Source organism: Furipterus horrens, unplaced genomic scaffold (genome assembly GCF_987537825.1).
Source record: "Furipterus horrens unplaced genomic scaffold, mFurHor1.1.pri manual_scaffold_1, whole genome shotgun sequence".
Classification (NCBI taxonomy): domain Eukaryota; kingdom Metazoa; phylum Chordata; class Mammalia; order Chiroptera; family Furipteridae; genus Furipterus; species Furipterus horrens.
Genome location: NW_028327171.1, coordinates 120,566,070 through 120,852,019, shown reverse-complemented (window position 1 = coordinate 120,852,019; position 285,950 = coordinate 120,566,070). Strand labels below are relative to the sequence as shown.

At 49.8% G+C, this 285,950-nt stretch overlaps 1 protein-coding gene and 1 pseudogene across 3 annotated transcripts; both read left to right on the top strand.

Annotated features, from left to right (window-relative positions):
• Positions 1 to 85,903: 85,903 nt before the first annotated feature.
• GLI2 (GLI family zinc finger 2) lies at positions 85,904 to 263,083 on the top strand. 3 transcript variants are annotated; one of them, XM_090279270.1, is made up of 15 exons: positions 85,904 to 86,012; positions 208,088 to 208,193; positions 227,572 to 227,774; positions 231,027 to 231,212; positions 240,467 to 240,668; positions 242,043 to 242,256; positions 243,878 to 244,000; positions 244,171 to 244,180; positions 246,189 to 246,195; positions 247,178 to 247,346; positions 251,157 to 251,306; positions 253,900 to 254,064; positions 255,389 to 255,670; positions 257,117 to 257,453; positions 258,923 to 263,083. In XM_090279270.1, exons 1-15 carry the CDS (start codon positions 85,928 to 85,930, stop codon positions 261,340 to 261,342), a joined length of 4,659 nt encoding a protein of 1,552 aa, XP_090135396.1. In that variant the 5' UTR covers positions 85,904 to 85,927; the 3' UTR covers positions 261,343 to 263,083. The 3 variants fall into 3 exon arrangements, with proteins under 3 accessions (XP_090135396.1, XP_090135383.1, XP_090135389.1); XM_090279257.1 differs by having other exon boundaries at positions 85,904 to 86,078; XM_090279263.1 differs by lacking the exons at positions 244,171 to 244,180; positions 246,189 to 246,195 and having other exon boundaries at positions 85,904 to 86,078; positions 247,212 to 247,346.
• Positions 263,084 to 269,649: 6,566 nt separating this feature from the next.
• On the top strand, positions 269,650 to 271,497 carry LOC150021844 (cofilin-1 pseudogene; annotated as a pseudogene).
• The last annotated feature ends 14,453 nt before the right edge of the window (positions 271,498 to 285,950 follow it).

Below are 285,950 nucleotides of genomic sequence, written 5' to 3'. Positions count from 1 at the left end.
TAAAGTTATTGGCAGGATTCGGTTCCCTGTGGTTTCAGGACCCAGGTCCCCATTTTCTTGCTGGCTGTAAACTGAAAGTGATTTCTACTGCCCTTCCTGCCTTCAGGCCTCCTTTTTCTGTCTTCACAGCCAATAGTGGCCCGCAGAGTCCTGCTCAGGTGCATCTCTCTGTCCCACTCATGGGGCTCCTCTTCCACTTTTAAAGAATCATGTGATTCGATTGGGCCCACCCAGATAATCTAGGATAATCTCCCTACTTCCTGGTCCTTAACTTAATCACATCTACAGAACTTCTTTTGTTATGTAAGGTGACATAGTCACAGGTTCAGGGGGTTAAGGCATGGACATCTTTAGGGGCCATTATTCTATCTACTGCATTTCCCTGCTCACCTTCAAGACCAGAAACTTTGACAGCCAACCTCACCAGGAGCTTTATGCAGCCACCCAGACAGGCAGAGCTCATGGCAGGACAGCTGCCTCTCTGCCACGTCACCTGGCTCTCCCCACATGTGGCTCCCTGAACTTTTTTTTTTTTAGCTGCTCACTGTAATCCACTAGATGGGCTTTTCCATTATGAAAGAAATACAAAAACATTAGAGAAAGTCTGGAAAATACAAACAAAGGAACAAGGAAAAACAAAAACAAAACTCATCCACTGAAATAGCCACTGTCAATATGTTGCTGAATTTCCTTTGAGTTTTTTATTCTATGAATGAGTTGACTTTTTAATACTAGGGTTATAAAAATAAAATTGTATTTCACTTTTTTATATAGCATTATATTAGACATATTTTCCACATTGAAATAAATTATTTGTAAATCCTTTTTTAACAGCTACACAATAGTCCATCATGTGGATAGACTTAATGATTCCCTTAATGTGGGACATTTAAGTCATGGCCATTATAAATGACATTATGATGGACAACTCTTACATGAAGCACTCCCTAGTTTGAGATACATTTCCTAGAAGAAGGGTTGTTGGATTAAGAGCATGAAACAATTTTCACATTTTTGTAATCTACACGGATGGTGACTGAAAGTCCCAGCTCTTCTGAGATAGTTCCCATTTGCTCCTGTTGTCCTAGCATCATTATGGAAACTGCACCCTTTCATTCTGGGGCCCAGTATGGGTGATAAGTTATGTGGTCACCCACCCACAGGCTGCCCTGAAGACTCAAAGGGTCCCTATCTTCTGGACCACTGTGCTCCAGCGTGAACCCCTGGGAGGGCAGAGACTGCACCCTGTTTACATGTAGGCACCCACCAACCTCCAGAGGGCCTCCACCATGTGCCAGCTCTGTTCTGGACACCAGGGTATAGTGGGGAGCAGCAGGAAAGGAAAGGTACATCATGGGTGGCTCAGGAACTGTCACTAAGTACACAAATGAGACTATAGGTTGTCCTACGCACTGGTGTTTGAAACAAACAGGAGTTCTGTTCAGGCCCCCGTGAAATTAAGAACCTGAATATAAAAGGCTTCTGATGGAACAGGGCTTCCCTCAAAGACAGTATCCAAGCAGGGCCCCCAGGCCTATGGAGGCAACACAATGCTTTCTGCAACTAGTCAGGAGAGATATCTGTGAACATGAGAAGAAGCAGAAAAAATAGACAGGTTGTCCCAGTGGCTTAAAAATTGTAGACCAAGGCAAGAGGCCCAGCCCCTGCCACATCAGCAAGGAGGTTAGGTAGGGACCAGGTGAAGGGAGCTATGGGAACTGCTGACTTTAAAGAAAAAGTTTCTCATTCCAAAGATGGAAAATTTATTCCACATACGTAAGTAAAGTCTTGGATTTCCTGGAATTTACCATACACCGCCACCCCATCACTTCAGGCATCACGGTTGCCTGGGTAACTGGAACTGGGAGCTTCAGGGAAGTGAAGTCCCAGCCGCTGCCATGTTCTTAAAACCAGTAAGACAATCCCTCAGGGTGTTTGAGAAACCTGCTCTGTGCGCAGCACAGTGACAGCTCTCAGAGCTTGTCCTACTCTCCAGGGAGGTGTGTCAGGCCAGGCATGGTCAGAAACCCCAGTGCCCAGAGATGTGGCCTGTGAGGGTTGGACAGTAAGTACACAGGCTGAGGGACTCAGGCAAGGTGAGGAATGATGTCCCCTTCTAAAGGGCGGCTGCTTCTCAGTGTCAGTTCAGTGTCATGTGAGAGAGGCAGGCCTAGGGTTGCAGATCATCTGAATTTTCCAGAAAACACAGAAATATTTATATTACATTGTATTATATATAAGATATATTTAATTGTTTTCATTTAAAAATATTATCAAGAATTAAAAGTAGAAAACAATTGTTCAGTGTTGTCCAGGCCAAGCAACACCCATCTAAGGGCTAGGTTCAGCCTGTGACAGCCACTTCGTGACTTATGAACCAGTCCAGTGATATGACAGATGAGGAAACTGAGTCCCAGAAGGGTGGGGACTTCTCTGATTACACAGTGAACTGGCAGCAGAACTCAGCTGACCCACATCCAGCACTCTCCCCTCTACATCACCCCTTCCCACTATCAAAGCATCCGGAGGAGGGAAGGTGGAGTTCTGGAGCCATATGTGCCCATGAAGAGGGACAAGAACAGGAAGAACAGGTTGACCATTTAGCCTACACAGGGTAGGTAGGTTTTACTTCCCCATTAGCCCTGATAAAGAGCCTTGTGTCTGGAAGGTTGAAGTGACCTCAGGCTTTTGTTAGCCAAATGACCTGCTCAAATTCTCAGACCTAAAAGGTGGCTGAGTATCTCCCTGCCCCCATCACTGAATTTCCCCTCTAGAGGGAAGAAAAGCTCTCCCCTCCCCTGCACCAACTGCTCCAGCTCTGCCCTCCAGGATTGCACTGCATGCATTACAACAGCTCATCAGATACTTAGAGATAGCTCTCCAGTTCCCTAGTCTTCCTATTCCAGGCCAAACATCTCTAGTCCCTTCAATTGTTGGCTGTGAGATAGGGCTTTGAAACTCTCTCTTCCAGATCCGTCTCAGAAGACACTCTAGTGTGTTACTGTCTTCTTGGAATGCAGCCCCTAGCTGAATGGAAGGTCCCTGGAGGCATGGAAGATGACTTGGAGGTATACGGGGACAAACATTTTTATAGTTGGTAGTTCAGCATTGATGCATAATGGTCTTACCTAGAGTTTCCTTTATGAGAAATTTCGCTGATCAAGTTTACTAAGAGCACAGGTGGTCTACAGTCATGGCAACACTACGGAGGTGGTCTGTGACAATGAGGTTTCACCCTGGACCACAGCCCGTTGGCTTCTGTGATGGCATTTAAAAGTCTGGGCTTATTTGAACATCCTCAGCTTTTTCTTTTGTTTCTCTCTCTTCCACAAGCATTACTGCTGAGCCATATGTCTCCTTTCTTTCCTCATGGAGTGGGTTTTGTGAAGCTGAAAATCTTAGATTACATTTTGCCAGTTTTGTCTCTTTTAAAATCTTGATTCTACATTGCAAATATTAGATTCCAGCTTTGTGTCATTCCCAGATTTGGTCATATCCTTTGCTCTGTCTTCATCCATGTAAGTCACTAACAGAACTGCAGCACTAGGTAGAGCTTAGCACAGAGTCTGGCGACATTCCACTTGGCTCTGGGCAACAATTCTTTGCCCAGTACTCCCCATCTACAGTTCTTGAAGCTTCCCCACTGCAAATCTACCAACGTCTCTCTCCTGCTTGGGTTCTCAGCCAGGTGTATAGTCTCTGTGAGGGACTTACTACCATCTCTCCATGCTGGATTTGCACCAGGATTTTCATCAAGGCATCTGATCAGTCATCCTCAGAATCCACTTCCCTTGTTTGAAGAAGCAGAGAGCATATTCCATTTTCTGGCCTCTCTCCTAGGTGTCACACCTCCTGGAGGGTTGTAGAATTGTGTTCACTCCTGCAAGTTCACATGATACTTTGGGCTGGCATTTATCTGGACTTGGGGACCATATATTATTCAACCTGGCTCTCAGTTCTCTGACTATGGCCTCAGCCACATTGTGATCAATCGCCTCTTAACTATATTATTTTAAGGGTGAATGTCATTAGTGTTGTTTAAAAGAGTGTGACATCACATATGACTCAACACCAGGAGGACAAACAACCCAGTTAAAAAATGGGCAAAGGACCTGAACAGACACTTCTCCAAGGAGGACATACAGAGGGCCCACAGTCATATGAAAGGATGCTCAACATCACTAGTCATCAGAGAGATGCAAATTAAAATCATAATGAGATACCAACTTAGACTGGTCAGAATGGCCATCATTGACAAATCAACAAACAAGTAGTGCTGGTGAGGATGGAGAAAAGAGAACCCTAGTGCACTGTTGGTGGGAATGCGGATTTGTGCAGCCACTATGGAAAACAGTATGGAATTTCCTCAAAAAACTGAAAATGGAACTGCCTTTTGACCCAGAGATTTCACTTCTGGGAGTATATCCAAAGAATTCCAAAACACCAGTTCAAAAGAACACATGCAGCCTATGTTCCTAGCAGCACTATTTTCTTTTTTAAAAAAAATATCTTTTATTGATTATGCTGTTACAGTTGTCCCAATTTCCCTTCCCTCTGCTCCCCTCCACCCGGTGGCCCCCCTCCCTCCAATTGTCCCCCCCCTTTTAGACCATGTCCATTGGTTGTGCATATAGTTCTTCTCAACCTCTTCCTGTCTATTCCATTTCCTCCTACTATGCTTCTTAATTCCTATACCATCTCCCTCCCTCTTCCCCTTCCCCCTCCCTGCTGACCTCCCCCCATAATGTTCCCCACACCTATGGTTCTTTTTCCACTCTTGTTGCCTATTTAGTTTGCCTTTGTTTCGATTCCCTAGCTTCTGTTGTTGGTTCTTGTGATGCAGTTTTCATTTTAATGTTCATAGTTTTAATCCTCCTTCTTCTAAACCAGTCCCTTTAACATCTCATATAATAGTGGTTTGTATCTAATGAACTCCTTCAGTTTTATTTTGTCCTGAAATCACTTTCTCTGCCCTTCTATTCTGAATGACATTTTTGCTGGATAGAGTATTCGTGGTTGTAGGTTTTTGCTTTTCATTACTTTGAATATTTCTTGCCAGTCCCTTCTTGCCTGCAGGGTCTCCCTTGAGAAATCAGCTGATAGTCTAATTGGGACCCCTTTGTACATGATTCTTTTCTTCTCTCTTGCTGCTTTTAAGATTCTCTCTTTATCTTTAAATTTTGACAATTTGATTATAATGTGTCTTGGAGTGGTTCTCCCAGGGTCCAGTTTTTCTGGCACTCTCTGTGCTTTCTGGACCTGTAAGTCTATTTCCTTCCCCAAGTTCGGGAAGTTCCACTTCATTATTTTTTTCACATAATTTTTCAATTTCTAGTTCTTCTTCTTCGCCCTCTGGTAATCCTATAATCTGAATATTTGATCTCTTATAGCTGTCCCAGAGGTTTCTGATCCTCTTCTCACTTTCCTTACTTTTTGTTTCCTCTTTCTGCACTGGTTGACTGTTCCTTCTCTATGTCCCAGTTTGTTGATTTGATCTCTGGATTTTATTTCCTCACCACTTGTCTCGTATGTGTTTTCATTCATTTCAGTATGAGTGGTTTTCTTTCCTTCCCTGTCCTGTTCCAAATCTTTTGTTAATTTTGTAAGCCACCTTATAACAATAGCTCTGAACTGAGCCTCTGACAGGTTTCTTATTTGTTAGTCAGGTTCTTCATCTGCTGCCTGGTGAGCTGTGTCACCGGGATTTCAATCGCTGTCTGCTTCATTTTGACAGATTTGTGTTTTGCTTTGCTTCCTGGGCAGGCTGTGGGGGGCGGAGCCCTGTGTACTTGTCACTACCTGGCAACCGGCAGCAATCCCGACCTTTTTCTCCACGCTGAGGCGCTTTGTGTGGGTGCGGGGGTCCAAGATGGATTCCTGCCGTTATTCTCCTCTGGGAGATTGGGATCTGTTTTCCCACCCTCTGGGCCTCAACATCTGATGCAATGGGGGAGGGGGGCTGCCTTTCCCGGCGTTGGGGTTGCGAGCTGCTGGAGGGCTCGACTGCAGCCAGGATTGCTCCCCCTGCTGCTCTACCCACTGCTATAGCAAACAGCCTCACCCGGCCTTTCTGTTCTGGTTCCGATTTCTCCCCTCCTACCTATCCAGGCGAGCACCGCTGCTTTATAACTTCATACATTGGGCTTCCATGTAGTTTTATTTTCTGGAATTTCTGGTTATCTTTTGTTTTGAGGTAGTTGTATTCCTTTCTAGTTGTAGAGGGAGACTAAGTGTGTCCGTCTAAGCCTCCATCTTGGCTGGAAGTCTAGCAGCATTATTTTCAATAGTCAAGATTTGGAAACAGCCTAAGTGCCCATCAGTAGATGAGTGGATAAAAAAAACTGTGGTACATTTACACAATGGAGTACTATGTAGCAGAAAAGAAGAAGAAGGAAGTTCTGCCTTTTGTGGCAACATGGGTAGAACTGGAGATTATTATGCTAAGTGAAATAAGCCTGTCAATAAAAGACAAATACCATATGACCTCACTTATAACTGGAATTTAATGAACAAAATAAATAAACAAGCAAAGTAGAATCAGAGGTATAGTAACATGGAACAGACTGACAGCTATAAGAGAGGGGGGGGTGAGGGGGAGACTGGTTGAAAGAAGGTGAGGGGATTAGTCAAAGAACTTATAATCATTATCCATGAACATGAAAAATGGTGTGGAGATTGTGGGAATTGGGGAGGGGCAGGCTGAGGGAGAGGAAAAAACTGGGACAATTATAATAGCATAAACAATTTTAAAAAGACTAAACAATAGCGCGACATCAGAATCAGGGGATTTTCTGTCACCCCCCCAAAGTCTGCTTTAACACCCATCATGGAACGTACACTGCAGTCTATCCAAAAGACAAAGACACAGAGATAAATGAGGCAATGTCCCTGCCATCAGGAACTGCTGGGCTTGCATTACTTCTGTCCCTTCCTTATTCTTTTTGTCATCCTGAACATACTATAAAAATGCACTCTTCCTTGTCTCTGAAATTTCAAACTATGGTCGTGCTTATGAATTCAAACCTCCCAGTACAGCCAAGAGTAAAGAAATGGAGTTTTCCAAACTGGAATGGGATTCGATATAACAGGACTATGGCATTAAACAATGCGGCTGAAGGAGAGCACAGCTGGGTGGACTGCAGTCAGGGTTGAGGGGGCTGGGCAGGGTGGGCCACCTGTTTGTTCACTGAGAATGCAGGGAGAAGCTCCTGAATGTCAGATTCTTCCTTCCAGTTGGAGACCTGAGCTAAAAGCTAACAGGACAGCGGGTTCTGTCAGAGCCCCTCCCCAGACATCAACAGCACTGCTGCTGTAACCACTGTGAGGAGATGGGAACAGCCTCGCTTTGTCTAGGGAAGTCAGGAAAAGCATTTGGAAGGAGGGAAAGATCAAGCTGAGTTTTGAGGGATGCATAGGAGCTTTCGAGTAGAAAAAGTGGATGGGGGAGGTAGCACATGTTTAAGGGTGTGCGATCGGAGGACTCACAGTGTGCTGCGAGAGAGGGCTTGGATCTTATCCCTGCTAGGTGGAAGTTTGCCTGGGGAGGAGTGGGGGCAGTACTGATCAGGGAAACCAGCAGTGAGGCCACAGTGGAGCCTCAGCTGTGCGTTCCTAAATCAAACTCTGACTCGTTTTAATTTCTTCTCCTTTATTTATTTTGGTATTTCTGTCTTTGAAATCAAGTGTGTATTTTATGTTCAATTCAGATGTTAAATTTTCATCAGAAATACTTAGATCTTACAAAATTCATCATGGAAAATGTAGATTCACATACCTAAGTTGGTCCAAACACACTTAAAATTTTTCAATAACCAAAATGAGTATGAAATCTAAAATTTAAAATTAAATACAATTTGAAATTCAGTTCTCCCATTGGACTAGCCAAATTTGAAGTGCTCCCTAGCAATGTATGGCTAGTAGTTTCTTAATGGATGACATAGGTTCAAGGAAACCAATGAAGGGGTGTTTTCTTTCAAGTATCTTTCCATATGCACTGATTCAAACATATTTGATGTATTTTAACCCATTGTCTTTATTATTCTTTTTTTTTAAGAATTTATTTAATTATTTATTTTTTAGAGAGCAGGGAAGGGAAGGAGAAAGAAAGGAAGAGAAACATCAATGTATGAGAGAAACATCAATCTGCTATCTCTCACGCACCCCCAGCTGGTGACCTGACCCACAACCCAGTGACCTTTTGGTTCATAGGCCAGTGCTCAATCCACTGAACCACACCAGCCAGGGTTGTCTTACTATTCTTATTGAAACTTGTATGTCACTTATTTGGCCAGGGGAGTCTCTTCATTTGATCTTGAATCTTTTGGCACAACTCTAAATGTCATTGACAGCTGCCTTGCTTTGTGATGTGAAAATATGTTTCAAGTCTTTATTGGACGTTTTCTTCCCAAGAGCTAGAATCAACCATTTCTCCAAGGAGCTCTGGTTCCTTAGAGTGGGAAATGATAGTTAGAAATCAAATTCTAGGTTCTTGGGCTACCCATTGCTGCTGGGTTGGTCATTGTTTTTAGAACCTTTCAGTGGATAGAATCATAGATTTTACTTAACTTTATTCATCATATGTCTGTATTTGCTTTCTCCCATACTAAATATTCCAGTGGTCAATGATACCTATATAATTACTAATCCACATTTTTTCATACAATACCTACAGTATCTCAGAACAATACAAGCACTCTACAAACAATATAATTATTAAAAACAACGTGTTTTCCTCCAGTTATTTTTGTCCTAAAGGTGTATCCCTCCATAGTTGTGCAAATTTTGTTTTAAAGTCACATGGAATATTCTGTCTTTTGTAGTTATTAACTGGACACATATTTATGCTCATTTGTTTCATTTTACTTCTCACTTTTTGGGGATTGGTTTTTAAAAAGGAATTTTTGTGCTATAATAATGTAAAATATTTTCATGGTTCCAAAGTCAAGTCTATAAACCAAGGTATATTAAGAGAAGCCTAACTTTCTTTTTGGTGTTCTGAGCACCCAATTTCAATGTGGGGAGGGGTCCCCGCCCTAAAACCAACAAACATTTCTCAGACACCAGCAGGGTGTCCAAGAATTCAAGTCAACTCTTACACTATCCACCCAGAGTCAGCAGATTCAACAGGTTAAAAGGGCAGTCCTGCAACTCTGCTTGTCCCCAACTTCAGACACCAGTGGCAAGCCAGGGTGGCTACCTGGACCTCTGACCGACTGCCTATGAATCAGAGGTTTCCATGCTCCCTCCTCAGGGGTTCAATTAATTTGCTAGAACAGCTTACAAAACTCAGAAAAACACTTAATTTACGAGATTATCAGCTTATTATAAAAGCATGCAACTCAGGAACAGCCAAATGAAATACATGCATAGGGAAAGCTCTGTGGGAAGGGAGGCCCTCTCTCCAAATCTCCCTGTGTTCAACCTGGAGCTCTCTGAACCTTCTCTTTTTGGGTTTTTATGAAGGCTTCATTACATAGTCACAATTGATTAAATCCTTGGCCAGAGCTGGCAATTGATTCAACCTCCAGCCCCTCCTGTCTCCCCAGAGGTGAGTGGGGGGACTGGAAGTTCCACCACTCTAATCCCGCAAACTGGCTCCAAGGGCAACCAGCCTCTGTCTTTAGTGGCTTTCCAACAGTAGCCTCATTAACATAAAAAAGCACATTCTTCACTCTCAACACTTAAGAAATTCTAGGGTTTCAGGAGCCATGAGGCAGGCATTGTGAACCATGACCAAATATGTATGAGAAATATACGTTGGTCCTCTGAATGACCAAATATATGTATTTCTTATAAATCACAATATTGCAAGCTTCTTTCCCTGTCCCCTCCATCTCATTCTCTACTTCCCCTATAGATAATTTTAAAACATTTTATGGTTTGTCTCCTTAAAAATAAGTCTCACTATATGGCTGGGCAACTCGGTTGGAACATTGTCCCCATATGTCAGGGTGGAGGATTTGATCCCTGGTCAGGGAACATACAGGAGACAACCAATGAATGCATAGATGAGGGAAGCAACAAAGCAAAGTTTTTCTTTCAAAATCAATAAATGAAAATATTAAAAAAAATCTTATATGAATGCATGTGCACACATACTTGTACCACACTTATTTTAAGATAAGCAGTAGTGTACCATACACACTTTGCCCTGCCTTACTTCTTTCACCTAACAACATGTGCAATAGCTTAAAAAATATTTCTCATTCCTTCTTATAGCTATATAACACTCCTTTGGGAGGATACATTATAGTTCACTCAATCTGTCCTCATCTAAAAATACTTGGGTTGTTTCCAGTTTTTGACATTCCAAAATAATGCTGTTATTAATAGTATTCTGCATATGCCTTTCTGTATTGTGTCAGAGATTGATACCTGGAAGTGAGATGAGTAGGTCAAAGGGGTAAAAGCATTTGTGATTTTTCTAGATATTACAAATTTCTCTCTATAGGGTTGTCCATTTTGCATTTCCATCAGCAGTGTTTGAGAGTGTCTGTTTCCCTGCAGCCTCACTGTCAGAGTATGTCATCAGGCTTTGGGTTTTTGTCAGTCTGATAGGTGAGAAATGATATCTTGGTCTAGTTCTGATTTCTATTTATTCCAATACAACTTAGTAAAAAGCACATCTTTCACCCACTCACTCATGATGCCACCTTTATTAAAATTAAAATTTTTATACACAGTTAGGTCTTTTTATGGATTTTTTATTCCATTCCATCGGTCTATCTTTATTCATTTATCAGTACCAATTTTTTAAATCCTCACTTAAGGATATATTGTATTTATTGATTTTAGAGAGAGTAAGGGTAACATCAATGTGAGAGAGAAACATTGATCGGCTGCCTCCCACACACATTCAAAGGCATGTGCCCTAACCAGGAATGGAACTCACAAACTTTTGGTGCACAGGCCAATGCTCTAATGAACTGAGCCACTCAACCAGAGCCCAGATTGTTTTAATTTAAAAGGCGTTATATTTTAATGTCTTGTAGGGCTGCCTATCCCTCTTCCCACCCCCAATTGCATTTCTTTTTCATAGACTTTCTTAACTATTTTTGCTCCTTTCTTTATCCATGTGAAATTTATAATTGTTAACTTATCTAGTCCTTTTTCCCCATCCTAAGGAAAGATAGTATTTTTATTTGAGTTGCAATAATTTTCACATTAACCTAGAAAGAACTAACTACTTTGTGATGCTGACTCTTTCTAACCAAGACCACATACCTTACCATTTGTTCAAGTCTTCTGTATGTGTTTTGGTGTTTTATCATGTTTTAGGTTTTGGACATTTCTTTTTATATTTAAGCCTTGATGGTTTATACTTTCTTTTTCTTTGCTGTCATAATCTTTGTTATCTTCTATTTTATCTATATTAAAACTTTTTATTTGTATGTTAATTTTGGTGTGGTGGGGGCAATATACCTAGGTGGGCTAGATCAGCTATTCACCAAGCTCTGGCCTGGCCTTTGGCCTTTGAGAACTAGCTTCCTGCTTCCACTTTGCTGATGTCCTCCACCTCAACGTCTGACAAGGGGTTCCCCGAGCCATCTCTTTTCTTCTTCAAATTATTCAAAGGCAGTGGGACCTTGCCTTTCTCCAGCTGATTTCTGGCAAAATGAGGCTCACCAAGTAACTCAGGCACAAACAAACATCTGACATCAAACACTTTAGAAGACAAATGGAAACATTAATAAAATAATAGATAATGAAGGAATATCAAAGAAGAAAAATTATCTATATGTATTTGGGGAAGATTGGAGTTTAAATGTTCTTTTAATGCAGTTCACAAGTACTTGTGCATTACCTTTCTTCTACTGGATACAATGAATGGAGTGGATAGAACCCAAGGAAATGATGTCTTAGAAACTGGCCATCCGTATGGATGGACCTGGAGAACGTTATGACTAGTGAAATAAGCCGGTCAGAGAAAGACAAATACCATATGATTTCACTCATATGTGGAATCTAATGAGCAAACTGAACTAACAGGAAAATGGGGACAAACTCATAGATGGAGAGCAGGATAACAGCTAGTGGAGGTAGAGGGATTGAGCAAAAAGGAAAAAGGACTCATGGACATGAACAACAGTGTGGTGATAGCTGGGGAGAGGGGATAAAAGGGGATTAAATGGTAATGGAAAAAAAAATACAATAAAGATTAAAAAAAAAAGAAAGTGGCCATCATCTCCTATACTGTCTCTCCATTGTTTCTTGATAACTCCTAAAAGAAGTAACTAATTAAGTTAAATTTAATATGCCAAGGCTATCCTTAAGATCAATGTGTAGGTCAGTTCAATATTTTACAATAATTTCATTTTATTATTATTTTTTAAATACTCCCCCGAAGATATGTTTATTTTATTTTATTTTTGAGGTGGGGAGTACATCAATGTGAGAGAGAAAGAATGATTAGTTTCCTCCCATACATATCCTGACTGACCAGGATTGAAACTGAAACCTAGATATGTGCCCCAACAGGGAGGGAATCAAACCCCACCCTTTTGGCATATGGGATGAAATGATACTCTAACCAACTGAGCCACATGGCCAGGGCAATTTTATTATATTTTAATTAGGTATCTTTAATAATTTCTTTTTAAGCTGCTTTGAAATAAGGTCTTTTGTTATGTGATGGGTAAGGACTATTGATATTTCTTAGGCTCACTAGTGGCTATCAGATGATGCTATTTTTTTTAATCCTCACCCAAGGACATTGTTTTCCATTGCTTTTAGAGAGGAATGGAGAGAGGAAGGGAGAGGGAAGTTTTGGTGCAAGAGAGAAGCATTGATTTGTTGCCTCCTGTATGCACCCGGACTGGGGAACAAACCGGCAACCTAGGGATGTGCCCTGATCAGGAATTGAACTTGCAACCTTTCAGTTACAGTATGATGCTCCAGCCAACGGAGCCGCACTGGCCAGGGTGATGCTATCTTTTTCAAAGTTTTTGAGAGGGTTGGCCCTGCGAAAGAGAAAGCCTGATGAACACTCACTGGATCTCTAAGCCCTGCTGTTTTTGTCCCCTCCTCTACCCTCCTCAGGAGGGCTGCACCAGTGTCCCATGGCCCCCCTCCAAAGCCCTTTCCTTTTCCAGTCTGTCTTGTGCATGGCAACTTGCTTCATAGCCCTTACTAGTCTAAACTGATACAGGGACCTGTGGGAGTACAACCCAATGGGGACTAGCAGGTGGAGGAAGGCAAAGACTGTAACTCATTTGCCTCTTTATCTCTAAAGTGCGTGGTATGTGGTAGGAACTTAACAAAGACAGATGAATGTTTTAATGTATGAATGAATGAATGAGTGAACGAATGCATTCACATATGTATGCATGAACAAATTCATTAGCCAGAGTTTCGGTCCTTCTGTACTTTAATCTCTCCCAGCTGTGTTTTCTGGGGCACCCCCCAGAAAGGGAAAAGAGTTTTCAAACTGGTTGCTTCTGTGTGGAGGGATTCCTAACATCTCCCAACTACACACGCCCCCTGTGTGCATCTCCAAATTGCATTACCCCATGATGTTGTCAGGAGGGGGTTGAAGATTTGGGCTGCAAGCGAGAGATTCTTACTGGTCTTTGTCATGCCTGGCATCTTCCCTTTGCGTTCTTGTCCCCCAGTAGTGTTCCCTCGTGTGCCCTCTTTATGTTTCCTATTCTTCCTATACAAGCTTGTTCTTTGGGAAAACATGATGAATTTCCTCAATGCACTAAGGAATATCCCCTAGAAAGTTTTTGTGTTAGCCCTCCCAGGTGTATCTGCGCCATGACAACAGACATAGCCTTAAATCAAAGGAGTCAAGCCTTTACAGGGTTACTGATCCCAGAGAGCTTGTGAGACACATGCTGGGATGGAGGGGCAGGGAGACAGGTCATCGCAGGGGCCCTGAAAGAATAACATGTAATCACTCCTTTTGGGAGGATTGGCCCTTGTTGTCTGACACCCTCATTGTCTCTCCTCTTTGGCCTCTGACTGGCTGTTTAGTCTTTCACCAGCTCCCCTAGTCACAGCCCACTCTTCACTCAGGACGTCATTTTGTACCCTTCAATTGTGGCCAAATTTGTGTGTCTCTTGATGAGAGTGTGGACTCCTGGAGGGTAGGAACTGGGTCTCTCACTTCTTTCTGGTGCTCCTACCTGTTTGCTACCAGGCTTTGTAGCCAAGCCACAAAATACAACTAGGGGCTATTTTCTAGCCTTTCCTGTGTCTCGAGTTAGCATTGTGTGACAGACTGTGTCTCCACAGCACCATTTCTGCTCCAATATGCTCTCCAGAATCTTGTCATCCCCCATCAAGAAATAGAGTCTATTTTCCCTCTCCTTGAACCCAGAACTTTGTGTCTCAATGCAGCTGAGTGATGCTATATTACTTCTAAGGTCTTCTAAAAGGCAATAGGGCTTCCTCTGGTTATTTCTCATGAAGAAGCTCGCCCTTGGCACCCACTTACCACCAGGCTTGAGGAAGTCCTCCCTAGCCTAAGTAGAGAGACCACATGGCAAGGCCTCCCAGGTAATGGTGAACGTTGACCACCAGGCATGTGAGTGAGCAAACATTCAGAGCTTTAATGAAAGATTAATCTCCAGGAAAAAAAGGGTTCCACAAGTTTCCCTCACTGGGATGTGATGTCAATTTGCACAGTGTCTGGCACACAGAAAGCTGCTGATGGAATGGACTGGGACTTGTCCAAGGTCATATATATATTTAGTACTAGACTTGGGACCAGGAACTCGTGTCCCAAGGCTCATGAAGGCTTTCTCAACTATACCAGTTTGCCTCTGCTCCAAATTCTGTTGCATTGCCCAGTGCCCAAACTTCTGACCATCTAGAGACTAAGGCATCATGTCTATAGCATCTCCTCAAACTGAAAACATTCTGTCTTTATCTCAACAGCTACCTTCTTGCCAAAATAAGCCAGGAACGGTTATGGGAGTGCCTGGATTCCAGCAGGAGTTGAGCTGGTCTGAGAAGGAAAACAGAGAGAAAGGAAATATCCAAAAATGTTGATTTGTTTAAACTTCTTCACAAACTTCACAACACAAGGAAACCAAGAGAGACAAGCTTCTAATGAAGTAATCAGCCGACGCTGCTAATATTCTAGTAACATGAAATGATTTCCCACATTTCCTAGGCTAGATATGAATAGGGTCATTAAAATATGGCCAAGGAAGGGAGGGAGAGTTTACTTTTTCTGTCTCCTTGGAGTCTGTGTTCTGAAAGCTCAGCAGGAATTTAAACAAATAGCATGGAGAAATGGAGAATCTGGTCATATTTAAAGAAAAAGCCCCTTTCAAATTTTGCTTCCCTTTAATAAATTTCATTGGCTTCTGCCAGTTTTGCTTTTTAAAACTCTGTAAGATTTTTCAGGCCACCTGGAAAGCATATTAGTATCAAATTGCATATTTTTTTTCTCTAGGTCAAGAAGAAACTGTTGATTCTCTCATATAAATGAAGGTAAGGAGAAGGGAAGGAAGGAGGGTAAGAGGTAATGGAAATCATAATGCTTCCCCTTTGATTAAAAAATGAAAAGTAAAGTTAGAGGAGGGTCAATGATGAAAGGAGAGAGCTACTGACAAAAAGGAAGTGATCAATAAAATGGGCCTGTGAAGGTAGCACCCCAACAGGGAGGGTAGAATTGGGTTTCTGATCCTTTGGTTTCCCTTTATTCCAGACAAGATGCAACTGTAGGAAGAGGGGATGAGGGAGAGATGCTCCCTCCACCCTGAACTGGGTGCATTCATTTGCACAAACGGGTGCATTTCAGCCTACTGAAACTCATAGAGGAGGGCATCAGTGCTTTGACTTTGAACAAGTTTAACTTCTTTAAGCCTTGGTCTTCTCACCTTGTGAAACTGGGTATTAGAGAACCTATCTTACAGAGTTTTGTAGGTTAAATAAAATAAAGGAAATAAAACATGTCACCTAGCAGATAATAAGTTCTCCACAAATATTAGAAAGAAAAAAAAAATATCTCAATAAGTGAGGACCCTCAGTCCTTGAGTGGTTGCTGGCTCCTGAGGGGTTAGGGGACATTTTGGCCAGCTGTCCCCGTGCTTCTCCAAGCCTGGAAGCTCAGTTCTGGACTGTAGTGAGGCCCCAGGACTAGTCACCTAGTTTGTTTAACAAGTTCTTTCACACACAACCCCATACACAATTTGACCCAAAAATTCTGTGAGGTTTTTTTCTTCCTTCTTCCTCTGTTGTTGGGTTCTGATTATTTCCATCTGGCTGCGGCAGCTCGAGTGGCGTCTCTAAAAACAAAACAAAAAACAAAACAAAACAAAAATGATCCCTACGAAACACATGCACTAACCCTAGAAAACTGCTTTGCTTCTCGCCAGCCTGCGCTCAAGTGACTACTCGCGCCAGCCGTGGAGGGGGACGCAGGCAGGACCCCCGGCACCTGCCCGCGCTGAGCCAGGGACCAACTCCACCCCTTCCCTCCGTCCTGGGTTTCCGCCCCGGCGCCCGAAGAAGCGGGCGCACTGGGAGCCGCGACCCGGGCATGTCCCCGAGGAGGAAAAGAGAGAGGTGGGGAGGGCGGGTGATTTCAGAGATTGAAAACAGAGCAGTCCCTGCGCCTCAGCTCCGGAGCTCATCTGACTTGAGTTAGCAACCGCCACCCCCCCTTCTCCCCCGCTTCGGCGCCTGAAAAAAAGTGTCGGAGACTGGTGCGTTCTTTCGTTCTCTGCTCGAACTTTCCTCGTAGGTGTGCTTTCTTTCCTTCGGGCTGGGGAGGAGCGTCCTCGGCCGCCTCCCCCCTCTGGGTCCCCAGGGTCCTCCCGGGCGGGTGCGCGCGGCGGGGGCGAGGGCGCGGCGCGGGGTGTGCAAGCAGCCGTGCGCGCGGGGGCGCTGCGCCGACCCGGCGGCGCCCGAATTGCGGGAGTGCTGGAGCTCGCCAGCCGAGGCAGCAAGGCTCCGCGGACTTTTTTTCAAACTCCCATCAATGAGACTTCGAGAAGGAGCGGGAGGAGGCGGTGGCGGCGGTGGCGGGGGTGGCCGCTGAAGCAGGCGAGAAAGAGCCGGGGTAGCTGGAGGAGCTGGAGGAAGGAGCGCGAGTTGCGCGGCGCGCCGGAGCCTCGGGGAGCTCCCTGCCCGCCGGCAGTGGGGGCAGCCCGACCCCCGCCTGCCTCTTGGTTCCTTCTCCTGCCTGGCCCGCCTTGCCCCGGCCCGACTGAGCCCGGTACACTGCAGCCCGCGGCGAGTCACCGTGCCAGCCAAGTTGGGATGGGGGCTCGCAGTCACCGCCTGGCTCCTGAGAGGCCACCTGCGTGCTAGAGGTAAACTTTTGTCTCCCTCGGTAAAGTTGCACTGCCCTCCTTTTGCTTGCTTTTCGTTGAGACATGCCCCCTATCCCGGCCGAACCCTGGCTGGCTAGGATGCTGTGAGGTCTCGGAGGGTTCCTCGGCGCGGGAATGGGGCACCGAGTTTAGGGGGCCTTGGGGCTAGTGGGGTTGCCCCGTTTCGGGCTTTGGCCAAGCTGGGCAGGGACGTAACGGGGAAGTTTGTGGGCTAGGAACTCGTGGCCGGGAGTTGATTTTGCATCCTCCTTCCTACTTGGGGGAAAGAGCCTCTCTGCGGGTGCACAGCCGGGCCGGCCCTCGCCCGTTCTCCACCGCGCCCGAGCCCGGGGCTGTCTTTGCAGGAGGTGTGCGAGGAGGTTTGGCACCGAAGGCTGGGAAGCTGCGGAGCTCCGAGAGCTGGGCAGTGGGAGTGTGCCTTAGGGGAGTGTGTTGTGTGTGAGGGGCTGCAGCCAGCCACTTGAGAACTTCTAACTGCACTTCTTCGAGCGACCCGTCCCGGAGCCCAGCCTTTCTTTCTTCCTCGCTCCTTCCTGCCCCTCATCAGGCCTTGCCGCCCCCTCCCCCTCGGTCAGGCTCTCCTCTCCGCTCTCCCTCCTTGCTTTTACCCCTCCTTCTCCTGCCCTCCTCCCCGTGATCCGCTTGACTTCCCGAAGGGATCCGCATGTAATCCTTCGCCGGGTCCTGGGGTCCCCCCACCCTTACTTTCATCCTCGCCCCTATTCATCGTCCCCCCCCACCCCCCCAACCCTCTGGGCCAATCTCTCAACAAGTATATTTGCTGAGGAATTTGAAAAATCCACTACTGCAACTTGATCTGTGTGTGATGGATGGGGAGAGGCGCGGAGAGAGTTGGGCGCCAATCCTATTAAGGGTTTAGGGAGGGGAGCGTTTTCCCTGAATGGGGGTGGGGGTGCAGGGAGGGGAGGAGGAAGGAGCGTGTGCATGTGTGTGTGTGTGAGAGAGAGAGAGAGAGAGCGAGAGAGCGAGAGAGCGCGAGCTACCGCAGCGCCGGGGAGCTGGAAGTCCACCCAACTCGGCGGCTTTTCATCAGGAATTGCTGTCATTTCCTAGGAAACCAGACTTTTAATACGCGAGTATCGGGATGGAGCCGCGCGATTCACCCTGCTGATCCGCCGCAGAGGCGTTCTCTGGCCTTGGATCCCCACCCCCCAGGATGCTTCCCCCTACCACTCTCTCTTTTGTATGGTTTTTATGTGGTTCTCAGAGTTGATCCTGGCTGAAACCATAGATCTTTCCCTAGCGTCTGGTGCCAGCGTGCGGGTCTTATTCGCTCCTCTGCCTTCCTGCCCCGGCAGCGCGCTCAGTGCACCTCCTGCCTCCCATGGGGGCTTGGCAGCCCGGTGGCCACGGCAGTCCTGGGCCTCCCGCCCCCCGCCCTCGCCGGCCGTGTGAAGGTTTAATCCCGACAGCTTCAGATAAAGGGAGCAGTTGTAAAACGCTCATATACTGTTTGCAGATGAGGCTCTGGGGGACGTTGGAGAATTTGAAAGTAAACGTTTCCCTAGCAAGCGGCATAAAATAGTGTTTAAACAAATATTGTATTGGCATGCTCAGGGGACTCCGTGCCAAAAAGTAAAGTAAATAAACTGTGAAATCCAAAATATACAGCGGTGGAAAGCAAGGGGAATAGGCGGGTTCGTCACAAGTCCCCTGATGAAAGGTAGGTCTGTTTGTTTGTGGCCACCTCACCTACAAGACCCCTTTCCTACCATTTCCTCACCTTGGCTGGGCATTCCCTTCCCTCTACCCAAGCCCCGGCAGCCTCCTGGGCCTGAGATTGGCCTTGCAGTTGTTCACTTCGGAGAAAATTCATTGTGTGGTTACCTAGGCTGGTCTCTCTGGGAGGGGAAGGCACCCGGGCTAAGCCTGGCTGCTTTGAGTTTTGATGCTCTCAAGGCTTTCCCAGCTTCTGGTTTGCCCTGGGGCAATACCTCTAGACTGTAGGATCCAGAACAGGCAGAGATGCGTCTTTTCCAGGGCCTTTTTCCTTCTTGGGCCTCTGACCTGTCTCCTTACTCTTCATCTTTCTTGCTTTCGTTTTCCTAGACTCCCAGCATCTCCCGCCTACGGGAGGGTTACAGGAAATTGTGGAGATGTTCTTGCCCAGATTTAAATTCCACTCAAACACAGACATAGGGAAAGTTGCCACTTGTCTGAGTTTCAAGTGAGTTGTATTTTGTAACATTTGGGGAGGTTTTGTATTTCTCCTCTGGTTTGAAAAATATGCTACTTTCGAGAGGTTCTTTAGTGGTTCTTCGGGGATGTGAACTATGCAGACAGATCCCACTCTAGATGAGGAGCCTGGGGCCCAGGAGATAGCCCTCAGGTGAACTGGCCCTCCCTTGGTCTGGCATCCCAGTGAGAGACTGTGGTCGGAGCATTCTGTTTTCCAAGTGAATATGTGCGAATGAGAACGAGAGGGAGAGACACTTCCACAGGCTCACCAGGCTCACCGAGAAACAAGGCGGGACTGTTAGAGATGTTTTTATCTTCCATGGGAATTGTTTTGAGGGGATTTCACACAAGGTTCAGACTCTTGCAGCAGAGCCTGCCTCCCAGGCTGCTCGCAGACTCACACTGATTCTGGCTGTGGCCCTGGAGGGAACCCTTGACTTGTTCCACCTTGAAGTGTGTGTGTGGAGTTAGACTAGGCCCTTCTGGCCTGCGACCTTCAGATGGAGTGCCCCTCTACTTTCTCCGGGATGCTCCAGACCACTTGTTGGAGAGCACTGAGCACAGGAGGCCCTTTGAGATGCCTGGTCAGAGCAGGGGGCCACAGGGTTGTCAGTCAGCTGCTCATTGCCTGGCTTGGGGGGCTGGGAGCTGTGTACTGTAGCTGGCTTGTTTGCACTGTGGACTGAAAAATACACAACTACTTCATGCTTTTTGTGCTCCCACAAGTGCCCTGTACACAGTGTAGCCCCCAGGGCTGGATTAGCAAACCAGGGATTCAGCAGGCAGGCGGACAAAATTGGATATTTGCCTAATAAACACCCTTCATCCACAGGGCCTGTGGGGGTGGGGGAGGAGGGATGGGGGCGGGGTGGTGGTGGTGAAATTCATCTCTTAGATGCCAGGAATTCACTTTAAATGGGACCTGGAGGTTGTTCTATGCACTTTGAAAGCCCGTTTAACCCCTACACAGGTGGCTGGCTTGTTAAAGCTCAAAACCCTAGTCCTACATCCTTGTGTATTCTTGGGGTAGGGCAGCTTGTCTTTTCCTGGTGTAAGTGTGTGTTCAGCAGGGCTTCTTTCATTTGAGTGCTGCTCACTCATGACACTGGCCTGAGGGAGATTGAGCAGACCAGCCTTGCTTCTTTAGGTTGGGGGTTGTTTCTACCTGAGTCAGGGCCTGTTTCCTGGTGCCCATGGGCCTCCAGGCCAGGTGGATCACATGGACCAGGTGGACCTCTGGTGGACAGCTGCAGCTGGTCCTGCTTGGCCAGGGCCCTTTGAAAAGGAACCCCAGGGAAGCAGTTTCCCTTTCTTCTTTTCAGTAAGTGTCAGCGGCATGGACAAATGAAACATGTGAAGAATGCCAAAGGGAGAAATTGTATTCTCAGATTCCAGAAAATTCAGAGAGGCCGACTAGGGGATTGTACCAACAAGCAGACTACACAGCAATTTCAGTGAACGAGGCTCATGCCTTCTAAAGACCTCAGGAGGGAAGCTGCTCTGTGACTATTCGTTCCTTCATTGGACATTCGCATTTGGTAGTGTCTTTTGATAAAGAGCAATAGCTTCATGGTTTTCAAGTAATCACAGGACTCCAGATTCAATATTACTCATTTTCTCTGAAATTAATTTGAGTGTTTGCTGTAGAATACAAAGGATTTAAGAAAACCGATCATTGATCATTGTTTTTAGATTCTGAGGGTGACAAAACATTCTTAATCTTCAAAACTAGGTTTAAAGCCGTGGGGAAGTATGCCGATGATAACAGCATATTTTTTGCGTGGTTAGTATCTTATTTTCCCCAGTTCCTTCATCAAGAAAAGCGTCCTAAATAATCCTGTGTCTGTTCTGATTGTAGTTTCTTTTATACAGATGGGGAAAATAATTCATTTAAGATGTGACCAAAGAGTACATATTAACTGGTCATTGTGATTTTGGTTTAAGATGAATAAGTTAATGTGGTTTTGTGTGTGTGCATATGTGTTGTTTAAAAAAAAAAACAGGTTGCTGGGAAGAATGTTTTAACTGAGTGCCCGGTTTCATACATTAGCATAAGAAAAAAGTTGTATTGCATTTACTATTGTCCTGAATGAAGAGTTTCAGCAAAGAGAAGGGAAGCCCCAAAAGGGCGATGGTCCATTGAGATTCATCAGTGGCCCCAGCTGGTCATCTCCTGAGATCGGATATCACTTTTATCTTGCTTTTCCATTCTCCGGCCTTTTTCACATGTTCACTTTTGTCAGGGTTTATTGATTATGTTTTCTTCTCTGCAAATCTGTGGAAAATTTAATGAACCAAAAGCAGCAGTAAAATAAAGGGGACATTTTATTCATTAGCATGGGATTGATTTCCCCCCTTTGGGCTAGGGCCCCTGGCCTCCCTGAGTGAGTGGGGTGGGGGGCGGGTCGCCCTGCTGCAGGCAGAGGTAGAGCCTCCGAGGCTGGGGCTTCACTGCTGCCCAGGACCAGCTCAGCCCAGGGACTCCTGTCCCAGTTGAACATTCAGGCTCCCAACATGGCTGTTCCTAGCCAGCCTGAGTCTACCATGCTGTGGACCCCAGCCTGGTCATCCAGGATCCTGGCTCAATGGTGTGTGTGTGTGTGTTTGTAGGTGGGATCTTTGTGTTCTTCAACCATACAGATCATTTGAGAGCCTGGGCCTTCCCAGGGACACAGTTAAGTGTCTCTCTTGCTCCAGCCCTAGCTCTCAAACCTGTAATTAAGCAAAGCCCCTGGTGTGATTATGCTTTGCTGACTCGGCTGGGTTTGACGCTGTCCCCCTCTAGAAACAGGGTGAACTCTTGCTCTTTCCAGAGGCTTCCTGACAGACTGTGGTACAGTTCCATTGTTAGTCTCTTTGTCCGTTTGTCTCCCCCTACTCTTTTTTTCTCTATATGCCCTCTTTCTCCCTCCCTCTTCCTTCCTTCCTTCCTTCCCTCCCTCCCCCCTCCTTTCTTTTTCTTTCTTTCTTTCTTTCTTTCTTTCTTTCTTTCTTTCTTTCTTTCTTTCTTTCTTTCTTTCTTTCTTTCTTTCTTTCTTTCTTTCTTTCACCTTCCCCTCCCTCTCTTTGTCTCTTCCCTCTTATCTTTTCTCTTTTTATTCCCCTCCTCTCTTCCCCACCTCTATCTCCTCTTTCCTTTTGTATCTTTTTATTTTTCTCCCTCTCTCCTCCCCGCCCCCAGCCTACCTCCCCTCCCTGTCTGTCTTTCCTTTCCCGCTCCTTTCTCTTCTCCTCAGGTTTCCTCCATCACCTATCCCTCGGAGGGCTGGCCCTGGAGGTCTGCGGGAGGCGGGTGCCCAGCCTGTGAGGAGAGTGCCCCAAGTGCCTGAGTGCTGGCCACGCTGCATTTCTCCCACCTGCCTGCCGGCCTGGTCTGTGGCACCGAACAATGGCCACATTGTCCTGGCCACGCACCAGCCACTCGCCAGGGCCGCCCTTGGCTAGTGGCGGCAAGCCGGACCTTGCTCATGGCGAGTTGAGAGGGAAGAAAGCCAGCTGCCACATCCAGAGCAGCCTGCGCCACCGCCTTTGTTGTTCTGGAGAGACCCCCGGAGCGCAGTCTCCGTGTCCCAGCTGCTGGGAGGGGTCCCTTCGAGTCTGCGCCGACCTGGGAAACTCGCCTTTCCCAAAAGGTGCTCCCACCTGTGGACTAAAGCTGACTCCCCTACCCCTTCCAATTGGCTCTCCCTCCCCCTCCCCTGGAGAAGGCATTTTGAGTTTAGTTTACAGTTTGTAGAGTGAATTGAGAGCGTTTCACCAGAGCCAGGAGAGACAGGGGTCACGTTGCCAAACTTTCGGTGGCGTCAGAAACTTTTTCTGTAAGGCATCTGCGATTCTGATTAGGAAAGCCTCCTTGTGCCTTGTCCCTACCCCAGAGGAGAGAAGGAATGGTGGTGTGTCAAAATAGTACCCTCCTCTCCCCATTCGGCTTGACCTGTAGGGATTGGAGACCTCTGAGCGCTCAGAAAAAGAAAGATCTCTGAATGCTTAGGATGTTAAAAGAGCATCTGTCCCGGGTCCAAGCAGATGCTTAGCACTGCTTCTTTGTGTTGTGGACAATGCAATAAGTCAGCTCGACTTTTGAGCCACATTTATAAGGAACTGTAAGGGCCGTTCAAGTACACTTGTGCTAAGTTGAATTGATTGAAATTTAATGGCGGTTAGTGGTGATGAATGGTAATGATTTTCCAGAGTATCTTTGGCATACTTGACATTAATAACTGGAGAGTGTGTATACGCGCACCGAGAGCCTGCCACACATGTGAGGCGGTAGCATTATTCATCTTCCCAGATGCCAGTTCTTCGCCTGCTTCCTCTTCTCAAATCCTTTTCTTTCTCACCATAATTCAGTTGTTTAGATGATTTAAAAAAAAAGGAAACGAGGGAGAAAAATCTTTCTCCACTGAGCATGTACATCATGTCAACATAATCTTGAGCTCATGATTTTTTTCAATTCCTACATAAATCAGCTTCTAATATGCACAATGTGATGAATTTGTTTTAGCTGCCATCATGAATTAATGTTATGCAAATAGAAGCTTTGCAGGTGAAATGATTTACTTAATAATTTCAACTTCTAATATTTAAGCTCATTCATTATGTTGGGAGTTAAAAAAAAAACAAGTCCATATTTTTAAACCTGAGATGGGGAGATTAGTATGCAAGTATTTGCAGTGTAGGCAGACCTTGATGGCCAGGAAACAGCTCTTAATTTGTTGATGTTTTCTTTGAGAATCTTCAGTTCAGCAAGCAGTGGTTTAGAGGCAGGGCATAGAAATGTCACCAGGTTCCATCTGGGAGAGATCACAAATGCATTTAAATAGTTCCAACATGACCATCAGGGTACCGTATCCCATGGGACTGAACTAGCTCCACTCTGGGAATGAAGGAAGGCTTGAAGGATGAGTATGACTGAGCCAGGAGAAGGGTGAAGGGGCTCTGCTGCCTCCTGTCTCCGTCTGCGTCACTTGCTAGTTAATAGTTAAGACTATCCTAAGAGACAGTTTTTAATACCTGCCTATGAAGGTGGCAGTGACATAGAAAGTTGGGCAGACCCTACCCCCCTGCCCTGACTCCTACACCCCTGCCATAACTGCTAGGAAGGTTTTCTTATATATCATTCTTTCAGGCTGTTTTCCTCTGGAAAAAGTTGAAGAAGAGAGTAAGAAAGATGAATAAATGCACTATGAAGAGAAATGAGCCTGAATCCTTGGGGTTACCCTTACGGAGAGTGAGACTACTCACTCAAGAGCTGGGTGACCCTGTGCAAGTCAATTTACCTCTCTATGGAAGGAGGGAGTGGTAAGCAGGCTCACTCAGGTTCTCCAGCTTCAGAATCCTGGGAGCCAGCATTCCTGACCTCTTGCAGTCCTCCTGGAGAGTCAGGGTGGGAAGACCAGAGTTTGGAGGAAATCTGGGTAGTCATTGCTTCTGTTTCTGGGGACAGTGTAGTGAGACACCTCTGAGGGAATATGCCTCACCGTCCCCTGCCAGTCATTCTCCTTAGCCAGCTGCAGGGGCTGGGACACCTCCAGGTGTGGTCATAGGGCAAGCCTGGATGGGGGTGGACTTGGGGACATTGGAGAAGACGGGAAAAGCACTTGGCCTGTGATGGCCTTTTTAGACTCTCCTGAAGGCTGCAGACAAGTTGAAGGGAGGGCTGACACATATTTATGTTTTGATCTCTGAAGCTAAGGGTAGAGTTTTGACTTTACTTCTCCAAAAATTGAGGTCATTGCAGTCTGATGACAGGTTGAGGGCAGGCACATCACTTAGACAGTTGTGCAGACAGCTGTGGACTGTGCTGTGGTGATACATTGTACATCCAGGGAGTATTTAGGGCCGGCCCTCTCTGTCTGTGAAGATCAAGGTGAGGGGACTTGTTCATTGGCTGAGGCGGTGAGCATGTATAACCTGTTTATGTAGGGAAAGGAGAAATCCAACTCAGCAGTTTTGCAGCCAGGAGTTTTCAGGTATGCGGATGGTAGGATGGAACAGGGTGGTAGGGTTCGAATGTAATTCACATGCCTTCATCTGTAGGTGTAGCACATAATATAGTGTTTAGGTTACTCTTTCTGTTTAGTGTGAAGGTGGGATATGTGACGTTTATTTGGGCTGATATACATATATACCAGTAAGAATTTTAACTACCAGATCCCTTTATAAAGTAGCTTTTTTTCTTTTTCCTATGAGGCACTTATACAAAAAAGAGAAGTCAGAACTAGGAATGAGTTACAGAGGCCTCAAGCATCTCCGCGTTGCCAGGGCCCCCTGGTTGGGATTCAGTTGGGAAACTTGTCAAAAATTCAGACTCTCAGGCTGCAGCCAGAGCCTACTGAATGAGGGTTCCTGCAGAGCAGGGCCTGCCGTTTATCAAGGAGTCTTAGGGTAGGGTGATTAGGGTCAGTGTTTTCTTCCTGTGATGCCCTCAGCTCCTTTGTGACCTTTGCATCAACAGAGGACTAGCACTCACATCTCTACAGCTGGATGGGCCCACAGGGGTTGGCCTCAGCAGACTGTAAGGCTTGCAGCTGCCTGGCCAGCTACTGCTGGATGGAGGTTGGAGCAAAAACAAACTGCCTGAGAATAGAGCTGCTGCTGCTCCAGAACATCACAGAGAAATGGACTCTTTCCTGGGCCAGTGGCCAAAACAGCCAGGTGCCTCTGGCAGTCCCTGGCTTTGCTGTAGAAGACAGCCTTCAGGCCCTGGAGACAACAGAAGTAGTCAGTGTAGGAAACTGGTTCTGGCCTGAGGCTCCTTAGAATGCCCCCTTTCTTTTTCTCTCTGTAGGAAACTACATGTGCTGATACCATGATGGCTTTTCTCACTGATTGCTTCATGGCCGAAGCGGCGAGAAATTGGACCCTCCTCGGGTCCAGTTTGGTGTTTCACAGTTTGAACAGGTCTTTTAGCAGCATGACCCACACTGAGGTTTGACTCGAGGGCTCCTCTGTGATGTCTTTAGGGTCTCCTGAGAAGGGTGGGAAGGAAGTAGACAGTGGGAGTGCAAGTGCGGTGGGAGGAGCTGGTGCCTGCCTACCCCCCCCCCCTCCACCAGAGCCGTGATGGCCTCAAGCCCCACAGCTGGAAGGAGCCTGCCATGAGCAGGGAGGGGGCTGCCCTGCCCACCCAGGAGGTCAGCATATGTTCTGCAATCTTGGCTGACACCCTGCCCCCAGCTCACAGCACCTGGCCTTGGTGTCAGCATATTTCAGGAGTATCCTGTCTCCTCACTATGACCTGAGTCTCCTTCGGAGTGAGAAGGCAAGAAAGAGCCTGAGGGGTGTGGGATAACTGGAGCATCAGAACATGTGTGGCTTCTTTCTGTGGCCCTCACTTCACAGCTCAGAGTGAGTCCTTACAGATGTGTTTTATTTTATTTTAACTTATTTTTTTAATCCTTACTCAAGGATATGTTTATTGATTTTGAGAGTGAGAGGGGGAGAGAGAAAGAGAGGGAAAGGGGGAGAGAGAGAGGAAGAGAGAAAGAAACATTGACATGAGGTGGAAACATACATCGGTTGCCTCCTGTATGTGCCTGACTGGGGATGGAACCCACAACCCAGGTATGTGCCCTGACAGGGAATTGAACCCTCAAGCTTTTGGCATATGGGACAATGCTCCAACCAACTGAGCCACCCAGCCAGGGCCTTAAGGGAGCGTATGCTTTAGTATTAAATAATGCTCTGAGTGAGAGCCCAGCATGGCCCTTGCTCAAGGTCAGGGTCCTGGAAATGGTGGCCTTTCCTGTCACTAAAGTCGTGCTATCCTTGGATACACGGGCTCTTACAAGCCTCCAACTGATGGCGTGGGCCAGCTTTTAGGGGCTTTATGATTTGTATTGTCCTGCACTACAGACTCTGTTAGTGTTACGCTAATATTTCAAGTACACGTGGGCAGGGACTTCAGGAGAACGTAAGGAAAAAAACTTTCACATGTTTGAACTGGGACTTGTGGAGGTGTCCCATCCTCGCTGCATTTGGTTGAGATGGTGGCCATTCAGAGGACTGAGCTGAACTAAAGGCACAGTATTCTTGCCTGCCCACGTTTGCTCAGTTCCTCTGTTTAGTTCGCACTCCTGAAGACAACTCAAAGCAGATGAGGGTGTACTGCCTGGCAGCTCCCCTGGCACTGGGAGACCCCCGAAAGTGGGTGTGGGTGGGGGCATTTCCATCTCCTCCTGGTCTCTGGTGTGCAACACCTGGATGCTGCATTCTTCTCCAGGTCCAGCCCTTCAGTCCCAGGACCCTCAGGCCCCAGTGCCCAATCCAGCTGTTTTGCTGAGAACAGATGAGGCCCCGTGCTCTAGTGTGATGCCCCTTCATTGCCACCACACACCCACCATCAAGGGGCTCACTTTGAATGGGGGGGTGAGTGGCAGGCAGGAGAACTAGACTGACATCAGGTCCCTTTGCAGTCTCAGCTGGGAGCCTTACTTGCAGGGCTTGAGGGTCCTGATGGACATTCCCCCTCCCCTCATGTGAGTCCTGTTTGCTGTGATTTCAGTAGCGAGAGCTGAGCTCTCAGACCACTGCCCAGCCATGAGCAGCTACCAGCCGTCCCCGTGGAACTAGCTGTCTGAGTGAGCACTGTGTGCCCCACCAGCTGCCTTGCCGCCTGCCCAGCCAGGCCTAGAAAGCTCCTGCTCCCTGCCCAGCCCTACTTACCCTGAGGGTGCCTCAGTTTTCCCCAGAGGACCAGACCCTGCTGGTCCCTCTCCTTCTGTTTCTGTTTTCTTGAGTTTCACTTGACTTAGGTTTAAACATCCTTTTCTTTGCTTGGCGTGGGGGCTCTGTATTCAAGGTCAGAACACTGGTTTAGAACTTGGGGATTCGAGCAAATGAATCTTCTCTTCTGATGTAAAAATATTAAAAATAGCAATAAACCATTTTTTCTACATGATCTTAAAACTAAGACGTGCCCTTTTTTTGCCCCCAAACATGTAAAATAGGGAACACCATAAAGAGGGAAATTTTATTAAATTGTCTCCCACTGTCTTTCTATTTTGTGTGAAATAATATTTTTGCTTAAAATTTATTTTTTTAAATTGAAGTTATATCATGTATATAGCCTTGTAACTGTTGAGTCACTTAACATTATATCAGGAACATTTTTCCATGCTATTAATGAATAATTTTTATGTGATTTTTAAAAATTGGCTGCATATTATTTTTTTGTTTGCCACTGTCATATTTTGTTTTATATCCATGGACATATAGGTTGTTTTGAGTTTTTGTTAACTATAGATAATGCTGGAGTAGACGTTTTTGTGTGTAAATATTTACCTGCAATTCTGATTATTTCCTTTGAATAGATCCTTAAAAGTGTAATAACCTGGCCAAGTGTTTGGACAGCTCTTTTGAGGCCCTGTTGAAGCCTTAGTGGATTTTCAGTGATATCATCCTAGCTTTTGAGGAGAGACTGAAGATGCTAGCTTCAGGTTTTCAGAACAGCTAGGTACAAATCAATGTAAAGCAGTTATTGAATACCTTCAGCATGCCTGTGGCATGGAAGTCACTTGGAGAAAATGGCCTCACTTTGCAGATGGGTCAGCTGAGTCTCAGAGACGCTGCATGATCTCCGGGTTTGCCTCAGCAGTGGGAGGCAGGGCCCTGAGGAGCAAAGCCAGGTTTGCTGACACCAGACCAGGACCCTGTCCTGCAGTCGGTTTCTGAGTGCTGCGGTGGGAGCAACTGGTCTGCCATAGGCAAGGACTCCAGCACTGACTCAGCCAGGGCTGTTTGTTCCCTAGGGGACGTTTGACAATGTCTGGAGACATTTTTGGTTGTTACAACTGTGAGGTTGCTACTGGCATCTAGTAGGTAGAGGCCAGGAATGCTGCTCAACATCCTGAATGCACAGGACAGCTCCCAAGGCAAAGAATTATCTAGCCTCAAATGTTATCCCCCCAAACACACACACCAGGGCTCTGTCACCGGGCTTCCTCTTCTGGCTGGGGCTGTCAAAGTGGGCAGCAGTACCTTTTTCACACATCATTCTCACACCAGGCCCTCAATCTTCAACCTTCTTTCTTGTGCCTTGAATTTGAAACAATGTAGCAGTTGCCATCAAGAGGAATTCCTTGTGCAATCCATCAGTTCATCAGCCAGCACTCACTGGAACATCTGTTATATGCCTGGCACTTATTAAGCTCACTGCCGCAGGTGCACACCTTGCTAACTTGGTTAACAGCTGGAGGCCTCCGAAATCCCAGCAGGTTTCTCAAATGTGCATCTTCCTTTGTTAAGCTCCATGCCTGGCAGGGGGGCTACCGTAGGCAAGTCACAAATTGGCCAGGGTGACCTCAAAAGGCAGCTACCTTGGAATGTTGGCCAGGAGCAAAAATTGTCTGTTTTCCTGGCCCAGGCTGATAAGTTCCCACTTCACAGTGAATTTTGTACCAGACTCTTCCTGACAGCTATTAGTCAGGGACTGCAGAGTCCTGGGTCAGAATAATGAAGAGCCTGGGGTTTGGGCCTTGGGGAATGGCTCACTTATTTAACCAGACAGTTGTGTCTGAGTGGCCGGTAAGGTCTCCTCCAGGAGTGGACAAGAGCAGGATCTCCAGAAGGGGGAGCGGAAGGAAAGGCAGGTGGCCCAGGTAGAGGAACTTGGGGGAGCGATTGATGGACAGAGTGGGGCATTTCTGGAACCTCCAGGGGATCAGTTTACATGGAAGGTGACGTGTGAGAAGGGGTCCAGTAGTCTGCCTTATGAAAGCCTGGGGATGCCTTGATGGGGGGAAGCTTTGTGAGTCCAAAGGACTCACTGTCATTTGTGTGTGGGTTATGTTCAGATCATGGGATAGAAACATGCAGAGGACCCAGATTCCTTCTGGGGCTGAACATTTGGGATCCCGATGTGCAGCAATGATCATCAGCTTTACATTGTCTCCCTCTGCGATTTGGGCTGACTCAGTTTCTCAGGTTTTTTCCTGCCAGGCAGACCAGGCAAAACTGGAAAAGAGGGAATTCCCAGCCAATATACACATACTTCTTTTCATCCTGCTAACAACCCCTACCCATCTGTATCTGCCCCCAACCTATTCCCAACCTGCTCCCTCTAGGGGTCACCTCTTGGGGCTGTTGGAGGGGATGGCTGTTGGAAAATGGCAGAGAAGATCAACTTGGTTCTTAGAAAACTATTGTGATCCTTGGGAATACCTTCAGTGACTTAAGGGCAGCAGTGTTCATCCATCCATCCTTGTATCTATCCATCGTCCTTCATTCATTGACTGTAGGGATTTTAAAGACCTTTGCTGTTGGCCTTTGGCATAACCTTCCTCTCCTGTCTATGAAACCAGTAACTCAACAGTCACCTCCTCCATGGAGTCCTCTCTGCCTCAGACCTAGTCCCACTTTTACCTGGCACTTCTCTTACTTATAACACTCAGTAATACATTCTTGCCATTGTCTTTTTATTTGAGCTTAGTAAATGTTTGCTGATAAATAAATTCTGGGGAATTTCTCAATGAGAAAAGTTTTCATTCTGTTTTCTTTGATACCTCTCTAAAGAAATGAGTCAGCCAACCAGTTTCCAGATTAGCTTCTTTGGTTTGGGAGAGCAAGAGCAATTGCTTTTGAAATGATTTGTTTGTAATATAACAGTGTTGTATTTTTATATAATCTAAGTATACGTTATAGTTTATTTGGGCCCCTCACAGTAGTTCTCTGTACCACATTTTTATACTCACCTTGGGGGGTTTTGAGGTGAGAGGTGTAATGTTTTCTTTTTTTTTAATTGTTAAAGATTTTACTTATTTATTTTTAGAGAGAGGGGGAGGGAAGGAGAAAGAGGGAAGGGAAACATTGATGTGCGAGAGATACATTGATTGATTGTGAGATACACTGATAGATTGCCTCTCACATGCCCCCAGCTGGGGACCTGGCCAGCAACCCAGGCATGTGCCCTGACCGGGAATCAAATCGGTAACCCTTCGGTTCACAGGCTGACACTCAATCCACTGAGCCACACCAGCCAGGGTGAGAGGCATGATAGAAAAATCACTGGAGCCCAGACTGATGTGGCTCAGTTGGTTGGGCATTGTCCCACAAACCGAAAGGTTGCTGGTTTGCTTCTTGGTCAGGGCACATGCCTGGGTTGCAGGCTCAGTCCCCAGTCAGGCCGAGTACGGAAGACAACCAGTCGATGTTTCTCACATTGATGTTTCTCTCCCTCTCTTTCTCCCTCCCTCCCCTGCTCTCTAAAAAAATAAAAATACAAATAAAATTAAATTTAAGAAAAAGCATTGGAAATGTGGTGATGTAACCAGGGGTCTAGCCTGGCTTTGCCTGGAAGTTAGTAAGAGACCCTGGTCAGGCCCTTGTCCTTCCCCAAGTCTCTCCTAGTTTATTCCTTGTCTGTCAAATGAGGCAGTTGGAATACATCGCTGCTAGCGCTCTTGAAGACATGACACTCAGTTCCTGGGATCACAGTTCCTCTATTTCAGTGATTAGAGGGCTGCATTTGGGGTTCTTGGACTCATCGATGGTCATTTCATTGACTGACTTGAGTATGGAAGCAGCCCTTGGCCCTGTTCTCAGATGAATGTGACAGTACCACCGCCCACCAGGATAACAACCCAATGCAGCAGGAATGATTTTCTCTTTACAGATCCTATGGACGCTTCCTGGTTTTATTGGAGTTGCCCGAGGTCCCCAAGCTAGGAGAGTCAGGATCACAGCCCCCTTCCCTTTCCGGGGGCTGGGTTCCCTAACACAGGCCCTCTGCCATACCCTCTGGCAGGGGGGCAGGGCACAGCCTTTGTCTTAGCAGAGACCCCTCTGCCCGGGAGGCTGTCTCTGGCAGCCTGGACAACTGGGGACATGCTCCTGCCCTCAGCTGCAGCCTACCTCCCCTGCCTGCCGCTGCAGGAGGAGATCTGCCCACACTGTCCCTTCTGTGGCACCCAGCTCTGCGAGGACGGACAGTGGGCATTTTCCTTGGGTTTGTTCTTTCCCAGGCTAGCCCCAGGCTTGTTTTTTGGCATGTCCGAGCCTTGCATGTTCCAGGTGACCCAGCTTGGCATCTGTCTGGTGCGCTGGTACATAGTCAGCACTCAATAAACTTTGAGCATTATTATTAGTAAGGCAGCCCCAGTGGACACCATATACTTGGCAGCTGCGTCACACTAGTGACTCGTTGAGATTCCTGTCAATCCCAGTCCCAATTCTCACTTTGCACGTGTTGCTGGTTTAAGCCAGGGTCGTCATCCTACTGGGCCTTAAGAGCACTGTTCTGCTGAAAGACAGGCATCTCGGCAGGGCAGAAGCTGTGTTCACTGGAACGTGGACACATTTCTGCTCTTGTCTCTAGCTGGGAAGGACATTAGTCATTAGCAGGGAGAGTTTCGAAGAAGTGCCTGGTTTTGTCGCCCATCTCAGACCAGTAAGGCGCCCCTCGTACCTCACCTTCGGACTGCCAGAGGTTGCCCTGGGCCTGAGGGTGAGGACGCAGTGCCACCTCTTCCTTGCCATACCCTGGAGGGGCCTTTCCAAAGCATGGTTCTCAGAAACCTTGATGGTGGCCCTGGTCTCCAGTCGTTTGACCCGCTCAAGGCTGGTCGGAGAAGAGACGCAGGGCTTCCTGAGGCTGGGGTCACGTGGCTCCTACAGGGCCAGACCCTGCGGCTGCTCAGTGGAGATCCTGCTGGGCAGGTTGTGGAGTAGGAGACCTCCCAGCCCCAGAAGGTCCTGTCCCCATCCTCACCCACACCTAGGGATCATACAACCCAATATTACAATAACAGATTTGTTCTCCTGGATTTAAAAAAGTTATTGCTTTTTTGGTCTACTTTATTCTAGTCTTCATCTTTCTATTAATATTTATTCCCCCTCTCCCCATATTTTACATATTTGAGATTGTATGGTTTATAGTTTGGTTCCTGTCATTTTCACTTAATACTTTTCGATAAGCTTTTTCTTTTAGGCTCTGTCAAAATGTGTTTTTTGATTCCTGTCTTTTGGGCATAAAGTCACGTTTTTCATTACCACAGTAATTTTTCTAAAAACATGTTTGTATATAAATGTTCTAAGATTATTAATATATTTAACTTTCTTTAAAAAAACAAAAAACAAAAACAGATCATTTGCTAAATAATTATGAAAAAGGATTTTAAAAGAAGAAAGTAAAATTCACCATGGCCTCAGGCCTGCATTCCCGTATCTCTGTGGGGAAACTTGTAGCACCTTGGTGCATGTCCTTCTAGACCTTTCCTGCTTATGTTTTTTAAGGTTTTCCACTCTCTTGGGATCACATCACATGATTGTTTTGTAATCTGCTTTTTCCACTTAACCACCACATTTATGTGTGCACTTTCCCAGGATGTAAGTCTTCGACAGTAACTGATCACATTCTTTGGATAAATTTACAGAGGAAGAATTCACAGTCAAAGGTGAGGTCATGTTTACAGCTCTTTACTAATATTTCTAGGCAAGTGGTTAAAAACTGTAAATGCCCCCTGGAGGGCAGCCCATGAATCCAGCTTTTTTGTTTCTCTTTCTGATACAAAACTAATACAGATAAAAAAACATAAACATTTAGAAATATACAATGTGGAGTGAGCAGGTCCCCCCGGATCCTGCTCCCCAGAGATAACCACTGATCACTGGTATGTGTGTGTCTTCCAGCATTTCCCAGTTGACATAGACCAGTGTTTTAGCATTTCTTTTTATGCGAGTGGGTCATATATCAGTCATGTTCAGCAGCTTGCTTTCTCTGTGCTCAGTTAGCAATATGGCTTGGCACTCTTTCCACAGCTATCTGTATAGAACAACCTTACTTTGTTTTTCACATATCTTAAATTTTTATTCACACTTATTTATTTATTGACAAGTAACATATTTATATGGTGAGTAATTACAAAAGGCATAAAGGGTTGTATATACATATATGGAGAGTCTTCCTGGCCCTGCTGTAGCCCAGCCATCCACATAGCTCTCCCAGAGCCCATCGGTGATGTTAGTTTTTATGTGTTTCTTTCCAGAAATAAGTTTGAAGCCAGTAGCATGAAAATGAATATGTAGTCTTTTTGCCCCTTAGAGTCTATGCTTTTCCAAATGTCCCAAATGGAAGCATAGTATACAGCCTGTATTGTAACTTGCCTTTTTTACTCTCCATTCAATGTGAGCACGTAGAGTGTCTTCATTCTCTCCATTAGTGAAGGTATCCAGTTGTGTGTTTACACCAGAGTTCACTTGTTTAGTCCCTATCAGTGGACATTTGTCATTATAAACAGTGCTGCATTGAATAACCTTATATTATATCACTTCACGTGCATGAGTATATCAATTCCTAGAAGTGAAATTTCTGGGCACAAAGGTCGGAGTTTTGTAATTTGGATAGATAATATCAAATAGCTTTTTGTAGAAGTTTACACTCCCTCCAGCTGCTTACGAGAGTGCCTCTTTCTCCATATCCTTGGCAACAATGTTATTATCAAACTTTTCAGTCTATGCCAATCTGATATTTGGGAAAAAACATCTCAGTGGAGATTTTATTAAATGTAAATCTGATACGTTTTGACTTATGTATGCAAACCATCACCATAGTCAAGATAGTGAACATATCTATCATCCCCAGAAGTTACCTCCTGCACCTTGGTAATCCGTCCCTCCCACCCCGTCACCTTCCCTAGACAACCAGTGATCTGCTTTCTCTCACTGTAGATTAGTATATATTTTCTAACTTAAATGGACATGTACAGGATGTACTGTTTTTTGACCTGGTGTCTTTTACTTAGCACAGCTATTCTGAAATTCACCCACATAGCAATAGCCCATTCCTTTTTTGTTGCTGAATAGTGTTTCATCATATGGATATACCATAACTGGTTTTTCCAAATGTCTGTGATGGACATTTGGGTTGCTTTCAATTTTTGGTTATTAGAATAAGGCTGTTATGAACATTTCTGTACAAATCATTGTATGGGCATAGGTGTTTCTTCCTCTTGAGTAAACACTGAGGAATGGGATGTCTGGCTCACAGGTGTATCTAGGTCATGAGGTTGGTATGATTGACTTTTTAAGGAACTGCAAAATTGTTTAACAAAGAGGGTTGAACCATTTTATACTCCCTCTAGCAGGATATGAGAGCTTCAGTTCCACCACGTCCTTGTTAACACTTGGAATAGTCAATTTTTTGAATTTTAGCTAATTTAGTAGATACGTAGTGGTACCCCATAGTAGTTCTAATTTGCATCTTCCAGTGAATGATGATGTTCTTCTTCTGGTGTGCTTTATTGCTGTCAGCGTATCTTCTTTTTTTATTTTTAATTTAATTTTATTGTTGTTCAATTACCGTTGTCCCAATTTTTCCCCTGTTGCTCCCCCCTTCCTCACCGCCCCACTCCCACAATCGCTCCCCACTCAGCATATCTTCTTTAGTGAGTTGTCTGAGCATCTCTAGCTCTCCCTCTTTTTTAAACCTTGATTTTTTTTTTAAATCAGTTTTGAGATTCTTGATATATTCTGGATATTTTTGGATTAGTTATATGCTTTAAAAGTTATTTTCTTCCATCCTGGCTGGTGTGGTTCAGTGGATTGAGTGCTGGCCTGCAAACCAAAGGGTTGCTGGTTTGATTCCCAGTCAGGGCACATGCCTGGGTTATGGGACAGGTCCTTGGTTGGGGGCGCACAAGAGGCAACCACACATTCATGTTTCTCTCCCTTTCTTTCTCCCTTCCTTTCCCTCTTTCTAAAAATAAATAAAATCTAAAAAAGAAAAAATTATTGTCTTCCAGTCTGTGGCTTATTTTTTCATTCTTTTAACAGTGTTTATTGTAGAATAAAATATTTTAATTTTGCTGAAGTCCATTTTATCAAATTTTTCTTTTATAGATCATTACTTTTGGTACTATATCTTAAGAAATCTTTGCCTAAACTGAGATCACAAAGGTTTTTCTCCTGTGTTTTCGTTTTAAAGGCATTCAAGTTTTAGGCTTTACATTTAGGTCTATAATCCATATTGAGTCCTATGTTAATAGTTACATATAGTACAAAGTATGTATCAAAGTTATTTATTTATTTACATATTGTTATCTCATTACTACAATACCATTTGTTGCAAAGATTATTCTTTCTGTAGCAGTTGCTTTTATAGCTATATAAAAAAATTCTCCTTCCCATACATATGTGGGCCTGTTTCTGGGACTTCTGTTTTGTTCCTTTGATCTATTTGTCTGTGTCGATGCTAATACCATACTTTCTTGTTTATTGAGCTTTATAGTAAGTCTTGAAATCAGGTAGTGTAAGCCCTCCAACTTTGTTATTTTTTTAAAGGTTCTTGGGCTATTTTAGATCCTTTGCATTGTCACATGATTTTACAATCAACTTGAAAATGTCTTCAGAACCCCCACTTTAAAGATTTTGATTTTGTGATGAATATAGATATATTTAAAGAGAATTGACATCTTAATAATATTGAGTACTTTTACCCACAAACAAGATATTTAAATTTTCTCAGCAATGCTTTATATTTTTTAGTGTACAGGTATTGTCCATCTTTTTCAGATCCATCCTCAGATATTTTATGTTTTTTGAAGCTCTTATAAGTGGTATCTTAAAATTTTAATCTAGTATTTAGAAATATAATTGATTTTTGTGCATTGTTCTTGTATCCTGTTTTGTAAATAGATTTGGTCACATTTTGTACATAAATGTTCACATAATCTGAGAATAAACAGTTTCATTTCTTTCTTTACAGTCTGGGTGCCTTTTATTTATTTATTTTGCCTTATTTTACTGGCTATAGAATATCTAGTAAAGTGTCGACTAGAGGGTGAGAGTAAACATTCTTATCTTGTTCTTTTTTTTAAAAAATTATTTATTTGATTTTAGAGAGAGGAGAAGATAGAGAGAAAGAGAGGGAGAGAAACATTGACTTGAGAGAGATACATTGATTGGTTGCCTCTCGTACATGCCTCGACTGGGGATGGAACCCACAACCCAGGCTGTGCCTTGATGGAGCATCGAACTGGTGACCTTTAGCTTTGTTGGATGTCTCCCAACCAACTGAGCCACACCGGTCAGGGCGAGGACCCCCTTTTTGTTTTTGTTTTTAAATATGCTTTATTGTTTATGGTATTACAGTTGTCCCAGTATTTTTCCCTTTGTTCCCTTCCATCCAGTGACCCCCCTCCCTCCAGTTGTCCATTCCCCTTAGTCCATGCCCATTGGTTGTGCATATAGTTCTTCTCAACATCTTCCTATCTACTCCACTCCCTCCTACTATGCTTCTTAATTCCTGTACCATCTTCCTCCCTTGCCCCCCTCCCCCTCCCCACTAATCTCCCACCAAAACGTTCCCCATACCTATAATTCTTTTCCCACTTTTGTTGCCTACTTAGTCTGCCTTTGTTTCAATTTCCTAGCTTCTGTTGTTGGTTGTTGTGATTCAGTTTTCATTTTAACGTTCATAGTTTTGATCCTCCTTCTCCTAAACAAGTCCCTTTAACATTTCATATAACAGTGGTTTGGATCTGATGAACTCCTTGAATTTTACTTTGTCCTGGAAGCACTTTCTCTGCCCTTCTATTCTGAATGACAGCTTCGCTGGATAGAGTAATTGTAATTGTAAGTTTTTGCTTTTCATTGCTTTGAATATTTCTTGCCAGTCCCTTCTTGCCTACAGAGTTTCTTTTGAGAAATCAGCTGATAGTCTTATTGGGACCCCTTTGTATGTAATTCTCTTCTTCTCTCTCGCTGCTTTTAAGATTCTCTCTTTATCCTTAATTTTTGACATTTTGATTATAATGTGTCTTGGTGTGGTTCTCCCTGGGTCCAGTTTATTTGGAACTCTCTGTGCTTCCTGGACCTGTAAATCTATTTCGTTCCCCAAGTTCGGGAAGTTCTGCTTCATTATTTTTTCAAATAATTTTTCAGTTTCTAGTTGTTCTTCTGCACCTTCTGGAAGCCCTATGATTTGGATGTTGGCCCGCGTATAGCTGTCTGATAAGTTTCTGAGCCTCTCCTTATTTTCCTCACTTCTCGTTTTCTCTTTCTGCACTGGTTGACTGTTTGTTTGTTCCTTCCCTATGTTCTGACTTGTTGATTTGATCCCTGATTTTCTTGCCCTCACCACTAGTTTCGTATGTGTTTTTGTTCATTTCAGCAGGACTAGCCTTCATTTCTTCCCCACCTTGTTTAAGATATGCTGTCAGGTCTGTAAGCATTTTTATAACCAAATCTCTGAACTGAGCCTCAGAAAGAGTTCCTATCTGCTGCTTCATTAGATTAGATATTTGCTCTCTGGTCAGCTGCGTGATTGGGATCTCTATCATGATCTGTGTCATCCTGACAGTTTTGTGTCTACCTTTGCTTCCCGGGCAGGGCTGTCACACCTCCCACACTATAGGGGGCGGAGCCCCATGCACTCATTACAACTTGGCGACCCATTGACCACGCTGTGGCGTTTTCTGTGGGGGGTGGGGGCCCAAGATGGATTCCTGCCATTCAGTCTCTGCTGAGAGACTAGGAGCCTCCTCCTCTGTCCCCACCCCCACCGGGCCTCACAGTCCAAGGCAATGGGGTCTGCCTTCCTCGGCTTTGGAATCGCAAGCTGATGGGTCTGGTCTGCAGCCCGGGGTGCTCCCCAGGTGCTTCTCGCCTCCCCTTAAATACGGGTGTCTGTGCTTACTGCTGTCCTGCCTCCGTCGCTGTTGCTGCCTCGGACAGCACAGCTTGACCTCTCCTCCCCGGCTTTGCCCCTCTTACCTGTCCTGACGAGCATCACTTCTTTATAACTTCATACTTGGACTTCCATTTATTTTCTGGAACTTCTGGTTATTTCGGTTTTGCGGTAGTTGTACTCCTTCTTAGTTGTGGAGGGAGATGGGGCGTGTCACTCTAGGCCTCCATCTTGGCCTGAAGTCTCCTGTGTTTGTTTGTTTCCGTGTCCCAGGGAGAGCTGTCACTCCTACTATGTTGTAAGGGGTGGAGCCTTAGGGATTCGTCAGTAACGGGCCACCTGTTTCACCACGTTGTGCGCTGTATGCAGGGGAGGGGTCTGAGAGGGAACAATGCTGCTTGCCCAGCACTTGTCCCTTTTCCAGGCACTTCTCCCACTTCTGCACTGGACTGGCACCCCTCTAACTGCTGCCCTGGCCATCGTTCCCAGAGTGGGTGGGTCTGTGGGGACCCTTTAAACAAGCGGACTCTGCTGAGAGACTGGCAGTTTCTGCCTCCGTCCCAACCCCCAATGGTCTGCACAGTTAGAAGCAATGAGGCTTGATTTTCCCTGGTGCTGGGACAGTGAGCTTCGAGCTACAGTGAGGAGCTTGGAACGCTCCCCAGGTGTCCCTCCTGACTCTTTAAAACTGCGCTTTCTGCCAGCCTGCTGCTGTTGCGGCTGCTGCCACCACACTGCGTCCTCTCTGCCCCGGCTCCGCCCCTCCTACCTGTCTGGATGAGTATTTCTTCTTTATATCTTTGTTTGCTGGACTTCCATGCAGTTTGATTTTCTGAAACTTTTGGTTTCTAGTTTTGAGGTAGTTGTATTCCTTCTTAGTTGTGGAGGGAGACACAGCATGTCTGTCTACGCCTCCATCTTGGCCAGAAGTCCCTTTTTGTTTTTGATGTCAGATATGATGATAATGGTGAATCAGGTCTATTGGCTTTCAAATGTTAAACCAATTCTTACAGTTTTTACTTTATGTTTTTGAAGTTCTGATGTTAGTTAGGATTGTCATATCCTCTTGTTGAATTCACTCCTTTGTCATTATGAATGACTCTCAGGTAATAATCTTTGTTCTGGCTACTTTTACGACTTTTTTTTACCTTTGTAGTTTTCATCAGATTTGGAACCTTTCTTAGCCATTATTTTCTTAAATATTTCTTCTTTCCACCCTCCCTTTCCCATTTCTCCTTTAGGGAGTTCAGTTACATGTATATCACTCAGCTTGAAGTGGTCCCCCAGCTTGTTACCAAGCAAAGGGGGACCCATTCAAGTGGTGCCTTGCTGTAAGACCCAACAATTAGTGCTGAAAAACAAGTCTTTATTTATAATATTCCATCCTGGGGGTGCTGGGAGCACTCCTGCTCAGAGCCGTTTTTCCCCAAGATCCAGCACTTCCCTTGCTCCCCAAAAGGCTATAAGCCAACCCCAAGCCCAGTAGCTCCCCATCCCTTATCTGTCAGCTCTCTCCTTCAGGACCTGGGGTACAATGTCATCAGCCTCCGTATAATAGTCCAGAAAGCATGTGCCATGTTGCACTGGATCATGGTGAAATCCCAGAAAGGCACAAGTTCTAAAAGAGTGGCCTTTCCACATGTCCTGAGTTGCAAGAGTCCAGAGAGTGTCTGGGTCTGCAAGGCGGAGTCCTTGGTGGCTTTGGAGTCAGCTAGAGCAGGCACAACCAAAGCAGCAGCGTGCCTGCTTTCTTATTAGCCCAGGCCACATGGCTGGATCCTGACTGCAAACCGCATGGCTACTTCTCACATGACTGCTACAACCTGCTGCTCCATCACGCTCCTCTAACATGCTCCTTCCATCGTGCTTCTTTGCATGGCGGATGGGAGCCCTTCTTCCCATCAGACTTCATGGTGGACTGGTGGGGGTCCCTCTGCAGTCTTTCAAACTGCATGGCCCAGCGCACAATGGTTGCTGCCTTTCCTTTTAAATCCTAACTGCAGCCTGTGACGCAGTGGGTATGGCGACCAGTTGTAGCCACCTGCGGGACATCTTGCGCAGGCCCTGTGAGCTCTCCGTCATCATGGTCAAAGTTCCTCCCATCCCCCTGATGCCAGGAAGTGGCCACAACCATCTGCTTTACTAAGAAACTAGCTACCAGCCATAGATATGTAAAGTACCTCAAAGGCTGCACTGTCTCCGTCCCAAACCCCAAAACCATGGGCTGTGGGGACTTGGAGACCCCTGTTACAAGCTTACATGCTCTTTTCTTTTGTAATTTTTTTCCCTCTGCTTTTCATATTGAGTAGTTTCTATTGTTATTTCTCAAAGTTCATGAATCTTTTCTTGACAGTGTCTAATCTGCCATCAATCCTATCCAGTGTATTTACACCTCCAGAAGTTTGATTGGGTCTTTTTATATCTTTTGTGTCTCTGCTTCATTTTTGAACATATGGAATATAATCATGATAACTGTTTTAAGGCCCTTGTCTGCAAATTTTAACATTTATGCCAGCTCTAGCTCAGGTTTGATTAATTGATTATTTTCCTCATTATGGGTTGTATTTTCCTGCCTGTTTTTTGCATGCCTGGTAATCTTTGATGGATGCTATATACTGAAATTTTATTTCTTTGGGTGTTGACTATTTTTGTTTTTCTATCAATATTTTTTACCTTTCTCTGGGACATGGTTGATTTACTGCGAAGGTTTAATCTTGTTCTTAAGATTGATTGGGTGGAGTCAGAACTCGGTGCTAATTATTCCTCACTATTGAGGCAAATCCTTGAGTTCTCTACTCAGTGCCCTATGACTTCTGAGGTTCTCCATTCTGGCTGGTGAGAATGGGCACTAGTCCTGTATGTGCTGGGCACTGTTCTCAGCCTTTCAGCTGGTTCTTTCCCTGGCCCTGGGGAAAACTGCACATGCTGATAATATTCTACAGTATTCCAGAGAGGCCCCCTGCAGGTCTCCCACATTCTGTCTCAGTTCAGTTTGCTCTGTGACACTCCGTCATGCAAACTCTGGCTGCCCTTGTCTCCCTGGACTTCAGCTTCATCTCTCAGGTTCAGGAATCCACCAGGTCTTGTTAGGTCCCCCTGCTCGCCTTGCCCCCTCCTCGCCTTGCAGCTGGGGGCGTGCTGTGTCTTGCCCCCTCATTTGTTTTTGTCTCCCAGGAACCACTGTCTCTTTGTGGCCTGATGTTCAGTGCCTTGAAAACCATTGTTTCAAATATTTTGTCTGGTTATTTGGTGGTTTCGGGTGGGAACCTGTTCCTGTTATTCTATCTTGGCTGGAAGCAGAAAGCTTAATTTGTATTTTTCTCCCTAGAGGGACTTTTCCCATATTAAATGGTGTAGAGAATTCCATAGTACAGATCATTCTTACCCTAAATGTGCTAATGGCCTGACAGGAAAGTCTGACTTGTCTGGAGGGTGGCTGAGGACGGACAAGTACTCAGAGAGGCAGGGGCACCTAACCAGTTATGCTGGCGGGTCCCACCTGTTGGGAGCTAGGCCTTCGAGGACATTTGTGTGGGTCAGAGGTTAGGGTTTCACTTCTAGCACCATACACGATTTCAGCAGCTTGCCCAAGCGCTGTGTGCACAGCCGAGCGTGGGAGCCATGTCCGGGCTGAAAACCCCAGAGTGCTTGGGCTTGCCAGCAAAGGCACTCATTCAAGATGTTGTCATGGGGAGAAAGGGGAAAACGGAAGTGGGAAGGGCCTGGTGTGAGTCACTCTGGCTGGGAGGCCTGGCTGCAGGGCTTGGGGCGTCGTCTCAGCCTTTCCAGTGATGGAGTGCTGGTTCCTAGGCGCAGATGTTTGGCCTGGGCCTCTAGCCTGCCTGCGTGCCCAGGAGATGGGAAGCGGGGGCTTGGCCCAAGGCCCAGACCCAGGGCTCCCTTTAATGTCTGAACTCAGCTGAGGCAGTGGAAAATGTCTGCTGGGCCTGCAGCCTTGGAAGGGGTGGCTGGGGGAGACCATAAATCATCCAGCAGGCTGGAAGAGCCGCCTCTGTTCTCCGTTGCCTGGGGAGAGGGCCGTGGGCAGGCCCTGGGGAGCCTACCACCCAAAGGCCGGGCCAGGCCACTCTTTTGAGCCAGAAACCCAGAAGGAGAGACAGACTGGGGGTCAGTGGGCCTGAGAATCCTGCCCCTCCAGTTCTCTCCTTGCACAGAAGATGAGGCCCTTCACGGTCCATGAGTGACAGTGGCTGTGCAGGGGCATACAACCCCACCCAGGTCTGGGGTATCACTACACTTCCTTCTCCTCTGGAGAAAAGGAAAGAGAGGAGCACAGTTCCTGAGCACTGGGCCCTTCCTGTGCATGATCTCTTGTGATTCTCCCTGTCCCCTACGCCATGGGCAACTTTGTTCACAGAGGTGCTGCTGTGCGAGGCCATGTGTCTGGCAAGTGTGGCGGCAGAATTGGGCAGTCTAGCCTGCGTGCCCTGGGCTGGGAGAGCCGGTCGGAGCCCTTGGATGAGTGCAGGTATTCAGTCCTCCGGGCTGCCCCTCACATTCCTGTTGGTCCTCCTGTGGCACCCCTCCTTGGTTGATGTCCAGTCTGCCTCGGGAGTGCAGTGTGAGACCTGAAAGTCCTGCAGCTTCGAGCAAGGCCCGGCCTCAGGCCTCTGTTGCTGCATCTGTCAGGGAAGGGGGTGTGCTGGATTGGCCCAGGGCCCAAACCAACTCTTAAGACCTTCTGGAGGCCCCTTTGCCCTGGAGTTTGGGCCTCCTTTGGATGCCAGGCTGGAGACCTTGGGATGGACTCTGAGGAGGGCCCGGGGCTCATCCCTGAGCCTTTGAGAGGATGCTGAGGAGTCTGAACTTTCTAAGAATCAGAAGGGGCACGGCTTCCCAGGGAAGTGAGGTGGAGTGGACCCCATCCTTAGGGCTTGGGGTGACTTTGGGAGGCGGTGTTAGAATATTTGGGGGACTTCTCTTTGTACTGTGCAAGGAGGCCTGTATTCGACTTATTCTAGGGAGGTGACTCATTTTAATCATCACCTGAGCTCCTTGGTGACTTGTCCCCATGAAGTCTTACCAGCACATGCCTGCCTCCCTGCTGGCTGGTCCAGAGGCACGCTCCCTCCCCAAGGCCTCTGTTGGCTCTTGGCCCACAGCAGTCTTTCCTTCTTGGTGGTTTTTCGGATCCACCCCTGTCTCTTTTACTCTGTTCTCACATGCCCTGAAGTTCTGTGTTTGCCTCCTTGCAAAAATCAAAACAGAACTGCCGTAATATTTCCAGGGCCTTCTGGAATCCTGCCCTTCAGTTCCTCTCCATTAGGCATACTTCTCTCCTCTAAACCCTGTGCCGGGAAGTTCTGACCCTGAATGCCCTGTTGTATAATCCCGATGGGCGCTGGGAAGTCTGTTGTTGAGACGGCCTCGTCCGGCGCCGGGAGCATAGGCGGGAGGGTGGAGGGACAGTCTAGACTGGGCCACACTTTGGTTCCGCTGCAACCAGTACCGTAGCTACACATTTCTTCCCATCTGATTGCTGGCTTGTGTCTTAGTACAGTTTCATTGTTTTTCAAAATAAAGGAGAATAGGGTGGCTGCAGAGAGGAAGGTGGCCCAGGGGAAAGCTCACCTTGCGTAGCAGACGTCATCCACTTTTTTCAGGCACAAGACTGGGCGTGATGGGAAAGCTTTGGGGATGGACTCAGTGGGAGAATGGCAGCTTTGGGCTTGTGGGGATACTGTGAGGACCAGAATGTCCTCGTTGGGGAGCATTTTATCCCCCGGCCACACTGCCCTGCCCAGGGGCAGTGCTCCCCTCCCCTGTCTTTTCTCCCTCTTCAACTTGGCTCTAGCCAGGGCAAGAGGAACCCAATGGCAGGGCAGTGTGGGGGTGGAGAGGGGTGGGGGTGGGGGGCTGGCGCAGAGAGACGTGGGAGCACCTGCCTCCTACTAGTCCCTTACCCAGTGTCTCCTTTGCTCTTCTCACCCACAGAAGCACTGTGGGCCAGGCCCACATGGGCTTCAGCCCCACATCTGCCTTTCCCGGGGTCATGTCCTCGCCTTGAAGAGGACTCTCCTGCTCAGGGTGTACTGGGTCCTGTGTGGCTGTCTGCTCCTCCTCTGACCAGCGATGCCTGTACCCAACTGGCAGGGTGGCATTTTGGGTGGGACCACTGCCTGTGGGGTCCTTGGAGGGTTAAAGACAGTCTGTAATACTGTCAGCTCAACGCCCGTCCCTCCTCCTTCGCCACATCAGATGTGACATGTATGTGTTGGGCAGGGGCTGGAAGTGAAGGGAGCACCTGGTGCCTGTCTGTGCTTGGGTCCCCCATGGACACATCTGTGTGTCACCATCGCCTGGGGCCCCCCAGTGGACACTGGTATCAGAAAGCTGCCACTTTAACCCCAGGATTCCTCCCTCCCTCCTTAGAGCCCTGGTTTCCTGCCTCCAGGTCTGGGCAGTGGTCCCTCTTGTGCTGGAGCTTGAGTTGACCCTGCTCTTTATTCTAAAACTTGGGGCTTTTAGGGACCAGAGTGCCTGCCTTTTTGTCTTTGGAGTCCAGGTGGAGAAAGTGCTAGCCCTCTGACTGTGACTGGGTCTTCACTGTTACCTCCATTGGTCTGGCGTCCGTCACTCCTTCCGCTGGTACATCTGACCTTCATGCGTGCTCATCACTGAGGGGCACTCTGGGGATGAGGGAGGCACAGGAAGAGCCACACCCAGACAGGCAGCCAGAGCAGCCCTCCGCCTTCCCAGGAATGTGGCCTTTACTCAGCGAGTCTCTGCGGTGTCCCGGTGCAGAAAAGCATTCTCGGTGTGTGGCGTGGGCGCCTGGGCTGGAGGCTGGGCTGGGTGCTCAGTTCAATGAATGATTTCTGGGGCTACCCCTACTGGGCAGGAGAGTCCACCCTGGCCTGGACCGTGGTATCCTCACTCAGCCAGAGAGCACGGCCTCCAGAAAAGCTTTGTTTCCCTTCTCCTGAAGGGCAAATTAGAAAATGAGGCAAAACAGCAGAGTAAATCAGGCCCTGGTGCCGTTTATCTTCAGCAGAGCTGAGGGAGAGAGTCAGGTAATTAGAGGCGTGTGCAGTGCCATTCTCGTTGCCATGTCCTGGTGCCACGTGCTGCTGGAGGCACAAGGAGGCAGTTGTCACCTGGACCCAGGACTCTACTGAGAGTGGGTAGCCCACGCCAGTGGAAGTCATGGCCTCTGAAGGGGTTTCTGGGTTAGGGAGCCCCATGGGAGGGCCTGGACCCTCAGAGCAGAGGAGCTTAGGCTGGTCAGTGGGTTGCAGGGCTTGCTGGAGACTTTCTCCTGCCTTTCTCACAGAGCTGTCTCAGCAGCTAACTGTGGGGAGCCTCCTGTTGGGGGGCTCGTTAGAGATGGAAAAAAAAGGTTCTGTGTCCCCGTAAGCAGCCTGCTGAGGCCGCACAGCTTCAAGGACATCAGCTGAGATTTGAACCCAGACCTGCTGCTGCCAGGGACTTTGCTCTTTCCCCTCCACCATGGCCTGTAGCTGCGTGATAGACAGGAACCGGCAGAATCACGCACTGGGGGAGCATGTGTTCTCATCGGGGCTGCCCAGTCATTGTCTTCCTACCTCTCCCCTTGTCCCTTTCTGTTTCTTCTCAGCCTGCCTCCATCCAGTGAGCATTCATTGAGTGCCACTGGGAGCATTGTGCCAGGCTTGGGGACATGGCATTGGGTACGACCTGGCTCTTGTCCCTCACAGATCCCCCCCCAGTGGTGGGGCTAGGGTGGGGGAAGATGGACAAACACACAGATCCTCAGGATATCAAGGGACCCGGGTTGCACTGGAGGTGGGGGGCAGTGCTCACTCTGAGGACACAGAGGCTTCCCCATGAGGGGCCGTCAAGGGCTCGTGTCTCATCTAGACTCAGTGCCAAGCTCAGGCCTGCTGGCTCCCGTGCTCACCCTGACCCTTCATAAAAGGGGAGGTCTGTGAAGGAGCAGAGCCTGGCTCCTCCATTTGCAAAGTGAAGGTTTCGGGCGAAAGAGACATCCAAGGGCCCCTGGCTCTGACTTGGAGGTCTAGGTTGAGTGTTGTGTGCTGGAAGGATCTGAGGAGGAGAGGCTTCCTTGACTGGGGACTGGGGAGGGTTCTGAAGTCAATGTTAATGTTTGACTGGATGGAGAGTTACAGATTGGGGATCACATGAGCAGAACCCTGGAAAGCCTTGGAGGCTGGCCAGCAGGCCTCGGGGGTCAGGCCCTGCCTCCTTCTCTGGCCTCATTACTCACTAAGCCCTGGTGCCAACCTGTTGCTCCATCTGGACTGGTCTTGGGTTCCATGAATGCACCCCTACCCCCTAGAGACCCAGCTGGCCACACCCTCCCTTGTTCCTTGCCCCTCACCCAGTCACACTTGTGATGGACTAACTGCGTCTCCAATTTCTGTGTCTTCTTCATCTGGCAGAGCCATTGGCCATCTCCAACATTTGCTGAAGGAGGGAAGAAAGAAGGAAGGACACGTTTGTTGGATCACCTAGAAGGACCCACTGTGACCAGATTGCTGGTTGCGAGAGTGAGGGGAAGTTAAAGGAGCTGTCTCTTGGTAGAGGTCTTGTTTTTTGTTTGTTTTCTTAAAAGATTTTATTCATTTTTTAGAGAGAGGAGAAGGCAGGTAGAAAGGGGGGGAGAGAAACATCGATCAGTTGCCTCTTGCATGTGCCCCTCCTGGGGACCAGGCCGCTACGCAGGCACGTACTCTGACCAGGAATCAAACTGGCAACCTTTCGCTTTGCAGGATAATGCCCAGCCAACTGAGCCCCACTGTTCAGGGCGGGGCTTGTTTATGAAGGTCTCAGATGGCTTGTTCTGAGTGGGAGGCTCGGTGCAGGAGGCCGGGTGTCCAGTGGGGAGAGCTCTCCAGGAAGGCTCAGGGAGGGGCTGGCTCAGAACCCCCGTCGTGCAGAGTCCTCCTGCTAATTACAGCTTTCGTGACAGAATGACAGGGAGCCCTGCTGTCCCTGGCATGTGGCTTCTTGTCCCCCAGAGGAAGTTCTGACTGACTTTCAGGACTCTCTTTACTGAAGGAGCAGAGCATGGATTTGGTGTGTCAGTAATGTGTCTGTGGGGTGGGGCCAGGAAAGTCGGAGTCAAAACCTAAAATCATTTTAAAAGGTTTTGGAGGCAGGTCTTGTTGCAGGAGTGGGTTTTGTCAACAAGAGAGTCTTTCATGTTTTCCCAAGCTGCTGGCTGGCCAGGGCTTTGCAAAGCCATCTCTTCTGTCTGCGGAGATAATCGCATAGGCCTGTGAGGACATCTTGTTCCAAGAACTTTCCTGCCAGATCCCAAGAAAAGCCATACAGGTGACGCGGACTCTCAGTGTTCCCAGAACTTCTGTGCTGGGCAGAAGTCCCTGGGCTCTCCTGTGTGGTTACCTGATGTGTCTGCCAATCTTTGGGGCTCCAGGGCAGACAACCTCTGTGCCCCAATGTCACTGGGCATAGATGAGGCGCCAGGGCCGACATGTAGCTCTGCAGCGGATGACCCCCATGGTGCTGCCAAAGGGCCCGCTGAGGGGGGGATGTCATGGGTATGGGAGACTGCCCAGAGCAGGCCCAGACTACACCTCCCAAGTTCTCAAGAGCAAGATTTTTACCTCTAGAACACATTTCCTGACAAGATGTTTGCTGTGTCCTAGCAATGTGCTCTTGACACAGTTATACTACAGGTGTTTATGTGAATGTTAAAGATTTTTTAAACAAAGAACTGATGTTTCCAGGTTAGCCTTTCCATAATGTCGCCCTCACTCATGTGCCACCTCTCTGAGTGGCAGTGAGGGGCTGGATCACAGCTGGGCATTGTGCTGCCAGGTCCCATGGGGGGTGGTGCCGTGTGTGGTGGGGAGGTAGAAAGGGTCCCGAGTTTGCTTTCTGCAACTCCCCTTTGCACAGGTGTGCAGGCAGAAAGGGCATTGGTGCCTAAGGAAGCTGGGAGAAGCCACTTATTCTGGCTTTTCAGGATCTTAAAAATACACGGTGCTATTTTGAAGGCTCTGAGAAGCTCTGCACTAAAGAAACTTGTTTACTGTTGATCCACCATTTTCTTTCTTTTTTATTTTTTAAAGATTTTATTTATTTTTTAGAGGGGCAGGGAGGAAGAAAGAGAGGCAGAGAAACATCGATTGGTTGCCTCTTGTATGCCCCCAACTGGGGACAGGGACTGCAACCCAGGCATGGACCCAACTGGGAATCAAACCGGTGACCTTTCGGTTCACAGGCCAGTTCTCAATCCACTGAACCACACCAGCCAGGGCTTGGCCCACCATTTCTAAAACAGAATGTGGAGTGTTCTTTCTCTAAGAATGTTTAGGTGTTTCTGCAGTAAAAGGCTTCTAAGTTAGCTCTAGTTTATCTGCTTTTGTGTGTCATGAAACTAAGGGCTGTAACATTCATACAGTGAACACCCCAGTGAGCTGGGTGTTATTCCACTTTGCCGTGTGTTAGTAAGCACCACCTTGGTTCTAGGCACTGTGGCCCCTGTCCTCTAAAGGACAGGTCCCCAACCCTCAGGGGTCTTTACCAAGGGCTCCTCTTGGCCAGTCCCACCCTCTCTCCAGACATTCCAGCATGGGACCACTAGGCCTCTCCCAGGTGCCCTCGAGGTGCAAGTGCCCCCACTCACACCCTGAACCCCATCCTGGATGCCACTGGGAGAAGGTGGAAGGTAATCTCTGGCTGACCTATGCTTTTTTTCCCTGTGCCTCTGGGGACAGAGCCCTGCTTCTGAAAGGCCCATTGCTGGAGAGGTGGTGGCCTCTTCATAGGACGCATTGATGAGTCATTGCTCGTGACTTTTAGCCTTTGAGTGAGGCCAGTCCCAGTGGCTGGGCTGAGGTTTCGGGCTACCTTTCAGAATTTTCAGGTTTTGTATTCTGAGGTAGGGTTTTGGGATTCAGTGACATGAATTCTCCTGGAGATAAAAATAGAGTTCTCTCCTGTGCAAACATAACACTGTACACTATGCTTGTAATAGCCCTGGTTTCTACTTGTAAAGACTTCCGGTGCTTGGAGATTCAGCGCCAATGGTGCCTCCTCCGGGAAGCCTTCCTTGGACAGCCCAGGCAGGCTTCTGCAGGGCCTGTTCACCTCTGTATCTGCCCTTTGCAGGCACCTGGCGAGCCAGACCGATGGGGACTCTGTGGGTGAGGGCCCCACCTCCAGGACCTCTTGCAGCTGCCAGGGCCTACACCTTGAGGTGGTCTGAGCTTGGTGCTGCCCTCTCACTGTCTGCGGTCTGTGTGGGGCCGCACGTCTTCTTGGATCCAGTATGACTGAGGGTTGAGTGAGGGGAAGCCTGAGCGTGGGAAGGAGAGTTGCTTTCGGTCATCACCCTCTGGAGGGTGGGGTGGCCCTTCAGCTTTACTTGTCCTGGTTGTTCCCCTGCCTGCCAGCCTTTTCCTCCCCCCTGTCCAGGCAGGGGCGCAGGTCCCAAAGTATTTGTGTCTAATCAGGCCTGTCTATGTCTCCATTTGGGTTCCTTTCGGGGGAGAATAATCAACAGATTGAGGACTTCTTGAGGGATGTGCTTTCTAAATAGTAATGGGTAGTGGGGTCCTGGGGGCAGGGATGGGTTGGGTGAGGGGTTGGTTGGGGCAGCAGGAAGCTGATGGAGAGAAAACAGGGAATGATTGAATCCCCTGCCTCATAGCTCAGCTTCGGGTTTGTCAATCTCAGGCTTCCCCTCCTCCAGGAAGTCTTTCTGGCTTTCATTCCCCAAGCTCCATTAGGTACCTAGGAATTCCAAAGCACCTCATGCTTCTTTCCACTGGCACATTTTTTTTGTTTCCCTGTTGTTTTCCTTGTTGTTTTTCTGGCTCTCTGAGTGTGCTGAGAGCACCTGGAGGTTCAGGTCACTGTGGCTTACTCATGGTGTCAGCAGCCTTGGTGCCGGGTGCACAGTAAGTGCTTAGTAAATGTGGAACAAATGAGTGGTTAAAGAGATTGTTGGCCAGAGGAGCCAAATATGGCAGCAGGGCCAAGGCAGTTGTGGGAACAAGTGGTGGGAGCGGAGGCAAAAGTCCTATGAGTGTGGGGGAGCGGGGCACAGAGAGATTCTGAGGGAGAGAGCCCGGGATGGCCTTGGGGGCTGGCGGGCTGCTCAGGGCTGATTGGGCATGGGAGGACGGGCCTTCCAGATTGCCCGTCAGGGCTGGGAGGGGGTGAAAACTCTGAGCTGTCTTCCCTCCACTAGGGCCCATTAGGGCTTGTTTGGGGAAGAGGCTTCAGGGATCCAGGAGATTTCTGCAGGACCAGAGGGGCCCTGTGGGGCAGCTAAAGCTCTGGTTCCATTAAGTCCGCATGGAGGTAAGATGGAGGTCATTAGGTGTCTCTGAGACTGCTGTCTCCTTTGTTTTTGAAGTTTGCTGCTTGATTTTCTTTTGCCGTGTGCCAGCATGGACCCAAAGAGATGCAGGGAGTGTGATAGGAGATGTTGATGTAGGGAGAGAATTTAGAATTTAAAAAGCAGAAGGAAAAGTACTTCTGGAATCTAGACAGCATTTGTCACAGTGATAATGTCTGTTTTCCAAACAAAAGTCCCTCTGTGGACGAGGTCTCGGGGACGTCCGGGTCCCCTGCCCAGCTCCCCTTTCGTGTGTGGCTGGTAGGTGTTTTCTTACATCAGGACTGGGAGGGTTCAGAGGCTCATTCTGACGAGGCTGGAGGCTGGGCTGGGCTGAGTTATTACTGCTGTTCTCAGCTTGTCTGGAGCCAGCTGACCCCTCCTGACCTCGTGGCTTTCAGTCCAGCTGTGGCGCCTCATTCTGGACACACCAATCTCTCCAGGAAATGCAGTGGCCAGTGTGTGACTTCCGCTCTCTAGGCAATGTGAAGGGTGGTCAGGACACCCTCGTAGGCCCTGACAAACGTGCCCACAGGAATGGAATGCAGGGTGCTGCATGCCCCTTGGCCTCTGATACCAGGCTCATCACCTGGGGAGGAATGTGGTTCCTGGAGCATCTCCCAGCCACTCTAGAGAGGATTCAGAGAGGAGTGCTGTGGTAGGAGGGCATGGAAGCTGCCCTTAGCAGAGAAAAAAATTACAGTGGTCAGGAGGGACCACACCGAAGGAATGCAGAGTCCCTCTCCCTGTAGCATAAAGTTCTATGTTTGTCATAAGTGTGAGAAAACCAGAGAGGTGGTGAGGGCAATGGAGGAGTGTCTCTATGCTCAGACTGGCCGGGTGGGATCCTGGCTCTGCTCTCAGAACCTTTGTGCTTCAGTTTCTGCACCTGTAAAATGGGAATGGCATAGTGTCCACCTGTTGGTTGATTTTTATGAGCCACTTAGATAACATGACATGACAGAGTTGGCATCTAAAATAACCAATGACCATTCTCATTATATTTCTATATGGATAGATTCTAAAAACAGTGAAATTCCCTTGGCTGGCTCTAGAGCCTTAACTCACAGAAATGTGCTGTGTGGGGCCTGTTCCCAAGTCTGTGGTGTCACTGGTCACTGGATGGGAACCCTGACCAAAGACATTTTTGGATTCACCCACCCAGAAGGTTGTGGAGATAGAGGGAGACTCTGATGGGAAGAACTTGGCTTTCCGAGTCAGACCAAGGCTTCACCAATGGGCCCAGGGCTCTGAGATGGTCAGGCCTAGATTACTTGGAGCTGACTTCCTCAGAGGAGCTGGGCCTGGGATCCCTGAGGAGATCACAGTAGCACGGTGGGCCCAGAGCTTTTCCAAGTATGAGTGGAGCCTGCATCCAGGTCCTTGGGTGTGCTGAGTAGGGTGCAGGGTGCAGAGGAGAGACTGTCAGCCTGTACCCCACTGCTGTCTGGTGCCTGGGGCTGAGCACGTTCAGCGGGGATGTTTTTATCCATGATCAGCCTCTGAGGAGCCAACCCCCTTCTCCCCATCTGCTGCTGGTGAGAGGGTTAAACAATTATGGGTCTCCTCATTTCCAAACCAATTGGGAAATTAAGTCGCATCTCTATCAGAGCACTATTAGTAATTTTCAAGAAAGAAGTAATTGAAAAGAAACTTTTTAATACCCTCACTAAATTGGCATGGGGGTACGGGAGCCAAGGGGGCTTCTCTGCACCTCACCCACAGACCCTCTGCCCCATCCCCTGCTAGCCTTCTCTCCAGTAGCCCTGGCCTGGCCCCCACCCCTGGCCTGGGTCATCCCACCCTACTCAGGCTCTATTGCCTGGCCTCAGCCCTGGCTTTTGCACAGAGAGCTGTGTGGCCCTCAAGTGCTTCTTGGCTCAGTGCCTCTTGGTCTTTAACTGGAAGAGGAAGTTTTCCAGTTCTACTTCATGTGGGTGTTGGGAGGCATGGGAGAGCGGTAATACCCAGGGAGGCCGGGTCCCCGGTCAGGCATGATGAAAGCTGGATGTCTGGTGGCTGCCATTCTCGTGAGGCTGCCTTGGTCATGCTGCTGCACGCTCCTCACGGCTCAGTCCATACCCATTGTGACACTCCTGCAACCTAGAGCCACCTGGACTCTTCTCTTACCTCTTTTTACTCATCTCCACCATGTCCTTGGTGTATGTTCTCACTGAGAGCTGCAGCGTCACTGGTGGTGGGATGACAGTGTTACTCCTAACACCACACCTTCTCTGAGCACCGACGCCTCCATCCTCACGCTCAGTGCCCCATGCTTTCCTCTCACATGCCGCTCACGGCTACCCTGTGCGCTGGCCGCGTTTATACTTCTTCACAGAGGGAGGCGCTGGGGCTCAGAGAGGTGAAGGCCCACCGAGTGGTGTGTGGGGGCTCTCCGTGGGAGGGGTGGGCGCTGTGGCTGGGCCTGCTTAGCTGCGTCTGAGAAGATATGTCTTCAGGCTGTGGAGGGCAGAGACCACGAAGCCTGCTTCTTTCCCCATCAGCTGCTGCTGTGAACACTGGGGCTCTGTCTGCTCAGTGACATGTTACCTTTGGAGTCAGGCCCACCTGGTCGCTTAGCTGTGTGGCCTGAGCATTGTGCCTCAGTCTCCTTCTAGATGGCATTGGGGTCCTTGTTCTTGCTTTGTAGGCTGGTTGTGAAGATGAAATAACAGTAGTGGCTTGGAGGATGCCTGTACCTAAAGAGCATTCTTGGTGGCAGCTGCCATCATCAGGAGAGCCAGCAGGAAGCCCAGGGGCCCCTACCCCATTCCTGTGGTGGTGGGGCTCCCCTGTTCCAGGGTATGGAGGCTGTGGATCTGTCAGCCCTCCTCCATTGCTGACTGTGGCTGAGTGGACTCATCTCTAGCACAGGGCCCCACAGGTGCTGCTCATTCCTATAGACAATGTGCCAGGACATCAGGACCTGGGTCTCCCTGTCCGCAAAGGCCTCCCACACACATGTGCTGGGCCCAGCCAGCTGCAGCCACCCTCTTGCCCAGCCCGTTCTGCCCTTCCTGGATGGGACTGGCCCTGGGAGGAGAGCTCTGAAGAGGTGGGCCAGGAACATTTGTCAGGTGTAATGTACCTAGGGAACTGAACGGGAGTCCCCATTCTTTTGGCCACCCATTCATTCAGTTAGGAAATTTGAGGGCTTCTCCTAGGCTGACGGGCCTCATTATGGCTTTTCAGTGATGAGACGTGACAAGGTTCCTCACTGGGAAATGATTTCACAGCACGACACTCTGTGACATGAAGTAGCTATTCCCTCCCACAAAGACCCCTGCCTGCCTGGCCCCCAGGATCCACTTTGTCCTTGGGGCCCCACTTGGCACTCAGCTTGGTGTCTGACGCTGGCGCTCACAGCCAGTATTGATGAAATGAACAGGTGGGTTCTTGGATGGAGGAATGAGGGAAAACCAGTGGAGGCTCCTGGGCTTATACAGTCACTCAGCACTGTGAGCTTCTTCGGTAACGTGGGCAAAAGCAAGCCTGCAGTCCTCTCACCAGTGAGCCCCGGGCAATGTGGGGCAGCCGGTGCTGCCAGAGTCCAGTGGGCTCTTTCTGCTGCGTAGTTGAAGATTCCAGGGCTCCTTTGGTGTCTGGGGCTTGGGGGACGCCCCCAAACTTCATGGCCCCGTGTATTTAGCCTCTGCTATGGAAAGTCATCTCTGTACAAAGTCCTCTCCATGTTCCAGAGACCTGGCCTAGCCCTTCCAACCCCTGGGAAATCATCTGTGCTTGTGTTGGAGTTAACTCAAATTTAACACCACATTCTAATTGTAAAGCATGGACTCTGAGCTCTGGAGCTCACCTTCTAGGAAATGATTTCTCTCAGGTATAGGAGGCAAGCTCAGAGACTTGCCTCTGCGGTGCTCCTGGTGTGTGTGCCTGAGCTCATGCATGTGTGAGGGGGTGTGTGTGTGTGCATCTGTGTTTCGGTGTGCATCTTGTCTGTGCCTGTATTTGTGAATGTAGGAGTGTGTGTTATTGTGTGTTTGTATGCGCATGCATTTTTGTGTGGGTGCATTTCTGATTGTGCATGGATTTTGAGTATGTGAGAATGTGGAAGTTTGCACAAACACTGTGTGTGTGTGCACACAGGTGTGCATGCGAGTATACAGCCCCTGGCAGTCCACAGGACTGGACAGGTCCTGGCTGATGAGTAGGTGTCTGTTCCCTGTCCCCTTGGCTCTGCAGAAGAGGGAGCTGCCTGGGGCAGCTGATTTGAAGCTAGCTTGGCCAGGGTTCCTGGTGGGTCTTAGAAACTTGGGAGCAGTGCGGGGCTCAGGACTTGACTGGGAGCCCTCAGAGCTTGGCCTTTGATATTTGATCTCTCAGTGGGGCTTGACTGATGGGAGGGAGCCCTGCTGGAGTGTATGAGACTCTGGGGCCACTGTGTAGGGGCCTTCTCCCGCCTGGGTTGGGAGCCTCTCCTGCCCACTCCCAGCCCCTCGCTGTCTGAGAATGGAGGCGAGAGCATTTCCCTGTGCCTTTCTGATGATTCAAGCAGGCTCTGCTCCCGCAGCTGGGGCCCCGGTGGTGTGACTCCAGGTACTACTCATTTTGTATTCCTCTTGGGGCCAAATTTGCATAGAACACATTGTTTGGTATCCCTTGAAATTTTCCAACTTTGTGGCACCATATGAGGCTCCCTGACCTTCAACTTCCATATTCACAGCCACCAACTACCCCCAACACTCATCCTCTGAGCTCCTGAATCAGCAGCTGCTTGTTGGTGCTAACTTCCTCTTCTCCAGGCCTTTGCTGGGCCAACTCCTGCTGGAACGCCTCCCCACCCGTGCCACCTCCCGCTGCATGCCCCGCCTCATGTCCCCCTGTGTTGGTGGTGGTTCACCTATCTGTCTTCCCCGCTAGGCCAGGGGCGCATTGAGGATGGGGAGCAGCCCTTGTCTGGGTCCCTCATTTGCACCTGGTTCAGACATAAGGCACTTGTGAGTGTTGGTGGGTGACCAAGTGACACTGGGGAATGTGCTCCACATGTGACATGTCAGTGTTGGAGGGTGGCCACGTGCTTGGAGGTGATTTGAGGCAAGAATGGTACAAGGTGGAACCTGGATCCAAATTCTGGCTTGCCCCTTTTCCAAAAGCTCTTTGGTCTTTGACAAGGTTGTGAGCCTCTGGGACCCTGGGTTTCCTTATCTTGAAAACATGTGTGGGACCCCTCAGAGTGTTGTGTCAATCAGAAAAGGCTGCTCATGGGATGCACTCCACAGTGTGCTGGGTGCCTCTGGGCTCTCTAATCATCATCATCATCATCATCATCATCATCATCATCATCATCATCATCACCACCATCACTATCACCTAACAACAGCAGGGGCTCTGCCATCAGTGCTGACTCTACATGCCTGGCAAGCAGTAGGGACTGAATGGAGAGAGGCCTCCTCTATGAGTCCACCAAATCCATCCCACCCCTAAGGACACCAAATTTGAGTTAACTGTTTGGAGCCCAGACACTGGTTATGCCTTCCATCTCTGCCCTGCCTGCCCAGGCCCAGAGTCCACCAGGAACCCTCGTTTCGCCCAGCAATGTGTGGCTCCAGGGCAGCGACTCAGTCTTTGGAAAGCATGCCCGAGCGAGCACAAAAGGGCAGCTGTCTGAGCCTGACATGGGCTGCCCTTGATGGGCTCTGCGTGGGTCCTGGCTCCACAAGGTGTTAAGTCCTGCATGTGTGCCCGGTGTGAGATGGGGGCTGGTGCAGGGGGCAGTGGCCTTCAACCTCGGGGCCAGTGCTCGGGCAGGTATCCGGTTCTGCATTGACTTTCCTTGCGTCTATCAGTGAATGTCAGTGGGTGGCTCGATGTGGGGTGCTCTGCTGGACTCGGGGGCAGAGCAGTGCTGTGGACCACATTGGACTTGGGCTTGACCTTGCTTTGCCCCTCCCCACCTCTGTGACCTCAGGCAGATGGCTCCGTATTTCTGAGTCTGGGCTTCCACATTTGTAAGATGACCAGATCAGGCTGGGGGTTTTCCGAGGGTGCTTCCTTCCAGCTTTGAGACCTATGAGTCTAGGGCATAAATCAGGGTCTTTCCTTTTTTCAAATACACTTGCAGTGTCCTGAGAAGACAGGCCATGTGCTGCTGGCAGCCGTGTGCTCTGGGGAGCTGTGAGTGTGGCTTGGACCGCCACTCTGGCTGGGAGGCCGAGACTTCGGGCAGGTGCCGGGCCGCCGTGCGGGCTTCCTGCCCATCTCAGCAGTGAAAAGCCTGGTGCAGACCTTCTGTGCAGTCAGCCGCTCAGCCGAGCGCCCAGTCTCCTTCCTTCCAGAGGGGCTGCTGGGCTTTCTGGCCAGGCCCTCCCAAAGCCAGGAGAGAGGAAGCTGGTGTGGGAGTGGGCTGTGTGGCCTTGCTCCCCTCCCTCCCTGTTGTCACCTTCCAAGGAGGGCCTCCGCATTGCTTAGGGTCTTCACACTCACATTTTATGCCTCTAGTACTTGGGTGTTTACACCTGTCTCCATCCTGGTCTCCCTGCTGCCCGCGGCCCTCACTTCTGCAGTGATCATGCTACATCCTCTGTGTCATGCCACTCCCTTGCTTAGAGCCTGCATTGCCCACATGCGCAGGTGGAGGGGGCTGTGCCGTCCCTGTCAGGGCAGTTGGATCGGGAGAGGCCGTCTGATGTCCTGCATGACAAGGACCCCACAGACTGCTGGGAAAAGTGCTGTGATTCATTAGCAGTGTCTGCTACAGCCCAGGATGGAGGCGGGCACTGTCGGTCTTGTGCCGCATGGGATAATATTTAAATTCTTTGGTAACTCTCATGGCTTCCCTCCTCTGGGGAGCCTTCCCTTCTCCTCTCCACTCTTTCCCCAGCTTCGAGACTCATGTCCTGTTCTACAGTTAAGTACTCTCTCCTCTTATTTTGCTTCCACGAATCAAAGCCTCCTGAGGGTACAGACCACAAGCACTTCGGTATGCGGGCTGGTGTGACACCCAGCACCCAGGTACACTCAGTGAATGGCAGAGTGAGTGTTTCACTGGGGGAATCACATTCTGAGTCCCAGGCACACCCAGGGTGGCCAGTTCCAGGCTGAGTTGCAAGAAGGAGCCATCCAGGGTGCTCCAAGGCCAGCCATGGGCTCGGAGGCTACCAGCTCTGGGTACCTGACCTGGCACTGGGTGGGGAGCAGACATCAATGTCTTCTGCTGTGGACAAATGGTGTATCTTTTATTAATTGTAAACAAATAATCCAAATGCTAAGTAATAATGTGGAAGGTTTAGGAAAATATCAACGAAGAAGGAGAACAAATCCCCGGACACTGCTATCATTCAGCAGCACTTAGTGGTGACAGGTGCATTTCCTGCCAGGACCCCACTGCCAGCACTTAAGCTCCGTGAGAGACAGCTTGCTGCATTTGCCACTTTGCATCCTGGGTTTTTTCACTTGGTATTTCCACACAAGCCCTTCCCCTGATACTACGTCAGTTTGTAAATATTATTTTCAGTGACGAGTATTCTGTCGTTTGGACATGCTGTGATTACTTAACCAGCCCCTGTTGTGGGTCATTTGGAGTTGTTTTCACTATTTTGGCATTCTGTATTTTCCTGTAACAAACAACTTCATAGGGACCAGCTGCTGAAGTCTGCCTGTGGGCGAATTACCAGAAGTGAAACAAGTGGATCAGAGTGGAGCACCGTTACGGCCTGCGTAAAGTGTTTTAGGGTACTTTTGGGGGAAAGGTGAGAGAGACGGTCTCAGAGTGCAGACCCCTAGGGTCAGTGGCAGGTTAGGATACAGTGTTGCCGAGGATGGTGATGTTCTCTGACTCTGCTTTTTTGAAATAGAAAGGCAAAGTCTGCCACTTGAAGGGAGGCATTATGTGTGGCAGCATGTCTCCTCCCACGGTGACAGCTTGCACAGGGTGCTTGCTGCTTGTCAGATGGGAAAGTCAGTGTGTCTCACTCAGGCTGCTCAGCTTGATGTGCTGACAGGTTCCTGTCTCCTGCTTCCTGATGCCCAGCCAGTCCCCCACTGCTGTCTGCTGCTGCATTCACCCTGGCAGGGCGCCCTCTATGCCAGGCAGGGTATTGGCTGGTGCCAAGGACAGATGCTAAACATTACTCAGTCATTGTATGTCTTCTGGGAGCCTCCTGGGCCTGCCTTTAGGTAGCTCCCAGTACGCATGGGGTCGGGAAGTAGCTGTGTCAGCAGAACTGCATGTGCAGGGCCATGAACACTGTGCACAGTTTGAGGCTCCAAGTGAGGCTGCTGCCTTAGAGGAGGAGGAGATGGGTTTGGACTGGGTAGGTGCTAGGGGACCACTGGGCTCCTGACCAGAGGTGCCTTACCTTCTTTAGTTCCTGGGGTTCTCCCTCCCTCTCTCTTTTCCTCCCATCATCCCACCCTTCACTTATAAGCATCCTAATTTTGAGTGAGTGGCAGCCTCCCTGATATAATCCGAAAATTTAGAAGAGCATTGTAAGCTCTGTTGATGTTGGGTGTAGGCTGCCCCTGCTGTCTGCCTGGCTCCTAACCTTGAGCCAGCATTTATCAAGGCCTGCAAGACATATCTGAGAGATAGGAGTGAAAGCTGTGTTGGTAAGAAATCTGGCAGCCATTGGGTGCATTTGAGGTGAAGACCATACCTTAAAAAAAAACAAACAAACAAAAAAATAACTGCTTTATTGAGCTATATTTGACATACCATAAAATTCACCCCTTTAAAGTGTACAATTCGGTGGTGTTTTAGAATATTCACAGAGTTCTACAACCATCACCATTATGTAATTTGAACATTTTAATCACCCTGAAAAGAAACCTTAGGCCCAATTAGCAGTCAGTCTTCATCCCCTGGCAACCACTAATCTACTTTTTAAGATGACACCTTCCAGTGTGTGTTTATTTGCAGAAATTCCTAGACAAGAGGTCCAATATTAATAACCCTTAGGTGTAGTCCTATACTGTGTATTAAAACTCAGGAAACTTGAAATAACAAAATAAAAAAACCCACCCCTGACTCTGCTGAGTGGGCTTATGCCCTTCAGTCTGCCACAATCCTCCCACTCTCTGTTGCTCCTGTCCCGACTTGCTTCCCTGTGTGACCCTGTGCACCTGGCTGTCCTTGGCCGCCTCCTCCAGTGGATGGCATGCTGTCAGCTATTTCCTGACCTTTTCACCTTGGACCCTATTCTGTTATCTGGCTCTCTGCCCACAGTCAGGGCTCCCATGAGAATTCACCTGGTTCTTGCCATGCTTGAAATCTCTTTTTCCAAGGGTGGGTCTGTGTGGGAGGTGAAAGAATCATCTTTCTCATTCCACTTTATGCCTGGAAGGGCTCACCCCTTGCCAGGACCAGCGGACACCGGTCTGTGAATATACCAGGACCTAGCTGTCCTGCCAGCTTCCCTACCTGACACCTCCCCTTCTGAGATGGGTCTTCCATTTCACACTAATTCATGTTTTGCGTAGACATGAGCCCACTCAGCATCTCAAGCCGTTTAATCTGCTGTGATTGAAGCTGTGGCAATTAAATTTTAATTGAGATGCACGCTGCTTAAGCAGACATAAGACAGCTACAGCTTTTGCTAATTAATTTTCTTCCGAAATGACAACATTTAATAATTATGCTCCGTGATGCTCATGTTATTTTTATACTTTACCTCTCCCATGCTGTTCAGGGATTTCCCGCCAGAGGTAGTTTGGTGGTGTTTCCATGTGTGCCCGCTGCGTGTCTTCACATGGGAGCAGATGGTTATGCTCACCAGTGAGCAAAACCCAACTCACAGCACTTGAAGGAGCAAGTGGTGCCTGCCTTTGGGGGGGCACCTTGCTCCTCTGTACACTCCCGGCAGAGTGCCCAGGCCTTTCGCTGGCCTCTTTAGTTAAGACATCCGATTCCCCGAGGCTGGAGAGCAAAGGGGCTGAGAGCCTGCAATCTGGAACATCCTGTAGATGTGGGTTTTAAGTGTCAACTTCGGCAAGTTGACTTGGCCACCTCACCTGTAAAATGGGAATAATAGTCCTTCCATGAGTCTGGACAGGTCCCACATGCCACGCTGGCCAAGAGCATGGGCCCAGGAAGCACAGGCTGTGCTGTGGCTGAGACGTGGCATGCCAGCCCATGGAATAGCAGACCTGACCCTCCTTTTGGGCTCCTGGCACTCAGTGTTCTGTGGTCTTTGGCCCCTGGATTTCCTTCCTTCCTTCCTTCCTTCCTTCCTTCCTTCCTTTCTTCCTTCCTTCCTTCCTTCCTCTTTCTCTTTCTCTCCTTTGAGAGGGGAAAGTGGGGAGAGAAACACTGTTGTGTGAGGGAAACTTTGATTGGTTGCCTCTCGCACATCCCTAACTGGGGACCTGGCTTGCAACCCGGCATGTGCCCTGACTGGGAATTGAACCAGTGACCTTCCCATTTGCAGGCTGGCACTCAGTCCACTGAGCCACACCAGCCAGGGCCCTTGGACCTTTTTAAATGTTCTTGCCCAAGCTGGTACAAATATCCTGTCCTTGGCTTGGCTCTGCCTGGGGCTAGGACTGTCCTGTCAGTAGGACAGGGCCCCGGCAAGCCCCCTGAGATAGGGGCTGAACTGGGTGCTGGCTTTCCAGGGATGGCAGCTCCTGAACCCAGGCCACCCTCATCAAGGTGCCCCAGCAGTTAGGGGCCAGGGTGGGGCAGAGGCAGAGAGGGCAAAGGCATTAAGCAGCTATTGAGCACTGGTCTTGACACATGTGGGCACACTGAGCCTTCCCACTGCAGGTTATGTCATACCCAGTTTTCAGGTGGGGACACAGGTTCAGAAAGGTTGGGTTACACGGCTTATAAGAAGCAGTAGGCTGGTTTGGCTCAGTGGATTGAGCGTCGGCCTGCAAGCTAAGTGTCGCTGGTTCGATCTTCCAGTCAGGGCACATCAGAGAAGGAAAACTCTGATTCTAAAAAACCTCCGCTGCCTTGCGGCATACCTCTTCAGGGGAAAAGCTAAGGGAGTAAACCCCGACAGAAAATCCGGAGCCGGAGTCCCTAAGGCGGTCTGACGTTGTAGTCAATACCGGCAACTCCTGCGGCGCACCTGAAGCCAAGCTGTATTGACTCCGTCTTTCCCTTGGATCCTTCAGCTGCAAAGAGAGGGGGGGTCTGCTGCATGGGCAACAGCAGACCCTCCATATCACCCTGTCCAGGCTCTGTAGCTTCAGCTTCACTGGAGAGGACACTCCAGCGTCATCGCAAGATGTCGATTCAACACAGGAGGAGACAGATACCGTGTCACTCCCGAGTTGGACTGCACAACCATTCTCGGCGGTGCAGATAGACTCTTAAGAAGCTACACCATCGTCTCTCGAGACGGACGGCTGCCGACGACTGAGTAGCTTGGAATCCAGTCTGTCTGCCTGCAAGCCTGACTCCTTCCACTTTGCTACCTGTTACGGGAGGCGTGAATCCTTAGGCCCTGGGGAGGGCCCTGGGTGGGGTGAGGGTCGCCTGCTGTTGAGAAGGGGTGCATGGGATTGAGGATCAAGATTTCTAGAACCCAGGTCTCAGGGCCAGGACAATTTCTGTGGCAGTGGGTCGCAGAGATGCTGGTGGAAACTAGGGTACTGCTCTTAGGAGACATCCTGGAGGTCATGTGCACAGGTTGTATCCCGGTTTGGGGGCTCTGTCATCTGCCTTTGGAAGTACCTTCTCTGCCTGGATGTTGGCCATGTTTTCTGCCCCTTTCTGGGGTGGGAGAGATACCTGAGACCTGTGGTTGAGTCCCATGGGCTCACCTGATACAGCTGGGATGCTGAAGAGGCCTAGGAGATTTGGGATTGGGTAGTCTGGTGCCAGCCAGGAAGCAGGTCTGAGTGGGCTCTAGACCTCATCCCCTTTCATTTCCTTGTCTTCCCTCCTATCCTGAGCCCCGGAAGTGCTGGGAAGGGAGGGCCAGGGCTGGGAGTAGGAGGGGAGTTCTGGCCCTGCCCTGCTGTGCAGCATCAAGGAAGTGTGTTACCCTTCCTGGGCTATAGACCCTCAGCTGTAAGATGAGGGGTTGGGTGGGAGGCTCCATAGGGCCCTTTAGTTGGAAGATATTCAGCAGTAAGCTGGGAGTGTGATGTTGAGGACAGGGAGTCCCGGGGCCAGATGACGGATTTCTTGTGAGCCCAGGTATGTTCTAAAACAGGAGAGGGACCATGTATTTACTTCTCCAGAAAACTGAAGGAGGCCTCCTGTGTGAGCCTTCCCAGTTCCACCCCAGAGTGCTATTCTGTGAAGTCTGGTCCCCAGTCACGCTCCAGGTGTGCACTGGAGCCCTGGCTACTGCCTGCTGGCTTTTAAGGGAAAGCTCACAGGAGGTGGGGGCCCTGGCCTCTGCTTGACCCAGTGTGTTTGATGGCTGGAAGTTTTCCTCTGGGCTTCCAGCAGATTGTGGTCCCTCTGTAGGCCCTGGGCCTGTTCCCTTGTCCTAGACATGCTTACATGGGGTCAGTAGTGGGGTCTGATGGGTTAAGGAGGGAACACTACAGTGAGTCTTGATGGTGAAAGCTGGGTCCTGTGGATGGGAAGGTGGGATGCAGGGGGCCTGGCCAAGGTCCCGGACTTCTCATTAGGCTCTTATCCTCCATCCAGCCCACCTCTGTGTCAGCAGGAAGTTGTGAGGTCCCAAGGAAGTGGTTGGGTGTGGGGGCAGTGGAGGCTGGGGCCGATGGGGTGGAGGCATCTTGGCTGGCTTTCTCCCCACAGGGGCCTGAGGTGTTGGCAGGTGGTGCGAGGGAAGGGTCCAGCTAGTGGGGGCCTCTGGGGCCAACCTATGAGTGAGGTGGGGCTGGGGACCTGGGGGGTGGATTGCATCAGGAGCCCTGAGTACAGGAGAGCCTCCCCTGCCCCTGAGCCAGCGCCTCTCACAGCCAGAGGCTTCTCTCTGCAGAAGGCTCCTGCCCCACTTCCTCCCTAGCCTGGAGCAGAAGCGCTGTCAGGGAGGGGCTGGGATGTCCAGTGCCAGAAACAGTGCTGTCAGTGTCGTGTGTGTGCCTGTGTGTGTAAGTGGGAATGGGAGAGTGGGAACTGCGTATCAGTAGGTGCACATGGGCCAGCGTGTGACTGAGTCTGTGTGAGTGTGCTGTGTGAGTGCACAAGTCTGTGAGTATGTGGGGTTCTGAGTATGTGCGAGTGCGCGTGAGTTGTGTGTGGAGTGTGTGGGTGAAGAGCATGTGAGGCAGGGAGTGAGTGTGTGTGTGTGGGTACAGGCGGCCCCCGGACTTGGCCCAGTGCCTGTGGTAGACATAGGGCTGCTGACGCTTCCGCAGGAGCACGGCTCTAAGGCGGGCCAGGGGCCGGGCACCCTGGGACGGTGGTGCCGTGCTCTCACCCTGTGGACCCACAGACCTGCGCCCTGCACATCCTGGGAGGGGTGGCAAGGGAGAGTGGCGGCAGCAGGAGATAAAACCTGGGGGTCTTGGCAGACTTAACTACAAGCGGACGTCCTGTTTGACGGACCAGTGGAGAGTACATCTGGCTGTAGATGGGGACGTGTGAGTGCAGCGTGGAGAAATCGAAGTTTCTTAGGGCGCAGAAGCTGCTGGGGAGCCGCGGAGTTGGTCAGGTGTGCTGGTGGCATTGAACAGCAGCTTGGCTGTGAGCAGTGAGCAGCTGGCTTGGTTCTGGTGGTGCAGGACTCAGAGGAGGGAAGGCATGCAGGTGCCCATGGCAAACCGCCACCTAACTGACAGGCTCTCCTTCCCTACTTCCAGGCCTGGACTTCCCCAGTTGAGTGAAAAGATTCCTCTGATGGACTCAGTCCTCACAGCCAGCCTGGGCTGGCAAGGGTTCCCCGTCCTGGCCTCCTCCTCAGTGGGGAAGTGCCCTCAGGCTTCCGGCTGCTCCTCAGTCTCAAACTCACAGTCATCCAATCTCTTTCTCTGTGGTAGGCCTACCATGTCCAGTATCTAACTCACCTTCACACTAGGGGAAACTGATGTGCAGGGAAGTGAACTGGCTTGCCAATGCACACATCAAATAAGGGGCCAGGCTGGGCTAGACTCTCAGGGGACCTGACCCCTAATCCTTGCTCCTAACCACTGTGCAGCCCTGCCTCCCAGGCCAGGGCCGCCCCCCAGGCTCTCCTCCTTTCCAACCCTGGCAGAGTGCAGGTCTGAGCCGCCTGGGGTCAGAGAGCGTATTTATATGTGCGAGTATGTTTGAGTATGTGTGTTTGTGTCATGGGTGTGTTTGCATTTAGGGAAACGGGGGAAGAAAACAACACACACATCGTTTCTCAGCCCAGTAGACATCACTGCATGGTGAAAAAATGTGGATTCAGCCAAACATTTTTTTTCTTCGTAGTAAGTAAATACCTTTGGGTTCTCAGTTCTCAGAAAGGCATCTATTCCTCAGGTTTCACTTAGTAGTTATCACTGAAAAGGGGAGTCTGATGTGTGTACACAGCACACATTCACACATGCACACACACATGCAGACATCCTTGAATCCAGATGAGGCAGACGTGTTGAGACTGAGGTCTAATTGCTGGGCTCTGGCTAGAAGGTTGGAAGCCACGCCTGTCACATACTGTCTTCAGTTCTTTCTGATAAGCAGAGATGGCCCTCTCTGTGACAGTCAGGGCCCTGGCTGTCTGTCCTATTGCTGGATGTGGAAGAAGGGAGGAAGGAGAAGAGAAAGAGAGACAGAAAGAGTAACAGTAAGGGAGTAAGAGATAAAGGAGAAAGGAAAGAGGCAGCTGGACAGATGACAGCTGAAGGCAGACCCTGTGGAGGTCTTTGAGGGGAGTGCAGGGGTGGGGGGACTGCCATTCACCCCACTTCATCAGAAGAAGTAGGGACTTTCCGGCAGGCAGGTTGGGTGGGATCTGAGGGGATGGCGGGTGGGCAGGCCCGGGGCCTATGGAGTATAGATGGTATCACTGCCAACTCCAGACAGGAAATTGCAGCTTGATAAGCCTTCTGCCAAGATCCCTCCGCTGGTAGGTGGTAGTGCTGGGCCTGGGAGCCTGAGCTGCCTGACCCCAGCCCAAAGGTCCCCTCTCAGTAGGAGGACGCTGCTCCCTTGGTTGGACATCCACAGCCCTCTCTGATGGTCCCCATTCTGAGGGGGAAGTGAGCCTTCAGCACTCCAAGTATAGATGACCCTGCTCTTCCCTTCCTTCAATAGACATTACAGTGACAGTGACTTGCTGGTGGACTTGCCTTCAGCCCACCCTCACAGCTGATCCCTCCTGCAGGGCTCAGAAACTACACGGTCAGGGACTTGACCCAGAAGAGGTAAAGTGGGGGCTTGGGAGGGACCTAAGAACCACCTAGAATGTGCCATTGGTTTGCAAAGTGCCAAGCAGCATTGGTGTCATGATGCAAAGCCTCACTGTGTCGATTCACATTGATCATAAGACCCCTTTGCTCGAAGGCCTTCAGTGGCTCCCCAGTTCCTTCAGAATCAGCTGGGACTCCTGGCCGGCACGTGCTCTCCCCGCTCCCCTGCTTTCTTGCTCCCCAGAGGTCCCTGCCACCTGTGCTTCTCAGTGCCCCTGTCTCCTGTCCTAACTGCTACCTGTGCCTTGCTGGGCGTGCCCCGAGGGCAGGCTCTGCCGTGGCAGTTTCCAAGGGTCCTTTTTCTGTCCCTGGGGCCTGGCCCATTGACCTGGAAATGTGCTGGGACCAGAGGCAGCAGCCAGGCCCCGGTTCCCTCCCAGTTTGTCCCTGGTGCCCCACGACCTGCGCCTGTGGGGCCAGAGGCCTAGCTCCATGGGAGGCTTGTCTCTCAGCTCACAATGTCCGTGGCTGCTGTCAGCACCGGCTCCACCTCTCAGCTCCTGCCCTGCCCAGTGCCCCTTCTCTTCACTGGGACCTTGGCTCCAGCATGGAGACCTGAGCTCAAAAGTGCCTGCAGGCTGTCTAGCCTGACACGCACATGTTAGAGACGTGGAAGCCAAGGCCCAGAGAGGGAAGCAGACTCTCCAAGCACTTCATGGCAGCAAGGCCCGCAGAGCTGTCTGTTCCATCTCCCAGAGCAGCCCTGTGTTGAGCTCTCTGGAGGATTTCTGGTGCTCCCGAGCAATGTCCAGTTTCAGGAGGTCAGCGTGGCGCCCCCTGCCCCACCCCCACCCAGGGCCATCAGGCTGCCGGCTGTGGTCAGCCCTGGTGTCCCCAGCAGTCCCTGGACCTGTAGCTGGCTCGCCCTCTGCTCCAAGGCGCCTGAGTCCTGAGTGCCTTCCATGTGCCACTCACACATCTTGTCCGCTCCCTTTGGCCTTTGTCGTAGCCCCTCTTCGCCAGCTTCCTCTGCTGGGCTGTCGGGAGGATGCGATGAGAGAACAGAAGCCGAGCATCTGGCAGGCGCCCGGCATTGAGGGGCTGCCACTGGCCCGGCCTCCCCAGCCTGCGCACGCTCGCCTACGCCCAGTGTGTTGTAGGGAGGCATTCCGGGAAACAGTGTCCGGTGAGGTGGTCGTAATGACTCACCAGGAGGACAGGGCTGAGGCTTTGGATCCAAACCTGGCGCTGGCTCTGCGACTCTGGGAAGTTACTGTTAGCCTCTCAAGAGCCTCAGTTTACTAGTCTCTAAAATGTGGATAATAGTAACATCCTCAAAGGAGGCTGACATAAGGTTATGTGTGAGGGACCTCTGTATGGAAAGGGCCCCAATAGGTATTATCCCCCAACATCACTTCTCCTCTAGACGCCTCAGAGGTACTATTACCATTTTAACAAAGCCTTGCTGAATGGGAAAGACAAAACCTAGATGGCCTCTTAGTGGTGGCATTTCAGACACTGGGCAGAGGGAGATAAGACATCAGGAGTTAAGGAGAGACAGTCGCCTTCTGGAAGGGACGCTCATGCTAGCATGAGTTTGAGGCCTGGGTTAGAGTGTGATGTCACCTCGGCATGTGGCTGGATCTCTGAGCACCTGTCTCACAGGTGCCCAGTGGCTATGGATGGATGGGCGCTTGACCACGGGGGCTCTCCTTTCGTCCTGAATGATTGTCATCCTGTGAAGAATGCAAACACATTCCCCAAACTCATCCTTCTTGGGGTCCCCTCATTGGGTCTGGGGGAGGTGATAAGGCATGTCCAGTTCCCTTTGAGGAAGGAAGCGAGTGTTTTATTCTTAATCCCAGCTTCTGCCTTTTCTTCCCCCAAGTCATCTCCACTCACTCCTTTTCTGAATCTCCTGTTTCCTATTCGGGCCCTTCCACGTCTGGCACTCTGTGGCCATTCTCCTTCCTGGAAACAAGGGGGGAAGGTGGGCAGAGGCACAGGGGGTCCTCCTCCCCCTTGGGGGCATTTCGCACAGGCCTTACCTGACCTGGTGCTTGCACTGCAGCCCTCCTGGGGCCTGGGGCCTTGGCAGGGACGGTTCAGTGGGGATGGCTCTGGTGTCCTGGATGAGCAAAATAAAGCAGCTAGCATAGTTCTTCAACTTTTCAACATTTCCTGTGGGGATGACTGGAGTGGGCCCTTGGTGGGTAGAGATGGTGTAGAGGGCGTGGCTGTTTCTTTGTGTTTTGGGGTGACTGAGGTTTTGAGAATTTTTGAAAATATTTTTGATAAATTTAGTTTGTTGCCCCCCAAGATTTGGGGCCAGTCTGGGGCAAGACCCCCGGGCTGCAGCCTTATCATTATCAGGAGAGGATCCTTCAGCCCAGTTTCTTGGCCTGTGAAGGGGGGAGGGCCCCTCACTTAGGATGGGGACTCGGGCGCCCTGGTGGACGTTAGACCCGTTGGGGGCTGTGGAAAGTGCTCGCACCCAGGGCTGCTCTCCGCTGCCCCACTCCTCTTAGTCCTGGTTTCTCCTCTGAAATGGGGGAGGTGGTGACAATTCAGAGCGAAATTACAGGCTGTGGAGCTTGCTGTCGCGGATGCTGCAGGGAGAATCTGCTCTGTGGGCAGTAGCATCAGGTGGGCAGGCCTTCCTCCTTTGCCCTGCTGGGTCAGACCCCATTCTGAGGCCAGGGGTGCTTCCTGCAGAATTGGCCAAGGACAAGGCCGCCTTCTGAGATTTCTCCTGTGCTAGTTTCCTTCATGATCAGAAGCAAGGCTAGACTTGTAGCTTCTCCTGTCATTTTTCTAGAGTCATTAATAATGGCATTTTAATGGAAAAAGCTGTGTAACCTTTACGTTAAAATGCATTGCCGAAACCCAGCATTACCCAAAGTCCCACCATCCTAACATAAACTTTTTCTCCTTTTATTGTCTCCACTTTGAACACATGCTCACTCACCTTACTGCAATTATAGTATGTTTTCAGCATTGTTTCATTCTCACTTAGCATATGATCTAAACATTTCTCTATTTTTATGACTTCATAACGGTGACCTAAAATAGTTGCAATACTGTCCTGTTGTGTTGCTATAATATCAATATATTAAACGTGACTTCCCTCCTGTTAACATGGAGCTTGCTGCCAGGTTTTGCAAGTGTGGATAACCCTTCAGTGAGCATCTCTCTTATCGCTTCTTACCTATGATAGAGAGACAGGCGACTTAGCAGGTATTTTACAGGTGGTGGTGGTTTTCAGCAGTCATTGGGGTAGCTGGAGTTCTGTTCTGGTGTATTCTAAGGCCAGACAGTCTCCTTGGTTTTAAGTGCCTTTTCTGTGTGAGGTGCTATATTAGTGAACTCGTTTGTAACAATCCTGGGATCACATTCCTAACTCCATTTTCCATGGAGAGATTCTGAAGTGAGCGGAAGTTGGGTCTCTCGCGCACAGTTTTCAGCAAGAGACCAACTCAGGCTTTAGATCTAGTGTTTCATCACATCGCCTGTCCTTGTAGCAAAAGTAGTGAGCTCCCCACGTGGAGCAGTATTCAAGCAGAAGTTGGATGATGAAGTGTCTAGAATGCTATAGTTCAGGGCTTCTCAACTTTAGCACTATAGACATTTTGGCTGAATAATTCTCTGCTGTCGGGGCTGTCCTGCTCATTGTAGGGTGTCTAGCAGCATCCCTGGCCTCTACCTGCTAGCTGCCAGTAGCACAATCTGGAAACAATAAAAAAAGTTTCCAGACATCACCAAATGTTTCCTGTGGGGCACATGCACCCCCAAGTTGAGAACCACCGCTGCAGAGAATTCTTGAGTAGGATGAAGGGGTACTTCTGGATCTCTGGGGCCTCCATGAGGCTTCCTGCCTGGCGGGATCCCAGGGTGAACTGTGTCCCCATCAGCTGGTGATTGCTTGGAGGGGGACTGGGCATCGTGCCGTTGTGGCAGGAGGCATCAGGTCCGGGATCTGGAGAAGGGCCTCTTCACATGGACAGGCCCGCAGTTGGGGAGCAAAGTCTTGGCAACCATCAGATGTGCCCTGGGTGGAGGGCGCCCAGCATATGTGAATCAGGACTGTGGGTGACAGTCTGGTGAATAATGGACACCTGAACCTGCTTCCCCTCTGTGGCTTCTTGCCAGTTAATAGGACTCCCTCCGTTCGAGAAAGTCCCGTGTGTCGCCCTGGCCTCTCATATGGGCAGGGTACATCCATGAGCATCTTCCTGGGGACAGTCCTGATCGGGCAGCCCAGAAGCCGCGCTCTTCCGTGGCACTCGGACTCACAAATCTGGCCTGTGGTGGAGCTGGCGGAGACTGATCTGTGGGGCTGTGTGCAGACTTGGGCTCTAAAGAGCACTCTCATTTCCTCTCCGGAAGCCTTCCAGAGGCCCAGGGAACAAAAGGCCTTGATTGAGTGTGCCTTGGAGAGCTTCACTGAAAGGAGGGAAGGAGAACCAGCAGCGCACACTACAAAGCCACTTAATTTTGCATATGGTGTCATGCCAAGAAATGCTGGAGTGCAGGAACAAGCAGAGAGCCGTGTTCCTTTTATCAGGAGGGTGTGGACCTGCAGTTCGAGCCAAGGACAGCCGTCAGCAAAACGGTGCTGGCTTTTTGGCACAGCTTCTCCCCACAGTTTGTCCCCTTACTCCCCTCCCTCCCTCCTCCCTCCTCTAATTAGGGAAAGGAACTTTTTATATGATAACCACTTAAGGCCTAACCTTATTCTAGGGCAGTTTGCATTTTAATAGGCTGTTCTTGAAAATTAAAAAGTTTCAAAGAAGTGACTCTTAATTGTAGAATTTCAGGTAATGAGTAAATCTTTTTTTTTTTTTCTAGCCAGTGAGTTCTGTCCAGCACCTTCTAAGGTATGAGTGACCAGCTAGGGTACCTCTATCTGAGTCAGTTAAATAACAGTTACCAACCATTGACCGTGTGGCAGCTACCAAAGCGTATTATGAGGAGAACTGTCTAGGTGACAGCTGAGTCAGGACACCAGGGACACTCTGATGGTTCTCGCTGAACCCATGATTATGGGACACAGACTGTGTGCCTGGTGGCTGTGTCAGGGGTGAGTGCAAAAGTCAAAGAACTGTACCACCCAGGGTACAGTTGGTCACGCAGGGTTGCCCTTCTCCCCAGGTGCTGTGCTGTGGATGCTGAGGCCCATCTGCTGGAGCACTATGCCAGCCTGGCTGTTGGGCTGGCACACACTCCTGGGGCAGGTGACACCAGCCATGGCCTTATAGGGATACGCCAGAGTTAACTGGGTGTTGGCGGGGGGAGGTGTTTCTGAGGAAAGGACATGAGCTCAGAGGCCTGCAGGCAGCCTGTCTGGGGGTTCGTAGACTTCTAGATACACCCCTGGGCCGAAGGTAAGGTCTGAGTTAGTGGCAATGAGGCTCAGGAGGCAGGGAGAGCCCTGGCCTTGGCGTTCCCTGTGGCCAGATGTGGAGTTGGACATTTCCCCACAGGCACTGGGAACACCAAGGGTGAGTGTGCACTGTCTACTGGACACTGACCTTGGAACTCAGAGCCACAGGGCCGCTCACCGCCCTACCTCCTGCGCACAGCCCAGGCACTGCTTCCATCTGCTGTGGTCCCTTTGAAAATACTCTTCACCCCTTCCTCCAGGAAGCCTTCCCTGACCTCCTTCAGATTAGCCAATGTCCTCTACAGCTTCCTGAGCTTCTCTCTCATTTAGGAAGCTTGTTCTGGGTTATCACTGTTTCCCTTGTTGTCTGGCCCCCACCCCCTTGGGCTTGGGGGGTAGTACCGTGTTTAATTCAGCTCCACAGGCAAGGAGGCAGCTCCAAGCATGGCAGACGGTAGGCCCTCAAGAATGCGTGCCACCTGAATGAAGAATCTCCTGCTTGTACTCAGCCATGGAGCCCTTAGAACTTCCCTGGCCTCCCTGAGTGGGCAGGTGGTCAGGCTTCAGCTGACACACACCGGGCTGGTGTGGGCGTTAGGTCACCAGGCTTGGGGGCCCAGACTCCTGGTTTAGGGTGGGATGTGGAACTGCCAAAAAGGCACGTGGGGGCATATGGGCTCCTGGGCATGCAGGAGGAAGAGTGAGGCCTGGGAGCGGCTGGGACCGTGCAGGGCTGAGGCCCACAAAGGGTCAGCTTAGCAGGCAGCCCTGAGGTGCCTTCCTCCCACCTCATGTTTGAAGATGCCAGCCGAAGGCTGTACACTCCTGTCGGCTTCCCTCGCCAGGGTGCTGCGGGCCGTTGGGTGCTGGCGGAGTCTGGGGAAAGGAGCCTGGCAGAGGCACAGACAGAAGAGCTGGGTGTGGGCATCGCCTGGAAGGCGTGGTGAGGGCTTTGGCTGGGCGAGTTAGGGCAGGTGCTGCACAAACCCAATCAGGATGCCAGGCCACCCACCGGCCTGGTTCTCCCCAGAGCCTTGAGGGGCAGAGCAGCCACCCTGAATCTATAGTCAGCCATCCCCACCCCTGCCCTGCCCCTACCTCAGGCCCAGCACCACCCATGGAGAAGGTGACCTCAGGCCTTGGAGGTTGTTGGTTCTCAGTATGCAGTTGCTGGTGCATGGGTGCAGGTGGCTTGTCCTGTCTGTGCTCCCCACACACCAGAATTCCTGTTTCTACCAATTGTGGCATGACATGCACTCCCTGGGGGTCCAACCTGCCCATCTCAGATGGGGCACTGAGCCCAGAGAGTGGGGGACACTTGCCCAGAGAAGAGGGGACACTTAGTCAGAGTTGCACAGTGAGTCAGGGTGCATGGGGCTGGGGGAGTGAGGTGGTCAGCTGAGGCATAAACTGGTAAGGAGCTTGGGGACAGCCCTGAGGGACTGCTCTTTACCTGAACTCCCTGGCCAGGGGGCTGGACGAGATGTCTTCTGGAGGCCTGATTTTGGTGCCAGACTCCAGGTCAGTGGGAGAAGACTGAAGGGGTTAGAAAGATGTGGTGTGGGCCCTAGAGTGGCTCCTTGCGAGGCAGCCTCCTCATCTCAGGGGGCCTCACCAGGGCTAAAGCAGAGAACTCAGACTGAGGTTCCCTCACTCCTGCGTGGCTCAGTGATTTCCAGAGCCCACCCTTAGTTCTGAGGGGCAGCAGTGGAGAAGGGTGAGCCGCCTCTCCCTGAAGCCAGCCCAGAACTGTCCTACTGCCCACGTGGGGTTCAGGACTGCCCAGCCCCCTCCTCAGGATGGCCTCTGTGACTTGGGTCACTTGTGCCAAGACAGTTGAAGAGGTGAGGTTTGGTCTGGGTCTGCCACCCTCCCTCCTCCCATCTGGGCAAAGGTTTGGGTCCGCATGGTCCCCCAGAGGCCACTTCCCAGCCTATACTTCCACCAGGAGAAAGTAGTTCTTTTGAGTGTATTGTGCTCAAAAAGCACCTTTTAAGCAACAGGTTTTGAAAATGGTGTGTGCCTACAGCACAGCAGGTGCTGAGTAATTTATAGACCTGAGTGCTAACTAAGCACCACACGTAACAAAGCCTTTGCTCCCAAGGAGTTTACCCTTTAAGGGAAGGGCTGCATTCCTGGGTCAGTAGCAGTTTTGTCCTGGAGCTCTTCTTCCTGGCACTGTGGCAGCACTGCTGTGGCTGACATTACGAGTTGATTACCGCAGCCCCCGGACCTAAGAGAGCCTGTGCTCATCCCGCACGTGGCCCTTGGCCTCCCCACACACAGAGTGCTGATGGCTCACAGGGCCACCCGGACCTTGTGGGGACAGAGGCCTGAAGGGAGCCTAAGAGAAGACGGCTCTCGCAGGCTTAAGTGCCGGAGAGCATTTGTGCAGAGCCAGTCATTAAACGCTGGCTGAGCCTGTGTCCCGCGGGGCAGGCACACCAGGGAACAGACTCGGGAAAGGTGCCTCCAATAGAGTGATGTGGGAGCTTGACCCCAGGAAAGTGAGCCAGGACTGACCCCAAACCTGGCCCGATGGGGTTGTCAGGGAGGGCTTCGGGGACGTTGCATTGCAGGGGAAGGGCACAGTGTGACCAGGGTCGGAGCCATGTTCCCACCATGCTTGGGTGGGGAATTTGGGTAAGCTTAGAAACCGGGGAGTGAGCCTGGAGGGGCAGAGGAGGCAGCTCCCAAGGCGGGACTTGGTGCCATGGCGGGATTTGGACCTTGTTCTGTGGGTACTTTCTGGACTTTCTGGTCCCCTTTTCCCCTCTCAGAGCCTTCTTCCAGGACTTCCTGCACTCTCTGGGCCTCGTCGTTGCTCCTCTTCCCCCTGCCCAGCCCTTGCAGGGGCCTTGCTGCCATGGCTCCTGTGTGCCGGGCCTGTTCCCAGCCACGCCCTCCCAGCCCTGGGCCCCAGTCCGGGTCCTCCCGCCACCTGCCCACAGCGGGCTGTTTTCTCTCCTTGGGGCAGAGGGGAAGCTTGTTTTCCCTCCCTGCTCAGGAATCATGCCTCAGAAACACACAATGCAGCTGTTAAAATATCTGGGTCTGGCCAGGCAGCCTCACAGCAGGCCCCTTGTTTGCCTCAGGGACAGCAGCCTCTTCCAGAAGGAGCAGAGGGGGAGCGGGCCTCTGCTGGCAGTGTGTCGGTGGGGGTTGGCAGGGGGAGACCCCAGGCCTCTGGGGCTTCTGCAGTCTCAGGGCTCTCCACGGAGAAAGGGGATGGACAACAGGTGTTTGCAATTGAGCAGGACAGCACATTCCCAAAGGGTGCCAACCTGAGACTTTCCACATCAGACTTCAGAGGCCTTTGGGTGGGTGGAGGAGGGTTGGGGAGGAGGGTGAAGAGGGAGGGGCTGTGACAGCCTGCCTTGTCCAGCCTGAGTCAGGCCTCCTGTTGGTGGATTTGCCACGACACTGCCTGGGTCGGTCTTCATGCCCCAGTGGGCCGTTGGGTGCACAGTCTTGCCCAGGCTGCAGTGATGGTAGAGTGGGAAATGTTGTGCTGGGCACTCACATATGCCAGGCTCGTGCTTTTAATTCGTACCATGAAGGAGGGAACTGACTTTGGTCTGAGAAGCTGGTTTTTGTCAATAGCTCCAGGAGGAGCTGGGGTTTGAACATGGGCCTTCTTTCTCTAGAGTCTGCACTCACCATATTCCCTCTAAACATGTCAGCTGCTGATGTGTGCTGGGGCTGTTGTCACATTTCAGCAGCAGCACAAGGAGCTCCAGTAGGACTCGGTGGGAGGGCAGTGGGGCAGGCCTGCTGGGGTATAAAGCATGGATTCCTCTTGGAGAGCGGAGATGAAACAATGTTCTGGGCAGGTGCGATGGAGATGGCTTGGTATTTCCAGAAAATAAACTCCAGCGCAAGTGAATAGAAGTGTCTGACACAAAGTAGCTCTTGCCCGCACCCTTCCAGGGCGAAAAAAAAAACTTCCTGCCCAGCTCCAGTCCTCCTGATACCCATCTCTTATCAGGGGCTGCCTGCCACAGGAGGGCCTGCATTTTCCATCGGCACATTGGCTGCTGTTCTGGCCTAGCAGCTCAGAATTAGGGTCAATAATCTGTTTTCCTGAACACCAGCAAGCCCAGGGCAAAAGAGGGAGCTCTCATACTTGGAACAATACATTCAGGGAGTGATAAGGAGTGACTTTTGCGTGGTGTCTGCCCCTCGCCACAGCGGGAGGGTAAGGGCTGTGCTCCCACCTTCCAGGCTTCTGGTCCAAAGCCCCGGGAAGCAGCTCAGACTGCGGAAGCCAGGCTAGCTGGGTTGTGCAGCAGAAGTGTGTCTGAGACCAGGAGGCAGGGAGGTACGTTCTTCCCAAACCTCGGTCTCCCCTAGCCTGCCCTCCCCACAGCTCCCCTTGAACTTGCTTTATCTCCTGCTCCTTTCTCCCTGTGGGAACAGCCTCCTCTCTTTTTCTCCCTCCATAATGTGCCGAAGGCACATCCTCATGCCGTCCCTGCCTGTGGGGTGCCCTTCCCTCTCTTCTTTGCAGGCCTAATTCAAAGCCTCTCATTTCTTGTTGTGAAGCCACAGGGCAGATCGGATGGTCATCTAGAAGGTCTTCCACAGCCACAATAAGTTGCCCTCCCTCACTGAGCTCCACAGCCATAAAATCTCTGCTATTTATTTTATATTTAGCTTATACTGCCTGAGCCTTCAATGAAATCTGTGGGAACTGTATATTTGGCACTTGTGTAATATTCCTTGCATGTGGCAGGCATTTACGTACTCAGAGAATTTGGTTGTGATGGAAAGAGTATAAAATGGGTGGGCTCCAGAATTCAGCGGCCCTTCATTGCCACATGTTAGCTCTGTGACTCTGAGTGGGTTACTTACCCTCTCTGGGCTTTATTGTAAAGTGAGGATCATGATATTGGCCCTTCAGGATAACCATGGCAGGCAGTGTGGTACCATGAGAGGACTGGCCTGGCGTGGGCACCTACAGGTGCTTACAAGTTCTGATACTTTCTTTCTGTGCTCCCAGTGCAGGGGGCACCTTGTGCAGGGGAGGAGGGCTCAAGGAACAATGGAGCCTTTCAAGGGGACCCTTCTTCTTCTGAGTCACACAGGATTGAGGGCCCCACACAGTGGACCATGGGGAATTTCAGAAGAACGATTTTCTGGAATTGTCTCCCTTCATGGTCCTCACATCCCACTGGGCAGCAGGCGGGCAGCAGGCTGTGTGCCAGGCCCACGTAGAGACAGGGGTTTGAGGCTGGTGAGGAGCAGATGCCCTGTGCCAATGCCTCACACACTAGCTGCGTCTGATGTTCCAGATCACCTTGTAAGGGAGGGTATGTCCCATGTCTGTCCCTTGGGTGAGGGGAGCTGGGACCTCATGGGCTGGCCTTTTTCCCTGTATGTGACCAGGATCCCAAAGGTCTTCTTCAGGCTCTGATTCCTCTTGTTTTTCATTTCCCCAAGGGGCTATGGGAACCCCTGGCCTGCGTGGTGCAAGAGGGGCCAGCCCAGGCAGGAGCTGTGTGGTTCCCTTCCTAGTGTTAGGTCACTGGAAGAGGGAGGAGCCAGGAGACAGGTCTGGGAGAGGGCTGTTCCTCCCACCCCCCTTTGGTGGTTGGAGGTCAGTTACATTTCCGTGAGCCCTGCCTGGAGCCACTTTTCGGTGCTGGTGTCTGGGTTTCCTTGGAGCTGTTTTACATAGGCTTCGGTTTCATCCACAGAGATAAGGCAGGTGGACAGAGAAGCTGGAAACAGTTGCAGACTAGCCCTGAGGCCCCACAGACATGGGTGTATGATCCATAGGAGCCATTTCTTTCCCCCTTGGTCCCCATGCAAAAGTGGTCTCATCTTAGGGAAAGGCACCCTCTCTCCTGCCTGGCTAACCTAGGTCAAACCCCAGTCTCCACTTATGATGCTTGTGGGGCTGCTGCTGTAATATATGTTAACGACTGGCCTGGGAAGGTTGACTGTCTTCTCCACCACTCTGGGAGTCTGGGCGGATACTTCATATTGCAGAAGAAATGGAAGCTCAGAGAGGGGAAGTTACATGGCTAAAGACACAGCTGACGTGGACTATGCTGGTCCAAGCACAAATGTGCCTCTCACTTGGGAGAATAAAATACAAATATATTTAGAAGTAGGATTATTTGGCCAGCAGAGTGTCCCCAACTTAGTGCAGGCCTAGGGAACCCTCATGTCACCCATTTCCGTTTCTCCTACAAGGTGCAGGAGTGAGCGTTAGCTTTGATCAGGTGGGGCAGAGGGCTGAACTGAAGCACTTGTCTGGCTCCTTCATGCCTCTGACATGGGAAGTCAGATCCCCCTTTGCTTTTACGTGCTGGCCTTTGCACTGTGGTATTGAACTGTTATCCTTTAGGTTGGGAGCACACTTTATAATGTCCATTTTACAGACAGTAACACTGAGGTGATGAGAGATTAAGTGATTGGCACTCGGCTATGCAGAGCCAGAAGAGAGACTGAGATAGAGAGTCCTCCTCTCTTTTTAGCTATCATGAGGTTATAATTCTTTTTTTAAGTATATTTTACTGATTATATTGTTACAACAGTTCCAATTTTCTCCCCCCTGCTCCCCTCCGCCCAGCACCCCCCTTCCCTGACAATCCCCTCCCCAAGTCCATGCCCATGGCTCACCCTTTCATATATTCTTCTTTTTTAAAAAAAAAATAATTAATTAATTAGTTAAATATTTTAACAATAAAAAATAACAATCCCTCCCTCTCGGACTTAAGACCCTTTACAATCTTATAAAGGACAATGGACGAAGGTCTCAAGCTCCTCTAGCTGCTTCAAGCTGGACATGGTCGTCGTCCTACCTACCCTTGGGTCAAGAAATCCCCAATAAGAGTGGGGGTGTGGAGGGGAGGGTGGCCTTCCCACAAGGGGAAGGATTGCGCAGACTCCAGGTCGGTAGGCTGTCCCCGGACAACGGCACGCTTGGTCCAACAGGCTGGCATCCTTGCTGTATTCGGTCACGTTGTGATTTAGCGGCCTTTTCTGTCTCTCCGTGGTTATAAGACTTCTCTCCAGCTGGTGTTCGGTTGGTTATTCCAGATGATTTCTCCAAAATTGCGTTGTAAATCCAGACTAGTTCTGGGAGGAAGTTAGTGTAGCTTCCACTTACTCCTCCGCCATCTTGTTTCTCTCCATGAGGTTATAATTATCATTACCAGTGATTCTCCACTGGTGTGCTGCAGAAACACTTTAAATATACTATACCTGACTAATTAGTCAAGGGCACTGACTTTTTTCCCTTAAAATGTCAAATTAAAAAAATGACAACAGCCAACACAACAATAGCTGTTCAGTGTGAATGAGTCAAAGTTATACCTATTTTTTTGTCAGGTCGGTGAAAAGTATATTTTTGGTGTGCCACAGAATTTTGGTAATTAGTTTATGTGTGCCCTGAGATTAAAAAGGTTGAAAATCATTGATCATTACCTTTGATTTGTATTGTACTGACAATGTGTTTTTCCTCCAGGAACTTTCAGTGTTTTATCTCATTTCATCATAAAAATAATTTTGTGAGAAAGGCAGGGCAAGTGTTTCTTACCTCTAGTTTATGTGTGCATATGTATCTTTGTACACATACATGTGAATGTGTATACTATCTCTTATGTAACTGTGCTCATTCATGCAGCTGTATGAGTACATGTGTGTGTGGCATGTGACCATGCATGCATGTTGACAGTGTGTATGTATGCTCAGAAGCACAAGTGTGACTCTGGAGGTGGTTGTGGTTGTGGTTGTTGCTGTGTTGTGTGTGCCCTGTGTGTGCCCGGGCACGTCTGTGCACGTGGGTCCTGGGCACGCGTGCCACTGGGTTGAGATCAGAGAGGAGGTGAGAACACCATGGCCCCGATGTGGCTGCGATCGCTGGGAGACACGATTTCATCTCTCTCTCGAAGATTGATTTTGCCTGGGGAAGACGCTCTAATTCCTGTGACTCACTCGTTAGAGGAGTTCAAAGAAGCCAGGTGGCAAGAGGGTGTCTGGGATTGCAGGTTTCAGAGTGAATCGTTCATTCTGCTCTGATAATTAATTTATTTTCAAGCCTGTTTTTTTTTTTTTTTTGAATCAGAGTTCTTAACCTTTTCTGTGCCATGGACCCCAACCCAGAATAATGCTGTAAATGCCTAGAGTACAATGCATAGGAAACCAATTGTACTGACTGTAATAAACAAATCTTAAAGGCTCCACTTCTGTGCTGTAGACAGACATGTGCTGCCACAACTGCAAGGCTCTGATGATGACTTTTAAGGCAATACCATGGTGAGCAGGTGTGGGCCATCTGTGACTTGTGCTGGTGGCAGGCTCATAGGCACTGTGACGTGATGCTCATCTTCATGGCTGAAGGAGACACCAACGTCCTGTTCCAAGTGAACAAAGATAATTTTTTTTCCATTAGTTTATATAGAGTTGCTTTAATTGGAACTTATAAATTATTCGGAAGCTGGAAGCAACCTTATGAGCACACAATGCAGTTTTTCTTAAACCTGTCAGTGCATCAGAAATAGCCATAGAACTTCTCTAAAGTGCGGCTGTTTTGTCCCCCGTTACCCACCCAGACCCACAGACTCAGGCTCTGCAGAGGCTGAGGAATGCCTTCAGAGCGTCTTGGTGCTGAGGCCCTGGAGGGCAGTGACCTGTGTGCAGACTCCTGATGCAGAGGGGCTCCTGGTGGCCTGAGGTCCACGTTTCCCCTTCCCATAGTAGAACCCCAGAAGTGCAGTTGCATCCCCTCCTGTGAGTTGTTTGGGTGAGCTGGAGTAGTGAGTTTCTGAGAACCCTATTCAGTGCAATGTGCCCCAGGCCCTCTTGTCCTCGAGCCTTTTGTGTGGTTCATGAGACATAAACAGCACAGATCAGCAGGCCCTCCAGCTGAGGTCTGGGAGCCCCAAGCCTGGTCCCACTGCTGTCCCTAGCTGGCCACTGGGGCCCAGGTAAGGCTGTTGACAGGCTGAGACATGTGCCTCTTATTGGAGAAGCTTCAGAGAGTGAAAGTGGCTGCCTGGGACCCTGGCCGCCTGGTGTTTACACAGAAATTGTGCTAATCCCACTAATTCCCATGATTTACACAGCCTCTGTCTACTGCCTTCCTCTCTGGAAGGGGAGGGGAGGGGAGGGGAGGGCAGCGGCTCACCTGCCGAAGGTGAGGCCTGTGGCACAGGCTGGGGCAGCTCCCCTCAGGCCTTCCTGGAACCCCAAGGTGCTTCTGTGTGCACATCTCTTCCTGGGCCACAGAAAGCAGCCTGAGTAGTGGGAATCTGAATAACTTTACTCCTTCTCCCCACGCTTTGTTCACCTGTCCTGTGGTGGCCTTGCCCTGAGGCTTCGAGGCAGCTTTAAGGCCAGAGGACCTGGCTGGTCTACCTCCTCTGTGGAAGGTGGCGCCTTGGGCAACTCACTTCCTCCTGTGTACGAACCAGGATGACATCACTCTGACAGCACAGCAGGACAGGGGTGTTGGCATGAGGGAGCTGTTGTTCCCCAAGAACACCCCCAGCCTTTTCCTGCCTCTTCTTTCCAATCTCCTCATGTTCCTTAACAGAAGTTGACACAGTCCCTCCTTTCTTGAGCATCCTTAGGGCTCAGAGTTGTTGGCCTCAGTTTCCGCATCTGCTCTGAGAGAACACTTCCCAGCAGCCCGGGTTTGGTCACACATGCTGACCTGCGGTTGCCCTGACTATGCTGATTTCTTGTCCATTGAGCTCTGTGCCTTTCAGGTGCGGGTCTGGTTTCCTGTGCCCACCTCATCCCATCAGCAAGAGGTCTGAGCACTTGCAAAGCTGGGCCTGGGGACCCAGGGGTGCAAGGCCTAGCCCTGCCCTGAAAGAGGTCCCAGTAGAGCACAGGTAGGTGCACAGAAGTTTATTAACATGGTGGGGGAGTGTTCAATCCTAGGGGAAGGACACCCAATTCATTTGGGGGTATGTGTAGCCTAGCCAACTCAGCCTAGGGCAGTGTGAGGTGTGAAACTGATTTGTCTATAAAGAATTAGGGAGCTCTGGTTGGTGTAGCTCAGTGGTGGAGTGCTGGACTGAGAACCGAAAGGTTGCCGGGTCAATTCCTGGTCAGGGCACCTGCCTGGGTTGCAGGCCAGGTCCCCACTTGAAGGCATATGAGAAGCAGCTGATCGATGTTTCTTTCACATATTGATGTTTCTCTCCCTCTTTCTCCCACCCTTCCCTTTTGTCTAAAAAATAAATAAATAAAATCTTTAAAAAAATAATTAGGGAATAAAGAGTCAATAAGTGTACGATTGCACACTCCTCCCCTGACCCAATCTGGTCACCCTCAGCAGATGGGTGCCACCTGCAGAGTCATGGTGTTGGCAAGCGGTCCTGGAGAGCACCTCAGCGTTTGCGTAGCCCTTGCTGGTGGTCCCTGTTCACAAATCTCACCACCGTGGGTTTGGCACTTGTACAAAAGCCATGCTTCTGGGGCTTCCTGGACTCCTGGTACAGTGGCCTCGTGTCTGAAGGGTTCAACAGTCCATTACTTCAGGTGCCTGCCAGGGGACTCTGGGGCAGCTCCCTTTGCCCTGCAGGATCATCACTGGAGGGACAGCTCACCGCGGTGCTCCAGAGTACAGCTTTGGGGCCAGACAGCCTGGATTCAGGGCCTGGCACAGCTTCTTCTAAGTTGTTTTGGGGCTAGTTACTTTACCTCTGTAGGTGTTGGTTTCCTCCTATATAAAACATTGTGAGGATTAAAGTGAAATCACATTTGTAAAGTGCATGGCAACTGGTAAATGTGTGTTAAAGGTTTGTTGTTCCAGCTCTTATTTTGATTTTTGCCCTTACTTGCAAATTAAAGGTGTGTTTCAAAGTTGGAGCTCTTGGGAGGAAAATCCATGCTGTTCACAAAACTACTTGCATTTCTAAGAGCTGTGATTTTTACCTCAAAGGTGCCCTCTTAGCTTCTTTGAGAGTCATTCCTGAACCGTTGTGCCATGCCAGCCAGAGTGGGGAGTAGCTCCTGGCCTGAGTACAATAAGGGGGTGTCTGGTTGCTGCAGGGGTACAGAAGTGGAAGTGACCATGATTGGAGAGGAGTGGGGGGCTTCCTGGAGGAAGTGACATCTGAGTGGCTTTTTTTAAAAAAAAGATTTTATTTGTTTATTTTTAGAGAGAGGAGAAGGGAAGGAGAAAGAGAGGGAGAGAAACATCGATGCATGAGAGAAACATCAGTCGGTTGCCTCGTGCACATGCCCCAACTGGGGATTGGGCCTGCAATCCAGGCATGTTCCCTGATTGGGAATTGAACTGGTCACCTTCAGGTTTGCGGGACAATGCCCAACCAACTGAGCCACTCCAGCCAGGGCCTGAGTGGTATCTTGAAAGAAGAATAGGAGTCCATTGTACACAGAAAGGGTTTGAGGAAGGTGCCTGGCTTTGAGTAGAGGACGAACTGGGCAGAGGGCAGAGTGGGACCAGAAGTTGTGGGGAAGGTGCCCAGGACCACCAACCCATAATAGAAGAATGCTTGGTACAGAGCAGCCAGCTGGGAGAGGCAGCACTGGTGAGGTGCTTTGGGGGTGAGTGATGGCAATTACGGCTGATTCGATGTGGGGGGAGAATGGAGGGGAGGAAGGTGACTCATAGGTGCAGGTCAGGTAGCTGGGAGGGATGGTTCCTGTGGCCAGGCTAAGATGGCAGAGAAGGTGGAGCGGGCCCAGGTCACTCAGACAGCCAGAGTCTTAAAGAACAGATTGCATACAAATAGTCTTGGAGAATTAGGTAATGATGCCTGATCTCGAGTCTAAAGAAAACTCCATAACGCACCAAAATCCTCACGGAGACTTCTCTGTTCCCTGTCTGCCTTGGATTTTCTGGACAGGGAGTTTTGAAAGCTGTGGAAAGTGGACAGGCTGATGTGTGCAGACAGAATCAGGAGGTTCAGAACTTGGGCTGTTTTCTGGGCTGGCCAGCAGGACTGGGAACCGTCTTTGGTGCGTCACGCTCATTGTTCTTGTGTACTCCAGCTTTTACATAGAAAGACACCCGAGTACTGTGCAGATTTGGGACAGTGAGAATCTGGGTCCTACAGATGTTGATTCAGCATTGAGGCCCCTGGATGGGAGTGACCACTGCCTTGGGTTTTTGCCTCGCTGCCACCTAGGCGATGTTCCCTCCTCGCCTGCCTCCCTGCTGAAACAGTCACCACGGACCTCCTTGACTCCCTCCAGTTGTCACCCGTTTTTTTTTCCCACTTCTTTTATAGCAAAACTCCCTGAGAGATAGCTTCTGTTTGCACTATCTTCCCGCTGTCTCCCTGACCCTGACCCGGCCCTGGTCACCACTGTATGACTGAACCTGCAACCCTCTGGCCTCATCTTCTCAGTTTCTAGTTGCTGTGGCAGAGGCGATTGCTCCTCCTCTTTAAGGCAGTTTTCCTAGTGGTTGGGCTTTTATCTTTCTCCCCTCCCTGGCCATTCCTGCTCACTCTTCTTAGCTGCCTTTTCCTCTTTTTTCTGACCTGGAAGTATTGGAATGCCCTTTTCCTGCCGTATTCTCATCTCTAGCTTCCACTTCTCTGCTGAGCTCCAGTCTGCATTTCCAGCAGTTTCTGTGGCCCATAATAGGCATCTCAACCTTAACACGGCCCTGATACCTGCCCCGGACCTGCTTCCCACCCACGGTGCTCTAGCTCAGCATACAGCACCATCTTTGACATCTGTCTTCTTTGAAAAAAAAAAATGACTTCCAAATTTCTATCCTGTGATGTTTGATACAAATACTGAATTAGCAAGTGATGAAGCCTATTGGTAAAGTGTTTGCAGTGACCCACCACCAGCTGAAGACAAGTGTTCCTGTGCCTGCTCCCCTGGGTACTCCCCCTTAGCCACAGCTCTCTCTCTGTCACAGCCCACATCCAAGCCCTAGCAAATCCTGTGGGCTCTGCTGGCTGAGCCTGTCCACGTTCCACCACCGCCCCTAACCCAGGCCCCCGTCGTGTCTCCCTGCCCTCCAGATCTGCTCTCTACACAACAGCACAGCAGAATGACCCCTTTACACCATAAGTCACTTCATGTCCCCCCTCTGGGACCTGCACTGGGTTCCTTGCTTCTCCTCAGACAAGCCAGCCCCGCCCACTTGGCCCTTGGCTCCCGCCCCTCTGGCTGCCCTCCACTCTCCAGACCTGCACTCGGCCTCCCTCCAGTCCCGACCTCTCGCCCAGCTCGGCCCTGCCACTCAGCTTTCTCTTCCCATGCTACTCTCACTGACTGAAACTAACTATGCACCCATTCCCCGCTTCTTCTTTATCTCTCTTATGGAGAGTATGAACTCCATGGGTTGTGTCGTCAGCGCCAGGCACCACACCTGCGGTGTAATGCAGGCTTAGAAGTGTGCCAGCTGAGTGTGTGCAAGGGAATAAATGATGAAAACTGTGTCGAATGAGTGAGTGAGTGAGTGACTGAACACACACAGGAATCAAGGACAGATGAGTCCTGGTGAGAAGGGGAGGGACAGGAAAATGAGGACTTTTCTTTTAGGACCGCTGAGTTGTTGTTACTTGATGTTTTATTTTCTTTCCTATGATTCTGAGTTGGAGAAACCTGTGATTCTAACTTCATTTCTCAATGCAGTTCTTGCTCCTCACCACCCAATACTAAGAACTAACTTGTTGCTTAGATTGAAAAACCTGGGGTAAAAGGTAACAAAAACATGCAGTTCTTGTCCATGAGGTCGTTCAGAAGACCAGAAGACTCTCAGAACTAATAATTCTCAAAATTAATTGAACCCTCCTTCCCAATTATGAGAGAATTGAGTTGGTTGCTTTAGCTGTGTGTGGTGGCGGGGAATCTGGGTCGATGTTCCCGGCTGGGTCTGGGGGCAGCGCTGTTGAGTGTCTTTGTCTTCTCTTTAGGGCTGCCATCCAGGACTATGAGTGGCTAAGATGGAGACGTCCACCTCAGCCACTGCTTCGGAGAAGAAAGAAGCCAAAAGTGGGATCCTGGAGGGCACTGCTTTCCCTGACCCGGGTAGGAAGGCCTCTGCCCTGGCAGTGGCCACAGTGGCAGCAGCCGCGGCGGCAGCTGCCCAAGGAGGTACTTTCTATTTTGCACACTTGGTGGGCAGCAGGGGTCTTTTTCATTAGCCCGTTAGGATTTAATTGGACTGGTGGCCGATGTCATTGGGCAGGCATGCTGGGTTTATGGAGGGTGAAAAGGAGGGCACCCCTGCTCCTGAGGATCCTAGGCACTGTGACAGATGTCTGCAGGTTTTTGCAGAGGTCTGGCCACCCCCAATCTGGGGGAGGGGCTGGGCTGGCTCAGACCCCAGCAGGAGGAGAGGGAAGGGGGGAGAAGGGAAGCACAGTGGCTGCTGGGCGGCCCTGGGGTGCGTTCAGTTGGCACATTTGAGATGTGCCAGAGACACTGTTTCTTGCCTTTGGCCCGCCAGGGACTGTTTTAGAACGTAATTGTCTCTTGATCCCTTCTGGCTGTAATTAGAGGGTCAGGTACAGAATTTAGTATCCTTAGGTGAATTTCTGGCCAACTTAATTATAACAGAAGGACTAAACGAGCCACAGCCTCTCATTTTACTGCCCCAAAGAGAAATACTCCATGCTTTCCACTGGTTCGTGCCAGCATCCCGGTGGGAAAGTTTGGCGGGAAGGCGAGACCTCCCCTTGTGTCTGCGCAGTCCATCTGGAGGCCACAAAAACTATTTCTGTCTCTGAGGAGTGGAGAGACTTAGATTTCTTTTCTTTCCCTTTTATTCAAGTGCATTTTGTCATGCCCTGTTGCTCTCGATGCTCAAGCACAGCTCGGGAGCAGTGGGAAACTTGCCTGGGCCTGTGGAGCGGGTACATGGGTGCGGGCAGTATCTCACGCTTTGATGCGAACACAGATGGGGGTGCTGTTAGAGTGCAGAGCCCCGTGCACTGAGCTGGGTAGGGCCGAGTGTCTGAATTTCTAACCAGCAATCCGATGATATGAGTGCCGCTGTGCACACATGGATCACGCTGCGCTCAGCTTGAGGTTGGAGCCTAGGGAATCGAATGAGAGTTAGGAGCTGGTGTTTCCTAGAGTGGACTGGAGGACCTCTAGGCCGTTGCTGCTACATTAATTTTTATTGTCCCTGTGATTCTCAGTCAGAGGTCACTAAAGGATATGTGGCCCAGGTGAGGAAAGGAATATATAAGGCCAACCTTGTGGTCACAAGGGGAAGGTGGGCTTTGGGCCGCCCGGCCTGGGTGATGTCACTTGTCCCCTGTGCTGCCTGGAGAAAGGCTGTCCAGGCCCTCTCTGTGTGAGGAGGGGCTCACTGGGGGTGGAGAAAGGAGCCAAAGTCCAGGGTGGGTTCTCATTCTGGGTGCTGTCCAGAGCCAGACTTGAGGGGAGGGAGGTCAGGGACAGGAGTCTGGTGGTGGCTTGGAGGTTGGCCTCCTGGTCCTGGCCTGGTTGTGTCTGCAAATGGTATGTTCCTTCCCCTGGGTCAGGGCCTGCCCTGTGCTGTGGGGACTCTTCAAGCTCTCCCTCTGCCTGGCTCACAGAGGCGTGGGCGCCTGCGCCTGAGGGGGCTTCCAGCAAGCCAGCTCTGTGTGTCGCCAGCCCGCTCCGGGCCCTCAGCCGTTTCTCCCTTAGCCTGGGCCTGCCTCTCCAGTGCCATGAGTAGATCATGAACTGCCACATGGCATAATTTACTGCCACAGCAGCAGAGGACAGACTTTGGCGGTAATTAGTCAGTAATTGGGTAGGGGTGGGGGAAGCCCCTCTAGCATCAGACCTGTTTGTTGCCAGTGGTGCAATAACAACAGAAGCTCCAGGGGCTCTGATCTGAGGGGGGCGGGGGGGGGGGCAGGTGCCTGTTACTTGGAGTGTAGTAGCTCCTTGGAGGCACTTACTCTGCTCTATCCCACCTCTACTCAACCCCACGGTGCCACCCCAACCCACCCCTACAAGCCCCCTGTCCCCTTATTGCCTGACCCCAGGGGATCCCTCGGCTGATGAGGTTCCATCAGAGGGTGGATGTAACCTGTCAGCCCAGCTGCCCCTGGACAGGTGGTTGTGTTCTTAGTGCAGCTGCTGCTGGGAGCCTCCTCACTGTTCTGCTCCCTCTGCCCCTCTCCAAGCAGCCTGTTGGGGAAGGGCCCTGCTGGAGTCAGTGAAGAGTAGCTGTCACTGCATGGAGCAAAGCAGGGGCATCTTGGAACAGATCCCCTGGTGCTGGTGCCCACGTTTTTGGATGGAGTGAGGTTGGCCCAGTGGTGTGGCCCAGAGGGCACTTGCCAGGCTCCTAGTTCCAGCAATATCCCTGGGTCCCAGTGTGGCAAGCCATTCCCTTCTCTGGGCCTCATTTTCATATTCAGGGCATTTAACAAATGTTATCCAAGGTCTTTCTGATCTCATGACTTTGGATCTTTATTACCTCCTACTGGAGGTGGCAGAGGTGCTGTGAGTGACTCATATATAGTATCTGAAGCCTCACTCAGGTACCTTGATAGACAGCTGGTCTCAAGGCTCAGAAGGAGTCAGAAATAGCATGAGACTCCAGAGTGAGGATGGGAGGTGGGCATGCCCAGGGTCAAAGCCTGGAAAACGCGGCAGGAGCTCCTGGGTATAAGACTGGAGCAAGTCTCATCCAGGAGCAGTCCTCTCCTTTAACACCTTTTGTTTTGTAGATGAGGCTGACAAGAGGTGGGGAAGGGACTTGCCCAAGGCCACCAGCTGCTTCAATGGAGAGATCGGAGTCCTGTGGGGAGAGCGGAGGCTTGGGGCTCGGGGCTCCTGCCTCTCACAGGGTGAGAGTCTCCTTCCAGTATTTGCTTTTAGACTGTGGTTTTAGATTGTTCGTGGGTGATATGGGCCCAGCCCACTGATGGGTACTTTACGGTAAGCATGCGGTCCCTGCATTAGCCTTGGAGAGGTGTGCTCGTCTGTCATCGTATCTCAGCTCCCTCATCTGTTCAACGGCTAATAGCGCCTACTCTTTTCCAGACAGCCAGTTCTCTGAAACTATGACTTATTTTTACAGAGGGACCTTGAAAGTCACCTGGTTCGTATCTTGACCTCCCGAAGTGCATGAAGCTGGACCTGCAGGGGCTGGGTGTTTCCACTAAGAATTGCTACCTCTCTGAGCTGAGATGTGCATCACAGACACCTTCACAGAGTAGGGCAGGGCCTTACCAAAGGGAAAAGCAGTGCTGTGGTCAGACAGGACAGGTTAGTTGAATCACCTGGCAGGATTAGCTCGTGACAGTAGAACCTTGGCCAGGGGGTTCTTTCCCAGCTTCTTTAACTGTTATGCTAACACTTGTAGGCCATGAAGCTTTAAAAACACATTTTGACCCAAAGGGTTTTTTTTTTTTTCTCTTTTATTTTTGAAATGGCATAATTTTAAAGGCAAGTTGATTCAGATGTTTCTCATTGCTTGGCACTGAAACTGTCCAAATGCTGTCATATTTTCCTCCTCACAGTGCCTCCCCCCCCCCCCCCAAATATTTCTGAAGCCCTGTGTGCCTCAGCTGGACAGCAGGGACCCAGCTATGCCGAGCCTTTGGACTGGGTTGAGCAGAAAGGCTGAAGCCATAAAACTCTGAACGGGTCTGAGCGAGTGAGCTGTGCTTGTCCCTGAGGTCCCTGTGATGTTCCTGCAGCGACCAACACCTGCTTCTTACACTGACCACTGCTGAGTGCTGGGTCAGGGCCCTCCCACTGTGGTCCCATACCAGCAGCATCAGCATCCCTGGGAATTGTTAGAGGTGCAGATGCTTGGGCCCCATTCCAGACCTCCTGAAGCAGAGTTTCTGGGAGTGGGGCCCAGCAAGCTGGGATGTATCTGATGCATTGTAAGTGATGGTCCCTCTGTGTTCTAGCTGCATAAAGTAAGGTGAGTTTTTCCATATGTAAAGTATGAATCATACGTGGAGCTGCTATGTAGAAGTTACAGCAGGCAAAGCATGTGCCCTCACTTGCCTGGCCCTGGGTACTTTATGGGTAGTAGCTGCTCCTGCTGTGCAGTGTAGAGAAGTTGTGAGAAGCAGCTCAGACTCTGCAGCCAGGTTGCCTGGTTAAGGCCCAGCTCTGCTAACCTTGGGGCATGTATGTGCCTCGGGTTTTTCATCTGTAAAATGGACATAATAATAGACTCTACTTCATAATGTTGTCAGAATTGCTTGACTTAGCACATGTAAAGTGCTGGTTACATCAGCTCTACGAGGGGAAACCAGAAAGAAACCCCAGAATTTGTTTATAAAAAATTATGTATTCTTACATGTTTAAACTTCAATCACCTTCAAAGTACTCTCCATGTGATGCAATACACCTATCAAGACATTTTTTCCACTGCTAAAACAGTTTTTGAACTTGTTGATTTTGATGCCTTTTAGTGCTTTTGCTATTTTTTGTTTCACATCTTCCACATCGGCAAAATGTTTCCCTTTGAAGACTATTTTTTAATCCGGGGAAACTTTACCCTTTGCGACAGTATGGATGGACCTGGAGAACATTATGCTAAGTGAAATAAACCAGTCAGAGAAAGACAAATGCCATATGATGATTCCACTCATATGTGGAATCTAATGAATAAATTGAACTAACAAGTATAATAAAATGGGGACAGACTCATAGATGGAGAGAAGAATGACAGTTTGGGGGGGTGATTAGGGGGGAGGGACTGAGCAAAAAGGAAAAAGGACTCATGTACATGAACAACAGTGAGGTGATTGCTGGGGAGAAGGAGGTACAAGGGGACTAAAAGGTAATGTAAAAAAATACAATAAAGATTAAATATTTAGAAAGTCATTCAGGGTGAGATAGGGTTAGTGGGGAGGGTGGGGCATGGGGCTCATGCTGTTTTTTGGTCAAAACCTGCTAAACACTCAGTGTGGGGTGTGCAGGTGCGCTCATAGATCACCCATCATGAAATGGGCAAACGCATTGAAAGAGTCTTCAAAAAAAATTCACTGAAACTGAGCGTAGCCTCTCACAACAATGCCAGCTGGTACACTGATACAGATGGGCCCCTAGAACACTCATCTTGCAGGGGAAGCCTGTACTACAAGGGGCCCGCCCTCCAGAAGATAATTCTAGGTTTTGTTTTTTGCTTTAGGTCCTCCCTCATATATGAGATCCAACTTAAGTATTTGCTTCGGCAACTATTACCAGTTTTTTCTAGATCTGTAGGTTCTGACTTAACAAGTCTCCCTTGACTGCTTAGCATTACTAGGTGACCCTCTGAGTCCAGACAAGTGGGAGGAAGCACAGGTTTTTGGTGTCTTCCCATTTGAGAGTGGTGGACAGAGTACTGGGGCTGGAGGTCAGACCTGGGTTCCAGTACTTTCCTCTCTGCCCCCTGCTGTCCTGGGAAGGTGAGCTAGGCAGGGCCCTGACCTCTTTCACTCGCCCTCCTCTCCTGTACCTTGGAGGGTGGGACCAGCCCAGAGGCTGCTGAAACTGGCCTCATCTTATAATCTTATGAGACAACTGTAATAAACGCAGACTCCCAGGCTCCCAGGTCTGCTGAAACAGAATCTCCTGGGCCAGGCCCTGGCAGTGTGTGTGTTTAACAGGCTTCCCAGGTCGCTGGATGCAGCTGGTCCAAGGCATGAACTGGACCCCTGAAGTGGTTGTGACCCTCACACTAACCAGGGGTGAACACTGCATGACTCAGCATGGTACCCCCTTGCTATAGGAGGCCTTGGTGCCACCTCAACTAGCACCAGCCACCCCTTCATCTTGTTCACTGGCCCTGCTGGCTTCTTTGAAAGTTTCTTTCGGGTGCATTTTTGCTTAGTGCTTCTCAGACACCAGACTATGTAAACAAGCCTGGCCATGAGCATTCCTGCTGGGATGCATAGGGCTAGGAAATCCCCCCAAATCGAGGGACCTTCCTGTGTCCTAAATTGATCAATACCTCTGAGTCCCTGGTGTCTTTGCAGTCTCTCTGTTTCTGTGCCACACCTCTGACACATGGGCAGAACATTGTTTGTTGATCACTGTGCCCCGCCCCCTGGCAAGACAGACACCCAATAAATGATTGTTGAACCAGGGGTCAGTCTGATGCTGTCATGCCAGGTGTGTGCCTACTGGGCTGGTGTAGCCAGCTGCCTCTGCCAGTGCTGTGGTCCCCTGGGCATGAAGGGTCATTCGAGGCTGGCCTGATCCTTGGCCCCTTCTTCCTTCCCGAGGCCCCTGGAACTTACCAAGTGGCTGGCCTCCCTGGCTTACCTGAGCTGCTTGGCTGGGGCCACCCACTTTTGCCTTGGGCCCCAAATGCATTCAGATGTGACTAAGTGGTCAATTATTCTTATGTAAGTGATTTTCAGGATTGCTGTTGATGCTGCTTGTGAGCTTGTTTCAACAGCCCAGACGCATGGAACAGCCAGTTCCCATCAGACTTGTGCTGAAGTGCAGAGCTCCCCGCAACCGCTTTGCATACCATGAAGTGGGGTACAGTACCCCTGCTGGGCATTTTCTCAGGGAGTCTGAATGACTCTTGACAGCACCATGGAATGGTCTTGGGTGCTGAGGGTGTCCTGGAGGGTCAGAGTGCCTGTGGCGCAGGGTGGGGACTGGAGGCTCCTTTCTGTCCACAGCCGAGTACTGGGAAGGTACTGGCTCTTCCTAGCTCCCCACTCGTGGGCTGTGTGTTCCGGAGCAGGCAGTTCGCTTCTCTAAAGTCTGTGAAATGGCAGTGGTAATTTCTGGCTGTGCTGAGGTGGCTAGCAGAGCGCCCGCTTAGAGATAAAGTAAATGTTAGTGACATAAATCCGAGTGACCCTTCCTTCTGCGTATCGTGGTCTCATGCGCGACACTGAGACCTCATGCCCTAAATGCCACTCAGAGCTGCTGTCCACAGTCAGACTGGCTGCTCTACTTGTCCTGAGCGTGGCAGACTCCTTCTCTAGCCCCTGTGCTCTGGGAGACCCGTGCCCTCCGCGCCCCCGCCCCGCCTGGCTTCACCGCTTTGTTGTGGTGGCTGGCGTGCGTCAGCGGGTGAGCTCTGCCCACACAGAACGAAAGCCTCTGAGGGCAGTGATGTGGCTCCTGCTCCTGTTCTCTCCCTGGGCCTTGGCCACACCTCACAGACACAGCCTCATTTCTCGTGGTTCATTGGGTTATGCATGTGAGACTATTGTGATGTTGGGGAGAGCTATGAACTTATTTCCACTCAGAGCAGCACCTCCTTATCTGTGGTTTCAGTTATCCACAGTTAGCCCCAGTTCGCGACTATTAAACTTCAAATTCCAGGAATAAAAAAATCAAGTTTTACATTGTGCGCTGTTCTGAATAGCATGACAAAATCTGGTGCAGCCCCACTACACCCCACCCAGGACACGGATTGTCCCTTTGTCCCGCATCTCCACTCTGTACATGCTCCCTGCCCGTTAGTCACTCAGTAGCCGTCTGGGTGATCGGGCTGATTATTGGAGAGAGAGAGAGAGACGACATTTGACGTAACTTTTGTTACAGAATGTCGTTATAATTGTTCTCTTTTATTATTAGTTATTGTTAATCTTATTATGCCTAATTTATAAATAAAGCTTTATATCATAGGTTTAATTTATGTATGTATAGGAAACAGCATAATATTTATAGGAGCGAGTGTTATCTGTGGCTTCGGGGGTCTTAGAATGTTTCCCCAGGGCTTGGGGTGGGGGGATGACTGTACAGAACTTAGAGATCATCTAGTTCAAATCTGGTCATTTTACAGATACAGAAACTGAGATCCAGAGACATGAGCACAAGTAGTCACTTAGTGATGCTGTTGGGACTGGAAACTGATTCCGTAAGAATTGCCCCTGGGGGGGACATAGCTGCCCCCAGCCCCACCCTGTTCCCGGCCCAAACCCCAGCCCCCCAAATTGACAGTATTTATGTCAGAAACATTTTTCTGATGTTTGGTTCTGTCAAAACTAATTTTAGCATTTGTAAAGCTTGGTAAAAATATAGCCTCATTACTTTGATGTCAGTGCATAGTTTACTATTAGTATATTCTGGGCTTTATCATTTCGGTCATGTTTAACATGGCTGCGCCAGGCATGCACTATTAAATCTGACTTATTTTACATTCCTGTCCGGAATTATTTATTTGTAACAATTTCCTCTCTATCAAAAGACACAGCTAATGCTGTGTTTTAATGTGTTATTTACACACAAAATAACCTATTTACAACTTAGTATGCGCTGGAGGGAGAATGGATGGGCCCCGGTTTCCTGCATTCTGTTATATCGGAGTTTAACAATCTGGCTTGCTAATAGAACCATTTATCATTGGTGGGGGGATAATTTATTTTATGTTTGTGGCCAGGTCTCACTGCCTCTGATCTTAGGAACATTTTGAAGATAATGAAGTCAGGCCTGGTGTTTGGGGTGGATGTGGGACACCTGGAGGCATCTGGGGACCAAAAATAGAGCATTCTGGTGGACATTGGTAGGGGGAGCCAGCAGGGTGGCCCCTGGGGAGTGCAGGGGCTTAGGGGTCAGTGAGTTGACCCTTGTGGCTCCAGCGGGGGTATGCAGTGGGGCCTGACAGGGGCTCTGGCTGGGAGGTAGGTGAGCTTCCGAAATCCCTCCCCCGTCTCCACTCCCCAGACATCAGGGAAGTAGCTGAAGAGGTGTAAGGCAGACCCCTGCCACATCAGGCAGCCTGAAAGCTCAGATTGCAGTGGGAAGGGTCCCAGGCAGAGAGGCTGGAGGCAAGGAGTCCAGAGAGAGGTCCCTGGGTTTGACAGCCATGCATGGCAGGGAGGGGCAGTGCTCTCTTGGGACCCGTGGGACTGGGTGAGTGGTGAAGGTGAAGGCCTCCTGATTGCCCTGGAATGAGGCCCAGGGGTAGCTGGGGACTCCAGCTGGGTATGTGCCATTTGACCATACAGGGTGAGGTCCTGTGTGAGTGCCAGAGCCTTCTTTGTTGAAGAAGCAGTGTATCCAATTGAAGCCGCTGCCTCTGTGAAGCCCTGTGCTGGCACAAGACAGAGCACCAGGGAGGGTGAGGGGAGGCATCCAAGAAGCAGGAGCACAATTCCTGTCCCCAAGAGCTTGTGGCCCCATGAGAGGAACCAGACACCTATTTTTACGACGCTGGTGTGGCCATTGCCTGATGCCTGGGGTGGTCAGGGAGACTACAGGGAAGGAACATGTCCAGAAAAGGATCTAGATGCTGAGTGGGACCCTGCTAAGGCCACTGCCTGAAGCCAGGTGCCCTCTCTGACCAGTCGGGGTCTTGCAGTGCTCAGCCTCACACTCATATTAGGTGGTTGGGGTGAAGTTACCAAAGTGGTATTTGCAAAATATGGCAGGGCTTGGGGCAAGCCACAGGGGGTGGGGGTTGAGGGACGGCCACCCAGTTCCCCGGCCAGTGAGGCTCAGGCTTGGGAAGAGGAAGTTTGAATCCTTGCTTTGCCACTTCTCAGTTGGGTACTCTTTGCTGATCTGAACCCTGGTGTCCTCATCTTAATTAACTATGGACAAAATACTTACCTTTTGAGGGCTAGGATTACAGGTGAACAGTGTAAAGACTTAGAGAGCATCTGGCTTGTAGTAGGTGTTCTGTATGAAGTAGTTGCTGCTACTAGTATTATATGATGATTCTAGAACTTTTTCCGCGAGCAGTACATATGTTTCCAATAGATATTTGGGAGTAAGTGAATAAATGAATGCACAGGACTCTTGAGCTGAGCCTTCACAAGGAGTAGCAGTTTGCCCATGTTGTGCAAAGGGGAACAGCGTGGGCGAAGGTCCTGGGATTGGAGAATGGCTCAGGGTGGCTCGTTCTGTCAGCCCTTTGGAGAGGGGCTCCCTTTGCTCCCCAGCCCCAACCTCTGCCTCGGGACTGGGGAGCCCTGCTGGGTTTGTGTCCTCTATGGATGCTGGAGGTGCAGCCTGGCCTGGCCCTGGGTGAACACGGCTTGTTTGGACTGCACCCCCTCCTGTTCATACAGCCTTTCTCCTTGACGGGCCTGGAGGGAAGGGGCTGAAAGGGCTCTGTCTTGAGAAATGGCTTTGGGCTTTTTCCTTGAAGTTGTGTCCTGGCTGGCCCTGCTTCACTGGGCAGGGACCAGTGTCTAATGTCTGTGGGGACTGGGAAGTGTAAACCCAGACACCAGGCAGCAAGGCCTCTCGTCTGAGTCATCTCTGTGTCCTGTTTTGAACAGCGACAGTTGAGAGGAGGCCTTGGGTTTGGTGTGGTGCTGGGCAGTGGGCACCAGGCACACAAGCTGTACACCCTCCTCAGTCCCTGTCATCCCGGAAGTAGGGGGACATCCAAGGGAAGCATCATGCGTGGCAAAGCAGGTGGTCATGCATATGTGATAGTCAGGGCAGGAAAGCACCGCCCCCCCCACCAGCTGAGTGCCTGACATGTACCCTTTAGCTTTCACCTTGCCTCTTGGTTTGCACAGAGGCCCAACTTGTCCTGTGTCCCTCTTTGTGATGTAGGTTATGCGCTGACAGCCTGGTGGCACCAGAGTTCCCGGGACTGGTGAAGCTGACCCAAGGGAGAAGGGGGTCACAAAGGGAAGTCCAAATTGCCAAAGATGCAGTTTGTTGCCTCTTTGCGTTCTGAGGCCAGGACCTTTGTCCCATTTCTGGTCCCACATTGGTCACATCCCTCCAGGTTCTGTTGGTAATGAAGAAAGCAACAGGTGCCCTCAATTAGAGGCAGGCAAGTGGGGGTCCACATGTAGGTATAAACACGGGCTGCCCTTGCCTCATCTGCAAATGGGGGTGAGGGAGCACTCACCCAACCAGCTCTGTAGAGGGTGAGGGTCTGCCATGTGGGTGATCAGGGGCTGCTGTCGTCATTCTCCTTGGAGAGTGACATCGTCACCTGCCTGAGAGGGCCTGCAGCAACTCGTGGCTGTGTCATTATCGGTCAGATCAGTGCAGAGCGTTCCAGCAGGCCGCAGTCCACAGCGGCGATAACCTGCCAGGCCCCCAGCTTTCCCAGCTGACTATGAGAGGGAGGGAGGACCCAGCAGCTCCACTCCTAGATATATATGCCTAGAGAATTAAAAACATATGTCCGTACAAAAACTCGTGTACAAATGTTTATAGCAACATTATTCAGAATAGCTAAACCTGGAAATAACTCATATGTCCATTAACTAATGAATGGATAAACAAAATGTAGTATATCCACACAATGGAATATCATTGGGCCATAGAAAGGAATGAAATACTGATACATGTTTTAACATGTGTGAACCTTGATAACATTACGCTTTGTGAAAGAAGCCAGGCAATTGCAACATGTGAGCTGGCTCAGTTTCTATGGAGGAAAGCCGTCTGTTCAGGTGAAGGTACTATCAGCATCTTCCTGTATCCTCATACGTCACACACAGCCCTCCTGCAGCATGGCACTAAACCTGCTGCCTGTCCACCCTCCATGGGGCAGGAGACAGGATGGACCGCTCCTAGAGCCACCGGCTGGGATTGACTGAGGCCACGGGGTAGAGAGTGGGAGGAAAATGAAGTGAGGGGGTAAACCAGAGGCTCCAGGTCAGAACGGGATTTCATTTATATGATCTCATTTATATGTACTGTCCCAAGCAGGCAAATCCAGAGACAGAACACAGATCAGTGGTTGCCAGGGGCTGAGAGGAGGAGGGAATGGGGAGTGACTGCAGATGGGTATGGAGTTCCTTTTCGGGGTGATGAAATGCCCTGTAATTAGATAGTGGCGATGGCTGCACAACCCTGTGAATATACTAAAAACCACTGGATTTTGTACTTTAAAAGGGTGAATGTCATGGTATGTGAATTATACCTGTTTTTAAAAAGAAGGAAGGGAGGGAGGGAGGAAGAGAGAATGAAGGAATTAGGGAGAAGTTGGGGAAAGTGAGGGGGAGGCCCATGGTATTGGGGCCTGTCCATGTGGTAGCCCTGGAAGCCCAGTACTTGTCCCCAGGCTGTCCCCAGGCTTCCTGAGCATTGCTACCCCACAAGGAGGACCATGCTTCCCTCAGCCGATGAGCAGTTTCCCCAGCTAGTCCTATAGGCTCCAGAAGCTCTAAAAATAACTGGAGTGGAAGGAGGGTGTTTAATGACAAAGAAAATAATTACATCAATGGTGCGAGTGTGGAGGGGAGCTGAATAGGTCACTTTAGAGAGAGCAGCAGCCTCCAGCTAACTTTCCAGTTATTTATCACCAGATTACATCCTCCCTTGGTCTCCAAATAATTGATTGTGGCAGGTGTCGTGGGCTCTGCAACATCAGGGGCTGCCTGGTCAGGCAGGGTGGAGAGAGACGGCCTGTCAGCATGCCATGGTGACCCTGCGAGCCCCACTACTACTCCAGGTGTTGGGGGGGAAGTAGGTCCCAGGTTTCTGTTGCTTTGCTGGGAAGGGTCAGGGCTCAGTGATGCCCTCAGCCTGACAGGGTCAGATCCTTCTGTGCTTCTGTGTGGGGCCAGCTGGTCCACTGAGGCCCCCAAATGGGAAAGGCCTTGCCAAGGCCGCACAGCGAGCATGTGGGGGAGCCCAGTAAGAAGTAGATCTGGGACTCGCAAGCCAGGGTGCTTTCCCAGTGGGTTGCCAGGAGGAGTGGGCCTTAGAGCTCCGTGGTGTCTTCATCTCCTGTGGGTGGTGTCACAGGGCCGCTTCAGAGCACCATCTGCAGAGAGCAGGTGCTGGGTGGAGCGCAGCTCCTGGGGGAGTGGCAGAGTTGGCATATTGGGTTTGCAGCTGTTTGCCCCCTCCCCCCACCTCCTGTTCTGACCTGGAGCCTCTGGTTTACCGCCTCACTTCACTGTCTTCCTACCCTCTACCCTGTGGCCTCAGTGAGTCCCAGCTGGTGGCTCTAGGAGCGGTCCATCCTGTCTCCTGCCCCATGGAGGATGGACAGGCAGCAGGTTTAATGCTGTGCCGTGAGAGGGCTGTGTGTGACATATGAGGATACAGGAAGATGCTGGCAGTACCTTCACCTGAACAGACTGCTATTCTCCATAGAAACTGAGCCAGGACGCATGTTGCAAGTGACAGAAACCCATTTATTTAGACCCTCTGAAGTTACATGCAGTTCTCAACCTCCATAACTGGGAGGCACTGGAGGCCTTTACAATATCACTGGAACAGTGTCTGTCTCTCTATGTTCTGGGGTGGCTTTCCTCTCAGTGGGCAGCTAAGCAGCCCTGTCCTCACCAGGTGGCGAAGGGTTGCTGCAGGTGAATGTGAGCTCTGTTGGAGACTCTCCCTCCAGGTGCTTCTGATACAAATCCAGAGCGTCTTCTCGTTGACCTGGCCTAGGTCCCCGCACCCTGTGAGCCGTCACTGACCCCAGACCATGTGGCCACCACACGGTCTCCCAGACACCCTTGTGGTGGGGGAAGGACTAGCCTTCCTGACCTGTGGGGACTGTGTAAGGCAGGGCAGGCCCTGGGTAACAATGTCCACCTTGCTACAGCCAGTTGGGAGAACACTGGGGAGGTTGGGCCCCTGTAGACATTCGCTGGTGGGTGGACTCAGCTCTGGCTCTTCAGGAGCAGTAGCCACTCCTCTGGCTCTTCTGTCCCAGGGCCTCCTCTTTTGGGCTGAACCTATAGTGACCAGGCCTGCCCCCTTCCCTCCCTCATTGTCCTTTTGAGCTCCCTATGAGGAGACACAGAGTGTCCCTGAGAAGTACCAGGTGAGGGCCTTATGGAGGAGATGCCAGGATACACCAGGGGTAGCACCACAAGGAGAGGTCCTCTGAGAAGGAGGGGCATGTGGGAGAGGTCCTGAGAGGGGGTGCATGAGCACAGGCCTGGGGGTGCGGGTCAGATGGCACGTGTGGAGGTCAGGGATCAGGCGCCTGCTTGAGAGGAGGTTTCACACCAAGAGATGGGGAGAGAGACGCATTTGGAAAGGGAGCTTTTAACAGCTGTGTGGAGCCTTGGATGTGCTGAGAGGACCTTGGACTGTGGGAGGTAGGGAGCCATAGGAGGGCTTCGAGCAGGGGAGGGACATTTAGAATAAACTCGCTTTTTTGTTGGATTGCTGTACATCCTGGGGCTTGAAGCATTCCACCTGCGCAAATGAAGTACAGGTGATTCCTGCTGGGTTTCTCAGCTCTTCAGAAAATCATTTCTCCTTTATTCCTTCTTCTCTGTCTCTCTCCCTGCCTCTCTTCCGTCTTTTCTTAAATGCTTATTGAGGGCCTAGAGTGTACTGGGGGGTGTTCTTGTCACTAGGTCACGGCAGGAAACACACTATCCTGCAATGGACAGTCCAGTCCGGAGAGACAGGCAAGTGCCCACGTGAATGACCATGCCACAAAGACTGTAAAGGGGGTGCTCTAGCAGGGTGGGGGGACTTGACGGGGACTCGGCAGTGTCCCTCAGGGTGTTAAAGCTGCTGCCTCTTCCAGATATGCCTGTGGGGCACAGTGGAAACTGCTTTCTCGTGGGAGAGAAGAGGCTGGTGTGCTGGCTCAGGTCGTCCCTGTGCATGGGGCGGCTGCACATCTGTCATGGTCCAGGCCCACCTTCCGTCAGCAGGAGCTGCAGTGGAGCCCCTCAGAGCCAGATGCCCTGGGTTTCAGCCACTGTGGGAGTGGTGGCAGTTCCTCGGGCCCTGTCCTCTCACTCAGGGACAGGTGTGCCCTCTCTCGGTGGACTGTGGTTAGGACTGAAGTGGAGGCCCTGCAACAGGGTCATCCTTAAGATGGCCAGGAAGGGCTGACTGCAGAGCGAGTATGGGGGACCTCTCAGTCACTTCTCTCTGCCCTGAGGTTGTCACCCCACAGTGAGTCTCTGGGACATTTCTGGCTCTTGGGGGGATCCTGGAATAATGGTCCCCAATGTTTTTTGGCACCAGGGACTGGTTTTTCCACTGGGGGGGTGGGGCTGGAGATGGAGCGAGCTTCACTTGCTGGCTGCTGCTCACCTCTTGCTGTGAACCAGGGTGGGGGGATGGGGGGCCAAGACAGGAGACAGAGCTCAAGCGGGCTTCCCTTGTGGCCCAGTTCCTAAGAGGCCACAGACTGGTACCTGTCTGAGCCCTTGGGGTTGGGGACCCCTGCTCTAGAGGGAACACATAGCCTCTGGCACGCCACCATTTCCAGTCCCACAGGTCCCTTCTCACATCCCCATCATTGACACGCACATCTTGGCTTCTGTTTTCATTTCTGGAACATTCTTTCCTGGGTTGTCCTGCTCAGGTCTGCACCTCATGTCTGGCCCAGGTGGACTGTCCCCTCATCCTGGGCTGTCTGTGAGTCCTGTTTGCCACTCTTGCATGTCAGTGAAGGTGAGAGTCCTCAGTTCACAGCAGAAGCAGGTGAGGCTGAAAGGAATGGTCATCGTTCTTCCAGTAGCACCAGGCCCTGACCCGAGGTGTGGGAACATGTGCGTGTGTCTTAGAACCTTTGTGGGCCTTGTCAGAGCTCTCCTGGTAGTGCCTGGGGCTTCACTAGCACTGAGCCAGTATCCTGGCTGGAACAGTTTGCTTTTTGTGTATGCATCTCTGAGGAGGAATCAGTAGTTTCTGGGATCTTAAAACAAACAAACAAACCAAATGAAACAAAAAAGCAGAATCACTGTTTCCTTGTGCTGTGATTCTAGGAGCTTCTTTGCTCTGGGGGTGGTGGGAGGCACGGGTGGCCTTTGGAAGTTCTCCCCTGAGGAGGTGGGGTGGAGTGGGCCCATGTGGGACAGCCCATGTGACCTTGAGCTCCCCTGTTCCAGAAACAGGCCCGCTGTTCTCTGGGACACCCTGATCCCTCAGTTGGGCTCTGTCTCAGGGGGTAGAGAACCCAGCCCAGTGTCACACTGAGACTCAGCTCTGCAGGTTTGAGAGCTCCAGCTCAGCAGGGGGCTGGCTGCCTGGGGCAGGTGGGCGCCCATCCTTACAGCTTGGACTTCACACGTCTGCTGCCCTGTTCTCTTGCTGTGTCTTGTCTGCACAGCTGCCTCTGGACCTTCGTTCTCAGGGGCTCCACCGCACCCTGGCCCCATTGCCAGTCTCTCCACTACCTCTCCCTTCCTTGAGTGCAGTCTTATTTCCACCAGGTCACCAAGCTGTACCAGCCTCATGGGCCACCTCGTTTTGAGAAGAAAATTGCCCCAGCCTCCAGGCCATCTAGAGGAAGTCTCAGGCTGTGCCCTGATCTAAGGTCATGCGCACACACAGCGTCTTGGTTCTAGTCTCCAGAAGCAGGCTCCAGCACTTGTAGTTGATCTGGAGTGTGAGTAGGGCATTGGGCAGGTGAGACCAGGCAGGGAAGACCAGTTACCACCAAGAGCTGCTGGAGTTCCATCCCAGGGAAACTGCACAGCCCGGTGCGATCTGTCCCACGCAAGGGGAAGGAAGCCCAGGCGAAACACCATCGCCTGCCAGACCTTGCTAGAGGGCTGCTCTGGCACTTCCAGCTGGTCACACTGTTGGCAGAGGAGGCTTTGGAGAAAAGCCTCAGACAGTTAACCACAGGTGCTAGCGTTTGGAAGCTGGGTGTGTGTGTACCAAAGTGGTGAGGGCACAGAACAGAGTGGGAACCAATAGCATCTGCTACACAGATAGCAGAGGCTTATGGATCGTGGTTTCTGGGGGTTTAGAAATCCTTTTCCACACTGCTCTCTGTGATTTCACCCTTTGAGATGAATTCTGATGGCTGAGGGACATGTGAGTGTGGTACAGTGTGTACGTCCCAGGGGGAGGCACACTCCCTGCAGTTGTCAGACATCGTGCCTCAGTGGAAGTAGGCCGATCAGATTCTGTGTTAAGAGCAGGGTATGACGGGAAAGAGGACAGGACAGGACAGAGGCTGCTGCTTGGAGAAGGGGCCGGAAGTGGGTCTGAGTGTCCTGAAAATCCCTTTGATGTATCCTTGAGAAAAGGGCCGGTGTCCTGTCTTTCTAAGGATGGTTAATGCCAGCAGCCCAGAGGACCGGGACCAGGGGACCACAGACGATTCTCCCAGCCTGGCCTTCTAGAATGGAGAAGACCCTAGACCCTGGGCCCCAGGGGTGAGCCTGATTTGTAACCAGTCACTAAAAATATATACAGTGAAATGAAAGCTTCTGCTGTTGAGCAGGCTCTTGCTGGCCATTGTAAAGATAAGTAACAGCAGTTAGAAGGCCACTTAAACCCTTACCTTTGGGGGATAAAGGGATCTCTGCAGACAGTAAGTCTTTATCGGGAAATGTTTACTCATAAAAAACCACAATGAAGCCTAGGAGAGAAGGCATCTCGGCCTTTATGGAGCCGCAGCCCATCTGTACCAGGAGCCGCAAATCACCACGTCCAAAAGCTGGTGGTGGGAGCGAGCGTTAAACCTGACTGCTGCCTTCCAGACCGCCCCACTGCTCCCTTCCCCATCAGCGGAAGGACTGTTAACTGTCTGCGGAGCCTCCCTGACACCACAGGTTAGTCTGAGCTCTGTGGGCACACATGGCTCCTACCCACCTGCCCAGCTTCAAGCGTCCCTCCCACGGTGCCTATGCACTCTCTACTGCTCCTGCATGTCCTTTCAGGGCTATTTACACATGCCTCATGGCTCCCTAGACACCCAGCCCATGCCAGTTATGGTCTTATCATGGGAGCAAAGCCATGTGAGTAACACAAGACAAGGGTTGTGATGGGACCTGCCCACGCCGGCTGTGGGAGCGTGAGGTCTCAGCATCTGGTGTTGGGCCAAAGCCGCTGTAGGTCAGTGGGTTTTTACTGGCAGGGCAGGCTGGGAGTGACGTGGAGGAGGGAGTGCACCTACCGGAACCCATGGGGAGGGGACAGTGAGAGGCCACATCCGTCTCCCTCTGCTATCTCCCAACCTCACACAGCAGAGCTGGGAGCTGCAGAAGAAGCCTACCCCTTGGAGTTGTATTCACTCCTGGCCCAGGGACTCTGTGGGGGCTAAAGAGCCAGCTCTGCCAGTGTCTCCAGGGCGGGCCACAGATCAGCAGTGACGTGCGGGACCTGAGGATGGCATGCCTGCTGCCCTGCATCTAAGGTTCCCCAACTGTTGCTCCCTTAAAAATTATTGAAGACTTATGTTTATGTGTATTATATCTATTGATAAAATCTTACTAGAAATTTGAAGTGAGAAAACTTTAAAATATTTCATTTATTTAGTTAGAGAGGAAAGGGGAGAGGCAGACAGACAGATGTTGATGTGAGAGAAAAACATCAATCAGTTGCCTCTTATACACATCTCTACAGGGGATCGAACCCACAATCTAGGTATGTGCTCTGACCGGGAATCAAACCTACAGCCTTTTGGCATATGGGACGATGCTCCAATTAACTGAGCCATGCAGCCAGGGCTTAATTTTTCACTCATTTGAAAGTAACATTAAGTGCCTTATTTTTATGAAAAGTGACTTTAAAAAAAATTAGTGAGAAAATGGGATTAGACTAACCCTCAACTTCTGGCTTACTAGAAGACAGCTGGATTCTTATATCTGCTTCTGCACTCAATCTATTGCAGTCTGGTTGTTGGTCAGAATACAATATGTGGAAGAAATCTGGCCTCACATAAAATACAGAGTTAGAAAAGGGAGGGATATTTTAAAAGCGCTTTCAGCTAGTGTATATTCTTCTTTGATACTACACCAAAACTTGACACGTGTTTATTTCTTAAATGAATAATATGGAATCTGAAACCATATCAAAGACCTTTCCGTATTCTGTTCATTAAAATCCATTGGTAAAATGCCATATCTTGTACTTTGAATACGTATTTTTTACTCCTGCATTATTTAAAAAAATTCTGCTTTAGTCATTTGGGAATATTGGCTCTCAGAGTGTGGGGTACACTGAGAGGAAACAAATCAAGTCTTGGTATTATTATGAAAAGGCTGCAGCCCTACCCTAAAAGAGGACCTCAGCTTTATACCGATCTTACTCCAAACCTCACGTGGATTTCAGCTGTGACCAGCCCTAACCTGGAGCCATTCCTAGAAGGGAGCTCTTGGAAAATGAAGTGTCAACTTAGCTCTGTCGCCACGGTGCAAAAGTACATCCAATACCTCCACAGGGCTCTCCCGAAACCCTGCCAGCACCCCTTGGAGCCACCTGCCCCCTGGCTGCACCTTCCCGCCCCTCTTTTTGGCTTCACCCTTGGCAGAGCTGTCTGTGCTCCCTGCCCATGAGGACCATGCTGTACCCCTCATTCAGATGGCTCCGCAAGGCCCCGTGCTCCCCATGCTGCTCAGTCCAGTGGGGGATCTTCTCCCCTCTCCTTCCAGTCTCGCCAGCACTTCCACCCCACTGCCCTTCCCTGGCTTCTGGACATTGCAGCCCCTGCATGTTCTCCTGCCCTCTCCCCTTTCCCTTGCCTTGCGCTCAGCTCTTGTCTCCTTGGAGCCGCCTCCACAGGCCATTTCATGCTCACCAGGGGTCCAGCCTTCTCAGCCATCTCTCCCCCATGACTCCTACGCTCCTCACTGGCTGCAGACCTGCTTACTCACTCGATAGCCTACCTGACATCTTGGCTGTCCTTGGACTCAGTGTATCCTGGGCTGAATGCATAATGCTTTCTCCTGTTAACCTAAAAATAAAAGGCCTTCCAAGTAAGAGGCAACAGGCATGTATTTGAATCAGAGAACAGCTATTCAGGAAACACTGATTCGGGCAAAAGCCCAAATAATGCTCTGATTAGGAGACAAAGGCAAGGGGTGTTTATAAGAAAGGGAGGGGGGGGGTGATTACATTAATAGAAGGAAAGCATTTCTATTAGTGCAAATAATATAACTTAGTGATGTTAATTTCTAAGAATTTTCCACCTGGTGGCCATGTTCTTGTAGTCTGCTTCTTTGTTATCCTTGCAAACAGTTCTTTGGGCCACATGGTTGCTCCATATTGTTTGCAGCATAAGATATGCAAGGCCATTCCTCTGGCTCTGCTTATTACTTTTTTTACATTTTCTGCTCTCAGGTAGGTCCCCCTCCAGGGCCTGCACTGGGGAGACAGCATTCTTAGCTCTCACTCGTATATGATGGAAACTTAAGAGACCTACACCCCAAGACGGCCCAAGATTCAGGTGCCATGGAACCTATCATGGCCGCACCTTCCTAAAGCTTTTGCCCCACTGTTCTGCAAGAGGCCCAGGGCAGTCCCGGCCTTGCCCGCTGAGTCACCATGAGCAAGGGGAAGACAGGGATTTGGTGGAGTCTGAAGCCTATGCTCCGTCTCTGCCCCAGTGCCTTCCAAGGCATCCTGCTTTTGGTTCAAGTGGCTGCTGGACCCTGTGCCTGCACTTGGCAGACATCAGAGCTGCCTGAGCCTTAGGGCCAAGCCCCTTGCTGAGAGGTTACGGGAAGGACCAGAAAACTCTGAAGAGCCCCAGCATCCAGCCTTGTGGGGTGGCAGCAGCTCCTCCAAGCCTGGAGGTGGGGTGGAGGGTGGCAGCCCCTGCCCTGGGATGGGCAGGCCTGAGTCTGATACCAGGGCTGCCATTTGGTGCATTGAGGGTTTCCCTCCATCCAAGGGAAAAATAGCCCTACCTCCCTAAGCAGCCCCTGGGAAGGAGAGTGTAGGTGCTGGGGGCCTTAAGCAGAGATGAGCTCATGTGCTGACCTTTCCAGCTGGCTGGGTCCTCATTTGGTGCTGAATGTATCGGGTATTTAGTGCAGATAAAGTCAAGAGCCAGTCTAGGCCCTGACATTTCCGTACTCCTTTCAGAGTAGGGGCTCTCAGAGCAAGACCAGCAGAGTTCACTAGCATGCTGTGTCCATCTCTCCATGCTCCCCTCCTGCCTCCCACATCCCCGGCCCAAGTACAAGCCCTTCTGAGCCTCCTGAGGCCAGTCTCTGCAGAGGACCTCTCCCACCCCAGCGTCTCCCTCTAGGCCTCTGCATCTCCAAGTCCCAACGCTCCTTCAAGGCCAAATTCAATTAGTCAGTTGTGTTTAATTCAGAAAGCATTTGAATGTTTATGGAAGGCCTGCTGGTTAATATGTTACCAAGGCTATCAGGCTATTAAGTGGTTTAGCCAGGACTTGAACTTGAGTCTGTCTGAACCTCAAGTGCAGGTCCTTCCTCCTTTATAGTGTTGTTTGCCTCCTCCCACCTTCTGTTGAAAACCTGCTTATGTAAAGTATCCACAATCCCCTGCCCTCTTGAACTTTTACCTACCTACTTCAGGTTTATCTGCTAGGAAAGCATATAAATCTGTTAGAAGAGTTTCTAAACCAAGAATCCAGGGGTGCTGAGTAAGGGCCCGACAGGCCCTTTTACTTAGTATAAGGCCTCTGAGCCATAGGTTAGGGGCCCAGGGCTTCTTGTTCTTCCTGGGTTCCTGGCTATACTGGGTAGAGATTGAGGGCTGAGTGACCTCAAGATGGGTGAGGGTTGTGCTGGACTTTAAAAGTGCTGATAGTTAAATAATTCAGAGTGATAGGATGCTGGTAATATAGAATACTTTTATAGTCTCCATTCATTCCTCCTATTTTTCTCCCTTTGCCATTGTTCTGCCAGCAGCTGAGCCCCTGGGGCAGACACAGAGAATTCTGTGACAGGAGCTTTGATCTTAAGAGTAGTAAATCTGAAAGGATTTGTGACAGGCAGTTTCTTCATCCAGTTGCAGGCATTCGCCAGTCATGCTGTCAGTCACTATGCAAATACCCCAGCCCCTGAGCCCTCACCAGCCAGGAGGAGGGACTGACAGGCACAGGGTCAGCATCTCAGCATGGAAAGGATTTCAAGAGAGTTAGCTTCAGATGCTTCTTCCTGCCCCCGAAGGAGGTGAGGCAGGGAAGGCTTCCTGGAGGAGGCATGCCTGATCCAGTCTTTGAGGGATGAATAGGAGTTTATTAGGCAGAAAAGCGGAGAAGATGAGCACAGGCATAGGGAAGGGTGACAGCTAAGAATGTATGAATCTGAGGACTGTTGACTGCTCTGCTGGAGGAGACCTTCTCTGGCCGCTTCTCCTAAAGCATCACACCCTAGAAACACTGGGGCTAACAAAGGCAGGTGAAAGAAAGCTTCAGGCTGGACCCTTTTGCCCTCTGTTTTTCTCAGCTCAGTGTGAGTTCCCTCTGGCTCCCTTAGAATCAGAACACTGTAATGAAGGTGGGTTTTTAGAACAGTTTCTCTTCCCCTCATCCACCCAAGCCTCGCTTTCTCATCTCAACTCTCAGCTGTTGCCCTCCTATTTGCTGAATTCACAGCAAGTTGGCTGGGGGGCCCCTGCTAGAGGTACTATGTGCTTTCATCCCAGCTGGATGCTCTGGAAGTCTGAGAGGGTTAAACCACCAAACCAGCTGGTGAGCATTAGTCCCCCTCTCCAGGCGATAACGTCAGAGGCTGATGCGGGAGCAAGAGAGGCTGGTGGCTGAAGAAGACAGAGAGCTGCCTTGAGGTTCTCCCGGGTGGGCTCCTGGCCTCGGACCCCACCCTGGCAACCCCCAGGTAGGCTGGCTGTGGTTGTGTGGGCCTTTGGAGGTTGGCAGGGACGGTCGCTGGCCTGCATATGCGTGTGTCTGCGTTTCTTCTATTTGTGAGAGTTCGCCTTCTGCAGGGGCAAAAACTTCAGTGGAAGAAGAAAGGGTAAGGGTGCTGGAGGAGAGCCGCTTCTCTTTCTAGTGGGGAGGGGACCGACTTTTCTGTAAGCAATCACTTAAGTGTTCCCCTGGTGAGGGGCCTGTGCCTTGTAAGCAGCGGAGTGGGCAGGGAGGATGAGCCGCCGTGGCTTCGGGGCTCAGAGTGGTTGTTCCCTCTGCTTGGTGTGCAGGCCTGAGTAGCCAAAGGAGTGATTTGCTGAGGTGGCTTAAGTGCATGTTTTCTCAGTCTGTGACTAGGAAGCCTTTCGAAGGGGTTGCCCTGTGCCGACTCAGTGACTAGTGTGTGGCCTCCCATGGTTTCTGACACCTTGCCAAGACCCAGGAGCCTGCGCCCCACCCCCCTTTTGGGAAAATGGGAAAAGTATGTGCGGGGACTCAGGACACCGAGCCCTGTCAGTCTGGACCTTCCTGACAGGCAGCCTGTCTTGGAAGGGCCAGTAGAGCTGCTACTGAGATGTGATGGGGATAATGTGTCCTGGGGGCACTGGGCACGGGGGCTTCACGCAGCTGTAAAGGTCACGTAGCTGCATAGATGCGCCCTATGGTTTCACTGGCTCCTGGACTTCATGGATTGAACTTACTAGGCCTGTTACTTGATGTATTTTCCTATTTTGACTGGATATTGGGAGAAAAATGTCCAATTAGGGAGGGGCCTGTGTCTCAGCTGAGCAGTCCTATGAGTGACCTTCCTCCAGGAAAGAAGCTAGCAGACCCAGTGGACATTTAGACCGATCAACAGGGGAATCTCAGCTCTGGGGAGGGTGTTTGGCCTCATTCTGCCCAGCTGTCACATGCACATCCAGTGATGTGTCAGGCCCAAGGCCCAGACTCACAGGTGTGTGGTAGGGCCTGCCCGTATGCCTGACTGAGAGATGAACGTGAAGATGAGGAGATGAGGTTATGGGCGGGCCTGGCAGGGGACAGCGCTCCTCAGTGGGGCACCTGGCTCACTCCCCTTCCCTCTTTCTTCTTCCTGAAGTTGTAGACTGTCACTCCCACTCAGGTGGGTTTTCTACTTTGCCCCAACCAGCCCCTTACATGGTTGCCCCAGTCTGTGCCATGACCCTCTATAGAGGCAGGTGCAGTCCCCATTTTACAGATGGGAAGGCTGAGGCTCTTTAACGTTGGGTGACTTATCCAGGGGCACCCAGCTGGACAGCAGTGGTGCTGGGTCACTGAGCATTCCCAGGCTGGGCCGCCGTCCACAGTACCCAGTGGGTGTTCTTGTTGGTCTGCAATGCCTGGGGAGAGCGGCCTTGGGGAAGCGGGCTGCTGGTGCACCAGTGTTTACTGTATCCCATTCCTCTGATTTGAAGAGGAGGCTGCTGTAGCTAAGGCCTGGCTTTGTACATGTTCACACCCAGCTGGGTGGGTCCTGGAGCAAGTGGCTTCCCCCTCTGGACCTCGGTGTCCTGTTTGTAGAGCACCCACCTGGTGGGTGCACGAATTATTGCAGGAGTTCAATGAGTTGTCATCAGCGAAGCATTGGGAATGGTGCCTGGCAGGGGATGCGCTCACAGGAAGTATAGTGGGTGAAGGCAAACTTCCAGAATGTCACTGGTCCCACACCGTGCTGTGGGTCTAGCACCTGTACACAGTAGGTGCTCAAGGCAACATGGTGGGGAATGGTGTTGGCTGTGGCTCAAAGCATGTGGACCAAATGGCTTTTTGGAAGCATGTTATTAGCAAGCAGCCTGGTGGGTCGCAGGGCTCCAGAACCTTTGCATTTTCCCAGCTCCTGAGCCTGTCCCCACTGCAAGGACTCCTTGTGCCCACTTGCCATGATTAACACCAAGAGAGATGGTGCTCTCTGCCACGCCCCGACCCCAATGCCCTTAGTACATGGTGAAGGCTAAAGGGACAGAAAATAGGAACATCTATGCAAATTATATGTTTACCATTTTTCTGTTTATTAAAGCAATCTAAAAATTTGATTAATGCAGAAAAGTACAGTGAACATCAACATATTCTTCCCTAATTCTTCCTCCTATCATTCCTGTGTTAGCATATTTCTTTCATTCTTTCTTACTTTGCAGTCATTTCTTTTTTAAAATTCTAAGTCCAATGAAGGAAATTAAAGAAAAACCAAAATGACTCTCTGGGCTTTTGGAATTCAGAGCTTCAGAGGAAATGGTACTAATGTAACCAAAATGGCTAATTCCTTATTTGATTTTATTTAAAATAAAGTCCAAACCTATCTTCTTGCCTCTTACCCTGGGTCTTCAGCAGGCAACCCCAACTTCCCCCCTCCCCCAGCAGGCGTCTCCACCAAATGGTCTAGCAGTGGCAGGCCAAAAATGTTGGGGAGGCACCGGGACAGGTGTACGCAGAGTCTGTAGTTAGAGACAGGTGAAGGGCGGGCAGGCATCTCGGGTGGGCCCCGGTCCTGTCCCCACTGGTGGCCTTGTTTCCAAGGCGAGGCAGTGCTTGACATGTAGCAGGCTGCACACTGTCTTTAGTATGCCTTTTGGTCCCTGCACTTAATGAGTTCTGCAGGGACGCTCTGCTGTAGCTAAAGATCATTTACCTGAATTGCTTTTTAATTTCTGCCATGGGAAGCTGCCCCTGGCGCAGTATAATTACATTATAATTTACAGCAATCCCAAATCTATAAATTCAGCCATACCTGGTGGGGGAAGGGACTGGAGCTGTATAGTGGTCGTGGGAGAGAGGACGTTCCCCATCATTAAATAAGCCTCTGTTTCTAGGTGCAAGTTTCAATCACTGGGCAAGTGTGGGAGAAGTGGAGAGGGAAGTGCTTCTTGCCCAATATACTGAGCATTCAGTCTGGGGCTGGCTTGTGGGAGAGGACTCTTGTGTAATTTAATAGCCCCCTGATCTGCCTGCTGGTGGCAGTTTTCCCATGGGACTGGGGGAGCACATGGAAGTGGCTGGCCTGGGGCCATCCATGGAACACCTGGGATTGAGAGGAAAGTTCAGAATTCATTCCCAGATCCTCCCCTGCACTGTGGGCTGAGGAGAGGAGGCATGAGGCTCAGGGGTCTGGGGACTGCTGGTCAGTGACTGAGACACTCATCCTGACTGGAAACTGTGCGGCCACATGGAAGCTGCACCCTGTGGGATTCTCACAGGCAGAGTCAGGGGTGGGACAGTACCAGCGGTGCAGGCTGAGGAGGCATTCCTCTCTGTACCCCCTTGCCGAGACCCACCATCTGTACCCAAGGAAGGATTTACACGCGTGGTGGCCTTCAGCTTTCCATGTCACTGCAATTTGTCCCTTTCCTGTGAAACAACACACAGATCAGAACATTCATACTTTCTGTGCACAAAGGCAGTTAATTAATGGGATTCTGTGGTGAAATAACTTTATATAATAAAGAAAAAATAGTCCTTTCCCATTTATTAACTATAGAAATCTAAATGTTCATATCTCGGGTGATTTACATTGGGATGACTTAAAAAAAAAAATTGGGAGGTCATAGCCTAGCAAAAACAGTAGTGGGGCTTTGGTTCAGAGAGGTTAACTCACTTACCCCAAGTCACGGAGCTGGTGGGAGGAGAAAGGGCACAGCAGGATTAAGGATGATGTGAATGTGAACACCAGGTTTACTATGTATGTGAGCATAGAGCAATACAGGGTAGTAGAGAGTGGAATGGGGGAGGTGGGGTGGTGGGGGCAGGGGGTAAACATTGATTTTGCTGGTTGTCTGTTCTCCCAGAGGTGGCCATTCAAGGTAGCAGAGCCTTACTGGTGTCCCTCTCCCACCCCTGAGGAAGCTGGTGGCCCTCAAGCCTACCTTCTAGGCTTTGGCCACTATGCCCATGAGTGCTGGGGCTCAGATGGTGGAACTGTGGGTTCAGCTTGGCCCTCCAAATACCTTATGCTAGTGCCCCTCGCTTTCTCCGTCTGAAACCCTTTCCTGTCCCCCTCAGGCCTATACCAGCATCTCTCAAACTAGCTCTGAGGCGGCATTTTAGGTGGTCTTTGAGAACCTAAGCTCACCCTGGGGGACCTTGATGTGAGGTAAGGTGCCCCTACAGCATGATGTCCAAACCACAGTGAGGCAGTGGAACTCGAACTCTCTTTTCAACACCACCACCAGAGAGGGAAGTCCCCATGGTATTTCTTGAAGTGGAGTCCGTGGGCTTCTGGAACCATTCAGATGTGATCTGAGGTTTGTGAAGAATTTAAGCCACTGGTTAGAGTCTGAAAGAATTTATCACTTTTGAAAGAGCATGTTTATCCCTCAGACTGTAGAAACACAGGCCCACAGAATAAAGCCCTGTACACCTCTGTAGCCACTCCTGGCCCTACACTAAAACACCTCTCACCTGAGATTAGCTGTGCAGCAATTTTTGCCACAGTGTTCCTTCCCCAGCCTTTTCCCACCTCCTGCAGGAAGCCTTCCTCAATTATAGCCACCCTCCACATACCCCTCCCTGGTACTTCCAACTGCCCTCAGAGCCTGGTGTGTCTCCTGTCTGATGGCTTATCTTTGCCATTAGTCTGTGCTTCCCCAGGCAGAGCCTGGGCTGTGTTCTGTCCACAGGGCCTCGGCCTGCCTGCCAGGAAATGTTTGGATAACCAGGGGGAAGATCACAGGGACATCTCCTTCCTGTGTCTACTGTTGCACAGATGTCCCTGCACGAGACTCAGTGGCTCAGAGCTTTGTACCCCAGCTGTGGCCCAGCCGTATCCCTGTGAGGGACAGGATGCCAGGGGTGAGAATCCCACAGGCCCTCGCTGCTGGGAGGCAGCTGAGTGACGACTGCCTTTGTTGTGAAAGAGCAGAGCTTTGGGCCTCAGCCAGACTCTATCCAGAGACAGCTGCAATTCTTGCAGCAAGTCCGGTGTGGAGGACTGGGAGGAAGCTATGACTGATATGCACCTGCTTGCACCCTACTTAGCAAATTCAGCTCATGTGAGAGGGAGAGAGAGAGCGACACAGAGGAGACCAAGTGCGTGCATTTGAGCAGTGCCCTTGCCTGCTGTTGCTGCGTCTGAGTGCACCAGAGCTGCCTTGGAAAGGTGGTGAGAGCAAGCATCACTGGCCTCCATCAGGTTATGCCTACTCCTGCCTCACATACCACAAGCTCCTGAGCTAGAGTTTGTACGTCTGCTGTTTCCACCCTTGGAGTTCCATACACAGGCCTCTGAACACAGCCAGCTCCCACTGCTGCTTCTTGGATGGGGGCAGCATGTGTCTCTACATGGAGGAGCCCCAGAACTGGAACTCATGAGGAAGCCAGTCCATGTTCATTGGGGCTTCCCTGAGGTGTGCAGGGGTGACTTGGATTCATGGAGACTTTTGTCTGATGTACAGACATTAGCCTCTAATCCCTGCAAAAGATGAGAGTCCCCTGTATTTTGTTTTTACAGATTAGGGACCTGAGACCAAGACAGAGCAGGCGCTATGGGTCACACAGGTGGGAGAGTTGGTTTGGACCCCATGCTGTTGGATTTCAAAGACTTGTGGCCTGTCCACTTCAGGTCACCTCAGGGACTAATTTGAGAACCAAGCACCTAAGTCTCTCTGTAATTACTGTCCCCAGTGATGACCTTCAGAGCCCAATGCAGATTATCCCAGGCAGCTCTCCCTTCCTCTGTCCTCCCTTCAAACATGGGCACATTTCCTTCTCACTGCGCCTCCCCACACCTCAGGCATGTGAACCACTGGGGCTCCCAGGATGAACAGAGCTCCCACCATCTTGCTCTCTCATTCTGAGTCCATGAGGGACCACTGTGTCCCCAGCTCCTAGAACAGCTGGCACCATATGTGTCAATAAACATTTGTTGAGTGAGTCATTGATCAGACCAGGTGCTTCAGAGACTTATCCAGAGCCAGCCCAGAAATGCAAACCTGTGGCCAAGTTGTCCTGGTCTCTCTGCCATCTTCTTTCAGGTTGGTGGACTGGCCCAAATCCAAGTTTCTGCTGGTACTTCTTATTAAGTAGTGAAACCAGCCCACCTGAGCCAGGGCCTCTGCTTGACAGCAAGTGAAGAGTCAGTGGTGTTCATACCCACTGTGATGGCCAGTATCAAAAGAACAGAAAAATAACAGGTATTGGTGAGAATGTGGACCAGTTGGAACCCTTATGGTGGTGGGAATGTAAACTGGTGCAGACACTATGGAAAACAGTTTGGGGTTTCCTCAATAAATTAAACATAGAATTACCATATGATCCATCAATTCCACTTCTGGGTATGCACCCAAAAGAACTGAAAGCAGGGACTTGAACAGATATGTGCATACCCATGTTTACAGTAGCATTATTCACAATAGCCAAAGGTGGAAGAAACCCAAGTCTGCATCAACAGATGAGTGAAATAAGCAGCCTGTGCATTGACACACAAAGGAATATTATTCAGCCTTTAAAAAAAAGGAAATTCTGACACGTGCTACACGTGGCTGAACCTTTAGGACGTAAGGCTAAGTTAAAGAAGCTAGTCACCGAGTGACAAGTACTGTGCAAGCAGCAAGTACTGTGTGCCTCCACTTGCATGAGGTATCTAGAGTACTCATCGTCATAGAGACAGAAAGGAGAATGGTGACCACTAAGGGCTGAGGGAGGGGGAACCAGGTGGTTAGTGTTTAATGGGGACAGAGCTTCAGTTTTTAGAAGTGTGCAAAAGTCCTGTGGATGGGCAGTGGTGATGGTTGCACAGCAGTGAACCATCAGTGCTTAATGCCACTGAACTGTACACTTGAAAATAGTTGAAATGGTAAGTTTTTTTATGCATATTTTACCACAGTTTTCAAATTTAAATAATTTTTTAAAAGTCAGTGAGGAGCAGGTCCAAAGACCCAAGGACTTTTTTTTTTAAATCCTCACCCAAGGACATGCCTATTGATATTTAGAGAGAGAGGAAGGGAGAGAGAGAGAGAGCAGGAGAGAAACATCAGTCAGTTGTCTCTCGTAGGTGCCCCGACCAGGGATTGAACCTGCAACCTAGGTATGCACCCTGACTGGGAATCGAACCCACAGCCTTTTGGTTTACAAGACAATGCTCAACCAACTGAGCCATACCGGCCAGGGTAAGACCTATGGACTTTTAAAGCTGTGACGAGCCTTGGGGCCCTAGTCTGACTTCCCCTTTATTTTACAGATGAGAGGTGCACGCTGGGGCACTACCTAGGCTTTCTGAGAAAATACTTATTTGGACCTGAGGGGTCTGCTACCTGAGAAAGCGACCATGAGGCAGCCTCATATCTGAATCCCTGGCTCTGAGACTTCTAGGACATTGGAGTTCTCAACCCCAGATAGATGCTGAGGGCAGAACCTGGGGAAAATATGTTGGTTTGAGAAATTTAAATCTGATTTTTTTTTCTTTGTGAAAAGAATTAAAATCCAGCATAAGCTTATTACAGGCAGGCTGAGGTTATTTTGGGAAGTAGCAATTAAAGGTTTTATACTTTTTCTCTTCTTTTCGTCCTTGCAGCCTGCATAGGTCTGTGAAGCTATTAAACCTTCACCCAGCCCACAGCCCAGAGGAGTCTGTCCTGCCCTGTTTCTCCTCCAGTTGCATGCCTTGGAAAAGAAAAGAAAGTTAAATTCATATTAATTACAGCCAAATCCGCTCAGTAAGCACTTGCTGAACATGCTTAGAGATGAGGTTTAAAGCTCTCCTCCAAACAAAACGGTAAAATGAAAGGAATAATTTATTTGGTCAGACAGTATAATTTGCCACGTTATGCCACTTCTCTTGTTACTAAAATGGATTCTCTGCTGAGATTGTGACTTTCATTTCCCAAAAATCTTTGTCCATGGTCACTTTTCATCACAACTTTATGCTACGTCTGCCTCGCCCCATTCCCCACCCAGGTCTCTCAGAAGAGAAACACAGCACACTCTCTCCCACATTTACACACGAGTATGCACACACTTATACATACCCACCACACACGCTCACAATCACACACATCTATACGCACTGACAGTCACACACACCCGCGCACAGCCATGGTCACACACAGCATCACACATACACCACACACACACTCCACACTCACACAGTCACACACAGGTATGTATGTGAAGAGCAGAGAATGCGTCAAAGCTGTTTAGTAGTTCAGTAACTTCTTTCTGTGTTTTACAGAGTGGGTCCATTGTGGAGTCTGACCATATTTTTGACCATAGCTCGTGTCCTTATGATGACAGTTTTCTCAAAGGTAGTTTAGTGACTAAGACCTCAGGCCAAGGGGTTGGACACTGCTGCAGTTGGGTCCCAGTCCAGCCACTGACCAGCTGTGTGGTACTCAGCAAGTAGAACAAGCCCCAAGCCTCAGTTTCCCACCTCTAAATGGAGGTAACAAAGTGTTGACTTCATAGGATACTTACGAGGAATAAGTTAGATGGTGCAAGTAACTATTCCCCAGTAGGTCCTTATCTCCTTGGCTGATATCACAGTCCTGTGATGCCTGGTGTCTCATCCCTCACCACGTGTCACCTTGGCTGGGGCTGTGTGGGCTGGAAATCCTGCATGCTCACCAGAACCCTTTCCTTTTGGAGACTCCTTCCCCAAGGCTCTGAGGTGTGCAGAGGCAAATGTGGGGCCAAATTCCCATGAGCCTGGACCCTGAGTCAGCACTGTGCCGGTTGTTCGGTTGGAAGGGGGCTTGGTGGGTGGTGGGCACATATCTCAAGGAAGGTGAGGCATACCTCTGTGTGTGCCCATGAGTACATGCGCATGTTTACAAGAGATGGCTGTTGAACAGAAGAGCTTTGTTTGAAAATCGGGGAAAGTTTGGATGTCACTGTTTGCTATTGCCTGGGGTGGCGGTGGTAGGCCACGGCCTTCCTGACGGGCCATACTGCCTTGGGCAGGTCATTAGCCCATCTCCACCCTCAGTCTGAATGACTGCCATCCCGAGGGCGAGTGTCTGCTGGGCTTATTGTTGCACCCACATAGGCTGTGCAGTGCCGCCACCAGGTAGTGTTGGGTGGCTCTCTGTCAGCATGCCATTTCAGCGGCGTAGGGCTTTTTGCCTTCAGAGAGTTCGCTGTACCCTCTGCGCCTGCACCATGCCCAGGCCCTCAGTGCTAGGGTGCTGGGTGAGCCGAGGGGCTGGCTCCTCTGGGCAGTGGGCTTGCTGAGCCAGTGCACGTGTAAGTTTGGGTTCACAGCCTGTGCGTACACAGTCACACAGATACATGCGGCTCCTGTCAGGCCCCGCCCCATTTGTGGAGAGGACCTCGTGGTGCTGCAGATGAGTATCCCCACGTGATGACAGTGGCGGCTCTGCGTGGGCCTCGGAGCCCATTCCACTCAGGCGAGGCTAACAGAGCTCAGGGCAGATCGGGGCAGTGGGTTTGTTTCCTGGGGTTCCTGCAAGTCAGGCAGGTGCCCTGTACTTCAGAGGACATGCAGGGCAGCGTGCAGGCGATGGGGAAGTTGTCTCCCCAGAAACTGCCTGGCCAGGCCAGCCTGTGAGGTGACACCTCCCTGCTTGTCTATTCCAGTCGACCTTTGGTGGCTGTCCACCTCCTTTCTCTCATTCTTGCTGTCCTTCTCTGACTTGTTGCAGTCTGTGTCCCTCTTTGCTAGTCTGTCTGTACCTTTCTTCCTGTCCCTGTTCCTCTCATTCAGTGCCTGTACATGCACATCTCTCTGTCTCTCCATTTTACTGCCTCACTCTCTGCCTCTGTGTCTCTGTCTCTCTGCCTCTCTCTGCTGTTCCGTCTGAGTCCCTGCTATTCTTCTCCCTCTTTGTGTCTGGCCTCTCTCCCCATGTCTGTCTGTCTCTGCACATTGAGGCTCATCTCGGGTGGCAGGGGGCCCTGCCATGGTGCCTGGCCACCCTCTGCCAGGCCCTGGGAGCAGACCCGAAGTTCCTCGAGGGCATTCAGTCTGGCCCCTGGTAGTTGTTCTCACCGGGCAGTCAGCTTGTGTTCCTCCCAGGAAAGCCCTCATGGCACAGTGACCTCCTTGCAGTAAGGGGACAGGTGCCCAGGGGCCGCTTTAGTGCCTACTGGATGCTGACCTCAGAGCCAGGAAAGCACCAGGCTTTTCCCAAGAGAAAGCTGTGTGCGTCACAAGCCAGACGGGCTCATACCCAGGAAGGAGAACTTTGGCTCAAAGTATTTTTACTCCTTTTTCTTGGTTGGTTGGAGGTGTTCAGCAAAATAACAGTTTCCACTCTGAGAGCATCTTCCATGTGCCAGAACCTGAGAGAAGAGCTTTGTCACAGCTCCTGATGGTCTGCATCGTTGTCCCATTTTGTAGCGGCAGTGGGGGGGTGAGGAAGGGAGGTGGTGCATGCTTTGGGGGCTAGGAGTGCGGATTTGGATCCCGTTTGGACACTCACTAAGTCCCTTAACCTCTCCAGGCCCCACTGTCTCCCTTTGTAAATGGGATTAGTCATGACTCCACCTCATGGAGCTGTTGTGGGGATTAAATGAGGCCGTGTTTACAAAGAGCCTCCATGTGGTAAGGATGTACTAAATGCTGTTGGAATCATAAATACTCTGAATATTATTGCCCAAAGTCTCAGCCGGCGGAGTGGCCGGTGGGACTGGCCCATGCTGCATCTGCGCGGCACCTAGGACACCATTGTACCCCATGCAGGCACCACAGAGAGTTCTTTAGTTGGTTCTTTCAACCACTGGTGAAAACCAGGAACATCATGTGGCATTTTCTGGGTGATGAGGGAGTGGGCATGAATTGATGTCCCAGCCAGTCTGTGCCCACCTGGTCCAGGTTAGGTCTGCTGGTTGCACAAGAGCAGGGCTCCAGCATCTTCTCCTCTGCATGACGGGGAAAGCCTTGCCAGAGGCACTCAGCTCTGTGAGTGCTGGGACCTAAGCTTCCACTGCCTTCCCCTCCAGGGCACTTGGGGCAGACAGCTCTGTTCAGCCAGGAAGCTTGGCTGTTTGGGGCTGGCTTTTGTGTCTTCCCTTGAAGGGGACAGCTTGTCCACCTCTAGCTCCAGCCTGGGTCTGAGCAGATCTCGGCGCCTGGCCACTGCCCTACCCCTGGGCCGCGCCTGGCTGTGACTCTGTCGGAGTGCGTTTGGCCATTTGGACAGCAACTGACTTTCTGCTTTGAAGGGAGCTGGAGCTGGGCTGGAGGGCAGCTCAGCCACTCCTGGCTGTGTGACCTGGGCAGGTCACTTTGCTCCCTGAGCCTCAGGCTGCTGAGTCCTTGGGAGGCTTTGTGGCTGTGTTAGGCGACACCAGGCCCAGGACGAAGGACCCGCCTCCGAACAGCAGCAGCAGGCAGGTTGGAGGCTTTAGTGTCGTAACCGTGTAGGACCGGGACGAGCTGAAAGGGATGGGGATGTGATGGTGTGTGCTTAGAACCTGCTCACCTAAGAAGCTTTGGGCTGGGAGCCCGGGCTTGCCTCGGGACTGCTGTTCCCTAGCTGCGTGACCTTGGGCAAGTCACCATGCCTCTTCGAGACCAGTCTCCCCATCTGTGGAGCCGGGAGAATCCGGCCGCCTTGCAGGGCTGTTGTGCATTGACCAGAAGTCCCTTCCCAACACCCGTGGACGAGCACATTCCCTCAGGTGTGCTGTTGCCTGATTCTTTTTCTGTCTACGGACATTGGTGCTCAGATGTCACAGCTGCCACCTCCCACCTCAGAAGTCACCTCCCTCCACCCCTCTGGTTACCGTTGGGGAGCTGAGGCCTGCCAGGGCTCCTGCGTTAGGAGGATCTTTTGGCTTCCCAAACCTCTTATGGCATTTATGGAAAATGCAGGCCATTTAGGGACACTCGGCATTTGAATTTAAGATTCTCTTTGAGCAGAATCCACAAACCAAGGTTTAAAATTCAGTTGGAAACCAATCCCCAGGCCTCCCAAAGTCATCTCAGTGCAGTTCTTAAAACTCACAACTTGTTCCTAAGGGGTCTGTAGTTGGCTTGTCTGGCCCGTCTGAAGTCAGGTGACTTATGAGCGCCTCTGCACAGCTCTGGGGGTGCTCACTGCCCCCCTAGCATCATGCCTTGAATCCTCCACTTAATGTTATATTATTATTAGTTTACTTCCTCACCCAAGGATATGTTTATTGATTTTTAGAGAGACAAGAAGGTGGGAGGGAGAGAAATATCACTGTGAGAGAGAAACACTGGTTGCCTCTTGTATGCGCCCTGACTAGGGATCAAACCCACAACCTAAGTATGTGCCCTAACTGGGGATGAAACCCACAACCTTTTGATGTAAGAGATGACACTCCAACTTATGGGGCCACCGGGCCAGGGCATTAGCTTATATTATTATACAGTCAGGGTGGGGCAAACAATTAGGAGGCAGCTGCCACCGAAAAGATACATTGTTATTCACAGTTCCCAAGAGGTGGGGGAACACCACACCCCGAGAGAGCACCTGTGCGAGGTGGTCAGGAGACAGATGGAGGGAGGTGAGAGTGTGGGCAGGAGCCTTGATCGTGGTTTCTGTGGTAAGGAGTGGACCAGAGAAGGTAAGCCAATCTAGGACTGGCTAGTTCGAATAATTTCAGGGGGCTTTGGGGCACAGGGCTGTCTCTAGCTGTCTGGTACCTGGCCTTGGGGTGATTAGGGCTTCCTGTAGCATAAGAGCCAGAGAGGGGGGGTGGTTTGGACTGTGGGCTTTGGGTTGGTTGGTTTGTATATGAAAGGCACATTCCCCTGTCTGTAAGAATTGACGAGCCCCGGGAGGCGCAGTCTCTTCCCAGTCAGTGAGGCCTCCGATGCCAGAGCATCAGGAATACAGAAAATAAGATAATATAATTAATAAAAATAATCAGGAACCGTGAGAGGGGTTTAGGTCCCTGCAGACCTCTTTGCTCACAGGCCGTCGCAAGCTGTTATAGGTGACTGTCTCTTGTCACTTAGCCACGGCCATGAGCTGTGCAAGTCATCACCAGTTTTCTGTAGGGGATTATGCACAAGGCATTTTCTTGGCGTTGTCCTGGTTTCCAGGGCTGAAAGATCATGGTGAGGACTTTGCTGTGCTGCCCTTCACGTGGGCATTTTAGTGACCATGTGTCCCACATTTTCTTGGTTAAAGCTATGCAGGTTTTCAGTTACTTTTCTTCTAGTTGCAGTGGCACTGGGTATAGTTGTGACCAGCCAGACTTTCTGGAGCAAACATTGCACTTTTGATAGAGTGACTATGATTTTTGACGAACATGCCACACCAGTGAGGAGCAAATCTCTCAGAGGAAGGGAAGGCTATTTACCACATGGTGGAGGGTGGCATCTGGGGATGGCATGAGCAGGGCTGGTGGTGGTCTTTTCGCTAGGGCAGAGTGAAAGACTGCTGCCCCAAGTCAGAATTGGAAGGCTGGCTTCAAATGGTAGCTGTGACACGTGTCAGCTGGGTCACCCTTGGGAAATGATTTGGAGCATCTGTTTCCCTATTAATCTGTAATGCAGACAATGATACCAACCATGTGGGGTTACTGAAAGGGATAAAGGAGATAAGGCGCACACTCAGTATGTGAAGGATCCAGGTGTGCCTCCCCCATCGGTGATGGCACGTCCCCTGAGTAGACACCCCTCCTCTGGGCAGGCCAGCGGTCACATGCTGGGCTGCTCCCTGCCACCACGTTCTCTCTTTCACGTGCCTGGTCCATGTGATCTGCTCCATATCTCTGAAGTGGGGAGGTTTTACTGTGCTCATTTGTCAGACAAAGAAGATGAGGCGAGAAAGGCAGACTGTTTTGACCTTATGATAATGGGGCTCTGAAAGTACCTCCTACTGACTTCTGCTCTTTGGAAAAGAGAGACATAATAGATATAGATATAAGTATAGATAGATATAGATATAGGTATAGATATATGTATACAGAACACACAGTTAAATATTTTAAGCACCTCCATGCCCCTTTCCATTTTCTGCCTTCTTTTTGATAGGTGGCATATCAAGGTGGGGGCTGATCTGCCCTGAGTGTGGACAGTAGGGAGTGCACAGGGTAGAGAATTGAGAAACAAACATCAAGTTGTCTAAAAATATCAGTCTACTTTTTTCTGTTACCACACCCTGGCAGTCATAAGCAATGTCAGTGATAAAGCAGTCCCCACTAGGGTGGACCAAAGGACCAATCGCAGCCCACCCCCTATTTTGCCACCACTTTAGACCCCTCTCTGGCCTTCTGTGCCTCCATTACTTGCCCTCATCTCCCTTCACCCCAGGTAACCTTGGTCCAGAGAATTTTGTGTTTATTACCTTCAGGCATAGTTTTGCTATACATATATGTATATATCCAGATATGCTGTATTTTCTTACTTTGCATATAGTTTTTCTTACACATATTATTATGTTTTTGAGATGTATCCATTTTGCTACGGGAAGCTCTCATTTGCTCATTGAAAACTCTGGGTACTAAATGGATGAATATTTCATAACCCATTTATCTACTTTCCCGTTGAGGTTATTTAGATGGTTTACAACTTTTTATGATTGCAGACTTTGTTTTTGTGGGTGGAACATGTATATCTCCTTGTGCGTAACAAACAGCATTTGAAAGAAATGAAACAAAATATCAACAGTGCTTTGCAAATAGTAAAGGTAAAGTTGCAGCTCCGTGTGTGTGCGCTCACACGTGTGGACTGCAGTGCAGTGTAAAATGTATTTCTCTGCGTCACGTGGAACAGATTGAGAGCCCTTACCTACGTGAGCGGGGGTCCTGGGCTGTAAGGACACTTGCATTTCCCGCTTTATGAGATACTGCCAAATCGCTCTCCATACCTATGGGCTGAACATATTTACCCCCTGCTTTTCAAACAATGATTTATCTTATTAGACTTTGCTTTTTGGCCATCTAATAAGTGTGAACGATCATTTTAATTTATACCCCTTCATTTGTGCACTGGACCTCTGGGTTTCTTCTCCCCTGTTTGGCCTATTCATCTCCTTTACTCAGCTCTCTATTGGGTGTCTCCTTCCTCCTACTTAGGTTTTTAAGAGATACTAATCATTTATTATTTAGATGTATTATAAACAATTTCTCCCAGTCTTTGGTTGGCCATTATCTTTGTTTATGATATGGTTTATTGGAACAAAAGCTGTATATTTTAACATAATCAAGTGTAGCATTCTTTTCCTTACGGCATGCATTTGTATCTTGTTTAAGATGGTCCTACCTTGAGACCATAAACATATTTTCCTATAATTTTTTCTAAAAGTTATATGATTGTAATTTTACATATAGTTTTTTAATCTAGCTCCAAATGTTTTGTCATTGACATGGCACAGGGATCCATTTGTTTTATCTGTGTGGGTAACTAGTTGTCCTCATAGCGGTTACTCCATTCCTTCATTTTTGAATTATTTTTCAAATGTTAAAATGTCACATGTCAACTTTCTTTATATACATGTAGGTCTCTTTCTGGCCTCTCTACTCTGTTCTTTGGCCCATTAGTTTCTCTGTGAACCACCACAGTTACTATCACTTTCCAGCAGGTGTAATATCTCATAGGGCAAATGTCCATATTTGTTCCTCTTTCACATTGTCTTGGCTCTTCTTTGACCTTTATTCTATCATGACATTTTAGGATCAGATTTTTAGATTTCATGATTGGAGTTGAATTGATTGGATTTGATCAGTTTGGGGAAGATTGCTACCTTTGCCATACTGAATTTTCCCCATCTATGATCATGATCTTTACTTAATACTTTTGAGTTTTATAATTAGTATCATAAAGCTCTAACATATTTTTTGTGAAACATATTCCTGAGTACCCTACAGTTTTGTTACTGTTGTAAAGGTAAAGATATACCCTAAAAGTGACAGTTCCTAATACTTTACTGCTGTTGTCTAGGAATGTAGTTGCATTTTATATGTTGATTCTGTTCCTAGCAGGATCTTGATATTTTATTAAATGTATCCCTATAGTCTTTTTAGATATTTTATTTAGTCATATCATTTATAAATTATAAGTATTTTTCTTTTCCAATTCTTATACCTTTTATTTCCTTTTTGCCCCTTTCATGCTGTCTAGAATAGCACTTGCTCAATGGCTCAAGCACAGTGTGATGTGAGCAACATGTTTAATTTAAACTATTTTTCATAGCCACATTTTAAAAAATAAAAATAGGTGAAATTGATTTTAATAATTTTCAGAAGTCTGGTGAGGGGGCATCCTTTACTTGTTCTTGACTTGGGAATATTTCTGAAGTATTATCATAAGGAAAATGTTTAGCTCTGGCCGGTGTGGCTCAGTTGGCTGGAGTGTTGTCCCATAAACAGAAAGGTCGTGAGTTCGATTTCTGGTCAGGACACATGCATAGGTTAGGGATTCAGTCCCTGGTCAAGGCTCATGTGAGAGGCAGCCAATTGATATTTTTCTCTCACATGATGTTTCTCTCCCTCCCTTAACCTCTCTCTAAAAATCAATAAGCATGTTCTTGTGAGGATTAAAAGAAGAAGAAGAAGAAGAAGAGGAAGAAGAATGTCTAATGATTTCCTATAGTAGGTTTAAAATTTCCTTTTTGTTCACATTTTGTTAAGGCTCCCTAATTGTGAATGAATGTTGCATTTCATCAATGCTTTTCTGCAACTGCTGAGACAATTGTAAAATTTCTTCTTTATCCTCTTATTGGGATAATTTTTATATTAATACATTTCTGTTATTGTCACATCATTGATTCTTGGCTTATACCCAACTGAGTTTACATAGTTGGATTTAATTGATAGTATTTTCATTAAGCCCTTTGAATCCATGTTTAGCAATGAGATAGCTGATAATTTACTCTTTCTATCATTATTTAGTTGAAGTTGAAGTCAGTGCCAGATTAGCCACATAGCCTGCGAAGGAATATTCTTCTCTCAGTATCCAAATATTCGCATAGCTTAAGGATTATCTTAATACTTATATATGTTAACATATTTGTACATGTTCATTCATATTGGTACATGTCAAATATATGTTAAGGATTGTCTTCAAATATTTGAGTATGTTAAGGATTAGCCATTATTCCAAGGTTTGGAATTCCAGCTGCAAAAACACCTCACACCTCAGCCTGGTTTTGTTTGTTAGAATGAGCCGCGTCTGTTTTTTCTTTTTTTTTCTTTTTTAATGGTTAGGGGTAATTCCAACTTCTTTCATTTCGAGTCTTCTCACTAAATGTATCCATCTACCTTTCTCATTAGGAATGTAGCTGATTCTCCTGTTATCAAACTTATTGGCAGTGTTTGTATTTATATCCCTCATTTTATTCCTAGTGATGTGTGCATTGTCTTTTTGTTTTGTTTTGTTTTGGTTTTTTATTGATTTAACAGAGGTTTGTTGGCTTTTTAGTCCTTTTAGGTTGCTTGATTCTGTTGGTTTCTTTATTTCCTGTCTCGCTGATTTCTTTTCGTATCCCATATCCTGTTCTCCCTTAGGTCTGTACCCATGTTATTTCCCGAACTCCTTGGGTTGGGCACCAACGACTGAGTTCCAGCCTTGTACCTGTCTCCTATCTGCAGCAGAAGCTTGTGGCTGAGCCCCGCTTCACTTACTCCCACGGATTCTGACATACAGCTATTTTATTATTTTTAAAATCTTAGTTTTTCCTCAGTTTTGGAAAGTTTTAATTCATTATCTCTTCACATTATGCCTTTCCCCATTCTCTCCTTCTGGGACTTTCTTACTCTATCCTCCACGTCCCTTCAGCTCCTTTTACACAAGGCGGGTAAAAGTAGGTTTACAGTTGTTCATATGGAAAATAATACAAGAATAAACTTTGTTTTGAGTACTCACAACTGTAAACCTACCTTTGCCCATCCTGTGTGTATCCACCTTTTTGGTTTTCCCGTTACGCATTCTCTATCTTCTCTCTCTTTTTTTTTTTTAAAGTATATTTTATTGATTATATTGTTACAATAGTTCCAATCTTTTCCCCTTTGCCCCCCTCCGCCCAGCACCCCCCTTCCCCAACAATCCCCTCCCCAAGTCCATGCCCATGGGTCGTACATACAAGCTCTCCTGCCTCACCCTTTCATATATTCTTCTTCTTTTTTAAAAAATAATTAATTAATTAGTTAAATATTTTAACAATAAAAAATAACAATCCCTCCCTCTCGGACTTAAGACCCTTTACAATCTTATAAAGGACAATGGACGAAGGTCTCGAGCTCCTCTAGTTGCTTCAAGCTGGACATGGTCGTCGTCCTACCTACCCTTGGGTCAAGAAATCCCCAATAAGAGTGGGGGTGTGGAGGGGAGGGTGGCCTTCCCACAAGGGGAAGGATCGTGCAGACTCCAGGTTGGTTGGCTGTCTCTGGACAACGGCATGCTTGGTTTAACAGGCTGGCATCCTTGTTGTATTCTGGGGCCAACAGGGTTAAAGGACATCATTCAATCCATAACCACTAGATGACAAAAGACAGGTATTAATTTTTCAATGTCCCACATTAGGGAAAAGAAGGGCTTCTTTGGAGGAAGGTGTGCCAGGTACATCTCACCTGTCCAAAACACTTTTGCCCATTATACTTAGTTTGGACTGAGGGAAATATTTTAGGTTTCCCCCCTCTCAGGCCTCTGGGCTCTTTCTGTCCAAGCCATTAGGATAGAAAAGGGAAACCATTTTTAAAGTGAAGCCCACAGACCACCCCGTTCTTCACCAACCCAGCCACTTAGTTCAGCCAAACCATTGAGTCTCAGGAGGCAGCAATGCAGACAGGATTAAGTGAGGCTTATACGTACAGACAATCACTCAGGTAGTGAGATCGTAGGCTTATGCCCTCTGGTTCAATTTTGCTCATTTGTTTGTGTTGTTCATTAGTTTCCTGTAACAGGTGATAGCATAAGGTAATTTTCTTTTGTTGCCTGACTTATTTCGCTAAGCATAATTCTCTCTAGTTCCAATCATGTTGTTGCAAATGGTAGAACTTCCTTCTTCCTTTCAGTACTTATTCATTGTCATTTTCCCCCTTTGTACTCGTGTTCCTCTCTGTCTCTCTCTGTTTCTTCATCTTCTTAAAGCAGACCCTTTAGCATCTCTTGCAATACTGGTTTGGTGGAGATGTATTCTTTTAGCCTTCTTTTGTCTTGGAAACTCCTTATTTCACCTTTCATTTTGAATGAGAGCCTTGCTGGGTAGAGTATTCTTGGTTGTAGGCCTTTGTTTTTCATTACTTGGAATATATTTTGCCATTCCCTTCTGGCTTGTAGTGTTTCTGCTGAGAAATCTGATGATAGCCTTATTGGAGCTCCCTTGTATGTTATTAGTTGTTTCTCTCTTGCTGCTTTTAGGATTCTCTCTTTGTCTTTGAATGTTGCCATTTTAATTATGATGTGTCTTGAAGTGGGCCTGTTGGGGTTCATCTTCATTGGGACCCTCTGTGCTTCCTGGACTTGCATGATTCTTTCTCTCCTCATGTTAGGGAAGTTTTCTGTCATTAGTTTTTCAAAGAGGTTTTCTATTCCTTGCTCTTCTTCTTCTCCTTCTGGAATTCCTATGATACGGATATTACTACATTTCATGTTGTCCTGCAGCTGTCTTAGAGCCTCTTCAGTCTTGTTCAGTCTTTTTTCATTTTGTTGCACTGTGTGAGTTTTTGTCTACATTGTCCTCCAGCTCGCTGATCCGATCTTCTGCTTCCTCTAGCCTGCTTTTAATTCCTTCTACTGTGTTCTTCAATTCAGAGATCGTATTCTTCATTTCCTCCTGGCTCTTATTGATAGCTTCCATGTCCTTTTTGATGCTGGTATAATTCTCAGTAAGTTCCTTATAGTTCTTCTGGAGTTCACTGTAGTTTTTCTGGAGTTCTTTGTAGTTTCCGCTGAGCTCATTGAGCTTCTCCATAATCCATGTTTTGAATTCCATATCTGATAGTTTGCTCCCCTCTATTTTCATTTAGCACTCTTTCTGGGGACTCTACCTTTCCTTTCGATGGGGGGTTGTTTCTCTGTCTCCCCATTTTTGTGACTCCTATTGTTTGTTGGTGCTTCTTAGAATGATCTGCACTTCCTGGATCTGCCCCTGGTGGCCTCTATCTTCTCTTAAGCTGACTTGGATGTGTTCTTTGTGGTGTCTGCTGACTCTTGGTCGTGGGGGTGTTAATGTGCATGCATACATTTTGTAATTTTGGATTTTGAATAGAGATTTATCTAGGAAATCTGTGTGGCCTGAGTTGAGGCTCTCTCCCTCCAAAGTGATTTTCCATGACTCTTGCCAGTTTCCTCAGGAGTAACACGGGTGTGGGATCAACTTTGTCTTTTTTTTCATAGCCTGGAGGTTCCTGGACCCTGTGGGGACTGTAAATTTGAACTGTTGCTCAGTGAGAAGGCAGGCAGGTTGGTTACAGATATTCAGAGGAGACTTCCAAAAACCCTCCACTCATTTCCCAGCCAGAAGTATAAGCACCCAGGTGTTTTGTTGTGTCCCTATGCGGGTGAGCAGGGTGTCCCGCCTGAAACCCTCAAGTAGTCTTGACTACACAGGGGGTTCTCAGTGCCCAGTCCTCATCTTTTATAGGATCCAGGTCTCCCATCCTCTCCCTGTACAGCCACCGAAACTGGGTCACAGGATTATAGTGAGAGGTGCACCCCTGGGTCTCCCGGCATCAGCTCACCTGGTCTGCTTTGGTCTCCAGATTTCCTCTTGGCATTCTGCATGCCCATCCCCTCCCACCCCGCTGCAGTGGTCTTTCTTTTTCTGCCAGTGCAAATGTACATGTAAATAGATATTCATTATATTTATTGAGCTGGAGAGTTTTTAGCTTATTTTGTCAAGTCACTGTGCTGTTATCTTTCATATGCAAAATTAAAGGTAGAAAATAAGGTTGATGGGGAAAGAAACCTATATTTTCGGAAAGAGCTGTAATTATCATCCACTCCAGGCAAAAGACCCATGAAGTGGTCGGTTTTCAGGGAAGGAAATCCTTGGCGTCTGTCTTATTCCAAAGCCACTGGCTAAGTCACAAGCCTTCTTGGACTGGGGCCAAGGCTCCTACAAGTCACACTGAGGCCCTCGGCTTGGGGCTGTGACTGGGCCTGCGGGAGAGAGGGGAGGACTCATTTAGTCTCACTTCTGCCCCCTCCTATCTGCGTCATCTCTGCAGGTCATGTGATCATTGGTGAGCCCATCTTCCTCTATAAACTAATAACTTGGTGATAGAGATTTCCTGACACTGAATTTAGGGCTTATGGTGTGACCTTAAGTGGGGAGCGCTGATTTCTTGATTGTTACTTTCTAAATTTCCTCTGTGTCTTTATTTATTCAAACAGTATTTATGAGCATCTGCTGTGTGCCAGGTGCTGTTCTGGGCACTGTTTAAAACACTCTTTCATTACCTTTGGTTTGCCAAGTGCTGGGAATCCAGAAAACTGACTTTCTTCCAGGCCTGTGTCGGGTATTGTGGGTCTAGGGTCATTTCCAGAGCCCAGAGCAGAGGGGCATGCAGCAAGAGTCCAAACAGGGGCCAGCTGGGCTCTTCGGGCCCCCAGTGCGGGAAGTGGGGGTGCCATGGCAAAAGCAGTCTGGAGGGAGCCTGCCTGGTGGTGGCGCCCCTGCTGATAGTACCTGGGAAAAATAAATGTAGCCATATCTCCATTGAGTTGGAGGTATTTGACTTTTTGTTAACTTTTTATTTATTTTACTATTTTAAATAGTGTAACTTTCATGATTCTAAAGTTGCTAGTTACAAAAGTAAAAATCAAAACAACAATAAACTCCCTCTCAACCCTGTACCCCAGCCAGCCAACTGGTTCTGTTCCCTGGAGGCAGAAATGTCTCACGTAGCCTTTGCAAGATATTCTTCTAGATGCCTACACGTAAATAACACATATATTTGTGAATATTTATATATATGGGCCTACCTATAAATTTACACACACACACACACACACACACACACACACATATGTTTTTTAATGCAATTGTTGGCATCTTGCTATTTTGATTCGACAATGTATCTTGGAAATTGGTCCATATGAGGCCTGGAGCGCTTCTTCATCTGTTTTTATGGCTGTTTGATATTCTATTATATGGATGGACTGTAATTCATGTAACGAGTTCCCCTCTGATAGATATTTAGATTTCCAGTCTTCTGCTGTTTTTGAACAATGCTGCTAGAACTTGACTTGTGCCTGTTACTTCACACATTTGAGAGCATATTTGTAGGGAACAGAATGCAGCGTACAGGGAGCTCCTAACTTCTGAAGTAACAGCCAGTGCCCTGGGTCAAGGCTGCCTGACCTGGGGTGGGCTGACTCCGCCTCCTGGGCGGCCTGTGGGCTGACCCTGCAGTTAGAGGAATTTTCCTAAGACCATGCAATGTACAGCTTCTGAATGAATGAATGAAAATACTTATAGCTGAGAGAAATTGGTTAGTAGAAAACATAGGAAGTAGTTTTGTAAGTTTTAGAGATTATCTGCAAATGAATTCAAAGTAGGGTCTTCTGATTGCATTTTAAGTGAGTGCATTCCAGCAGAGCTTCTGAATGAGGCTTTCAGTGGGCCAGGGAGAAATTTTGTTGAGGAATCATTTGCTGTGTTGTAAAAGTTGGCTCACCAGGTTTAAGATGAGGTATATGATAGCGCTGAGATCATGTGAGTGGCAAATTTGGTGGGAAGTTTATTTCTGACCTAATAATATTAAGACTTTCTTCTTGTAAGCTTCTGTGTGTACTGGAAGTTACCTTTAAATAGAGTCCTGGCTTTAGTTCTTCATTCCAGGATATGGTGACAGTGAATGATAGCATTTATTGAGCTTATGTTCTGGGCCAGCCTAGTCTGTTCTGCTCTTTTCTGGGATGCTCTCATCTGCTCCTCCCAACAACCCTGTCATCACCCCTACTTCACAGTCAGACACACCTGCAGCCCAGGGGGTGACCCAACCTTCCCAAGGCCCCATCGTCAGGATTTATACCCAGGTTCCTGGCTCTGCTCTGGAGAGCTGAGGCCTTCATTGTGACTTCCCAGGCACGTTTGGAACTGTGGCATCAGGACAACCTGAGGTGCCAGGTGGCAGGTGTGACTGGGATATGCCTTTAATGACAGCCGTGCCTTGTCCATAATTTGCTGTCCTTAGAATAATTCCAAACAGGGCATCAGACGTTTTGTTTAAGGACTTGAGCTTCCCAGTTTCTTCTAGGAGAACATTTTGAAAAGGAAAACAAATCGCCCCCACCCCGCTAGGGTCAGCAGAGTGAAGTGACAGGGCCGCTGCAGTGCTGAGGGTCCGAGGCCATCAGAGGGGCTGAGGAGCATGGAGGTGGGCAGCTGGTTCTGTGGGAGTCTGCTTCCCCCTCTGTGACCTGGGGGCTGGGGTCCTATCCGAAGCCACAGAAAGCCCGAGTCACTCCTGCAGGGTGTACTTGCCGTTTCCCCAGCTCTGAATCAGTGGTCAGCACACGTGCTCTGTCAAAAGCCAGATAGGAACTATTTTAATCTTTTCAGCCCATGAACACAGTCTCTCTCACAGTGACTTACCTCTGTGGATGAGGCATGAGAACAGCATAGACAGTGAGTGATTTGGCAGAGCTGTGTGCCTATAAAACTGGGCGCTATGGGTAGAATTTGTCTCTCAGACTGGAGTTTGCTACCTCTGTTCTAATTAGAGAATGACCTTAGACTGAATTTACAAAAAAACTGGTGACTCCAGCCCTGCTTAGATACAAATTCCATTTTCTGTGTCTCAGTGGTGGGTCTCCACCCTCTGCCCAGACCCTTCCTTACCATGTGCAGTGGGAGGGCACTAGCTGGAGAGGCAGAAGTCCTACCTCTCATTAACTGTGTAGCCTGGAGCAGCTTTGTTGCACTGGCCTCACTTTCTCCATCTGTAAAATGGGACGATTCTCAAAGGTTCCTCCAAGCGCCAATGTGTTCTGATTTTAGTTAGAAAGGGAATGAATATTCTCTTCCCTGGAGGTTGTAGTTTTAGATTGTGTCTGTGGTCACCAAGACAGAATGGTTAAGATAATTTTGTGCTCTAATATGTACTCTAAGAGGCAGCCCATCTCAGCATACCCCTCAACCTTCGGGGGCCAACAAGTAGGGACAGCCTTTAGTACCTCCTTGGCCCACATAGTGTTGTGAAAGGAAGCCTTCACCTGTGAGTTTTTGGGTGGTTCCTGGTGAGGAACATGTTGAACCCTCTCCTGTTCTCCACCAGGAATTGCCCTCTGCATAGCCTGGTGAGGGATATGAGTGAGAAAAAATAGGGGAAAGAGGTACTTTGGAAGTACAAATAGCACAAGGCTTGATTTTTCGCTTTACCTGTCTTTTGACTGTTCCAAGGGAAGGTCTGCTGCTAGCAGGCAACATTTCACTCAAGAAGCTAGATAAGTCAGGCCTGTGCATGTGTCCCCACTCAGCTGAGGCCCAGGGACGCCCACGTCGACCCAGCCTCTGCCGGTGTTCACACACCGCAGCTGCCAGTTGGCCAGGGGCTCGCTGCCTGTCTTGTCCTCAGACACCCCACCCAGTCCTGGGTGGCCTGGGGACGGGAGGAGAGCTCCCTGGGAGAGCTGGAAAGGGAACTGCACAGCATTCGGGAGCTCTGGGTAGCTCCTTGTGCTGACTTGGCCTGTTCCACCACTAATGAACTCAGGGGCATTGATTGGACCCTGGGAGCTTTAGTTTCCTGAATCAAATCATGGGCTACCTGTAGGGATACCAGAGTTTTGGTGGTTTAGTAAATACTCATTATTCTTTAAATTCCAGGCACTGTGCCAGGATCTATATAATAATGAGAGATATTTATCGTTACTGAAGTTTTCCTAATTGCCAGGCTATATATTATACAGATTAACTCATTTGGTTCTCACAGCAACGCTTCCCATTCTACACAGAGGAAAATAAAGGCTTGGCGATATTATCTAAGGTCACACGGCTGGTTAGAGACAAAGCCGGGATCTGGGCCTGGCTGATTCCAGAGTGGCTGTCATCGGCGACTCTGCCTTCCCTCCAGGTCAGCTGGGGGATGTCTTTGGTGGGGGTCCAAACATGGACTGCTCTCATTTCAGGACAGTGCACGGTTTATATTCTCTCCAGTCAGCGCTTCACTTTCTTGCTGTGGGCTGGCCTCCCTTCCACCTTCCTGAAAGCCCCTCATTTGGGTCATTCCTCTGGATCTCTGGACAGAGCCAAACTGTGGTCCTGGGCTCTGGACCCTCCGTGTTGCAGCCATCAGCAGAGAAAGGCTGGGTTCCGGGCGTTTCTGGCTGCTCTGAAAACCTTTGCAGACCTCAGCCCTGGCTGGCTGGGTCCAGGAGGGGCCCTGGCCTCCGGATGGTTAACGGGATGCTTTCCAAGGGGCTCTCTGGGCCGCTGGGCCTCTGGCCTCAAGGTGGCGTGGTGCAGGCTGAGTGCATTCTCGGTGGTGGAACTGTACTTGTTCTTCAGGGGGTCCTGAGAGGCCTGCACTTCCCACAGGCGGTCCCCTCCCACGCCTGGTCACACCGAGGCATCTGTCCTGCCCACCTGTTGCAGGCCACGCTGCTGTGAGGGTCAGGAGGCAGGAAGAGCGGCAGTTGTTGGTCCCTTGAAGAGTCTGGCTCCAGCAAAGCCATGGCCCAGGCTTGGAGGCAGGCAGTCCTGGGCTTGGTCCTCGGCCCTCCCTCTTCAAAGCCCACGTGCTTGAGTGAGTTACTTCACCTCTCTAAGACACATTTTCCTTACCTAGAAAATCCACATCCATAACTGCTTCTCAGAGTTGCTGCGCAGGTGGAGGAGTCCGTGGTCTCAGAAGAGTGACAGTGGACCGTGTCTCCACTCCACATCTTACACAGGGCCAGTGCTCCGGAGGTATCTGTTTTCAGCTGTGACCCATGGCCTTGGTCCTTGGAGCCAGTGGAGGTTTCAGCTATGTCTCTGCAGCTCCTCACAGAGTCCTGGCCCAGTGGCAAGGGCCCAGCCCACTTCTGTGCAGCCTCCAGGTTTCGGTTGGTTACACTGACCTGCTGTCCATGCTGCTGGGGAGCTCTGGGCCTGAAGCAGAAAGGCAGGCAAGGTCTGAGGGCATTCTTGGGACAGTTCTAGGCAAACCAGGATGAGCTGACTACCCTAGGACAGGCTGGCCCTGGGGCAGGATTGGCTTGTCTCAGGCCCAGTGGGCACAGTGCTGTGAGGGGCCCACAAAAAAGGTTTTAATTGTTTTTTTAAAATAGGAAGCCTGGATTATATTTGTCTTTAAACCAAGACATTGGTCAAATAGAAATAGAAATGTTACTGTGTTTTATGGAGAAAGAGGCCTGCAGAGGCTAAAGTGCTGCTGAGAGTCATAATGCTGCTGTAGGGGAGCTGCTGCCCCAGCACCCCTGCCCCCAGGCCTCTGTCTGAGGGCCAGGAGGAAGGAAGAAGACATGGCCAAAGGGAAGGAGAAGGAGGCACACAGCCACCAGGCACCTGGCAGCCATGGATCTCCCTGAGGGTCCAGTGGTGGACCAGCGGCTGTTCCTGGGCCTTGAGCTCAGCCCAGAACTCTGATTGGGAAGCTGATGATGGGGCAGCAGCTAACAGGCGTGTCAGTGTTGAAAGCCTCTGAGCCCTTCCCAGCAAGCTGGGAGATTCTGGTCCTCAGATGCTCCTGCCTGTGTGGGGGGCAGGGGTGGGGGGTTCCTGTTTGGAGCCAGGGAGTTGATTTGATCCAGCTGAGGCCAGGACCCATCTTGGAGGCTCACAAGGCAGCTGGGTCCCCACCAACTCCTCCCACTCCACCCCACCCCCACACCATGAGGCTGTAAAGCCCAGAACGGGGGAGATCCATGGAGGAGGGTGTAGCAGATGTTGCTGTCCCTGTACCGAGCTTCTTGTTTATCTTTTTATTAGTGGCAGGCACTTAGGCTGGGGCAGTGCTCAGTGTAGCCCTTAAGGAGTGGCCAGGGGCGGCCTCCCTCAGAAGGTGGGGGGAGAGGGGATGCAGGACTAGTCCAGGCTGGGTCTTGAGGAATCTAGTCAGGAAGGTAGCACAGTGCACAGCTGATTAGGGCTCTGGGGCTCCTGCCTTGGAACTAGGGAGGAAAGCTTCCTCAGCTGCAGACCCAGACTCACAGAGCTGCCTGGTGGAATGGCCCTGGAAAGCGAGGTATGGACCTGGCCTGTGGCTTGTACCAGCCAGGACTGAACCCAGCCCTCTGGATCAGATCTGGGCTGTCCGTCTCTCCCCAGTCTTTCATTTTATTTTGGGTGGAGGTAGGGTATTCATGACAGAGAAGAGAAGTTAGGCCTGTATTTCGTTGTTCCTTTCTTTCTTGGCAACTTTTGCAGAGGGATCTGGCAAGAAGGGGATATTAGGGAGGGACAAGAAATCTCCTTGGCTCCTTTGCCTTTTCTGTTAAATGTGGTGGCAGTTCTGAGTTTCCACTTAAAATGGTTAGTCCTCTGTCAAGGCCACCCACACCGATGATCTGGGGACTGGGGAAAACGAGATGTGGTCCTTGGGTCGTCCTTGTGTGAAGAGGTCTGGATTGTGAGAGAGGGAAGGAGATGGGGAGAAGTTGAGGTGCTGCCTCTGAAGACCTGAGCATTACACCTCCCTTTGGGCAACGGTGACAGGGTTGCATTCTCAGTCAGGTGTCACTCTTAAGTCTAGGAGTAAATGGACCCTACTGATTGATGTGATGTTGCGCTCCCCTGGGCTGGGCCTAAGTAGCGTCGGATGAGGGGAGAGAAAAGAGTAAATGGACAGCAAATAAATAGTTAAACAAAATGTGATCTGTACATACGCTGGAATATTATTCAGCCTTAACAAGGAAAGAAATTCGGATATATACTACAACATGGGTGCTCTTGAGGACATTGTGTTAAGTGGTGCAATAAGCCAGTCACAAAAAGAAAAATATTGAATGATTCTACTTATATGAGTTACCTAAAATAGTCAAATTAATAGAAACAGAAAGTAGAACGGTAGTTTCCAGGGATTGGGAGGATGGGGGGGTGGATTATTGTTTAAAAGGTGTAAGTTTCAGTTCAGGAAGATGGAAAAAGTTCTAGAGATGGATGGTAGCCTAAGACTATGAGTGCACTTAACATTACTGTATACTTGAGTGGTTAAAATGGTAAATTTCATCTTATGTATATTTTATAACAGTTTAAAAAAGATTAAATTGTAGATGACCCCATCTTCCTCTTGACTCTCCTATAGAGAATGACTGGTATCAGGTATTTATCTTTTATGCCAGCGGTGTTGACGGTGATAATTGGATTCTTCTGCAGAGAAACTAAACTGACTGCCTTAGGGTAACTAGGACAGACCATGTGTGTGTTAGATCCCAGAGCCAAGCTTCACCCACTCTGGTATTCAGAGATCTCCCAGCAGAGTGGCTAACTCTTTCACTGGACAAGCCCAACTCAGCTATGCAGAAGTTCCAGACAGATTTCTAGTCTCTTGTCGTCAAATATGAATGGATTCCAAGGTTTAACTGACATCTAAATAAAGCCAGCTACTTGGAAGAGTGATGCTCACTCACATAGACCATGGGCGGAGTATAGTACCAGAAGAAACAGAACTCGAGATGAAAATGCAAGTGGAAAACCAGCTCTCTTGTTGGTATCCACAGAACAACTGAGGAAGCATTGCATCCATAAAACAAAAACAGGATCTTATGAAATGAGAATATACAGAAAATAAATAAGAACTTTAGATTAAAAATATGATGGTAGAAATAAAAAGTTTAATAAGAAGGAAGGTGACTCATAGAAACCATGGAAAAAAGAATAAAAAGGCAAAGAGAAATATGAGAGAACAGTGAGAAGGCTTTTGTGTATGTGTGTTAAACAAAATGTGTATGTGTGTGTGTGTGTGTGTGTGTGTGTGTAATTAATAGAAATTCCAGAAACTGAAACTGAAAACAGATAAGAGAATATTATACAAGAAAATTTCCCATATCAGAAGGACAGAAACTCTCACATTAAAATAATCCTCAGTGTGCTAGCACTTAAAAAAATCTCATTTAGATGTGTTTGTGATATTCCAGATAACCAAACATAACACTTCTAAAAATGTCTAGAGAATAGGAAAATGAGCAAAAAACCCAGGTGGTCTGCTAAGGTGGGAGGCTTAAACTGTACCACCCTCTTCATAGGCAGCAGTCTGTGCAGGACGCAGTGACGGCCCCAGCAGGTATGAGGGAAATGAGCAAACTGTCAGCCTAACTAACCATCACCCAGTGGGGAGGGACTTTTCCAGTCATGCAGGAGGGACTCAAAACTTATAGCTCCCACACATCTTTCGTAGATACTTAAGTATCCTCTTAAGCAAAGTAAGGGAGTTGCTAAAGGGAGGGAAGACCCACGACCTCAGAGGGGAGACCACCAGAGAAGGAGTGATAGCAAGGCGCAAACTGTGTAGCCACCTTCGGAATTGGCGCGGATGCACCAGGGGGAGGGGCCTGGGGAGCTAGGGGAAGGCTTCAGCAGACTCCACACCAGGAAGAGCCGAAGGCTGTGTGTCACTGCGCCAGGACAAAGGGGTGGCCTTCCATACGCCCTGTGTGTGGCGGGGAGGCTCAGATGATGAGTTGTTCTGTGTGTAAATAACTGATAAATTGGGAACATCAGGCTCATAGGATTAAAGAATCATATCATGATGTTTTAATACATTCCTTACATAGATCAGATAGCTGTCAGCAGAACTAAAAGTAGAAAAAGTTTTAAAAGTTAAAAGTAGACACCTCCAGAGTACAGAAAGGGAACTTTTGCTTTTCATTATAAGCTCATCTGTGTAATTTTTTAAAAATATGCAGAACTGCTTAGATTTCCCCCCAAAAAAGCCAAAAAGAAAGTCATGCAAATGAAAATTAAACAATGCGAATGGGCCACAGCTTGCCATGGGAACTTGTAGGGATTGATTTGGGAAGCCACTGTGGAACCCCTGACATGAGCTTGTTGTCAAAGGCCTGGCTGGGCTGCAGCTGGGTGACCCCCCCCAGTGAGGAACTGTCCATTCTCTTAGCTTGCTCGGTGTGGTTTTACTTTTTTGGAAAACAAAAATGCAAAAATACAGCCAGTGGGCCCCAACTGAGTTCAGAGCCAGTGGAATGGCAGTGGCCGTTGGACTTGGAGAGGCCCGGCGAGCACAGTCACCCGTGTTCATGTGGCCTGGTCCCTGCCCTGGGAGCCTGTCTTGTGCTGAACTGAGCATGAAGGCAGGTGGACCAAGAGACCCCATGTAGGTGTCCTTATACAGTCCCCACTCCTGGAGGAGGGCAGTGACTGCCAACAGGGCAGTGGGCAGCAGGAGTGCCTATGCTCACCTGTTGGGGATACACAGACATCTACAAGTAATGTACATGAGGCAATTTCAGTGAGAGCTGTTGGGAAGAAAATAAACCGAGTAGGATGTAAGAGAGTGACTGGGAGCCTGTCTCCACTGCGTGTCAGGGAAGGCCTCTCTGAGGAGGTGACATTTAAGAGCGAGAGCTGTGAGGGAGCAAGCCTTAGGAAGAGGGCTTGCTGAGAACCCACCTGGGGAAGTCCAGTGGGAGGGTAGGCTCGTCAAGTTTGGGAGGCATCACATCACATCACTTCACATTGAGGCTCTGGGAAGGTGGTCAGGGCCAGGGAGCCCGGAACTCCATGCTGAGAGGAAGAAGCCCTTAGGCCCGGAGCTGGAGGGTAGGGCCCTGCAAGGAGTCTTGGCTGCTCTGAGATTTGAGCCCCACCTCTCAGGAGCCTGGAAAACATTCTCCTGTGTGGAGGGCTCTTGATGGCAAACCCCAAGCTTGGATTCCTGCAGGGGTTCCAACAGAGAAGAGGGACAGAGTAGAGTATGTGGAGTCGTCCCTGCTCAGCCAGACCGATGGAAAGCAGAGACAGACTCCTGAGAGGTCTTCCCTGTGCCGGCAGCATCCTCCCAGGCCACATGTGTAGAGCCAGTTCTGTACTGGGCCTGGCTGGGGCCACTTCAGGCCAGAGGAGGGGAGGTGCTAAAATCCTGTTGTGCCCCCGCCCCCTGCCCCTCGCCCTGGGCTACCACTCACTGACCAATGGAGCCAGTTCTCCCACTGGCACCCCATGTCAGATGACATGCCCTATGGGGACCAGTGAAGTCAATGCAGGACTGAGGGATGAGTGTGTTTCTAAAGAATGGCTTTGGGAGCCAGTGTCAGTGTTTCAGAGGCAGGGCTGCTGGGAAACACAGACAGCAGAGGCAGCCTTTCCAAGGCTGCTTTGAGGAAGGCTTCTCTGCCTGTAGACACCTCTCCTGCCTTCTCAGCCCACTTGGGGCCGAAGCCCGGAATTCCACCATTACAGGGTCGTTCCTTTGGCTTGGAGTACAGAAGTCCCGTTGAGGAGGTGACCTTTAAGCACAGGGTATGGAGAAACTCACTTGCCTCAGCACAGTGCCAGGGCCTTTGCCTCTCCACGGAACAGCCAGCCAGGGCTCACTGTGCCCTGTGTGCCAGGCATTGCACGTGCTGTGGGTATGCAGAGCCGGGTCAGACTCTGAGGTGTAAGGAGAGCTGGGAGAGGGCCATGGCCAGAGTGGGAGGAGCAAGGAGAAGACTCGGGTGGGAAGTGCATAGGCTAAAGGCGGTCTAGCCTGGCCTTCTCTCTCTGTGTCCTTGGGAAAATTGCAATCCCTTTTTTGCAAAGTGGTTAAGGAGCCAGCATGGAGCTGGCCTATGGAGGGTGTTCAGTACCGTGTGATGATGCGCCATGCCTGTGGCCTTCGGAGAGGAGGTACGGGCTACGCCAAGGCTGAAAGGATGGCCAGGTGAGTTTGGGGGGAACAAAGAAGGCACAGGTGTGAGACCTGGGGCTGCAAAGTCAGAGCAGTTTGATCCAGGACAGAAGCAGGAGCTTTGAGTTTATAAAATGACCCTCTATCTGGCTGGCAGGGCCTGAGGCCTGGGGAGAGGAGGAGGGAAGGTGTGAGAGTGGTAAGGAGTTCTGGAAGGAGATGAAGGAGAAATTTTGTGACTCTGTTCCACCCCTGTGTCTGGGTAGAAAATCCCCCTGTAGCTTGGCTCAGGTCCTGGTCAGGCAAGGCCCAGGAGGGCTGGCATGGAACCGCAATGCCATGTTTTCTGGTTGTTTGGGCTTTTGCCTGTCAAAGTGTATTGAATCACTAGGCCTTTGTCTATCAAGGAAAAAGAAGACAGGAAACCCTTAAGATGGCATTGTCATGTTTTTCTATATTTTCCAATAAAACTTTCCTTTTTATTTCTCCAAGTGGTTGAAATTAGACTGGAGGGGAGCATGTTCTCTGTACATGTGTGCCAGGCCCTTTTCCACGTGGCCCTAAGAGTTGGGCCCCTCCTGGGCCACTTGCTGTCATCCACCCCTTCCATACCTGTGAAGGATGCTGGGTGGCACAGTACCGGGTGTGACTGGCACCAGCTGGGGTCTGGGGCTGCAGCTGCGTGGTGGGGGGTGGGGAACGTGACAGCAAAGACATATGGGCACTTCCTGTCCATGGTGACCCATGGCTGTTCCTGAGCACATTTCTGACTACTCCTTCGTTCAGCCAGCATTTATTGAGTGCCTGTTGTGTACCAGGAAATTCCTGGCCTCAGGATTGCTCACAGTCTGGTATAAACAAACTATAGTCAGGTCTATGAACATTTAACAGTAGGAAGGTCAAAACAAAGAGAGCCAAAGGGCACTGGGGGTGGGGGGTGAGGGGGGGGTGGGACCTGGAGGCAAGGAAGACTTCCTGGGGGAGGTGGAGCCCCAGATGAGTCTCAGGTTAGAAAGGAATTTGCTGAAGCCTGAAATGCAGAGAGACTAACAGATATGAAGGCCCAGGCACCAGGGTCCCTGCAGGGATTCTTGTGTTTCTGGTCCCCTTTGGGTCCCGTCTCCAGGAAGATCTGACTGCCAGCTTCTTCTGGGCCTTCTTTGAGGGATGGAGGACATGCCATGTTTACCACCTTGGCTTAGCCCGACGCTGCACACTCAGGAGCTCTGGGGCCTGCGAGTGCCGAGTCCCCATCACGGGCTGGGAGGAGCCAGGCTCAGCGTCCAGCTGGAGCAGGCTCTCCCTGAGGCCGGCAGAGAAGGAACCTGACTACGTCAGACGAGAGGAGGTTTACTGATGCTAAAACGTTTAAGAACACAGCACATCAGGAGAAGAAAACCTAGAACCCTGCAGTCGTGCAAGCTCTCAAAGACAAACAGTTCCCAGCCGTTTAGAAACACCCCACAGGAATGAGTGTGTGCAGACCCCGTTCTTGTGAGGAACGGGTCTCCAGGAGTTCTTGGGGGCTCTGGGCTCCTGGCTGCCGCTGGCAGCGGCTCAGCCTACTCCCTGTGTTGTCCTCCTCCTCGGCGTTCTCTTCAGGGCCAGTGAGCGAGCCGCTCAGGGAAACAGCCACAGACACACTCACTGTTTCCCTGAATGGTCCATCCAGCCACGTCATGGTCAGCACATGTCTCAGGAGAGGGCCATGTCTCAGCCGGTGGGGGGAGGGGGTGTGTGACAAGCACCCTCAAAGTGCCACTCTTTTCCTATCACTAAGGATATTCTTAGGGTTTGGAACCAGTCCCCAGAGGGTTTTTCCCAAAGCAGCATCCTGAGAAGGGACGAGGCTCCTGGGCAGACTGACGTGCCAGTGGTGCTGTGAGCTGACACTTCTGTGCTTCCAGGCCCTGCTTTGTTTTACATGCATTTGCTTAGTAATCCTCCCCACAGCCCTAGAAAATAGTCTCATGACTCTCATTTGACCGTTGAAGACATGGAGACAAGGGGGGTTGTGTGACTGGCCTGGGGTCCCACAGCAGGAAGTGGTGGCGCCAGGCTTCCAACCCTAGCTATCCATCCCCAGACCTCTACCCTTACCTGGCGCTAGATCCCCTCTCCCCTCACGGAGCCGTGCCTACATTCTAATAAGCTCATTAAGGAAAGGCAGGTCCATTATTTAAAACAATACCAGCCACCATTTGTGCAGTGCCCACTCTGACCTGCATTATCTCAGGTCCTCTTGATAATAGCAAGGTATGTGCTTGTCCCCTTTTACACAGGGGAAGATGGAAGCTTTGTTTACTCACGCGTTGCTACAACTTGAACTCAGTCCTGGGCTGCTGACTCCACTCCAGTGCCTGAGCTCTACCTGCCCCACGTCCAACTTGTTTTCTGCCACTGTAGGCTGAGAAGTTCGATGAACGCCCTCCCCTTCTTTCTGCTCCCTTTGCTTCCTTGGGGCTCCTCTCATGATGCTGCCCATGAGTGTTCGAAGGCCTGGAGATACCTGCCTCAAACATCTCAGAGAGATTCTAATGCCAGCTCTATGGTGGCTGCCTCCTGGAGTTGGAGCCATAGTTGCCATGCAGCTCATCACCTACTATTGTACCTATCCATTGTCTTCCCATTGGGCCCTAGGTCAGGATTTGGGCAACCACCTATGGCAGGTTTTAGAAGGCTGTTCCTAGGCCAGGAGACAGTATGGCACTTGGGCAGTAAGATGAGCTGGGGAGAGATTTGGACCATCAGCGGCCTCATTCTAAAATGAACCTAGGTCTCTCCTGCTCCTAGACCAGCCACTGTGTGCCCAGCTGCCCACAGGATGTTCCTGCAGCACCATGAATCCCCAGGACCGTCTGAGGCCAGGGCACTACAGCCTTGAGCCTCGTGCCATTGTACCTGCCTGTCCCCACTCTCCCATTATCATGCAGAGCAGCGTTTTCCCTGGCAGCTTCTGTGGGCTATCTCCGCATTTCTCAGGGGCATCTGAAGAAGCCTCCTATGGCTGGAATTGGGATAAAAATCCACACAGATAGGCCCCTGATGGGTAACTTGAACTCTTGGCAGACTTGCCTAATTTTCAGGCCCAGAGGGAATAAGCTGTTTTTGAGTTGAACTGAGCCCAGGGACTCTTTGATTTGTGCCAAGGTGGAAGCTGCCTGGGCAGGCACAGGTAATAAAGGTGTGAGCTGGGGGCTTGCTGAAGGTGGGGTGGGGAACAGCTGAGTGGAAAAGCTCATCCCTCCACGCCTTTGGCTGTGCTAAGCTGAAGACCAGTGGATGACTTCATGATACACTCCAAGATGTGCAGGGCGGTGTATCTTAGACCTTGAAGCCACTTATAGTCCTCTGTGGACACCTGCAAAAGATCCAGGTGATCTGAGCTAAATGGCTATGAAGGAGAGGAAAGGGAAGAATGAGGTGGGGATAAGAGGCAGAGACAGAGGAGAGGAAATGCTCTGATGATAGAGCTTCCATTCACCCACATATACACACACCCACACACTTACCCACCCACCCATCCATCTACCCACTCATCCGTCCATCCACTTAGCCATTCATCTATTCTTTCAACCACCCACCCACCCAGTCTCCCATTCATTCACCCTATCGTTCCAGCCATTTCCGCCCTGTCCCTTCCTTCTAAGTGTAGCCACTAGTGGACCAACCACTCCTCACCATTTTCTGATTTCTTTTTGCACTCAGAGCCTGATCATGACCCTTGGCCCTTGCAGATTCTCCTTACTACTGGTTTCTCTTTGAGACCCACTCAGAGATTGTTAGGCTCTTTGACTTAGTCATGTTACTTCTAATCCCTTGCACCTCTTAGAGCTTGCCTTGGACGAGTTGCTTGAAGCATCTTTGGTGAGTTCCATCTTTGATGGAAGGGTTACTATGGACACTTACATTTCTTGAGACTGGGATTGACTGGCATCTGTCTAGAATGGTTGAGATGGGAAGGGAGTTCACATTGGTGAACACCTGCCATGTGCTTGGGGTAGGGGGCTGCAGTCGTTGGTACAGAGCCTGGTGCTGTAGAAGGAGCCCACGTTTTGGAGCCAGACAAGGGTGGGATTGATTCGTGAGACTGATGGCCTTGGATAAGTCACTTAACCTCCCTGAGGGTACGAAGAAAGAAGATAGAAACAAATATGTGCAATTTGATGTGCGTACAGGCACTGCACGTGGTCCTTGGCACATGGTTGGTGGGTGATGCCTCCCCGCACCACATCCTGTCTATAGATTTGGAGATTGTTCAAGGTCTCCTCTGACACTCCTCCTTCACCTTGTGGAGTTGGACTAGGCAGAGCCAGATGAAGCTTTCTCGGGACACAGGACCTCTGGGCCAGGACCACGCAGTGAACAACATTGGCATCCTCTGACTTTTCTGCCCACTGCACTCTCGGCTCCACCCTTGTCTCAGCACATTGCTCTGCACTTCCCTCTTGGGCCCTGTTTTACCCGTAGGCAGGATGGGGAGAGAGGAGCTACTGAGTTGCTGGAGGGCAGGATGGCTCTGATTCAGCCTGGCTCCTTGCTGTGGGCACTGTGCAGATGAACAGTGGATTGGTTCACAGTACCTGGGAAGTGGTGGGGATGAGCTGGGAGTGAGAAGACTTTAAAAGGTGAGGGCAGGAGGATCAGCTCTGGGGAAGGCACACAGTGCTGGGGGCCATAGGCACTTAATCATCTGAATTCCTTCTGCCCCCTCCCTGACTCCATTTATTACCTATTAAATAATTATCTCATTTGGAAAGTGTTTCTTAATGTAGGGCAGACTCCACCCCGAGGCACAGGTTTTGCAATGAATTGTCTCCTGTGTGTTCTGGGCAGGATGGGAGCATGCTTGCCCTGTCTGTGCCTCTGCACCAGGCTCGGGCTTGAGCCAGGCTTTGCCAAGGCACAGCAGAGTGGGGCATCACCTCCCCATGCCTCAGGATGTCCTGGCTAATAGCCTCATTACGGGGATGTTCTTCGTCAGTCTTCTAAAGGCAGTTGCCCAAGGCTGGGCCTCCCAAGTTACTTGGTATTTTCTAGAACCCTGCGCCTGCATCCCCCAAACATCTGGCAACTTCAGAGATGGGAGGGACCTTTGTCCTTCCTATAGATGAGGTCACTGAGGTCCCAAGGGACAGGGGTCACCCTGAGGTCATACATTGAGTTGGTTATAGAAGCAGAAGCTCGGGCCTCCTGCCTGAGAGTCCAGAGCTCTCTGTTCTCTACTCTAGCCTTCCTTTGTCTTGCAGTGCCAATGGCACCTAAATATGGCCCTTCTCCTCTCGAAGAAAGGGCCTGTTTCCTGAAACTTCATGTCCCCCATTGCCTAACTGGGGCTCTTTCACTGCACAAGACCCATCTTTGCTCCACCTTCATAAAGTTCCTGCAATTCACTTGAGCTCCTGGACCAGCCCCTGAAACTGCCTGTGCTCAGTATTCTTTATAGAAGCTTGGAAGCCACCCTTCAAGCCAGGCCCGCTGTCAGGATTCTGGGAGCAGCACTCGGCAGCCGTCACTACGGCCTGGAGTGTCCAGGAGACACTCTAGAGAAGTGGTCAGCTTGAATGGTCAAGGATGAATGTGGAGGGACCCTGGGCGAGCATTTCAGATGGCTGTCCTGGTGGGTCAAAGATATGTGAGAGCCTAGTGTAACTTGCTTGCCTTGGGGAAATGTCCTGTGGAAGAGGCGTGTGCAGGCAGGGCTGGCCCATCATGGAGACTGGCCTGATTCCACTGTTAATAGGGAGTCAACAAGGACTCTAGAGCAGTGGGGGGCAGCACAGATGCCAGTCATAGGGGGACGAGAAAGGGGTTAAGGCTCCGTCACTCAGGCAGTCTCACGCAACTACCTGAGGCACTCGATGAATCGCTCCACTTCCAGTCCTGTAGGGGTTAACGTCCCTGCCTCCAGGACTGGTGGTGAAAATTCAAGCTGATTCACTCCAGCCTCTGGGGCAAGGTCTGTCTGTGCAGTGCTGGTGGTGCGCATGTAACTGGTGTAAACGATGGTGACCAGGGTTGTGTGCTGGATTACTGGGTCCTTAAAATCTTGGAGCCCCAAGACTAGTGCCCCCAATAATAATAACTGTCATTTATTGTGCAACGATGGCATGACGAATGATGGGTTAAAGCTATAAATTCATCTTCTCCATACGAGAGGCTTTATCACCTATAATACAAACGAGGAACCCGAGGTTCCTGATGCCCCTGATGCCACATCGCCTGTGATGACACAGCCTGGGTGCCATCCCAGGGCTGTCTGTGTTCTTCAGCTGCTGTCCTTCCAGGCTCCAGTGCTGCCCGTAAAACACTGCAGTGGACATAGTGAATGCCGAAGTGAGTATAAAACACATAATATACTGTCAGGCCTCAGGAGAAGTCTGGGAGGCTTCTTTGAGGTGTCCTCTGGGGGTTTTTCCTTGCTGGGGGCCAGGTGTTCCTGTGATTCAGCTCTGAGTAAAAGGAGCTGGGGAGAGGGTCCCAGTGCCAGGCCTAGGGCTAAGGACCAGCCACCTTGTTAGCCAACCAGGCCCCTGTCAAGTCCTTTTGCTCACTCGCTTTTAAGACAAAAAGGCAGTCACGTTGTTCACGTTCCAAGTCTAGCCAGGTCTTGGCCCCTTGAGGACATGTACACAGTGCATTTTGAATGCCATGGCAGGATTAGCTCTCACACCCCCGCAACACTCTCCTGCCTTGCTGGGTCTGCTGAGCTCAGCCCCTTTGTTAATAGAGATGAAAAAGGACCCTGCGTTGTCCACCTTGTAAAGGTGACTTGCCTGCCTGCATGGTTAGCACCAAGATGCTCACTAGCTGGCCCATCTACCCCATAGACTTATTACCACACGCCCACAGAGGAATTGCTGAGCCAGGCAAGGATTGTGTCTGCAGGCCCTGGCAGCTCCACAGATTTCAATGAAATGATCGCTTGTCATTTTTTATTAATGAACGAGTGCCTGATTCATTATACATTTGAGGGGTGAGCCACCCCAGATGGGAAAGGGAATGCAGAGATGCTCAGCCACCACAGAAAGCATGATGTGGCCCCATATGCAATCTTTTCTTCATCTTCCTCCCTGTAGTAAATAAGAAAAGGTGCCTGTCTTGGGCAGGCAAGGCTCTAGTGACCTGCTGGGTGATGACAAAGGGCTGGTGGCCCAGTGGCTGGATAATCTCTTTTCTTTGTGCTGCAGTACTTGGGGAGTTTGCTGTGGCTGCTCTTCCCTGTTCTGTCTTATTCAGAGTCCCTTGCTCACCTTGGCCTTGGGGAGTGAGCGGGGAAAGCTAAGCGCCCAAGTCCAGGACTCTAGACAAAAGGAAGTCATGGAGAAAGCAGATGTCTGTGCAGGAGGCCTCAGAGGTTACCTGGCATGAACTTCAGGGGAGCTCTGGCCCCAAAGGCATTTGCAAAATGTTTGTGGAATGAACAAATGCCTACATAGGGGATGCCTCCTACCAGAAGGACGTAATTTACCCACCCCTCTGCCAGTGCTCCACTGGGTGCCAGGCCTTGGGTGAGGGGCTAAGGATAAGGCAGTCCTTGCTCTCTGGGAGTTCCCAGGAGGCGTGGATCTGTCTTGCCAACCGGCTGGCTGTGGGATTTTAGACACTTCCATTCCTTACCTGTGTGCTCAGTGGTACTGTCCATCTCCCTCTCCCGCGGGGTGACTTGACAAGAGCTGAGGGAACCAGAAACCATCTGCAGATGCGACAGGCCCACCTTGAGCACTTAGTGTGCAGGTGTGCTGGCCAAGGGCACCTTGCCTGGCAGTTGGGGTCCACCTCTTGCGTTCTCAGATCTTTAAGGAGATGCATGCCATCTTATTCATTGTTACTTCATCGGAGCAGTCACTCCACAATTCTGGGTGAGTGAGGGGGTGTTCAACAATCCAGATGAAGTGTGAGGCTGGCCCTGGCTCAGAGGGGGGTTCCACTTGGCCGGAGAAGCCAGTAGACTTAGGCTCGACTTAGAGCTGATGAGGCACGTTGTAGATTTTTTGCACTCACTGGAGGCATGAAATTGCAGCCTATGTCTTCCCTTCCTTCCCCACACAGAGGAAAGAGAGGCTGTCTGGTCCCCTCTGCTGCCTGTGGGCATGAACCGTAAGAGAGCTTCAGGAGGCAGCCCCAGGGCTGGCTGTCGGCTCCGCCACTTTCTAGCTGTTCTCATCAGTGAGCCTCGTGTTCATCAGTGTTAATAGTATCTTCCTCCTCGCGTGATAAGATGATGGGAGCCTCATAAGCGGCCTTTGCTGTGGCTAGGCCACCAGAGGACCTTAGACCACTCATAACTTGGCCTTATTAAAGGTGGGAAACTCTTCTTGCCTCAGGTCAGCAGACTCCATGAGGAGACTGCATGCCTCTGGGTGAGTTCAGAGGGGCTGTTGTGAGATGCTGGAAGCACAGGCCTGCTTTGGGTTTTCCTTGAGAGAGCTGTCACAGATGCCTCTCCCACAGCCACCTACCACGTCTCTGCGCCCTCCCATCCTGCCACGGCTTACGCGCCAGCACCCACATGGTCCCAGCCCAGTGCCTGCCCCTCACCCTCACCCTGAGATTCCACAGCTCCAGCTGTGGAATCCAGGCCATCGCTGCTTTTATGATGAGCTTCTGCTTTGCTTCAAGCGCTGGAACTCGACATAAATAACACACAAGTCTTTATTCTGTTTTAATCAAATATTTAATGGCTTTTAGTCTGCTTAATTACTAGTATTGTATTTTTAAAAATAAAGGTTTTAACTGCAAATGTGCACTATCTCAGCCACATTGTGGATTCCCTTGGCAGTTGTGGGCTAACCTGGAAACCTACCCCAGACTAACCTGGAAGCTATTCTGTAAGGGAAAAATGTATTAGAGGTCCAAATCATTGATTTGCAAAGTGCTGAACTTTGAGAACAGAGCTCATTTGTAAGTGGGAACAGCCTGCAGTCAGAATAAAACAAAGGGTCACATCTCTTGAAGGCACACAGAAGCCACGAGAGGCTCATGCTCAAAGGACCTAGGGGTAGGAGGGCCCAGGAGAGGCCAAGGGCAGGAAAGAAGGTCTATGCAGGCTTGCAGGCACATTAGGTCAGCAAAAAGCCCAGTTTGGCAGCAAAATGGCCTGTATGTGGGTGGCAACTGGAGAATTAGAAAGATTTCCAAGGGTGGTAACTAGATTTGGATGTCATCAACTGGGCTTGGGTGGAGCAAAGGTTCTAGGGTGTAGAGAACTGGTGTGGGAGTGACAGCCTGTCAGAGGGGACTCCTCGAGAGGGGAGTGGGGACGGAAGGCGTGCTGGCACCCTGGTGGGCTGCTGGGGTCCTCCTATGCAGGGCCTGCACGTGCAGGGGTGGAGGAGCTGCTTCCGGGGGTATGTGACTCTGGTCGGTGGGGAGACAGTACAGATGCTAGCTGCCACCGTGGTTTTGCTGCCAGACGATGTCTGTTTCCCACTTGCTGCCTGGTGCGGGCTTCCCTGGCCAGAGCAGCTCAGAACGATCATTTGGGCCTGTGAGTCTGGCTCTGTGCAGACCCAGGGGTGTCTGAATGCCTGAGAGAGGGGCGGGGCACGTGGGGGAAGGGCTTCCTGGAGGTAGTTCCACCCTGTCTTACCTGAGAAGGTCATCAGGTACAGTGTGGCTTTTGCTCTCTCTGGGTCACTTTTAAGTCACAGAGGGGATTTCTTTAAAGCCCCACTATGCCTGGCTGAGAGTCATGAGTCATGGCTGCTGCGTATGGAAGGCCTGAACAGGGGGCTGGCAAACACCTTGGGGATGGCTGTCTCTGGAGATGGCAGTGGGGCCCAGGAAGCAGTCCTTTCTGTGTGGCATTCATTGTTGGGGTTGGCCTCTTCTCTCTCAGTGAGGCCTCATTCTGGGCCCTGAATATTCTCCTGAGGGGACGGGAGGGCGAAGATGTCTGGGGATTCTGCCACCATCACTGCTGTTGTGAGTAGTATGACTGGTGGGGTTGGGAGGTGGCGAAGGTTGGGCAAAGGCAGCTTGAGCTTCTAGAACACTTGAAAGTGTGATTGTAGTACTTTTGGACATTCCAGAATGGCCACATGCCCTAAATTGAGAAGAATCTTACTAGATGAGCTCTCAGCAGGCAAATGGCTGCTAGGCCAGTTCCTAACCCCGTCGAATGGCCCCTGCCTTCCCTCCCCTCAACACACACGTGTGCACACGCTCCTGTCAGAAGGATCAGGGTTCTGAACTGAAGGCGCTGGATGAAGGAGCTCAGTGGCATCCTCACCACCAGAGAGCAGTGACCATTCTGGGCAAGGGTTCCATCAGGACAGGGACGAAGGCTCTGTTCTGCCAGCATCCCTGGGCCTTGCGTTCCCCCGAGGCTGAGGCCAAGTGTGGGTCATTTCCCTTGTTTTCTTTTTGTGGGCTTTGCAGTGCCATCTGAGGCAGTACCACCCAAGAAGGGGTCTGCTTTTTCTTTTTGCTGACCCAGGAGATTTGGGGAGGAGCTGTTTGCATAATCGACCGAGAGGAACCTCCGACCCTTTGCAGCTCCACAAGTAGCATCTGGTTTGGCCATCTCCTCCCCAACCCTCCGTCTAGGAAGTGGCCTTGACTCAACTCAAGGACTCATGCTTGGAGTGTGGAGAAAGTATGCAGGGCTTGAGCAGTGTGGCCTGGGATCTGCAGGGCAGGGGGCCACCCAGGACCACTAATGTAGTCCTTTCGGAGTGTGGGGCCTGCTCCTGCTGCCAGTTGCTCATGGTGTGCCCCAAGCAAGGCAGACCCTCTCTCTCCAGAGAAGTGTAGAGCTGATGGGCAGGCAAGCTGGGCCCACCCCCATGCCCTGTGCCCATGGGCAGCATAGCCTGGACTGCGAGCAGAGGGTATACTTGGTGGGTATGAACCTGACTCCTTGCTCTTCATGCTGAGGGGGCTGCACCCAGTTCCTTTGAGACCTGAGGGAGGACACTGGGACCCAGCCTACTTTTGTGGCTTAGGAGCATGACCAACTAACTGGCTCTGCTCCCTCTGTGGGAAGTTTCCAGGGCCTCAAAGTTGTGGGTATGTGTGTATGGGAGGGAATGAGGGAACAGACAGGGCTGGGTGTGGGTCCCAGTCGGGGGGTCTCAGGTGGGGGCATGGAATCAGGGCCTCTAAAGAGGAGTGGGACAAAGGTGTGGGAAGGGTAGTTAGTTGGTTCTGGAGCCTTCCTCCTCCAGGTCACACCATCCTCCTGCCTCCACCTTTCTATTCTGGGGTAAACCACAAAAGTCTTATACTTACGTTCACTCTATTACTTTAGGCAGGATCTCCTTTTTGAGTACAAAATGTCTGCCTTTCATATTCTTAATGCCTTGAGATCAAGTGTGAAGAGGGTACAGAATATTTCTGAGCATGGAAAGGGGTGAAGGTGACGATGATATTGACCCCTCTTCACCCCGATATGCCTCTCCCCTTTGTGTTAGCAGAAAATATGCTATCCTTCCACCGGCTCTGCCAAGGGCAAATGGGTGTGGGTGGAAGCTGGGTGGGAGCAAGTGGTCCTGGCTGGCCTCACCTGGCAGGTTCGCTAGCCACAGGGATTTGTATGCTGCAAACTGAAGGTTCCCACCTTTTGTTTGATGGGAACTCCTTATCAGGGTCCTTCCATGTTCCCCTCAAGTGGAAGGGAAAGGACAAGGACAGGTGGGGAGTGATATCCCACAGCCTGAAAAGAATTCCACATTCAAAACACGAAACTCTTAATGAGATTTCAGCTGGTTGGGGGTGGGATCAGACCCTCCTGTGGCCCTGCGCATGAGGAGCCACCCTGGCTTTATGTGTCCTGGAACTGCAGAGAGCCAGAGGACCTTTCAGAGAAGGAAGGAGACAGTGGCCTGGGGGCCAGTCATATCTTTTTCACAACCTCACTGTGCGCTTTGGGCAAGTCACCCCCTCTTCCTGGGCCTCAGTTCCCCCTTCTTACCCAAACAAGCTTTCTGGTCCAGATGGCCCCTAAAGTCCCACACAGCTTGCTCCTGGAGTTGCAGAACCATGAGCTTGAGGCACCATGCCGTCCAAGCTCCGGACCCTTGCTTTGAACAGCCCTGCCTCTGAGGACAAACACAGGGGCGCTCTCCCAGCAGGAAGGGTTCACAGGGCTCCTAGCCTGGGAAAGACACCCGCCCACTGGAGTACACACCACAGCAGCTAGATCCCTCAAGTCAAGCCAGCCTGTGCATTAGCATTAGCGAGCATTCCTAAACCCTCCGCGCCGGTCATAAATGATTCATGCAGCCCCGCCTCCCTCCCAGCGGCCACTTGATGTTCCCTCCTGCTGCTCCATCCATCGGCTCGCTCAGCAGAGGCTCCCAGGCCAGGCAGTGCTCTCCCAGCCCCACCGCCCCTCCATCCCTCCTCCCTCCGCCATCGGGGTAAGTTAAGGAGAAAGGCAGCTTTTTCTGTGATGACGACGCTTCAAGTGGAAATGAGGAGGCGGCTGCTCTTGTTTGCACAGGCCTGGCCTGCTGCTTTCTTCTCCCCTTCCCTTTCCCCTGTCTGCCGTGCTCCAAGTTTGAAGCTAGGAGAATAAGTAGGCACAAGGCAGGGGGCCCTGATGGAGGAGGGGAGGAGGGGAGGAGGAAGGTGTGGGGGGGAGGGCAAAGGAGAGAAAAGAGCTGGATGGACTGAGGACTGAGAATTAGAAAGGAAGAGAGATGGGACTTGGAAGGAGGACAGGAGGCCCCAAAGAGAAAAACAGTGTCAAAGAAGTTCAGCGACTCCTGTCTCATGATGGGGGTGGGTGAGGCTGCCAGGGAGGGGGTGGTAGGAAAATTCACATCCTCAACCTTAGAGTTTCTTTCCTGCTCCCGCCTCCCAACAGACACACATGCAGCCCCTCAAACTCTCGGGTGCCAGTGAGAACTTTGAACCAGGAGTGTCTTCTGAGATCTGGCAAAGCCGAGCTTCTGAGAGCTCCGCCTTCACCACTTCAATTCCCGGTGGTCTTAGCAGCAAGGAGGACTTGCAGACAAGAATCTTTATTGTCTGCTGAGCTGAGCAGCTCTGAGTTACTTAGAAAAACATGTGTGCGTTAAACTGAGCTTCCCTGGGGAAGATGCTGTTTTCGCATGAGGAATGAATTTGGGGAAAGTTGAGTTTAGGAAAGAAGGAAACAAAATCATATTCAAAAAGAATGTTCTGGAGGCTCGGCAAAATCTAGAAGACACTTTTTTCAAAGTTTCTTTTATTTTTTAGCATCCTTTTCATTCTCTCTCCTTTTGGCTTCCTAAAAGCCCTTACCTGGCCTGGCTTTCAGGGCCCCAGGGAAGAGAACCCCAGAGGTCCTAAAGGAGGGGGGGCTTGTTCCAGTGCGGGGGTGGGGTGTGGTGAGTGGGGGGGTTGCTACCCTTACGGCCTGCCATCTGCTCTCTGGCGTAGAGGAACTCACACCCTCAGGGGATGGGCAGGCAGGGACAGAGATCCCCTCAGCCCCTGCTCTTGTTTGGGCTGTTCCCTGGGACGTTTGTATTTTCCCCTTTGTCAGTTGGAAACAAAGTTAGGTGAGAAGGTGAGGTCTTCCTGGTAGGAAGGTGAGGCCTTCAGGGGAAATGGTGACAGCAACTGTACCAGGTCAGAGTGTGACTGTGCTAGAGGAGAAGTGGCGGGAAACCCACAAGTAGCAGGAAGTAGGGAACAGCTGTCAGTGGAAAGACCCTCCTCCATGTTACAGAGGACAGGCATTCCCGGCAGAGGGACAACATGTTGCCATCTTCAGAGGGGAAAGGAGCACCCATGCTCGAGGAAAAGTCATGGCCCCTCAACGAGGGGGCCAGGGAGACAGGTAGAGATGAGGTGAGAGAGGAGACTGGCTGCCTGATGTCATCGCTGTGAGGGTTGGGGCCCAATCGATCCTCAGAGCAGTGGGAAGAACATGACCAGGTGGCAGTGTGGGGACATCCCTCTAGCTGCCCTAGACAGGACTGGAGGCCCAAGAGCAGAAGGCCACAGAAGGGGCTGTGATGGAGAGTGGCCTAGCCTGGAGTGGGGGCAGGGAGGGGAGCGACACTTCCTCTGTCCAGCTGTGTGTGAAGCTGGGGGCGGCTGTATTTAGGGGCTGACCCTGGAGGACAGGGCCTGAGCATTTGAGTACAAAGTGCCATTTGGTATAATGGACATAGCTCAATCTTGGCCATTTGTGGTTTTTAAACAAATCATAATCCCCACCTCCTGAACAATTTAGTTAATTTTTTTTTTGCCAGCCCCATCACAGACTTTTGAAGCATGAAATGAATTTTGCTGGCCCCCGCCAATAGGATCCTTTCCCTAGATAATGGATTTTGTGAAATGGCTATAATCCTCCCAAGTAATGAGCAAAAGCTACACTCTCCAGTTGGACCCAACATTCCTTTTCCTGATTTATGATGTATTGGTTAAAATAGTAAACTGATAGCAGTTGTGAAATGGTCATCAATCACCAGGCAGTGTTGCTTAAACTATAGAAATGTTTCTAGAAGTGAGATGGTAGAAGCCAACGAAGGAACACTTTGGAAACCCCAAAGGCATAAAGCACCAGTGAACTCAAACCTGTGTGTTAGTGTTTTGAAGTCAGAGGAGTGGAGTGGCTAAGGAAGGACAGGAGTGTGAGCCAGCCCCTTCTCACAGATCCAGGGACATCCTCTCCTGGGCCCCACATCCACCGCAGGGGACACAGCTTTCTTGGCCTACTTTAGTATTTTGTTTCTTTCTCTAGACAGCTTTAAAAAAAATCTCCAAATCCTAAAATGTGTAAGTATTTTGGGCTAATAATGTGTAGTACTGAGTTTTAAAGCCAAGCCTATTGGAAGTGTAAGTAGCATGCGTGTGTTTTAGCTGGATTGGCGTGCAAAGCCACTGATTATTGGTGCTGGAGAGCCTAGCGTGCTTAGGGAAAGACAAGGTTGCAGCACTGTTTTCACGGAATTGCCTCTGTCTCCGTGAGTTATTTCATGGCTGTACATTACTTGTATCATCGGTTCAAGAGGAAAATTTTCCCTTAGTGACTGAGCGAATGGTAGAAAACTGCAGTGCTCACGTGTAGTGTCTTAGCAAATCTGCGTCTTATAAGTGAGGAAACTGAGTCCTGTGAGAGGGGGTGACTCGGCTTGGGTCTCATATGGAATTGGTGAAAGTCATTTGCTGTAACGTCTACCAAAACTTGAACTTCATTGGTAGCATTGGCTCCCAGCTGTGTCAGTTCAGTGCTAGCCCATCACAGGAGGGCAGCTCGAGGGTCTGCAGCCTTTGATACCTATGGCGAGAGTGTGTGGGTGCCTCTGCCCCTCCAACAGCTCAGCTGCTGAGCTGACCCACTGACCCTTGACTCCAACAAGGGGCTGTGCCCTGTGCCAGCTCCAGACCCAGCTCCAGGTCCAGATCCTGCTACAGGGCCACCCCAGCTTCCAGGAGGACCCCACGTCTGCACCCCAGAGCCTGGGATGTGACTGCTTTCATTGCCATCATGGGCATGCGATTTTCCTCAAGTTATGCAACTTCCTTGACTTCATCTTCCTGCTCTGTCACTCGAGATGCCTCCTGTGGAATCTGGTGAACAAAAGACATGCATGTCCACCTTTCAGTTCAGTGAGCAGCTGCTGGGCGCCAGCTCTGGGCCCGGCCCAGGGCCTGCATGGAAACTCAAAGTTTTGACACAAGATGGTTGGAAAGGCAGGGGCCACTTGGGATTTTGGACACGTTGTCAACCCCTGTCCTTGAGGCCAGGGTTCCCAAACTGAGGAAGGGATTTGGAGAAACAGTTTGGAAAGAATGAGTCATGGCTGCACCAGCCTCGAACTAGCAGAACAGGCAGTCCTTCCTTCAGCCCTGTCGCCCCCCAGGCCGGGCCACTGGACTTTAACACCGCCTCAGGCAGTCTGTGCTCTCGGGGCCCTTGATGTGGATGCCTTCAGGTCCTTCCTTATCCCAAGGTCACAGCTTTCCTCTCAAAGCTAGGGTGCCCCTGCACCAGGCTGGGCATGGTGGACATGCCAGGAGTGTTTGCTCCTAGACGCACAGGAGTGGTCTGGCTCCTTGGAAACAAGGCGATACTTTCACTGCCAGATCCTAGCGCACACACACACTCCTGCTCCTTCTCCCTGTTGCCTGCCTCTCTGTCCTGACACCCACCCAGGACGGAAACTTTTCTCTCCTCTCTGCACCTGGGCTGTCAGAGGTGAGTGCTAATCACGGTCGATTGTGCTCTTATAGGTGCAGGTTTGCAAAGGACGTCTTTTGTTCTTGTTAGAGTAGCTAACCTCTAAATCTATTTAATACCCCTTCCCTGGTTGTCCATCATTATGACACATGATTTTCCAAAGGATTTACTATTAGTTAGCAGCACAGGGCTTTCTCCCTGGGGTAGCAGCTACTTGCAGTGAAGAAAATGCATGTTCAATGTAGCAATTTGTCTTTTTTTTATATATTTATTATAAGAGTAAATGAGTTATTGTTGGAGACTTCAATATTATTGCAAATTAGGTGCTGCACACAGAGCTGGGCCCATTTATTATGTTTCTCGATTCCCACAGCCAGTACATGAGTCCAGGAGTCAGCTGAGAGTTCTGGCCCTCCCCAGGGTGAGCACAGGAGGACACTCAGGGTCTGGCTATGACATCGCACTGTGCCACTGGCAGAAACGGAGGGGACGCCACCTGGGCAAACAGGAAGGGGAGCACAAAACTCATTGTTGTGCCAGGGGGTCAGTGGTAGGCAGGCTGATGTCTGGGGTCATTAACCTGGAGGCGTGACCCTAGGGGCTGCAACGCCCACCCCTGTGACCTGTTCCAGCCCCACGCTGTGGTCCCAGAGTTGAAGCTGGAGATCTGTACCTAGAGCAGCTCCTCAGCCATGGCCTCACTTCCAAGGTACTGGCAGTGCCCACCACAGAGGCTGCGTTTGACTTGGGGTGAGCCTTGAGAGGGAGTGGTGTCCGGACCCCTGCTAAAGCGCTGCTGCTGCCTGGTCCTCTGTGTCTCTGTCGCCTACCCACACAGGGCTGGACACAGGCAATGCAGGATGCAGATAGGAGAGCTGGGTTCTTGCTCACCAGGGACGAAGTCCACAGGCGTAGTGGATGGGCCGTGTGCTGTCAGTGCCACGGAGGGGCCGGCAAAAGCCTCGGCGCAGAGCCAGTCCCCGAGACTGGAGGGTCTGCAGGGAGGGCCACCCAGTTCAGCCGTCAGGGACACGGGCCTCTCTGGGGACTGACCAGCTTGGTTTGAAGTCCTGGTTCTGTGTCACCTCCTGTTGGCATGGCTGTGGACAAGGTGCTCAGCCTTGCTCTGACCTTCAGTTTCTGTTGCATTTATGAGGCTGATAATCCATCGGTATTGTTAGGACTAAACAAACCCACATCCCTGAAGCACCCAACATCTTACCCAGCCCATAGGAAGCACCCATGAAAATTACTTGTTCAGTTACCATTCAATGGGCTTTTCAGAACAGAATGGGCTAAACCTTAAACATTAATTATTCACCTCATTTGATTGTAATAATACTGCATATAACTGACAGACTAGAAGTACCACGTACAAAGAGCCAGTGAGTGATAAATTTTGGAATAGGTGCTGTCTGTCTGTCTCTTTCTCTTTCTCTCTCTCTCTCTCTCTCTCTCTCTCTCTCTCTCTCTCTCTCTCACTCTCTGTCACACACACACTCCTTCTTCTTCTTCTTTTTTTTTTTTTTACAAAATGAGGTGTATTGTATTTGCTACTTTGTGACCTTTATTCCTGTCCAATTAATGACCCTTTGTCATTTAAGTTTTTTTACTGCTGCAGTTCTCAAACTTTTTAGACTTGGGACTCCTTTACACTCTTAAACATATTTCAGAACTCCCTTTTGAGGGATTATAGCTATTGATATATTTACCATCTTAGAGAGTCTGAGAAATTCAAAAGATTTTAAACTCATTTAAAATAGCATTAAACCCACCTCGTGTCAATGAAAGTAAGCCATTATTATGAAAAATATTTCCAAAACAACAAAAAAGTTATAAGACTCGTATTTTTTTTATTCTCACACTTCTTCACTGCCTGCCCTCACAGAAGGTAGCATTTTCATCCTGTCTTCTCTGTGTTTGATCTATTCTATGGGAACCCCTGGAAATGCTCACTGTCCATTGGTGGAGAACAGAGGGAAAAAGACAACCTGCACCTTAGTTTAAAGATTGTTTTGACTTTCTGGATCCCATGAAAGGGTCCTGGGATCTCAGGCATCCTCAGACTGTACTTTGGTCCCTTTTTTAATGTCTATCTGCCTGAGGCTGGGCGCGAGCATCTCCCCAGGATCAGAGGCTCACTGGGCCCCCTCGTCTGACCACCTAGTGCCAGCGCCTCTCCCAACCACCTTGTGAAATGGGACTCAGCAAAAGCTCGCTTGTTTGGAGAATGTGTGATCATTTCATGCCTCCTCATAGTCACCTGTTGGGTAGACTGCTGAGGGTCCTCAGCTGGCCCAGCACTTTGTTCTGGTCACACAGACCATGTGTCCCGAGGCTGCCCCAGGTAGGACCTGTTGTTGCCAAGCTCTGGGGCTTCCATTGGCCTAGCTCATGCTATACACCATTGCCTGCAGACTTTGACCACAGGGGAAGCATCCAGCTCCTGACTGTCCTCACTCCAGAGGGCTCCTGGCCACAGGCCGTGGTCCCAGCTGTGACAGCACTCAACCACATGGGGCCTCCTTTCCCGAACCGCCTGTCAGGCCAACAGAGCCCAGCCTGTGAGGGCGCAGTGGGTCTGTTTGAGAGCCCCTGTTTGCCTTGGCTCTGGCCTGATTTCTCAACGGGATGTCCAACCCTTTTCAAAAATTGGCTGGGGTGTTTTGAAACTTTATTTTTTTTTTTCAAAGACAAAAATTCCTGGACCTGTAGCAAGGAAAAAAAAAATGATTGTAACCGTAAGAACCAGTTAGCCAAAGTGGAATGGTGGGTGTTTGGAAATATTGAAAGTCATCAGAAACAGTCAGGAGACAGGTTAATGGTGGGGACCAAGGAGCCAGCCCCGAGATGCGTGTGCAGTGCAGGCTGTGCTGACTTCTCCCTGCATCAGCGTTTGGGGAAAGACGGATGTGCCAGGATGCGGGCCTCTCTCCTGTGTGTGTGAGCGGGGCCCACGCTGAGCGTCTGCGGGTGGCATCTATCATCTGTGACCTGTAGCATTTGTACTTGTTGTTTATGGTCTCTTGGCATGCATTGTTTTCTCAGGGCTGAAATATAACACGTTAATGAGGTATCTCTCTGCTTGGGAGGATGCAGGCGGCTCCAAAAGATGCCCCGGCAGCATGCTGACTAGTTTGTCAACAGTTGCACATTGTGGCAGCTGCTGTCCAGGCAAAGAAGGAAAACGAGTGGATCTGCTGGGAGAAACCACAGCTAGGGGCCAGGGACTATGGTGCCTGGGAAGTAAGCATCTGGCCTGGAGGTGACTTGACTAGGAATATTTGTTTCTAGGACTATGGGCCCTGGGGCCAGTCATCACTAGGAGAAACGTGGCTCAGGGGTGACTGGCATCCCCAGGTTTGGGTCCTAACTTTCCCACTTTCAGCCTTAAGCTCTGCTCCGGAGCCGGATGGTCCTCCATGAAGTGGGAGGTGACACCCACTGTTGCAGGTATTATGAGGTTTGGCAGGAGCCTGGGGTCTGTGCTGGGTAAACGGCCACAGGGTGGTGCCTGTGCCGGGCATGGTGACTGCGCACACAGGCGCCCCACCTTGGCTGGGGCCTGGTAACAGTCAGACACCGCACCTGTCAGTACACAGTGTGGGAGCAGAGTGGAGGCTGACTCTCTATTGACACCTGCCTGCGGGCCCTAACAGACCCAGTGTGGACTGAGAAACCAGGAGAAGCGGACCGACTCTAGAGAGAAAGCCCGAGGAATGAGCTCAAGGATGGACATCTTAGCCTGGGACTTGTGCTCTGGGTGCAAGAGGGGCAGGATACTGCTCTCTTGGAGGGAGGGCATATGGGGAAAGAGCTAAAGGAGCAAAGGTGTTTTGGTGGGGAAGTGGCTTGTGCAGGAAGGAGGCTGGGCTTGGAAGGAATTTGAAAACAGTTTTCAGGAGAGAGAGAGTTTTCTTGGACTAGAAGAGATGGGATAGATGCAGTGTGTCCTTCTCGTAGCAACATCAACAGTAATAATAGCCGTTCCCGTTTTTTGACCACTAGCTGTGGCCCAGGACTCAGCAGACACCATCACTCCTCTGTTCTCACAACAACCCTCCCTTAGGGGTGCTATTACCTGTAAGTGCTGTGCCATTAGTCGTGAGCCGAATTCTAGAAGTATTCTAATGGAATTCTCCAAGCTGAGTAAAATTTACACGAAAGAGAAAATAATCCTAAAGAGCCAAGACTGGTTTGTGAGAGAAGACATTTGATGGGGGTGGGAGGTCTGCCCTACCAGCTACTGATGATAACAGAGTGTTGGACCAGCGTGGAGAGTTCAGAAGAGGTAAAAGTACAGCTGGGAACTCGGTTTTAACAAGAATGGCTGTTGACCTCAGCAGAGAAGGATGGGCTGTTCAGTAGGTAGTATTAAGACAATGGGTTAGCCCTGGCTGGTGTGGCTCAGTGGATAGAGTGCCAGCCTGCAGACAAAAGGTCACCGGTTTCATTCCCAGTCAGGGCACATGCATGGGTTGCAGGCCAGGTCCCAGTTGGGGGCATGCAAGAGGCAACTGGTTGGTTTATCTCTCACACACTGATGTTTCTCTCCCTCTCTTTCTTCCTCTCTTCCCCTCTTCCTAAAAGTAAATAAATAACGTCTTAAAAAAAAAGATAATGGGTTATAGAGACAAAAAATCCATACCTCACACCCTTTACAAAAATTAATTAAAAATGGATTTAAGAACTGGATTTTTAAAAAAATCCAACTTACAAAGGGAGACTCCTTCACTAACCCCAGCACTTTGCTTTGGGAAACCTTAAACAAGACACAAAATGTGAAAGCTGTTAAGGAAAAGATGGATACACTTCACCACACCAGAACTGCATACTTTTTTCTGACCTTATCATTGTGAAAAATTTTAAATATTCAGCAAAGGCGAAAGACGTTGGAAATTCCTGGCATCTGATTCTGTCAGGAACTGCTTACTCTCCTTGATCACATATCTCTCTGTCTGCCTGGGCCTCTCTCCATCCTGTGCTTCATCTGATTTTTGATGCATTTCAAAGTAGATTGCAGCTATCAGGAAAGTTGTAAACTTTTCTTTGAAAAAGATGTCATCACCCCAGTTAAGACAAGTGACAGACTGGGAGAAAGCATGTCCCACACATGTAACACAACAGAAGAACCTTGAGAAAACAAAGAAAAAGAATGTCCAGATTTTAAGATTTGGATAAAATATAAGAATACAGTAGTCCCTCTCTATATCGCAGTTCACTTATCTTGGCCTCACTGTATCGCGGGATTTTTAAAAATATTATATTTAATTATTTATCACAGATTTTTTGCTATATCGCGGGCTTTTGCGGTACTGTATACATATGTTGTTAAAGTTACGTAGGTTTAAGAGTGTAGAATATGTTTAAGAACATCAGTATTGTTTATAAAAGTGTGGAAAAGGTTAATAAGGGAGTGGGAAAGGTTAATAAGGGACTGGGAATGGTTTATAAGTGTGTGGGAAGGGTTTATAAAGCCTTAATATATATATATATATATATACATATATATATGTATATATATATATATAAATACTAAAATAAATGTAAGGTTCCTACTTTGTGGATTTTCACCTATCGCGGGGCGGTCTAGAACATAATACCCGCGATAAGTGAGGGAATACTGTACTCGATTAACAGAAAGGGGATTATCAATGTAATTTAAACATAAAGGGAAAACTCCTCAACCTTCTTAGTACTCTGGGAGTGTACATCAGATTGGCAAAGACTTAAAAGTCAGCCAATGTTTAATGAAGGACAGGAGCAGTGGAAATGGGTTGCTCAGGGAGTGCAGGCTGAGCAGGGGAGCCTGCAGGGCACTTAACAGCACGTAATATAAACTTCAACCCCCTTGAGCCAGCCTCTCCCATGTCCAGCACAAACTGGAGGAACAGGTGCACGTGGATCAAATGAGGCATGCATGGGAAGGTCCCTGTAGCATTGTTTGTAACAAAAAATTGAAAATAGCTTAAATGATCCAGAAATGGTTAAACATGATGGCATTTCCATTTTGAGGAGTAATATGCAGCAGCTAAAAGTGAGTTAGATCTATTCATTCTGACATGGGATGATGTCTGCAAAACATTGTTAAATGAAGCATGAGCAGAATACATCTATTACTTGTGCAATGAAAAGTACAGAAACTTATAAGGTAAGAGCCAACATTATTGGGTCCTTGCTGTTCCAAGCTCTTTCCACCTATTATTGCTAGTCCTCGACTAAGTCTGTGTAGTACTATTATTCCTCCTTTATGGACGAGGAATGTGAGGTGAGGCTTGCTTAGGATCCCATCCAAACTCTCCCTGTCTCCAAAGCTGTCTCTCTTTCTGCAATACATCTCCTTTGTCCATGAATGAGAAAATGCTACCTGCACATATTAGTTGCTCAGGAAACTTAATTTCTTTCCCACCTCCAGTTTTCAGGCATTGTGATTCATTCAAATACTACATCTAAAAGAATATACAGTTGCAGATCAGACAAACCATTCAGTGGCAAGCTGGGAGAAGGTAGGGGACATGTAAGGGGCAATGTACTTGGCAAAGGGGTGAGCATTCTGGGGCTGCTCTTCCTTCCTTGGGGCTGGCTGGAAATCACCCAGGATGCCCTCCTGTCTGTGCAAGAACAGCATTTCTACTTTTGAAAACAAACTCCTCAGGACAGTGTAATGGAAGGCTGCTCTCCCTGGTGTCCTGCTGGGCATGCTCTGACCTGAGGGGCTCACAGAACATGGAACTGGAGCAGAGCCATATTGTCTCCCAGAGCTCACAGTGCACTCCTGCTGCAAAGATCCATGGGCTCAAATCTCATCTGTATTCTCATTTGTTTTATTCTCTTGTTCCCCTTGCCCGAAGAGACGTAGCCAAAAAAATATTGCTAAGATTGATGTCCAAGAGTTAACTGGGTATGTTTTCTTCTAGGAGGTTTATGGTTTCAGGTTTTAAATTTAAATCTTTAATCCTTTTGCATATGGTGTAAGAAAGTGGGCTAGTTTTGGGTTTGTTTTGTTTTTTTTTCTTTTTTGCATGTATCTGTCCAGTTTGCCCAACATCACATATTGAAGAGATTCTCTTCACCCCATTGTACATTTTTGCCTCCTTGGTCACAGATTAATTGACCATATAGGCATGGGTTTATTTCTGGGCTCTCTATTCTGTTCCATTCATCTATGTGTCTATTTTTATGCCAGTACCATGCTGTTTTGATTTCTAGTCTTGTAGTATAGTTTGATATCAGGTAGTGTGGCACCTCCAACTTTATTCTTCTTTCCCAAGATTGCTGTGGCTATTTCAGATCCATGTAAATTTAAGGATTATTTGTTCGAGTTCTGTGAAAAAAAACATTGGTGATGTTTTGATAGGGATTGCGTTGAATTTGTAGATTGCTTTGGGTCGTCGTCGTCGTCGTCGTCGTCGGCAGCCGTCCGTCTCGAGAGACGATGGCGTAGCTTCTTGAGAGTCTATCTGCACTGCCGAGAATGGCTGTGCAGTCCGATTCGGGAGTGACAATCCCTGCCACACTTGGTACAGGTGAAGGCAGATGGCTGTTGTTGCTGCTGCTGACGCTGCTTCCGCCTCGATCTTTTCTGGACCGCCTATTGCTTTGGGTAGTATGAACATTTTAACAATGCTTATTCTTCCTATCTATGAACACAGTATAAGTGTCCATAGACAGACAGATGATTGGATAAAGAAGATGTGGTACATTTATACAATGGAATATTGCTTAGACATTAAAAAGAAAGAAAGAAATCTTACCATTTGCAACAACATGGATGGACCTGGAAGGTATTGTGCTACGTGAAATAAATTAGACTCTTATTTGTGGACTCTAAAAAACAAAATAAATGAACAAACAAGACAGAAACAAACTCACGCGTACAGAGAACAAATTGATGCTCTCCAGATGGGTGGAGGTTTGGGCAGATGGGTGGTACAGGTGAAGGAATTAAGAATACAAATTGCCAATCTTAAAAGTACAATGTAAAGTACAGCACAGGGCGTATTGTCAATAATACTGTAATAACTATGTGTGGTGCCAGGTGGGTACCAGACTTATCAGGGTGATTGCTTAATAAGTTATATAAATGTCTGATCACTATGCTGTACACCTTCAACTATAATTGAAAAATAACATTTTAAAAATCTCATCTGCAAAGATTCATGAGATCAGATCTCATCAGAAGGAACATTTAAAAATCCCTCCATGTGATTTGAATATTCACCAGAAAAATAAGATGAGTTGGGGATGACAGGCAGAAGGGGACTTCTTTTCTGAGGATTTGTGGTTGGCTGGAAAGAACTGGGGTAGAGGGACATGGGCAGGTCCAAAGCAGAGGTGCTGCCTTCTCAGGAATAGCCTTTCTCTACAGGCCTCTGCGGGCCAGACCTGGGAGGCCAGCAAGGAGGAGCAAGGCTCTGCTGGACTCCCCTGAGGCAGGCTCTGGGGGGCACCTGAGGACAGTTGGGGGTAGGCCAGTGTCAGGGACAGTCACCTCGTTTCCCAGCCAAGTAGAGACTCACTCAGCCAGGTTTATGCTTCAGAGGCCTGTTTGCATGCCCCCTCCCATGGCCTTACACTTCACTGTAGATTCAGTATTTGGTATTCTTTCTCTTAAAGGACCTCCCCCCCCCCCTAATATTGTATAAGCTTCTGACCCCATGGAACCTGGATCTGTCATTCACACAGTGGGCAGCAGTGTATTGGAGGGCAAAGGGTCTGAGGAGGCCTGGAGTGGTGTGGGTGTGTAGCCTGGGCTTGTGGAGGGCTGGGCCTTGGCCCTTGGGTCTTCAGGGATGCATCTACCTAAGGCTTGACCCAGGTGCCCCCTAGTGTGACCATGGGCTGCTTCGGCAGCAGGTCCAGAGCAGCAGGCTTGCTCCTGACCACTGCCAACCCTGTCTAGGGTCCTGCTGACCACTTGCCCATCCTACCATGTCAGTCTGAACTTCTTGAAACTAGACTGCAGACCTGGTGGACAAATTCTGTGTCTTCAGCACCTTGCACACAGACACTTGAGAAGTTTTCAAGCAAACTATTTTGGTAAAGTTTAAAATTGACCACGCATCCTTCAAAAATTAGGATATAGAATACATACAGTAAAGTGCTCACATCTTAAGTGTACAGATCGGTGAAGTTTCATCGTTTGAACACATGCATGTAACCAGCACTCAGATTAAGAAACAGGCCATGGCCAGCATCCCTGAGCCACTGTGCCCACTCCCAGCCACCACACCCCGGGCAGCAACACTCTAGCCGTTGATAGCATTGCTCAGCTTTTCTTCTTTCTAGCAATGGAATTGTGCAGTGTATGCACTTTTGTGTCTAGCTTCTGCCTTATGTCTGGGGGATTCGTTCATGTTGTTGCATGTAGTTGTGGTTTGTTCATTCTCACTAATACTGTTTATTCCCTTTTTGTGAGTGTAGCACAGTATACTGATCTGCCTAGCATTGCTGGACAGTTGGGGCCATTCTCTGCTGGTTGTGAGCATCCTTGTATGGTCTTCATGGAGACGTGTGCACTGCTGCTGGGAACGTACCAGGAGTGAGACTGTGGGATCTTAGGTATGCGTGTGGTCAGCTCTAATAAATGCCGCCAGTTGTCTAAAGTCGTTACAGCATTTGCCTCAGTTTTGATACTGGAATTTGCTATTAAAAGGTTACTTATTTATTTTTTAAAAATTCTTCTATATTAACATCTAGGAAAAACTGTTTATATTGAGCTGGATACATTAAAATGATGGCTGAGCCTAGGCTTCTGATGGGAAATTAAAGGACTGTGAACTTCAGAAAAATAGACCTGGGGGAATATTCACTTACACACTGACTCCCCTGTTTGTTCTTCCTTCAGCCACAAATATTCACTGAGGCCTCCTCCCTCCAGCAGCTCGGTGACAAAGACAGAATCCGTTCCCCTTCTGATGTTCCAGTCAAACATGTTAGTTACTTTTTTGTGGCTAATAATGGCTCTAACTGAGGAAGATCACCTCTTTATACAAATAATTAGGTGCAAGAAAAGCTGCATAAGCAAAATCACAGTGTAGTAAAGTCATTTTATAGTATCTAAAGACTTCGCTGTATATGGAGAATGTTTAATCAATTAATGCCCATCTATGGAATGAGACAGTGTGAACCCACTAAAATGATATTTATGAAGAATCTTAATGACATAGTACAATTTAAAAGCTAAAAGCAGAATAAAGAATTATATACACTGTATAATGCTTATTTTTAAAACTCATATTCTATAGCCAAAGGAAAAAAGCAAACTTTGTTTAATTTTTCCGGTTTTAAGAATGTTTCTTCCTTTGGAAGCCCCTGCGCTTCCCCCTTCTGGCTCAGGTCTACCCTATCGGCACCCTTCTCAGTACCCCCCAAATCTGGGTGCAGCCACAGAAGGGGCTGTGTGCATGTGTGTGTGTCTGGCACTGTGACCTTCCAGATCTCAGTGGCAGATCTGGTTCCTTGCCCAACAGGGGCAGGGACTTCACTTTCTATGGGTCCTGGGTGCCTTTGGGACCCAGCCCTGTGTCTTCCCTCAGCCAGCTTTGGCTTGGAATAGAGGCCTTTAGCCGGATACTGCCCAGCCTGGAGGAGTCCACAGAATAATGGGGAAAATGGAAAAGGATCTTGTATTCGGGAAACTTAGTGGAAAAGACCAAGTGCCAGGAAGGGCTGGAGCGCTTGCTGCAGCCTGCTCTGGAGGGGCTGTGAGGTTGGTGGGGGAGTGGGCAGGGTCAGGTTTGGTGTTAGCATTCTCGCTCTGGTGGAGATGGAGAAAGAGACACGGTAGGAGGCTGTCGCAGGCCCTCCCCTGGTGGCGGGAGAGAGATAAGGGCCATCAGCAGCAGTGTGTGGTGAGAGTCAGCAGGCTGGAGCGAGGAGGGCTGCGCAGAGGATGGATGACACCCCAGCCAGGCCGCTCCCCTAATGAGGCACATGTCCGCTAGTCCACCCTGGCTACCGCCTGGCCCCGGGCTGGGGCGCCTGGGAGAGATCAGGCTGCATCACCTAACCAGGCTGTCACCCCTCAGTCACCCATAATTACTACTTAGGAGTTTGTGGATGAAGACCAGTAGATTCCAATTCAGTGCGTTACACTCTGTTTGCGCGTGCCGCTCTAATGGGGAGCCTTGAACGCAGCCTGCTCCGTGAGGGGAAGCCTTTAGGCAGCTGAGTCACTTTCTTCAGCAGAGCTCCGGCAGTGGGCTCCCGCTCAGCATTTAGGATTTTCAGTGCCGGTTAAAATGCCCATGTGGAGACATGGGTGTGTGTTTTCCTCTGTCTGCATGCTGTGCTGGAAACAAGTGGTGGAACAAACTGGAGCGCACGGAGCTGCCGCTTCCAGGTCCCTGCCCCAGCTGCCTGCACAGCCCACCAGGCGGTGCACCTGCTTCTAACTTCACCCCGCGGGGCCCTCGTACAGGGGGGAGAGAGGCTCATGAAAGACCTGGAGTGTGAGGAACGGGAGAGCAGGATGCGTTTCTGTCCGAAGACAGGCAGCACTGAGTGACTGCCAGCTTTGGGTCCTCCCTGTGTCTTGCATGAATTTCTAGCACCCAGCCATGGGATTTTGCTAACTGGCAACTTTAATTAGAAAATTGGGCAAACCTAATTACTTTCCCCTCATATGTAAAGCAAAGAGGCTGATGAATTTTTTTCCTCCCCTTTTTTCCATCCTGGGCAGGGTCACCTTATCTAGGTCCAGGCACTGCCATTATGTTTATCCCACTGTCTGAAATCTCTGCTTCCCACTGCACCTCCCGCCCTCACAGACTCCAGCCCTCTTTCCTCCTCTGACCTGGGCTCCGAGCTCTGCCCTCAGGAGGGGAAACCAGGTCACATATGTGGTTATTCACAAATACACACAAACCTTATTTTGCCCCAGTGAGAAGCAAAGCTTGTGGTTTTTCTGTCCAAGCACTGGAACACCCCAGACAGCAGAAGTAAGCCAGAAAAAGCAGGTAGGAACGGAGTTAAGACAATTGAGATATTTGCATCTTAGAGATTATAAAAAACTAAATTATATCTTAAAGCAGAATTTGATTGGTACTGGTTTTGAAATATTTGGGTATGTGAGGTGAGGTTGAGCTTAATTTGACATTGAATTGTTGTTTTCATCTGTCCTTGTGTGCAGGACCCAGGAAATAGAGAGAGTTCTACCCCAAAGAGCAAAACATGAAACTAGTCCTTCTTTTTAGCCAACGTTAAAGGCAGCACCTCATGGTAGATAAGCTACTTGTGTTACCATAGTAACATGACTTGTCAGAGCCTCAGTTTCCACATCTGAGTTTGGTCAGATTATCTGAGCAGGGCCATGTGTTAGATGCACAAAGGCTACTTTCTCTCTGTAGGCCTTGAATGTGATGCTTTCAAGAAAGGTGGCTCAGATCCAGGGCTTCTGGGCCCTACTCCGCTGTGAAAGTCACCCATGCCACACCCACAAGTGCTGAGGTTGGGACAGTGTCCAGCCCTAACCCCTTCCCCAGGGCCCCTGGGATGTGGGAGGGCAGAAGGGAGAGAGCTGGAGCTCCCGGTAACCCAGCATCCAAAGACAGCTTGCAGTGCCAGGTCCTTGGGGATGGAAGTAACAAGGGACCAGTGAAGCCCTACTGGTCGGCTCCAAAACACTACTGTTCGTGTACAGGGGAGGGGAGATACAGCTTGGGAATCAAACACATCAGCCTACCCGGGAGTTTACCGCCAGTCTCTGCATGAGTGTGCTGCCCATCGTTAGTGTGGCCCCGCAAAGCACTTGCCGCTGGAAGGAGGAAGGTGGGGGCCCCGGACTTTACGCCAGGAGCCGCAGCTTCTGAGGGCCCAGAGTGGGGTGAGGGCCGGCAGGGTCGAGCCCGCCCCAGACCAGCTCGTGAACAGAGAAGGGCGGAGGCTGCGAAGCGGAAGGAAAGAACGGTGTGCGGGGTGGAGGGCGTCCAGCTTGGAGGCGAGGGGGATCTGGCCCCACGCCTGTCTCAGCTGTGGAAAGCATATGTCCCTGAGAGTCCTGGACATTCTGGGAACTCGGGAAGTACAGCTGGAGGGAAGAAGAGCAAGCCAGAGCGAGGGCGGTCGCCTCAGTCCCAGGGCAGAGCTGCTGGGCCTAGGCAGGATGGCCGGGCCAGCTGTGTCTGGGGGTGCAGGGTCTGGGCCGGCCCTGCTTCCTGTCCCGCCCCTCAGCTGTCTGTCCTGTGTTGGACCATGGGGTACCACTGCCTTCCGGGGCGCTCCCTTGGGAGTCCTACTGACGATTTTTTTCACTCCAGAACTTCTTTCTCACCTCCAGGACGGAGCACTCTGGGCCAGCCTCATACCCAGCCTCGTACTCAGCCTTAGCAGGTCTTGGCTTCTTCGTTTTTCTTTTTCTGAGGTTTATTAAGGTATACTTTTCATATGGTAAAATTTTCCTGTTTGAGGTGCACAGGTCTATAAATTTTAACAAATATGTTCAGTTTTGTAACGAGCACCGCGTCATGCCATAGAGCAGTTCCTTCTCCCCCAGGGGTTCATCCTGCCCTTTGCGCTCTCTCCCACCCCTACCCACAGCCCTTGGAACCCTGTTATGTGTTTCGTTCCTGTAATTTTGTGTTTTCCAGAATATCGCATAAATGACCTCATAGAGCATGTTTAGCCGCGCCTTCTGAGGGAGAAAGGAGAGGCGCCTTCAGTCCCTGTGGGGGTCAGCCCCCCATCTGCACCTTCTCTGATGAAAAGCGCACACCGCTGCCAGGCCTGCGGGAAGATAACCGGACCTCCAGCCTCACTGGAAAGGAAGTAGTGTTTGCAGATATTTGTTGAGCCCTTGCTTCTTTACTCCTTAAATCCTCACAGCCCTCGTAAGAGGAGAGATATCACTGGGGTCCCATTTAACAGATCCAAGAAACAGGGGCTCGGAGAGATTCAGTAATTCACTAAGGTGGTACAGCTGAGAGGTCAGCCTAATCCTGTTATCTTCACCATTCTGCGTAGTTCTCGAGCTGAGTCTTAGACAGATGTTGCTTCCCAGTGGCAGATATTACAGCCCTGGCACCTGTTGGGTGGTAGGGATAGAAGAAGGCCCCTAGACCTGTGTCCTCAGTCCCTGTCTCTCAGAGGGGGCTCCCTTCCAGTTAAATTAGTCTGTGCTTTGGACCCTGCCTCGAGATGCATGTGTTCATGCATGATTTTTAGGCACAGGGATTTGCACCTTCTGCAGGCTCTCAGCAAGCGCCCAGTGCTGGGCTCACAGCCACATATCAATAGTGTTCCTGACTGGGATCACACTCCCCCTCCACCCCACTGCCCGGGGCCCACCAGCCCCACCAGGCAGGGGAGAGAGCAACCACCTGGTGCGGGGAGGGAAGCAGAGGACGGAGCTGCATGGAGAGCACCGCTGTGCACACGGATGGTGGAGTGGACAGATAAGCCAACAGAGGCTGACCGCCACACATGCTGACCAGAGGGAGGGCTCAGGTAAAGGACAGTATCGCAGTCCTGGGACCAAGTGCCACTAAACCTTATGGGTAATGGTTTTTTCATCCCCTGAGTAATAGGAGACACCAAAAAATGAGGACATTACTTAGTGAGTTGCTCACCTCCCTGGCCCCATTCAGCAGACTTGGAGAAGGACATTGCCTAGCGTCTAGCCGTGTGTGGATTTAATGGGGTTTCCAGCTAAACCTTCCATCAAATTTACAGCTGTGCCTGTCTCCTGACCTTCCCCCTCTCACACATTCTTTTTGGAAATGAAGCTGTGTGCAGGCTGTGAGGTGTCACTTCCCCCACTTTGGAGATATACAGCTGTGGGCCCTGGTGGAGATGGTGGATTTAATCAGGCTGGTCCCCGCAGTTCACCCGCCCCTAAGCCAAGTGACATTAGAACAGCCATCAGGGGCCAAGTGGAGTAGGCAGCACAGTCAGCAAGGGTTTATCCTGCCCGCTGCATGCTCAGGCCCGAACCCTGTCCCACCTCCCTGTTGGAGTGAGACCACTGTCTGCTCCCCTTGCCAGGTCAGAGGAGGGGTCACGGCACCGTGTACTCCCCTCTCTCCTCTCCCGGTTGTTGCTGCTGCTGACCAGCACCAGGACTCTAGCCCCCACCCTGCTGTTTAGCTCCCTCTACCCATTTCTGAGAGCCTCTTCTCTGAACGACCCCTCCCACCTCTCTGATCACTTAAATGTGACTGCCCTTCAATGTGCAGCTTAAGATCACCACCTCCAGGAAGCCATCCATGATTCCCCTCTCCCAAGCAGAAAGGATCTCCCTCTGAGAATGGTGAGGACAACAGAAATAAAAACCACAGGTGCTGCCCCTACAGAGCCTACTGCCTGTGAGAGTTTGCAGCTGCAAGTGGACAGTGGGCCTTGATGGCAAGCCTGCCCTTGCTACTAAGCCTGGTCCACTGAAGGCACCTATTATTGAGGATCCTGTCATTGTCGTTGCCATAGGGCCATGTTGTCAGACCCCTGCCTGAGGGAGTGAGGATGTGGTCACGTTGCCAGCCCCACTGGGCCTTGTGAATGGTGCCGCCACAAACGGGGCAGGATGGAGTCTTGCAGACAGCCCCTCACAGCCAGGGTGCCAGCCTCAGTGTTCCTGCATTCTAGAATAATGGACCGCATGGGTGGCATTCAAGGTGACTGCCTGCTCCAGCCTCGGTCCTGCTGGCTAGGCCTTTCCAACCTGCCTGCACCCCCCTGCCCCTCAGCTGGGCAGGCAGCTTCTCCTGCTCCTCTCTGTTGTCTTTGGAGGGAGCACGTGTTCTCCTGGCCCTTCCCTTCTCTTCCTGGCCCACATTTGTCTCACTGGCTGCCTCAGAGGGCTGTGTTGGAGGCCATAGCAACAGGCAGTGCCCAGTGCACACTTGGACAAACAGAGCATGTGAGGAGGCTGCTGGCACTGGAGGGTGTCTAGCAGGTGGGTGGTGACTCAGGCTTGAGGCCTCTGGGGATGATTAAAAATAAAATTGTCTGCTTCTTGGAGCCAAGGGCCTCTGTGCTTTGAGATGGAAGATGAAGAATTAGGTAGCACCGAGCTTCACTGGATCATGTGAGAGAGGCGTGCTTTAGATGTGGACCAATGTCATTAGCATTCAAGTTGTCATTGTTTTCACATAAGACCATGAGCTAAGAAAATGAAGCAAGGAAACCACTCCGTGTGTTGAGCACCTGTTAGCTGCCAGATCTTTTTATACTATTTAGCACAGGCTCCTCACGCTGACCACAGGAGGAAGGGATTCTATTCCCATTTTGCCAAAGAGTTAATGAAGGAGAGTGACAGGGTCAGACCTGCATTTTGGAAAGCTCTCCCTGGGCTTCCTGGGGGTTGGGGGTGGAAGGGCGTGGGCAGAAGTGGTGAGGCAAGGGGGCTACTTTGGAGGCAGCTAGGACTTAGACAAGGATGAAAGGGCCTAGAGTGGGGCCGTGGTGGCAGATGTGCTGGCCCCACGCCATGTCTGCTATGTGGACTAAGGCCAGGAGGGAGCCAGGATGTGGCTGGGTGGATGGCGGTGCCCCCTGCAAGGGCAGAGGAGCTGTGTGGAGGAGATGCCAACACCTTTTTTTTTTGGATGTGTCACATCCAAGGTGCCCAGGACTTGTGCGAGGGGCGGACAGAGTGATTCAGTGCTTAGGAGAAAGGCCTGGGCCTAAGAAACACGTGATGAAACATATGCACCCACACATCCATGTTTTTTCTCTGTAGGCACCAGTGACACTCTAGGAAGAGGCCTGGCTTCTCCAGTGACCCTCCGAAGCTGGCCCCAATGGATTCCTGTGGTCATTGAAAGCAGGTGGCTAGATGCTGTCTGAAAACGCCCACGTTGCAAGTGGTAGCCAGTGCAAGCTGCAGGACCCCCCACGTGCTCCATGCGCCAGTGTGAGGGCCAGCCTGTTCTGTAAACATGTAGCTTGGGGGTGACCTGGGAATATCCCCCCACTGAACCTGAATTGATGCTCAGATAAGATCAGTTCCAGCCAGAGCTTCTAGCCTGTGATTATCACCCTCTCAAAGTGCTCTTTTCCTTTCTGGGTTGAGTATTGGATTTCCAAAAGGCTTGTGATCAACAACAGGGCAAGCTCTGCACAGCCAACTCTCGGTGCTGCGCAGCCCCGTTAGGCCGCTGTTTGAGGTTAGCCTTGAGTCAACTTGTGCCGTGTACTTGGGAGCATTTCAAAGGAAGCGGGTGCACACACAAATCATTATGAAGCTAATCAGAAGTGTGGTTATTTAGTGAGATGTGTACACAGCAATCATTGTTGCAAGGGCCCTTCTCCCACAGAGGCCATTGTCTGGAGCAGGGTGCTGTTTGCCTGGTTTTGTCGGGGCCACAATTTGCATTTGCTTGATGGATTGTCAGGGTCGGGGGTCTCCTCCTTGGGAAACAGTGGAGTGGCTGGAGCAAACCCTTAAGAGGAAGGGGAACACTAATACCAGAGTTTGCTGAGGTCCTTGAGAGGGTCGGATCCTAGCGCGGTGCTAGATCAATATGACAGGCGGCTAAGCAGCTTTGAAAGTTCTTTCAAAGAGCCCTTTTATTGCTCACTCAGACAGGGACCCGGCAAGTCCACTCCGAGGCAGCTTAGACGTGGCCAGCAGGACCTGGCCTGCGGGCTCCTGGTTCTTTGCCAGCGACAGTGACCTGTGGCTCAGTTCAAGTTTGCCACAGTGATTTGAAGTGGCCTTCCTCTGGCCCAGCCTGCGTGGGCCCCCTTAAGCCCCTGCCCTGTCACCTGCCTGCCTTCTGTCTGGCTGAATGCTGAAAGGAGAGCTCCAGAAGGAGGAGGGCGTGGGGCAGGGATGGCAGAGAGAGGATGTTTGCCAGTTGGGTAGGGGGAAGGCCCCCCCCCCTTCACTGGGGTAAACTCTCTCAGCTGCCAAAATGCCCTGCAATTCAGTGTTGTTGCTCTCTTTTTAGCCAAGGCGGGAGATGTTTTGGTTTTATTTTTGGTGTTTTCTGGGACGTCAGTGATGCCTGGTGACTCCATTTGCTCCCTTGGTGAGCCAATCACTACTGAGCGTTAGGAACAAGACCCAACATTCTGAATCTGTTCTTCTGAGCAATATCACCATCACTTTTATCTTCTTATTTGCTCGTCACTTTTTTTCTTAAGAAGCAAAAGACCGGTGCTTCGTGATTTAGGGGAGGTGGTGACAGAGACACAAAGACCAGGAGGCCACACCGCCCTGAAAAGCCCACTGTTCGTTATAGCTATGTGCCTGCACTTGGGGTTTGGATTAGGTGTGCGGGGTGCTGTGAGTTTTGGATTACAATCTATTCAAAACCATTGGGGATATGCCTTTGTCGCAGCCAGCACTGTGTGATACAAGTTGACTGTCATCAGTGATAGCAGTTTTCCCCTAACGGGCGTCTCTTCAGAGTTGCCACTTGTAGGGCTCAGTTCAGGGCTGGGAGGCACAGCCAGCGGGGACAGAGCACCACTGAGAGGCACTCAGGGTGACGTGGGTAAGCCAATGCTGGCTGAGACCTCAGTAGCAAATCCTTTTTTCCAAGAGAGCCCCACAATTCACAGCCGTGTCAGTGAGCAGTGACTTAATGTCCATCTTTCTCTCTGTTTACAGCTAAAATGGAGGTGGTGGATCTGCTAGCCCAGCACCAGGCAGAGACCAAGTGTCCCTTTTCCTGAGGGTGGGGGCAGGGGGGTACAGGCAAGAGGGCCCAGGCTGGATGGTTGTAAGGACTTGATCCAGAAAAGGGATGGTCCCTGCTGAGATAAGTAGGTCAGGTGCCATGGGACTCCAGGGGAACAGAATACATTTTGTACCTGGTCCTCAGGGAGGAGGAAAAATGGGGGTCCACAGATAATAAGCCTGTCTCTTTTGGCCTTTTAGTCCTATCTGTCAGAAAGGCTGTTGAAAGTGGTTGGAAGGCATGTGGAGCTTGTGTAGCCTTATGTTCTAAGGAAGCTTACATGGCAGTTTCTTTCCATCTTTTTACCTTAAGCCGATCCTCAGCCGGTGGCTGGGAAGCAAAGACAGAGGAAGAAAACCTCCCATCCTGGAGAGTGTGTGGTCCTGCACCCTCGGAGGGCATGAGGAATCGAAACACTATGTGGGTGTAAAACATAAAGTGACAAAAATTTTTAGAAAAGCAGTCTCCAGGGTACAGGGCCAGGCACAGGATTTTGGTACCAAAAGCATGATCCACAAAAAAGAAAAATGGATAAATTGGACCGCACCAAATTTTTTTAATTTACTATTCAAAAGACCTTGTTATGAGGATGATAAAAACAGACCACAGACTGAGAGAAACATATACAAACCACATATCTGACAAAGGACTGGTACCTAGAACCTATAGAGTACTCTCAAAACTCAACAGTGAAAAAAGAAACAATCCAATGAGAAAGTGGACAACAGACATGAGAGAGACATTTCACTGAAGATGTATATAGATGCTAAATGAGCACATGAAATGATGTTTGATTTCATTAACCATTAGGGAATGTAAGCCTTTAACCACAGTGAGATACTGCCGCACACCTATCAGAACAGATAAAATAAAAAGTTAGGCGACGACACCAAATGCTGGAGAAGATATGGATTAACTGAATCACTCGTACACTGATAATAGAAATGTAAGATGGTGTGACCACTCTAGAAAACAGTCTGGTGGTTTCTTACCAAATTAAACATGCAAATACCATGTGATCTGGCAGTTGCACTCTTGGGCATTTATCCCAAAGAAGTGAAAATTTAGGTTCACACAAAAACCCGTACATAAATGTATATAGCAGCGTTATTTGTAATTACCACAAACCGGAAACAATCCAGATGTCCGTCAGTGGTTGAATGGTTATACAAACCGTGGTCCATCTGTACTGTGGGTTACTAGTCAGCGATAGAAAGTAACAAACTCTCAGTGCACACGCCTGCTTTGATGCATCACTAGGAAATGATGCTGAGTGAAAAAAACCAATCCCAAAACCTTAGATAAAATTTTGGAGATGATAAAGTTTTAGAAATGGACTACAGACTACCAGAGGTCAAAGCGGGGTGGCAGCAGGAGGAGACGGGCGGGGTTATGAACTTGCACGTGGCGTGTCCTTGTGCTGATGGAGCTGCTCGGTATCTTCACTGAGGCGGCGGGTACAGAGCTTGTGCACACACGCTTGCGTACAAGTAGACCTAAGAGATATTGCCAGTTCAGTTTCGGACCACCAATAAAACGAGTAAAAATCTTCTTGCTCATGGAGAGCCTTGCCTTCAGTTTTTAAAACAACAGAACAGCTGTGGAGCGCAGTAAAGCAAGGGCAATAAAATGAGGCATGCCTGTACAAGCAAAACTGGGGAAATCAGACAAGATGTGATTGTGCCGATGTCGGGTGCTGATGTTGCCTTAGAGTTTTGCATGATATTAGGGAAATCTGGGAAAAGGGTATACAGGATCTCGGTTATTTCTTACAACTGCATTTGAATCTAAAACAATCTCAACATAAAAAAATTAGTTAAAAAATGCAGTGTGGATTAAGTCATATGTCTTCACTAGATCCTCTCCAAATAGTCAAGCTGTATATTTCATGAGGGGTCAGGCCCCCCTTGGGACACCTGCGCTTCCCAGAGTCTGGGGCTGGGGTCAGAGGTCCCCCAAGGCTTGGATTCCTAAAGCTGGCAGTTGGGCAGTAAGGAGGAGCAAGGATGGGAAGCCCCTACTTCATTCCCTTCTAGCCATTTTCACCTCATATTTGTTTCTTGAGAATGGCTTTCTCTTATGGTCTTGCCAGGATTGTGTCCATTTGTTTATTCACTGATAATTCATTTGTCAGCAGAAATTTCTGGAGGACCCACCAGGCACCAGGCATGAGGTCCCAGAAATGAAAAGACAAACTCTGGCTTCAGGTACTTATAGGGTGGGGGAGGAGTGGGCAAAGCAGTACAAATGCTGCACAGTAAGGAGCTGTGGCTAGACCAGCAGGCAACCTCATCCTGGAGGTGAGATCGAGGGGAAAAGGGGGAAATAAGGAAGGCTTTCTGGAGGAGGCAATGTAGCCTAGTGGGTAAGAGTTGACTGCCCAGATTTGAATTTTGGCTCTGCCTAACCTCTCTTCCTCAGTTTCCTTTTCTGTGAAATGAGGATAAGGAGACCTACCTTGTAGGGATGGTTCTGAAGGTAAAATGAAACACCTTTGTTAGGAGTATGGTCTATAGTGGGTGCTATGTAAGTGTTTGATACATAAAATTAAACAAGTAGATGAAGCCACTTACAAAATGTGATTGAAGCCTGGGCCAGAGGGAGGGGAGAAATTAGGGCTGGAGAGGGATGGAGGGCAGGTCCTGGATGGCTTTGCAGCGGCAGGCAGCGTTATGGGGTGCCTTCCTCCTGAGGAGCCAGGTCACATTCCTGACTTGGTGCTGGTGGAGGTGCAGAGTGGCTTTCTTTACCAGGGAGATCACTGTTCTTTTCTCTTGCCTTGTGACTGGCCCCTCTTCCATGTCCCCTGACTCCATTTGGAAAGTAGCAGAAGGGGATTTTCCCCACCAGGCTCTCTGCATTTGCTGGGGGACAGAGACCTTGGGGAATTGGGAGAAACTGGGCTGACAAGAGTCTTGGAATAGGGACCTCTTTTCCATGGCCTCCTCCCATGTGTGACTACCATAGACCCCACTGAGGCATGGTGGATGAAGCCCCCTCCCCTCCAGACCCCACAGGACTGTTGTGACCTTCTGTTTGGCTATGCAGATTGTTTTCACACCTTTGTACTACTTAATGCAACATTGAACAGCTGTTCACTAAAAGCATTGTCCTGTTGTCCCCTGTCTCCCACCTCCCAGTAAGAGTGAGGGGAAAAGAGGGGAAGGCAGGGAAGGGCAGATCTGCTTTCTTTGCTCAAGTCACAGGGGTGTCCTCACCTTGTTTTTGACCTGGGTCCTAAGTGGGAAGTTTGTTTCAGGAGGGGTTCCTGCAGATTGGTGGGCTAGAATCTCCCCACGTCTGGGAGGGCTGAGGGCTGGGCTATGGAACCACATGGTCCATTCAGCATTAGTTTGCTGGGTAGGGTCCAGGGCTCTCTTTGCACTTTAGGAAAGTGGGTGCGTGAAACCTGCTCTCTGCCTCATAGCTAGCAAAGGGCCCCAGCAAGAGGAGAGTTCTAGTGCTACCAACTTGGTGCCATTCGAGTTTGCGGCAGAGGACATTGTGCCCTGTACTTACTACCGCCTCCCAACCACTTCACTGGCTCCTGGCACCCACGTGTGTATGCCCGGGGGCTTTCCCTTGCTGCAGTCCTGATGGCAGACCACGGTGCCAGGAAATTGATACCCTAAATCAACACCCCTACTTAACAAATGGCTCTGGCAGAATTGGCGTATCAGCACTCCAGCCCCTCCCCACACAGTTGGGTGTCGGGTCTGCACAGGCTCCCCACAGTGTCTCTGTGGTGTTGAGCCTCATTGCCCAGAGTGGTAGGGAGGCGCTGATGTCCCTGGTTTCCCACCTTCTTTCCTTATGTGTCCCTACCGTCCTACAGTTGGCCTGTCGCCTCCAAAATGAACCCCTTGCACTCACATCCTTGACTTTGGGTCTGCCTCTGGGGCACCCAGACCAGATGGGGCTGCTGCCACTTCTCTGGTGGACACTGTGGACTTGAAGTCAGGCAAGGTGGCCCCACAACCCACACAGCAAGCTTGTCTCCATGCCTCCATACCCTCCTGTGCAAAATGAGAACGATGGCCCTGCTGGGAGGGCTCCTGCCACCTGGTGCATGGCTTTTTTGGACTCTGGTGTCTCAGAGCAACCACCTTAGCCACGTCAGTAACGCAGCCTGTTCCCCCAAGGGGTTGGGAGGAAGACTGAGCTGCACAGCTAGTTGGGGCTGTTATTTCCTGTTTCTAGTTTAGTTTTTCTTGCTGATGGACAGAGTAGGGGGATAAGGCTGGGTTCAAGATGAATAACCAAACTCAGCTCCCCAAGAGAGGGAGAGTTGTTTTCAGAAGCCAGTGGCCCTGCCCTTGGCTCCCCTCCCCAACCTGGGACATGTGGGTGGCTCTGAGACCATTATGATTCTTGCTGGGTGCTCACAACCCCCATGGCCTCCGCTGCAGAGCCTGTCTTGAAGGATCTTCTGAGAACTGATCCTTTCTGGGAGCATTTGTAAGAGATTTCTCATGGCTCAGTTCCCCCATAGAAAAGTGGGAATTGTAAGCCTTACGTAGCCCGAGAAGGAAAGTGAAGGGAGTGAGTCAGCGGCAGACAAGAATGGTTAACAGTATTCATGGCAGTATCTTGGGAGAAATTACCAAAAACGAAAGAAGAAAAGCTAAGCACAAAACTGACCAAAAAGAAAAAGGAAACTTTAAAGCAGACTAAGAGAAGATGGACAGGACCCATCCAAACTCCCTGGACCAAGCAGCTGAAAAAGCAGGCAGCCGGTTTTCTGGATGTCTGGGTACGTTCGGCTCCCTCAGCCCAGGTCTTTGTGGGCCCTTCTGGGGGAATCGTTAGCAAAGCTGTTTATTTTGCATAAGCCCAAGTAATGACCGAGCCTGAAGGGAGAGGAATTGTGTGGGGCTGACAGCAGCATGATTTAACGATGAGCCACCTGACCCTCTGCCCTGCAGAATCAATTCGCATTCCTCTGCAGCCCGCTGCATGTTAATCACTGGGGAAGGCTGAGGCCCAAAGGAAGCCCATGGTGGGGACAGAAGTCTTGAAAGGGGTGGCAGGGGTCCTTCTGCGGCAATGTGGCAGCTAGAGCTGAGTTGGGGGCACTCACTTGTGTTTCCTTTCTCTTTACTGATTATCTGAAAATCCGACTCACCGAAAGGGGGGAGGTGGGTCTCATTCTTGGGCTTAACTTGCCTTCCTGGTTCTTCCCAAGCATTTGCCTGTCTCCAAATCTGTGCAATTTTTGAATGCAAAACTCATTTGTTCAATTTTGTAATGCAATTTTGGTGGTAGATGCCTGTTGCCTCCAAAAGCAGAACTCCCAGGGCCCACACCCAACTGCAGTGGGTTGGCAGAGGGGCCTGCCTGTAACCTCTTGCTGGCAGAAGCGCCTGCTCTGTTCCCTCATGCGTTCCATTGCCTTGCCGCTGCTAGGGCATGGTGCTAGGGCTCCGCCGATGACTATTTCGGTGATTCTGAGTCTATTCTTGGTGAGCCCGGAGAGGGAGGAATCTCAGCATTGTCAAGAGAGCTGCAAATGAGGGAAGGCAGGTGGGGCATCAGCTGGTTTCAGGCCCCCACACAGATAAATCCTCACTCCATTTTGCTTCTTCCCTCAAGAATAAGCAGTTTTCCTGCTTTCTAGTGCCCAGTGGGCGCCTCCCTAGGGACATGGTTGACAGTGAGCACAGTGTCTCCCCCGTGGGGGCTTTGGCCGCAAGTCTGTGGACACCTCACAGGCTGCCCACCCCCAGGCCAGCCTGGGCTCTCTGCTGCACACAGCAGGTCTCCCTCCTGGGAAACTGGGAGGAAAAAGACAATGATAATGAAAAAAAGCAAGAACTGAAAATGCAACTTGGCTGTAACTATGGAGCGGAAGAATTTTGCTTGGACTTGGTGCTAAGTGGATTTATGGAAGGGGCAGTCAGATGGTCAGAGGCGAGGAAGGGGGAGTTAAGCTTTTCCTTTTCAAAACAGGGGTGAAAATTTGATCAATGAGAAACACGTGTTTCCGACCCAGCTTCCACCAGAAAGTATGGGCCTTGCAGAAGTTGGTGATGGGGGAACTGCTTCTAATTACTTGTCTCCTTCATTCACATACCCCTGCCTGTCCTCGGTTTCAAACAAAGGGTTTGGTCCCCCTGTGGCTAAGGTTTTCCAATTCCAACACCTCCTCGATGTTTGCAAAGGGCTCTGAAGACATTATCACTCCTCCTCTTTCATCACAAATGGGGCTCTTCCCTCCCACTGTACAGATGAGGCAGCTGAGTTCAGATGAGGAAACCGAGATCAGGAGAATACACACAGTGAACACCAGGTTGAATTGTGTGCAGGTTCTAGGGTTATGGTTCCTGTAAAGCTAAGAGTTACAACTTTAAATTTTTCCAGTCTCTATGGTCTCCTTCTCTCTCTGTGTGAGTCTGGACAGTTCGGTTCTCTTAGCATTAGGTGTGGCTCAGATTTCTCCCTCCCTTCCTCTCTTCTTCTTCTCTACTTTCTCTTCCTGTCCCCAACTGAGGAGTGCCAGAGGGCACCCAAAGGGGCCATGTTTGCCCTACCTGAGATGGGGTGGGGACAGGCAGGGCCCTAGCAGAGGAGGAATGGAGTCTTGAAGTTAGCTGGGCCCACCATGTTGGGTGGGGCTTGTGTTCACAGTGACAGGGAGGTGGCCTTCCCTATGGAAAAAGGATGAAACTAAGCGGGAGATGCTGATGCCAGGTCTATAGCAGTCCAAGTTTCCAAGGCAAATTTCACCACCGACAATTGGAATTTTGTTGTGAACGTGGGAGTGTTAAATAGGTCTCTAATTCCTTTGAAACACAGGCATAGGAAACTCTTTGGAAGCCTTGCCCCTTTTTCCCTCTTAAGGAATCCCCAGCTTGGGTATTAATCACTCAAGAGTTACGAAGAGTTAACTCTTGATGAGGTTTGTTTATTTATTTTTATCTTATGTGGTTCTAGAGGCAGCCTCCAAAAATGGGTGCTGTTTAATAGGGTCAACCAAAAAGGTGATCAGAGTAAAGATAAAAGAACCATAAAGTAAACATTAACAAATCAAAGTTAATGCTGGGGGGTGTGGGGCTGGGCAGGAAGATGTCCCCCACTTCCTTCCCAGGTGGCCTGTGGAAAGGAGAGTGAGGGCAAAGAGGGGGTAGAGGTCCCAGAAATGCTCTGTGAGAGAAGAAAACCCTTCCCCTTCAGATTACCCCAAATATGGGGGCTTTCCCCACAAACACTCCCGCTGACACTCCATGGCACACTTCCCAATCACAGTACGTCCAGACCCCCTTCTCCTGTCTGCCAGCTCAGAGTGAGGAAGCTCCCAGAGCTTATATACTAGAAGAGTAAATAGGGCTCCATGTCGGGAAGCTGTGTGGACTCTGCACCCTCACTCTGTCCAGATTCCTCACAGTTTCAGCAAATTATGTCTTTTCTCAGCTTTGCTTCTTCACACTCAGGAACCTGAATGCTTCCACTTTTCTAATAAGAGGTAAAAATAAAGGTAAAGCAAAAAGCCAATCAAAGTATTTTGTTGTTGTTGTTAGGAGGTCGTCAAGACTGTGGACACAGGGCTTCAGGGTTTTTGCTGCTGCGGGTCCTTCTGGATGACACACATTCAGTATTTTGTTAGCTTTTCTGGACCAAGCTGCTGGCTTCCCTTGTCTTCAGGGAACAGTCCCTACCAACCTGAAATTCCTTACCTGATTCATAACTTAAGATGCTTTATATTACATGCTGAGACACTCTCTTCATTCTGGAAAAAACAAAAAGCAGAAAACAAAGGAAATTTGCTGTTGTGGGCTTTGTCATTAACATCTGTGATCTCAAAAAGGCAGGTGACCTCTTGGAGCCTCAGTTTCCCTGTCAGTGTAACTGAGCAAACCAGAGCTTGGCCACATGGCACCTTGACACATGACTCAGCAATTAGTGTTGAAGGAAACAAGTGTTTGTTAACAGGATTCCAACCTGGGGGTGCTGGGAGCACTGCTGCTCAGAGCCCTGTTTTCCCCCCAAGACCCAGCACTTCCCTTGCTCCCCAAAAGGCTATAAGCCAAACCCATGCCCACAAGTTCCCCATCCCTCATCTGTTCTGAAGCCAGCTGCACAAACACATGTCCATCCCCTCTGGAATGCGCACTTTGGGGTTGCAGGGTCGCCGTGCTCTCGCAGCAGCTCTCTCCTTCAGGATCTGGGAATGTTGTCCTCAGCCTCCATGTAGTGGTTGGAGAAAATGTGCCGTGTTACCCTGGGTCATGGTGGAGTCCAGAGAGGCACACGTCCCAAGAAAGTGGCTTCTTCGTATGTCCTTTGGAAAAGCAGAAGCCTGCACTTGGCATTCCTGGTCACAGTTCAGCTCCAAGCATCTCCCAGGAATCCATGCTTAGTTAGTTAGTTAGGCAGGTCCTCACACGGTTCCATCAGCTCTGCTGTGGTCTCTTCCTTCTTATTCCAGACCTCATAGCCGACTCCCATCTACACCCTTTCAGACCACGTGGCTCCTTCTCACACCCTTTCAGCCTGCGTGGCTTCCTCTTACACACCAGACCTCATGGCAGACGAGACCCTTCTCTTTCAGCCCTTTCCTCCGCATGCCTTCGTCCCTTTTCTCAGCCCTCCCTTATTTTAAATGCTCAGTCCAGAACTTTCTATGTGACTTCATATCCGGCCCCTTCTATGATGTGCCACTTCTGCCAGTTCCCTCTTATCTTTTACCTTCTTTCGCTGCCATCTTTAGTCAGGGCAAGAGTTCCCTGTGACACAGGGGCATCTGCCTCCCCTGACTATGTCAAAAGTCGCTATATGCTGTTAAGGTCAGGTACACCTTTTGCCCTGGGAGGCAGTGCACTTCCCTTTGGGAAAGATACAGCTGTTAACTTGCTGTTGTTATGCAAAGGATCTTTAAACGCCTTTTCATGCTCTTCTCCCTGCACCCTGTTACTTTAGTACAAGGGTGGGTTTGATTGATAATCTCTTAGGTTGGCCTGATAATACCTTTGATCCTGTACATATATAACTTGATCATCTCTTTAGGGCCCTAAAATTTTATGAGACTTTCTCACCCCATTTCATGAAATCGTCTGATAATTACACCCAGTGGAGTGACATCTTATTTGTGCATTTAATGGCAATGTCATGTTCAATTAGACTGCTCTTGGTGCTAATCCTTGGGAATTCCACCTTCCCAGCTTACGTCATTCAGAAGAGTAAATGTGACATTATTTTTCCAATGAGGATCTCTTAACCTGTCCTCTTTTCTTATTGTTATTGTGACTTAGTTTCCAATCCACACCCTTCTCCTTCCAAATGTAAAATGCAGAGACATAATGCACTGCTATAGTAGATTTTTAAAATGGAAACAATGATTGTCATAAAGAAAACTATTCCAGTCCTGTGAGTTTGGGATTCTCTTTTCCCCAGATGTTTGCTGTGTTTATGGAGGAAGATAAATTCCACTGTAAACATGTTGTATTTACAGTGAAAAAAATAAAACCGCCCAAATAAATATCAGGCTTTTTAAAATTGGAACACTTGCAAAGAACTCAATGCAAATAGATGTAAATGCGGGCTTCCCTCGCTTGGAGCATGCATTCTCATATTCGCTCTTAATTGTGGGCTTTCTTTCTCTTCCTGCAAAGCACAGAGCCTGGCTGTAGGGAGGAAAAATGAACATTTATGGGACACCCGCTGTGGGCTGACACTTCACACAGAGACCCTCACTTTATCAGCACTCGACCCTGGGTGGTAAGAATTACTACTACCAGTTTTTAGATGCGGAAGCTTAGGCTCTTGTCCCAAATGATTCTGGCACCAGTTGGTGTAGCTGGACCTTTCCTGGAGCCATGCAGGCACACATGCTGTTCGTCTTTCTAAACCAGAGCCCGAGCGGGCAGTCGTAGCTCATGGCACCTCCAGACTCGGGCAGACTGGAAGGGTCTGTCGTGAGAAAGGCAAGTGCTTTCCTCCCTCCATAGACTGCTGCTCACATTGACACCCTCCAACTACCACTGGGCCTCTCCTGGCACCTCTTCCAGACGCAAGCCTTCCACCCCCAGGACAGCTCTCTCCTTGGGCTCATTGTGAGTGAAACTGCAGCTGGGCCTCACGTGTGCATTGGAATTTTACAAGCAGGCATCTCAGTGGGAGATGGCTTTTGCAGATCCCTATAATATAGAAGCAAACACCCCAGGCTAGGGGGAGAGAAAACACATTTCTCACTTCAGGGCTTTGCTTTTGAGGGCTGCCTTTTTTGGAAATGTGAGCTCTCTCTCTCTCTCTCTCTCTCTCTCTCTCTCACACACACACACACACACACACACACGCACTACCCCACAGGAACACTACTTCTCAGGCTGCAGCTGAGGAAGGCAAGTGCTGGAGGATGGGCAGTGGACAGCCTGAGCGTGCTCCTGGCCAGGCCAGGGCAGGGTGATTGCTGCCTCTCCTGGGGCCTAGAAGGCCTTGTTGGCCATATGGGTGTAACTTGCAGTGAACTGAGGGAGAGTGTGTTCACTGGAGCAAAGAATCAGATGCCTGGGCACTTGCAGCCTGTGGTCCCACTCTCTGTTCAGGTGGCCTGGATGTGTACCTGACGGGACCTCAGTTTCCCATCTGCTGAATAGGAAAGCTGATGCCCAGCCTGCCTCTCTTGTGGTTGCTGTGAGGGTTAAATGAGGTCCTGGGTAAAAATATGCTTTAGAAATGAGGTTGGCACAGTACACACAAATGCAGGCTGTTTTCTTACTGGTGTCCAAGCCAGGTGTGGGCCCGCAGTAAAATGTCCAAGGCCCTGTGAGGGACAGTGGCCCTTTGTGGGAGAGTGCGCGGCAGCTTCCCGCAGCTGCGCTGTGGAACACAGACTCGAGCTCCCTGCCCAGCTCCTGGCTTCCTGGGTCTGGGCTGGACCGTTTGCATTTCTAACCTGCTCCCTGGGGCCATGCTGAGAACTGCTGTGGGGAGTTTGCTTTGCTTTCAGTTCTGATTCGGGCAGTTCTGAGTGGAGCTGGAGGCAGAATGGCCCCTCACATGTTTGCCCCACCCCCAGCCCCCCACTTTTCTCATTCCTTCTTTAGCAGAATATATCCTTTAAACCAGTGCTTCTCAAACTTCTGTGTACAAAATAATCACCCCAGGATCTGGCTAGAATTCCGCTTCTGAATCCGTTGGTCACGTGGGACCCAGGATTCTTCATTTTAAACACACTCCAGCAGATGCCAAGGCTGTTGCTTCTTGAGCCACATTTTGTACTCAAAGCCTACACAGGCAGTTTCCAAAGTCAGTCTTGTTTGGCAAACCCAACTGTCATTTTCTCCATGAACTCTCAAAGCAACTCACCAACTATCTTGGTGACCTGTGCACCGGGTCTGAGCTGCCTCAGTTTCCTCTCTGTACAGGAGAGATGAAAAACTTTGCCATATGAAGGGTGTGTGGGGGGATTAAACAAGGTGGGGAGACAGTGCCCACTTTCTTTGAGGCTCTGGATAAACATTATTTGTTGTCTCTCTTCTGATTGTCTTTTACTTTCCCAGCTTCTATGTAAAAGAGCTGAGGGATGCCTGTGGCCATCCATCGTTGTAGCGAAGCCGTGGAAGCTGGCGCTGCTGAGTGGTTTGCTCAGGGTATTAGAGGAGGCCCAGTTATCCCTCGTCTACTGATCCTCAAGTTTAGCTTCAGCATTGTGCCTTGATAAGGATGAATGAAGACTCATCAGAGCATCTCTGTGGTCACTCACATGCCTTAGGGCTTTTCAAGAATTTGCAATCATTTTTACTTTTCTTTTTTTATGTAAAAAGGGAAAACAGAGACCTTTTTTTCTGATGGGTATAAGTTTAGCTCTGGGGTTATGTACCAGCAAAAATTTCCACAGACCCATACACTTACCCTCACCCCTCTCAAATCAGTAAACATTTTTAAACTGTATTTTCTTTCAAAATAAATCCACTTAAGCTTTACCAAAATGACCCGCTGACATGAAATTCACATTTGGCGAGCCTCTGTCATCCATGTTTCACTGAGTATGGACTACTGTAAATTAAGTCAAGTCAGTGTGGGTCTTTTCCCCTCAAATGGTTATGAAAGTAGAGCTACTTCTGGGTAAAAGATAAATTATGGCTGGATGTAAAGAGGCATCATTTAAAAAGTGTCAAGATACAATTGGGTTCTTAAAAACCATGCAGAGCTGCTAAATTCACATGAAAATTGAGTGGCTTGGGATGGCCCTGGGTGACAGTGTCCTTGGCATTGATTTATCCCATCTGTTTGGCCAGCCAGCCCCGTTACTTCAGGCCTCTGGTGGAGAGGCTGCATTTGCGGGGGAGGGCACCCACTAGACATCCAGTGAGCCCAGGAGAGCAAGGAGTCTGCACAGATCCCCGGGAGAAAGATAATGCGTGTGGAACCCAACTTCAGAAAGCAAGCGTGCCCTCTTATTGTTTATGGTAAAATCCTTGCGGTATCATCTTGAAGATTGACTTTAGACTTAATGTAACCACTTCCCCCTTGTTGAACTGTTAGGTTGTCCACAGTCATTTGGAATGCTAAGTTCTACTGTGATCAGTCTCTGTGCCAGCATCTTTCTCCGCTTAGATTTTGACCCTGTGGTAAGATTGAAAGGTGAGATTATTGAGTCAAAAGTTATGACCCTTGAGATATATTACCAAATTATGTCCAACAGCTATTTCCAGCAGGGTACTTCACCACACCCTTTCCACCACTAGATATTCTCATTAAGGAAAAAGTCCTGTTAATTTTTTAAAGGTAGAAAATGGTATTTAATTTTCGGGAAATCAAGATGTTTCTGTCTTTAAAAAAGATAAAAGAAGAAAGTCCTTGCTTACAGAAGCATTCGTTGCGGTTTGTCGAGACCTGTGTTGGCAGTGCCTTACCGGAGCCAGCTCACACTAGCTTGAGACTGCCAGTTCTCTCCTCTCCCAGCTCCAAGTTCAGTGATTGCTGGTTGGTAACTTGAAATCGACCACAGTGAGGGTGAGAGGATTTACACCACAGAAATTGGCAAATGCCACAGACTAGGGCTCTCACCTTTGCTCAAGAATTGGTCGTTAACATCTGTCAGCATACCACTGCAGCCCTCTAACACTTGGTTATAGAGGGCTTGCTGAGAGAACACACATTTCTAAGAAAAGCCTATAGTCAAAAGAAGTAGTGCTGGTTAATAGTAATTAAAGCTCCATGATCAAGGACTGCATCTCTGCAGCATTCCTAGTCCCTAAGTTGGAGAGTATGCCTTCCCTTCAGGCTTGAGTATTCCAGGAAGACTTTGAGGAAGAATTAGAGCTTAGCCAGATTCCTGCATGTGTGCAAAATAAGAAGGAAGGAGGAGTAAAGGCTAGAAGGCACTAAGTGTTCATGGACCTGTCAGGAGGCCATCGTTTTTTGTCCAAGGTGATGGCTAACATTAGTTCCAGCTGGTGACATGAACCTGGACTGTGACATTAGCCAGAGCCCCTCCAGGGTCTGTGCTGCCCTCCCCACGTCCCTCTTGGCAATGGGCTGTGGTGGCAGGATGCTGCGAGCCTCCAAGTTCTGGCATCTGGTTCCTATTTTATCAGAGGTTGGAGTTCACCCTCAGCAACCTACGACACACATGCATTTCAAAGGAAATGCTTAATTGGTCCCCAATGCTGGGCTTTTTTACATCTCTCAAGGAGAAATGAGTTTTGTTGCCTTGATGGATGGAGGAAGACAGGTGGAGCTTGTGAGTCTATTTGAAAGTTGCAGAAGTTGTTCATTTCGAGACCAATAAATGGTTCAAGCTGAGGCAGGGGTGCTAAGTGAGACTCAAGAAATGAATCGCAATGGAGGGATTTGTGAGGTCAGTTTTCCATGGCCAAATTTAGGGGTCAGGCAGCCATGGGAGAAATGTTTAGGTTTTGTTTCCTTTTCATTTGGTTTTGTTTTTTGTTTAAAAGGCAATTCAGACCGTTTCTTTAAGCAACCCACCAGCTCAGCCTTTTCCTCAGTGAAAGAGCTGGTATCCAACTCTCAGTTGTGACAGACGGCTCTGAGAGACCTTGACTTGGGCACAACCCAAGAAGACAGGTTGGCTGAGGATGCGTAAGAAAAACCAGCCATCCTTTGGAGAGTCAGACTCAGCCCTGATTGGTGCTTTGTTTCATTCCATGTCATTTCTGCAGTGGGTGCTGTACAGAGTACAACAACCTCTGTCCACCCTCAAAACACAAAGACCCACACAGCAGGCACTAACACAGCTAGCTGGCAGTAATGACCAGGTGAAGGTGAGCCTCCAGGACCCCTGGACACTCCTTGTCCCCTGTTCATTGATCCCATGTTTCCTCCTCGGAAGGATCCAGAGGTATCATGACAGGAGAAGCTATGAGAGAGGCTGCTAGGAGATGTTCCAGAAGAGACAGAGTCTGGCGGAGGAGACTTCACAAGTGTGATTGAGTCATTGAAGTGGAGCTGGTGGGAGGTGAGATCAGTAAGGTGAGTGGGTGGGTAGTGGAAGAGCATTGGGGGCGTGGCAAGCTTGGAGTGGGACACAGGGGTGGGGGGAGGAGCTTTTATTAAAAATGCCGGTGTTCCAGAGTCCACCTCAGAGATTCTGTCTCTGTTGGTCAGAGCTGGGCTGGGTATTGACATTTTTAATTCCATGGTGTTTCTAATGTGCTTCCAAGGCCTGTGATCCCCAACGCTGAGAAGCAGGGGGCTCCGGGTGGGTGATGGCACTCCTTTCATCTGCCCTTCTGCCTGGGCCTCTGGCCCTGCAGGGAGAGGAGGGAGTCTGATGGTGGCAGAGGGCAGAGATGTGGAAGGACAGAGTGCCTGAATGGCAGGCTTTCCCTCAGCCATTAAAGTTTATTGTTGCCAGAGACAGTGATTGAAAAAGGCTTTTTGCAGGACTGAAATGTGAGCAATGAAACTTGCCAGTAGACACTGACACAGGGCACTTATCTCATAAAAATATCCTCCATGTCAAAAGGTTTCAGTAAATGTGCCTGGAAGTATTAGCAGTCATTTCTGCCTGCCTGGGCTCCCTGGGGCCTGCATGAGGGGCTGTAAAAGACGGCTCTTAGTTCCTGCAAGAGAGGAGAGAGGAGGGGGAGAAAGAAGGAAAAGGGGAGGAACGTTCAAACCTGCCTACGACTAGTGGGGAAGTGCTGTCCTCTGTGTGGCGTGCCACTGTTTGAGGGGTGGGTGGCCTGGCCGTCATGCCTCTCTCCGTTCCCCACGCTGTCACTTTTGAAGGTGGGAGGACTGCTTACCTGAGGGGCACGTGAGCTGACAGCCAGCTAGGGCATGAGATTCCACTTCTGTGATCTCACTGACCGCTCCCCATGGCCCTATGAAGGAAGGAAGTTATATAGGAGAAAACTGAGGCTCAGCGAGGTTAAAGGACTTGCCCAAGGTCACACAACTCGTATATGGCCAACCCAGGATTTGGAAACCAAACCCACCTCTCTTCAGGGCATTCAGAGCCTGGGCTGACTCTTCACTCTGGGAGTTGGATTGCTGCCGGTGCCCTGGCTAATCTGGGAAGGCCACTTTCTGCCTACCACCCTGACTGCTCCAGGGGTGGGCTTGGGGTGCAGCTCAGGCTGACAGAGTTTCCTGTCTGCACCTGGAGGGCTCTTTGGTGGGTTTTCAAGGTAGGTTTGGGCTTCTGTTGCCCCCTGTATTCCACTCGAGATCCAATATGCAGCTGAACACACAGTATGTACTTGTTAACCAGGTGTCAACTGCCTTCTCTGGGGGTTACCAGGGACTGATGAGAGGGTGGGCTACACCACTCCTTTACTGGCTCAAGTTTCTATGCAGGTGATCACTTCACCCAGCCCATCCTGCCCCTGCCCTTTGCTGGGCTCTGATTCCCAACTGAGGCCACTGTCGGCCTGGATGGAGGCTTGCTAGCCAGAGGAGGGCAGATGCTTCTCTCTGAGAAGGCACACTGTGCTGACCCTCGGCGGAGCCACCTGCCTGCTCAGCCCCCTGTGGCAGTGTCTGCTTGGGGGCCAGGTTAGGGCACTGGCTCTGCAGCACAGTGGGAACAGATGAGTCCTGGGTTATGTGTCCAGTAGGAAGCCAGGGGCCTAGGCATGACTGAGGCTCCTAAACTTTGACCTGGGGAGGGGGAAGTCACATCTCCATGGCACTTTCCCCTCTCCTTGTCCATACCCGTGTGTGGTGGTGAGGCTCATTGCCAGAGCTGAGCCCAGGGGTGCTGGGTGCAGACTTTGGGGAGGGTCACCCCTCCTTCTGCACTGGATGCCTGGAAGGCTGGATCTAGGGCAGAACACCCAGGCCACTTCAGTGTTGGAAGGCCCGAGGGGCCAGGTGAGCACAAGACAGCTCTGTTAGGATCCCTGCTTTCCAGGCTCTGGCTCCCCCTGTCTCTTTGTACACTCGGCTTTTATAATTATTCTCACTTGGGGTTCTGGCCAACACCCAGTCTCCTAGACCACAGCCTCCCCAAGAAGCCGTCTCCCAGCTCTGCCCTTGTTTCTACAACTGGTCCCTGCTCCACAGGCGCCTCAAACTCAGCAGGCCAGAAAACACCCATTTTCAGACCCTCAAAACAGCCTTTTCTCTCCTGTGTCCCCTCTCATAGTTCAGGACATCACCACCCACCTAAGCCCAAAGTTAGCACCCTCCTCCGTTACTTGAATGGGCCAGCCTCACTCTTCACTCACCCCCATACCCTCTCAGCACCAAGTCCTGCTGGCCCTGGGTGATCTGTTCATTCCCTCTGCCCCACTGCCCTGGTGGGGGCCCTGCAGCTCTCACCCCCATCACTTCAAGGGAAGATCTGTTCTTAACTCACTTCCTTACCCTAGCATCATCCACACACCTCACCCCGGGATGTAAAATGCAATCCTGACTGTGTCACTCCCTTACACAGAACCTCCTGGTGCCTCTCCATCACTGGCAGGCTAATGCTGGTTGTTGTCCTTAATGCAGAATGCCCCGGTCTCACCCATCGATCCAGCCTCACCCACTGCTCCAGCCCTGCCCTTCACCACTGCACTGCCAACGGTGCTGTGACGGCATAGCACCTCTGCCCTTTCTCATCTCTGTGTCTTCCTGGCCCTCTCCTCTGCTCACCTGGGTGTGTCCTGCTGGCTGGGAGAGACCAGGGTCAGAGTATTTTCTTTTCTGCATCTCCAGAGCAGAGCCTGGGCCGGGACCTGAAGACTGGGCTGTAACAGTAGAGAAGACTGAGCTGGGAGCTGGGTGACCTCCGAAGGCACTGAGCAGAAGTGGCCTCTCTTGGGAAGACCCCATGATGCCAACATACATAACCGTGGGGGAGCGCATTTCCCGTGGCCAGGGACTTGTGCTTCTCCATTTTTGCAGCCAGTCACTCTGTAATAAAGCGGTCATCAGGATGGGCAGGACGGGAAGGTGGTTCAGTCTCAAGTTCTAGAATCATAGACAAGAGTTCAAATCCTTCATTGCTAGTTACTTCCTTTGCAGTCTTTGACAAGTCACATACGCTTCAAGACTTGGCTTCCTCATTTGTGAAACGGGGCAGTGACACTGCCTCCCCATGTAGGGTTGGTGTGAAGAGCACATACCCATGCATCTCAAGTGCTCGGAATTCTGCCTGTCATAGGCACTGGGAACACGTCTCATCTTTGCATGTCATTCAGTAGACACTCTGCACTTGTCACCACAGGACTGCTGGGCATGGGCAGTCTTATTACTGTAGTGAACAATATGGATGTGGGAGCATTTATTGATTCTCTTTAATATCTTGGGTTGGGGGTGGCTAGAAGGATGGCATGGACAGCCCATCATGACCTCATGTTTACATGCAACCCAGCATAGTAGGTCATTAAACCTGCCCCACTGCCCTGTGGGATAAGCAGGGACCATGTCTCTAGTGGTGATGAGGGAGACCCTTCAAGCCCTGGTCTGGTGGTCTGTCCACTCAGCCTCCACTCAGCTTCAGCCTAGGGGGTTGGGCATGGGAGCAGGAGTGTCCAGGACCAACCAGAGCATGGAGCATAGGCATGGGTTTCAGGGTGACATCCATGTGCACTTGGGTAAAACAAGGCAGTGACATTCTACCTTTCCTCCAGTTGACAACTCTGTGGGGACACCTTGCATGGCAGGTGCCTTGTCTTTGGAGCATTTGTTCTGCTCCACCCTGCAGACTTGTACTCTATAGGTTGCTTACTATGGGTCCCTCCCAGCACCTGGAAAAGGAAAAGAAGCCAAAGCCCCTGGGTTAAGACTCTGCATGTTCCAGAAATGTGAGGCAGGAAGGCCCTGTGGATTTGGAAGAAGGCACTGTTTCTGCCTCCAGGAAGGGACAGTCCCTTAACCCAGATCTGGCCACTTCTCTGGCCCCCTGGCCCCAGCTCCTCCCATCAGTGTGCTACACGTGGCATCGGCCCTGAAGCTGTGGTTCAGAAGAAACCAGTGTTATGGGAACATCTGCTGGCTCTGGCTGGTGTCGCTGCAGCCCAGAGGCAGATTCTGGGTGGGTGGTTTGGCTTGGGAACCTTCCCTTGCCTGGAGAGGAAGGTGGGATCAGTCACTGGGTAGGGTATACTGTTGGCAGAAGGGAGATGCAGGGCAACAAGGTTTCAGGTTAGGGCCAATTTACCTTCCCCCTCTGCCCTGAAAGTATACCTCATCCACAGCTTGTGCTGAAAATCTAACCCCAAAATGGTTGTGATGGTCCTCCATCTCTGGGCCCCTGAGTCATCCAGAAGCCAAAGACTGCAGCAAAATCTTTGTCATTCCTTCTTGGTGTTGAGGGTCCCACAGGGGGAGAACCCGGTGGTATCTCCCATACTCGAGGAGCCCACCTGCTCCTCTCAGCCTGGCTGGACCCCGCTAGCCTCTTCCCAAATGCAACCCACAGGCCCCTCACTCTATAAACTCGGCTCCCTTTCCGGCGGTCGCTGTCTCCAGCCAGCCCTGCCAGGAGGTCCAGTCCCACTGCGTGTGACTGTCCATTTCCGGGAATTGTTTCTTCCGAAGTGCCAGCTAGAGGAAGAGTGTGAAATCTCCAGGAGCCTGGAGCACAGACATGGATTTCATGGCCACAGACCCGGGGACCTGATGCTGGAGGTGTTAGGTTGTACACAGAACTTCATTTAACCCCCTTTTGTGCCTGGGGATCCTGACTTGTCCCAGGCCACCAGCTGGTCCCACAATCCTGTGGACAGCCGAGCCTTGTGAAATAGCTCATGACTTCCGTGACAGCAACAGCTGCTCCACATAGCACATGCTGAGGTGTGTGCAAGTACCAGGTTAGCTGTCTGTGGGACTGTCCATGCTAGTTCCCTCTGGGCCCCCTCAGGGCCCCCTCAGGGCCCCTGATGGCATCTGTGCTTTCCCTGTGCTGTGGTTTCTTTCCTGCAGCTGTCCTGTTCCAACCTCGATCGCCATGGGGCCCTGCCATTGGGGCCTTTGTCTATCTCAGAAGTGTGTGATGCTTACAGGCAGTTTGGGGTTTCCCAGTGGCCCGCCGGTCTAAAGGGACTGATTGCAGGACCCTCAGCCACCCGTTCCCTTGGCAGGGTTTGCAGGGCTTCTCATCCTAATCAAGGGCTGCATTTTAATTTATGCAAATGTGGGAGGGATGGTGGCAGGGAGTCACAGACATCCATCACCCCATTGCCCAGCACTAGTCATTCATCAGCGGGGCCTTAAAGATAATACACTTTTTGTTTAAGGCAATTACTTAATCTTGACGAACTCCTGTGTTAAGCAGGGCTATTAGTGGGACCCATCATTAATCAGCACAAAACCAGGTGGGTGCTTTTTTTGAACTGCTATCTCTCTTGGGGACCAGGGGTGGGCCCTTTACCATCCTTACTGCCCTAATTACACAAGCAGCATGCTAACAAGGAGCACCCCGCATGTGCTGTGGGGGTGCCAAGCCATGGGTGAGGAAGAGGCCCATTTTTAACACCAGTCAGCACGTTTTCCGAGCCAGGCAGAATGATCCATGGGGGTTATTAGCAGGCACCAGGAACACAGCTGGGGAAAACAGATAACCCCCTCCCTTGGGTCCCTCCTGGACTTGCTTCCAACTTGCTGCATCCCTGGGTAGCACTTAGAAACTGCTGTGTGAAATACCCTTTTATTTGGGGGGTGGGGTTGTAATCGCTTTTGGAAAGGCCGTGAACAAAGTGGAAATACCAAGTTTGAGCCTTGTGTCTCCTGGAATGTGTTGGCTTTGCCACTCCTCTCGCCAGGTCACATGTACTTCACCCTTGTCCGACACATACCTGCAGCTCTGAGGCCTGTCCCAGGCTGTCTTGAGAGCGAGCTGCGCACCGTAGGCCTCCTCTTGGGCTTCACATTTTACCTTCCTAGTCCTAGAAGAGCTCTCACTGCCCTGTCCTGCCTATAAGAGCCCATCTGGGATTTCCAGGGATGGCTGTGAGGCCCGAGAACAACACTGATTAGCCAGTTTCCTGTCATCTGTACAATCAGGATGATAATGATAATACATTCCCCATCAAGTGCTGTAAGGGTTGAATCAGTTAACAAATGTCACATGTTAGGAAGGCTCAGCATGTAGGAAGCCTGGTGCATTTGCTGTTAAAACATTTCTGTTGTCAGTCTCTGAGGAGGGTCCCAGCTGATGAGCAGAAAAATTTGTACTGCTCTGTCTACTACTCCATGCAGCAAGACTTTCTCTCCTGGGTCCTAAATTAATGTATACAGAATGTCAGCAGCTATTGGTCGGTCACCTGTGTTATCCTCAAGGTCTCTTTTCCAGTAGTGAAAAGATTCATGCGCTCATTCCCCCACTCATTCACTTACTGGGCACCTACGTATTCCTCACTCCCTCCAGGCTTTGAGGAAATGGGGTCAGAGGGCAGACCTTCTGCCTAATTTGGAACCTGGGCAGAATAAAGGCCCAGAAAGCGTCCTGGAGGAGGCGTGAGTGAACTAGACTTGCTTATAAAGTGGTGAGATAAGAAGCGGGTGGGCAGGGGTGGGGATGGGTTCTCCAGGCAGGGTGAGTGCTGGTAGCAGGCTAGGGGATGTGAAGGAAGGAGGGCTTTCATGGGCCTGATCCTGGGGGTCAGTTTGTGGACAGGATCAGAAGAGGGCTAGGGCGAGGCTGGGCTTTGTATTCCATTCTACAGGAAACGATAGGACCTGGGGGCTGCCTGTCAAGGAATCAGATCCCTCCTCCGGGTCCCCTTTGCTTGGGTAGAACTGGACCCACAGAGCAGGGTCGTGACCCACAACACCTTGAAGAGGCGAATAGGCCAGGCTGCTCTTGGGTTTGTGGAAGGAAGGACAGCTCTGGTTTCTCTAGCCCCAAAACACATTGTGTGTGTGAGAGTTTGCCCCTGTATTTTAAACCCTGTTTATTTTAAAGGAAGTAGATTTCGTCTGCTATTAATTCACACTTAGCTCATCAAAATATTGTTTTGCAAGAGGATTTTTTGATGTCCAGGAAGCCTTTGGAGTTTTTTTCCTCTCGCTCTCCCCTCCTACACAGTCTTAATTCTAGGAAACAAGATTCTGGTCTTGCTTAGCGCCAGCAGGTTGGCTCACGCAGCCATGTTTTCTGTGTGTCAGTTTCTCTGCTAGCAAAATAGGGGGATGGGCTTTTCCCAGGGGTTCTGTGGACTGGCCTCCAGTCTGTCCAGGTGGGCCTCCCATAGCCGGGTACAGGGAAGCAGTTTCTACCAGCAGCAGTGGGAGGCAGTGGACTGGAGTGTGGTAGGAGCAGCATGTTTGGGAGCCATCATTCAGTCAGTTGGGTCCAGAATGACATGGAGCCGGTGCTGCGCAGGAAGCCGGGTGTTCAGAAGTGTCACATGGCTTGGCCAGGTCTCACTAGTGCTTTGCTTTCCAGTGTCAACCGATGGTCATTGGCACCAATTCAAATGCCAACAGGAATCCCCAGTTTTGGGTGTGGCAAAGAGGGAAACTTTATTTAGTGTAAACAGCTTGACAGTAATCTCCGCTCTGCAATGGTCCGCTCCACTCTGCCTCACTCTGCGCTGGTCTGGGCCAATCATTTCTGCTCTGTTATGTTCCAGCAAGATGTTTTCAGCTCCAGCTCCAACCCCAGCCCCAGCCCCAGCCCACACAGTCCTCAGTCTTGGTGGAAAGTGCACTCTCCCAGTCAAAGAGGAGCTGACTTACACAGACCGAAGTCTCTGCCCCTGGTCCTTGATTGGTCAGAATAGAGCCGCTCTGATTGGTCAGAGCTGCACAGCTTCAGTTGGTTGAACTAGGGTTCCAGGAACTCCTTTATAAAGGCTGGCTCAGATGGCAGGAACACTGTGCAGGCAGGCAGTTGGACACAGAAGCTTCTCCATGAAGTGCAGTTTGCGTGAGTGGCTCCTGTGCATAAATTACTACTAGGTTCTGTTTTGTTTTTGTTTTTGTTTTTAATTTGAGCCCAGGTAGCCACCAGGAGCCCTTCTTAGGCCTCCTTTATTGTCAGAACTTACCAGGAGTCCATAGACCCATAGCCTTGCTTGGGAGCACCTGCCGAAGCCTGTAGGGAAGGCAATGAGCAGTATGCAGGGCAGAACCAAAGGTGTTGCTGACTCCTCTGCTCTGCCCTGATGGGCCAAGGGTACAGAAGGAACAACGCTGGGAACCCTTGTGAGTTAAATGGATGGAAGCAAGGGAAGAAGGGTGGGAAGAAATAATAACTATTTGTTAGTTAATTTAAGTGACCAAATAGAAGTTTGCAGGGAGCTAAGATTCAAAAGTGAGGAAGAACTGAGTTTTGGGAAGAATTCTCATCACCATGATTTTCGTATCAATGGGACTTTTATTAACCTAGATGAGAAGTCTATAAACAGCCAGAGTTCAATAATGATAACTGATTAGGTCTGTGTTGTCAGTAAGGCAGCCATTCGCTACACGTGGCTTTCAAGCTCTTCGACTGTAGCCTCTTTGAACTGAGATGTGCTATAGATGTCGACCAAACAAATGATTTTAAAGACTTAGTACAAATTGAAGAATATAAAACATCTTGTTGATAATTTTTGTATTGGTCATGTGCTGAAATGATAATATTTTTGATATGCTGGTTTAATGAAATTATGTTATTAAAATCATTATCAGTTTCTTCCTTAGTTTTTTTTCTGTTTGTTTTTTTTTTAATGTAACTACTAGAAATTTTAAGATAACATACGTGGTCCACATCGTGCATCATAGGCCAGGGTGGCATTTGACAGATAGGCACTAAGAGAAGAGACTAGTTTCAGGCAGAGAATGTTTTAAAGAAAGGGTCCCTTTGAGTCACATATCATCACTAGGACCCTACTGACAAGGGGCTCCACGAAGTGGTCCTTAAGAGGCCTGCTTCAGTGAAGAAATGAAAAGCATTTTGTAATTACCTGTCTGCTACAGGAAAGTAAATAACTAAATGAGTACAGTGTTCAGAGATGCTTGAAGGCTGTTCTCATGGCAGGTTCCATGCCTGGTTTTGAATCTCACGCACTGGCTTTGGCAGGCTCTGCCTCAGAGCACACACCGCAGTAAGGGCTGCCTTAGCCAGCCCAGTAAAGCCTGGTAGGGACCGAACGCTGTGGCCCGCTCAAGAACTGCAGTGGAGTGACTACAGACTTTCCTGGCACTCCTGGGAGGACATGAGGGAGGACCGAAGCACCAGACTGGGGAAGCCTCTTGCCAGAGCTCTGCGGGAAAGGGGCTGAATGCTGCTGAAGGAAGAAGAGTGGCAGATGATACCTTGGGACCCGTGGGGGACCAGGCAGAGGAGTGGCTCAGATGCCCTCTTGAAAGGGCTGAATGCTCCCCATACCCCATGACAAATAGGCTTTTTGGACAGTGACAGGACAACATTGAAGCTGCCGGCTGACAGGGTTGCTGGTACAAGTTGGCAGGTGGATCTTCCAAGGGTGATGAGACTCAGGGGAATGTTTGTACAGGGGAACGGTGCAGTGTTGGGTCCACACTGGAATGCCTGCATCCATCCCAGGCCAGCTATTGCACCTGCCTCTGTAACAGGTGGAGTGAGCACTGGGACACAGGTACCAGCTCACAGGACACTCCTCCCCAGGCTCTTGACCTGGATTTGTGTTTTCTGCAAGGTCCTTTGGAGGTCTGCAGGGAAAACCTTTGGAGCCACAGTCCCCTGGGCCTCAAATCTATTGTTGATTTGGGATCCTGCACACTACTTCCTTTGCAACAAATTCCATGGCCAAGACACTTTTCGAATTTAATCTGGTTTGGCCTTCTTTAAGGTTTCTTTGGTCCTCAGATTTTCTAATGTGGGAACTCAACTCATCCACTCTGACCATTGGGAATCTCCCTAGGGTGTCTGTGGAGATGGCTGCACTGGCACTCCTAGGGCCCTCGTGTGTGCCTGGCTCAGTGCAAGCCATTGACACGTTAGCTCATCTCTGTTTCATAGTCTTTGTCTGATGTGGGTCCTGTCACAATTTTCATTGCACAGATGAAAAAACCAAGGCAAAGGAAGGTTAAAGGAATCATCAGTGAGGCCAGGCTTGGCTACTGTGTCAGCTGCAGCCTCAGTACTGTCCATCACAACCTTGTGGCATCTGGCTCAGGCCCCATCTACTTCTTGTGGCCTTACCATCTGAGGGTGTCTTGGTCAGATAAGGTTGTATAACAAAAATACCATAGACTGGAGGGCTTAAATGACAGACATTTATTTCTTACAGTTCTGAAGGCTGGGAAGGCTGAGATCAAGGCATCAGCAGATTCCCTGTCTAGTTGCTGTTCATTCGTAGATAGCTGTCTTCTCTCTGCATCCTCATGTGGTAGAAGGGACTAGGGAGCTCTTTGAGTCCCTTTTATGAGGACTCCATCCAAATGTCCTAATCATTTTCCATAGGCCCCACCTCCAAACATCATCACATCAGGCATTATGATTTCAACATAAATTTGGGGTGGGGGGAACCTAAACATTCAGTCTCCAGCACGGTAGACTGGTCCCAGGACTACCAAGGCTCCTGTGTGGTAAAGGACATGTAGCACTCAAGTCTGGCCTCTCCCTGTGACATTTGGTCAAGCATGATTCTAGCCCTTGCAGTGAGCACTTCTCTCTGCATCCCTGCCCACCCCGCCTGGAGATCAGCCTCAAGGTCCTGCTCCTGTGCAGAGTGGTTTCCACTGGCCTTGGCTTCACGAGCCCTCCCTTTCCAGCAGCTATTTTGTCAAGCAACACCTCTTGGAAAGGCCAGCCTGTGGCTCTGGGGTGGGCGGTGTGCAATGGCGGGCCCAGCCCGAGGCCCTGGTCCTGCCAAGCTTTGTGTGGGGGCAGGTCTGACTGAGAGTGAGTAGCCTGGGCCTCAGCCCACCGGACACTAGCCAGCTTGTGGTGCTGGAATTTCCTGTCTGATTTTCACTCCCCCTCTCCCCCAGCCAAGTGAGACAGAAACACTTTTTAATTGCACACTGTGGAGTGCCATTCGGGACATTATTATTCTTATTAAGTGCTTCCTGTGGAGCAGTGCCTGGGCATCAGGAGAGGCCTCTGGAAACAGCCTGTCCTGGGCTTATTATTGGGAGTAATGGTGCCATTTGCACAGAAGGCCTGAAAGCAGACTTACCTGGCCACCGGGAAGGAGGCTTTCCTGGACTGCCCTGCACTGTCATGCCTCCGAGCTCTGACGTTGGGCCGGTGCCTTTGTTACCGTCGGATGAGGCCATGGCCTGAGTCAACATGTCTGGACGGTTGGCCTTTGAAAATCGTCCAAGTTTCAGAGTTGACTGAGGCCAGCTCAAGCCAGGAAGACATGCATGTGTGCCGTCCCCTGGGGCCCCTCCCAGCCCTGCACGCGCTTTTGTTCTTGTAGAGTGGGAAAGCATAGGTATCGCGATGCCCTCAAAGCCTGCGTTCCTGTGATGCCCAGGCTCCTCGAGTGCACTACGCAGAAGCCCTGGTACATGGGACAGCATGGTAGTCACCGTACTCGAATGGCACACCCAGGGCTGTCTCATCAACCATGTTGAATTTCCTCAGCTGCAGCCATTCTCTATCTAGTACAGTGTATCCATCAGAGCACAAATATGAGAAATAACCTCCTCTTATTTACTGTTGCAAGTGGGAACTCTGAAGCTATGGCAGGTGCTGGAAATGTACAAAGGGTAGTAGGTCAATGGTTCTCCAAGTGTTGGTCCTGAAAAGCATTGCCAGCACCACATGGGCACTTGTTATAAATGCAAATTCTCAGGCCCACTGAAATGGGAAAACTGGGAGTGTCTTGTCCAGTCTCTTTTTTGTAGCTAGTGTTGCCATTTCTGGTATCTTCTGGGAAGACTGAGCTCCAGCTTCCTTGAGGAGTGGGCCTGGGATCCCCACATGAGTGGGAGAGAGCAAGGTATGCTGCCCTGTGGGATTTGTGACAAGCCGGCTTCAGTGGCTGAAACAGAGACTTTAACTAAGCAGGCAGCCAGCCAGTGTTGAACAGAAGGGCTGGCTGATTTTCCAGGTCACAGGGGCACAAGTTAAAGGTACCAATCTCCATCTCTTCCCCACACGATTGACATTTTCCATTTTGCAGAGCATTTTAGCATTCCTATCCCCTGCGGGTGAAACGGTTTAATTGGCGAATGGGCAACAATCTCTCTCTGCTGAGGTGGGAGAGTTCTCCCAGAGGCCACTTGTCCAGGTCATTGATCCCTCTCCCTTCCTGGAGGGGAGACCTGGGTTTGCTTTAAGGCAGTTGGATCATTAAAGGGACTTCACCCTCTGAACTCCCATCCTCCAGCACAGTGGGAGGCGTCACCCTCCTGGGACCCACCCGGTCACACCCTCTACTGCCTTGAACTTCTTTGCTGCTGACTTTTCCAAAAGAGCTCAGTCACTGCTGCAGAACCCGTGATATGTCTGAAGGCAGATAAGGCAGGGATATATGGGTTATTTTTAAACACTATCCTTTCAAACAATATTCATGGCTATGTTTTTACACACTGGAACTACCAAGCCACCTGTGATTCCCCTCACCTGGGAAATGCTGCAGTTCAGAATAGCTGGCCTGAGTCATCTGTGGGGTGGGCCCAGTACAGATGGGGGTGGCGGTCAGCAGGGATTGATTTGTGGGCGACTTCCCCTGCAGTACTCAACACCTGCCGGTCCCCACTCTGTACCACAGTGAGTCAGGGGCAGTGAGTGCTCATGGAATGAACATCTAACTGTGGAAGCCACGTCGAGCTCCCATCTGATGCATCATGGTGTCCCTTACACCAGGGATCAGGGAAAAGCTCCTATCATGACCAGAGACTGGGGCCTTGTTCACATCTCTGAGCTTCACAGTGATGGGGAAGCAAACTTACCTATTCCTGAGTTCCTGCTCTGTGCCAGACACTACAGCCATACTGCACAGTATTTGGGTGGGTGTCCTACCTGTAACTTTACAGATGAAGACACTGACACTCAGAGAGCTTGTTACTTGCTAGGAGGTGACAAAACCAGGATTCAACCCAGGTCTGTATGGTTCATGGCTCACGTGCCTCCAACTCCTATCCTTAGCTCCTCAAACCATGGGGACAGGTCATTCCCCTTAGGACTGTTGTTTGACCGATGTGCAACTCAGGAGCAAGCCAGTTTTGATATAGCCTGTCTGCCATTTTTTCTCTCCATACTAGTGCCTTCCTTCTTCAAAGATACAGGTGTCTCTTGCTGCCTGGGGCCTTCCATTAGGGGGAAAGTCACCTGGTGAGTCATCTATACTTCAGTATGAATTTGTTTCTATGACTTTCCAGGGTCTGTTTGCTTTTAAGAAAAATAATGAAACATTGCACTGGATATTACTTTAGATTCAAGGAATTATAAAAGAAAGGAACGTGATCAAATTAGTCATTAATGGGGAATCCCAAGCAGAGTGCCCCATTGTGTAATAGAAAGAGGGGGCCAAAAAGTATTTTCCTGGTCCCCATTTCAGCTTTTCAGAGGCCACCTTGAGCCCATCAGAGTATCCATGATGCAGCCACAGCACTGGCTTCCTGGGCATGGGCCGGCTGCCCAAGAAGGATGGGATCCGTGACCTGCTCTGGCCCCGGCCTCCCTCCCAGGGTCCCACAGGCTGCACTGAGATGAATTTATGCTCCATCATAACTGAGGCCTACATCGTGCCAGGACCAGGCCTCCTTCCAGAGATACCTGCCTGTGCTACCCCTTGGTCAGCAAAAAGGCAAGGCAGCTCTTCTCGCAGAAACCCACTTCTTCCCTGGTCCTCCGTGTTGTAACAACACATGACTTCATCTGAGGAGAATTCCCGCAGCTGTATCAGCTGCCTGGTCCTGTTTGATGACCCAGTTTTCCTGGTTCTTTGTCTGAGCCCTCTGCTGACCCTGCCCCATCCTTTCCCTCAGAAATCCACCAGAGTGGTCATTAATGGGGCATTAATAAGGGCTGGGCTTCCAGGGCAGCCCCCCGCTCTTCCCAGTGCTCTGCTCACTCACACAGTGAGATCCTTAAACCGAGGACACTGCAGAATTCAAACGTTGCCTCACCCATGGGGCCCCCAGCCAAAGAGCATTTGGCATTTAAACCTTAGCACAGGAAAATTCTGGGGTTAAAAAAAGCCATCATGTCGCCGTCCTCAGCTTCTCAGACTATTGGTCTTTCTGTGTAGGATCAAAAACAAATGTGTGTTTTATTTTTCAGAGGGGGTTGGGCAATCCATAGAAAATTCCCAGCTTAGAGTTTCTTCTTCAGAAACTTGAAAAGAGAGCCATTTCTTTGAAATAGCATATGGTGCATGTGTGTTTTCCCCTCTGCCGGAAGGACAGATTTAGTTTGGATTTTTGTTTAACTTGAAGAAAGAGCCCACAATGAAAACAATGTGTGGAAGGGTCTCCTTCAACACATTATGAAGGCGGCTCTTGTTCTTCATGTTCATCTTCATGTTTCGTGGGTGCTGCTGATGGGCTCTCGACAGAGGGATTACCCTCAGCGTCCCCAGTGGTGTTCCCCCCTCCGGGACCCCGCGCTCAGCACCTACTTCTGAGAGTTTCCTTCCGGGTGTGTGCGTCAGTCCTTGTCGTCAGATGATCCAGGGTCTGCCTTCATCCTCAGCTTACCTGGGGTGCAGAGACAGTTTGGGGGGTGTCCTACAAGTGGGCTCAGGTGACTGGCCTGCAGCGGGTGGCTGAGCAGGCATGGAGGACCACTGGCTCTGGATGCTATACAGACAAGGTCATAAAAGCAGACAGCACGTGTGCCCAGGGCCCCTCCTGTGGCCTGCTCAGGGACCCTTCCCGAAGCCTCAGTATGTCACCAGCTGAGACCAGTGTGGCCCTTTCAAGGTAGTTCTGGTGGAAGGAAATTAGAGCTCATGTAATCCTCATTGTGCAGATGAATAATGTGAGACCCAGAAAGGGGACATAACTTCTCCGAAGTCCCACGGTCACTAGTGACAGAGCCAGTCTGGGATTCCTGTCCTATGTACACCTCTGCTCCACACCACCGCCACGCCACCTGGCCCTTGTCATTTGGCCTTCTGAAAAGTTTCATTAAAGCATGTGACTCCCTGTTAAGACCCCTCAACTGGCTTCCCAAATTGTGCCCTGCCCACCCCTGAAATCCCAAAGTCTTTCACACAGCCCGTTCAGGCCTATAGGACCTCCTTTCCTATCTCTCCCACCTCTACCTGTGGCTCCAGCCAGGTTAGCCTTGGTGCTGAAGTTGCCAAGGTCTTCCCTTTGCACTAGCCATTTCCCCCTGTCTGCTTACGCACTCCCGCTCTACACCCAAATCTCCTCTCTGTTCCTGGCCCAGCCCCGTTTCCTCTTAGCTTCACCGTCTCTGATGTTACATTATAAATACATTTGCTAGTTCGTTCACTGCTTGTCTGCTCTTAGGGAAGCTCAACAGCTCTGTGAAGCTTTCCGTGGGGGCTGCTGTCACTACCCTGCTCCCAGGGCGTAGAACAGTGCCTGCTGCATAGCATGACCTTGATACAAGGCAGACAAATGAATGAGTGAAGGAGGCAATGAAGGAAGGAAGGAACGAATGAACTAATAAAGGAACGAATGGCAGATTATTCTTACAGTGACTGCTGCCCAGACTGAGCCCCACTGATGTGAGTGAACTGGGCCATCTCTGTGAAGGTGGGCAGAGGGGTCTGGACATCACAGGCACTTTCGTCTGTTCTGGGGCCACATGAGGTACGTTTTGTGTTTGATGTGAATCCCCTATTGCTCAGGGCCTGCAGTGTGCTGGATGCTAGGAAACCACAGGGGGGCTTTGTGGAGGAAAGAGAATGAAGAAACAAACTGACTGTTGCTCTCCTAGAAATAGGCACACCTCTCAGAGTCTCAGTGCCCTTTCGTGAGGAACAGGGATAAGAAAGGGTTGCTGATAACACTAAATGAGATGCCATAAGCAAAGGCCCATGAGGCAGGGAGTTTCATTGAAGATGACTGTCCATAGCACTTCCCCTTCCTGACCTAGTGGGGACTTGGCCTCACTCAAGCTGCTGGCTGACCTAACACATCAACACCTGCATGTGAAGAACCTCTGATGTGTGTTCACAGGCTCCTGAGGACTCCAAGGGTGTGAGCATGAGGGGTGCAGAACTGTGGCCCAAGCTCAAGCTCCTGATGTCTGCTCCATGGGTGTCAGCTGCCTGAAGGGCAGCAGGGACTGCCAGAGGTCCTGACCTGCCCCTCTGACTTGAGAAAGAAAAAACTGCTTCCCCAGGGACTGGGAAGAAAGGAGGGCGCAGCTGCAGCTGCACTGGGACTCTGTGGATGGCTCTCCCTTATGCTTCCCAGGCTCCTCCTCCCCCAACAGACACACACACACACACACACACACACACACGCACACAGACACACACACACACGCACACACACACTGGCCTTGTGAAGCACCCAGGTCAGCTTTGGTGACACTCCATGTCATGTCTACATGGTAAACTAGCATGAGCACTTCATTCCTGTAGATGGTGTATAGCTCTTTAGACCTGGGAGAAGTTGCACCAATCCTGGGCAGCGAAACATCTCTCAGCTGGTTAAGCAGGGACCTGGTTGGAAGGGTAGGGTGAATCTGGTATTGCATCAGGGGATCCCCTTCAATCCTGCAGGTGAAACACTGAGAAGAGGAGCACACAGGGTGCTGGGGGATGGTCAGCGGGAATACCAGGAATTCAGGCGTGCGTGCAGCTAGAGGTTGCTGTGAAACCTAGGAGTTGATATTTGCCAAGTGCTTAGAGCAGGGCCTGGTGCTGTGAGTGCATTTGTTAAATACAATAGGGCTCAGGCGTGCCCCTTGCACCAGGGGCTACCTCTGAGTGTTCATTCATGCACGGCAGAGGGAAAACCATGACGAGGGCTCTGGATTCTCCTGGCTCTGTCAGTTTTGAGCTCCATGACTTTGAGCTGAAATCACCCCAGCTTGCATTTTCTCACCTATGGAATGGGTGCAGCAGTACCTACCCTGGCTGCCTCAAGGTGCTTTTGGATATGCAGGGAAATGTTCAGAAATACACGAAAACAAACCATATTTATTTACTAACAATACTGTAAGCCAGTCTACCTGGCTACATTAAAGAAACATAAAAGCCCTTTCCTGCACCTCTAGTGAGATGAACACTGCTCCCCAGCTTGAATTCCCTAGGGTTCCAGAAGCCCAGTGTGTCTCCTGTGTGGAAGTAGCCCAGTGCTGGCTGTCCCTTCTTGGAGGTCAATTATCCTTTGAGCCCAAGATTTCTGGAGTCTAGGTTTGACAAACTGACTTAATCAGGACGAGAAGATTTGCTTTCTTTGTTCCCAGTTCCCATGAAAGATGCCGGTATTGTAGAATTATGAAGATGAAAATAATATTTAAAAATTAAGTTTAGCCCTAACCAGGTTGCTCAGTTGGTTGGAGTGTCATCCTGCACATCAAAAAGGTTGTGGGATCAATTCCTAATCAGGGCACATATCTAGGTTTGCTGGTTTGATTCCTGGTCAGGGCGTATACAGGAGGCAACCGATCAATGTTTCTCTCTCACAGCGATGTTTCTCTTTCCCTCTCTCTCCACCTCACCTCCTCTCTCTCTCTAAAAATCATTTAAAAACATATCCTCAGGTGAGGGTTTAAAAAAATAAGTTTAAAATGTCAGGAGAAAAATTTCTCTTGTTCAGAGTTCAGAGCTTTCAAACCAAGTGTCTATCAAGGGATAAATGGATGATCAAAATGTGGTATATTCATCAGACACATAGTATAATGGATGCACCTTGGGGACGTGATGCTAAGTGAAGTCAGCCAGTCACTAGAGGGCAAATACTGTGTAATTCCACTCATACAAGGTACCTAGAACAGGCAGATTCATAGAGAAAGACAATACAATGGTGGTTGTATTGTCAGGGGTGGGGGTGAGGAGGGAGATGGGAAATTATTTAAATGGTATAGGGTTTGAGTTTGGGAAGATGAAAAAAGTCCTCTGGATGAATGGCGGTGATGGTAGTACAACAATGTGGATGTGCTTAACTGTACTGTACACTTAAAAGTGATTAAAACGGTAAGTTTTCTGTTACATATGTTTTACCACAATAAAAAAGGAATTCGTAGTACTTACAATATGGTACCAGAATCTGTTTGCACAGAAACAGGTAGCAGCATTATTTATGTGCATTTATTACAGTAGGCCTGGCAGGCCACTGCCTATGTGCACGGAAAACCAACCCTCCACATTTCTTGAACTAGTCAGCAATTCAGACTCACCACTCATTCCCACTGGCCCGTGGCCTTCTGCCTGAGTGAGAGTTGACTGTGAAATCTCCACTTCTTATCCCTTTTCCCAGTCTAACTACTTTTTACAGAGCCTTCTTTTCCTAGCACCTATAATTATGTTTGCCTCTAGGGTACCCAGGAATTTTTTTTTAAAAAGCGAAGAGCATCCTACAATTATCATGATGATTTGTTGAGGGCAGGCCAAGTGCAGACGGGCTGAGTCACTTCTGGAAACCGATGCTCACGAGTTGGCATTTGCATCTGGGAGACACCACCAGCACACTTAGGATCAGTAATTAATATTAAGAGCTGGAGAATTAACATACCCACATAGGTGTCTGCTGGCTGCAGTCGGAGCGGGCCCTAGCTTCACAGATGGTTCTAGGTAAATATTGCCAGCCTGTGTGGATGCCGTAACCCAGGACTGCTGGAGCCACATGCTGCCAAGGCCCAGCCAAGGCTGGGATGGGCAGAAGCCTGTCGGCTCTGTCAGCCCTGATTTGCGGCAGAGCCTGTAATCTCCCCGAGTTCAAAGAGCACTTAGCTGCTTGCCTTTGTCAAGAGCACAGTTGGGGATCTTTTATGTGAAAGATGTAGGAATCTCAGGCTGACTTTGATTATTTATTCATCCCCCTTCATGGGCGTGTGATAGCCAGGGCACCTCGAGCACCCTGTCCTGACTGCTCTTGCTCTGAAATTCATTGAGCTTTAAAGCCCTTTGAAAATGCTTTTTGAGGGTGAGGAAAGAGGTTTTGAAGTCCTGTCTCTCTCTCTCCACCTGTACAGTGCCGCAGCACCTTTTGCCACCATTCCATGCTCCCTTACCGATTGACATGAGACACCAGGAGGGACGGTACCATTACGAGCCTCACTCTGTCCATGGCATACATGGGTAAGTCCTGCTCTCCGCCCGTCGCTCCGGCATACAGTCACCTGCCACCAGGGAAGCCAAGCTGCCAGCATCGGCCACCTCTCCTGCTTCTGTCTTTCCTTTTAGAGTTCCTGTTCTGCATTGTCCTGAGCAGTCACCTTTGCCACCCACGAGGGCACTGACCTGGGACCCTGAGCGAATGTATGGGTGGGATGTGAATATCAAGCTCCCCTCTAGTTGCCTGAGAAGGAAGCAGTGCTGTCTCACAGCTCATCACTTCCGAGGCTGCAGACTCTCCTGGCGTATCTATAAACACCTTAGGGCTCTTTACTCACCATGTAGTGGGAATCCCCTTCAGGCTAAAGGTCCCCAGATAGGTATGGTGGCCTTTGTTATATGTTGTCCCAACATAATAATTCATAACAACTCTTTCACTCTCTCAAGTGTGCCAACTTGGACACTAAAGTATAGGGTCACCCTACTTATAAGGACAAGCTCCAAGTTATACTCTGGGGCCTCCTCCTGCTCGCTGCTTTGAGACCTGCAGGTCGTGAGGCACCACTCTGCTTCTTGAAGCCTGTAGATGATGTCACTTTTCTTGGTCCTTATTACTTGAAGACCCATGCCCATGTTTCCCCATCTATCTGCTTTCAGAAGAGAGGCCAGAGTTTTCCCCTCACCTCCAACACCTCTGCTGCCCCACACCTGCTTTGGAAGGAACTTACTGCACAGAATCAGCTGTCCTGTGGCCCCTCTTGCCCCAAGCACCTCACCTGTCCAAGCTGCAGTTTGTGGTTCCAGCACAGACAACCCTGTTGCATGTTCCCATGCCTGGGGTCCTGCTGCCCAGCCTGGCCACCTCCTACAGATCTTCCTCCTGGGAGCACTGGGGTCCTGCATACTGAGCCAGGACCCTTCACCGGGCTCCTACCGCACTACCATGACAGTGATCTGTTTTATACCAGCCTCCCTGCAGGCTCTGCACTGCCCTCTCATTTCCGCATCGACAGTGACTGACACATAATAGGTGCACAATTATTCTGTGCTGAGTGCACGGCCTTCTCCACACATTCCAACCACTGAAGACAAGCCCTTCTGCTCTCCCAGCTCCTGGTCAAATGAAGTCAGTAAATATTTGCTGGGCACTCACTAAGTTCAAAGCAAGCCCTGCGCCTGGTCAGGAGGCCGGTGACTAAGAAGGTATCCCAGCCCCCCAAGGTGGCTTCTATTTCTGGGCACCCATTTCCTTTCCCAAGACAGATCAAATCTAGGATTTTAATTTTCTTTTTAAAATTATCTTTTATTTTGAAATAATTTCAGACATATAAAAGGAGTTGCAAAAGTAGTACAAAGATTTCCACTATACCTCTCATCCAATTCCTCAAATGTTAACAGTGTTATTAACTGGCTTCTAAATCTTACCCAGGTTTGGCCAGTTGCCTGCTAATGTTTTGTTTCTCTGGTTCAAGGTCCAGCCTTTGGATTTAGTTGTCATATCTTTAATTATCTTTAATCTGGGATAATTGCTCAGGCTCTCTCTCATGACCTTGACACTTTTGAAGAGGACAGGCCAGTGGCTGTATAAAATGTCCTCCATTTGTGTTTGCCTGATGTTGCCTCATGATTAAATTCAGAATATGCGTTTTGGGGAATAATAAGAAAAGAGATGTCGTGCCCTTCCTGTCAGGGGGCACGTCACGGCAATACTTGTAATCACTAGAGATTAATTTTGATTACTTGGTTCAGGTTGAGTTGCTCCAATTTAAAGTTGGTCCCTTTGTAATTACTAATTGTGGGGCGATACAATTATGGGGTAATGTGTAAAATCCTGCTTGTCCTCCTATTGTCATCCACCCACAAACTTCTAACATCCATTGATGGCTCTTATCAGAAACAGGAATCACCGGTCTTGGCCAAGCAGTGCTTTTCCGTTTCCATCATTCCTTCCACTTTATCTGTTAGAATTCTACTGTAAGGAACAGCTGTCCCTTCTCCCCCATATCCTCATTTCTTTAGTGCAATAAATGCATTGATATTTACAGTATTCTATGGGTTATTGTCTCTGGTTATCACTGCTTATTGTGTCGTTCAAGGTGTCCCAGATGGGACATTGTCACCCATGTCTTTCAACATGTTGGGAACTTTTCATTTTATTTCAGTGCATGGAACTGGGTCTCACTTGACTAGGACTTGCTGCTGGCAGCCTAGGACACAGTTTAGCCCTCTCCCCACCTCCAAGGACCCTCCAGCTGCAGTGACTGAGGCCACAATTCCAGCAGCTTCTGGGAGACTCATACATTTGGAGCTAGTGGATCACCTGAAAATTGCTCAGTTTATGGCATCTGAGAATCCTAAACCCATTTAGGGAGCTGAGTTCCTATCTAGAAGGGAGTTGGAATGGCTGATTTTCTGCTCTTGAGAAGTGGTTGGCTAGTTCAGCAACACAGAGCTGGCACACAGCAGACCCGCAGTGACGTGCTCCCTGAAAGGAGCCCAGCTCTAGTAGCAGATGTGGTCAGTGCTGAGCGCTCCCTGGAGGAGTGCCCATGCCCATTTTTGTCGCTCTGTGCAGGGGAACATCCAGGCTTGCACCTCCCCACATAGCTAGGGGGAATGACAGAAAAAAGAAGACCCCACCCTTGGCTAATGCTATTTCTCAAACTAACTATGACCTTGTGACTGTTATAAACACATCATGTTTCATCTCAACACTCTCAACAACCCTGTCAGTTGTACGTTTTGAGCCGTCCCATCTTACAGATGAAGGAACTGAGGCAACACAGATAGGTTAAATCAGGGCCTCCACTTAGGAGCTGGGAGAGTTAGAAATTAATTACAGCCCCCTGAGTCCAGATGCTCAGTCGCACACTGGCCTCTCCCGGAAGCACGTGGATGACTCCAAGACCCCTGGGCAGGCTAAGCAGAATCCTTCTTGAAAGCTTATAGTGCCCTTTGTTAGGGTACTGCCCCTGGGTTAGCTGCTCCCCAGTCTGTTAGAAATGCAGGCTCTCAGGCCCCAGCTCAGACCTGCTGCTCTCAGGCCCCAGCTCAGACCTGCTGAGTCAGAGACTCCAGGGTGGGGCCCATGATCTGTGTTTAATACACCCTCCTGCAGGCTCAGGTGTGAGACACTGCTTGTGAGCAGGGCTTGTCGCTGAATGAGGGGCCTCTTAGTGCTGTCCCTCCCTATGCTAGTGGGGAGCTATGGCCAGGAGGTCACCCAAGCCTTCTCTAGGCTTCACCACTCACCAGCTCTGAGTTGGACACAGGCTGCCTCCACTCTGGGCCTGCTTCCTTCCTAGCCAGGGAGGGGCAGAGTGTGGGCCAAGCACCTCGAGAAGCAGAAGGTGATGACGGCAGGTAGCAGTGGGGGTCGGACCAGGTTAGTGGGCCTTTGGCAATGGTCTTGGCACTCACTGGCCCAGGTGGCTCTTTCACTTTACTTGATAACTGAAGGGTGGTGTATTAGTTTCCTGTTGCTGCTGTAACAAATTACGTCAAATTTAATGGGTTTAAACAATACAAATTTGTTCTTGTAGTTCTGGATGCCAGAAGTCTGAAGTAAGTCTCATGGGCCTAAAATCGAGGTGTTGGCAGAACTGGTTCCTTCTGGAGGCTCCAGGAGAGAATCCATTTCCTTAACTTACATTGCCTACCTCTTACCACGTTGCCTTTTCTCCGCCTGCTTCTGTCCTCACGTGGACCTTCCACCTATTCTGTGTGGTGGTTTTCTCCCTCTTTCTCTTTCATAAGGACACCTGGGATTGCTTGAAGGGCCCACTGGCTAATCCAGGACAATCCTTAATTTATCATCTGCAATGTCCCTTTTCCCATACAAGGTACCATTCAGAGGTCCGAGGGATTAAGGCTTGGACCTCTCTGGGGATCGTTGTTTGCTCATCTGGGATCACCAAGCCCCAATGGCAAGTCTGGCATCATGCAGTAGAATACAGTAAAGGGTGTTGATAATTTGTGTAGGGCCTGCAGCAAGCCTGGCTCTGCACTAGAGCTTGGTGTGCTGTGTTAGTTCACTTCCCAATTGTCCTGTCAGATAGGGTTATAATCTGCAGACACAGGCTCAGAGAGGTGTACCAATTTCCATAGGTCAGGCCCTGCAAGGTGGACATGCCTACCTCTGCTCAAGGGTGTCTAGTCTTGTTCGCACCCCAACCATGGGCAGCAGCAGTGTTCCCCACATCCTGCTGGGCTGGGCTGGGCTTCCAGTGGCTCCTTGTCCTTGGGACCATCAGTCCCCAGCCAGGCCACGGGGGGACAGAGCGAGTGCTGAAAAGCCCACCTCTTTACCCCCATCCTCAGTTTCCCAGGTAAGAAACAGGAAGAAAATGGTCCCTCTGGCTCCAGCTTCTGTGATTAATGTGGTCAGAGCCTGGTGGAGCGCCCAATCCATTAAGCCCCTGTTGTAGCCGCTCCTCCTTGCCAGCACCAAATGTGTCTAATTACACAAACATTGCTCAGCAAATGAGGTGCGGTGTCATCTCCTGTCAGCCTGAGTGGAAGCCCCTGCCCGTGGCTCCCTGCGCAGGGCGCTGCTCAGGCATCCAGGACCCCAGACCGCTGGCTCCCATGGCCCTGACAGTTCCACGAATGAGCACTGGTGCCATGGGTCAGGTGGAGTGCTCCACGGCAGGCCGCCTTGGCCCTGCCCTACCCACAAGGACACTGCTGCCACCGGCCCTGCCAGGTTACCTGGGCTCGAACCTCTGTGCTGACCAAACTGAAGGGATAAACCTCAGTTTTCTCATCTGTAAAAGGGCAGAGTACATAATAAGGGTATATATGCCATCTACTGAGTTACTCTGGTATAATTTAGTGGGTTAATTTAAGTGAAGCAGTTAGGAAAGTTTGGAAACATTTGGTAGATGCCAACAATGATTATTATTACTGTTGCTACTCCACTTGCCTATCAGAGAAGGATGTTCATTGCAGGCCAGGAGACCTGAGGCAGGCCATGGCACATCCTTGGAAGAGGCTGCTGTCAAGGCTTTGACATAGGAAGGTGGGAAATTGGTCTGAAGAAGCACCACTGGGCATGAAGAGAGAGGGGTCTTTTCTCCCCATTAGAGGAATTTGGACTTTATCCATTTGGCAACCAGGAGCAGAAGGGGTGGTGAGATTTACTTTCAGGGTAACTGGTGGAGCAGTTAAAGGGTGGGCATAAGTGGGGATTGCAGCTATCATCGTGGTCCTGGGCAAGAGGGCAGCAGGGCCAGGACTGACCACACACCACTGCGAACAGGTGACTACACATGGCAGGAGCAGGGGTGAGGCTCAGCTGTGGACACCCAACCAGCACATCCCAGCTGGATGGCCCCCCTCTTCTACAGAGCCAGCGTTCCCAGTCCCCTGGGAGTAGGTACAAACCCACAGCAGGGCTTGCAGAGATTACAGTGTTCAGATGGTTCCAGAAGGGCTCATGGCACTGCCCATGGACTCCTGGTACAGCCTGTTTTATCTGTGTAAACCACAGGTGATGGGGAGACAAATGGATCAGGGGTTGTTTTTGCTGGTCAGACAGTTCTCTTGGGACTGCCCCCTTCCCTGACCCTAGCATGGGGACATGCTCCTGAGGCCCCAAGAATCCTTTTTCAAGGGTAAGAAGGGAAGGCCCTGCTGGCTCTCAATTGCCTGGTGACTGCCAGCAGGAAAGAGGAGCCCTTTGGGTCTCTTCCTGGCCCCTGGAAACTGGCTCATACAGGTATTGTGGGGACCTGGGCTGAGGCATGGCAAGGCCCTAGCTGGGCTCCCTACTTCCTCAGTGTCATACAAGCAGGAGTGCGAGCTGCCTTGGGCTGAGATGGACTCTTGTCCGGGCGGGGAAGATCGAAGCTTATGTTCCTGGTTCAGGAGGCGGGGGTCAACCTTCGACTCACCATGTTGCTTGGGGTCATTCCCATCCCAGCCCTGCCCGGGGGGTTCAGAGAGGACCAGTTCCAGCTGTTTCCAGCCCAAAAGGGTTACAGAGACCCTCTTGTGCAGCAGTCCTCAAACCTGGCTGTGAATCTGAATGGGGGTGTGTCTTAAAGATGCACATTCCTAGGCCCCAACCCCAGAAGTCCTGGTTCTTTCGGACTAGGATGAGGCCTGGGAAACTGCTAGTTCACAGGTACCTACAGACCAAGTCAGGGGACCATAACAGGCTATCTTGCTTATTTTATAACCAAAAAGGTGGGCCTGGAGATGTGTGTTGGCTTTCCAGACTCATAGAGCCAGGAGGATGTAGGGCCTTTTCTCTAAATGATGAGTACTCTGAACGATGGAGTGCTGAGAATCCCCTGGCTCCTTTTCATCACCCACATGTTGACCAAAATCACTCGTATTCTCAGCTTCCAGAAGGAGGTGAGCATAATGAGGTGGGGGTTGGGGCGCATGAGAAGAACAGTCTCCTCCTCTCTCCTGTGGCCTGGCTCCATACCTGACCACTGACATCTCTGACCCCTAGCACCTGCCTAGATTCTGGCCGTGACCACCACTAATTGCTCCCCTGCAGATCACTTGATCCTGAACTATAGTCACTGCAGTGATCACAGCCCAAGGCCACCCTGCACAGAGAAGGGGAGAAGGAGGGGGCTACTGTTAGGGACAGATGGCTCTGGGGCTTTGCCATCAATTCATGTAAAGTCAACATGCTGGCTCAGGTACTTTAAGGAAAGGGAGGGGGGCCAGCTGGTGGGTGGAAGGGCCACTACCTCCCACCATCATCTGCACACTTTGTCACATGTACAAATTACCAGAGCTCCCTGAGAGCTGTTAAGGATACCTGGACCCCACCTTATCCCAGTGACTGCATATTAATGGGGATATTTAGCCCCTCTGCTGGTGTGCTTCACTTAAGAAAGTAGTTTCTTTACTATTGCTGGCTGAGCTCATGAACTTCCTAGTCCAGGGGGATTTGAAGATGGCTTTTTCCAAGGTCAATGTTCCATAGCTTGTCATGAGATTAATAAACACATCTGCTCAGCCTGTGGCTCACCTGCATTGTCCTGGTCCCTGACAGCTCTCTCCTCACCTCAGTCAGTCACCGAGGAAAGTGGAGGTCAGAAACATATATGAATATTTTCTTCTTGATTCTTGGCACAACACACAAGGTTCACAGTTCACAGAGGACTGATTGTTTTCATATTTTTCACAAAAAAAAAAAATGTTCTCCTCCCTCAGCAAACCTATGCATTTTTAGAAACTTGTAGAAAGACAAGACTTCCAAAGGGCAAGTCTGCCTGGCTTCCTGGCCAAGAGGCTGGGTGGGCCTGGAGTCACCCACCAGGGGCCTTGTCCCTCCTCCCCACTTGGCTCCTCGCTCTCCTTCTGTCTCCAGGGAGTGATCCTTAACACCTGCTGTGGCCGACCACTTTTTCAGAGCACCTGGACAGCAGGTGGACACAGAGCCCAGAAAAACCTGGGGCCAGGCTATTTGTAGGGCCAGCATGCCCCATTCCCATAGCTGTCTGAGCACTGTGTGATAAACAGAAGTGGAGCCTTGGTTCTATGTCACCGTGATGTGAGTGGCCCTGAGAGGCGCCTCCAGGCAGGCCCCTTGCCCTCTCTGGGCGGTCACAGCAGCCTTGGTTCAGCATTCTGGATTATATCATCTAACCTGCATCAGCATCCTACAAGGAAGGCAACATTGTCACTCCCACTGGTTACCTGGGGAAACTGAGGTACAATGAGGTTGACTCCTTTCTCAAGTGACCTTCTCCTAGTAAGTAGAACAGCTGGGATTTGAACCTGGGCAGTTTGACTCTAGAGGCCCACTCTGTACCTTGACCGCTCTGCTGAAGACTGTCCCGGCTCCCAGAATCTCAGACTCTCAGATCCAGGAAGGTGCTCTACGGTGTGGCACAGACAGCTCATTTATAATGGAATCTGGCCTGTAAAAGTTTAATGAGGACCGTGTCTGATAAGGCAGCCTGCTCTTTGATCTTGGATGAATGCTGGCCCTTGCAGAAGAGGAGCCGCCTGGCTCTGGGCTTCGGAGAGAACCCATGTGGTCAGCCGAGAGCAGGAGGGGCCAGCAGTAATGCACATCTTGATATACAGAAATGAGGCAAGTCTGCCACCGGGATGGCGTGCGGGGCCGGCGTGGGAGGGGCTGCTTCGTGGAAGGGTCCTGCAAGGTTGGAGGTGATCTGCCGGACCCTGTCCCGTTCTGCTAGGCCCCCATCATCTTGGCCATTTCCCACATCACACCCCTGGGATGTAGTCAGAACAGGGTGGAGCACAGTCAAAACCCTGTCTATGCCACTCATGCCCTTTCTGTCCTTCGGCCGGCTGTAAAACGGGGATGCCGCAGCGCCCCGCCTGGGTGGTTGTGAGGCTTAGATGAGTGAGGGAAGCACATAGAACAGCTGCTTGTTCAGAATGAGCACTGGACAGTCAGGTGCTGTTCTCGATCTCTTGTGGACACTGAAAGGAAACCTACGTTTCATTCCAGGCACTCTCCTGGGTTCAGGGTGGTTGGCATTACACCCAGTCCTCCCAACACCTTGTAAGTGGGTAATATTCTCCCCAAGTTATAGAGGAGAAAACTGGAGGTCCCCAGAATGTGAGAGCTTCCCACAGTCGCTGAGCTAGTAAGGGAGCTCGCCCCTCATGCTTGTGCTCTTCTCCGTACCGTGATTGTTGTTGGGAAGGAAGGGGCGTTTCAGTACAGGTCTGAGGGCTGCAATGTCTTATCCCTGCTGAGAAGCATGGGAACAGAACAGTAATTACCCGAAGAAATTAATCACTAATAGTAAACTTTCAGGTGTTGGTGGGGTAGATTGCCTTTTGAGCTGGGGGAACAGGGTTCTCTCCCACTGCACATGTCCAGGCTGAACACTCTAGGTAGAAGCCAGTGCCAGTGCCCAGAAAGCATTAGTTTATTCACCTCAGTCACCGTTGCTGGATTTGTCTGTGCCCCATGTGCTATCACTCAGGGTCACGCCTGCCAGCTGGAGCCAACATTTGTTGAAGGAGTGTGGGAGCAGTGCCATGCGTGAGTTCTCCTGCCGCTCTGCAGGCCTCCGTCACTGCAGGCAGCGCCGCCGCATTGATAACGTGTCCTGGTGCCTGTGGATAAGAAAGATGTTGGATATAGGAGCTGCATTTCTAAAATGTGAATTTGATCTGTCCTGCCCAAGCAAAGTAAAAAGAAATTAGTTGTTGCTTAACTCATGGGGGGAGTTCATTTGGCCACACTCACCCAATGCCCATGTGTGCCAGTCTTGTGCCAGGTGTTGGGGATATAGGCCCAAGGGGGCACAGTCCATCTTATGGTCTGGGAGGGGAACAGGGAGAAGCCAGGCAGTTACCCAGTGTGCTGGAAGTGGGGCCAGGGGAACCCAGGGCACCAGGCAACCAGGAATGGACAGCATTTGTCAGCTGAGAGGCCCAGGAGGCCTGCCTCTCCCCACCCCACCCACGGCCCACCTGGGGCCCCACTGCCATTGTGGGGTTGCCCCGGTTTCGATGAGGGGCCCCCACTCCCATGCCAGTGTGTAAGAGGGGCCTTTTCAAAGCACACACTAATGGACTCAAAAGCTTGGTAAAAATCGGCAACCCACCCACCTCTAAGAAGACGTTTATCTAAACTATTTGGGATTATCCATCTAGTTTTGACAGGAGTCCAGGAAAGGAAATTCCATACACCACTTTGGCAGGCCAGGCCGAGCTGAGGAATTCTCACTGGGGGAGTGTCCCTGTATGTAGCCTTCCCTCCCCCAGGCCTTTGCTCACTGCTTAAACCCAGACCCCTCGTGAAGTCTAATGAAACTGCTCCTTTTACTAAAGACTCCCTCCGGCCCCCAATACCCCATGACTCGTTCCTACCCAGGGATCTCCTTCCAGCCCCCTCACATTTGCCCCCAATAAGCTGTGACTTTCTGGAAGATTCTGCTCAGCTGTGCTCAGCTGAGGGCTGCTCTTCTTACAGACAAAGGCCCCTCATACCTGGAGGTTAACCCATGCCACAGGTCACCCGCAGAGAGCTAATCCAGACCAGCTCCCCCGGAGCCCTTCCCTGGGCCCAGCGGTGTTCCTGCCTGTCCCCCACTCACCCCAGACACATAGATCAAGTCCAAGGCCTCCCACCCATCCCAGCTCTGCACTAGTTATCACTTTGCCAGAGAAAAAGACTTGATACTTCCCTCTAGTTTTTTATGCTTTTTGGTTTTTATGTTTGTAAAGCTGATAATCTTCCTATCTTCCTGCTCCAAGGGGGAAATATGTGATAAAGGGTAGGCAATTGAATTAACCCCTGTTGCTTTTGTGGTTAGATCTTAACCAAATCCATCTGTATGGCCGCCTTTGTAGGCGCAATTTTATAACCTAATTTCCCTACCAAAACATCAGTGTTTACTTAGTAAGAAATCTGCTCTTTGTCAACTGGAAACAGTGACTTCTTTATTACGGCCCTGTGTAGGGAATGACAGCTGAAAGCTGGCATGCAGCTAGGGCTGGCGGAGTGTCCGGGTCTGTAACAGGAACAGGGTGAGCTGAGGGTCGAATGGATTGCATGTGTAATCAGATGTGCATTGGGCGCAGAGCAGTCCTGTCGGGTGGGCTGAGACTGGTCAGAGGAACCTCGGCGGCAGACAGATGGAGCGGCCAAGATGAACCCACTGGGTGACGGCGGAGACAACCGCTGACCCCGCACACGCTTTCCAGCAGCCCGCTACCGGCCCTGTGGCCACTCCATTCCCCACCCCAGAACCCCATCCACTCAGCCAACTGCTAACCCAAAGCCAGCTTCCGTCCAGTTATGCTTTAAAAAATTTTTTTGATCTTATTAGATATCGAAGACACACAAAAAAATAGCAAAAGCAGGGTTAAAGTATGAAGACACATCCTCATGCCCTGCCCATCTTGAGGCCTAGGAATATGGCAGCACCTTGCAGGTCCCATGTGCCCCTCCGTCGTCCATCCCCAACTTCTTCACTCTACACACTCTGGGGTTTGCAGTTTGTCATCCCCACATCTGTGGCATCTACACCAACAGTGCATTATTCAGTTTTGCTTTGGGTACTCTATGTAAATGGGACCATTACAGGTGTACTGTTGGGGAACGAGCTTTTCACACCACGCATTTCACATGCAGACTCGCCCAGTAATGCATGAGGCTCTTAATTCATTCATTCTCAATACTCTGTGTTGACAGGCACCTGGGATGCATCTGCGTCTTTGCTCTTTTGAACATTATTGTGGTGGATCCTCCTACACCATCCTCTGGGCCCCATGAGCGGCCTGTTCTTTAGAATGAATGTGTGTCTTGGAATGAGACTGCTGAGTCAGAGGGTGTTCACAGCTGAACCCTCCTCAATGTTGACAGACTTTTGTTAGGTGTGTTTGCCAACCTCGCTTCAGCGGCAGGGTTCAAGTGCTCAGTGTGCTCCACCTCCTTGTTACCAGAATGATGTCAACATTTAAATTTTTGCCAAAATGTCATCTCCCTGTGACTAATTCTCTGTTTCCCTGATTATTAATGAAGCTGAGCATCCTTTCTTTATTGGCCAGTTACGTTTCTTTCTTATGAAACACCTGTTCGACAGTTTTGCCCATTTTTCTATGGAATTGTCATTTTCCTACAGATTTGAATAAGTATTTTATGTTGTAAAGCTACTCATTCCATGATTAGTTACATGTGTTGCAAATAACCTCTCCCAATTTGTGCCTGGTCTCTTCACTCCCTACTGTAATGTAGCTCATGTTATCGACATTTCCTTTGTGATTTTCTCCACACAGTTTCCTCCCACCCAGCTGTCTGGTCAGAGCTTCAGCCCCTGGACTCTGTTCTTATTCCTCACTATGACCTACCCTTTGTTCAGCTGTTCTCCTGTCTCAGAACACCAGGCTCACACTACTCACTGACTTCTTTCCATTTCCCTGAAAGACTCTAGGCCCAGCTCATGCCACCTCCTGCAAGAAGCCTTCTCAGATTGCCCTAGCAGAGTGGATGAATTCTTTCCTTTTCATCCTTCTCTCTGCTCCAGCACCTTGTGTTCTATTTGCAGGCTACAGTCAGTGTCCACACTCTTTCCGTAACCCTATAGGTCCCAGCATGGGATTTTTGTTAAGGCATCATGTGAACTATAAGTTTTGGGGGCTGTAATTTCCTGAGCTCGTGGCTGGCTCTTGGGCACCCTGCTTAGCAGTACCACCCTGGCAGCCTGTCATTGCCACAGCCTCATGGACACTCATGCACTCTGCTGAGATCTGGCACATGTGGCTTTAGGGTGGACCCTGGGAATGTTGGGGTTGAGCACACCGGGCCTTGCACTTGTCACTCAAGCTTGTGACCACCTGCTCCCACTGTCTGAGTGTGGGGTCCTGGCTGAGTCTTCCTCAGACCTCCAGCTCACCACCTAGTGCCGTCAGAGGCCCGTGCTCAGCGAGCGTTGGCTAGCAGAGGGAATAATGCATGAACATACAAAGAAACCAGCGAACGGCTAGATGCGGTGGCTGTAGCCCTATTCGTGGTTGTCCTGCTTGCTGATTTACAGAGCCTCCACGTGGACAGGTATGGTAGCCCAGACACAGACGAACATGCAGATGGACACACACACCAAAATGAGTTAGGCTCCAGTTTGGACAGGAGTAGTTCTTTAGTGCTTTCTAAAAGAAGTCAGTGTACATCTTACAGTTGTAAACCCGAGTGTATTTTGAAAAGGACTTGATTTTATGGAAAACATGGAAGCAAGCTTGCCAATGTACAGTTTCACATACTAAAAACAGCCCCCCCCAAAACAAACAAACAAACAAACAAACAAAAAACCAGAAAACCAAAAAACAACATAACCAAAACCCTTGAAGAGGAGATTGGACTCCACCCAGAGGAGCTCGACAGAGCTCTGTCTGTCTGCTGGGAAGCCTAGAGGAGCAGGCATGCCCTGAGGAGAGCAGACACATGCCTGCCCGACCCCCCAGCCCTCGCCTTGAGGAGCCCCCATTTGGGGATGAGAGTAGCTTAGTGCGGCCCAGCCATCCTTAGGGAATCTGCTTTCCTTCCAGCAGACTGGTGGGCCTAAGGCCACCTGCCCAGTGCTTCTGAGAAAGTGGGTGCTTGGCCCCAAGCAGCTCGGCCATAGCAGAGGGGCCATGGCCTGCCCACTCTGAGCCCGCCGACCTCTTCCATGGCTTTATCATCCTGGTGGGTGGCAGCATCTCAGCTCGAAGGCAGGAGCAGTACGTGAGAGCAAGCGGTCCTTGGGGTGGGAGGGTTGGTGCGTCAGGGCTGTTTGCAGGGGAGTCAGTGACCGTGTAATCCAGGCAGCGGGGCAGGAAGGCACGTTCCAGAGCCCCGTGTGCAGGGGGGTTGGAGCGCAGGGCTCAGATGCCCTCACAGAGGGGAGGGGTTTCCCTTCCTGCCAGCCTGCCGCTGATGGAGCACCTGTGGGAACTGGGTTAGCCCAAGAAATACACATGGACCCTGCTCTCTAAGGGCTGACACTGTTGGGAGAAATGTGACAGTAATAATGATGGCAAGGTCCAAGCCTCCTGAGGGCCTACTCCACACCGACTATATGTCGATGTACTGTAGTAGTTCCTAACAAATTACATCAAACTTGGTGGCTTGAAACAATAGAAAATTGCTCTCTCACAGTTCTGTTCGTTAGGAATCTAAAATCTGTATCACCAGTCCAAAATGGGATGCAAAGAACTTACTCCTGCCTGTGCGTGGTCCTGCTAGCCTGGCCAGGAGAACGTCTTTGCACAAAGCCATCAGAAGGGCTATCTCTGGGTTACCAGGGTCCTTCCTCCAGCTCCTGACCCCTGAGGGGCAGAACCTGCCCCAGTGGCTCATGCTGAGTCAGCTCTGCATCGTCTGCCTCTCCAAACAGGCACCATGGGTGGAGGACATGGGCCCCGATTGCTGCATGTTGGTTCTTGCCCATATGCCTTGGTTCTGGCTGTGCTATGGGTCAGACCCCCTTCTTTCTCCTCCCACCAAGCAAAGTCTTCCTCTTACTCCTCCAGCCCTATAGATGCCATACATCCTCTAGGAATGGGTCCCCATCATTCCAGCTCCCAGAGATGGCACTTGTCTCCAGGGATCTAGGCGAGCTCACTTAGGCCCAGCCAGTGTGGGCCTGTGAATTACATGTGGCCATGCAGGGTGCTCATCACTTATGCTTTTCCTTTCATCTCCTTTCAAAAACCTTGAGCCAGCACACAGGAAAGGGTCCTAGGACTTCATATTGGAAGGTGTAGGCTAGGCGCCCTCCTCCACCATCTGAAGTTCTTCCCTTTACTCGTTGTTACATCAAAGAAAAGAGATGCCAAGACTGGCTGAGCACCTGCCAAGCGCCCAGGCCACACTGCACACTTTCCGCACTGGTTCAGCCCATGTCACAGCTGCCCTTCAGGCACGTTCCATTGCTGTGTCCTGCAGGCACCAACACAAGGGCACCACCGAGGTCCACAGTAAGTGGCAGAGCTGCAATTCAGGCCCAGAAAGTCCACATGTGTCAGGGTTTCCCTCAGCCCACACCCCACCCCCAGGTCAGCATGAGGAGCAGCTGAGGTGAGATCTGAAAAGGCATACCAATTTGCACTTGTCGAGGGCAGAGACAGCAGAGGCAGAAGCTTGGCTCTTGGTGGCCTGTTGAAGATGTCATGGTACCGAGCCAGACTTCACAGGGTCAGAAAGACCAACGTACATTCTAGCTTTGTCACTTAGGCAAGTCTCATTACTATCCTGAGCTGCAGTTTTCTTCTCTTTAAATGGAGATACTAAAACCTGCCTTGCAGCGTCATTGGACATGGTGCATGCATCGGTGTTCAGGGAGTGTTTGCAGCTTGGCAGCAGCAGTAGCTTCCCCACAGCAGCGTCCAGTTCAGCTCAGATAGTAAGCCACACAGCTAGGTCTCCGCTTGCTCTGTCCCTTCTCCCTTCTACTTTACCTTCTTTCCTTCCCTGGCCATCATCCTGGTCTTTGGGCCTGGACCTGAAATCTTGTCCAGAAGCTTTGCAAGACCCCTCCAAACAGGGAGGGAGGGAATGAGGGAAGAAGAAAGATCCCATAAGGACCCCCTTTCCTGGGCCTGCCCTACCACGGGCCAGTGCCCACATGAGACGGAAGCGCAGGGATCCTCTACTGCAGCAGGATCAGGCTGATGAGTCTGGGCCCTGCTGCAGTCCACGGCTGCTCATCACCAACATGTGTACATGCTTGCACACGCACACACACACGAGGAGGCGGGAGGCAGTTGGCTGTTTTTATTACCGGGTCCCTCTGGTTGTGCCTCATGCCCGCACAAGGAAAGCCCAGCGTAGCTGCCCTCGCCAGCCGCAGCGGCTGGGGGCAGGGCATCTGGGGTCCTCTCCCCAGTCCTGCAGGTGGCGGGGTGGACAGGCTGAAGAACGGTAGCTTGAGTCTGCCTTGTAGGATGCTGGGCCCACGATCACTCTGGAAAGGGGAGGTTGTTTTAGTCAAGCCTTGCCTTGACAGGCCTTGGCAGTTGCCTAAGACAGAAAAACTTGGCTTAAACTGGTTCAAACAAGCCAACAAACAAAATGTATTGGCTCAGATACTGAAAAGACCAAGGATACTAGCTTCTGGTGAAGCTGGGTCCATACCCAGGAGTTCAGTTCAAGAAATTGGTTCCGCATCTGTCAGCTTTGATGTTCTGTGTATCCTCCTCTGTCTTGGCCTGTCCCCTCAAGGCCTCCAGCAGCTCCACACTTACATCCTACTTGCTTAACAATCCTTGCAGACAGAGAGCACTTCTCAAAGGGTCCAGCCAAAGCTTCTGTCTTAGATACACATGCACATCTCTGAACCAATCATGATGCCTGGGGAGAAGGGGTGCCCTGATCCGCTGGTCTCAGGTCAAATGCCATCCCACCCCCCCACCCCCCTTCCTCAGCAGAAGAACAGACATGGTTCAATACAGATCTGCCCAAAGTGGTCTATGGGCTGTGCTCCAGCCTCCCAGGCATAATCTTCACACACACGTCCTTATACCCCATCCTGTGTTTGCACATGCCGATATTCATAAACTCTTCGTCCTTCAGAACCCAGCTCAAATTTCCCCTTCTTTGAGGAGCCTATCCTCATACTTAGAGGCACTTAGGGAATTTGTTCCTATGCTGGAGCCTTTATCAAACTTCCTGCTGCTTACTTGATATGCAGGTCTGCCTCTTCCACCTGGCTCTGAGCTCCCCACAGTTCCCTGGTCACAGCAAGTGCTTGGGACAATTTTGTTGGGAGCATGAACAAATATATGATGAAACACTTGGTAGAGTCAGGCTCAGATGAGCTCAGAGCTGGACTGAGGGACGAAGGCAGTGCATAAAGGTCGTTTCCAAGCTATGTGACTGGCAAAAAGCCCGGCTCTGCAGTCAGTCCTGTTGACTATGGCCTGCCAGTGTGTGAGTGTGTGTACATGCGTATCTGCCACATAGGAGCCTACAACCATCTTTCAGAATGAGCTCACACAGCTGGCCCCTTCTCCCATCCTCAAGGCTACCTCCTTGAGTCTCTGCTCAGTTACCAGAAACTCAAGGCTTGGGCAGGCCACAACTGAGACCACAGCCAGGCCCCCACAGGAAATGGCATGGAAATAGAAGAAAAAGGGAGATTGAAGCTAGGGGCAGGGGGTGGCCGAAAGCAGTGGCTCTCAATTTCCCTTGTAGGTGTCTTTCCCAGTGAGTTCCCATGATGTGGTCCACAGTTCAATAAGACTGGCAGCACGCAGACTTGCCTGGGGACTCTTAGTGGAGCCCTGGGATAGGACCAAGTTTCCGAGAAAAAGAAGCTTTGTTCCCTGAAGCACCTGCTTTTTAGGTTGGCAATTTTGTTGACTAGGAAGCCTCCTGGCCCCCCAAATGCGTTAATAATACTTGGAATTCTGCCATTTGAAATTTATTCCTTTGGCTTTCTTTGGTCTGTCAAAGGACATCTCTCGGAACATTTGTGTCCTTACCAGCCCCTTCCTGAGGACTGGGTTGGATTGTGCATGGTGATGGGGTGGTATGGGATGAAGACAAACAAGGTGGGGACAATGCTGCCCCATTCTTAGATGCTGCCCCTCCCCAATCATGGCCCTCTTACACCCCACTGACAAAGAACCTAGTCATCAGCAGCACCCATTTCTCTGGGAAGGACCAAAGGATCTAAGAGCAGCTGTTCTCTAGGCCAGCTGGACACCTTGCCTTTCACTGAACTATACTCAGCCCTCCAGAACTTTTACCTTTCAACCCCAGGTCTGTCCCAAAAGTCATACAGAGGTTTTCCTCCCTGCCCTACAGGTGATGTGCTCCCTGAGTCTTTTCTTCACAAAATACCTGTCCTGTTGTGGGAACATGAATGTCCATCCTGGCATGGTCAGAGTGCCTGAGCCAGCAGGAACTATGCTTGGTCAGAGACTGAATTTGTGTAGTTCCATTTCTTCCCCCTAAGACACATGGCAGCCCCTGTCCAGAGCAGAACCATCTTTTAAGGCCCTCACAGTTAACACAGTTCCCTCATGGGTGGACTGGGCTCTAAAAGTGGCTGTGAACAAGAATAGCTTCAGGCTCTGACTTGTGATTTATCCTAAAGGCTCCCTTCTACCAAGCTCAGTGTTTGGCACACAGACATGCAGCCATCACTGGCTGTGAAAATGCCTCTGCAGAATGCCAGTTTCCTGCCAGTGGCTAGCGTGCAGATAACTCTTGGACATCCCTGCTCCCTGGCAGCACTAGAAGATGTACCCACCCACCAGGATCAGAATGGTACACCCTGGAGACTTCAGGGGTAAGGGAGAGAGCTGGTGCCAGAGAAAGGGGCTTCAGGGAGGGCATCACTGAGGGGAATCCCTGACCTGGGCTTATAAGGAGGACAAAGAATTAGCCCAACAATGTATAGGGTGCAGGAAGGCATTTGAGGTAGCAGTGTGGAATTGGCCTGGCAGGTTCAGTGGATTTGCACATCCATTTTAATTGCATCTGCAAAAGCTAGAAAGTAGTAAGGCAGAATGATTACAGCCAGGCCGAGGGAGCAGCCTCCGAGTATGGAGTTTGTTAACTTAGATGTCACTTGTTTGGGTCCTGCTTTGCACTGTATTGTAAGCACAGTTTTCATGCACTATTGAACATAATCAGTAATCTCTGCTTTGCTCTATCCAAAGACATATTATTCCCTCTCTTAAGTAACCGGTTCTAATGGTGCCAATTTTTTTGCATCCAACATCAACCCCATGTGAAGACTTTGAGGACCTCCTGGGCACTTCTGGATTTTTCTCTCAAAGTGTGGTACTAGCCCTGACAGCTGCATCACCATTTTGGAGTCTTTCATTCTCATGGCAAAACTATGAAATAGATACTATTATTATCCTCATTTTATAGATGAGGAAACTGAAGCTTAGAGTGGTTAAATTAATTGCTCAGTTCAACTGAGCTGTTAAAAGACTGAGATTCTAAACCAGGTTCGTCTGATTCTAACACATATCCTTTTCTTTGCACTCTGCCAAGTCAACAGAGAGACTCTATTTTCTGAAAACATCTGAAAATTCAATTTTGGTAAATTTTGTTCCCAGTGACTTAGTTGTGGTTTTTCTTTAATGGGCGAGTTTTGGAGTAGATGACCTTGAAACACCCTTGCAGCTAACATGTTAGCAGCTGCTTAGAGGCCCCAGGTGAGCAGGTCTTGTGTAAAAGCATGTTTTCGTGTTGAACAGAGCTGACACCTCCTCGGGGACTGACCAGGGGACATAGAGGTGGGTCAGGGCCACACCGGCCTGACTGTTGGTGGGCATGGGAGAAGTGAGGCTTTGTTAGCATTAGAAGGAATTCCATGTAGGGGAGCTCAATAATATTCCAAGTTTTTAGTTACAGCTTGCCATTTCAAAATTCTTCTTGAATCCTGATCTTTTCCTTCACAGCTGCTCCTGTGCTAAGCACCTCATAGTGCTTTGTCCAACTGAAGCCAAAAATTCTCCACCTTTAGGGCATCTCCTGATTTCCCTTTTTCTCATTTCTGTTAGGAATGTGAGCTCTTTGTGTATTTTCATGTTTTGTTTTTCATACATTTGCAGAATGCATGCCTTCATTCCTTTATCAAATTGATTTGTTATCGCTACATGTTCAGCCCTGAGCAGGCACAGGGGAAGCAACAACGACAACTTGCATAGGTGTGTGGCCTGCTGAGCCTGTGGTCCAGCAGATGCAGTCACATGTGCAGAGAATCCCATCCCCAGCACAGGACAGGTGTGTGGGCAGCCTCACCAGCACACAGAGGCTTTCAACCTGCATTCACTGGCTGATGTATGAGAGTTCAGACTCTGTACAAAGGGTAACCAAGAGGTGCTGGCATGCAAAATATAAAGCGCAGCTCGCCTGTTGGGTTCTGCTGCCTGGTGAGGTCCCTGCATGTCCTCCCCAGCAGGCCATGCCTTCTTAGAAAACTTCCCTTTGTCTCTGCAGGCCTCCTGCCCTGAGTGGCAGCCCTGTCATCTCTGACATCTCATTGATCCGGCTTTCCCCACACCCTGCCGGCCCTGGGGAGTCCCCGTTCAATGCCCCGCACCCATACGTGAGCCCCCACATGGAGCATTACCTCCGTGCTGTGCACAGCAGCCCCACGCTCCCCACCATCTCTGCGGCCAGGGGTCTCAGCCCTGCTGACGGTGAGTACTAATTATGTACAGTGTCAGACAGGGACTAGACTTGTTGGGGTGATCACTTCCTAAACTATATAAGTGTCTAATCACTATGTTGTACACCTAAAACTAACATAATATTATATATCAACTCTAATTGAAAATAAAAAGAAAAGTTAAAAAAAATAATTAACCAGCCTGGCTGGTGTAGCTCAGTAGGTTGAGCACAGGCCTGCGAACCAAAAGGTCACCGGTTCAATTCCCAGTCAGGGCATATGCCTGGGTTGTGGGCAAGGTCCCCGGTTGAGGACGTGCGAGAAGCAACCAATCGATGTTTCTCTCCCTCCCTTCTCCTCTCTCTAAAAATAAATAAATAATCTTTTTTAAAAAACCACTGGTACTCTAAAAAGATAATTGTAAAATAAAATAAAATATATAAAAAGAAATAAGTAATCAGATGAATCTTCTCAAGATCTGCCCACTGAAACTTTCCCTCTCAGCCAAGTCAGTGCCAGGCTAGAGGACTCTTACTATGTGCACTTGAGAGCCTATGGACAGAGGTTCTGGAAACATAGTCCCTGTGGATCCTTCCTCACTACTGCCTGCATCCTCAGCAAGAGGAGTGTGTCCTCTTCCAGCTCCTGGATGTGACTGTGAGATAAAGCCAAGCTCTAGATTTGAGAAAGCTCAGGCTGGAGTTTTGCAGTGAATAGGGTTTTAGTCTCCAAATGTCCAGGAAGGCTCCCTGAAACATCGGCTCATCTCCCTGGCCGTGAGGTTTGCACTTGGCCTGGTTTTCGTCAAAGAAAACAGACAACAGGCAAATGGCTGCAACCACGGGACCTGAAAATGACCAGACAGTACGTGGCACCATTCTGAAATGGCCCCTCGGGGTTAGAACCCAGCCCTGAACTCTGCGTGGGTCCCCTGAGTGACCTTGACCTAATTGAGGTGACCTTCAAGGTTGTGCTGCCTGCACATCAAGCCACTACCTCCTAGAAGGTGGGCCAGTGCTTCCTGATGGCCCAGCAGGCGACAGGCTGGCCTGGAACACGAGGGTGCAGGCCAAAGGTTCTAAATGCTACCCAACCTGGATGTTCACATGAATGGTACCCCAAGAGAATAAGTCTTCTTAATCCCTGAACCTGACAGCCCTGCTTGGTTTGGAAAAGGGACCTTTGAAGATGGGATTACATTAGGAATTTTGAATTGAGATCATCCCGGATTCTGCACTCGGGACCTTAAGTCCAATGACAAGTGTCCTTATAAGACATACAGATGAGAAGACAACGCAAAGATGGGAGTGATGCAATCACAAGCCAAGGAAGCCAGCAAGCCCTAGAAGCTGGATGCAGTGAGAAAGAGAGTCCTTTAAAGCCTCCGGAGTGAGTGAGTGACCCTGCTGATACGTTGATTGTGGGCATCTGGCCTGCGAAAGTGAGGGAATAAAATTCTGTTTTATGAGCAGCAGTTCGCACCAAGGCTGTGCTAACTTGTTACAGCAACCTTAGGAAACTGATGCATGTTAGTTTACGGAGGAGGGTTACTAGGGCGGAGGCAGAACCCGGTAGTTCCCTGGGCCTGGGCCTGAGCAGGCCCTGCGGAATGTTTGTAGGAAGGACAAGGAACAGAGACTCTTCCAGAGAGCTTACGAATCCAGGACACTGTAGTCACAGCTGACAGCCACATAGCCCATGAAGAGCTAAGTGGTGAGACATGGCTGCCCTTGAAGGAGGCTTGGAGTTGACAAAGCACTGATTTTGATTTTATTCCTGATTTTGATATAAACATTGACATGGCTCCTATTGCACCCGCTTATCCAGGCCTCAAACCCATGAAACAATAGGGATAGGTTCAGCACCAAAGAGGATGGGGCTAATGCGCATGACCCTGGCCCCTCAGGGATGGACCAGATACCCTGAGGCCTCACTGTCCCTGGCTCAAGCCCTCAGGTGACTGGAGATAGCATGTCAGGTGCAGAGGGGCAGCAATGTCAGCTGTGCCAGCCCCAGCACCTGCTTGCACGAGGCCTGGAAAGCTCACCAGCAGTGGGAGGCAGCATCGGCCACACCGTGTGTACTCTGCAGATGAATGGGTGCTCCAGGGAAGGCTTCAGGGAGGAGGAGGCATGCAAGCGGGAGAGAGGAGGGCGTTTCATGGACAGAGCAGGCCGAGGCCTTAGAACATCATTCTGGCTGGAGGCCAGGGCTCTCCCTAGAGGACACAGCAGGAGACAGGAAGAGGAGGAGGAAGACGACAGCCTCTATCACTTGCCTTCCTCTCTCTGCCCAGGGTACATGAAATCTCCTTTGGTATTTGCAACACTGATAGCAGAGAAGCTGTGGAGTACAGTGGTTAGGAACTTGAGCTCTAGATTCTAACTACTGCTGTGTGGCCTTGGGCAAGATCTCCAGCTCTCAAAGTGCCAAGTGCTCATCTGCTAAGGGAAGGGCAGTGGTGCCCCTCAGCTCACAGTGTTGTGGTGATAGTGAAATTAGAGACTGATTGAGTCCCTCAGCAGTGTGCGTGCACAGACCCCACAAGCACTCTGCACACATTGGCTGCTACTTTCATTTGTAACAGTAATTTAAGTGGTGGGTATTATTACCCCATTTTACAGATGGAAGACTGAGCCAGCTCAGAGAGGTAGCACTTTCCCAATTTTACATGCCTGGTAAAAGCTAGCACTCATGATGGGTATGTGTGGTCTCCAAGCTCCTCGTCCTTTCCCTGACACCACAGCCCTGAGGGCCAGGCTCCTGGAGAGCTGGAGTCCATCCTCCCTTCCTCTGCCGAGTGAGGGTGGAGGCAGACAGCTGCAGGGGCAGGGAGCTGGTGGACGGTGACAGGTGAGGAGCTCTACCTGGCCAGGCCAGGCCAGCTCTCCGCTGTGATCTCACTTTGAATTTCAGTGAGACTGACTGGGCCCAGCTGTCTGGCTGCCGAGTTTGCATCTTTTTCTTTTGAAGCCTCTGCTAGACCACGGACCTGGTCAGCTTGGGGCTATGGGCTTCTGTGGGGCTTGGAGGGGAAGGAGAGAATGGGGTTTGTGGCTTTGAAAAAATGGAGGAATGCAGCAGAAACACGCCCATCCCACTCAGTCTGCTCAGTGGGGACACGGACCCAGGGGGGAGGGGACACCGGGCTCCGGTGCAGAGGATAGACTAGAGAGCACAAGGGGGACTCCCCAGGCCGGGTGTGTGTTTCTCCCTCTCTCTTTTATTTTATCTTTTGCCAGATCCTAATGGCTTCTTCTTTCTCCCTCCTTTCTGTCCACAGTGGCCCATGAGCACCTTAAGGAGAGGGGACTATTTGGCCTCCCCACAACAGGCACCAACCCCGCAGACTATTACCACCAGATGACCCTCATGGCGGGCCACCCCACGCCATATGGGGACCTGCTGATGCAGACTGGGGGGGCTGCTGGCACACCCCATCTCCATGACTACCTCAATCCAGTGGACGGTGAGTGTTGGGCCATGTGGTAGCAGGGAACGGGACTGGGGATAGGGCTGACGGTACTCCCCTGGAGCTGAGGAGGGTGCTTGTTGCTCCTTTGGGGTTAGGAGCCCTAAGGAGGAGTCTGGGATTTACCTGAATCCCTACCAGGACTGCGGTCCACAGGGGCCAAGTCTGAACCATACACACAAATACTAAGTGAGCCATCATGGGCCAGGAAGTGTTTGAGGAATTGCAGGCATTCCAGGAAACAAAACACACTCACCTCTGCCTCCATGAAACTTCTAGCATACTGAGAGAGATAAATAATTCTGGGAAGGGGCAGGGAGCACCAGGGTGGAGTGAGGGTGCCGTCTTAACTGAGGACATCAAGAAATCTTCACCGGGAAGATGATATTTGACCAAAGAATTGAAAGAGGTGCACCATGCAGAAACATCCAGGAAGAGTAATCCAATTAGGTAAACAGGCAGTGTTGTGCCTACCAAGCTCAAGAAATGTCCAGAAGGCCAGTGGGCCTGGCAGCAGGGGGTCAGAGCAGGAGTGGGGAACCACATTCTGGGGCTGGTCCTGCAGGCTGGTTGTGGTGACACTGGCTTTCATGGGGAGCAGGGTGGAGCCCTTGGAGGGGGTTGGACAGCAGAGTGATGAGATCTGACTTATTTTTAAAAGGAATCCCCAACCCTGACTGCTGATCTGAGAACAGATTTAGGAGCAATGTGAAAGGAGGGGTCTGGTTAGAAGTGGTTGTGTTTTGGATAGATTTTGAAGATAGAGCCCGATTTGTCGCTGCATCGAATGTGGCATGAAGGACAATCTCAGGGTCCTGGGTCTAAGTCCTGGAGGACAGAGGCGTTAGTAATTGCGCCAGCTGCTGTGGCCCGGCTACGGGCTGGGCACATTGGCCAGGCGGCAGATCAGGTGTTCATAGACGAAGGCCCTGGTGCCCATGCGAGCCCAAGTCCTTCCCTCCCACTGAATGAATGCCCTTCTCACAGCTGATCCCGCAGGATCACCTTCAGCCCTGGCCATGAGCCCAGGCTCAGTGTGGAGCCGCTGTTGGGTCAGTGCCACTCTCCCTGCTGGACTGGGAGCCCAGCCCAGAGATACCTGGGATCTGGGCCAGGCAGTAGAGGTAGAAACCACAGCAAGAGCCTGGCAGGTGGCTTCTGCAGATTTGTTCTCTTCAAGCCCTGCCTGGGATAGGTCATCCACTCCCTGGTGACAGGGAACAGACAGAAGCCTGCAGGGTCACCTGCCCCACAGGGAAGTCCTGGTACCTGCTGGGCTACAGACACTCCTGTGGGGCCAGGCAGAGCTGCAAGGCTCAGGGTGGGCCCCTGCACCCTTCAGGCCCCTCGCATCCCCCAGTACTGCGCCCTGAACTTCCTGTCCACACCAGCTGGGGCAAAGCCGAACCCCTCACTTCCCAAGGCCTGGCTGAGATTGCACCTACTCCAGAGAGTCTCTTCAGAGGCTCCTCCACAGGCTCCTCCTTCTCTCTCTCTCTGCTCTGGTTAGTGCACATGTACCAGAGCCATTGTGTATGGTTCCTGAGCTCCTGAGTGTTCTTGTTCCCCCACAAGAGTGTTGCTGGGAAAGAGCACTGCAGTCCTCCCAGCGCAACTCTCATGAGTATTGTCCCTTGTCACTTTTGACATGCCCTGAGGAACGTGACCGGAACTTGCTCCCTGGGTCTCTCTCCCCCCTCTGCCCCCTGCCCCATGCCTTCCCCAGGATGGTGTTTAGCCCAGCACTAGGCACACGGTGTAGAATGTGAAATCCTGCCTGTTGGCCCCCTGAGTACACACACATCCACATGTTCCCCTTCTCTCCTCCTAACAGCCCTGTGGGTGCTCCCCCAGGGAGCGGGAGGGATGTCAGCAGGTGGTGAGGTGTGTACACATGACTTGTCAAAGCTAGAAACCGGGGAACCACAGTACAGTGCACAGAAGTCGATACCATCTTCCAACAGCCACGTCCTAATGTCAGATGGCCCTAAATGCGCCCCACCTTCCAGGGCCTCAGGGTGGCTGGCTCTGGGCCAGTGGACAGTGGGCAGACACAGAGAAACCGTGGTCAAGGGAGCTGGTCAGACAGGTGTCCTCAGAGGGCAGGAGAGGCCGAGTCAGCACATACCAGCACCTGCTGTGTGAAACTAAGAGTTTCCCCTGTTCTGTGCCTTTATACACATTGTCTCATGTGACCCCTTGGCCACGTGCTAAGGCTGGAATTACTGTCCCTGCTTCAAGGTGAGCAAACCAGGCTTCCCAACATGGCGACTTACACAGGTTGCAAGTCAGGGTTCCAAGCTCAGCTCTGTTTGTCACTAGCACCATTGGCTCTTTTCTGTGCACACCGCCTTCAGGCAGCACAGTGTAGCACAGCATGTCTGACCAGCCCAGTGGGCCATGGCCTCAGGAAGGGCTTGCTGGGCCAGGTGTGTTCCAGCACAGCCCACAGCAGCTGGGCCCAAGCCAGGGTGCTTGTAGGTGGCAGTGACCAAAGAGGTTCTGCGGTGGGCAGGTTGAGAGCAGCGCCGGCCCGTGATATGTCCTCGCTGTGCTAGCTGGGCCTTGAGATGGTGGTAAGGCTAAACAGGGTCTCAGCGGTGCTACTCAGCCCTGCATGCTGTTTGAACTAAGCACACTAAGTTCTCGTGTGTGAACTTGACTCAGTGCCTTGCATACAGTAGATGCTCAATTAATGCTAGTTTCAGTCTATTTCCACTAGTATCCTTTTCTGTCTTTCAAGTCTACCACTTCCTGCAGGACTTTATCTCTGGAATGTCAGCATCACTGTCTACCCCGTGCTTAAGCTACAGTCCGCCTGGGTGCCTTTTCCTCGATGTTTCCCCATCCACCCCATCCGTTCCCACACCCAGGGCAGCCAAGTCTGCATCATCAGCCCGTCCCCACTCCTCCCTCCCCTCCCCGGCCATCCAGTTATTCGCTACCCTCCCAGCACTGCCTCTCGGCTCAGTTCCATTGCCTGCCTCTCACTGATCACTTATCCCCTTGGCCATCCTGCCGGCAGCCCCTGGGACGCCCATCATCGTCAGGGTAAAGTTCAAACTGCATAACATAGCTCGAGAGGCCTTCTCCTCAGCCTCATCTTTCCCCATCGGCGCACAGCACTCCCTGTAGCTCCTGCATCTGCTGGCCCCCCTGCAGTGCCCTTCCCTGCAGGCTGGCCTGGCTCCAGCCTGCACCATGTCCCAGGGCTCAGTGTCAGTCAGCATGTCTCCTGAGATACTACCTCAGTCCTGCCCCCGCCCTACTGCTCCTCGCTCCTGGGGCTCCTGCGCCTCTCCTCATGTCCACCTGTGGGACCTGAGACGCTCGGACTGCACTGGCTAGCACTTCTCTGTCTGTATTATTCTAGGTCTGGGAGCGCGGCTGCCAAAGAGCAGGCCTCTGTGTCGGGGGGTGAGCACTTGAGTGAGTGGCAGTCACGAAAGAACCTGGGGTAGGAAGAGCAACCTCATTAAGGAAGAGACTGCGCTGGGACAAGCAGCTGTCCACTTGCAGGGAGCCTGGAAGGGGGCTCGGAACAGGGCAGTTTTGTGTTCTGGGGTGCTCAGCATTTGGCCACATGTTGGGGCTGAACATCTGAGAACCTGGCAGTGAGGAGGTGAGTTCACCAGTGGGCATGAGAGCGCCCTTCTCACGTCAGCTGTTGCTGATTAACTCATCACCCCCACCACAATCCTTTCTGTAACTCTGTCTTGAGAACGCCATTGGCTTCAGGGTGCAGAGGGAGGCATCGCCAGGTCCAGCACTGACCTGAGTGGCACCTTAGCCTCTCAGGCTGAGTGAGGCACAGGGTGGTGGGAGTGGCGGGAAGGTGGTTCTGAACCCTGATGGGTTCCAGTTACAGATTATTTCCTTTCTTTTATTCCCAATCAGTTACAATCCAAGGAAATCAGACTAGTTGAGTAGTCTCTTTTGTTTGTGATTACTAGTTGTTTTTCAAACTAGTTGAAACTAGATCCAGAACCTTTACTTCTGCTTTTTTAATGATTTAGGCATTTCTGTTCTGCTTCAGTGTGGATGTGCTGCTCACCTGCAGCCCTGAGACTCTGGTGTGTCCTGGCCCCGCCCCTTCTGGGGCCCAGGGAGCGGCAAAAGCCCTCCCACTGCAGTGTTCTCTGCTGCTCCCAGCTGCACACGTCTCTCCTGGGACGAGACCTCTTAAGAAGAGCTTCAGTTCACTCAGGTGAAGGCATGAGTGGATATTCCCATCAAGTTTCTCTGGGCTTGGACTCTGACAGAGAAAATTGAGTAAGCCTGGAGCCCAGGCAGCACGACTCAGGAGACCACCTGTGGAAGGACCCTGAGACTCTCTCAGGACATGTGTGTTCATTTTAGAAGCTGCCCATAAACATGACCATGACATGTACACTCTATGTAGGTGCAAGGGGCCTCGAGAGCTTGTGGAAAGTCAGGAAGACGGGGCCTTCCCTCTGTGTTTCTCTCTATCATATAGTTCATTCTAAGGGCATTTATTGAACATCTACTATGTGCCAGGCATGATTCTAGGTTCCAGGAACACAGAAGTGCACTGCCTGCCGAGTCCTGCCCTCACGGTGCTGCTCTGCATAAGCTCCTTGGCAGGACAAAGGATACCGTCCTGGCATGACCCATACCCCTGCCTCCTCTCTCAGCACCTTCCCCTTCACATTCCAGGAAGAGGCAGAACTGTGGGACAGAAAAAACTTTCCAGAGGCTTTGAGAGTCAAGCTGGAGTATAGAGACAGGGTCTGCCAGGCTGGGGCAGCCCGGGGAGAGGGTGTGTAGAAAGGCTACCTGGATCAGCATCCAGCAGAGCAGTGTCCCCCATCTACTTGTTGGCAAAGCTCCAGCCCAATTTTTACCTTAGGTAAGTTCCACCTGCACAATTCTTTATTTAATGTTATATTTTTAATAGACTTGCCTTTTGGGGTTAAATAAGAGGATCTTAAAATAGAGTTTTGTATTCTTTCTGAAGTGGGAACCTGATAATACCTGAGGAAGATGTCCCTGTCTCTGTCTCTGCCAAGCCTAAAAAACCTCACTTGGGTCATGTGCACACCCTACATTGTGGAAAACACTGTGGTGGTGGAGGAAAGGCTGGAAGGTGGAGCAGGAAGGCTGTGATGGGGCTCCCGGTAAATTGAAAACCAGCCCTGCCATCCTCCCAGGGAGGGAGGCCAGGCTGTGGGCAGGACAAAGGGCATTTCCCATGAAAGCCCGTCATCCTCCCTCTGTCGGGAGTTGCTTGGCCTCCTGGTGGTCAATGAAGGCCCGCTGCCTCTTGTTCTTAAAGGAGGCTGATTTATAGCTGGAAGTGTGAGGGGTGATGCTACACTGGAAGGTAATAGATAACCAGTCAGGGAATCCAAGGTTATCATTCCGCCGAGTGGTTCTCTGGAGACTGGGGAATTCAGCAGTTGTCACCAGAGCTCTAAAATGGAATTTTCTGGTGTTATGCTGTTGAATATTGTGATTTAACAGCAGCACAGCAGCAGCCGCGTGCCCTCCATTCCCACCGAGCTGAGAAGATTGAGATGTTTCCGATTGAAATGTTGTCTGTTTACAGCCCATATTTCCTCCAAGCCGTATATTTTATTGTCATATTGACACTAATTTGACTCAGATGTCACCTTCGTTCTGACGCCTGTTCTTTATGCTGCCCGTGGGTCCAGGGGGGTTTCAGAAACCAATTACATTGATCACACCACAGAGAGGCAGGAGGGGCTGATGGAGGGACAGCAGAGGGTCTGTGCCCAGCTGCCGACAGGAAGAGAGACTGAGGCAGAGGAGACTAGGGTTGAGGGCAGCCAGGTCCTGGAGGGGCAGGGCTGCTGAGTGCACATACAGGCAAACAGTGCACAAAGGTCATTTCGTAAACCTGCACAAACCGTCCTGTAAGACAAGCTTTATGAAGTCACTTTACAGGCGAGGAAGCTGAGCCCGGAGCCCTAAGTGTTTTTCTCCACATCACAGAAGTAGGGATGGTTCTGGTCAGTCTCAACCCCAAGCCTCTGGGCTCCAAAGCCTAGGCTTTCTCTATAACAGGAAGATGAGGGGGTTGTGGATGGCTAAGTGTGAGGCAGGTTAAGGTTCTCAGGTTGGGTGTCCCTAGAGCTTTGCCTCACTGAGTCCAGAAAATATCTGGGTGAGGGGTTGGGCCATGCAGGAGGGTTCCATAATCACCAAGGATGCAGGGCCCATGAGCCTTGCCACAGGGGTGTGTTCCAGCCCCGTGCTGAGGACTGTAACATCTGGCACAAAAAATGGCTCCTGGGAGTTTGTTTGGAACCAGGTTCCCTGCATCCCTCTGGCTGCTCTCAACCCAAGTTCTTGGGTCCTCAGTAGTCCATCCAGAGCTATGGATGATATGCTGGTCCGTAGCCCGTAGCCACCCAGAGGTGGGTGCCGTTGGCCAGCATAGGTGGCACCTGACGAATCCTGCTGGTATGGCAGCCACTATTCTCATTTCTCACCTGGAAGGTGAGCTGCAGGAGTACAGGACCAAGGGTCCTCCTTGCTTGCAGTCCCCACAGTGTCCAGCCCAGGGCCAGATATACTGTCAGTACTGCACAAGAGTCTGATGGGTGAATGAACAAACACATGAATGAGCAAAAGAACTAGTGGGTGAAACGGGGTCTAGACACAGGTGGCAACAGGAATGGGTAGTGTCAGACATCGGCCTGGGTAAGGGCAGGCTGGTGGCTGGTCACCCAGAAGCTGTCGGGTATCAGAGCAGGCGCATCCACAGATGAATGGGTGCAACAACTCCACCGATCCTGGGCATAAATCACAGGAGAAGCCATGGGAAATGAGTGCCAGGCTTTTCTTTCTATTTAGTAATTTGTCAAGGGATGAGGCACATTAATAAACATTTCCCTTGAGGGGTGGAAATAACAGAGATGAATATCACTGTCAGATTTGGCCTGTTTCCTCTTGTTAAGGGCGAAAGAGAGGGTGGGAATCCAAATATTAGCAAAATCTTTCTATAAAATTCTATCACAAAGATGTGTGTATTTCTGACTTTCCATGATGTTAGCTCTCCCCCCTCTCTACACCATGCAGCTCATAAGTGAGTAACAGGAGTCTTTTGGCAGATTCACTTTTGCATCTTACAAGATGTGAACTCAGTAAATAAGAATGAAGAGGCTTAGAGGATGCCTGAATGGACAGGGGAGCAAGTGTCTATTGACAGATGTACTGCTGTGTGGCCCAGGCATTTTTTTCTGAACTTGCTGTCCTTTACTCCAGTATTAACTCTAGGCTAACCCTGCCCATCAGTCTTCTTAGTCCCTGAAGAAGCTATCAATTTATAGTTTCATTTTGGAAGCTCTGCTGGTTTTAGACACTGTCCTTCATACTTCTCATGTGTCTTCACGACAACACTGCAAGTCAAGCCACACTGCCTCCATTGTACAGATGGGCAAAGAGAGACTCAGAGAAGCTAAGTAACATGCTCCATGGCAGCCACTAAGCGTCAGGTTTGTGTGGCCAGCGGGCGTAGTCTATGGGCCCCCACATGGCGCATGCGTGCATGTGTGTGTGTCCACACCATTCCCCAGGAGCACCCTCCCCACGCTGAGCAGAAACTGTGAGGTAGGTGGTTTTGGTGGCCATCTGCTGCCTTCCAATCTGTTTCTCTACCAAGTCTGTCTGGCCTTGGGTGAGCTACTTGTTCTGTCATTTGTCCTAAGAGGCTAATTAATAGCCCCTTCCTTGTAGGGCAGTTATGAAGATTCAAATTCCTAATACTTTAATGTGCTTAAAACAGCACCTAGCACTGTGACACATATACTGGCGTGAAAAGATACATATGTATGTACAGGAAAAAACATTATATCTATCTACCTACCTACCTATCTGTCTGTCTACATAGGGTTTTGCTACTATCTGAGATTTCAGGCATCCACTGGGTTTCTTGGAATGTATCTCCCGAGAGTAAGGGGAGACTACTGCTCATACATGACTGCAGGAAGGGAAGAGGACCTGCCCCAGACTGGGGCTTCCTGTTCCTTCAGGCTCTCTGGCCATGGCTCCAGACAGCTCATCCTATAACCCCCACCGCAGTCAGGGCTCTGGGTCTCCTCTGGACAAAGCAGTGGCCTAGAAATGGTCTGACAGCATCACTGGACAACTCTCCACATGCCAAGGTTTCTACCCTGTCCAGTCCCTCCCTGAATTCTGTTTCCTCTTTGGAAAGGGTCTGCCAGTGCAGATATCCAGGGCTGCAGTGAGGAGGAGGTGAGGGGAAGTGTGAGAAGCGCCTGGCACACAGCAGGGGCGTGTTAGTTCCCTGCCATCCGTGCCCTGGATTTCACATACCTGCGTGGAACAGCCTCCTCTTGTACTCTGCCAGCTCCCTCCAGTGGCCTCCGGATTCCTTTTGGGCTGGAGGGGTTACCTGTAAATAAACAACTCTACTGCTGCTTGCACATACCCTCTGCTCCCCACAACATGGCCAGGCCCACGTCCCTGCCTGTGCTCCCTGTTCCTGGGCTCTCAGTGCCCCGCCTTCTCCCTTACGCCTATTCAGATCTGCCCAGACTCCACGGGAACCCACCTCCAGGGAGACGGCAGGGTACCCTGGCCACAGAGTCACCCGATGAAACTCTCTACAAGATCCCGTCACTGCCACACACAAGAGCATGGCGAAATCTCACAGACTATAGTGTTGAATGAAAAAGTTGAATCTGAAAGCATTTATAATTTAATTTACATAAATAGGCAAATACTCAAAAATAGGAAGACTAAGCTGTGTGTAAGAAGCCAAGATAGTGGCTGCCCTCAGGGTGGGTCTGGAAAGACAGAGGGGCTCTGGGCACTGGCCAGACCCTTTCTTGACCTGGTGCTGGTTTCGTGGGTGGGCTTGCTTATGTTGTGCACGCCACTGTCATGCCATCAGCATTGCTGGGTTCAGCTCTGGTCTCTGCATACCAGACAGGAAGGGCACTAACATACAGTCAGTGCTCACGTTCACTCACTAAGCACGTGGCCTATGCTTCTGTGCTTCTCTAAGTCTCACCACACCTGTGTGGGTCAGTCTCATTTTATAGGTCAGCCAGCTAAGGCTGAGAAAGGCTACATTCCCTTGCCCAGGAGCCCACAACTGGAAAATGGCAGAGCTGCAGTTCCCTGTAGGTCATCCTCACAAGCTCTTTCTGTCCCCAGCCTGCTAGTCCCCCTTCTCCCACTGCCCCCCCCCCCCCACCAAACACATGATGCTGATGTGTCTTGGCTTGGCTGTCCCACAGTGTCGCGTTTCTCCAGCCCACGGGTGACACCCCGCCTGAGCCGCAAGCGGGCACTGTCCATCTCCCCGCTCTCAGATGCCAGCCTGGACCTGCAGCGGATGATCCGGACCTCCCCCAACTCCCTGGTGGCCTACATCAACAACTCGCGCAGCAGCTCAGCAGCCAGTGGCTCCTACGGGCACCTGTCGGCAGGCACCCTCAGGTGGGCCCAGCCTGCAAGCAGAAGGCCAAGTGTTGGGAGCTGGATGGGGGTGCCAAGTAGGGAGGGTCAGAACTTTCAACCTGAGAACAAAGACAGGACTTTGTGCCCCAAACACAGTTTCTGTATGGAAAGTTAAAATGGGCCTCTCCGGAAAGGTTCGATCATGGAATCACAGATGGCTTTCCTAGTATTTCAGCGGGTATCATGGAGCAGCCAGACCACTCATCAGCAGGGGGCCACACAAGGCAGGAATGACACTGACTTGGGCCATATCAGCCTCTGGCTGTGGCCACAAGGCACACCCAAACCACATCAACACCATTAGCCATCTGTGCAGCCCTTGACATTCTCAGGACACAGACCCCAAACCACTTGACTAAAACCCATGTGCACCCCTTGACCATCCTGAAAGAGGCCAGGGGGTTAGGAATGTCAGGGGAGCTTGACCCAAGGACACAGAAATAGAAGTGATAACAAATATGTTAGTTATCTCTTGTGGCATAACAAATTACTTATAAACTTAGTGGTTTAAACAACAACAAGCATTTATCATCTCATACCATCTCTGAGGGCAGGAATGTAAGACTGGCTCAGCTTTGGGTCTCCCTTGACGCTGCCATCAAGATGTCAGCCCCAGCTTGAGTCATCTGAAGGAGACTAAGCCAGGGGCTATTTCCAAGATGACCACATCCAGGGCTGTTGACAGGAGCTTTAGTTTCTCAGTACTGGAGCCTCTTACAACATGGCAGGCAATCCCCCCAACCCCCGCCCGACACACCCCAGTCATCAGAGCCAGCTATGTGAGAGAACAAGGAGGTAGCCACAGCATCCTTTAGGGCTTAGCCTCAGGCCATCTTTCTTTCTTCAGTATCCTGTTCTGGAAAGAGTAGCGCATATGCAAGTGACATGCTAGAGCCTAGAAGTGCAGTGGAAGTTAAAGAGGAGAGGATGATGTGAGCTGGGGGGCTTGGCACACTTCCTGGATAAGGGGCATTAGAACACGCTTCAGAAACCAGATGGGGTTCAACTAGAGAGCAGTGATACAGGGGTGCATCTTAGGCCTCAGAGCAGTGAAGGGTCGTGTGTGGGGGTGAAATGGAATCTGGCACCTCCTGGGGGCCAACCTGCCAAGGTGAAGGCTACATCTTGGGGCAAGGCCTGGGAGCTAAGCACAGAAGGTGAGGCCTGAGATGGCAGGCAGTGGGGAGCCATTGCTGGTTCTTGAGTGAGGCAAAGCTATGGTAATGGTGAGGTTAGCACATGTTCATCATGATCGCTGGGCAAGATCTTCTCTGACCAGGAAGTGCTAGCCTAACAGAGCCCTGCCCCGTACCCCCACCTCCACTCCATCACCTTGTCTGCTCTTCTTTGTAGCCCAGCCTTCACCTTTTCCCATCCCATCAACCCCGTGGCCTACCAGCAGATCTTGAGTCAACAGAGGGGCCTGGGCTCGGCCTTCGGACACACACCACCCCTGATCCAGCCCTCGCCCACCTTCCTGGCCCAGCAGCCCATGGCTCTCACCTCCATCAGCACCACACCCACCCAGCTCAGCAGCAGCAGCAACTGTCTGAGCGATACTAACCAGGTAGGTGGCTGCAGGAACAGGGCTGGGCTCCATGAGGGCTGATGATTGCATCACACGCTGGGAATTTGGGGAAGGACTCTGGGTACAGGTCTGGCTGGTGCAGAGGCCACATGAATGAAAGCACCTTGGGCTGGATGCAGATTGGCAGCCTGGGCTGGGACCTGACTTTGCTCGTATTCACACAGACAGACACCCAGTCTCAATTCTGCAGTTGCCTCCCCAATAACACACTAAGTAGATGGAGAAATTCTAGAATTCACGGAGTCTGACACATGCAGGTACTCTATGCAGAGCATATAAAATGGATGAATTCATGGATAATAATTAATACCATGCCGTTTAGTTTTAGAGGATGGGTTTACCAAAGGCCATCCTTTTTTTTTTTTTTTTTCAATTATAGCTTATAGTCAATGTTTTATATTATTTTCAGGTGTACAGCATAGTGGTTAGATAATCATATACTTTAGAAAGTGTTCCTCTTGATATTTCCAATACCCACCACACGTAATTATTACAATATATAGACTGTATTCCCCATGCTTTACTTTACATCCCAATACTGTTTTGTAACTACCAATCTGTACTTCTCAGTCCCTTCACCTTTTGCACCCATCCCCCCCCCCAACCTGTCTCCCCTCTAGCAACAGTCAGTCTGATCGCTGAATCTATGAGCCTGTTTCAATTTGGCTTGTTCATTGATTCTGTCCACCAAAGGCCATCTTCTCTGACCTCTCCCACGGTCCTTTGACATGCCTGAGCACGGTCACCCAGCACTGGCACACTGGGTGCCATTAGTATTTGGTGAATGAATGAAGTCCCATTTTGCAGATAAAAATGGAGTTATAGAAACAGTTCCAGATAATGGAAAGGGCACAGGCTTTGGAACGGGTTATGCCGTGTTTTAGACCCTGACTTGCCTGAAACCTCCTTCAGCCTGAGCTGGCGCATCTGCAGTGGGGCCTGCCACCCACTCTGGGTCGTTGTGCAATACCAGCTGGTGTGCGTAGAGCCCCATGTGGACCTGGGTCCTGGTTAGAACTTACAATGACAATTGTTAAGGTGAAGTGCTTGCCCAGACCACCTGCCTGGCAGAGCCCAGATGTGACCCTGTGCTGGAGAGGAAGGACCGGATGCCACAATATTCTAGAGGGCCCTCTTCTAGGATGTCCTCCTTCTCTACCCCAGGGCTCCAAGCAGCCACCTAGCGGGTCCCTCTGACAGTAGCTTTCAACTTTTGTCACCCCACCTGACACTGCAGCTCTAGCTCCCTTGTTGTGAGGAACTAGCCCTTCACCCCTGTTCCCTGGGTTACCAGGCCCTGTTCTTAGACCCAGAACTGCTGCTGCTCTGGAGGGCTGAGAAGTTGAAGCTGTCAGGTCTGGAAGGAGGGTGCCCAGCATTTCCCAAAGAGAGGGTCTCTGTTCTATTTTCATGGACGGTAGGGGAAGGGGTTGCTGATGGGCCGAGCTCTGGGCTGTCTCCTGGCCATGCCCATGGGCAGAGGACTGAGCTGGGAAGACACAGTTTCTCAAATTCAAACACAAGGGTTGGGCCAGATAGTCTGTGTGAAGGGTCCCTGCCCTGTCCCCATGTGACAGGCTTTCTTGTGTACCCCCCTCAGAACAAGCAGAACAGCGAGTCGGCTGTGAGTAGCACCGTCAACCCCATCGTCATTCATAAGCGCAGCAAAGTCAAGACAGAGACGGAGGGCCTGCGACCAGCCTCCCCGCTGACCCTGACACAGGTATTTGCTGGCCAGCCTCCCCATCTTCAGGCTGGGGCCACACCCCCTCTCCTCTGGGTGGACCACTCGGGACTGAGACCTGTTGGTGAATGGACGAACAGAGGGAGAGCTGCCTACATGAATGCATGAACCAGGAGGGTGGGGCAGACATGTCGTGAGAGATCAGGGAGGGCCAGATCTGTGTCTCCAGCACCCTGCACATTACATGCTTATCAAACATGCTGAATAAGAGGAGTGAGTGAATGAATGAATGAATGAATGAATGTCTGGCTACAGCTCTCTCTCCCCCAACTACACAGACACTTTGCCCTCATGCAGCACAAACGTCAGTCGAACTGAGTTGTTCACATCCCTTGAATGGCTCAGGCTCCTGTCCAGTGGGTCCCTCTCCCTGGAACTCTGTTCCCCAACCTGCCCCTTTGCTTCACTTCAACCTCTCCTGACCCTCCTAGATAATAAGACTTGCAGCTGCTCAGATGCCCATTGTAGCCCCTCGGTCACTTTGTCTGCTCCCTGCACTGTACTGGGAGTTTTGGAGAGGGGGCACTTTGGGAGAAGTGCCTGGTTTGGTTCCGTGTCACTGGGCCTGGTGCACAATAACTGTGAAGTCCCATTTTCAAAGGACTCAATGCCCATTTGAGGAAATGAGCGGCATGGGGAGGGGGCAGGGGAAGGGAGATGACCCTTCACAGGAAGGTGAGGAATGGAGCAGCCCACAGCCTGGGACGGCCCCGTTGTGGGCTGAGACCCTTGTACAGGTCTCTCTGGAGATCTGGCCACTTATGCTAAGACTCCAAGGCGACAGGCAGACAGTCCCAGCTCTTGCAGCAGAGGCCTGTCATGGGAAGGGCTCGGTGTGAGTGCTGACCTTGCAGACACGCCTCCCACCCCCCGGGCCTCTCACCATGGCCTGGTCTGCATCTGTCACTACACAGTCACCAGCTTGACACCAGCGATGCTCAGGGCCTCCTGTCCTTGTCTCCCCTGCATCTGTCACACCATCCTTTATCAAATCTGTAAACCATGGGGCATGCTCTGGGCACTTAATTTTTATGAAATATTGGGTTCTGTTATTGTCAGGCAAACAGAGGGGCTGGTGACAAATTCTTCTCCCCTCGCTGACGCCAAAGCATCTCAGCATGATGCATAGTTTCCGTGAGGCCGGCCATCATCAGGGGCTGTTGAAATTGATGAGGACGGCACATACCCTGGAGAGATAAACACGCAGGAGCGGTGAGGATGGGCTGCAGGCCCACTGAGCACCATGGAGTACCCTGCTTTGCTCCCTCCAGCCCAGGGTCCCCACAAAGTCCTCTTTCCTGCCCAGCTTAGCTCCTCATCTGTCAGGGGAAAAGAAAGCAATTGATCATGAGAAGGCTGTCACTGTGTCACTCAGTGTCCTGATTCAGTGACCAGACTCTTGCAAGGTGGATGGGCTTGCTTCCTCTTGGCAAAAAAGGCAGCACAGTGACTCCCCTCCCTGCCTGAGCCCTTAAACTTGTGGGCTAGGATGATGCCCAGCTCCGCTGGGAGGCCCATGCACCTGCTACCCCTGCAGTATCCTCCACTCCCATGTCAATCTGGCAGCTTCTTTGGGTCTTTGGAATCAGCAGAGCATGCAGCTTATGGACATAATAAGTCCGTGTCCAGTTTTCCTGAGAGTGCAGAGCGGGCATCAGGAGGCCCCAGCCCCAGCCCTGCCATTTCTAAGTATTTGGGCAGAGGCACTCTTCTGCGCCTTCTGTTTAATGTGACACTGTGCTGCCTGGGGACCTCTCAGACACACGTCATTGTTTTCCTTTTCAGAGCGTGTGCATTAATTGAAAGGTGTGCTCAGAAACAAGCAGGAGCCCCTCCTGCAGGAGCCCTTTGTAGCTCCAGTGGAAAGTCAGTCAGGAGTGCAAGTCCAGCCAGCCACAGTGGTGGTGATGCTGATGGCCGCTCCTAAAAATGGACTCGGTGTTAGGAGTGAGGCTGATGTGGGAGCTTCAGCCTCTGCCTTGCCGAGTGTCTGGAGCCTGTGGGGGCTCCTGACTATAGGGAGAGGTTGTCCCCTTAGTCTGAGCTATACATATTCGCCCCGGAGGCTGTTGTGAAACACATTTCTGCCATTTGTAGACAGTCTGAAGCATAAACAAGTCATTCCAACATCCGCCTCTTTGCCTGGCTTTGCTCCAAGCCTGCCTAGCAGGCCAGTGGATTATTGGGGAGTTCTTCACATCCTCTGGAGGTCTTCACTGGGCTTTCCTCTCAACCTGAGGCATCTGTGCCTCTCCCCCAGCTCCTGCTACCTCCCAGCCTGTCCCTGTGTCCCCTGCTTGGAGGCTGCCCCTGGCCAGCTCTGTGTCAGCATTACCTGGGACAAGGTGGCCCTGATTTATTCTCAGTCTGTTGCTGGTTTTGGCATTTCAAGCACCTGTAATCAGTGAAGGCCTGTCTCAGGGGCTTTTCCTTTGCCACCTTGTAATGGCATACATGGGCTCCATCATGCTGGGAGACTGGAGTCCAGACCTAGGCCCTCACAAACACACTGTGTGACCTGGGGAGGGCTAGCCAGCCCCTCTCTGAACCCATTTTTCCAGCCGTCTTATGAGGACATACAAGTGCCCGTGTTGTCGGGCCGGCACGCGGGCAGCTGGCACTGGGAGGGTATGCTAAGCGTGCCCACCCTGCAGAGTGCGGTCCTGGGTGTGGGCCCAGCTGTGCTGTGTGCCCTGGAAGGAGGGGACAGTGCAAGAGTGAGAGGTCTGAAGGGCCAGGCCAGATACCTGTTGGGTTTCTTCTGCCTCCGTGGAGGGCAGACCCTGGACACACTGTGACTGAAAATGCTCGTTTCCGAGCTCGTGGGGCCCACCCCAGCTCCCACCAGGGGAAACCAAACCAGACAGGAAGAGTCACTGCCCTACTCTCTACTATTCTCCTTGCCATGCCAGTTGACTCAGGATGTGACAAGATACCTTGGTGATGACAAGTCGGCCTGTGAGAGGAGGGGCCCCAGGGCGGCTGTGTGGTGGGAGAGTGATGGGCAGGAGCCGGCTGAGGAAAGGGGGTGAGAAAGCTGATGACCATGTGTGTGCGTGTGTGCATGCGTGTGTGTCTGCACCTGCACAGCCCAGGTCCTTGGCACAGACTCCCCAGGGCTAACAGCAGCCTTTCCTTAGGGCTGGGATGCTGGAGAGGCTCACGTGGGTATACTCTGCCCCTCCCCCAGGAACAGCTGGCTGACCTCAAGGAAGACCTGGACAGGGACGACTGTAAGCAGGAGGCAGAGGTGGTCATCTACGAGACCAACTGCCACTGGGAAGACTGCACGAAGGAGTATGACACCCAGGAGCAGCTGGTGCATGTAAGCCTTTGAGCCTCAGTAGCCAGCTCAGCCAGGGGCAGGGGCAGACCACACAGAGCCTCCAGCCTTCCAGGCCCTCTGATGGAGAGGAGGAGCTGGAAGAGGAGGCTCCGGGAGATAGATGCCTGGGCCGTATCCTCTGCAAGAGGGAAGCATGACCATCTATGCCCTACCTGTTTCTAAAAGGGGGCTTACAAGTGCATAGGTAGTTTAAGAGATTTAAAGAAAAATAAGAACATGAGAAAATCAGGGGGGAAATGAACAATAAAATGAAGTCAGGAGTCAAGCTAGTATGAAAAACCAAGTCCTCTGACCTACATTTCACATATAAATCTTTTTTTTTGAGATTCCTAGAAAGCAATGCAAAGAAGGAAATGAGATTAGCTAAGCTAGCAAGCACCACAGGATAACAAATCTGCTCCTGAAACCTGGAAGGAGTTTCTTCCGTGGTGGACAGAGTTGGTAATTTCCTCTTGGGGACCATTCACAGAGACCCAGTACACACAGGTGTAGATGGGTTTTTACACCCAGATCAGACAGAGAGGGAACTGCTTTAACATGCCTAGTACTGACAGGTCAGGAGACCAGAGAAGGCCATGGGCACTGGGTGTGCCCTTCAGGGTGTGCCCCTTCCCTTGGTCCCCACTGTGAACTCCTTTAGCAACATGCCTTATGGTGGCCGTCGGACAGTTGTGCAGGGGGAGGAGCAAGAGCAGGGCTCAGCATGGGAAGCACCAGCTTCAAATCTGGCTCCACCATGGTGAGCTGAGTTCTGAACAAATGACTTCACCTACATGAGCCTCAGCTTTTCCTCCTGTGTATGGGGGTGACTCCTGCTCCACAGGGAGGGAGGTAGGGGTTCAATAGGATCCCACTTAGCAGCGAGTATCACTCCATACATGGTCACTCCTTCTGCCTCCTCCTCCCTGTTCTTCATGCCACCCTGAGTGTTTCTCTCTTCTCCATCCAGAGAAGAAGTTAAGTTCAAGAACAAGCCCCCTCACACACTTGTCCCATCACACACTCTTTGGTGAATTAGTGTCTGTAAGGATGAACCCCACGCTGGCCTGGCAGCTCGGTTTCTGGGAGACACACACACACACACACACACACATGCACATGCTCTCTGCTCACTCCCAGAAGCCATGTCAAATGAGCTTCCTTCTCCCCAGCTCCCCGAACTCAGCATTCAGAGCCCTGCTGCTCCCTCTGCTTCCTCCATTTGTGTGACTTGCTCTCAGATACTGTAGGTTTCTCCTGTGTTTGGGTTTTTCTCCCCAAATTCTCAGCCAGGAAGTGAACTTCCCAGAAAACCATTATTGCAGCTGACATAGAACCTGTGAGGCAAGGTCTTACCTAACCCCTCTTTGGGAGAAGGGGCATTGGAGCTATGAGTTATAGGATAGATCAGTTTGAATCAGAGGAGGAGAGAGGGGACAGGATCTGGGCCTGAGAGAGGGCCCAGGCAGCGAGTGGAGACCAGGACCTAAAAGATGTGCTCAGTAATGAGTGGGATGGCCCGAAGGAGCCAGGAGGAAATTCCTCAAATGAAGGCAGAGGGATCCAGATGTAGGAATGAAAGCTTCAGCTGCAGGTTCCCATCTGTGCCCAGGGCTGTCCCTGCAGTGGTAGATGACCTCCTCCATTGGCCCTGGAAAAAGCAAGCTCCTGTGAGTGGGGAGCCAGGCTCCTGGGCCCAACTCTGCTCCCTGGGAAGATGGATGGTGGCAGGCACACGGGCGAACCGGAGCCCCCAGTCGATTATTAACAATTTGTTCCAAAGTAAACCAATAAGAAAAAAATGAAAGGCATTGTCAGAACGCATTTCCATCATTTGAAAGGCTTTAAAAATGGAAAGTGAGGCTAATACAACAAGATTCCCCTGGAAGTTCCAAGTGCTGTAGATTTTGCTCTCAGCAATGCTGGTGTTTGTATGCATGATAGTTGGGCTTATTACTCAGGGCATGAGTCACTCTGTCTTTCAGAGTGAGGTGCACCAGTGCCTAGATGCCTAGCTCTTGGACAGCAGTGTAGGTTGCAAAGATCTACAGCAGCATTGTCCAGTAAAAAGACACTGCAAGCCACAAATGCCAGCCACATGTGTAATTTTACATTATGTAGGAGAACACGTGACACAGTGAAAGGAAACAGGTGAAATTAATTTTAATGATATATTTTATTTCATATAATATATGTCAAATGTCTTTTCAACATGTAATCAATATAAAACAAAATTATTGAAATATTTGACATCCCTTATTTTTTCATTCTCGGTGTTTGAAACAGCTGTGTTTACACTTACAGTCCATCTCAGATGAAGAGCCACATTTCAAGGACTCAGCACAAGTGGCAGGTGGCTGCTGCACTGGACAGTGGGCATCCAGAGAGGGTGGGAGGGGTGAGTGCAAGGAAGTGAAAGTGGAGAGGGAGCTGAGAACAGAGAGGAGGACTGGGGTGGGGCTGGGGAGAATGAGCCTCTAAGACCAGAGCATTGCAGCCTCTTCATCTCCCTGTGGCGAAGCAGGCCAGGCCTGACGCACCTTCAGGCAAGATACAACCTTGAACCCAGAAGGAAATGGAAGGGGAAGGATGGGACCTTGATGGGACTTGAGGAGGCTCCCTGGTGGCCGCCAGAGAGAAGCCCCAGTGGGAGCGAAGGCAGGAGGACCAGTGTACTTTCACTCTACTGTGTGAGTGACTAATACCACCTATTTCTACTCCCCAGGTAAATAAGCAACCCAAAAGATTGGGGTCGTAAAAGTGCTGGAGGCCCCACACATATCAGCACATCCCAAGCTCAGAGGTGGTCATTTCCCTGCTTCAGTGAGGACTGCAGCCTTCGGTTTAATAATCAAAGCAAGTGACTAAAACCCTAAGTGTCTCCCCAGGGCTGCCTGCTCTCTTACCTGTGATAAAAAGCCTTGGCGGCCTGTGGCCCCACGGCACAGGAGAAACTACTCTGAGAGTCATACAGGTGATGAGGCCAGGGCAGAGGCCAGGAGGTGTGGGCGCAGGGGCTGGGAGAAGGAGAACAGTGAGCCCATGTTCCTGTCCAGGGCCATGCTGACTCAGGCGGGTGTGAGCACTGCCCCCCAGGAAGGCCGCTCCCATGCATGCCGGGATTAACCCAGGACGGACCCACTTGCCTGACAAGCAAGGCTCTCAGGACCACGCTGCCAGGTCATCGCTGTCTTCGGTTAATCTGCTCACTCTCCTGAGCTATTCTGCCCCAGGGGCAATGTCACACAGTCCCCAGGGCCCTTCAACAGGGTCAGAATCTCACTCCTCTCATACTTACTGGTCAGGGCACACTTACCACAGGCCACTTAACAAGTTGGGCCTTTGGGGAAAAGGGACAAAACCATCATCTTATGGGTTATTACCAAAAACAGAGATGAGCATGCATTTGTGTTTCCATTATAATAAAAATATTTAATTTAAAAGTCTCTGGAACAATAGGGGCAAGCTCGGGAGAGGCTTCTCATGTACCCACCATGTGCATGTCCACCTTGCTGCAGTTAATTAGTGCTTACTGTTTGCAGCCCGGAGCATCCTCATAGCCACCAGTTCTCCATAGACCAGAGCCTAGAGCCCCGTCTGGGTGAGCAGGAGGCCCTTGACCACCTGAGCTGGTCACTTTGATGACTAATTGGAAAATGCAGCTTAGAAATTAGCACACAGTATATGTTCACTTAATGCCCACTTGATGATCACTCATGAGGAGGTGTCACTGGTGCGTGGTCTGCACACAGTGGGCGGTGGTCTGTGGGGGTGGCTGGGCTCACCTGCTGCGTGGGCTTGTTTCTGCAGCACATCAATAACGAGCACATCCACGGGGAGAAGAAGGAATTCGTGTGCCGCTGGCAGGCCTGCACGCGGGAGCAGAAGCCCTTCAAGGCGCAGTACATGCTGGTGGTGCACATGCGCAGGCACACGGGCGAGAAGCCCCACAAGTGCACGGTGAGTGTGCCCTCAGCACGGCCCTCCCCGTGTCTGTAGGGCCAAGCCTGTGGGCCAGGTGGTGTGGGTCGTGTTAGACGTGGCTGCACTGACTGCAGGGAACCCAGGGGGACAGGCCTTGCCAACGCGTTATTCTGTCTGCTCCTGCCCCAGGCCTTCTACCTGTGTTGGTCCTGGGGGCTCCTTGCCTATCTGCCATCCCAGAACTTTGATTTCCTCTCTCTCGGAGGTATAACTGCAGTAGGTGTGTGCTGTTGTCTCAAAGCACAGCTACACCCTCCCCGCTCCCGTGTCTGGGGGACCTCAGACCAAGGGGCTGGCTTGGTAGCATGCAGAGTCACAGCTTGAGCAATGATGGGTTAAAAATCTCTTTTTTTCAAGTGAACACAGATACCTTTTAGACTCCACCCTTATGGAGTCATCAGGATCTGTGACAATAATTGGTAGGACAGTTTTTTAAACACACAGAAATTGCTCCCTCTTTAAGAGGGGAGTTGGCCCATAGGCACTGATGTGGCTGGCTGCAGCTAAAACCTCTGCGAGCTGCTCTCTGTGAGTTGCCCTGTCCATAGATTCCGAGGTGTGCACTTTATTCTCATTTTGATACCTCTGAAATCAGACTGTCTTAAAATTGGTGATGTTCAGAATAAAATGAAATATGTTACCTTTGTTAGCAAGTTATATTTTTAATTGAAATAAAACTCACATACCATAGTTTGCCATTTTTTTAAATGTACAATTCAATGATTTTTAATAGTCACAAGTTGTGAATTACCAGTTAATTCCAGAACGTTTTCATGACCCCAGAGTAAAACTCCATACCTGTTAGCAGCCGCTTTCTGTTCTCTCTTTCCCCCATTCTAACAGTCACTAATCTGCTTCCTGTCTCTGAATTTGTCTATTCCAGACAGTTCATAAGAACGAAATCATACAATGTGAAGCCTTTGTGTCTGGCTTTGTTTACTTATCATGTTTTTAAGGTTCATCCATGTTGTAGCATGTATTGGTACTTCATTTCTTTATACTATGGCTAAATGATAGCCCATTGTATGGTTAGATTCTAGTTTTTAATCCATTCATCAGTAGATGGTTACTTTCATTGTTTTTACTTTTTAGCCTATTATGCATATGCTGTTATGAGCATTTACATACAAGTTTTTGTGCGGATCTGTTTTCAATTCTCTTATATATGTGCCTAAAGTAGAATTGCTGGGTCATATGGTAACTCTATGTTTAACTTTTTGAGGATTAGCCAGATTGATTTCCAAAAAGGCTGTCTGCGTTAATTTGCATTCCCACTAGCAACGTGTGAGGGTTCTGAAATCTCCTCATCTTTGTCAGCATGTGTCATCTGTCTTTCGATAATACTCATCGCAGTGGATTTGAAGTGGCATTCCATTATGGTTTTGATTAGCATTTCCCTAATGACTGATGATGTTCAGTGTCTTTTCATGTGCTTATTGGCCTCTTAATATATCTTTTTTGGAGAAAGGTCTACTCAAATATTTTGCCCAATTTTAAATGATTTGTCTTTTTATTATTGAATTGTAGTAGTCCTACTAGACCTTTATATGTGTGCTTATATGTGTTGGGTGTATGTCTGCATGTAGATGTGTGTAAGCACATGTACTTTATCAAATATATGATTTGCAAATATTTTCTCCCATCCTGCGGGTTTTCTTTTCATTTTCTTGACAGTTCTCTTTAAAGCATGTTTTTAATTTTAACAAGCCCAATTTTTTAATTGCTTGTGCTTTTTGTGTCATATCTAAGAAACCATTGCCTGATCCGAGGTCACAAAGATTTACCCCTAAGTTTTCTTCTTTGAGTTGTGTAGTTTGTAAATTTATAGTTAGATTTATATAAATATACATATTATATATATATATGTATATATATATATACATATATATATATAATGTAGGGCAAAAATATGTTTACAGTTGTGAGTACATGAAACAGTTAATTCTTGTATTATTATTTATTAATTATTGTAGTATTTACATATAAACAATTGTAAATCAACTTTTGCCCCACCATGTATATAGTATTGTGGGGTAGCTCTTCCATTTATGTCTGTAATCCATTTTGAGTTAATTTTTGTATGTATGTAATGTGAGGTAAGGATCCAACTTCATTCTTCTGCATGTGGTTATGCAGCTGTTCCAATCACATTTGTTGAAGAGACTGTTCTTTCCCCACTGAAGGGTCTTGGCACCCTTGCCAAAAATCAGTTGGCCCTAAATATATGAGCTTATTTCTGAACTCTCACTTCTATTGCATTGATCTCTATGTCTTTAGGCCAGTACCATGTGGTCTTGGTTATTGCAGTTTTATAGTAAGTTTTGAAACTGGGAAGTGTCAGTGGTCCAAATTTGTTGAGATTGTGTTGGCTCTTGTGGGTCCTTTGCAGGACGTTATTTTCTTAACATCTTGCATGGTAGCAAACCATAGCCATGAGTTGCAGAAACAGATAAAAGGCACTTGGAACTGAGTGTGCTCAGTTAGACTGGTCAGAGGTAAAGGGGAAGATGAGGTCAGGCTCCCACATTGGGTCTGGGGCGCCCTCACTGACCAAACCTGCTCTTCCCAGTTTGAGGGCTGCTCAAAGGCCTACTCTCGCCTGGAGAACCTGAAGACGCACCTGCGGTCCCACACCGGGGAGAAGCCATATGTGTGTGAGCACGAGGGCTGCAACAAGGCCTTCTCCAATGCCTCTGACCGCGCCAAGCACCAGAACCGCACCCACTCCAATGAGGTACCCCACAGGAGTGTGCACGGGGGCCCCACTGACACATGTGTAAATGCATCACCCCATAGCTTCTAGACATCTGGAGGTCAGGTAACCAGGTGCCAGGTGCTGCTCCCCACCACTGACCCGCTGTCCCAACTCAGCACACAGCAGTGGGCCTTGGCCCCCACAGCCTGGGCAGCCAGCAAGGACATGCTCTATCTGTTAGTGCTGCCTGGTCCTGCTGGGTCCGTGAGCCCCCTACTGATGGGACGCAGAGCAACCTTTGTCTCCCCAGGTAGCCAGAGTCCCCGCCAGGGCTTAGAATGTCCAGGGAATCAAAGTTGGATGGAGACCATGGTATCTGCTGTACCTACTTCCCGGTCCCTGCCCAGCCAATCAAATACTGTCACCTAGGGAGACTCAGGGAAGAGCATTTCTAAGAGCTTAGAGACATTTGAACCCCAAAGGGGCTTGCTCCAGTGCTTGTAGGAAGTTAGAGGAATTCCCAAAGGTATCTGAACCCCTCAGTCTATAGATGAGCTGTCTTGAAGAGGGGTGTGTGCCTGCATGTGTGTCTGTATATGTATGCATGTTAATATGTATAGGTGTATGTGGATATGTGTGTGCATGTGTATGTATTATGTGGAGGTGTGGCTTGTGTGCATGCATGCACACTCATGTGTTGGGTGCCTGTCTGTAGGTAGATGAGTGTAAGCATGTGCACTTGTGTACATGTATGTGGTCTATGCATTGGGCATGCATCTGTGTGTAGACATGTGTACACGTGTGGGTGTGCACGTACATATGTGAGTGTGGGCTGTCTATGCATATGAGCTCAGGACTGAGGTTCAGAAACTCTGGGTTTTCATCCCATTCCTGGGTGACTTTGAGCCAGTTTATTTGCCTCTCTGAGCCTGTCTTTCCCTGTCAGAGAGCTCAGGGTTCTAGCACTGCCTCATAGGTGCAACAAGGTATAACACTCACTACTGATATCAGAAATCCCAATGCCCTGTCACAGGGGAAACAGCATTATGATCACACTGGGCTCTGTGTCCCCCTCTCCCTCCACAGTCTCTGATCTATGTCCCCAGCTTGTAGCAACACAGACATGCTTACCTGCTGGAAAAGGTGGCAGATAGGACAGTAGGGCAGGCCGCTGCAGGCCTGGGGCTGGCATGATTCTGTCCAGAAGGCATAGCTGCAAGTAGGTGGAGCACCTCCCAACCGTGCCAGTTAGACTCTGGGGAAGGAAGAGACATGGCTTCAGGAGGAACAGGGAATATGCCCATTCCATCCGAGTTTGTCATCGTGGCCCATCCATAAAGCCGCCGCCTGCTTCTCTTCCCAGAAACCCTACATCTGCAAGATTCCAGGCTGCACCAAGCGATACACAGACCCCAGCTCTCTCCGAAAGCACGTGAAAACGGTGCACGGCCCAGATGCTCACATCACCAAGAAGCAGCGCAATGACCTGCCCCTCCGTGCCCCACTGCTCAAGGAGAATGGGGACAATGAGGCCAACACTGAACCTGGTGGCCGGGGCTCCGAGGAGATCGCCGAGGCCAGCAGCACCAGTCAGGCTGTGGAGGACTGCCTGCATGTCAAAGCCATCAAGACTGAGAGTTCTGGGGTAAGCGGAGCTGGGCAGTGGAGGCCCCTTTCCCCAGGAAGCCGAGCCTGGCAGGCCATCCCATAGCACCGCCAGGGATCCAGAGCCCCAACGGCTGCTATGGGCTCTGCCCTAGGGCTCCCTGTAAGCACACAATGTTGTCCCTCCTCTCTCCAGTTTGACTTTCCTCCCCTCCCCACCTTGGGTCTCTCATAGAAGCTCTCTTGTGCCAAGTCCCACTCTGCTCGGCAGGTTGTGGGCAACAGGGGTGTCTGCTCCTATGTGGTCAGTCTACAATGGGCTGGGGTTGGTTCCTGGTGTCTGCCTTTCTAACCAGCACTGAGTGCCACAGCGGGTCCTCTCTCCTCTGCATCCTTGTCCCTGTGGCCTCCATTCCTTTTGTTCTAACCACCTGTTCTTTGTCTCCACCTCTTTTTCCTGACTGTACCTCCCCTAAGGATAGACGTTACTGAGGTGAGCAGAGAGGCTGGTGGGGGTGGGGGTGGGCTGGCATGGGTGAGGGTGGGCTGGGTGCCTGTCCAGGACATAGGAAGGTGTGTCTGGATAGGTAGACAGCAGACACTGCAGGTGGGACCATCAGAACAGGCAAACACTGGAAGCAAGAGTCAAGCTGACAGGTACAGGAGCAAGTGGTGGGGTCCAAGCCTGCACGAGGGAAAGGGAAGAGTGTGGGTTAGGGCAGCAGAGGACAGGACTGACCTACAGCAGATCTTGAGTGCCAGGGTAAAGAATGTGGGTGGGGCCATGGACAGGATGGGGTATTGCAGCTTCCCAAGGAAAGGTCCAGGATAGAAATGAGCCCAGAGGTGCCATTTAGGTTCAGTTCCAGATTCCGTGGAGTTCTGCACAGTATACACGTGCCACGAGCTCTTGGCCCCGTCTACCCTGACCCAGAGGAAGGGCTATCTTGATGGCCACTTAGACAAGGGCTGCATCCAGCTGTTCCACCTCCCTGCTCATCCTTTCCCTTTCTGACCACCGCCCTCTGGCCTGCTGAGAAGGCATGGAGTCAGCAGGCTTCATTACCCCTTGCTTCATTGTGGGCACATTGCAGTTGTTGGGAATGCTTGAGTGTCCTCTTTCATATCAACTTCATGTGGCTTCAGCAGCCTCTGTGTGGCACAGCTTCAAAGTGTCCACATGTTGAGAGTTCAACAGGCAGAGCTCTGACCCAGACGCCAGCTGGGAGAGCTTAGCAGCACAGGGTGCGTCCAGGGGGCTGACAGTTACTGGGTGTCTTCTACATGCTGATGCTTTCCACCCATTCACTAACTCTGCCTTACAGGCAGTTCAGATCCTTCTTATAGTTGGGGAAGCCAAGGCTCAGAGAAGAGCTTTGGCTCTTCTTCCTTCCTGTCCCTGGGTGTGCAAGGGTGCATCATTGGTGTGGGTCCAGGTGGGTTCTCACACTTCTGAGTCTGCGCCTTCTCACCCTGTCCCCTACAGCTGTGTCAGTCCAGCCCTGGGGCCCAGTCATCCTGCAGCAGCGAGCCCTCTCCTTTGGGCAGTGCCCCCAACAATGACAGTGGTGTGGACATGCCGGGGACAGGGCCTGGGAGCTTAGGAGACCTGACAGCTCTAGATGACATGCCCCCGGGGGCCGATGCCTCAGCCCTGGTTGCCCCCTCCACGGGTGGCCTGCAGCTGCGCCAACACATGACCACCATGCACCGGTTAGAGCAGCTCAAGAAGGAGAAGCTCAAGTCACTCAAAGATTCCTGCTCATGGGCTGGGCCAGCCCCACACACCCGGAACACCAAGCTGCCTCCCCTCCCGGGAAGTGGTGAGTGGGGGTTGTGGTGTGTGGACTGGGGAGGGACAGAGCCTTGGGCAGCATCCACTAGGTTCATGCCCATCAAGCACCATATGGCCTCTCATTGGATGCCCACAATAGGACGGATCTTACCCGTCCATTGCACAGATTAGGAAACTGAGGCTCAGAGAGGGGAAAGTACCTCACTTAAGTCAATGGCAGAGCTGAGACTTAGCCTAGACCTGAGTAGCTGCAAAGCCTGTGCTCTTTCAACTCACCATGCTGTATCGGTAGGCCCTGCCCACACCATCCACTTCCTCATGAGGCATTCAGTCATTTATTAGGTACCTGCTGTGGGCACTATGGCAAAGGTTCCAGGCAGGAGTGTTATCATCCTGGTCCCTTTGGTTAAAAGGAGAGTAAGAGTTAGAAGGCCATGCCGCCAGGGGCATAGTTGCCCCAGAATGAGCCCAGCTCTGAGGGAGAGCTGTGTGGAGGAGGGAGAAAGCATGTCAGCAGGGGAAGGGCAAGGAGGACTTTATGTAGGAGACAGCCCTGTATTCGGCCTCAGGAGGAGTCGGCCAAGCTTTGAGATGGAAGGCAGCTTCTCCAAGCAGTATTTGAGTGCTGGCCCTGTGCCAGGCAGTGCACCAGGCACACTGGGGCACTTAGCCTATAGGCCGCCCTCCAGGGACTCACGGCCCAGTGTGAACCATAGGACTGGGTTTTTGAGAAGTGGATGCTGAGATGTACCACCCAGCTCTCCCCTGAAGGGAGGAATTGTTGACTCAGCTGTTGAGGAAACTGCTGGCAGATGGCCTTTAACTGTCAGCTTCATAGAGATCACCTGGGTTGCTGACAGCTGCCTCACCCAAGGTCACCCCTTCCCAGGGTGGCTTACATCCAATGACTGATCACTGCAAGAGCGTAAAGGCTGTTTGAGGCCCAGAGCTCCCCGTGAAGTCAGCCGAGGCTGTTGTTGGGTCTGCGTCACTGCTCACTTCTCCCTGCCCCCTGGGCTGCCCTTCCTCCCCTTCTATGGGCATGGGTCACCAGGCCCTTCATATAAGCAGTCTGCTCAGTAAACCCAGGTAGCATCCATCCATGGAGGGTGAGGATGCTGGGAGGCTGTGGCCAGGGCTCTCCTGGGCTTTTTTCAGTATCTCAGTCCTACGGAGAAGACATTGTATCCATAGCTGGAGAAACAGCACCAGATGTAATGAGAATTCAGGGCCAGCCAGGCAGTGCAGACAGTGGGAGAGCCCAGACCAGGATCTGGCTTCCTGACGTCTGTTTGTTCACCCTTAGCAATAAGCGCCAGCATTTGCTCACTTACCATTCCTTCCTTCCTCCTTGCACCCAGAAATCACTGGTTGAGTGCCTCCTGTGTACCAGACCATGTCCCAGGGCTCCAGGGGTGCAGACTCTGCCTCATCACAGCAGGCAGAGCACCACACCCCACCCCAGTCACTCGTGCTGACTCCTCTCCTTTCCCATAGGCTCCCTCCTGGAAAACTTCAGTGGCAGCGGGGGTGGCAGGCCAGTGGGGCTGCTGCCCAACCCGCGGCTGTCCGAGCTGTCTGCCAACGAGATGACCGTGCTAAGCCACCTGCAGGAGCGCCGGGATAGTTCCACCAGCACCGTCAGTTCAGCCTACACCGTGAGCCGCCGCTCTTCTGGCATTTCTCCATACTTCTCCAGCCGCCGCTCCAGCGAGGCCTCGCCTTTGGGCGCCAGCCACCCTCACCACGCAAGCTCTGCGGACTCCTATGACCCCATCTCCACCGATGCATCCCGGCGCTCAAGCGAGGCCAGCCAGTGTAGCGGCGTCGGCGTGGGGCCGCTCAGCCTGACTCCTGCGCAGCAGTACAGCCTTCGGGCCAAGTATGCGGCGGCCACTGGTGGGCCACCCCCGACTCCGCTGCCAGGCCTGGAGCGCGGGAACCTGCGGGCCCAGCTGGCACTGTTGGAGGCGTCCAAGCGCATGTTGGGCCCCCGGCGGGGCAGTGGCGGGCCGGCCTATGGCCATGCAGGGCCCGCACCCGCCTTCCCCCATGAGGCACCGGGCAGTGGAGCACGTCGGGCCAGCGACCCTGTGAGGCGGCCTGACACCCTGGCTCTCCCACGAGTGCAGCGTTTCCTCAGTGCCCACAACGTGAATCCAGGCCCGCTGCCACCTTGTGCCGCGGAGAGGTGTGGCCTCCGCCTGCAGGGTCCCACCAACACTGATGGCAGACTGGCCTGTGGCACCTACTCGCCCCGACCACCCAGCATCAGCGAGAACGCAGTGATGGAGGCCATGGCAGCTGGGACAGATGGTGCAGAGCCTGAGGGCAACTTCGTGCTGCCCGAGGATGACCTTGTGCTGCCTGATGATGTGGTGCAGTACATCAAGGCACGTGCCAGCGGGGCCCTGGATGAGAGCAGCCGGCAAGTCTATCCCCCAGAAAGCACCTGCTTCTCTGAACACCCCAAACTGCCCAGCCCAGGGCTGCATGGGCAGCGCAGGGCGGCAGCTGTGGACTCAAACACAGGCCCCTCTGCCCCTGTGCCGGCAGGTTGCCAGCTGGGCTACGGAGCCTCCTCTAACCTGAACAAAAACAGCATGCCTGTGCAGTGGAATGAGGTGAGCTCTGGCACCATGGATGCCCTGAGCAGCCAGGTGAAGCCTCCACCCATTCTGCAGGGCAATCTGGCTGTAGTGCAGCAGAAGCCAGCCTTCGACCAGTACCCAGGCTACTGTTCACAAGGCCTGCAGCCAAGCCCAGGGGGCCTGGACAACACACAGCCACACCCTCAGCCCTGCAGTGGAGCCCCCTCCATGCCCAGGATAAATTATATGCAGCAGCTGCGGCAGGCGGGAACAGGTGGCCAATGTCCCAGCATGACAACAGTGAGCCTCCACGCCAGCTACAGCCAAGCCCACCCCCAGCTGAGCTCCAATACCAGGGGAGGGGCCCTGAATCAGTTCCCCACATCCTGCAGCAACCTGGCCAGCAAGCCAGGGCACCTGGGGCTCCCCCAGCAAATTGAAATGGCTTCCAACCCCTCCCTCCTCAGGGAACTTGGGGTCCTCAATTCCACCCTGGCCGGGATGGCACCACCTCATGCAGCCCAGAGCTACCCACAGCAGAGCCATCACCAGGCAAGCCCCATCAGCCAGGAGGTCTTCCAGCAGGGGCCCAGTCTTCTGCCTCCCCACCAGCCTGACTTCATGGAGCTCCAGCAGAGCACAGTGGGGTTGGCTGGACCAAGCCTTGGCCTAGTGCAACCCCGGCCACCTCCTGATCCAAACCCTAATGGCCGCCACCGAGGGGTACGTGCTGGGCAGCAGCTGGCCTATGCTAGGACCACAGGCCATGCCATGGCTGCTGTGTCAGCCAACCAGGAGACGGCAGAATCTATGCACAAGGGAATGATGGGCACTATGGCGTCCCTGCCTCCTCAGCTGCCGCCACAGGATACAGGCGGGGCCCGGGACCACAACATGCTCTACTATTATGGCCAAATCCACATGTATGAACAGAATGGAGGCCTGGATAACCACGTGGGCTGCCAGGTCATGAGGCCTCAGCCACCACAGCCACAGGCCTGCCCGGAGAGCATCCAGCCCCAGCCCTTGCCCTCACCAGGGGTCAACCAGGTGTCCAGCACTGTGGACTCCCAGCTACTGGAGGCCCCCCAGATTGATTTCGATGCCATCATGGATGACAGCGATCACTCAAGCTTGCTCTCGGGTGCCCTGAGCCCCAGCCTTCTCCACAGTCTCTCCCAGAACTCCTCCCGCCTCACTACCCCTCAGAACTCCCTGACTCTACCCCCCATCCCTACGGGCATCAGCAACATGGCCGTCGGGGACATGAGCTCCATGCTCACCAGCCTGGCGGAGGAGAGCAAGTTCCTGAACATGATGAGCTAAGGCTCCAGCTGAGTGGACCCAGAGGCGCCATCCACTTCCAGAGCGTGGGGCTGTCGTCCATGTTGTCTTTTTCCAAAAAAGTATTAGTAGGTCTGAGGGAGTTTGCCAGTGGCTGGTTCAGACCACAGATCCTTTAAGGGCAAGTTTATGTGCATCCTGTCTGGTCTTCTTTTGGATTATTTTTCAGAACACTAAAAGTATCTCAATAGGAGAGACTCATTTACACAGTGCTTCCCACTTTGGGTGTTTGTAGGGCTACTCTGCTCTGGCTTCTTCGCCTCCATCACTTGGCTAATGGGGGATACATTGGCCGGTGCTTTCCAAGTACACAAGGGAAGGCGTAGAGGAACCACATTAAGGTTTGAATCTTCAAGTCATACTGGGTATTCTAACCCGGGAAGATAAGCTTCTCATTCTGATACTTGCAAGGAAAAGGAATTGCTGGCCCACGGGGATTCTTCTGTGAAACTTAATTCATGAGGTTGTTAACTCCCCTTGCCACAGAGGAAAACAGATTTTGCCTTGAGGATTCGGAAGCACATCCTGATTTCAGGTTTGGTAGAGCTGGCATCTACCCTGCAAAGCCACGTTTTCAACTGGCAGACTGTCCAAGTGTATGTGAATGAATAAAGTATAGAAGTACTGCCAGAAAAAGGAAAGAAAAAATTGTAATGCTCGGGGCATGCCCAGAAGCCTGGGCCTCTCCAGACCTTGTTTACAGTATTCATGCATGTAGAATGTAACCCTTCCTGAAAAGAACACTTACTTCTAAATACCTCGGGGCTGCTGGAGCTTCTGTGGGCTTCTGTGGGCTAGGCATGGACCGAGGGAGCCAAGCCAGATGAAACCTTTAGAAAGTGAGAGTGCATGGGGCACAGCCTCAGGCCACCCTGGAGATTTCCAGGAGGAGGAAGTCACATGTTTACCCTGTCCTGCTTCTCCAGTGCACTGTTTGCCCCCTTTTCCCCAGGGCCTCATGGCAGCCTCTGTCCAGGTCCCTCCGGGCCATGCTGCCCCTCACCAGCAGCTCAGTGGTCTCTGCCAAGCCACAACGTGAAGTCCTGTGTCTTCTGGATTCCCTTCCCCTGCCCTCTCATTCATTTCAGGGCATGATGACATGCATGGTGTTTTTGGTAGGGGTGGGAGGGTAAGGGAGTTGATTCTTGGGACTCTGAGGGACCGACATGGTTCAGCGTGACCAAGCCACAATCCCAAATACAATTTGGAACTGGTGTCCAGAAATATTCTGGAACATACTGAGGATGAATTTGTGCATCCTGCCCAGCACACACACATACACACCCTGTACCTTACCCATGTTGAATGTGTGGCGACGTTGCCAAAACCAACTGCATCACTGTGAGCTTGGTACTGACTGTGACCCTGGCTTCAGGCAGGATAGGGCCAGCACCTTACCTGGGCCTTCTGCATCCCAGAACATCAAATGCTTTATTAGGGTCCAAAGAAAAGGCCAAGTCCAAATAGCAGCCCTGGGAGAAGTCCAGGAATCTGGGTTTTATGGTGGTCATTCATTCCCTGAGCTAGGATTTCACTAGCTGTTCCCACCCTCTGTGTAGTCTGTACAAAAGACATCCTCCCTGAAAATACTGTAGGTGAGTCATCCAGCCAAATTTATATCTGCAAAACATTTTTAGCTTTTTCTACATGCTATGAATCAAAATGACATGTTCAACTTGTAAATAAGTCTTTTTGTATATTAAAAAAATAATTTTTTTCATAATTATTTTGTCTATCTGCCTCTTCCTTGACAGTAGTTAATGAGAGCCTAGGCAGTAAATTTGGTGCACCTGGGTGGAAATCAGGCTGTATTTTTTCTCAACAGTGTCAAAATTGACTATTCCATGTTTGCCAAGGAATGCTTAATGCTGAGGCATTTACTGGCTTTGTATGTTGTCTCGCTAGAGGAGGGAGGTGGGTAGGATTTAGTGTTTTATAGTCCATATCTGGTTGTTCTTCCAGTGAGCTGGTTTGAAAATCAAAGCTGGCTTGCTGAGGGCATGCATACCAGATCCAGGTATAGTCCCAAGCCCTCCTCATGTCAGAATCTCCTCTTTAAGAGCAGTCTGATGGCACATTTGAGTTGGGTTGGGCCTGGGGAGAATACAGGCAGACGTTCTGTGCTCTGGTGCAGGCAAAAGGAGAGTCAGGCTGGCAGCTGGAGCCCAGGATACCCAGCAGTCAGCCTTGGGTGAAGGTGTCCCTGGGAAGCAGCCACTAGCAGGGTTCAGTCCTGAGAGGTGACCCTGGCAGGTGCACGGGGGGTGCTCCAGTCTAATAAGAGATCAGTCAACCAATGGCAAAAATTGGGCCACTGCAGTGGGGCCAATGAGTAGGGCCTGGGGCCTGGGATGAATTCTGGAACTGGGATGGGAGAACAGGGAAGAGGATTCCCAGGACTGGGTTGGAGGCGGTGGAAGGCACTTCTGTACTTCCTCCTATCCCTGAAAAAATTTTGTTTCTCTTTCTTTCTTTCTTTCTTTCTTTCTTTCTTTCTTTCTTTCTTTCTTTCTTTCTCTTTCTTCCTTCCTTCCTTCCTTCCTTCCTTCCTTCCTTCCTTCCTTCCTTTCTTCCTTCCTTCCTTCCTTCCTTCCTTCCTTCCTTTTCTTTCTTTCTTTCTTTCTTTCTTTCTTTCTTTCTTTCTTTCTTTCTTCCTTCCTTCCTTCCTTCCTTCCTTCCTTCCTTCCTTCCTTTCTTCCTTCTTTCCTTCCTTTCTTAAGAGGGGAAGGGAGGGAGAGAGGGAGAGAAACATGGATGTGAGGGAAACATCAATCAGTTTCCTCTCAAGCACACAAACCTGCAACCTAGGCATGTGCCCTGACCAGGAATCAAACCTGCAACTTTTCACTTTGTAAGATGATGCCCAACTAACTAAGCCACACTGGCCAGGGCCCTGAGAATACTTTGGCACCCAGGATGGAGCATTTGGAGGCAAGCCACATGGAGGGTGTTTAAACTCAGAACTAGTTCTGTGGGCTGTAATCAAGTGGACTGGAGAAGGGTTCTCTGGTTAAATAAATGTAGGTAACACCCAAGTGCAATGGAATATAGCAGATTTTCTTTCTGCAGAGCATTCCAGAGTTGTTGCTGTGTCAGGGGAGCCATCACTTCTCTGGCAGTAATTTTCTGGCAGGAAGACTATAGCCAGAGTCCCACTCCTGGCCTTCCTCCTGTGGGAAGGATTCACTTAGCTCCTAGCACACTCAGGAGGAGGAATTGAGCGTGCTTGGCTCACCCTCTCTTCTGCCTCTTTCAAAGCCCATCTCCAGGCTTGGCACCTTCTCTGCTTTGCCACATGTTACAGCTTTGGAAGCAGCACTTCTCTGCTTTGGGGGCAAAAGTTTTTCAGTGTTGCCTGAGACTGGGTGAGCCACAGTATTAAGCCCACTATAGCCATTCAAGTCAGCCATATCCTCTGTATGAGTTAACTATGGCTGCAATCATCTTGCATAACAATATCCATGAGGTCTCAGCATGTAACAATAAGCATTTCTTTAGCTCATGAATCTGGGTCAACTGAATGTTGATCTATCCAGCCTGGGCAGCTCTGTGAGTCAGCTGGGGGCAGCCAATCTAGCTGGCTTGGATGGGGTAACTTGGATCTCTTCCATGTGACTCATTTTCCTCCAGGACTAGGACACTGGCTTGAGCATTGTTTTCTGGGGGTGATGGCAGAAGCATAAGAAATGAGCAGAAAAAATGCAGATCCCCTTGAGGCCTCTGCTCAGAGCCAGTGCACCATCAGTTTTACCTCATTCTTTTGGCCAGAGCAAGTCACGTGGCCAAACCCATCATGGCTGATATCAGGAAGTATATATACCTCCCATCAAGTGAGAAGGGGAGAGCATTTGTGAACAATAATCCAAAGAGACAAGCTTTATGTCCCTCCCAATTATAGAATATATTCATGCCAAATCCCAAGTCTATCCAGTCAATCATCAGTCTCAGAGTAGGATATTGTGTGGTCTGCATTTATTCTGATGTGGCTCTTCTTGACTCAGCAACTTAGAAACTAAAAAGGCATTTCTCCACCCCCACGTGCACACATACACCCAGCATACAATGGTTGGGCAGGACTAGAGTCGCTGCCATCTCAGTTACCATTCACAGTATCTGAAATCCTGCTGGGCAAATGTTGCCACTGCCTCTACTCTGGGCAAAAGTTCCCTTGAGTGGCTCCCCCGTCCTTTGTACTTTTCAGCTGTCATTGGGTGGTCTTTGTCCTCCATCATCCTTTTGACTTCTTAAGAGGGCAGTGGAAATGTGTTCTCTTTGGCGGTGGTGTAACTCTTTGGACCTCTTCCTGCATAAAGGAAGTTGGGAGTGTTGAGATCCTTCACATTTCAAACAGCCTCAATCTCCTTTACTCCACACTTATAATGCACTTGCCCATTCAGCTCTCTCAGACACTGGGTTTTCTATTGGGTTGGCCAAAAAGTCCACTTGGTTTTTACTGTAAAATAAAAGATGTTCTTCATTTTCACCAAAAAGTTTATTGATTTGGAAATTTTGAGTATGTCTACTGTCTCCCGCATAGTAGAACATTGATAGTTCTCAATTAATGTTTCAATTTGATCACTATCAACTTCAATTAGTGTACTCGACCGTGGAGCATTGTCCAGCAAGACATCTCCAGCACGAAACGTCACAAACTACTTTTCACACATTTGGTCAGTCACAGCACTTTCCATACATGGCACAAATCTTCTTCTTTTTTTTTTTTTTTTCGTTTCAGTTGCATTTTTACCTTTCTTGAAATAATAAAGCATAATATGCCAAAAATGTATATTTTCTTTCATCTTCAATATTGAAATGGCTACACAAAAATCCACAATTTTGATAATTTTTTAAAATGCATGCTGATATTCCAGCTGTCACAGTACAATCTAACAATATTGTTTCAAACAGAGTTTGAGACAACTAAGTGTTATTAGAGTCATCTTAAGGAAAAAGCCAAATGAACTTTTTGGCCAATGAAATACATAAATGATTCCAACTCACTCTGGGCCAAAAGCCACACCCACAGTTCTTTTGGTGACTTGCCTTTATTTCCATTTGATTACCGGTACCTGCATCAGGCTCTGTAGGCCACGCCCTGAAAGGTTGCTAGGCACCCTGTTATCACTGAGGATATTCTGGAACCACATTTTACTCCTTTCAGGGACCTTAGAACAAAGGACATTCTAACCAATGGGGCACATCCCTGATTTCATCTCTACTTGGAGGCTGCATTTCACTAGCACTGCCCTGGATTGGGTATTTGCACTGCAGGCCAAATCTTAATTTGAAGATCTTCTTAGTGGCTGGAGGAGAGACTAAAGATGAGAAATAATTTCATATTCTAGATTCTGCATGTAAACTGGCTGGTTCCTTTCTGAACTCATCTTTTATTTGTGGTACCTTATCACTTATAGCTTGAAGAAGCTCATGTTCACAATACTGTGCCTGGAAACTGGTCTTCCCAAGTCCATAAATTCATAGGTGTCTTTCCTCCCTCCCACATTATGATAGGCAATAATTGTACCAAATATTTCTTCACTATATAGCACAGGTGGCCATCTTTCTTGCCATCTTCATAACTTTCTCTAAATCTCCTCATTGCCCAATTTCAAACCCGTGCTACATGTCTTAGGGCTTTGTTACCACCGCCTCCTATGCCAGGTACCATTTTCTGAATAAGTTAGCTATGGTCTAATAATGCCATCTAATGAAAGCCACAAAAGCCCAGAACTATACAGCAACCAGCATGTATTTAGCTCAGGCATCAGTGAGACTGCTAAGGGGAGCTGGCCTAGGCTGGAGCTGCTGAGCAGCTCTGTCCTGCTGCTGTGCCTGCCCTGGGATGAGAGCAGGGCTAGGACACCAAACAGTGATGGCACAAGTACAAAAAGATAAATGAAACACAGGAAGCCTCCAAGGCCTGGGCTCAGAACAAAGCAAGTCACATAACTGAGCCACAAATCAGTGGAGGAGGGAATATACTCCTCTAGAATTCGAGGAGACAGATATCCGAACACTAATGTAATCTGCCACACGCTCTAACCCAGCACTGGTCATAAGGCTGACATCGTAACCTCCACTTGTCTCCTGAGTCCGTCTGTATCTTAGTTCATTCTAAATGCAAAGGGGGCAAACAGTGGGTCATTAATTGGTACACTGTCACCAGTGACTTGCCAAAGCCAGCCCCTGTACCTATTATGTGCTTCTCTCTCCAGTCTCTGCATTCGGAGACTTCACATCAACAACTCGAAACTGGCCATGTTGGGAGAGTTTGCACCACAGGAATCAGCAAACACTACAAATCGGGGTGTCCCCCTCCTCACCTGCAGAGAGCCTGTTGTTAGCCATTTGCCAGTGTGCCTAGTAGCAACTCAACTGTGAGTTGCCAATAGCCTGAAATGTCTAGAGGCCTTTCCCAAGTTTATATGTCCACACATCCATTTTGTGGAGACCTTGTGAGTCCAGAGTGTCACAGCACGGCCACCCTGGTCATCTAGTGACTTCCAAATTTTAAAAGTCATGCATTCATTTGTTCAAGTGAAATTGGCTATATAAGGTCAAAAACACAGTTAAAAGTGGAGCTGACCTGGCTAAAATTGGGAGCAAGACACTCTGATATACAGTCCATGTCCCCCCTCCCCTCGTCAGTGAACCAGAGGCAGCACAGACGTAGACCCACAGAGTGGCATTTGAAAGCCACATATCTCGTTCAGCAATTTTCAACCTTTGTGTTGCAAGAGGCACACCAGTGTGCCACAAGAATTTTCAAAACATGCAATACCTGACTAGTCAGGGACACTGACCTCTTTTCCCTTAAATTGTCAAATTAGAGAAAAAAAATGACAACAGTCAACACAATCATAGCCATCTGGTGTGAATGAATCAAAATTATACATATTTTTTTTTGTCAGATTGGCAAAATAATGTAATATATTTTTTGGTGTGCTGCAGAATTTTAGTAATTAGTTTATGTGTGCCATGGGGTGAAAAAGGTTGAAAATCACTGATGTAGTCAACACCAAATTAATTGAGACACATTCGTAGAAAAGTTGTGAGCACTTTTGAAAGAATTAGAACCCCTATTTCTAGAATCCCAGAGGTAGGCTGGTTCCCCAGCACTCTGATAAACATAGGACACAGCTCCATCTGTGCTACCCAATCCTTTCCTCTGCCTCAGCGGGGCAGGAGCTATGTCTGATTTACTTGGTCTCCTGTGTCCAGCACCTGGAATACCTCAATAGTTTTCATTAATTCTCAGTTTGTTTCCAATAAGGTGCTTCTGGAGGGCTGCATGGAGGAAGGGGAAGTGAACAAAGCATTGAAAGATATAAAGAAATTGGATCGTGTGAGTGGTCCTTTCAGAATGTATTTGAATAGGAAACCATTCTGTATACAGAGATGAAGCTTTGAGTCTGCCCTCGAGAAGTACTGGATATTGCTTTATTTTGTTTTTATTGGATGAAATGAGGGAGAGAAGGAGGGAGAGAAAAGAGGAAGAGGAGGAAGGCTGTGTCTGGCAGGCTGGAGCTGAGCGGAGACCAAAGGCCTTCAGGCAGAATCTTACAGTGGAACCCCCAGCTGCCTTGTCACTGAGCTGGGGGCCTCTGGTGGACTCTTCCAGCTCCAAAATGCTCTCCTCTGGCCTGCTGTGGTTCCAGAAAATTTATCATTAATACACGTTTCCTTTGGATGTAAACATTGAAGTCCACTGAAAATGATGCCAATGTTACCCAGGATCTTCAAACTTGAAGAATAAATGGCTGAGTAAAGGAGTGAGTGAATAAATGAATGAGCCCGCAGAACATAAACCCTCATCAACTGTTTCCTGGACCACCTGGGAATTTCCTGCAATTGAGTGGATGTGGAAGACTCACCTCTGTGGTAGCACACTGGCTTTCTTCCATACATGGGACCCTCATTTACTAATCACTGCATTCCAGAAACATTCTGGAACTCAGAGGCCATCTGAGGTTCCTGAAAAGTGATCAGTTTTTAACTGCTTCTTCTTAATCTTCTCCTTCTCCCCTTCCTCCCCCTTCCTCTCTCTCTTGGCTGGTGGATAGGACAAAGAACAAGTGGGTGAGCCCCAGCATGTGACTGAATCACTACAGCATGGAGTGATGTGTGCAATGATGTCATGCACAGAAAGCAGTGATAAGCTTATGGCGAGGAGTTGTGGCAGGAAGGGGCAAGCAAGATCAGCAGAGTTATAATAGGAAATAAGAACTGACGCAGATTGTGAAGAGTAGGAGGTTGTCTGAAGGGACTGGAGATTTCTCCTGAGAAACCATGGAGGCTGAAAGTAAGTGAAATATTTTTAAACACTAAGAAAAAAGAACTGTCAACCCAGAACTTTGTATCCATGAAAATATCCCTCAAGGATGAAGGTAAAGTAGATACTCTGAGATAAATAGACACTCTCAGATGGAGGAAAATGAAGAGAAGTAATTTCCAGCAGATCCGTTCTACAGGCAGAAAGGAAATGATACCAGAAGGAAACTTGGAACATCAGGAATAAGGGAAGAAACAACGGAAATAGCAAGTATCTGGGTAAATATAGTAGATTTCCCTCTCAAATTCTTTAAAATATATTTAACAGTTAAAAACAGAAAGTGTAACATTGTCTGATGTACGTAGATGTCACAATCCAAGGGTGACTCAGAAGGTGAGGGTCAAGGGGCCCAGATGGAGTCAACAACAAAGTGGCAAAGTATCGACTCTTAGTAGACTGAGAAAAGTTGAGCACTTTTGTTATAAACTCGAGTGCAATCAGGAAACAAACTGTACACAAGGTTATAGGCAAAAACAGAACAGATAAGTTGAAATGGAATGCTAAAACACAAAATGTTCAGATAACCCAAAGGAGAACAGGAAAGGGAAAACAGGAACAACAACAACAAAAAAAAAAGGAAAGAAAAAAGAATAAAATGATAGACTTAAATTTTAACTTATGAATAATTACATAAAATGAAAGTGGTTTAAAAGCACCAATTAAAAAAGAGTCAAGTTGAAGCACTCACCCGACCTGATTTTAAGACTTACTGTAGAGCTGCTGTAATCAAGACAGCAAAGACAGGTCGATGGAACAGAACAGAGCGGTGTCATCAAACTAGGGCTGAAGAACAGCTCTGGCCCATGGTCTATTTTTGTATGACCTCGAGCTAAGAATAGTTTTCACATTTTTAAAGCAGTTTTAAGAAAAAGATATGAGACAGAGACTATACATCACCCACAAATCCTAAAATATTTACTATTTGGTCCCATCACAGACAATGTTTACCAACTCCTGAAACAGAGTCCAGAAAAAAACTAACACAAGTAGGACCAATTGGTTTTTTACAAAGTTGCAAAGACGATTCAGTGGAGAAAGAATAGTCTTTTCATCCAATGGTGCTGGAACGACTAGATATCTACAGGCAAAAACAAACAAACAAAAAAAAAACCCTCCACCTAAAACCTCATACCTCATACAAAAGAATACCTTAAAACAGACCACAGATACTAAACAGAAGGGGCCAGGAGAGGCCACATTCAGTCGGATCCTGGCAGCAGCTGCAGCAGTTCTCACCTTTCTAGACTCTCCTCATTGTCTCCTTTTTGCTTCCAGAAACATGGCCTCCAGTGTGGCTCTCTGATCGAGTCATCAAAGTGTTCATTTACACGAAGGTGCATAAGCCCTTGACACCAGAGGAGGTGAAGAAGCGCAAGAAGGCGGTGCTCTTCTGCCTGAGTGAAGACAAGAAGAATATCATTCTGGAGGAGGGCAAGGAGATCCTGGTCGGTGATGTGGGCCAGACTGCACACGACCCCTACGCCACCTTTCTGAAGATGCTGCTGGACAAAGACTGCCGCCACGCCCTCTACAATGCAACCTATGAGAGCAAGGAGAACACGAAGGAGGACCGGGTGTTTATCTTCTGGGCCCCTGAGTCTGTACCCCTTAAGAGTAAAATGATCTGTGCCAGCCCCAAGGATGCCACCAGGAAGAAGCTGACAAGGATCAAGCATGAATTACAAGCAAACTCTGAGTAGGACAAGGACTGTTGCACCCGGGCAGAGAAGCTGGGGGCAGTGCTGTCATCTCCCTGGAGGGCAAGCCTTTGTGAGCCCCCTCCAGCCCCCTGCCTGGAGCATCTGGCAGCCCGAGACCTGCCTGTGGCGGTGGCAAGCTGCCGCCTTGCTGCCAGACCTGAGGAGCTGGGGGATCCCAGCAGGGGGAGGGCGATCCCGTTACCACTTGCCAAACAGCCTCCCATCCCCTGGACCTCCTCCTGCCTTCACCCCTGATGGTCCTGGCCTTCCCAAACTGCTTTTGATCTTCTGATTCCTCTTGGGTTGAAGCAGACCAAGTACCCCCAGGCACTCCAGTTTGAGAGGGGCATGTATTTTTTTAACGACACCCCAACTCCCCCCTGTCCCCTTTCCCATGCTGCCAACACCTAACAGTAGTAGTGACTCTGTTTGTCTGTTTAGTTCTGTGTATAAGTGGAATATTGTGACGATGACCCCTCCCCATGCTACCTGGTTCTCCTCCCCTTTTCCAGTAAGGGACCTTCAATTAAAAAAAAAAAAAGAAAGGAAAAAAATAAATAAACAGACCATAGATCTAATATAAAATATAAAGCCACAAAACTTGTAGAAGAAAACACAGGAGAAAATTTTTGTGACCTGAGTTTAAGCAAAGAGTTCTTATACATGACATAAAAAATATAGTTCATAAAAGGAAAAAGTGAGAAGTGGGACTTCATGAAAATGAAAAAAGTGCTTTCTGCAAAAGGCATTGTTAAGAGAATGAAAAGACAACCACAGATTGGAGAAATTATTTTTTTCATTACATATCTAACAAATGACTTGTATCCAGAATAGATAAAGCACTCATAAAATTCAACAGTAAGAAAACAAAGGATCCAATTTTAAAATGGGCAGAAGACAGATACTTCATTGATGGGAAATATATAGGTGGCAAGTCAGCACATGAGAAGATGTTCAGTATCATTAGCCATTAGGGAAATGTAAATTTAAATACAACTAAGTACAATTACACAACTACTAGAATAGCTAAAATTTAAAAATACCAAATGCTGGCCAAGATTTGGTGTAACTGGAACCCATGCACCGCTGGCAGGATGTAGAATGGCACTCTCAAAAACAGCTTGGAAGTTTCTCATAAAGTTAAACAGAGAGTTACTATATGACTCAACAATCCCACCCTTTCATTTACCCTAGAGAGATAGAGATGAAGATGGGTGTTCATCCAAAACCCTATACATGAATATTTACAGAAGCTCTACTCGTAATTACCAAAGCTGGAAACAACTCAAATGTCCATAAACAGATAAATGAATAAATAAACCATGGTCCTTCCATACAAGGAACTATTCAACAGTAAAAAGATAAAAACTACTGAAACAACATGAATGAATCTCAGGGGCATTCTGCTGAGTCACAAAAGGTTATACATTAAATAATTCCTTCTGTATGACATTCTTAAAAGAACAAACCCATCATGATGGCGAACAGTGGTTGTCACGAATTGGGGTGGGGGAATAGTATTCATTACAGAGAGGTAGTGCAAGGGTTTTGTTTTGTTTTTTTAGAATGAGGGAGATGTTTTGATTGTAGTGTTAAAAATACATATAATTTTTATAACTATACATCAAAAAGAAAAAGAGGGAGATAAGGATGGAGGGAGGGATGAAGGAAGGGACGGAAGAGGGGGAGGGGGAGGGAGAGAGGGAGGGAGGGAGGTTGGTTTATTCTTGAGAAAGTTAGAAACCATTGCTCTAAATTGTATTCTTAGACTAGTTCTGAAGGGGTTGGTTAAACTGAAGCCAGAGGCAGCTGGGAGGATATCGTCTTAAGGATGGAATAGGGAAGATGGGAAAGAACCAGGGAAAGAAATAAAGGTGTCAGTGAGAGGCCCTGCCTTTAAAGACCCGGTGGCCTCATAGGGGAGATCCATCCAGTTGGGAAAACCAATGCACAAACAAATAATGACAAAGATAACCAGTGTGGCAGCCCTTCTGGATGTCCAGCGGAGCCACAGACATCATGTTTTCTGAGACCCACCAGGGCTTGGAGATACACACATCTATTCTTGTAGGGTCAGATAAGAGGCATCCCTTCCCCTGGTTTCTCCTCCATGAGTGAACTGGTGACCTTCCCAGGGCTTCCAGCCCCATCAAGCCACGTGATACTCAGCAGTATGACCTGTTCTTAGCAGTATGTTCAGAACACACAGGTAGAGATTGTTCCAGAGAAGCCCAGACCCCAGCCCAAGCTCCCAGCCCAGCATCCCCTCTGCCTTGCCTCAGTCAGGGGCTGTGGGCTTTTGCAGCTGAGGCCTCCAGATCCTCTAGATGCAACTCAACAAAAAGAACCACAAAAATGCCTTGGCTCCTCACTCCCCACCTATGTCAGTGACACAGATGGTTGACTGCCAGCCCAAGCCATCACCCTTTTCCCTTCTAACAGAATCCCAATTTTGCTGGGGCCATGGCATGCCACTGAATCACCACGCTGTGCTTTCTTCTGCCTGCTAAAGAGTGTCTTGTGTTCACCTCCTGTGGGGCCTCCTTCCTGCCCAGGAACCAGCCTTGTGCTTTTCACCTGTTCTTTGTAGTATGAGAATAAATCTTCACTCCCCTAGAGCTCCATCCCACCTATGGGAAGGGGAAGAGGCCCTGGACCCTAACTTCCTCATCTGTTAAATAGGTATGATAAATTGCCCACATCAAAAATTGTTTTGAGGAATAAATGAGACCAAATATGTAAAACACGTGACCCTTAGTGGATGCTCAACTAACCTTCGTTCCTTCTCCACACCCCCAAGACATCATGATCACAGACATAGTCCTTTGGCCAACAGGCTCCGTTACACTTTGTCCTACCTTTGCGAGAATCCGTTTAGTCAGTTAGTTCTGTCTTAAGAATTAGTCTGAGGGGTGCTTATGAGGTGTGGTGGCCGTGATGTGTCAGCTTGGCTAGGCTTAACTACACTTCCTTTCCTGGGGTTTCTGGTTTGGGTGGGTCATAGAGAGATTTGGCTGAAAGATGAGGTGAGGGGAGCAGCAGGCATCTGGTAGCAGAGAACAGAGGCAATAAGTACATACACAAGCTCCGCCCTCATGACTCCAACTTGTCCTCGCTCTCCCCACTTTACATGCACTTTCCCTTCTTGATTGCCTGGGGGCTTCTGATGTTGACATGAGATAAGGTCCTTACACAGCCTGCCTGACCAGCCCCCACCACTGGGTAAGTAAGGCCAGATCTCTGTAACAGAACCATTTTTATCTCTGTCTGTCTGTCTATGTCTATCATCTTTCATCAATCAATCTATCATCATCAAGCTATCTAGTTAGCTCTATCTCTCTCCATATATTTATATCTACTTATTTATGTCAATATATATCTATCATTATCTATCAGTCTATTTATCTGCATCTCTCTCTACATATCTATATATTTGTATCTACTTGTTTCTCTACATGAGGTCTGTCCAGAAAAAGTCTAACCATTATTAATGTAACAGGAATGGTTTGTGTGACATCGATGCACATGCATGAACAATGACAACTTAACTGTACTAGTCAGTGGGGGAGGTAGATACCATTGAGTGAGCATGAGTATTGTGTGGCTGTCCCATTCAAAATAACTGAGACAGTGGAGCAACGGATCTGCAACAGATTTTGCATTAAGCTTGAACATTCCTCCGTGGAAACTATTAGGATGACTCAGAAGGCTGTAGCTATGGGCAACTGGTGATTGGCAGCTTCATCATGACAATGTGCATGCTCATGCATTATGTCTCATGTAGCTTTTTTGACAAAACATCAACTCACCAGGAGACTCAGCTCTCCTATAGCACAGATTTGGTGCCCGGCAACTCCTGCCTTTTCCCAAAACTATCATCACCATTGAAAAGGAAGAGATTTCAGCTTCCCACCCAGGAAGATAAAAAAAAAAAAAAAGAAAAAGAAAAAAGAAAAGGAAGAGATTTCAGACCATCGATGAGACTCAGGAAAATACAACAGGGCAGCTGATGGCAATTGGGAGAACTGTGTGAGCTCCCAAGGTGCCTACTTTGAAGGGGACTGAGGTGTCATTGTCCTGTGTACAATGTTTCTTGTCTCTTGTATCTTCTTCAATAAATGTCTCTATTTTTCATATTATGTGGCTGGGTACCTTCTAGACAGACCTCATCTATCTATCTATCTGTCTATCTATCTATCGTCTAATCATCTATCATCCATCACAGTGGTTCTGCATCTCAGGTTGAGCCCTGGCTGATACAGGACATGTGACGAGCAGACAGTTCCAAAATTCTTGCACATCTTTCAGGTGCCAGTTTGGGCACATGCCACAGCTACCTGGACAGAGAACTATCATAGTGGTGTTTACTCTGTCACAGGCACTACGCCAAGCACATAGTGTTTATTGGGGCAAATTATCTAGTACCACAGATGTTGGAAGCAAACCGTCCCAAAACTTGTAAGCTAAAAACAACGGTCATTTATTCTCACTGATACAGGTGGGCCATGTGTGGGAGGCCCAGGCTGAAGGGGCAGCAATGACCCAGGGAAGACTTTTGTGGCAATGGCAGAGGACAAATGAGAATTTGCAAGGTCTCTTAAAGCTAGACTTGAAATCAGCATAATGTCACTTTCATCCCATTTAATGGACCAAAACAAGTCACACGGCCAGACCCAAAGTTAAAAAGGCAAAGAAATTCATTTTGCCCACAGGGAGGCCAATGCCAGGGCATGGATGCTGGGCGAGGTGAAGAATTGAGTACAATGATTCTACCTTCCACACACAGTGTTTACTCTGTGACAGACAGAGTCCATATTTGAGTTCTGTAACCCTCACAACAACCTTATAAGATAAGTTCTACCATTATCTCTAAGTGAAATAACTCATCCAACAGTACACTGCCACTAAGTGGAAGATCACAATTTAAACTCAGTCTAACTCCAGTGCCCTTACTTCACCATGAGGAAACAGTGACGAGCAGAATAGGGCTTACAACATGTGAGGGAACTGGCATTAGTCAAATATTTTCACGAACAAAAGGACAACTGCAGGTCTCGGGGTCATGAGGGAGAGGTACATGGTGCTACAAGACAGCATAATAGGAATATTTGACCAAGCTGGAGAAGTTGGGAAAGACTTCTCTGAGAAACTGATGACAGCCTTGTCTGAGGGATGACTCACAAAAGAGCAGTGACAAATGTCCTGGGCAAAGAAATGAACAAGAGAGGCCCTGAGGAGGGAGGAGGGGGCACGGTACAAGGGGCTTCAGGGTGGGAGTCCTTTGTGAGAGGCCTGAAGGAAAGACATCGGTAGTGCCAAGCCTCGTACCTGGAGTGACACATGGCCTTTGTAGGAGCATCAGAAAGAATGAGAGAGGGTTTCAAGGCAATGACATGATAAGACAGTGAATTGGAAACTTCTCTCTAGCTGCAGAATGCATAAGTGAATGCTGAGAGTCCAGGCATGAGGCCATCAGAGGTGGCGGAAATGGACAGTGGTGTGTGCATTCAATAGCTGCTTAGGAGGTGAAATCCACAGGACCTGGTGAAAGGTTCCACATGAGGAGAAAGAACAGGAGGAGTTAGGGAGCAGCCCCAGGTGTCTAACTCACCTGACTCTAAGGTGTGGAAAAATGGGCGAGGGCCATTGTGGCTAGTAGGGACAGTGCAAGGCTGGGCAGAGTGGGGGCATCGGGAGCTCAGGTTTGTACATGTTAACAGAGTTTGATGTGTTTTTGAGCCGCCCAGAAAGGGAGGCCTGAGAGTTGTTAGGGCTTGCAGTCTGGGGCTTAGAGGAGAGCGGGGGCCCTAATGCCAGCTGGCGCATCAGCGGCACGTGGGCAGTGGTGGGAGCTGTGGGTGAGACCATCTGGGCACAGGCAGCCTCAGAGAGCAGAGGGCCTGGAAAGGTATTTCAAGAAATCCCAGCCATTGACGGCCAGAACCAGGAGGTAAAGTTTGCTCAGAATATAGAAGAATGGCAAGAGACGGAGAGCAGCAGCAGGCAGAGTGCCGCAGAATTCAGGGAAGGAGCAGTTCCAGGAGCAGCAACAGCGGCAAATACACCTGATCGCTGTTAGGGGCTTGCTGTCACCTTGGCCCTTGCCTCTCTCTCATTCATCCCACATCCCACTTGTCAGGAAATTCTTATGCTTCTAACTTTAGAGCCTATCAAGAATCTTTTCACTTTTCACCATAACTAACTCCCAGAGCCCCTTTGGTGTGCTGGAACCCACTAGTACAAGCTCACAAGGAATTTGCAGCCAGTGGTTAGACCACTGGCCTTGGGAGGCTGGGAGGCTGCCAAGGAGGTAGCGCTTCACTGCGGTGATCAGATCAGCGCTTCCTTTGCTCTCTCCAAGAGACTGGTTTATTAGCACTCCACTCCACTGCAGTATCCCAGGCCTTCTTACTGGTCCACCTGCTCCTACAGCTTATTCTCATTCTCCATGGAGTGTCATTCAGATCCTGTCACTTCTCTGCTCCCAGGGCATTGACCCTGTGCTACCATTCCACCCAGCCCAACTCCTATGTCCCAAAGACTCTCTCACACCTCACCTTTCCTCCCCAAATCACACCACTTCATCCACTCCAGCCTTCTTGTTGTCCTGTATATACTCCTATCCCACTCTGCCGCAGTGCCTTTGCACTGGCTGTTCTCACTGCCTGGAATGTTCTTCCCAGATACACACAAGTCACGCCTTATCTCCTTCAGGTCTCTATTTAAAATTATAACCTCCTCCTTAACCCTACCTCCTTGTCTCATGTTTTGTTTTGTTTTGTTTTTTCTCTACAGCACAAATGAGATTCCCGCTCACTGGGTCATTCGCACTTGCTGAATGAGCTCATTGGCAACAGAAGCAGGAGGTGTGCTGGTGTGTGGAGAGCAGAAGCCAGGTTGGAGGTGGGCAAGGAAACTGGAAGGTGAGCAATGAAGAAAGCAATTAGAGACAAGTCTTTTAAGAATTTTGCCAGCAGAGGGGAACATAAAAGAGAGAACAATGGCTGGAGATGGTTTGTTTGTGATTTTTTGATGGGAAAAACTTAAGTGTGAGTTGCTGAGAGGGATCCATTTGAGAGGAAGAGGTCAAAAAGACAAAGTGGAGTGGGGCTAACCAAAGTGCCTGGTGGGGCCAGCAGGGTGGGGAAGCCTGGCTTTGGACAGCAGGATGGTGAGACCCTGCTGGAACAAGAGGGGAGGACACAGGGGAGCAGCCAATGGTGGTAGGCATGTAGGTTTAGCACTTGGAAGAAGAAGGAGTCTCTACTTCTTCCCCTGGCACAGTTGATGTGGTCTGTTGGGAGAAATAAGACCAGAGGCTCAAGAAAAGTGGAACAGGTTTCGATAGTTAGTTATTGGGGAATGAGTTGTCTTTGTGGACCCTCTGTGGGAGATCACTCATTGATGGGCGAACTGTCTGCCCCTGGGGATCTAGGTGGAGCCTCGCTGTGCTGCTCAGGAGCCCGGAGAAGGAGATCTGCACTGGGGTCATCCACATGTGCACGGGCTGAGCAGGGCTGATGATGGGGCTGAGGGCCGGAGGTTGGTGCCAGCCATGAGCCTTATTGAAACGCGCCCCAGCTACACGTGGTGGGGAGATGAAAGACTCAAAGATGTCACTTCCCTCTTGTTTGGACATTTTGAGTTCTGATGCCAGGTTGGGATTCTGGAACAGTGCTTCTTTCAGGGAGCTGCCCCTTTCCCTGAAAGAAATTGCTCCAAAGGCAAGGGAGGAATTGTGTTTAACTGGAATGCTTTACAAGGTGACAGGTGAGGGGAGGAGGGCATTAGGCCTGCTGCCATGTCCCTGGGGTGCGGCCAGCTGCCGGAGTGCTAGGTAATCCCTTGGGCCCTTTACTGCCTTTGCGCTGTGGGAGCAACACCAGGCCCTGCTTTACGACCTGGCAGCCTGCCTCTATGAGCAGTGAGCAGCGAGCAGCCCCCTGTCAATAAAGGCTGTGTTTTTATTACGGGCACGACGATTTATGGGCCGCCCCAGCACTCGGCAGACAGCCATTTGGCCAGAGAGAAAAATGACCTAACACTTAAGAAATTTGGAAGCCAGAGAGGAGCATGTGTGTATGTGCGCGCATGTCTGTTTTCACTCAGTTTTCTTGGCCTGACCTACCAGGTATTGGAAACAGGAACAGCTCTGTTACATTTGTTGGTTATAAAAATGAAATGAAGTAAAATGACTCATTTCCTTCTGGAGAGAGCCTTTGCATCACACACTGACAATGAGGGCTTTGGGAGAGAGGCAGGTGACCAGAGGTGGTCTGTTTCTGCCAAATCAACCTGGATCGTTTTCTCCCCAGATACATCTAGCTTTCAGTGGAGATTATAATAAAGTCTCCCAGGAGAGACTTTGTCATATTTTCTGAAATATGTGTTTTAGGTCTGTCTTTTCACCAGACTATAAGCTCCTGAAAAGCAGAGCCATGTCTCATTTGACTTTGCATTCTTAGGTCTTTAAATTGCACCTAGCACCATAGCAGGGGGGCCATCAGTGGTTGTGAAATGAGTGGGGTTATCTCCTGGGCACTGAAGGGGTCTACCACAACTCATCTCCCCATCAGAGAGCGAGGCTTTTGCTGACATCTTTGTCAGCACAGGCCCTGACATAAAGGAGATGCTCAGAAATGTGTACCGGACTCGGATGGACTGAACAAGCCAGAGAACTCTGGGTCAGATGACTGTCCACTTAAACAGATTTGCAACTGTTACACCCCATCTCAGACAGTGTTGAAGTCAAGAACAGGTGAGTGACCTCAGGACCATTCTTTCTGGGGCTTGTTGTTGCCCTTCCTCATCCCACTGACCTCTGAGTAGTGGAGGTCCCAGGCTCAGTCAGTCCTCAGCCCTTTCCTCTACTTTTTCTTGTTGAATGTGCACATCCCAGCTTAAGGATTTAATGCAGAGAGCACTCTCAAATGCATACCTCGTCCATGAAGGCTAGGCTTTGGAGTTAATTGCCCATTTGCCATTCTCTTAGAAGTCTCATAAGCATCTCTAATTTAATTTTTGTCCCCAAACCTTTTTTCTCCTGTCTTTCTCACCTCAGAAAATGACACCACAATTTGCCAGTTGACTAAACTGAGAATCCAAGAGCCATCTGAGATGGTTCATGTGATGTGACAATGTGACGAGGCCATGGGGTGCCCAGATACTTGGTCAAGTATTTTTCTGGTTGGGTCTGTAATGGTGTTGCTGGAGGATATTAACATTGAAATTGGTAGACTGAGTAAAGCAGATTGCTTCCCTAATGTCATGGGCCTCATCCAATCAATCGAAGGTTTAAATAGAACAAAAAGGCAGAGAGAAGACTGCCTGACTGTCTTCAAGCTGGGGCATTGGTCATCTCCTGCCTTCAGACTTGGACTCAGACAACAACTACACCATTGGCTCTACTTGGTCTCCAGCTTGCCACCTGAAGATCTTGTGACTTCATATGTGTGTGTGTGTGTGTGTATTCTCTCTTTTCTAATACATTTACTAATGGAATTATACTATAAGGAAGAACTGCCTCTTATTTATTTACTTATTTATTTACATCAGTATGGATATGTAGCTGTTTATATTTGGGTTAACATCTAATACTATTGCTTGTTTTTTCACTCATATTGTTTAGCTTTGACCATTGAGAGTCCCTGGAGATTGGCTCTTATGTTCCTTTCAGATGCTCCACTTCTTCGTTTGTTTGTTTGTTTGCTTGCTTGCTTTGAAGAATTTTTACTTTCTGGCACCACCAGACTCACCTAGAATTTTTCTGCCTCAACTCTTTAGTCAACCATTTCTCCATGGATTCCTGATTCTTTTTAATTGGAGAATGGTTTTAGAAACAAAGATCTGGGCACTAGGTGTGCTCACTGTTCGCGGATGCCATTGCTTCCAGACCTCTCATCAGATAGATCAAGAAATATCTGTATGTATAATCACCCATGCACACACACACATCTGTGCTTACCATGAGTTCATACTAGTAGCTCAGATTTTAATCCAACACTACAGGGTTTGTTTTAGCCTCCCCCCTTTGCTTATTTGCAACTTCTTCAATATTGAGAAACCAGCTTTCATTATCTATGATTTATTTACCTATTTGCTCTAGTGTACACATAAGGAATTTTAGAATTGCTAAGCATACCCTTGAAAGCAATGCATTTAATAACTAGATTACAACATTTATGTATACTTTGTCTTTAGCTTTACAATATTCAATCAAGATACTCTTTCTACAGTTACTTAGATTATTGCTTTTCTTCCCCACATCCTACAATGTGTTTATGTTATTCAGTTATTACAGCTAAATCCATGTTGTTTGCATTTCATCTCAGGTTAACCTCTAATCCAAATTAGTTTCAATTGTTTGTTTGGGGGTCGTCGTCGGCAGCCGTCCGTCTCGAGAGACGATGGTGTAGCTTCTTAAGAGTCTATCTGCACTGCCGAGAATGGTTGTGCAGTCCGACTCGGGAGTGACACGGTATCTGTCTCCTCCCGTGTTGAATCGACATCTTGCGATGACGCTGGAGTGTCCTCTCCAGTGAAGCTGAAGCTACAGAGCTTGGGCAGGGTGATATGGAGGGTCTGCTGTTGCCCATGCAGCAGACCCCCCCTCTCTTCGCAGCTGAAGGGTCCAAGGGAAAGACGGAGTCAATACAGCTTGGTTTCAGGTGCGCCGCAGGAGTTGCCGGTGTTGACTACAACGTCAAACCGCCTTAGGGACTCCGGCTCCGGATTTTCTGTCGGGGTTTACTCCCTTAGCCTTTCCCCTGAAGAGGTATGCCGCAAGGCAGCGGAGGTTTTTTGGAGTCAGAGTTTTCCTTCTCTGTTGTTTGGGGGTATGTGAAGGGTATATAAAACATTATTGTGGTTCTAAGAGTCAGAGCTAATAAGAAAGATATACTCAAGAAAATAACACTCTTCTTGATATCTGATACCCCTTACAATTTCACCCTTCTTTCTGCCCATTGTCAAACCCTTTCCTTGAATCCCTAATCGACCTCTTTAATCTTGGTTTATTTTCCTATACTTTATTTCTTTTGCACAAATGAGTGGATGTCTGTGTATTTTCTTATTTATCTTTGTTCTTCGATGAACGGTAACTTACTGTAGACATTCTTCTGCACTGCCCTGACATGGGCCAAACATAGTCACAAATCCATAGAGTGTTCTAAAAATAGTGTACCCTGAAAATGACTCCAAATAAGTTTACAGAGATCTTTCTCATTTTTTATAGCTGCATAGTACTCTATTGTGTGGATATATAAACTTAACTTCTTTCTGTTCTTCAAGCAAGCCAAACTTATTTCTGCCCAGGGACACGAGTACTTGTTCGTCCTTCCCAAAACACTTTTGCTAGAATTCCCCACTGCTCCCTCCTTGGCCTCTCAGTTCATATTTCCCTCTTCACAAAGAGTGCCTCACCACCATTCTAAAGTGGCCACATCTCCAGTCCTCCCACCCATTGTACCTCATAACTTTTGTTTATTTTCTTTGTAGCCTTTATCACTACACAATGTCATCTGGCTTACTTTATGGCCTATCATCCTTGTCCCCACTAGAGAAGAAACTATATGTCCTAGGTACTACTATATCTTCACCCTTGCACACAGTAGGAGTTCCATAATGTTTGTGAAGTGAATCAGATACTGTTAGGTCTCAGTCATGGTCCTTTGGTCCTCTCAGGACGTTCCAGGTAGATAGGTCCTGCACAAACCAATGGCTTCCTGTGTCTACCTGAGGGAATCTCTGGCCATGGGTATGTTCTAGGCCCATGATAGGGCAAGCCAGAAGTTAATGTCCAAGGAGTGTCTCTCAATCAATGACAGACAACTTTTTTGGCCCTTTCGAGTGATTCTAAAATGTGTTACATAAAATCAACCAAGGTCACTGGGGGATGACCCAGTTTTCCATAGCTGTGACCAGTTCATGACCATAGTCTCTGCTGGCTCTTCCCACTTCCCCATCTCATTTTCCCCCACCATCACTGTGCTTCCAGGCATTGCTGCCTGCATAGACTGCTTGCATCCTTGTCCTTGCCTCAAGCTCTGCTTTTAGAGAAACTCACCAGAGACTCTTACTTAAAGAATGGCCATTTGGTGAGGGTCCTCTCATCATGTACTGCAGATTTTTAACCTTGGTCTTTTCGTGGTCAGCATTTTTAAACTCTCAGATGAAAGACAGGAAAGGCAAACTGTTCCAAGTGTTCAGCTTTAATAAGCCAATTCCACAGGGTGGGAGGAGTTGCCTTGACAGAAATCTATATGAAAAATCCCTGAGCACTGTGCAGGGTCACCTGCTAAGGGGATCATCATCTGAGAACACTACAGCTGCCTTGACCTTCCTGACAAAGGGCAAAGGAGGGACAGTGACCCTAAGGCTAAGCCATAGCAGGGTTGATGGGAAGCCTCCAGGACCACATATAAAGAGGAATATTAAAAATTTACAAAGACTTAGAGCAGAGACTTAGAAACCACATTATTAAATGTGTACTTGGCTAAGAGAGACCATGAGAAGCTGGGCAAGTGGCAGTGCCTGTTTCTCAGGCCTCATTGATGGTAAGAATGACCTGAGGATCATTTTTAAGTACACTGACCTAAGAGTGACAGCATTGAAAATGAAACTTGGGAAACTCTAGTGCTCAATCCCTTCACAAACACAACTAATTATCTGGCTAAAACTGTTAGAATAAACTTTTGAAGACTTCTGGAATCTAGTCCAAAACTTACAACAACCAGGGATAGGTTTGGGGAAGGGGGAAGAAGCTGCTGCTTTTCAGTAAGTGAACATCATGGCGTTTAATAGACCACCAACCATGCCCCACTCTTCACATAGGCAGTGATCCTGAAGACAGCAACCCTCAGTCCAGGATCAGGTTGTTAGTGCCAAAGGGAAAAATATGGACATTATTCTCAAAAAGTTATTGTTTGCTTGACTCTCTGAAAGACTGGAGCAAGGATTTGTCTTTGTTTTAACCAACTCAGAGCATTCCCGTGGCTGTGGTGGCTTCCTTGGTGGTGTTTGCCAATAGCATTTAAAAGCATAAATATTAGTACAATAGCCTGGGGCAAGGAACAACAGTTGGGACAAGAAATAGACAGACCAAAAAACCTGGGAAGAAAGAAGTTGGAAAAGGAGGTACATGGGGAAATAAGAGCTTTTAAAACCTCCAACATATTCCAGAGTATTGACAAGATCACGCATAACCAGGGCTGAATTCATGCTAAGAAAAGACCCAAGAAGACCCTAAGCTTTCACTTTTGGCTGATCTTCACATTTAAAAAGGCAGAACATTAGGTTAAGGCAAACTGGTAAATGGCTCTTATACAGATCCAGTCTTCAAAGACTGGGAGAGTAGTTTTTCTTCTTCTTTTTTCTGTTTTGAGAGTACTTCAGCAACCATTTTTTTAAAACTGTCAAAACATTAGTGGTCCATAAAAGCTAATAGAACACAGACCTCAGTTCTCACACATGACAAAAAATAAAGACTTTACAAAAATAGTTTAGAACACAAAAGAAGCACACCAACACAACCTGATGAACAACAAAACCAAACCCTTGATGGGGATCTAATTTCTAAAGTTGCCAACCAGTTTTCAACAAAAAATTATAAGGCATACAAAAACAAGGAAATACAGAGTATTCACACACACAAAAAGAAATAATAGAAACTGTCCATCAGGAGGCTCAGGCATTGAACTTACTAGAAAAATATTTTAAGTCAATTATCTTTAAAACACTCAAAGAATTAAAAGAAACCAGGAGAATAACATCTCGCCAAATAGAGAATATAGCTTAAGTGATAGAAATTACAACAAAATTAAATAGAAATTCAGGAGTTGAAATGCATAATAACTAAAATAAAATTTAAAAAAAAACACTAAAAGGCATCAACAGCATATTTGAGCAGGTAGAAGAAAGAATCAGTGAACTTAAAAATAGATCAATTAAGATTATCTAGTCTGGGGACTTCCAGCCAAAATGGAAGCCTAGAAAGACACGCTGCATCTCCCTTCACAATTAAGAAGGAATACAAGTACCTCAAAACTAGAGACAACCAGAAGTTCCAGAAAATTGAGCTGCATGGAATTCTAACAAAGATATAAAGAAGAAATACTCATCCAGACAGGTAAGAGGGGTGGAGCCAGGGTGGGGAGAATGCAGTGTGGTGGCAGCTGCGGCGACAGTGGCAGGCCAGTGGAAAACACAGACACACATTTTAAAAAGTTGGGAGGGACACCTGGGGTATGTTCCCAGCCTCAGACCAGACTGCAGCTCATGATCCTAGTGCCAGGGAAAATAAAGCCTCAATGCTTCTGACTGTGAAAACCAGTGAGGATTGGGGCGGAGGAAGAAACTGCCAGTCTCTCAGCAGAGTCTACTTGTTTAAAGGATACCCACAGTCCTAGAACACCCGCAGACCCACCGACTCTGGGAACAACGGCCAGGGCAGCAGATAGAGGCTCTAGTTTCATATGGTAGTGGGAGAAGTGCTGGAAAGGGGGCAAGTGCTGAGCAAGTGGCATTGCTCCCTCTCAGACCCCTCCCCCACATACAGCGTC

Bases quoted from the DNA above. Each gene is read 5' to 3' on its own strand.
- GLI2 (XM_090279257.1), top strand. From the start codon at position 85,928: ATGGAGACGTCCACCTCAGCCACTGCTTCGGAGAAGAAAGAAGCCAAA. The intron at 86,079-208,087 runs GTACTTTCTATT...CCACCTGTACAG, and splicing joins GGCGGCAGCTGCCCAAGGAG to TGCCGCAGCACCTTTTGCCA. The intron at 231,213-240,466 runs GTGAGTGTTGGG...GCTGTCCCACAG, and splicing joins CTACCTCAATCCAGTGGACG to TGTCGCGTTTCTCCAGCCCA.